At 43.5% G+C, this 260,260-nt stretch overlaps 2 protein-coding genes and 1 long non-coding RNA gene across 6 annotated transcripts; 1 reads left to right on the forward strand and 2 right to left on the reverse strand.

Annotated features, from left to right (window-relative positions):
• The first annotated feature begins 790 nt into the window (after positions 1-790).
• Positions 791-181,682, forward strand: TMEM131 (transmembrane protein 131). 2 transcript variants are annotated; one of them, XM_086328103.1, is made up of 41 exons: positions 791-1,556; positions 59,081-59,142; positions 69,838-69,878; positions 82,718-82,786; positions 103,922-104,045; positions 115,050-115,166; positions 117,753-117,875; positions 122,627-122,707; positions 125,169-125,319; positions 125,411-125,467; positions 126,370-126,431; positions 135,277-135,385; positions 138,768-138,876; positions 139,702-139,855; positions 139,945-140,115; positions 141,098-141,208; positions 141,310-141,444; positions 144,479-144,583; positions 145,858-145,944; positions 147,551-147,703; positions 147,803-147,878; positions 148,035-148,152; positions 150,156-150,294; positions 150,405-150,514; positions 151,707-151,773; positions 156,435-156,586; positions 156,994-157,136; positions 157,575-157,761; positions 159,131-159,316; positions 160,117-160,275; positions 160,886-161,466; positions 166,342-166,517; positions 169,620-169,747; positions 173,995-174,119; positions 174,310-174,459; positions 176,638-176,803; positions 177,464-177,585; positions 177,688-177,784; positions 178,560-178,657; positions 179,232-179,392; positions 180,637-181,682. In XM_086328103.1, the coding sequence occupies exons 1-41, from the start codon at positions 1,373-1,375 to the stop codon at positions 180,919-180,921; spliced, it is 5,631 nt and encodes a 1,876-aa protein (XP_086184229.1). In that variant the 5' UTR covers positions 791-1,372; the 3' UTR covers positions 180,922-181,682. The 2 variants fall into 2 exon arrangements, with proteins under 2 accessions (XP_086184229.1, XP_086184231.1); XM_086328105.1 differs by having other exon boundaries at positions 176,683-176,803.
• On the reverse strand, positions 176,605-178,024 carry LOC147363740 (uncharacterized). Its single transcript, XR_015137398.1, has 2 exons — positions 177,643-178,024; positions 176,605-177,058 (listed from the first exon to the last, which is right to left on the reverse strand). It is a non-coding gene; the product is annotated as an uncharacterized LOC147363740 (long non-coding RNA).
• Positions 181,683-207,115: 25,433 nt separating the features above from the next.
• On the reverse strand, positions 207,116-246,850 carry ZAP70 (zeta chain of T cell receptor associated protein kinase 70). 3 transcript variants are annotated; one of them, XM_086328107.1, is made up of 13 exons: positions 246,694-246,850; positions 226,242-226,689; positions 225,323-225,483; positions 218,497-218,635; positions 218,315-218,396; positions 218,188-218,234; positions 217,925-217,976; positions 216,766-216,958; positions 216,057-216,263; positions 214,102-214,294; positions 213,872-214,012; positions 213,660-213,772; positions 207,116-209,154 (listed from the first exon to the last, which is right to left on the reverse strand). In XM_086328107.1, exons 2-13 carry the CDS (start codon positions 226,641-226,643, stop codon positions 209,031-209,033), a joined length of 1,854 nt encoding a protein of 617 aa, XP_086184233.1. In that variant the 5' UTR covers positions 226,644-226,689; positions 246,694-246,850; the 3' UTR covers positions 207,116-209,030. The 3 variants fall into 3 exon arrangements, with proteins under 3 accessions (XP_086184233.1, XP_086184232.1, XP_086184234.1); XM_086328106.1 differs by lacking the exon at positions 246,694-246,850 and adding an exon at positions 246,370-246,503; XM_086328108.1 differs by lacking the exons at positions 226,242-226,689; positions 246,694-246,850 and adding an exon at positions 225,797-226,088.
• Between the last annotated feature and the right edge of the window lie 13,410 nt (positions 246,851-260,260).

The following is a 260,260-nucleotide window of genomic DNA, read 5'->3' on the forward strand; positions in this document are numbered from 1 at the left end:
TTTATTTTTCCCACGTAGTTTGTTTCAGGACGTATTAGCGGTGGACTCAGCTTTAGTACAACATTCACTCGACAAATCCAGCTCAGCCTAAGTGAACGGCTCTGTAGTTAGGGGAAGTTACTAAAAGAGTTACTAAATTAGGAGTGAGGGGAAGTTACTAATTGATTAAAGAGAAAGTTTGTAGAGAACAGCCACGCCCAAGAAGAACCTTGACCTAAGATGAAAAGGGCCTCTAAGAGGCCCAAATCAGGTGGCTTCCTGATTTGTGCTGGGCCTTGAAGGAAACAGGTGAATAAAATGTATTAAGAATTATTCCAAGTTGGAAAAAGTCAGCCACTGCCACTTTACACACACACACACACACACACACACACACACACACACACACACAGAGCAAAGGGCTTTCCCACAGCAAACTCGGCACAATCCAAGTGCAGGAGGATTCCACGAAGCGTTCCAGAGTGCTGTATCTTCAAGAGTGCAAAGATGAACAGTGCAGGTCCCCGTCCCCAAGGCAGCGCCACCGGGAAACTGAAACAGGTCCCGGGTATTCTCGAAGCGGCTAAGAAGCGGGGGTGTGGCCTGGAAGAGACACTGGAATGGATTTTCCGCGCTAGACTTCGAGGTCCGCGCACTCAGTTCTCTGGAAGGCTCTCGCAATGCAGTACAGGGGATGCAGGCGTTTGTTCCCTGCTTCTCAGCTGCCGCCCTGCCTCCCCTAGCGCCCCGAAACTCCGCCCAGCTCCCGCCCCCGCCCCAGGGCGGCTGCGCGACCAAGCCCCGCCCCCCCGTCCCCACGTGATCGCCGTCCCTGCCTCCGCGAAGCGTGGGCCGCCATTACAAGTTCTGGCGGCTGGGCCCCGGCCGGCCTCCCTCCTCCCCCTCCCCGGTGGGGCACCGGTGACAGGTTGGATTTGTGTTGACCCGTCCCGTCTGGCGTTTGGAGCCGTGGGCCTCTGAGAGCGGGACGAGGAGTTCGGACCGAACTCCGGGGCGGACAGACAGACCGGCGGGCTGCTCAGGTGACGGCACGGCGGGGGCGGTGCCCAGGGCCGCGCCCCGCCCCTCGCAGGCCAGCGCCCAGAGCCCGCCGCCAGTGCCCGTTTCCAGTATGGCCGCCCGCCGTGCTTGACCCGCGGCCTCTGCGCTTCGACTCCCCGTGGGCGATGCTGAGGCGGAGGCCGTGACTGACACGCTCGCTCACACGCACGCACGGACCCAAACCCACGTCCGGAGCCCGAGCCCTGGGCCCGGAATCGCTGTCTCCCCCAGGCGCCGTGGCCAGAGCCCGGACCACGGCTCCCGCGCCGCCACCGCCTAGCCGAGAAGGACCGCGCCGGACCTCGAGCGCGGCGGCCCCGGGCCGGCAGGGATGGGGAAGCGGGCCGGAGGAGGAGCAGCGGGATCCGCCGCCGCTGCCTCCACGTCCGCCGTGGCCGGTCTGGAGCCCGCGGCCGGCCGCGGCGGGGGCCCGCGGAGCGCAGCCGCCGGCCTCCTGGGAGCGCTGCACCTGGTGATGACCCTCGTCGTGGCCGCGGCGCGGGCCGAGAAGGAAGGTGGGTGTCAGCCGGCCGGCATCTCCCGGGCCCGGCCCCGCGCTGTCACCGCGCCCTCGCGGAGGCCGCTGCCGGGCTGCCACCGGGGAGGAAGGGCCGCGGCTCGCGGCTCGCGGCTCGGAGGGCGGCCGGGCGCAGGGCTCGGTCCGGCGCGAAGTTGCTCGGTCGAGTCTCGTCCCGAGCCGGGAACTCGCAGTTCGGATGCCAACTCGCGGCTTTGACCGCACGGAGTTGCTCTTGTTCTCCGTGATTCTTTCCCCTCGTCTCACCCCCGTCTTCCCCCTTGTCTCCTGTCACTGCCATTTCAAAACTTCCTGAGTTCTCGTATATTCTTGCCACTTGGCTCACTAGGTAGGAGGGGCATATTTTTAGACTAGATTGTTGTTAATAAGCAAATTTCAGGACACTTTTTTTTTTTTTTTTTGGTTGCGGTTTTAATAACGGCGTGCGAACAGAGCTCACTTTAAATTGTAAAAATAGCGACACTGGGGGACAGCTTGCCAAATTTTACTTTAGATTTGTTTAAACGTTTTCGGAGGAGGAATCTTGTATCTTTAGCTTCCCTCTTAAGTATCGTTTTGCAGTATTGATGATTGTTCAGCTAACAGTTCTCTAATATTTTTTACATGTCTTAAGATACGTAACTGGGTGTCATTGTTTTTAATGTGAAAGACTTTAAAAACCAATGTCAAGTTTCTAGCTTGCGAACCTTTACCTGTAATTTACAATTAAGGGCTAAGTGTTATTTTTTAGGAAACTCTAGTTAGCATTGTATGATTGTAACCACGGTGCTTTTCCGGGGTTAAAAATGGTTTTGTAACCTAGAAGCCCAGATCTGTACTTTCGTTGGCACTACCTGTTTTTTGAACCTGAGGAAATGAGTGACCACAGAGCCTTCATGAAGAAATCACTAAAAGTGAATGGTTTTTAAAAAGCTAAGCGATATTTGTTAGTTTAGCTTTCGTTTCACACTGAACTGCCACTGCAAGGAAAATAAGTTCTTGCCACAGTGAGTTTAGGGTTGACGTTCTACTTCACAACTAAAGTCACTTTTTACTGTTATAGAAGGCAACAGCAAAGCAAAGCAAATTCATGTTAAAGTGCCAGGTGCTTCAGTTTACTGTTTTTTGTTGTTGTTCAAAACGGTGCAATTAACTCTTAAGCAGTTTGTGTTAACATAGGAGGAAATTATTCAAAGAATTGCTGTCTGTAGAAAGGATTCATCTACAGAGGCAAGATTATTTCTTGAATGAAATATTGCTGCTTTAGGACTAGTCAGACCTGGGGTTGTCACAGTTCATCTTTGGTTACAGATCTGCAGTTGATTGGTTCTCGTGTGGCCATTGGCACCCAGCACAGCCTGGCATGTAGTTGGTGTGTCCAGTAAAACTGAAATGGTCCGATAAGTTAAGGTCTCCTTGAATTTGAAGTAGTGCTTGGCAGGTGTCCTGGTTTTTGTCTTCCTTGGATTACCTTGCACAGTGCCAGGCACACAATAGGCATTTAACATTTGTTTGAGGAAGTAATTATATTCATGGGTCATTAACACAGGGATCTAAAATGATTGAAAAACGTTAAGTTTTTCAGTAAAACATCCAGTAAAACATTAAGTTTGTATTGTTCTTCTGCTTATTTTTCCAGCAGCCATTTTTTATGCTAATTCTTGGTGTATACTTAAGAAAAATCCTTTGTTTGAGAAATGTCAGACTAATTTATATTTGCTAATTTCCCTTTTGTATGGTTTTTAAGTTTTAGTACATCTCTCTAATACCCATAAATGTAAGGGTCAGGGGAGGAGAATTGGGGCCCCGGTGTACAAGAATGAAAAGATGGGGTTGAATCAGCCAGTGGTCCTGAGAATCAGACACCTTTTGTGGCCTGTGTTGTGTCTATATGAACAATTTGAACAGAGAAATTAGCTATTGAAGATAATTGACATATCTTCTGCCCATCATCAATGGATCTGATTCTGATCAAATATTCCAGGAAGAAAGCTCCAAAATTGACCAGTGCTTTCAGTCCCCTTGGTGATCACATTCTAATAGTTTCTGTTTGAGTAAATAGGAGAAGTGAGATTGATTTTCTTACATGAATGTGATACCGCAAGTTTGGCCCCGTTTGCCCCCCAAAGGGTGCTGTTTTGAGTTTTTTCTCAGCAAATCTGAGCAGACTTCTGAAGGCAGCTGAATTCACTCTGTCCATTTACATCCTGAGGATTTTTGGTGTGGTTTTATTTTGGTAGTATAAACTACCTTAACTTTTTGAAGCTAAGACTTACCTGCAATTTTAATGATGGTTCTCTGGGTATCTCGTATGTTAGTATATTTCTATTGCAGCCGAATTTCACTGGAAAATCTTCGAAACTAAGTAAAACTCATCATCTTCTAAAGAAAAGCAGCAGAAATTCCTAGATTACCTAATGCAGATTTCATGTTTGGACCAGGTGTTGTTAATTTTAAGTCAGACGCATGAGGCAACCTTTGTCTTAGCATCCTGTATGTCTTCAGTTCAGTTCAGTCACACAATCATGTCCGGCTCTTTGTGACCCCATGGACTGCAGCATGCCAGGCTTCCCTGTCCATCACCAACTCCCGGAGCTTACTCAAACTCACGTCCGTTGAGTCGGTGATGCCATCCAACCATCTCATGCTCTGTTGTTCCCTTCTCCTCCCGCCTTCAGTCTTTCCCAGCATCAGCATCAGGGGTCTATTCCAGAGAGTCAGTTCTTCGCATCAGGTGTCCAAAGTATTGGAGCTTCAGCATCAGTCCTTCCAATGAATATTTAGGACTGATTTTCTTTAGGATTGACTGGTTGGATCTCTTTGCAGTCCAAGAGACTCAAGAGTCTTCTCCCATACCACTGTTCAAAAGCATCAGTTCTTCGGCTCTCCGCTTTCCTATATGTCTTAACACTGCTATATCTTAACATCTGTCTTCACTGATCTATGAGGGTGTGTTTCACTAGTCTAGAGAAAAGGGGACCTTTGAGGATGTTTTGACTGTGCTCTGTAGTTTGTAAGGACTTTGAAAGAGTTGTCCAGGGTAGAAGTTACTGTAATTATTACAACTTAATTGGTTGTTTTGGATTGCTGGCAGTTTTCCTTGAAGCTAAGATCTAGATATTCAGAAGAGTGAAAATAGGGGGATGGTGTAGTGAAAATATATTAAAAATATAGTGAAAATATGTGTGTATATGGTAAACGTCTAACATTTAGTAGTATTTTTATTTGTAAGTCTGCCCATTCATTATCACCAACAAATAAAAGCTTTTTAAAAAAGCATCATGCATGCAAAGTCACCTCAGTTGTGTTTGACTCTTTGTGGCGCTATAGACTGTAGCCCTCCAGGCTCCTGTGTCCTTGGGATTTCCCAGGCAAGAATACTGGAGTGGGTTGCCATGCCCTCCTCAAAAAAGCATCATATATCATCTATAATATAGTTTCATTGTGAAATGTGTTTGGGGGGCATGGTTGTCTTTTAATTTTTTATAAATATCGAGGTACATTTTATGTATCTAGTAAAGATGAGGTTGGGTAAGTTTTCAGGAATGTGATTGTTTTAATCTGTAACAATTTCACATGTTATTATCACTAGTGATTTATGGCAGGGTGAAGTTTGATAGTCTTTCTTAGGACTTTTAAGTTTGTCTACCAGATACTTTTGTTTCATGCACAAATTTTTGTTTTAAGCTGTGTTTGTGACAGAAGTGCAGGAGGAGGGTACAAAAGTGTTCTGTCTCCAAAGCATATGAACAGAAAGTGCTTAGGAATAAAAGCAGGAAGAAAAGAGATTAAAAACCTAATTTGGTGAGTTTTTTTATCTTAGATGGTAGATTGATCAGGAGTGGTATTTACTTTCTTATTGAATTTTTACTTTATAATATAAATGTGTTTTTTAAGAGTGATTTTCTAAAGAGTGAGATGTTTTCATTCTTTGCATGAGGGTAGAGTGATTACTTTTTAATTTAGAGCCTAGTAAGTAGAATATTCATTCATGTTGTTATTTAGTCGCTGAGTCTTGTCTGACTCTTTTGCGACCCTATGGACTGTAGCCCACCAGGTTCCCCTGTCCATGGGATTTCTCAGCTAAGAATAGTGGAATGGGTTCCCATTTCCTTCACCAGGGGATCTTCTCCACCCAGGGATCAAACCCAGGTCTCCTACATTGTCAGGAGGATTCTTTATGACTGGGCCACCTGGGAAGCCCATACTCATTCATAGTGCTCCATTAAGGAACTTCTGTCGCTTGCTTTTTACTAAAAGCTGTTCATTACTGCCCAGATCTGCACCGGGCAGCAGTGAAATGCTGTTGTTGAAAGCAGTGTGCTCCCTCTTTCTCTTGCTGAGGACTGTTTTCCTCCTCTTTGTAATCCTCGCCACCATCCTCAGAGATCCATGCCCCTCCAAAATCAACTTTGGGGGAGTAGGTGTAAAATCATTAATTTGTTATCATCCAGAGTAGAGTCATAAGCCAAGCTACTCTTGGAGAAAAATGAAATCATTGCCAGGTGTTGATATTTTATAAGTTCTCCTTCATCTGCCTGTGGCTTGAGCTCTCTGATTGGCCCGTCAGTGGGAGATGCCTTTTTTCTCTGGCTGTTTTTCCTTATCTGTGGTAAGCAGCATTGGGCACTGTCGATAGCTTCTTCTTGGAACTTCTCTCCCTTCATTTCCGTGACTTTGTACTTCTTGGTCATCATCCTGCCCCGCTCTCATTCGCTGCTCTCTGGATGCCCGTTGGCTGTCTTCCCTCTCTTGCATGTCTGGCGACCAGCACACACTGCTTGTGTCCAGAGCAGAATTGTCTGATGCCACCTCCAGTTTCCCAGTTTTTATTAACGCCATGATTATTCTGTCTGCCGCGTTGGTCTCGTTTCTGACCATTTACCAAGTGGCATGTTGGAGTGTTAACTTCCTTGGGCAGCTTGCCCACAGCCTCCAGGCTGGGGCACTGCTGGGGGTCCTCACCTCCCAGCTGTCTCCACTTCCCTTCATTCTGCCATCCATTCTCCAAATTTGTATTGTCTTTGTTACTCAGCTGTCATTCATTTTGGTGCTTAATCAGATACTGCCTCACTGAGCTACCTAAATTCCCTAGGGGGGTCCTTCTTCACCCAGACCAGAATTTCTGTGGGGCAGAACCTCTATCAACATCTGCAGTGTGGACAGGGCGGGCATTTAGTTTTAAACAGAAGTTTGCCTCGAATAACCTCATCCTCCTGTTCTCATATCTGAGTTCTGGACTGAGAGTCCAGAGTACAGGAAACCTGTACTTGAACTTGGATTCAGGTACCATTAGCAGTGCTGCTCTGGTAAGACTTAGAGCGACGCCACGTTATTCTTCCCTACATGTTGCTTTCCCTTGTAACTAAAATGAGTAACATACATTTATCTAAACCATCACTTTTGTTACTTCTGGATTTTAAGATTTTAGATCCTCATAAAACCCCAATTTACATATCATGAAACAGGCACAGGGAAATAAAGGAATGTTTCCAAGGTAACAGAGCCGGTAGGCATTTAAGCTCGGGTTCCTTTGCAGGCCGTCTCTTCCTTGAGCCAAGCTAGTCAATCCTAAATGGCTATATAAACTGGTAGGTTTTGTTGTATATCAAGTGGACTTCCCAGTGATCTAGTGGGTAAGCATCCACCTGCCATTGCAGGGGACGGGGTTTAATTCCTGGTCCAGGAAGATCCCACATGCTGAGGAACAGCTAAGCCCATGAGTGACAGCTATTGAGCCTGTGCTCTGGAGGCTGGGAGCTGCGCCTGACTGAAGCCTGTGCTCCCAAGAGCTTGTGCTCCCCAACAAGAGAAGCCACTGCAATGAGGAGTCAGTGCTCTGCAATGAAGAGTAGCCCCGGCTCACTTCATCTGAAGTCCTCACACAGCAACAAAGACCAGAGCAGCCCAAAAAATAAAAATAAATAATAATTATTAAAAAAAAAGAACTGTCCTGCCAGTTTGTGCAAAACCAGCATGTTAAGTATTCAAGTGAGGTGCAGTTTTTTTTAAAAAAAAAAAAAACAACCATAAACATCCATAACACTTTCTATCAACTTCTCAACCATTAAAATGATCATAGGCCATTTGGATTGTGCATATTCTTAAAAATGCACAGGGAAGACCCATGAATGAGTAATCCATGTAACATGCATTCGATATTGGAAGCCACTGACTCGACTCTTTGCTCTTGATATTTTGGTACTTGGTATATTGCTTAGGTTAAAATTAACATTGCATATGGGACTTCCCTGGTTAAGACTTCGCCTTCCAACACAGGGGTCATGGGTTAGATCCCACTTGCCTTTCAGCCAAAAAACCAAAACATAAAATAGAAGCAGTATTGTAGCAACTTCAGTAAAGACTTTAAAATTGGTCCACGTTAAAAAAAAAATCTTCTAAAAAAATGACATTGCCTTCTGTGAATTCACATACTCCTTAGTTCTAGATTGGTATGCTGCTGCTGCTAAGTCGCTTCAGTCGTGTCCGACTCTGTGCGACCCCATCCCTGGGATCCTCCAGGCAAGAACACTGGAGTGGGTTGCCATTTCCTTCTCCAGTGCGTGAAAGTGAAAAGTGAAAGTGAAGTCGCTCAGTCATGTCTGACTCTTAGCGACCAGGCTCCCCTGTCCGTGGGATTGGTATGACAAATTAGTCAAGATGTGTGGATAGTCTCAGAAACTGGACCTGTGTTAAAAGGAAATGGAGATAATCCAGAGGCCAGTAGTGGCATCAGTTTTTGACAATGGTGAAATCTTGTTCAGACTTATTTATTTGACTGCACCAGACCTTAGTTACAGTATGTGAAACCTAATTCCCTGACCAGGGATTGAACCTGGGTCCTCTGTATCGGGACCGTGGAGTCTTAGCCACTGGACCACCAGGAAAGGCCCTCAGACTTCTGTTAGAAGTCTTGGAAGGGACTCCAGAAGTTCATTCCTGGTGCTTTGTTCATTCTGGTGAAGGGATTTTTTGGATTAGGCAATCATTATCATCTGTAGTAGATCAGTTTTTCTTTCATTCCTGTGTGATTTCTTTAGAAAGATATTTAGAAAACTATTATTCTTTGCTTGTTTCATTCTGTTGAATATAGCACTTAGAGCAAAGGTCTGAAAAATGTCTAAGGTCTAAGGTGATCCTTGACATTATCTGTCATGATAGAGCATCAGACCCAGTTTCTTTCTTTTTTTATATAATTGTGGTTAAAACATCAACAACACATAAAATTTACCATTCTAACCATTTTAAAGCTCGTAGTTCAGTAATTTTAAGTCAAGTTCACATCAGTGGGCAGTTGGTCTCCAGAACTTTTTCATCTTGCAAAACTGATACTCTACCCATTAAACAATAACTCTCAGTTTCCCACCCAGCCCCTGGAAGCCACCATTCTACCTTCTGTTTGTTATGAATTTGACTACTCCTGATACCTAGTATCAGTGGAATCATGGAGAATTTGTCTTTTTGTGACTGGCGAAGTTGACTTAGCATCTTGTCTTCGAGGTTCATCATGTCATAGCATGTGACAGGATATCTTCCCTTTTTAAGGCTGGTTAATCGTGTGTGTGTGTGTGTGTGTAATTTTTCCGTTTTGTTTATCCATTTATCCATCAGTGGACATTGGACTTCAGGGTTGCTTCCACTTCTTGGCTGTTCTGAATAATATTGCTATGAATAGGTGGGCAAATGTCTGTTTGAGATCCTGCTTTTAATTCTTTTAGGTATATACCCAGAAGTGGGCCTGCTGGATCATATGAGAGTTCTATTTTTAACTTGTTGAACAACTGTCATACTGGTTTCCATTGCAGCAGTGCACAAAGATTTCGTTTCTTCACATCCTCACCAATACTTGTTCTTTTTTGGTAATGGCCATCGTAATGTATATGTGGTAATATCTCATTGTGGTTTTGATTTGCATTTCTGTAATAATTGATATTGAGTAGCTTTTTTTCATGTGCTTGTTGGCCACTTCTATATCTTTTTTGGAGAAATAATTGTTCAAGTCCATTGCCCATCTTTTAATTGGGTTATTTTTGTTGAGTTGTAGGAGTTCTTTATATATTCTGGATATTAATCCTTTTCAGTTAGATGATTTGCAGGTATTTTCTCCTATTTTGTAAGTTGTCTTTTAGGATTGTATTCTTTGATGCACAGAATTTTTTTATGTCTGATGTAGTCTTATTTATTTTTGCCTTTGTTGCTTGTGCTTTTGATATCATTTCCAAGAAAACATTGCCAAGTCCAGTGTCATGAAGCTTTTCCCTATAGTATTTTCTTATAGGAGTTTTACAGTTTGAGGTTTTAACATTTTGATATTAATTATGAGTTAGTTTTTGTCCATGATATAAAATAAAGGTCCAGATTCATTGTTTTGCACATGGATGTCCAGTTTTCCCAGCACCATATGTTAAGAGACTGTCCTTCCCCTGTTCAGTGGTCTTAAAACCCTTGTTTGAAGATCCTGTGACCATGTACATGAGAGCTGATTCCTGGGTTCTCTGTTCCACTCCATTGATATGTTTAGCTCTCTTGTTACTAGTACCAACCACACTGTTTTGATCACTGTAACTGTGTTTTGAAATCAGAAAGTGTGGGACCTTAACCTTTGTTCTTCTCTTTCAAGATTGGCTGTTTGAAAAGAGACACTGATGTATAGAACAGTCTCATGGACTCTATGGGAGAGGGAGAGGGTGGGAAGATTTGGGAGAATGGCATTGAAACATGTAAAATATCATGTATGAAACGAGATGCCAGTCCAGGTTCGATGCACAATACTGGATGCTTGGGGCTAGTGCACTGGGACGACCCAGAGGGATGGTATGGGGAGGGAGGAGGGTTCAGGATGGGGAACACATGTATACCTGTGGCAGATTCATTTTGATATTTGGCAAAACTAATACAGTTATGTAAAGTTTATAAAATAAAAAATGATAAAAAAAGATTGGCTGTTTGGGTTCTTTTGAGATCCCATATGGATTTTAGGATGGATTTTTCTATTTATGCAAAAAACGCTGTTGTGGTTTTGGTAGGTTTGCATTGAACCTGTAGATTGCTTTGTGTAATACTGGTACCTTAACAGTATTACATCTTGGAGTTGTGATCATGGGATAATCTTCCCACCTTTTTGTGTCCTATTCATTTCCTTTCAGCAGTGCTTTGTAGTTTTTGGTGTACAAGTCTTTCACCCTCTTAGTTATTGGATTTATTCCCAGGTGTTTCATTCGTTTTGATGCTGCTCTAAATCAGAGTGCATTGTATGATTAAGAATTGTGAACTTCTAGTTTTTGATAAAAAGAACTATGCTCTGCTTTTGAGACATAACTTCTGCATGCTTAAGTTATTTCCTTAGATTACTTGCCCATAAAATGAAATATATTTTAAGCTCTCTCAAGTTTTAACAATTTGTGGCTATGTTTTTAATCAGTTATGATTATAAAATGATATGACAGTCTAACTTTGATTCTTAACAACTAATTTTATTCCTGTGTAGTTGCAGTATACATTTGAATCAAAGCATGAACTGGTAAAAACCCATCTCAGCAGTAAATTTGAGAAATAGCCTAAGCCAACTCTATTGATACAAATTAATTTGCAGTTTGCATTCATGGTATAGCACAGGCACTACTTAGATTTTCTTTTGGGGGGAATGAGTACATTGGAAGCAGCAGATCTTCCTAGGGAATTGTTTCTGGTACGAAGATGCTTTCTAAAACTTAAATGTATTATATGAAGAGCTTTGAAATATGGTTTACATTTGTCATTCTAAAATTTTGCTTGGTGTCTAAGCAGTGTGTGAGAGAGGGCAGTGTGCTTTTCAGACAGGATCACCTTTACTAAACTTTTAGATGTGGCTCTTTTTTAAAAATAAAAAAAGTAATGTTTTGCTGTGCTGGGTCTTTGTTGCTCTTCAGGCTTCTCTCTCGGTGTGGCAAGCAGGGGCTGCTCTCTCCTTGTGTTGCATGGGCTTCTGTTGCCGTGGCTTCTCCTTGCAGAGCACAGGCTCTCGGGTGCTCAGGCTCCGGTCTCAGTTGTTGCAGCACGTGGGCTCAGTAGTAGGAGCTCCCGGGCTCTAGAGCCACAGACTCAGTAGTTGTGGCATACAGGCTTAGTTTTGCTCCTGGGCATGTGGGATCCTCCCAGATCAAGGATCAAACCCATGTCTCCTGCACTGGCAGATGGATTCTTTACCACTGAGCCACCAAGGAAGCCCTGGATCACTTAAAAAATACTTCCATGAGTTGGTGACATGGGCTCGTGTTGAAACATTGCTCCTTGATGCAAATGGAGAGTGGAATAGCAGTTAGCACTGTCAAGAGGTAATGTCTCTTTTCAGGGTTAGCACAGCAGTAGTAATGTTTCACAGGTAGGGAAGTTAGTTCATGTTTATAAGTTGATCTCACCATGCTGGGGACTTCTCTTGGGTTATGGCTGGACCCAAAAATAGGTTACTGAGAAAAGTGTTGACAAGAGACGAGAGTAAGAAGGGAACAGGCTGGCAGTTAAATCTCATTTTATTGGAATCCTAGAAATTCTTGTAAATAGAAAATAATTTCTGAAGATTGTCAGTTTCTTCCCGGCTGCATCTGAGTTTATTTCTGGTTGTATAGGATCTTGAGCTTCTGGAGGTTAAGGAGTAGGGTCATAGTCCTCCTGGACCTAACATTTTAAGGAGTTCAACACAGTGAGTTCTGACTTGGTAGGAGAAGCAGTAAACCATAAAGATGGTTCGTAAAGATGAACCAGAATGAAGAAAAAGTATATATGAAATGATGCTACTTATACAAGTTTGCTTTTGTACAATTTCAGCATATTAATGTAAGCAGTTATTGCCTGTGATTGGTAATGCCTAGAATTACTTGATGATGATTGCTGATGTTTATCTAGTACTTTCTTTGTGCCAAGCACTGTGCTGATTGCTTTACAAGCCTTATCTCTTTTAATCTTCACATTATGCCATGTGGGGACCACCACAGTTGTTCTTCCTACTTTCCCTAAATCTGTTTGTTCTTGACTACAATTCCTCTGTTGCCGTCAGTACTGCTTGGAGTGGGGAGGGGGTGGTGGTGGTGTGTGTGCTTGTTTATGATAGTATAAAACAGAATTTTAATCTCCAGTAAAATGAGACAGTATAATATGTAATGGTTCTTCTTGTGCATGCAACTTAGAGGTCAATTTGGAAAAATTTTTAATTTCACAAAAAATTTCATGTTGGTTATAAAAATGAAACATTGTAAAATATAAATTGAGAAAGGGCTTCCCTCCTAGCTCAATTGGTAAAGAATCTGCCTGCGATGCAGGAGACCTGGGTTCAATCCCTAGCCGGGAAGATCCCCTGGAGAAGGAAATGGCAACCCACTCCAGTACTCTTGCCTGGAGAATCCCATGGACAGAGGAGTCTGGGGGGCTACAGTCCATGGCGACGCAAGAGTCGGACACAATTTAGTGACTACACCACCACCACCAAATTGAGAAAATTTCTGTGATCTGTCAAGTAGAAAGAACCAGTATCAGTCATGATCTCTCTTCCTTCTCCCCCTTCCCCTGCCCCCCACTCCCCGTTTAAAACACAGATACTGCCATGTTGTCTTGGAAGTATCACTTGGGGCATTTCAGCAGCGTCGTGTGGGGGTGCCAGCTTTCCCACATCAGCTCTTATGTGTGTGTTCAGTCATGTCTGACTCTGAAACCCCGGGCTGCTCTGTGCATGGAATTTTCCAGACGAGAATCCTGGAGTGGGTTAGTTTTCTTCTCCAAGGAAGCTTCCGGACCCAGGGATTGAACCTGTGTCTCCTTCATTGGCGGGTGGATTCTTTACCACTGAGCCACTGGGGAAGCCCTTCTTTAAAGTCCTTGCTCACTTGGCAGTAAATTTGTTTAGTTGATTTTTAAATATTGCTCAGTTCAGTCATTCAGTCTTGTCCGACTCTTTGCGACCCCATGCATCGCAGCACACCAGGCCTCCCTGTCCATCACCAACTCCCAGAGTTCACTCAAACTCACGTCCATCGAGTCAGTGATGCCATCCAGCCATCTCATCCTCTGTCGTCCCCTTCTCCTCCTGCCCCCAATCCCTCCCAGCATCAGTCTTTTCCAATGAGTCAGCTCTTCGCATGAGGTGGCCAAAGTACTGGAGTTTCAGCTTTAGCATCAGTCCTTCCAAAGAACACCCAGGACTGATCTCCTTTAGAATGGACTGGTTGGATCTCCTTGCAGTCCAAGGGACTCTCAAGAGTCTTCTCCAACACCACAGTTCAAAAGCATCAATTCTTCGGCACTCAGCTTTCTTCACAGTCCAACTCTCACATCCATACATGACCACAGGAAAAACCATAGACTTGACTAGACGGACCTTTGTTGGCAAAGTAATGTCTGCTTTTTAATATGCTGTCTAGGTTGGTCATAACTTTCCTTCCAAGGAGTAAGTGTCTTTTAATTTCCTGGCTGCAGTCACCATCTGCAGTGGTTTTGGAGCCAAAAAAAATGAAGTCAACCACTGTTGCCCCTGTTTCCCCATCTATTTGCCACGAAGTGATGGGACCAGATGCCATGATCTTCGTTTTCTGAATGTTGAGCTTTAAGCCAACTTTTTCACTCTGTTCTTTCACTTTCAACAAGAGGCTTTTCAGTTTCTCTTCACTTTCTGCCATAAGGATGGTGTCATCTGCATATCTGAGGTTATTGATATTTCTCCCGGCAATCTTGATTCCAGCTTGTGCTTCTTCCCTGAATGATGGAGTAGGTATAAGATGTATCTCAGGTTCAGAGAGAGGAGGGATAGAGCTCCAGGTGAGATACTAAGATCACATAGGCTTGAAATTCTGGGTGACCCATGGTAGGATTCTGCTTTTGAACCCAAGTTGAAGTGTATCATGAGAAAGGAATTCTGGGAATCACCATTCCACTGTGCATGGCAAGGAGATGGGGTAGGAAGAACATACCAGACTCACTCTGTGAGTTATCTACATTAATGAGCGGGAGTTCAGAAGAGGTAGACAGTTAAGAGGTAGAAACAGTGGTTGAGAGTGTGGCTCTGGTCGTCTCCTGCTTTCTGGCTGTGTGAGGGCAGGTGAGCAGAGTTAACCTCCACCTGTCTAGGTTCACTATCTTTAGGATTGGGGAATTAAGAGATAATAGTACTTCTTTCGTGGAGTTGGACTTCCCAGGTGTCGCTAGTGGTAAAGAATCCGCCTGCCAATGTTAGAGTCTAAGAGATGCGAGTTCCATCCCTGGGTCCGGAAGATCCCCTGGAGGATGGCACAGCAACCCACTCTAGTATTCTCGCCTGGAGAATCCAATGGACAAGAGCCTGGCAGGCTATAGTCCGTGGGCTTGCAAAGGGTCGAACATGGCTGAAGCAACGTAGCATGCATGCTCATGGAGTTACTGCAGAGATTTACCACAGTACTGGGTGTCAAGCCCTTAGCACAGTGCCCAGCACATTAAAAAAAAAAAATTGGTAAGACTGAACACTTACACATTTGCTGGCCATTTGTATTTCTTTTCTGTTGTTTGATCACAACTTTGTCAATCTTTCCATTGATGTTTGAATTTTTCTATTTGAAATGAACATTTTAGGAGTTCATATTTTTCCCAGTTCCATTAACGTTTGGATTATTTGTTTTAATTTTCTATTTATTGTTATTATTTAAAAGTTTATTGACCAAATATGTCACTCTTTTCCTTCTTGGTTTCTGCTTTTGTTGTTATGTCTAAAAAGCTCTGTGCATAAAGGTGAGAGATTCACCAGTATTATATCTTCATGCTTCTACTTTTATTATTTTTTTTTTTTCAGAGTCCATAAGCCTGTTCTATACATCAGTGTCTCTTTTGCTGTCTCATATACAGGGTTATCGTTACCATCTTTCTAAATTCCATATATATGCGTTAGTATACTGTATTGGTGTTTTTCCTTCTGGCTTACTTCACTGTGTATAATAGGCTCCAGTTTCATCCACCTCATTAGAACTGATTGAAATGTATTCTTTTTAATGGCTGAGTAATACTCCATTGTGTATATGTACCACAGCTTTCTTATCCATTCATCTGCTGATGGACATGCTTCTACTTTTAAATGCAAATCTCTATATCTTCACAGTTTGTTGCTATTAGGGAATCTATTTTTCTCAAATACTTAGTTGTCTTAACACCACTCATTGAATTGTACACAGTATTTCCTTTTCATGTAAATTGTATTGCATTTTTGGATCTGTTTCTTGATTTTCTGGGTTTTTTTTTTTCACAGATATATTTGTATGTTTCTGTTTTAAATTTAAGTACTACATCTTTCTGCGACATACCTCCACACTGCCCAGTTTAAATAAAGAGCTGTATCCTGTCCCTGACGGGATAATCACATAAAACTAATCAAATTGATCACATGGACCACAGCCTTGTCTAATTCAGTGAACCTAAGAGCCATGCCGTGTAAGGCCACCCAAGATGGACAGGTCATGGTGGAGAGTTCTGACAAAACGTGGTCCACTAGAGAAGGCAATGGCAAACCACTCCAGTATTCTTGCCTTGAGAACCCCATGAACACTATGAAAAGGCAAAAATATATGACACTGAAAGATGAACTCCCCAGGTCAGTAGCTGCCCAATATACGATTGGAGAAGAGAAGAGAAATAACTCCAGAAAGAATGAAAAGACAGAGCAAAAGTGAAAACAATGCCCAGTTGTGGATGTGACTGGTGATGCAGGGTCCATGCTCTAAAGAGCAATATTGCATAGGAACCTGGAATGTTAGGTCCATGAATCCAGGTAAGTTGGAAGTGGTCAAACAGGAGATGGCAAGAGTGAACATCGACATTTTAGAAATTGGTGAACTAAATAAAATGGACTGGAATGGGCGAATTTAATTGAGATGACCATTGTATCTACAACTGTGGGCAAGAATCCCTTAGGAGAAATGGATTAGCCATCATAGTCAACAAAAGAGTCCTAAAGGCAGTACTTGGATGCAATCTCAAAAACGACAGAATGATCTCCGTTCGTTTCCAAGGCAAACCATTCAGTATCACAGTAATTCAAGTCTATTCTCCAACCAGTAATGCTGAAGAAGCTGAAGTTGAACGGTTCTGTGAAGATATATAAGACCTTCTAGAACTAACATCCCAAAATATGTCCTTTTCATCATAGGGGACTGGAATACAAAAGTAGGAAGTCAAGAGATGCCTGGAGTAACAGGCAAATTTGGCCTTGGAGTACGGAATGAAGCAGGTCAAAAACTAATAGAGTTTTGCCAAGAGAGCGCACTGGTCATAGCAAACACTCTCTTCCAGCAACACAAGAGAAGACTCTATACATGAACATCACCAGATGGTCAATATCGAAATGAGATTGATTATATTCTTTGCAGCCAGAGATGGAGAAGCTCTATACAGTCAGCAAAAACAAGACCAGGAGCTGACTGTGGCTCAGATCATGAACTCCTTATTGCCAAATTCAGACTTAAATTGAAGGAAGTAGGGAAAACCACTCGATTCAGGTATGACCTAAATCAAATCCCTTATGACTACAGTGGTAGTGCTTCAAGGGATTAGATCTGATAGACAGAGTGCCTGAAGAACTATGGATGGAGGTTTGTGACACTGAACAGGAGGCAGTGATCAAGACCATCCCCAAGAAAAAGAAATGCAAAAAGTCAAATCGGTTGTCTGAGGAGGCCTTACAAATAGCTGAGAAAAGAAGAGAAGCAGAAGGCAAAGGAGAAAAGGAAAGATATACATACCTATTTGAATGCACAGTTCCAAAGAATAGCAAGGAGAGATAAGAAAGCCTTTCTCAGTGATCAATGCAAAGAGATAGAGGAAAACAACAGAATGGGAAAGACTAGAGATCTCTTCAAGAAAATTAGAGATACCAAGGGAACATTTCATGCAAAGATGGGCTCGATAAAGGACAGAAATGGTATGGACCTAACAGAAGCAGAAGATATCAAGAAGAGGTGGCAAGAATACACAGAAGAACTATACAAAAAAGATCTTCATCACCCAGATAACCATGATGGTGTGAGCACTCACCCAGAGCCAGATATCTTTTAATGTGAAGTCAGGTTGGCCTTAGGAAGCATCACTATGAACAAAGCTAGTGGAGGTGATGGAATTCCAGTTGAGCTATTTCAAATCCTGAAAGATGATGCTTTGAAAGTGCTGCACTCAATATGCCAGCAGATTTGGAAAACTCAGCAGTGGCCACAGGACTGGAAAAGGTCAGTTTTCATTCCAATCCCAGAGAAGAGCAGTGCCAAAGAATGCTCAAACTACCGCACAATTGCACTCATCTCACACGCTAGTGAAGTAATGTTCAAAATTTTCCAAGCCAGGCTTCAACAGTATGTGATCCGAGAACTTCCAGATGTTCAAGCTGGATTTAGAAAAGGCAGAGGAATCAGATATCAAATTGCCAACATCTGTTGGATCATCGAAAAAGCAAGAGAATTCCAGAAAAACATCTACTTCTGTTTTATTGATTACACCAAAGTGTTTGTGGAGATCACAACAAACTGGAAAATTCTTAAAGAGATGGAAATACCAGACCACCTTAGCTGCCTCCTGAGAAATCTGTATTGCAGGTCAAGAAACAACAGTTAGAACCGGACATGGAACAACAGACTGGTTCCAAATTGGGAAAGGAGTATGTCAAGACTGTATATTGTCACCCTGCTTATTTAACTTATATGCAGAGTACATCATGCGTAATGTCGGCCGGATGAAGCACAAGCTGAAATCAAGATTGCCAGGAGAAATATCAATAACCACAGATATGCAGATGACACCACCTGTATGACACAAAGTGAAGAGGAACTAAAGAGTGTCTTGATGAAAGAGGAGAGTGGTAAAGCTGGTTTAAAGCTCAACATTCAGAAAACTAAGAGCATGGCATCCAGTCCCATCACTTAATGGCAAATAGATGGTGAAACAATGGAAACAGTGAGAGACTATTGGGCTCCAACATCACTACAGATGGTGACTGCAGCCATGAAATTAAAAGATGCTTGCTCCTTGGAAGAAAAGCTATGGCCAACCTAGACAACATGTTTAAAAGCAGAGACATTAATTTATCGACAAAGGTCCGTCTAGTCAAAGCTATGGTTTTCCCAGTGGTCATGTATGAACGTGAGAGTTGGACCATAAAGAAAACTGAGCACCGAAGAATTGATGCTTTTGAACTGTGGTGTTGGAGAAGACTCTTGAGAATCCCTTGGACAGCAAGATCAAACCAGTCAGTCCTAAAGGAAATTAGCCCTGAATATTCGTTGGAAGGACTGATACTGAAGCGGAAGCTCCAGTACTTTGGCCACCTCATGCAAAGAGCTGACTCATTGGAAAAAGACTGATGCTGGGAAAGATTGAAGGCAGGAGAAGGGGACGACAGAGGATAAGATGGTTGAAAGGCATCACCGACTCAATGGACATGAGTTTAAACAGTCTCCGGGAGTTGTTGATGGACAGGGAATGTGTACTGCATTCCTTGGGGTTGCAAAGAGTCAGACATGACTGAGTGACTGAACTGAATTAAATTGGTACAGCCACTATGGGAAACAGTATAGAGGTTCCTCAAAAAACTAAAAATAGAGCTGCCATATTATCCAGCAGGTGCACTCTTGACCATATATCTGCAGAAAACACTAAATGGAAAAGATACATGTACCCCAGTATTCATAGCTTCAGTATTTACAATGCCAAGACATGGAAACCACCTAATGTCCATCAACAGATGAATGAATAAAGAAGGGGTATGTGTGTGTGTGTGTGTATGTATGTGTGAAGATGTTAGCAATATTTTGTAGTTTTCAGTGTAAAGGTCTTAAATATCTTAATTTGGTCAGATGTGTCTCCAAGCATTTCATATTTTTTATACCATTCTAAATGGTATTTTAAATTCTGTTTCTGATTGTTTATTGCTAGAATATAGACATAAACTGATTTTCATATATTAATCTTGTATTCTCCAGTCCTCGTAAAAGTTTCACTAGTTCTAATAGGTCTTTTGTAGATTTCGTTGTAACTTTCTACATAGATGATTATTTATGGAAAATAAAGGCAGTTCCTCTTTCCCAGTCTGTATACTTTTTACCTTTCTTGTCTGATTGTACTGGCTGTAACCTCCAGTGCAACCTCCAGTGCAGTGTTTAATAGAAGGAGTGGAAATCCCTGATGTCTGGTTAGAGAGGTTTTAATAGGAATGTACGTTGCATTTATCAGCTTTTTATGTAGCTGTTCGGATTTTGTTTTGTTTTTAATAATACAATGAATCACTAACCTTGAGTTTCTCAACCTAGACCATGATGTATTATCCTTATAATATATTATTGTTTTTTTTGGCTAAAATTTTGTTTAGCATTTTTTGTGTCTGTAGGCATGAGGAATAGTATTCTGTTGGTTTTTTTTTTTGTAATATCTTTGCTTTTGGTATCAGAGTAATACTGGCCTCATAGAAATAGTTGAGAGGTATCTTCTCCTTTTTAATTTTCTAAAAGAGTCAGCATGGGATTGGTGATATTTTCCCCATAGTATGTGGTTACCAATCAAATGATACCATTGAAATTGTCTGGGCCTGGAATATCTTTTCATTTTTTTTTTTTTAAACCATAATCTCAACTTTTAAGACATAGGGCTGTTTAGGTTATCTGTCTTTTTCTAGTGAGCTTTGGTAACTAAAATCTGTCAGAGATTTTGTCTACTTCATTTAAGTCATTAGACTTATTGAAAAAGTTGTATGTCGCGTTCTCCTGTTATCTTGAATATTTGTAGAGTCTGTGCTTGTGACACTTCTGTCATTCTTGATATTTTTAACTTGTGTCTTTTCAAATTTTTCTTGATCTGTCTGGCTAAAGTTTATCAATTTCAGTATTCTTGTTAAAATAGATTTCACCTTTTTTCTCTCTCCGTTAATCTTTCATAGTCTATTTCTGCTAAGATTTTACTGTTTCCTTTTTTCAGCTTCATTACTTCTGGTGTTTTAAGGTGGAAACGGAGATCTTTTTTTGATGCCTTTGGGGATTTACCAGCGATCTTTTTGTTATAGCAATACATTGTTACTGTTTTTGATTTTCATTTAAACTGTCAGTGATTTTTTAAAAAGATTTGCATATGTATGTACGTGCATATACATACACACATTTATTTGTATATGTTTATTTACATTTAGTTTATATAATTTAATTTATATAATTAACGTATAGTTACCTTTTCTAATGGTTTTCATTCTTTTGTATATTTTCACCTGGTGTCATTTTCTTCTGCTTGAAAGATTTCCTGTAACAGTTCTTGAAGTGTATCTGCTAATAATGATTTCTTTGATCTTTGTATGTCTGAAAATGTCCTTTGCTTTTATTTTTAAAAACTATTTTTGCTGTGTATAAAATTACAGGTTGAAATGTTTCTTTCTTTTAGTACTGTAGAGTGACCTTCCCTATCTTCTCCCTTGTTGTTTTCCATGAGAACCTTGATGTTTGTCTTTTTTTTTTTTTCTGCGAAATAATTTTAATACTTTGTGCCTATTGATGTTCCTCTTTATCTTTGTTCCTATGTATGTAATATTTCTTTTCTTTTGATGAATTTAAGATTTCCTTTTTGTAACTTGTTTTAAGCAGTTTGACTTGATGTGCCTTGGTATAGTTTGGTTTTGTTTTTTCCATGTTTGTTGAATTTCTTGATCTCTGGATTTATTTTTCACTAAGTTTTGGGGAAACTTCAGGTATTATTTCTTCGAACATTTTTCCTGTCATTTTTGAGGACTCCAGGTATTCATGCACTAGGCAGCTTGGAGTTGTTCCCACAGCTCACTGTGCTACAGTTTCTGTGTTTTTCATTGTGTTTCATTTTGGGTAGGTACTGTTTCTATGCCTTCAAGTTCATCAGTCTTGTCTTTTCTGCCTTTTATTCCATCCAGTGTATTTTTCATCTCATACATCATAGTTTTCATCTCTAAAAGTGTTTGTCTTTTTTATATCTTTTACTTATCTGCTTGTTAACTTTCTGAACATATGGAACACATTTATAATACTCTTTAACTGGTCTTGTCAGCTGATTCTAACATCTGTGCCAGTTCTAGGTTGGTTTCAGTTGGTCATTACCCCAGTGGTTCATGTTTTCTTACCTCTTTGTGTGCTTGGTAATCTTTAACTGGATGCCAGACATTTCAGATTTTACTTTGTTGGGTGCGGTGTTTTGGATTCCAAGGAGTATTCTTGAAAGAGCTTTGTTTTCTGATGCAGGTAACTTAATTGGGAACATTTTGTGATCTTTTTGTGGTCGCTTTTAAGATTTGCTAGGTGGGTCACGAGCAGTGTTCAGGCTCCAACTGGTCATTTTCCACAGCTGAGGCGAGACCTTCCTGTGTCCTCAAAGCAGAACCCCATGATGTGTGGTTTTCCAGTTTGACTGGTGGGAGCAGGCACTGTAAGTGGCTCTGTGAGTTGCCCAGCACTGTTTCAAATACTTTGGGGTGGCTCTTTCCCACCTTAGGTGTTGATCCGTACTTTACTCAGTATGAAGGGAGACCCTCTGTAGCTCTACGAGGCTCTCTCCTTCCTGGTATGAACTCATAGAGCCCTATGAACTCTCACTGCCTTGGTTTCCTTGGACTTTCATCTCTGTCTTATCAACTCAGAGAGTCCACCAGGCTCTCACAGATTCCTCTCGCTGTGGCCTAGTAACTCAAGGCAGTGAGCTGGGCCAGTCGTAGGGCTCACCTTGTTTGATTCCCATCTCTTAGAGGTTGTCGTTCTCTGTTGACTGATATTTAGGGTCTTTTCATGTATTTTATCTGAGTGGTTGTTTCAGGTGAGAGGATGTGGTTCCTATGACTCCTTCATGCCCAGAGATAGAAGTCTAGACATCTGTGTTAGTTATTCTCCAGTGTAGCCAGTATTATTACTTTCAGGTGTTATTCCCAAGCCTGTTACTACAGAAGAAATTTTGATAATTAATGTCAGGTGGCTCAGTGGTGACAGACATGCCTGCCAGTGCAGGAGATGGGGGTTTGATCCCTGGGTTGGGAAGATCTCCTGGAGAAGGAAATGGCAACCTACTCCAGTATTCTTGTCTTCTCCTTATGGACAGAGGAGTCTGGTGGGGTACAGTCCATTGGGATCACAAGGAGTAATACACAACCTAGCAACTGAACAACAACAATTAATATCAGATCAGATCGTATAGTCAAAGCTATGGTTTTTCCAGTTGTCATGTACAGATGTGAGAGTTGGACCATAAAGAAGGCTGAGTGCCAAAGGATGCTTTTGAACTGTGGTACTGGAAAAGACTCTAGAGAGTCTCGTGGACAGCAAGGAGATCAAACCAGTCAATCCTAAAGGAAATCAACTCTGAATATTCATTGGAAGGGCTGAAGCTGAAGCTCCAGTATGTTGGCCAGCTCATGCGAAGAGCTGAATCATTGGAAAAGACCCTGATGCTGGGATGGATTGAGGGCAGGAACAGAAGGGGATGGCAAAGAATGAGATGGTTGGATGGCTTCACCGACTCAATGGACATTGAGTTTGAACAGACTCCAGGAGTTGTTGATGGACAGGGAAGCCTGGCGTGCTGCAGTCCAAGGGGTCCCAAAGACTTGGACACGACTGAACAACAGTGGTGTATTAGTTTCCTATTGCTGCCATAACAAATCACCACAAGCTTAGTAGCTTAAAAGAACACTAATTATCCTGCAGTTGTGGAGACCAGAAGTCTAAAATGGATGCCACAGGTGAAAATCAAGGTAGGTAGGTCTGCGTCTTTTCGTGAGCTTCAAGGGGAGAAACTGTTTCCTTGGCTTTTCAAGCTTCTTGAAGCCACCACAGCCCTGGCTTCAGCCAGGTCCTTCTTAGGCTGCCATCTCTCTGCTCCTCCCTTTTCTGCTTCCCTCTTATTTTAAGAAATTTTAAGGATGGTGGGCCCACCCGGATAATCCAGAATAACCTTATTATCTTGAAATCAGCTGACTTCATCTTAATTCTGTCTGCAACCATATTCCCTTTTGCTTTGTGATTTAACATATTTGCAGTTTCCGGAGTTAAGGACATGTGCATCTGGGACCGGGCTGGGGGGTGCATTATTCTCCCTCCCACAGATAGATGGCTCTCAGCATCCTTCTCTGCCTCACACGTTTTTCTTTCTTTTTACGGTGAAGAAAAATCTACTAGGGATTTTCTTCTTAACCTACATACATTAAAAAAAAAAAAGAAATAGTGAGCGCCCAGTCATGTCCAACTCTTTGCGACCCCACAGACTGCTGCCCGCCAGGCTCCTCTGTCCATGGGATGTTCTGGGCAAGAATATTGGAGTGGGTTGTCACTTCCTCTTCCAGGGAATCTTCCTGACCCAGGAAGCAAACCTGCGTCTCCTGCACTGGCAGGTGATTCTCTTCCACTAGGTGCACCTGGGAAGAAACGGTGGCACTCCATAAACTACACTTTTAAAATCGTGTTGGATGTAGCTTGTCTACCATACATAATACTTAAAGGTAATTTATCTTAATTTCAGGTACAATTCATATATTTGTATGGATCCCTTGCTCAAGTTGTGAATTGAGAACTTTTCAGCTCATTGTATGTGGCAATCTATAGAAGCTTCTCAAGTTTATGAAGTTAATTTCTTGCCACAAATGTAATTTTAGGCAGGTGTCAACCTACCTTATACAGCAGTGTTTTTTCTCTTAAAATCGTTTAATAACATATCTGTCCAGCTCCCCACTGCCCGATACACACTTAACAGTTAACTTCTCATGATGTTGCTTTTTATCAGGCAGAGCAGTCTCAGTTGGCTGAACCATCTGTTCTTCCACCTGGCTGGGTTCTTCCTGGGGTCTGGTGCCTGGTAAATAGACAGGATGAAGGCTTTGCAGACAGATGACTTTACTTCACATATTAGTTTATTATTTACTAGCTGTTTGTGTCCTGGGGACAAATTATTTAATTGTGGACTTTTCTCAGCTATAAAATTGGCATACACATGCTTAATAGAGTTGCTAAGGCACTTTATGGAGGAACTCAAATGTTAGTTTTTTATATCTTTCTTTCTTACATTTTTTTCTTCTTTTTCTACGCTGTTTCCTTTGGCCTTTGTCTCTGTTTTCATCTTCCCACCCCTTTCCCCCATGTACGAAAAAAGAAATTGTGCCTAGAGCTTTTGTCTCTCAGGTCAAATCTTAATTCCCTCTTACTGTTTATTGAGCAGTTCCTTGGGGACAAGGGAAGCCCAAGGACACACCCCACAGAGGTGGCGATTTCTTTAAGGTACTGAGTTATATTTTAATGATGTATGCAAATTTTGCATTCCATTTTATGCTGAAAACACCTTTTCCTAAGTAAATGTTCCTGGAAGATGTTTCTTGTTTCCTACTTCTGGTTCACAGCCGTACGTACATTCCTGGGAGCACTTCTTTACTCGCTATAGCAGTGCTATTATAAAGTAATTCTCAGTCAACACAGAGAAAGGAATGGAACATTGCCAGGACCTTAGTTTGCAGTGGAGTCTCACCTGGATCCTTCCGCTTCCTGCACAGCTCACCACTGGGCAAGTTGTAAGGGACTCTGAGTAAAGTTTAGAGAAGTGGGCGATTCTGCATCCCTTATGGTCACGTCAGGCAGTCCAGTGTTGCGCACCAGACTGTTCTGGAAGTGAAGGCATGTGGTGGCCACCAGCTACTTGTGGGAAAAGGTGTTTGGCTTTCAGTTTCGTGGTTCTTTTCTTATAGATTCTTCCTACATCAGTTTCTTTTCTTTTTTAAAAATTTGAGCAAGTTGTATATAGGTCATATGGGTGATTTTCACCACATGAGTATGTTGGTAGATTTCTGAATCATTGCATGAGTGCTCCAAGCCCTTTCAATATCTATGCAGAAAGATACATCCAGAAGTATCAGAGAAGGCCTGAAAGTGTCTTTCATCAGTTCTGAAAAGGAAATGTTTTCAGAAACATAAAATAGGCATTTGGGTGTCGACAGACAGAGGGGAAGAAAGAAATAATAGGCTAGCAGATGGAGGTCTGTGGAAGGAGTTGGGTGGGTAGCAGAAAGACTGCAACAAGGTGAGCTTGGCCTGGGGCCCAGAAGAAACTGGTCACAGAGCAGCAACTGTCTAACCTCTCTCCCCCACTCCACAGGCGGGTGCTGATCTTAAGATGTTCGAGGTGATTTCTCTTCATAGCTTTTGTACGATTGAAAATAAAAGTTTTAATTTATACATACTCTCTGGTCATAACATCAACAAAGTACACTTTATCAAATTAAGTCAGGTAATTCAGCAGCATAAGTGTTGTCATTTCCTTTTTGTTCTCATGGGAAGGCTACAGGTTGGAAACTGGCCTGGTGGTGAGTTGGGAGAGGGGTCCCATCCTCCCTGGTGGCTGCTCTCTGTCTTCACTACACACAGGCCAGTGGAAGCTCTTGGGAGTCACTCTTGCTTTATGCATGCTTTCTCACAGGCACATACCAGCACTGCATGGCAGACTTTCTGATTTATGTTTTGGTCTGAACATCTCCCTTCTGGGCTGGAGCTCATTCTCCAAGGTCTGGTTGCAGGGAGATAGGAGTGCCCACTGTTATCTGCCTTGTGCATGAGCTTAGTACGTGTGACTCAGTGGGAAATTGAATCACAAGCTGACAGGCCATTTCACAGCCCTCTCTGTGTTCATCTCAGAACTTCATGTTGATCTCTTTAAAGTTGTGGTTGTTGTTCAGTCGCTAAGTCATGTCCAACTCGGTGCGATCCCATGGACTGCAGCACACTAGGCTCCCCTGTCATTCACCATCTCCCGGAGCTTGCTCAAACTCATATCTGTTGAATCAGTGAAGCCATCCAACCAACCATCTGATCCTCTGTCGTCCCCTTCTCCTTTTTCCTTCAGTCTTTCCCAGCATCAGGGTCTTCTCCAATGAGTCAGCTCTTCACACGAGGTGGCCAAAGTATTGGAGCTTCAGCATCAGTCCCGCCAATGAATATTTAGGGTTGATTTCCTTTAGGAATCTGTTAAACGTTTCATACTTAAAATATTAAAACACCACATTGGTTTATTTGTTTGTTTTTAAACACCACTTTTACCTGGTAGTCACATCTCAGTTCTTTTTCGATCACCAGATTAGGCTGAACATTGGCACATTTCTTTTATTTTTATGCAGTGGACACCATGTGCTCTGTGTCTAGAAAGATAAAGACACAGTTCTGGCCCTGCAGGAGCCTCCAGTGTCAGGAGTGAGCAGGCCTGCAGACAGACACGCGCATTCCAGGTCACAGGTGCCCAGGCCAGGCCAGTTGGTTTGGGTAGGTCTGTCCGAGTGTAGATGACAGAGGACCTCAGCTGGGAACCGTGAGAAAAGATGCTCATTGTGGTCCAGTTTACATGTCTCTCACCAAGACCATTGCTTCTCATAAGCAAAATGTTGGGTTTGAGTAGAGCTTTTGGAGTCTCTAATCAACACATTGAACTGCCCTTGCTTAGAATAAGTAATTTATTTTGGGGTCTTTGGCTTGACACTGTAGCTTTGTTATGATGTATCTCCCAGAGGAAGTTTTAGATTTCTCTTTCCTCCTCCCTTCCTTCCAACTTAAAAACAACCCTGAAAAATGATGTAAGACATCCCAACAGGATGTTTCATATGGGAACACAGCATGATTTGATGAAAAGCAGTAAGGCTCTAGTTCTTACTCTTCCTGTGACTTTGGTTAGATTTCTGACCCTGTTTCCTCTTAGGAGAGGTTGAAGAGATTAAACTTCTGGTGTGAGGTTGCTTAATAGATCTGTCTACCATCACCTTTCTTCCTCCAGTATCGACCCTCCTGAGAAATTCCCCATTGTAAGCTTTGGATTAGTAAGTGTACAGTCTTTAATTATAGGTAATTTGTTAATTACCTATTAAAATTCCTTACTTCCATGTGGTCTTTAGTACTTTAAATTTTTTATTCCCTTTCCCTTTCTGCCAGTTGGTCTGTACCCAGAAGATATACGTAAGTGGAGCCCTCTCGAGCCTCCCATCCTGTCATCACATGTGAACGTTCCCCCACCGTCCAGTTTTCAGCAGTGCTTCCTGTTCCGTCAGTATACATCTGTCATGCAACCAGCGTTCAGTGAGCCTGCAGCTGGGCTCTGGGGGTGTGTTTGGGACTAAGACATAGTCATTGGGTTCCAAGAATTTCTTATTAGAGACACAGGCATAAAGAAATAAGTACAGTATAAGGTTAAAGCTGCGTATCAGGATTGTGTGTTTGACAGGAGGGACTTGGGTGAACCGTGTATATAAGCCTATGCTGTTCACCATGTGTAGCGGAGAAAACAGTACCAGAGAGGCTGTCTGGTCTGGAGGACCCAGGCTTACAGTGAGTCAGAACACGGCTCTGTAGTTCCATTCAGCCCATCCTGTCATCTGTGTTGTTTCACGCCGTGGCAGGTGTGGCTGAGTTCAGACCTGTAAACACTCCTGGAAAAGTCCGTCACAGCAGGCTCCCATCTTTCTGGTAAGTGGTCAGTCTCGTCATCTTGCCTGAGGAGCCTGGCTGCCTGTGTAGAGACTAGACTTGGGAATACTGCCTTGACCGTGACCTTGAGAGGATTTTCTAGCCCTCGTGCCTCAACTTCCTGTTGTGCTTTAATGGGGAGGGTTGGCGCACCTCCTTTCTCGGTTTGGTACGAGGACTGCATTGGGTCATCTTGGCATGCAGTAAGTGCTAGGGGACTGCTGGCCCTTATTGGTGTCACACGTTCTTATTACGCACCAGCCTGGACGACTTGTGTAATCCCAGGAGAGCCAGACTGCAGTTTCGTTCAGTTGAATCAGACTGGCTCCTTGGCCTGAAGGTATCCGCGTATTCAGCGCAGCAAACATGTATTGAGAGCCAAGGAGTGTGTCAAACACTGGCTTGGTCGTTGAGGCTGTGGAGATGAATAAGAGGTGATTTCTAGCCTCGGGTACTTTATACTTTTCATTAGTAGTGGACTCTGCCAGAGTACTTTTGAGATCAGGACACTCAAAGAATTAGATTTGAAAAGTGGAAGAAATAAAAAAAGTAGAAAAGTGTTCTTTCAGAGGACAATACCAAGTAATGTCAGTAAAATTGTTCCTTCCAGACCTTATTAACCACTCCAGAAGGACTTCATCTGAGTTGGATGCGAGAGACACAATGCGGGCTTAAGATCTGCCGAATTACTGTTGCATTGGGCAGAAAATCAGTCACCTTCCTCTGAGGTTTCTGTGTTCAGTGTGCATTCTGTCAGCTCTAGTAATCAGGTGGTTTGTCGTACTAGATATCCGTGGTAGAATTTTCTTTTGTGACAAGGGAAGAAAAATATACCCCTGTCAACTTAATGATGACAGGTTCAATTAAAAATTAAATTTAATAGTCTTGCTTGTAAAGCTTCTCTTTAGTTTCTAATTTCACTTTTTTTTTTTTTTTAGATTCTCTCTCATGCTTTACAGAATTTTCCTTACATTACTCTTCTTTCTCTACCCATTTAGATTTTTAGATCCAGTTGAAAAAGCCACACCAGGAAACTTAGTTAATTCTATTTCTAAGAATTCTATTTCTATCTTTTCAGTTAATACATTTCTCCGTGGGGAGACTCAAGAAAGGTAGAAACTAGCTTTCAGAGCTAACTAGGTTACAGTCTAAATTCATTGGAGAATTTCTTCAGATTTCCAGAAGCAGTGATTTTCATTACACTAGGGAATATTTAAACAACCTGTGCTGTTTGTGAGATCAGATGGATTGTTACCCAGTCACAGGGCTTGTCACACCATCCGCATTCATTCTTCCTGGTTTCCACTGTGTGCTTAGCTGAATGGCCCCATAAATGGCGTTGATAGTTGGTGCTTAGTAAGTAGAGGCTATTATGTGCTGGACACTGTACACAGCAGTGCCTGTTTAAACAAAAAATATAAATGCATATTTTATAGATGAGGAAGCTGGGTTTTAAAGACCATGAGTCAATGTTTTCCCAGACTTTGCTGATAGTAGTTAATCATGCCTTCCTATTTTAGAGACTAATATCTTCCTTCCCAGTATTTGTTGGGATTAAATAAGGATAGTGCATGCAGATTTGTCTAGTTCAGTTCTCAGTATGTACAAGACATTCAGTAGAAAATGTTAGAGATTTTACTCTGGTTATTTTTATCTTCCAGTGTTTTTCTGTCTGGAAGTGAAGGTGTGTAAGGCAGCACAATCTGATTGCAAAAGGATTGATTTAGTCAGGGACATTATTTCTTAAGTATGTATTTAACAAGCTCCATTCTTAGTTACCTGTGATCTTTGCTTTCTTTGGCAACATGTATATGACTGTTTTAAGGAAATTATGGAAAATGTTGACTTCTTCCTTAACTGTATTCCCCTATGTGGGACTAAATTTACTCTAAAGGGGAGGTATGTGCCTTGCATACCGATGTCAGTAATAGGAAGTGACATGAGCAAAGTTGCAAGGAAATTGAGGTCAAAGATCAGTTGTGAAAAAAATCAGTGTAAAAATAGTGTCATAACAATTCTCCCAATTTCCTAAATTTAACAGTAGTGTTTTTGAACTTGTCAGAGTGGTCTCCTTTATTTTCTTTTTTTCTGGGGACCTAGGAGTTCTGATTGAGAAAGAAAAGGAAACCTTTGACGCAGCTGTATGTGGTGAGGTTGTGTAAGGATTGTTACCATCCCATTGGCAGACCCGTCAGGAGTGTGAGCACTTCATTTACTGGTTTTCTTGGAAGTAGTTGGAGTATTGCAGAACATTATTACACGTGTGTCACTTTTGTGTAAGCCTGTGGGTCAGAAAACTGGATTGAGGAAAATGTTTATGTTGGAAAGGACAACTTATTCTTTCAAACATTAATTCCATACCGGAACAGCTTGTACTCTTAATAAAAATTTACTGAGATGCACTTGCATAAAATGAAAACCTTGTTATACTTGATGTAGTACAAGCATTTAGTTTTTAGTGAAAATTGTATTGTTCTAGCAATCTTAAAACTTTTTAGAGCTGACTGCTTACTGGGACCTTAAAAAAAAAAAAGGCCATTGAGAAGCAGCACAACTCCTTTTCTCTCCACTTGACACAAGAGATTAAGACAGAGACTAGGTGAAGCTGTGTGCCCTGCTGCTGCTGCTGCTAAGTCGCTTCAGTCGTGTCCGACTCTGTGTGACCCCGTAGATGGCAGCCCACCGGCTCCCCCGTCGGGGTATTCATTTAGAGCATTGTGGCTGTAGTGATAGGTATCTAAAGCAGCCCTGTAACTTTACTGAACTTGTGCCAGCTTTCCTTTCTTTATGTTTAAGCAGCTGTATTGAAGTATAATATGCATATAATAAAAGACACCAGTTTTAAGTGATTAGTTTCACAAACATACACAGTCATAACACTTTTTTCGGACTGCATTTTCACATGTATGTTCCATTGTTATCTCAAGTCCTGTTATGTCCACAGTTGGATTAAGCCTTTTCCTTTCATCATCCTCCCCTCAAAGCTGGTTATCACTTGGCTTCAGTTGAACAGACATTTCAGTCAGCATCCTGCAAAGCTTCTGTGTTATACTATAAAATGCAAAATCCCAGGAATGTGATTCTTCAGAAGTAGGCCCCGGATCTCCATCTTACTGAATATTGAGCCATTTTGATACAGGGATTCAAGGATGCCACTCTGAGAACGGCTGTTTCAGCAATTAATTTAAAGGTTGGTTCTTGTATTAGTTCACCATGGGATTCCTCTACCTTCAAGAAGTGAGTCTTTTTTTTTTTTTTTTAACTTTCTATTTTGCATTGGGGTATAGGGCTTCCGTGGTGGTTCAGACGGCAAAGAATCCACCTGCAGTGTCGGAGACCTAGGTTCAGTCCCTGGGTTGGGAAGATCCCCTGGAGAAGGAAATGGCAACCCACTCCAGTATCCTCGCCGGGAGAATCCCATGGGCAGAGGATCCTGGTGGGCTACAGGCCATGGGGTCTAAGAGAGTCTGACACAACTGAAGACTTAGCCCACAACTTAGCCGATAAACAAACAATGTTGTGATAGTTTTAACTCACCTGCCGTCCAGGCTGCCACATAACATTGAGCAGAGTTCCCTGTGCTATACAGTTCTTCAAGAAGCCAGTCTTACTGAGGGATACCCTGGAAGTGTGGAAGATTGTTGAGAAGCAGCCTGAACTTAAACTCTGCAGACAGGAAGACCTGAGCTGTCAGCTTGACCTTGTTGTTTACCTGCTGTGTGACCTTAGCGAATACTAGACAAATGGAAAAATAGCAGGTAACTTTCAGGGCTTAGCATGGGGGTGTGGCTCAGCCTCAGCTTCCCTATCCAGCCTCTTCTCTGGTTGCTTCCAGTGCTGCCTAAATCCAGACCTGTGAAGATGACGTTTTCTGAGAGTACCATAATTTCTTACACGTCCGATGCCTGCGCTCTGTGGTGCTCTGGTAGGGGGCCCTGCCTTAACCTTCTCTCTCACTGGTTCTTCACACGAAACTGCTACTTGGAGACGTTTCAAAGCCTTGTGGCCGAATTCGGTGCCCCTCGTTCTTGGTTTGCTTGCGTTCCCTCTGAGTCTATAAGCTTGAACGCAGGCAGTGTGTGGCCCTCCGCCTTGCGCAGTGCCTGAGTGTAGTAGCTTCCTGTTAAAAGTTTTCTTGTTTCATTTTTTAAAAAATTGTCGTAGTGCCTTCTATCGCATTAGCTAATTGCATTTTGGAGGCCCTTTTCTGAAATTTTCTTCCTCGTTTGATTGTCAACATACTTGGCAGCCTTGTGAACAGGCAGAAAACTTTCCAGTACATTTTTGAAACAGAAAATGTATGTCCTTTTGGAATACAAGTTTTAGCAACTTCAGCACATTTCTCCCCCTAGTTTTGAAGAGTTAACTTGTTTCTTGTTTGAGTCTGTAATTGACTCACCCCACATGAGATCATAAATTAACCTTGCCCCTCCCCATCCTAGGAGTTAGTTGGTATTTTTTGTTTATGGCCAGTAGTTAAAATGCCAAAAATGGTATCCCTAGCTTAGAAGCAAGCCGGGCAGAGTAGAGGTAAATTAAGATTTGTGCTTGGTTACTTGAGAGGAGAAAATAGGCATAATGACATTTCTATATTCATGTAAGGAGAAGGCAGTGGCACCCCACTCTAGTACTCTTGCCTGGAAAATCCCATGGACAGAGGAGCCTGGTGGGCTGCAGTTCATGGGGTCACTAAGAGTTGGACACGACTGAGTGACTTCACTTTACTTTTCACTTTCATGCACTGGAGAAGGAGATGGCAACCCACTCCAGTGTTCTTGCCTGGAGAATCCCAGGGACTGGGGAGCCTGGTGGGCTGCCGTCTATGGGGTCGCACAAAGTCGGACATGACTGAAGCGACTTAGCAGCAGCAGCATATTCATATAATCAAAAGTAAAACACATGAATAAATATAAAAATATATAAAAATTCATTGTAATATTAAAATTTATATTTAAGTAAAATATATAATACTTGGGTACAATAGGATTTTTTTTAAAATTTGGAACCTGCCAAATTGGTGTCTTAATTTTTACTCTTGTAAAAAGCTTCACATTTATTCAAATATCCAATTTTATTTTAAAGTTAACTTTGTTGGTCAATTTTTTAAACTTAGAATTTAAATTGGAGGTGGGCAGTAAGCTATTAAAGACTGTGCGTGCGTGCTCAGTTGCGTCTCTTTGTGACCCCAGCCAGGTTCGCCTTTCCATGGGATTTCTCAGGCAGGAATACTAGAGTGGGTTGCCAGTTCCTATTCCAGAGGATATTCTCGACCCAGGGATGGAACCCAAGTCTCTTGAATCTCCTGCATTGGCAGGCAGATTCTTTACCACTGTACCACCTGGGAAGCCCTATCAGAGACTAGTAGTGAATAAAATTATTGAACCATACATTTACAAAAGTTCCTAAGTTGTAAAAACTTCTGATCTGCAAAACCTGGATCCATTTTTTACCCTTGGTATATACCCAAGAGAAATTCGTGCACATGCAGAACAGAAGACACGTCTGAGAATGATCCTGGAAGTACTGTATGTAACAGCACACATAATCAAAGGCTGTGTGTGTCTATGGGCAGAAGCGTAGGTAAAAACAATGATACATTCATGTATTTGAGTACAATATATGTTATAATGCATAAGCTTCAGCTGCATAGATAAATTTCAAAACATACTGTTAAGAGAGTGAGTTGGAAAAATAAATTGAAAAAAATTTATTTGAAAAATTTAGTTGAAAAAAAATAGTATCTGCAAGATACTATTTATGAAAACTTTATAGAAATGGGAAAAACTAAAAAAGATATATTCGTAGAGCTTTCTATATATGTTAAAACTATAAAGAATAGCAGGGTAATGGGAAACATAAAATGCAGGGTAGCTGTTGCCTTGGTGGTGCAGGTAGGAAGGAGTATCAGTGGGAGAGACCACCTGGGTGATGGCAAAGTCGTTTTTAATACTTCATTTCTGAAACTAGATGGTGGGTATACTGATGGCGGCGTTAATAATCTTTAAACCATTCATGTTGTTTGATAATGAAAATTTCTAAGAGTTTTAAAAACCTATAGCTAAAACTCAGTAACTTCATTAAGGGGGGTGACTGGCAAAATAGCCCTGTTCTCATATCATGCGTTCCCTTTGCTGATGGTGAGACAATCACATTAATAAATGTTATTTAAACTATTCTGACTTAAATCAAGTTAATTTCTGGAGCGTAATAGAGTAAGAGTGGGTTGCAGCCCTTGAAATAGTCAGTTATTTTGAATATATCTTAAATTTCTGTTCAGATTGTCAGGTCTTAAGGGCCTGAGATATGAAAGGGGAGGCTGTTTCAGAGAAGTTACTTAACATGTCTGCGTCCCAGTTTTCTCAAAAATGTTTACTGTTTATGTCCCTTGACTTCCTGATATCCAAATTTGTTCCTCTTGCCTTGCTTAGGATGGAACACATGGCAGGCGCACATAAAGGATAACTGTGGCCCAAGAGATGTCATCATTGCATCCACAGTAGGCCGCTGCTACCTGGAGTAGGAATGTGCTCTGAGAGGCACTCAGGCCGCTGTCGCCTCTGCTGAGAGTCTTAAGCGTGCCTGGATCCCTAAGCATGCCTGGACCCCCAAGCATGCCTGGACCCCCGATGCCCTTCATGCTGGGGCTAGAGATAGAGGACCTCATGTCCTTCTTAGCTTTCCTTTTGGCTCAGCATCTGATCAGTGAACTTCTTGCCTTCAAGAACCTACCAGTTTCTAATGCTGAATTTGTTTTAAAAATTTTCTTAAATAATTTTAGGTACTTAGATTTGGTTGCTCTCGGTCTTTGTTGCTGCGCCGGCCTTTCCCGAGTTTCGGTGAGCGGTCTTCTCAATTGTGATGGCTTCTTGTTGTGGAGCCCAGGCTCCAGGGCGTGCGGGCCTCAGTAGTTGCGGCTCCTGGGCTCAGTGATTGTGGCACACCAGCTTAGTTACTCCCCGGCGTGTGGATCTTCCAGAATTGAACCCATGTATCCTGCATTGGCAGGCAGGTTCTTTACTTCTGAGCCACCAGGGAAGCCCCCTGATGCTTAATTTAATATTAGATCAGTTAGGGACAAGTGGACTAGGATACATACGTATTTTTTAAGCAAATGCATATAATCCATTCTGCAAAAAGTTTCCAGGAATGCCATAGAACGAATCAGACCTATCTGTGTCTTTCCTGCCCTCTATCAGAACATTAAGGAGCATCCCAGAATCAGATTTTGAAGTAGAGCTCTTAAATGTCTGCCATGCTTCTCTCTCATGAAATGTTATTAAAACTTTCTAGCTTGTTGAAAACAGATTATTTCCCCTCTCCCACCTTAACTATCTCTGTGGCTTTTGGTAAGTGAATTAGTCTCTTTGGGCACACTTTTTTCACATAAATTGAAGCAGTTGCATTATAATTCTCTACACATTCAGGTAAATAGAAACACTCCCTCTGATTGTAAATGGAATTAATATAAAATTTAATGTTTCTCTTGCTTTATTAGCAAACTTACTTTACCATAGTATGTTCCTTTGTGTGATAGACTATTTCAAGAAAATATATCATCTGTTTTCTAAGGCCTTTGTCTAACATTAGCTCAAACTGCTTTTTACTTTGCCCTTGAAATAGGTTCACCTAAATAGTATTTTCCTTGCTGACCTCAACAGCCTGACATAGTATTGCTTTTTGAGTCACCGTCCTCCTTTTCATTTCCAATATTTTCTTAGCCATACTTTTTAGAAAAGCCTTTTGTGTAAATCCACTTGGAATATCACTAGCTCTTTATTTTCTTTTCTTTGGAAATTGTAAGTATTGTAGTTAAATTACGGGGCTCTTACTCTTGCCCCAGAGACTTGACTCCATCCATATTCATTTCCTTTTTTCCTTCTCTCAACTCTAGATTGTTTTTAAAACTGTGGGTGTCCAGTTTAAAAATCCATTTGGTTAATTTTTCTTTATCTAATTCTGACAGATAAAGCCCTGATGTTTCCCCCTTAGCAGTTGAGCTAATGAAAGCGTGAGCAGGACTGCAGGCCGAATGATCTTGAGAGGGAGGAGTGGGAGGGAAACCTAAAAAACAAAAGTGTCTTTAAAACGAGACGATGGTCTGGCTGTTCGCTGGGTAACAAAAGCATCAGTGGTCATGATTTTTTCATCACTGAAGTTAGATTTTTCTTAATTTTAAAGAGTAGTATAAATTAACTTTTAATGAAACAACATTACTTAGATATGCCTTCTCCAAAAATGAAATTATTCATCTCCTAGAAGATTACACTCTAAGACCAACATGCAAGATAGATAACTATTGACATTTTATATATAAACAAGTTCTTTTTATGTGGATTAACTCTTCTAACTCCAGTGCTCATCGGTGAAGTATACACCTCCTCCTTGGCTTAAATGACTTGGAAGATGGGAGGAAATCCAGTCTTTTAGAAATCTGAAAGAAAAATAGCAACAGCAGCAATGATAATGATAAAATAATTGTAAGGTTAATATCATAAATCCTTACTCTGTGCTTGAAACTAGCATTTTGTGTGCACTGCTGTACTTAATACTTAGGAAAACCTAAGAATGTACACTGTGTCCCTGTGTGCATATTGTAGAGGAGGAAACCGAGGTTTGCAGGGGGTTTTGTACATTTTTAAGATCACATACACAGTGGGGAAACTGGAATTTTATGCAAATTATTGTCCCGGAAAACAAACATTTAATCAGTTCTCTGTCTTGTAAAGAAAGAAACAAAAGGCTGTATCTTGAAAGGCAATTGACAGATGTTTGGATATAAAGTAAAAATAATATATGAATCTATACAGACAATAGACAGCATTTAGGAAAGTGGATTGCGACTTCCTGGCTTTCCAGTGGTCAAGACTTCGCCTTCCAATGCAGGGGATGCAGGTTCCATCCCTGGTCGGGGAACCAAGATCCCACATGCCTCAGGGCCAAAAAACCCAAAACATAACAGAAGCAATATTATAACAAATCCAATAAAGACTTTAAAAATGGTCCACATCCAGAAATCTTAAAAAACAGAAAAGTGGGTTATTTTTCACTTTTGTTCACAACTCTGGGTAATGATACTTAAGAACAGATTTTTACTAGTCTAGTATGCTTATTGAAGATGAAAAATTTAGTGCTGTTTGAGAGTCTTGAGTAAATGAAACTCGTCAGTTCCATTGATCAACTAGGATCAGCTTTCCATTGACATGGAGAATTTTCATGAATTGTTTCTGTAGTCTACAGAAAACCTTAGCTGAGTTTAAACTTAATAGATTTCTAGTTTCTAAAGTCTCTTAATTCCCCCTCTTGCCAGAAGATACACTTTTCTCCTCAGTGCCCCAATCTAATTTAGTTTGTGCTCTGATCCTGGAGCCTAAAATAGAAGGCAGAACATTCAAGTAGTAAATAGACGAATCCATTGAAACAAAGTGAGAAAATGATGACAATGAGATCTCAGAGCAAAAATGTGAAGAAAAATTTAACTGACTTGGGGCTTCTTTATAGCAAAGAACGAAGCAAAACATTAAGCAAAATAGAAGAAAACAGTTCTGAATATGAATATTTCTTAAAAAATACCATACAACCAGGGGATGAATTAAATCTCAGTAGCATAAGACAAAGATTCTAGATTAAAATATACCTGAGAAGTGAGATAGAGGAAAAGAACAATTGACTTGATCATTTTTTAAAATAAATAAATGCGTTTGTTTGTTGACTGTGCTGGGTCTTCGTTGCTGCGAATTTTTTCCGGTTCCAGCAAGCAGGGGCTCCTCTTCATTGTGGTGTGCGGGTTTGAAATTGCAGTGGCTTCTCTTGCTGTGGAGCACAGGCTTAATAGTTGTGGTTCACGGGCTTAGTTGTTCTGGAGCGTGTGGTATCTTCCCGGGCCACGGATTGAACCCGAGTCTCCTGCATTGGCAGGCGGATTCCTTACCACCGAACCACCAGGGAAACCCCCTGATCACTCTTAATGGAGATGAGTCTGCTGAAAAGGGCAATAGATGACACCCACTCTCTGCAGCAGAAGGGTGTGATATATGTCAGCCCTGGAGGACCAGGGTCTTCAGCCCCACTCCCAGAGTCTGGAGAGAACATAAGGATAGGAGAGAGAGTAAAGATCTGAGTCCTGCAAAAACTGGAGTGTACCTGCCCCAAGTGTGGAGTCATCTTGATGTTTACAAATAGAAAAGCTGTTAACTATAAAGTTAATCACAGCATACAGGTAAAAAACCCTGTTCTTCTGTTAGCCAGCTGTTTCTCTCAGGGAACTTTGGGATACAGATATCTAACGCCACATTGTCAAGGGTTCTGACCATTGGGAAACAGTGATTATTGGATAGGATGTCAGATAGACAGGAAGTGAAATTGGCTAAAATATTTATTGGATCAGAGTCTGCAACAGAGATAGCTAATCTGTGTTCCTCTTCTGCTTACTAATTGCTTCTAAAATGACTTTACTTGTTTTTACATGCAGTTATTGGATACAACTATTAAAAACATGCAGTTTTAAATCACTGCAGTCTCGAGAATGTGCTAGGAGTATTTTTGGGATAAAGATCTCTATTATGTGTATGTTAAAATAGTCCTCTCGTACAGAGATATTTATTGGAAAACATTATTTGCAATTGTTCTGATTGAGTCTTCTTTGATCCTCCTCCCATCCTTCCTTTTTTTCCTTCTCCATTTGATACTTAAAATTGATTTTATTTATTTTTATTTTTTGTTAAAATTGATTATAAATTAATGTCTATTATCTCCTTTCTCCAACTATGACACTACTCTAAGATTTGAGGAATATTTTAGGAAATGGAAGGTGTATACTTACATAAAGTTACAATTTTGGAGAACACACAAATGTTTGTCATTAAAAGGGCTAGTTTAAATGTATTAAGGTTATCATCTTTTCCTCTATATTCAGAGTAAGGATTAATCTTAAACATTATAAAAATATAGAATTAATTAAAACTTGAAGAAATAAATGTGTTACTGTTAATGGAATTCTTGCTGTAGTTACCTTTGCAGACTAGTATTAATGAAACTTTAGATATAGTGAATGGATTTGGGGAATTGAGATATCTATTTATTTTCTTACCTGAGATGCCAGGATAATCATCTTCGTGAAATAAAGAGCCCAATTAGGGGCATTCTCATTTGTAGATGTTGATGAAGTTTACACAGACTGCTAGGATTTTTAATGTCAGAATGCACTGAACAAGGTCAGTGAGTGAGAAAGGGAAGCACCTCTGTGTTTCGAAAGCCTTTCGCCTGTGGAGCAGAGGGGCATGCTCATGTGCTGGAGCCACGTTCTGCTCCTGCCCTGACCTGGCTTGTGGTCCCTTTCCCAGGTTGGTATCTCTAGGCGTTGCCAGGCTCTAAGTTGCCCTAGAGAAGGGAAAAGCTGCTTCAAATGTTACTCATTTTTGTGTGTTCATCTTATATCCTGCTACTGTGCTGAACTCACTTATTCTAGGAGTTTGGTGATTTTTCTTTTTTCTTTTTTTCCCCTGTAGATCCCTTTGAGTTTTGTACATAAACTGTCATGTCATCTGCAGATAGGAACAATTTTATTCTTCCTTCCTGATCTGTATGCATTTTACTAATTTTCCTTATTGCAGTGGCTGTAACTTCTAGTACTGTGCTCTAACAAGATTTGTGAAAGCAATATCCTCACTTTTTTCCCATTCTTCAAGGGAAACCATTGATTCTTTTACCATTAAGTATTGATGTTAGCCATAGATTCTTGCAGATGTTCTTTATCAAGTGGAGAAAGTTCCACTCTGTTGCTAGTTTGCTGAGAATTTGTATCATGAATGGGTGTTGGATTTTGTCACATGCTTTTCCTGCATCAGTTGTTTTGATCATATGATTTTCTTATTCAACTTTTGGTATGGTGAATTCTCTTGACTGATTTTCACATGTTTTGCATTATATGAAATCTCATTTGTTCATGGTATATAGTTATTTTTACATATTGCTAGACTCAGATTGCTAGTATTTGTTGAGCGTTGTTCTAAGTTAATGAGGGATATTGGGCTGTGCTTTAAATTTTTTAAATCTGTATATTTGTCTGACTTTGGTATCAGGGTTATATTAGCCTTTATAACATGAGTTGGGAAGTATTCCCACTTCAATTTTTTTTTGGAATAGATTATGTAAAACTGATGCTAACTCTTCTTTAAATGTTTGATAAAATTATCCAGTAAAGCCATCTGTGCTTGAGAATTTCTTTTTTGAGGGAATTTTTCTATTGCCGAATTCAGTGTGTTTAGTGGCTACAAGTGTATGTGGGCCTTCTGTTTCATCTTAGCTGAGTTTGGGTAGCTTGTGGGTTTTGAGAAATTGGTGCATTTTTGCTGTTGTTGATTTTATGAGCATAGAGTTCATAGTATTCTCTTATAGTGCCTGCAGCAGTTACAGTGCCATGCCCTGCTTTATTCCGGTTGTAGATGACTTGGGTTTTCTCTTTGTTTCAGTCTTGCTACAGGCTTGTCAGTTTTGTTGATTTTTGTTTCATTCATTTTTTGTTATTTTCCTATTTTCAATTCCATTGATTTCTGTTCTTATTATTATTTCCTTCCTTTTATATCCTTTGTGCTTATTTTTCTGCTTTTTCTGGTTTCTTGAGGTGGGAATACAGATTATTAATTTGAGACCTTGTTCTCTTCTCTGATGTGAGCATTTTAATGCCATAAACATGTTCTCTTTTTTTTTTTCCTGTTCTTGATGTATTACATTTTTGTTTTTATTCATTTCTCTGTGTTTGTTTTTTTTTTTTTTTCCTTTTTTTTTTCCTCTGTGTTTTTAAAATTCTGTTCCTTTTTGGCCCATGATTTATTTGAAAGTATATTGTTGAATGTAGAAGTGTTAGGATGTTTTTATGTTGCACTTTTGTTATTGATTTGTTGTCTGATTCCATTGTGATTGGAGAACATACTCTGATTTCAGTGCTTTTTAAGTTGTTGATGTTTGTTTTATGACCCAGGAGTTGTCCAAGGAATTGTCCTGTCTTGAGGACTTGTCCAAGGTGTCTTAAAAGGAATGTGTATTGTGTTGACAAAGGCTATGTTGCCTGTGAATGTCAGTTAGATCCTGTTGGTTGATGGTGTTCTGGGTTTTTAGTATCTTTTAGTTATATGTATATATATTCTATTATATCTTATGTATCTCTTAGTTTTACCAGTGAGATGTTTGATGGCCGAGATGTTCAAGTCCTTGAATATAACAGAATTTGTCTATTTTTCCTTTTGGCTTTTCCAATTTTTGTTTCATCATTTTGCAACTCTGGTGCGTACACATTTGGGCACAGTATTTAGTCATGGTGAATTGATTCCTTTATCTAATGTTACTCTTTGTCCCTGCTCTGAAGTCTGCTATATCTGATATTTACATAGCAATACCTTTTAAAAAAAGTTAGCATGATAAATCTCTTTCTACCCTTTACGTAATACAAAATGTTTCTGTTGTGTTGAAGTATATGGTTGAATAATCATTTTAATCATTCTGTCACTTCCTGCCTTTTAATTGATGCGTTTAAACCATTTACTTTAAAGTGATTTTTGATATGTCAGTGCTCAATTCTTCTTTTGTTTCTTATTTTACTATTTCTTTTTTTTGTCTTTCTCTGAGTTCAACATTTTTTAGAATCCATCTTGTTTATATATATATTTCAGTGTATCACTTTGTGTATTTTTAAGTGGTTGCTAACATTAAATTGTGTATTTTAACTTAACACAGCCCCCTGATATCAATGTTTTACAACTTGGCAGTATTAAAACCTTGATTTCATTGAGATTCCATGGCCCTTAGCACTTTTTTTCCCCTTAAATAACACCCTTACCACTTTAAAAAATATAATTTCCTAAAGTATTTCTTCTCTATACATTCTGTTCAACTGGTGTCATTATAATTTTATCTCAACCATCAAGTATGATTTAAGAGATTATTATTATTTTAATGTTGGGTGGGGTTTTTTGTTTGTCTTTGTTTTTTTAGTTTTATAGGTTGGATTCCCCCCCACCTTTTGTGAATGTTAAAAGAACTATTGCATTCCTTGGTTAAACCCTATGTGGTGATGGTGTATTTATCCTTTTTATACATTAATGGGTTAAATTTGCTGAAATTTTAATGAGAATTTTTGCATCTGTAATAATGAAGAATGTTGATCTGTAGTTTTTCCCTTCTTTTAATGTCTTTGTTTTTGGTATCAGAGTAATGTTGGCTTCCTAAAATGAGTTTGGAAGTTTTTCTTCTGTGTTTGGAGAGAGTTTGGGTTGAACTGTTATTTTTTTCTTCTTTAAATATTTGGGAGAATTCATCAATTTATGTGAATGGGCCTAGAGTTTTCTTTGTGAGATTTTTAACTGCAGAGTAACTTCTTTACTGTATATACGGCTATTCACGTTAACTGTTAATTTTTTTAAAAAACTGATCTTTGGCATTTTGAGTCTTTAAAGAAATTATCCATATTATAATCTGAATTGTTGACTGTATTGACAGAATTTTTAATGGTATTCCTTTACTGGCTTTATATCTGTAGGACGTGTAGTTGTGTCTACTCTTTCATTTCTTACATTTCTAATATGTGACTCCTCTTTACTGTCAAGTCTGACTAGAGGTATATCGATTTTATTCATCTTCTCAAACAAAACTTTGACTTCTTTGATTTTTATTTTCTGCTATTTTGTTGATTACATTTATTTTAGGTTTAATTTGCTCTTCATTTTCTAATTTCTTATATTGGTCACTTCTTTGGGCATGTGGAAAAAGAATTATATTGATAAGACATGGATGATTCTTACCTAATACTTAGAATATAATGCGTACTGTACACATATCTGCAGTGCAGGCATCACATGTATACACCATACGTCTCATAGTGTATGATTGCATGTTGGACGTACTCACAAGGTACAATCCCTGCACGATAACTGAGTTCACATGTTGATTGACAGTTTTAAGATGGCTGCAATATCACTTTAGTCACAGACACTTAAGCAGTTTATTATTTTTGTCCCAATCTGTGGCAGCAGGTGGTATACCAAACGCCTCTACAACCAATATTTCCAATGGGCATAAGTAATGAGATTTACTTACTTTTATTTTATTGTGGTTTTATTTAAAAGTGAGTATGTTTAAACATTCAAGTTTTTATAAGCCTTGTATAAATTATTTCCTTTTTTGTAGACTTTTTATTTGGAATATTTTCAAACATTCAGGAAATTTCTAAGGATCAAAATAGAATAAAAAAACATGGACCTTTACGGCGCTTCACCTGTTGTTGACAGTGTGCCCCGTGTGCGTTATCATTTGCTGTGTATTCTCGCCTCCCACACACCATGTGTACATCAAAAAATGCATTTCTATACATGAAAGGACTACACAGCTTAAAGCTCTTCTGGAGTAGTATTGTGTCCCATGGCTCCACAATATTTAAAATGCCATTCAGGCAACCTATTAAGTAAAAAATTAGGGAATAGAACCAAAACCATGCACTGTCTTTTTGCTGTTGAATTTTAAAATATTGAGATATAATCCCATATCATAGATTCATGCTTTTAAAGTATACCATTGAGTGTTTTAGTATATTCACATTTTGTGCAACCATCCCCATGATCTAATTTCAAAATATTTTCAGCACCCCCAAAAAGAACCCTCATGTACATCAGATTCACACCCCACTTCCTCCTAGCCCCTAGTGACTGTTAAATCAACCTTTATTTCTATGGATTTTCCTATTCTGGACATGTCGTGTAATACATGTGGTCTTCTGTGTCTGGCTTAGTTCACTTAGCGTTATGTTTTCAAGGGTCATCCATGTGTAGCATGCATCAGGAGTCCACTGTGTGTGCGCGGCTGAGAAACGTTCCATCATGTGGACTCACCACATAATGAGTCGTTAGAATTGTCTGTTGTTCATCTGTCAGTGGACACTTAGGGTGTTTCTGCTTTTTGGCTATTATGAATAGTACTGTTGGAACATTTGTGGGTAAGTTTTTGTACATATGTTTTTAGTTCTCTAGTGTATATATATGAGTCGAATGGCTTTGTCTATGGCAGCTCTGTATTTACCTTTGGGAATAACTGCCAAACTGTTCTCCAAAGTGGCTATTCCACTTTTTACTCCAATCAGCGACTTAGAGCTTTGCAATTTATCCATGCCCTTACTAATACTTATTATTGTTTATCTTTTTAATTATTGCTGTCGTAGTATGTGTGAAGTGGTACCTTGTTTTGGTTTTGATTTGAATTTCCCCGAGGACCGATTTTGAACATATTATGTGCTTATTGGCAATTTGTCTTCTTTTAGAGAAATGTTTATTCAGATCTCTTGTCTTTTTGTTATTTTTAAAGTTGAAATATTCGTGTTTGCGAGGAGGGGGGCAAGTTCCATATATTCTGTGTACATAACTCTTAACAGATAAATAATTTGCAAAAATCTTCTGTCCTCTGGGTTGTCTTTTCACTTTCTTGATAGTGCCCTTTGAAGCACAGGAATTTTAATTTTAATGAGGTCCAAGTTATGTGCTTTTCTTTGCTTAGCTATCCTAGCTTCAGAAACATTGCCTAATTCAAGGTTATGAAGATGTACCCACATTATCTTCTAAGAGTTTTAGAACTTTAGCTCTTACACCAAGGTTTTTGCTCATTTTGAGTTAATTTTTACATACAGTATGAGGTAGGGTCCAGCTTCATTCTTTCACATGTAGATCCCGGTTGCCCTAATGCTACTTACTGAAAACACTATCCATTCTTCTTTGTGCCATAAATGAATTGATCCTAAATATGAGGGTTTCTTTCTGGATTCTCACTTCTGTTGATCTCCATGTTTATCTTTATTCCTAGTAGCACACTGTCTTGATTACTCTAACTTTGTAGTAAGTTTTGAAATCATGAAGTAAGAGTTCTCCACTGTGTTCTTCTTTGTCAAGGTTATTTTGGCTATTAAGGATTTCTCTCAGTTTCTTAAGAGCTTTAGGATCACTTTGGGGGAAAAAAGTGGGATTTTGATAACGGTTGCATTGAATCTAAGATCAACTTAGGGAGTATTACAGTCTTTACATTGTTAAGTATTCCAGCCTATGTCTTTCTATTTATTTAGGCCTTTAATTTCTTTCATTGAAGCTTTGCAGTGTAAAGTATATTAGTCTTACACTTCATCATGATGTATAAGCCTCTATATATATTGCTAGAAGCGTATTTTGTATTTTCTTGTGGACTTGATATCCATATGTATAAGGGATATTGAGCTATAGTTTGCTTTTTTTGATAACTTTATCTGATTCTGGTATCAGTATTAAGGGCTCAGAATATGTTGGGAAGTGTTTTCCCCGTCTGCTTTATTTTGGAAGTTTGTGAAGCCCTGGTATAACTTCTTCTTTAAACATTTGGTGGAATGAAACCATTTGTCCCTAGGTTTTCCTTTGTAGGAAGGTTTTTAATTACAAATTCAGTCTCTTGTTACAGGTCCATTCAGGCTTATTCTTGACTTAATTTCAGTAGTGTGTGTGTGTGTGTGTGTGTGTGTGTTTTTTCCAGTTTATTTATTTATTTTTATTTTATTTTATTTTTTATTTCTCATGTGTTCCCCATCCTGAACCCTCCTCCCTCCTCCCTCCCCATACCATCCCTCTGGGTCGTCCCAGTGCACCAGCCCCAAGCATCCAGCATCGTGCATTGAACCTGGACTGGCATCTCGTTTCATACATGACATTTCACATGTTTCAATGCCATTCTCCCAAATCTTCCCACCCTCTCCCTCTCCCACAGAGTCCATAAGCCTGTTCTATACATCAGTGTCTCTTTTGCTGTCTCGTATACAGGGTTATCGTTACCATCTTTCTAAATTCCATATATATGCGTTAGTATACTGTATTGGTGTTTTTCCTTCTGGCTTACTTCACTCTGTATAATAGGCTCCAGTTTCATCCACCTCATTAGAACTGATTGAAATGTATTCTTTTTAATGGCTGAGTAATACTCCATTGTGTATATGTACCACAGCTTTCTTATCCATTCATCTGCTGATGGACATCTAGGTTGCTTCCATGTCCTGGCTATTATAAACAGTGCTGCGATGAACATTGGGGTACACGTGTCTCTTTCCCTTCTGGTTTCCTCAGTGTGTATGCCCAGCAGTGGGATTGCTGCATCATAAGGCAGTTCTATTTCCAGTTTTTTAAGGAATGTCCACACTGTTCTCCATAGTGGCTGTACTAGTTTGCATTCCCACCAACAGTGTAAGAGGGTTCCCTTTTCTCCACACCCTCTCCAGCATTTATTATTTGTAGACTTTTGGATCGCAGCCATTCTGACTGGTGTGAAATGGTATCTCATAGTGGTTTTGATTTGCATTTCTCTGATAATGAGTGATGTTGAGCATCTTTTCATGTGTTTGTTAGCCATCTGTATGTCTTCTTTGGAGAAATGTCTATTTAGATCTTTGGCCCAATTTTTGATTGGGTCATTTATTTTTCTGGAGTTGAGCTGTAGGAGTTGCTTGTATATTTTTGAGATTAGTTGTTTGTCGGTTGCTTCATTTGCTATTATTTTCTCCCATTCTGAAGGCTGTCTTTTCACCTTGCTAATAGTTTCCTTTGATGTGCAGAAGCTTTTAAGTTTAATTAGGTCCCATTTGTTTATTTTTGCTTTTATTTCCAATATTCTGGGAGGTGGGTCATAGAGGATCCTGCTGTGATGTATGTCAGAGAGTGTTTTGCCTATGTTCTCCTCTAGGAGTTTTATAGTTTCTGGTCTTACATTGAGATCTTTAATCCATTTTGAGTTTATTTTTGTATATGGTGTTAGAAAGTGTTCTAGTTTCATTCTTTTACAAGTGGTTGACCAGATTTCCCAGCACCACTTGTTAAAGAGATTGTCTTTAATCCATTGTATATTCTTGCCTCCTTTGTCAAAGATAAGGTGTCCATATGTGCGTGGATTTATCTCTGGGCTTTCTATTTTGTTCCATTGATCTATATTTCTGTCTTTGTGCCAGTACCATACTGTCTTGATAACTGTGGCTTTGTAGTAGAGCCTGAAGTCAGGTAGGTTGATTCCTCCAGTTCCATTTTTCTTTCTCAAGATCGCTTTGGCTATTCGAGGTTTTTTGTATTTCCATACAAATTGTGAAATTATTTGTTCTAGCTCTGTGAAGAATACTGTTGGTAGCTTGATAGGGATTGCATTGAATCTATAAATTGCTTTGGGTAGTATACTCATTTTCACTATATTGATTCTTCCAATCCATGAACATGGTATATTTCTCCATCTATTAGTGTCCTCTTTGATTTCTTTCACCAGTGTTTTATAGTTTTCTATATATAGGTCTTTAGTTTCTTTAGGTAGATATATTCCTAAGTATTTTATTCTTTTCGTTGCAATGGTGAATGGAATTGTTTCCTTAATTTCTCTTTGTTTTCTCATTATTAGTGTATAGGAATGCAAGGGATTTCTGTGTGTTGATTTTATATCCTGCAACTTTACTATAATCATTGATTAGTTCTAGTAATTTTCTGGTGGAGTCTTTAGGGTTTTCTATGTAGAGGATCATGTCATCTGCAAATAGTGAGAGTTTTACTTCTTCTTTTCCAATTTGGATTCCTTTTATTTCTTTTTCTGCTCTGATTGCTGTGGCCAAAACTTCCAAAACTATGTTGAATAGTAATGGTGAAAGTGGGCACCCTTGTCTTGTTCCTGACTTTAGAGGAAATGCTTTCAATTTTTCACCATTGAGGATAATGTTTGCTGTGGGTTTGTCATATATAGCTTTTATTATGTTGAGGTATGTTCCTTCTATTCCTGCTTTCTGGAGAGTTTTTATCATAAATGGGTGTTGAATTTTGTCAAAGGCTTTCTCTGCATCTATTGAGATAATCATATGGTTTTTGTTTTTCAATTTGTTAATGTGGTGTATTACATTGATTGATTTGCAGATATTGAAGAATCCTTGCATCCCTGGGATAAAGCCCACTTGGTCATGGTGTATGATCTTTTTAATGTGTTGTTGGATTCTGATTGCTAGAATTTTGTTTAGGATTTTTGCATCTATATTCATCAGTGATATTGGTCTGTAGTTTTCTTTTTTTGTGGCATCTTTGTCAGGTTTTGGTATTAGGGTGATGGTGGCCTCATAGAATGAGTTTGGAAGTTTACCTTCCTCTGCAATTTTCTGGAAGAGTTTGAGCAGGATAGGTGTTAGCTCTTCTCTAAATTTTTGGTAGAATTCAGCTGTGAAACCGTCTGGACCTGGGCTTTTGTTTGCTGGAAGATTTTTGATTACAGTTTCAATTTCCGTGCTTGTGATAGGTCTGTTAAGGTTTTCTATTTCTTCCTGGTCGAGTTTTGGAAAGTTGTACTTTTCTAAGAATTTGTCCATTTCTTCCTCGTTGTCCATTTTATTGGCATATAATTGTTGATAATAGTCTCTTATGATCCTTTGTATTTCTGTGTTGTCTGTTGTGATCTCTCCATTTTCGTTTCTAATTTTATTGATTTGATTTTTCTCCCTTTGTTTCTTGATGAGTCTGGCTAATGGTTTATCAATTTTATTTATCCTTTCAAAGAACCAGCTTTTGGCTTTGTTGATTTTTACTGTGGTCTCTTTTGTTTCTTTTGCATTTATTTCTGCTCTTAATTTTTAAGATTTCTTTCCTTCTACTAACCCTGGGGTTCTTCATTTCTTCCTTTTCTAGTTGCTTTAGGTGTAGAGTTAGGTTATTTATTTGACTTTTTTCTTGTTTCTTGAGGTGTGCCTGTATTGCTATGAACTTTCCCCTTAGGACTGCTTTTACTGTGTCCCACAGGTTTTGGGTTGTTGTGTTTTCATTTTCATTCCTTTCTATGCAAATTTTGATTTCTTTTTTGATTTCTTCTGTGATTTGTTGGTTATTCAGCAGGGTGTTGTTCATCCTCCATATGTTGGAATTTTTAATAGTTTTTCTCCTGTAATTGAGATCTAATCTTACTGCATTGTGGTCAGAAAAGATGCTTGGAATGATTTCTATTTTTTTGAATTTACCAAGGCTAGCTTTATGGCCCAGGATGTGATCTATCCTGGAGAAGGTTCCATGTGCGCTTGAGAAAAAGGTGAAATTCATTGTTTTGGGATGAAATGTCCTATAGATATCAATTAGGTCTAACTGGTCTATTGTATCGTTTAAAGTTTGTGTTTCCTTGTTAATTTTCTGTTTAGTTGATCTATCCATAGGTGTGAGTGGGGTATTAAAGTCTCCCACTATTATTGTGTTATTGTTAATTTCTCCTTTCATACTTGTTAGCATTTGTCTTACGTACTGTGGTGCTCCCGTGTTGGGTGCATATATATTTATAATTGTTATATCTTCTTCTTGGATTGATCCTTTGATCATTATGTAGTGACCTTCTTTGTCTCTTTTCACAGCCTTTGTTTTAAAGTCTATTTTATCTGATATAAGTATTGTGACTCCTGCTTTCTTTTGGTCCCTATTTGCATGGAAAATCTTTTTCCAGCCCTTCACTTTCAGTCTGTATGTGTCCCCTGTTTTGAGGTGGGTCTCTTGTAGACAACATATGTAGGGGTCTTGTTTTTGTATCCATTCAGCCAGTCTTTGTCTTTTGGTTGGGGCATTCAACCCATTTACGTTTAAGGTAATTACTGATAAGTATGATCCCGTTGCCATTTACTTTATTGTTTGGGGTTCGAATTTATACACCATTTTTGTGTTTCCTGTCTAGAGAATATCCTTTAGTATTTGTTGGATAGCTGGTTTGGTGGTGCAGAATTCTCTCAGCTTTTGCTTGTCTGAGAAGCTTTTGATTTCTCCTTCATACTTGAATGAGATCCTTGCTGGGTACAATAATCTGGGCTGTAGGTTATTTTCTTTCATCATTTTAAGTATGTCTTGCCATTCCCTCCTGGCTTGAAGAGTTTCTATTGAAAGATCAGCTGTTATCCTTATGGGAATCCCCTTGTGTGTTATTTGTTGTTTTTCCCTTGCTGCTTTTAATATTTGTTCTTTGTGTTTGATCTTTGTTAATTTGATTAATATGTGTCTTGGGGTGTTTCGCCTTGGGTTTATCCTGTTTGGGATTCTCTGGGTTTCTTGGACTTGGGTGATTATTTCCTTCCCCAGTTTAGGGAAGTTTTTAACTATTATCTCCTCAAGTATTTTCTCATGGTCTTTCTTTTTGTCTTCTTCTTCTGGAACCCCTATGATTCGAATGTTGTAGCGTTTAATATTGTCCTGGAGGTCTCTGAGATTGTCCTCATTTCTTTTAATTCGTTTTTCTTTTATTCTCTCTGATTCATTTATTTCTACCATTCTATCTTCTAATTCACTAATCCTATCTTCTGCCTCTGTTATTCTACTATTTGTTGCCTCCAGAGTGTTTTTAATTTCATTTATTGCATTATTCATTATATATTGACTCTTTTTTATTTCTTCTAGGTCCGTGTTAAACCTTTCTTGCATCTTCTCAATCCTTGTCTCCAAGCTATTTATCTGTGATTCCATTTTAATTTCAAGATTTTGGATCAATTTCACTATCATTATTCGGAATTCTTTATCAGGTAGATTCCCTATCTCTTCCTCTTTTGTTTGGTTTGGTGGGCATTTATCCTGTTCCTTTATCTGCTGGCTATTCCTCTGTCTCTTCATCTTGTTTAAATTGCTGAGTTTGGGGTGTCCTTTCTGTATTCTGGCAGTTTGTGGAGTTCTCTTTATTGTGGCTTTTCCTTGCTGTGTGTGGGTTTGTACAGGTGGCTTGTCAAGGTTTCCTGGTTAGGGAAGCTTGTGTCGGTGTTCTGGTGTGTGGAGCTGTATTTCTTCTCTTTGTTCAGTCGCGCTGTGGGGAGGGAGGGAGGGATGCTGCAAACAAGTAACACTGGCGTGCGCTCCCAGTGCCTCAGCCACACTGGGTCTGCGCCCCTGCTCACGGCGCGTGTAGCCTCCCTGCCCACACTGCTCGGGCTCTAGGTTGTTCCGCCGGGAACAATCCGAGGCTGGCCCTGGGTTGCATGTACCTCCCAGGTCCAAGCCGCTCAGGTTCAGGCACTCGGGTAGTCCTCAGAGGCGCAGACTCAGTTGGGCCTGAGTTTTGTGCTCTTCCCAGGTCCGAGCAGCTCAAGTGATGAGGTGTTTGGCGAGCGCCAATGCTGCGACTTATCGCCTCCCCGCCACTCGGTTATCTGGGTGTAAAACCGGCGCACCTTCTCAGGCAGATGTTAACCGTCCAGACCCCCAAAAAGTTTTAGTTAGCAAAGAAGCCTGCTTACAGTTTTATTATCTCTGGGCCTGCGATTGCCCCCTTCCGGCTCTGGCTGCCTGTCACCGGAGGGGGAAGGTCTGCAGCCGGCTATCTCTGTTCAATTCTTTGTTCTGTGCGCGGGCCTAGCGGTCTTAGGTTAGGGCTGTTTTTTCGCGTGGTAGATATCCCACAGTCTGGTTTGCTAGCCCAAATTATTTCGCTCAGATAGTGCTCAGGGTATTCAGGCCAGATTCTTACTCTAAGCGATGCAGCCCGCGCTGCGCCTCCCTGCCCAGCCCCCGCTTGCTAATGGCGCGTGCAGGCGTCTGCGCTGCTTCTGCACTGGGGGAGTTACCGTAGGACTCGCAATCTTCGAGTTTTAATTGTTTATTTATTTTTTCTTCCTGTTATGTTGCCCTCTGTGCTTCCAAAGCTCGGCACAGATTCGGCAGTGAGAAGGTTTCCTGGTGTTTGGAAACTTCTCTCTTTTTAAGACTCCCTTCCCGGGACGGAACTCTGTCCCTCCCTCTTTTGTCTCTTTTTTTGTCTTTTATATTTTTTCCTACCTCCTTTCGAAGAGTTGGATTGCTTTTCTGGGTGCCTGATGTCCTCTGCCGGCATTCAGAAGTTGTTTTGTGGAATTTACTCGACGTTTAAATGCTCTTTTGATGAATTTGTGGGGGAGAAAGTGTTCTCCCCGTCCTACTCCTCCGCCATCTTGGCTCCTCCCTCAGTAGTGTGTGTTTTTCCGGGTGTTCGTCCGTGCATCTAATTCGTTGGTGTACAGTTGTTCCTAGTTATTCTCTTTTTATAATCTGTCTCTGTAAGGTTGGTAGGTGCCTTTTATTTCTGTAAAGTCGATAGCTGTTCATTCGCTCAGCTGTGTCTGACTCTTTGCGACGCCATGGACTGCAGTGTGCCAGGCTTCACTGTCCTTCACTGTCTTTCAGAGTTTGCTCAAACTCATGTCCGTTGAGTTGGTGATGCCATCCAACCGTCTCATGACATATTTCTACCCATTATTTACAACATTCATTGTTTTCATGACTTATAGAAGATGTCTGGAAACAAGCACTGTCTAGTCATCATTTGCCATATTCAGAAAAAAGAATCTCTACCTAAAAAAATTTATATTATAAAAAATTAGAATTATAATTTATAATTATAAAAATTATATTATAAATTATCCCTAATTATAGTAGAGAAAGATTTACCTTTAAAGTGAAGATATTTTTGTCTTATTCTTTACTAAAGTGCAATGGGGAAGTAAACTCAATTTCTGATCTTCTGTTTTGAATATAAGTGATTAAATAACTGACACACTGAGATTTTTTCCACAGAAAATGAATGTCTTTGTTACTCTCAGACATTGTAGTGATGTAGGTGAATATGAGAAGCTTAAAGTGCATCCTGCTGAGCTCAATTTCATAGAGCAAATGCTAGTAGGACCCTGAAAGCCAGAAGTTAAGCCCCTTGTGTTTATGTATCCTGCTTCCTCCCTTTGTATAGGAATATATGCCTGATCGTAAAAATTAGGTTGATTGAAGGTACTGCTGGTTGTGAGCATTAGCGTCACTTTATTTTGAAAGTAAACAGTAATGGGTATAGAAGCTTAGGTTCTGAAGTCCCATGGTTGAAATTTATGGCCCCTCTCAAGCCACTTTCTTGCTGAGTGACCTTGAGCCTAACCTCACTGAACCTTTATCTTCAAATGGAATCCATAATATCTATGTCATAAACTTAGTTTGACGTTTAGTAACACAGTGACCGATGATTATCAGCATTTTTTCCGCACTCGGTCTTTGCTGCGGCACTCAGGCTTTCTCTAGTTACAGCGCGCCCGGGTGCTCCAGTTGCAGCGTGCTGGCTTAGTTGCCGTGCAGCATGTGGGATCTTAGTTCCCCAGCCAGGGAGCAAACCCACATCCCTGCTTTGGAAGGCAGATTCTTAACCACTGGACTGCCAGGAAAGTCCCCTAGACGTCATTCTTTCTTCTACATCTGGTTGCTGCTCTAACTGGAAAACATTGGGACAGTTTAGAATTCCATTAGTGTATAAAATCAGGGACAGAAATTCTCAGGAGAGGCAGTAGCTGTCCTTGGTGGTTTCCAATCTAGAGATGTGGCCATATGGGAATTTGACTTGCTTGGGTTCCTTTTTGTAATTTATACCTTAATAACTGTTAACACATTAAATGACTAAGTGCGTATCTAGTGTCACTTCTGCTTTTCTAGACATATAACTTAAAGTTATTAAGATCGATCACTTAAAGTAAAATACTCTAATTAATTTTATTCCAGAGTTGAATCCTGTTCATTTCTACATGCTTTAAGGAAAGCTGTTGATGTATAACACAATATTCTCCTTTCAGGACTTTATAATAGCTGCTGGTCTTTTTTTTTTTCCCCCCACCTAAGGTATCTCATGTATTTTTTCTTAAAGCTCCTACTTACATTATATTAGGTATTATATACCCAAATTATATTACTACTTTTCTATATTTAGGAAAGCTCTCATCAGTTAGATAAAGGTCTGACCTTGGTTGTTGATGGAATCTTACGTGATGGTTGTTGTATCATAACTAATGTTGTTTGGTGACTAAGTTGTGTCTGACTGTGACCCCATGGACTACAGCACTCCAGGCTTCCCTGTCCTTCACTATCTCCTGCAGTTTGCACAAACTCATGTCCATTGAGTTGGTGATGCCATCCAGCCATCTCATACTCTGTCGCCTCCTTCTTCTCCTGCCCTCAATCTTTCCTGGCATCAGAGTCTTTTCCAGTGAGTTGGCTCTTGGCAGCAGGTGGCCAGAGTATTGGAGCTTCGGCATCAGTCCTTCCAATGAATATTCAGGGTTGATTTTCTTTAGGATTGACTGGTTTGATCTCTTGCTGTGCATGGGACTCTCAAGAGTTTTCTCCAGCATCACAATTTAAAAGCATCAGTTCTTCGGCTCTCAGCCTTCTTTATGGTCCAACTCTCACATCTGTACATGACTACTGAAAAAACCGTAACTCTAATAGCAGCCACCAAATACAGCTCATTTCTGTTACTTTTTTTGTTTGTTTGTTTTCTCTGCTAGCTAAATGGAAAGCTTCTAACTGGGAGTTGGTCTCCTCACATAGACATCTCAGAACTAGCAGTGACTTTTTGTCCGTTACATTGTGGGTGTCTGGCTATTTCAGTTAATTCTTGTTAGGTCATTGTGTCCTTGCATCAGTATACCTGTTTTCAACAAGAGCATAACAGAAAGGTTTTCTGGATCATCTAAAATGTCACCTTATGTTAAAAGGAGGGGGAACTGATGAGAAATGGATGAGTATGCTGGGCATAACCTTTTATTTCACAGTCCTTTTTTCTTAACAGTCTGTTGCTTTATTTGGATACATTTTTGTGTACTCCAGATGTACTCTATGTCAGTAATTCCCTTGTAGCCATTAGCTCTGATCTTAGTTTGGAAATTCAACCTCAACTAGGACTAGAGAGAATCAGAAGTAATTCATTTGTATCAGTGGATGCAAATAACCAGTACTTGTGCCTGAGCAGAAAGATGAAATTTCATTCACACACAGAATTGTTGAATTTTCTCTGTATATGAAGAACTGGTGAGGAATGCCCCTCAGGGTAGAGCAAATTGGCACTGAGGTTGAAGAGAAACACGAGAAATGGAGGGATAAGGCCTTCCACAAAATAAAATCAGGGTGCTCTTATTAGAGTAAGAAGAAATGGATGCTCAGCAGGCAACAAAGACATCATCCAAGTAGGTGAAGTGATGTAATTATTTCACTGGCATCTTGGCTGCCCCATGACTTTCAGCTTTGGTCACACTGGAAAGCCAGGTACATGGGATTAGACGGTAGCCTTCTTCCTGAATACACAAAGACCAACAAAGAGGAGTCAGGGAGGGTCATATTAAACCAAATAAAACACCACTGTTTTGTGGGTTTTAAAAAATAGGCTTTCATTTTAGAACAGTTTTAGATTTACGTAAAAATTCCAAATAGAGTGCAGAGTTGCCATACACCCCTGGCCCAGTTTGCCCTGTTATTAACATCTCATACTTATGTGGTCTTTTTTTTTTGGCAATTGAACCAGTTTTAGTACATTATTATTAAGTTCATATTTTATTCAAGTTTTCTCAGTTTTTACCTAAATGAAAAGTTTTTCCCTTTTCTTTTCCAGAATGCCACCCAAAATACAGCATTACATTTAGTAATCATGTCTCCTTAGGCTCCTTTGATCTATGACAGTTTCTCAGACGTTTCTTATATTTGATGACTTCAACAGTTTTCAGGAGTGTACTGCTCAGGTGTTTTTCTAGAATGTCCCTCAGCTGAGATTTGCTGATGTTTTTCTCGTGATGAGTCTGGAGTTACGTGATTTTAGGAGGAAGACCATAAAGTGCCATTTTTGTTTCAGCATATCAAGGGTACTGTCCCCATGGCTTTTACTGTGGATGTTGACCTTGATCATCTGACTGAGGTAACATTTGTCAGGTTTCTCCATTGTAAAGTTACTCTTTTTTTCCTCTTTTCCATACTGTTTTCTTTGGAAGGGGTCACCATGGGCATCCCATGCTTAGGGAGTGGACAGTTATGTTCCACCTTCTAAGTAAAAGAGTTTCTACATAAATTATTTAGAATTCTTCTCCCCCATTATTTATTCATTCATTTATTTATACAAGTATAGACTCATAGATACTTATTTTATACTTTGGGTTTTAATCCAGTACTACTTGACATGATTGCTCAAGTTGTTGCAGCTTTGGCCATTGGGGAACTCTTCCTGTTAACTCTTACATCTCTCTGACATAATGGAGGGTTTTTTGTTTTGTCTTTTTTAAGTACTTTCTTTCTGGCACAAGTTTCACCTTTTGTATCTCTCCCCCGACCCCAGTCCTAGATTCAGCCAAGCCCCCGTTCCTTTTATTGGAGAATGGTATTAGGACCCAAGATCTGTGTGCTGTATATGTGCTTCTTGCTGTTAGGTTGTAATGTGTGTGTGTATACCCACCAGTGTGTAGGCACATCAGTAAATGTTTCTGTAGGTAACCATCTGTAGCTTTGTCATGCTCAACATTAGTTTGTGCTGATGTTGTTAACTCTAATCCATTACCAGGTGGATCAGTCTAGCCTCCTTCCCTTGCTTTTTTGTGAACTCTTATTCAAAACTGAGAAGTCTTGACAGTCACCATCCACCATCCATATATTCAATGGTTGAATTCAAGAACACATGTAGAGCAGCATCAGGATGGTTAACCCAAACCCCTGTGGAAAATAACTTTATCACCTAAAGATAGTGCTTATGTCCAGTTTCATTTGCCTTTAGTCTTACTCATTCTACTCATTTCCAAATTACTTAGGTCAGCACCTTTCACCTCACCCCCTTCTGTGAGATGGTTTCGTACTTTTAGAATAGAAATAAGTGGTTTTGTCATATTCTGCAGTCTGCCCTGGGATTCCTGATCTCCTAAATGATTTTTTTAAATTGCTTACAGTAGGTTTACTATGTTGTAAAGTTCTGTTTTTAATAAATGCATAGGGTCATATGCATCTCACATTACAGTATCATATAGAAGACTGCTTTGAAAAGTTCCATGTGGTTTCCTTATTTCACTCTTCCTTTCTCTCCAAATGCCTCAAAACCACTGATCTTATTACCATCTCTCTAGTATCGCTTTTTCCAGAATGTCATATACTTAAAATCATAGAGCATGTAGCCCTTTCTTTTACTTTTTATCACTGAGTAATACTCCAACAACAGACTGGTTCCAAATAGGAAAAGGAGTATGTCAAGGCTGTATATTGTCACTCTGCTTATTTAACTTATATGCAGAGTACATTATGAGAAACACTGGGCTGGAAGAAGCACAAGCTGGAATCAAGATTGCCGGGAGAAATATCAATAACCTCAGAGACGCAGATGATACCACCCTTATGGCAGAAAGTGAAGAGGAACTAAAGAGCCTCTTGATGAAACTGAAAGAGGAGAGTGAAAAAGTTGGCTTAAAGCTCAACATTCAGAAAACGAAGATCATGGCATCTGGTCCCATAGCTTCATGGCAAATAGATGGAGAAACAGTGGAAACAGTGTCAGACTTTGTTTTTTTGGGCTCCAAAATCACCGCAGATGGTGACTGCAGCCATGAAATTAAAAGACGCTTACTCCTTGGAAGAAAAGTTATGACCAACCTAGATAGCATATTAAAAAGCAAAGGTATTACTTTGCCAACAAAGATCTGTCTAGTCAAGGCTGTGGTCATGTATGGATGTGAGAGTTGGACTGTGAAGAAGGCTGAGTGCCGAAGAATTGATGCTTTTGAACTGTGGTATTAGAGAAGACTCTTGAGAGTCCCTTGGACTGCAAGGAGATCCAACCAGTGCATTCTAAAGGAGACCAGTCCTGGGTGTTCATTGGAAGGACTGATGCTGAGGCTGAAACTCCAGTACTTTGGCCATCTCATGCGAAGAGTTGACTCATTGGAAAAGACCCTAATGCTGGGAGGGATTGGGGGCAGGAGGAGAAGGGGATGACAGAGGATGAGATGGCTGGATGGCATCACTGACTCAATGCACATGAGTTTGGGTGAACTCTGGGAGTTGGTGATGGACAGGGAGGCCTGGCGTGCTGCGATTCATGGGGTCACAAAGAGTCGGACACGAGTGAGTGACTGAGCTGAACTGAATACTCCATTGTATGGATAATCTGCATTTGTCTCTGTTGTTGTTGTTATTTAGTTGCTAAATTGTGTCTGACTGTTTGTGACCCCAAGGACTGCAGCATGCCAAGCTCTTCTATCCTCTACCATCTCCCAGAATTTGTTTATATTCATGTCCACTGAGGAGGTGATGCTATCTAACCATCTCATCCTCTGCTAGCCCCTTCTCCTTTTGCCTTCAGTCTTTCCCAGCATCAGAATCTTTTCCAGTGAGTTAGCTCTTTGCATCAGGTGACCAAAGTATTGGAGCTTCAGCTCCAGCATCAGTCTTTCCAGTGAATATTCAGGGTTGGTTTCCTTTAAGATTGACTGGTTTGATATCCTTGCAGTCCAGGGAACTCTCAGGAGTCTTCTCGGCACCACAATTAGAAAGCATCAATTCTTCAGCTCCTAGCCTTAGATGGTCCAGCTCTCACATCTGTACATGACTACTGGAAAGCCGTAGCTTTGACTATATGGACCTTTGTCGGCAAAGTGATGTCTCTGCTTTTTAATATGCTGTCTAGATTTGTCATAGCTTTCCTTCCAAGGAGCAAAACCTCTTTTAATTTCATCACTGCAGTTACCATCTGCAGTGATTTTTGGAGCCCCTGAAAACAAAATCTGTCATTGCTTCCACTTTTTCCCCTTCTATTTGCCCTTAAGTGATGGGACCAGATGCCATGATCTTAGTTCTTTTAATGTTGAATTTCAAGTCAGCTTTTTCTTTACTCACCTATTAAAGGACATCTTGATTGTGTCCAGTTTTTGAAGGTTACGAACAAACCTGCTTATAAGGAGTTGCTTGCAGATTTTTATGTGGACATAAGTTTTCAAATCAGTTAGGTAAATACTTGGAACACAATTACTGCAGCTAGTTGAACTTTATTTCCTACTTTCTGGCAGTATAGCAGGAATAAATATTTTGTGAGTGGCTTACATAGTTTGTAGGTTGTTAAAACTACTTTCTAACTGGATTGTTTTAGTTCAAGCATGTCATCCTGAAGTATTAGTTATATTTTCTTCTTTAACCATTACCATCAAGCAGTAGTATGTTTTAAAAGCATTAACTTGTAGCAATTAATTTTAAATTAAAAGATTTTATTTAAATGAAATTTCTTTCCTGTTAAGTGACAATCTGTTTTGTTTCCATCACAGCATTTATTCAGTCGGAGAGCATAATAGAAGTGCTGCGTTTTGATGATGGAGGGCTTCTACAGGTAATTTTATTTTAAGTTTGAAGAATTATTTAAGGCTCATTGTCAAGCCTTGAATAAAATCTGATTATTATTTTTCTTTTAAAATGTAACTGGTTCAAATGCAATATATTTTATGAGCTTTATATGCAGACAGGTCAGTAGAGTCATGGGTAATAATACAAACCTTCTTAGCTGTGTGAATTATCTTTTAAATTAAATATTTGTAGGGGATGTTGGGAGGATAGGTGGCGAGTGTCAGATCAGGAGCAGTGGAATTGCTGGTAAACTGTATTATAGAGTATGGAGCCAGTGAGGAAAACACATGAATTTGGATGTTGGACCGTAGATACTTATCTGGAAGAGAACTCCAAAGGGTGTATGTACTGTGGATTTACATTTATGTCATCCTTCCCGTTGCCATCCTAAGCCATGTCTTTAAATACATTGTGCATAAAATTAGAAGATGTAATCTGATAAAAAGCCTATCCTTCCTTTCAGATCTAGCTCACATATCACCATGAAGCCCATTTTAGTCTTCCCAGCTCAAAAATCAGTTCTAGGATTTCAGAGCTGAATGAGACAATAAATGACATTTTAACCACTCCTGATTTTCATGGCTGATTTTCACCTTTCTTCAAAACTTTTACCATATTTTGTGCTTATTCTATAGCATTACCACCTTCATCATAATAACATGTGTTTTCAGGTGTCATGTTATTTGGTAACATGACTGATAATTTTTTACTTTTTATATTCAAGGGAAACCAAGGTTTAAAAGATTTAGAAAGTTGCTCAAAATTTCTGACTTTACAGTAATGGGACTGGTATTGGAATTCTGTTCTTCTCACTTCGGGTGTGGTAGAAATACATTTGTGATTGTTCGTATCTCTGTTACATGATGCTGCCAATCATGTGTTTGTTTTACTTAATTATAAACTAAATACATGACTTAAATATAGTTCTGAAAAAAACATTTCCTGAAGCTCATAATGAGGGCAGGAAAGTAAAAATTAAAGTTTGATTAAGGCAACAGAGAAATAATTCTGCTAGGAGCTTGGAGTAAGATTTCTATTTGTGTTGTGGTGTAAATTTAGGTTTTAGGCACTAAGCCAGACAAGCAAGAAAAAAGGTGATCGGTCGTAAGGTTCTTTTTCTCTGACAGTGAAGCAGATCAGTGCTTTGGATGACGGCTGTTTCCCTGCTTCTAAGTTTTTAGATAAACTTACTCTACTTTTACCCAGGAGATGTTAAGAAACACATACCTCAGGCACTGGCTGCACTGTGCTTACAGAACATCTTTGTGTGGCTTTTTATATTTTAAAAGTGAATAAAACAAGATATATAATGATCTCTGGGTTTGTAAAGCCATCTCGTGAGAAAGTGATCTTAGTCTCTTTTTTCCAGTTCTTTAATCTCTTGCAGGGTAAGAACTTGGAGAACCTGTAGGAGTGACCATTTAAAATATCTCCCTTTGGGTGATTTGTAGGATCTAGAGAGCAGGCAACTCAGTACTGAATTTCTGAAAACAGTTCTCCAAATGTAGTTATTTATTACTGATTAAAGGTGGATTTATGTCTTTTAGGAACTAGACATATGGGTTGCAAGTGGAAAATTCTGAAAGCTTGGCGTGTTTTGCTGGTGGTGGGAGTGGGGGGCTGTCAATCCATATCTAAAAGGACTCCGGTATGGAAGAGCTTGTCACCTGGGATGTCATTTACTCATACTCTTTGGGTCTGCTGCTATGCTGGGACCAGAGCTTGGGGGTGACTTCAGAGTTCTATACCAAAGACAATTTTAGACTGCAGTGTTAAGGGCAGGTAGTACTAAAGTGGTAAACTCAGCCACACTGAAACGGCATTGAGACTCTGGCAGAGTGCCTGATGTTGGGGTGCTATACAGAATGGATTATATATCTTCAACTAACAGAATATTAGACCCTTTGAATAGAAATGTGTAAGAATCATTCATTTTAATGTTGAAGGATGTTTCCTAGGAACAGCAGTTTTGATTTGACATAATGTCATTCTTTCTGGCAATAATTTGCCATTAAGTTCAGCTGTTTCTTAAACAGCTCCTGGTTTTTTGTGATTAGAACAACAGTATATACACGTAGTATTTCTATGGCAGAATACATATCAGGTTTCTCCAAATTAGATTAAAGCTAAAGTAAGGAGAGAGTCAAAGCAGCAGCTTTGTTTGACATGATTTAAAATTAGAATTTTGCCTGAGAGCATTCCCTCCCAGATTGTGGAATTTATATTTTTGTGTTTTGGCTCATAGTGATTTTTTAAGTCCTAGAAATTAATTGATGGTAAGTCAGTAAAAATTGTTCCAACTCATAAAAAATTTGCTAGAAAAATTGGACTTGATTTTCTTGTTTTCTAGAAATAAGGAAGATGAGGCTCATAAAAGTTAAATAATTTGCTCAGTGTTCAGCTGTTAGAGCAAGAATCTGGCATGTAGTACTTACGCAGCTTCCTGGTATCAGAGCTCTTTGCACAGCAGGACACGTGTGCAGCTCTTTCCAGTGCATTCCTTGTGTTAGCACTGGTGACACCAGGGTATGATTAGAAACCGTAGCCGTCCTCTCAGCCGTGTGTTCTGTAGGTGGTGCTTTGGCTGTTGTCATTCCTGGTTGACAGGGCTACTAAGCTTTGGTATATAGAACAAGGAAGCTGAATTCATTTCTTAGATGAGAACAAGATGAGCACAAATACTTGAGGATTTTTCCTCAGGATCTTGCTGAGAACCCCAGCTGACACATAACCATAAAAAAAAATCTGTTGAGGAGCAGTATGGAAAACATTATAGTAGAGAGCAAACTTAACAGCAAAATGCTACAAGTTTTATCTCTGAGATGAAGACTGGGTTAGAGATGCCCACTAAATACCACTGATACTCAACATCTCCTAGTTGTAGCCAGTAAGGCAAGAAAAATAATCAAAAACTTAAAAGGATTAGAAAGGAGGAAAGAAAACGTTATTCACCTCAGATTATGGTAAGTTTATGGAGGTAATCCAGAGTCTGGAGATAAGTTGTTAGATTCAGTAAGCACTTGAGCAAGTTTTCTGGTTAACAGTTGATATGTAAAACACAAGCGCATCTCTACATTTTATGTTGAACCATATGAATTAAACCACTTTTATGGATCAGAAAAGGCAACAGAGTCCAGCCCAACTCATACATATATGGATACTTGATTTGTGAATCACTGAAGAATGTTGGGGAACACTCAGTAAAGGGTGCTAGAACAAGTGAACATCTATATGGGAGAGACCTCCCACCGATAACAAAAATACTGTAACTATTTTGGAACTCTGGAGTCTTTTGAAGGCTTGTAACTTCAAGGGGAAGGCTTGAGGTAAGTTAAAGTAGAATATAGTCCGTAAATTAACATAGAATATAGTCCGTTTCAGCGTTTAGCATAAAAGCAGTTACCACCCTCCCCCACTGGCCCCGTGGCAGGCAGCTGTGCAGTGTTTGTCAAACAGCTTGCCCACAGCCTGCAGGAGCCTCGGTGGCCAGAAAAGGGCTCTGTCCTCCAAGTATTGGGGATCCCTGTCCTGACTGCTGCTTTTGATCTCAGAGGTTAGACAAAGAGGCAGGTGGCCATTGTTGTTGCAGCTCCCCCACTGTTTAAAAGTTCCTCATCCTTAAGTGACCCAGAAGATTTTTAAAGGTCTAACAACCTTCAAAAGCTATTGCATAATTGGCAGAAATTAGAAAAATCATTTTGAATGTTCAGGGAAGGGCCTGGGTTCATAAAAGACCTGAGAAGACCTTAAGATCAGACCTCAGGCTTATCTTTGCATAGACACAGCCTGCAAAAATTATAAAACCAAAAGCAATAAACAGAAACAAGCAGGCGGCAAACTCTGGAAAAGGAGGAGAATCTCACATCCAGAGTCATTCCTCTGGATGTCAGAGGAATGTTATTAGATTCAGATATCCAGTTTTAAACAAAAATCACAGTGTGTAAAAAAAAAAAAAAAAAAACATGAAAAATGACTCAAACAAAAAAAATAATCAACAGAAACCGTCTCTGAAAAAGACCTGATAGCAGGTCTACTGTACAAATTAAAAGTAGATATACTTTAAAAACAGTCATTTTAAGGATGCTCAAAGAGCTAAAGGAAGATGTGGAGAAAATCAAGAAAACAACATATGAACAAAATGAAAATATCAATAGAAATATAGAAAGCCTTGTTCAGAAACACTGACATGACAGTAACTTTTGATACCAAAACACTTGAAGAGAAATTAGAATCCACCTAAGAAGCACAAGTACCCCTAGAAGGGGTACAAGCCAAGAGCAATCAGATTTTTCTCATAATAATGCTGACTTTTCTTTAATCATTCATCTTTTTGTTCCTCAGGATCCAGAATTTCCATAGTCTTATCTTCCAGTTTGATGATTCTTTATTCTGCTTGCTCAAATCTGCCTTTGAATCTCTCTAATGAAGTTTTCATTTCAGTCATTGTCCAACATTTAAGTTTTGCGAGATGAGTAAGTTCCGGAGATTTAGTGTACAATATGGCTGTAATTAATAATACTGTGTTATATGCTTGAAATTTGCTCGGCTAGTAGTTCTTAATTGTTCTCACAAAAGAAAATTTTATGAAGTGATCATTTCACAATGTATATGTATATTAAAACATCACATTGTATGCTTCAAATGTAAATAATTTTTATTTTCCAATTATACCTCAGTGAAGCTGGGGAAAATAGAAATCAAAAAGAAAATTGAGCTGAAAGTACAGTAACTGAAATGAAGAACTCTTGATTCTGAGGAACAGAAAGATGAAAGATTAAATAAAAGTCACTGGATCCTATGACCATCAAGTGGACCAACATATGCAGTGTCCTAAAAATTTAAAAGAGAGAACACTTGAAGATACAGTGGCTGAAAATGTCACAAATTAATGTGAATGTAAGCATCCAAGACGCTCAGTGGACTCCAAGTAAGGTGAACTCAGAGATGCATACCGGGACATGCTACATCAGACCTTTAAAAGACAAACCCTGAAAGCAACAAGAGAAAAGGGACTCATCGCGTGAAAAAGATCCTCAATAAGTTATTAAGAGATTTCTTATCACACACTTTGGAGACCCGAAGGCAGTGGGCCCCATATTCAAAGTGCTGTAAGGAAAAGACTATCAACCAAGAATCCTGTTTCTGGCAAACCTGTTCTTCAGAAGTGAGGGAGAAATTAAGACATTTCCAGATAAATAAAAGCTGAGGAAGCTTATTACCATTAGACCTAACCCTTGCCTGAAATGCTGGAGAGAGTCCTGCAGGTAAAAATGAAGGAACACTAAACACGGTAAAGGCATGAAGAAACGAAGATCACAGTAGAATTGAAACGTGGGCAGTTTACAAGCCGGTTTTATTGGAACAGTGGTTTCAAACTCCACATTTTGTTTTCTCCATTATTTAAGAGACTAATACATTAAAAAGAAACAAAACCTAATAGTCTAAAAGCAATGATTAGTGCCACTTTGGTTTGTAACTTCGCGTTTTGGTTTCTACATAAAGAATAATATACTTAAAATAATTATTTGGTTTTGGATACAAAGTATATAAAGAATAAATTTTGTGACACCAGCAACTGAAAGAAGTAGGGATGGAGCTGGAAAGAAGTACACGTTGAGTGTGATTGAGTTAAAGCTGATAACAATTCAAATTAAAGTATTACAACTTTAGGATATTTGGTTAATCCACATGGTAACTACAAAGAAAATAGTATAGGAAATACACAAAAAGAATTTAAACATTTCACTTCCAAAAAGTCACCTGAGACAAAAGATGACAGGATTAAAAGAAATGAAGAATGAAAATAGTATAGGGCATTGTAGAAAACAAATAGCAAAATGACAGAATTGAATCGACTATTGAAGCTAAGCTGGTGTTAATTCAGACAAGTCTGTTGTAAATTTAACATACAAATTACAATCTCCACTTAGGGTAATACTAAGAAAATAACGTAAAATATGTGTAAAAGGAGATGAGTGGCCAGCTTCAGCACAAGCTGAACAATTAAGCTTAGACAATTAAGCTAAAAGAAGTCAGTTTTAGGCATACAGAGTCTTACCAAGGATATGTTGGAAATTCCCTGGCTGTCCAGTGGTTAAGACTCTGCACTTCTACTGCAAGGATGCCTGGTCAAGGAACCAAGAAAAAATGAAGTCACAGCCAGAAAAATGAAGTCTCTGAATGTTGCCAAATGCCCCTGGAAGACAAAAATTGTCCCCAGTTGAGAACCACTAGGTTAAGGGATAAACATATTTTTTTTATGATAAGCGAATTTAATAGTATTTGAAAACATAGCACATATATATGTTTGCAGAGTCTTTTCCATTTGTTTGGAAGAATTTCCTCTCTATATCCCTGTGGGATGCTCTCAGAGAGAGAGACAGTGCTCAGACTCCTCTGGAATGTGGGGCCTAACAGTGAGGTAGGCTGAGATCGGAGCCCTTAAATGCTGTGGAAGAGTGGAATCTGAATTGTGGGCAGGAAGGAGTCTGTGCTTATCTTTGTAGACAGACACAGTGAAAGATGATTTGCAGTATGTCAGGCGGCACCAACTTCATGTGTTTGTGATTCAGTGACGTTTACTTTGCAGTATTGTAAGTATGTCTTCTGTTTGATAGACGATACAGAAATACATGGCACAGGCATTTTCTTGGGCCCTAAGTACTCCTGACAGACCCTTATCTCTGAGCATGAAGCTCAGAGGTTTCTGCTAATCACATGGTAAAATAGGAAATCTGAGTTTCTTGTGGGGATTGCTTCACAGTTTAGAGAGCTAGCCATCTTTTTCATATGATCACTGGCCATTCATTTTTCTTTAAGTGAATTGCCTCTTGCTCTTTGCTTACGTTTCAGTTACAGTTTTCTTTCCCCCAGTTTCTTTATTTTTATTTCTTTTTGCTGTTGTAAAAATACTTGGACACGGTACCAGGATCTTTTCATTGTTGCTAATATAACATTTATTTGCTTGATTTTTCTCTCCTTTTTTGGGGAGAGAAGGTGGAGGTATTTACCCTGTTTATTTTTGCTCATTCTTCAGCTTTCAAGATTTTCTGCATCGTTTTGTATTAGGTATTTACAGTTCACAGTTGGACTTTGCTTTTTTGACATGATCCTTTTGTTTTTCTTAATAGAGAAGTTTATCTCATTTAATCATACTATATATGTGTTTAGTCCATCTAATTTTTATACTTGCCTTTTTATCTCTTGATTTAGAGGCTTAATTTTGGTATGTATTTAAGATATTTATAAACCTTTATTTCTTAAGTTACTTCACACACACAGTAGTGTCTATTATGATTTTCCCTTTTCTCTCAATATTTAGAGTTTTATTATTGGCATGTGCTGAGATCTTTATTCTTGTTTATTATAGTTAAATGACTTTTCTGTTTTGTGGCTTATACTTTTAAAAACAATGTTTACTTTTGGCTTTGCGAACCTTATTTCCACAGTTCCTTTACTGTATCTGCTTATCTTTCACAAGACAGCTTCCTTATTTGCAATTCTTGATGAGTAATCTTCTTGGCCAGATTTTCTTCATGAAGATATTTTTTTCCCCTTTAGAAAGTATGCATGGATGATACTTAAGTCTCCTTTCTGTCGACTCCAAATGGGGGCCACAGACCTGGAATTCTTCGGTTGTACTTTTTAATTGAAGTAAAAGTGACATATAGTAAACTGTTTAAAGTGTACAGTTTGGAAAGTTTAACTATACCCCTGTGAAAGCATTACTACAGTCACGATAATAAATACATGTATCGATGGCCCCCAGAGTTTACTTGTGACCCTTGGTAATCACTTCACCCTCACTCTCCATCTCTAGGCAACTACTCATTTGCTCTCTGATACTATCAGTTTATATTTTAAATCATTTTATATAAACAGAATCATACAGAATGTACTTTTGGGGAATTTGACTCAGCATAATTAAGAGTCATGAGTGTTGCATATATAATAGTTTATGCTTTTTTTCCCATTCAAATGTTATTTTCTATTCTTTGAAAATAAAAATATTTTTCCAAGATCATAAAGAAATATTTAATAGAAAAAAAGAAAGGTTTCCAGTCTTTGCGTTTACTCTTTATTGCTGAGTGGTATTCCATCGTTCATACCACAATCCATGTGTCAGTTCATCTGTTGATGGAAATTTGGATTGTTCCAGTATTGCACCTACCATGAATAAAGATGCTATAAAAATTCTTGTATTTGTACATATGCTTTTGTTTCTATTGGGCAGTTATCTAGGAGTGGAGTGGATTGGTCACATTTGTAGGTGTTTTAAGTTTAACTTTAGAAATTACCAAGCCTCTTCTATAATGATGATTCTGTTTTACATTCCCACCAGCAGTGTATTAAAAGTCTATTATTGCACGTTCTTGCCAACCCTTAGTATGGACAGTCTTTTCCGTGTTGGACATTATTGTAGGTCACCATGCCTTGATAACTGATGCTGAGCATCATCTCATGTGCTTCACTGAGGTTTGTAGAATTGCCCATTTAAAAATGTTGAGTGGTTTTCTTATTATTCAGCTTCATAAGTTTGCCATATGTTCAGGATACAAGTCCTTCATCAAATAGGTGGTTTGCAAATATTTTCTCTTCAGTATGTGGATTGCCTTTTCATTTTTGTAACAATGTCTTTTAGTGAGCATATTTTCAAAAATTCACTGAAGTCAATGTGTATTTTTTTTTTTCTTCGATGACTAGTGTTGTTTTTTTTGTACTGTTCGGAAAATCTTTGTCTATTAGAATGTGGCAAAGATAATCTCCTGTGTTTTTCTGTTGAAGCTTTATAATTTTATGCTTAGAACTGTGATTTATCTAAAATTAATCTGATTGCATGGTCTGATACAAGGATAGTGAAAAGTGAAAGTCATGTCCAACTCTTTGTGACCCCATGGATTGTAATCTTAACAGGCTCCTCTGTCCAGGGAATTCTCCAGGCAAGAAGACTGGATTGGGTTGCCATTTCCTTCTCTAGGGGATCTTCCCAACCCAGGGATCAAACCCAGGTCTCCTTCAGTTGCAGGCAAATTCTTTACCATCTGAGCCAAAAAGGCTAAAAAGCTCATTTTCTTCCACACAGCTTTGTCCAGTTGTTCCAGCACCATTTGTTGAAAAGATGTATGTTTCTCTGTTGAATTACCTTGATGCCTTTGTTGAAAATCAAGTTGACCATAAATGTGTGAGTTCACTTTTGACCCTTCTCCAGTTCCATTTATCTGTTTGTCTTCCTGCCATTGCCACACTGGTTTGATTACTGTAGCTTTTTTTATTTTGGTAGTAAAATATACATAACATAAAATTACAGTTTTAACCATATTTAGATGTGTATTTCAGTGTTGTTAAGTACGTATATGTTTGTTTCTGCATCACCACCATCTAGCTCCAGAACTTTCTTATTCATTCTACACTGAAACTGTGCCCATTAAATGATTCCCCCTTCCCTTCACTGCAGCCCCTGGCAACCAACATTCCACTGTCTGTCTCTGACTTTGATTGCTCTGAGGATCTCATGTAAATGGAATCATGTAGTTTTTGTCCTGGCTTATTTCATGTAGCCTAAGTGTCAACTTAGTCTTCGGGGCTCATACAGGTAGTAGTGTGTATCAGAATTTCCTTCCTTTTCAAGGCTGAACAGTATTCTTTTGTATGTGTAAGCCACATTTTTTTTTTTCATTTATCCGTCAATAGACACATGAGTTGCTTCCATGCGTTGCAGTTGTGAATAATGCTGCTGACCATGGGTGTCTAAACACCTGCTCAGTCCCTGCTCTGTGTTTTTCAGTTCTTTTGGGTATACACCTAGAATTGTGATTGCTGGCTCTTCTAATCCATTTCCGACACTATAGCCAGAGTAATGTCTTTAGCACTCAGGTCGTCTGGACCATGTCTGTAACTGTCTCCTACAGCTTCAGACCCCTTGTACTGCATTTAGAGAACAGCACAACCAGACTTCTTAGCAGGGCACAACGTAACAGGGTGCTGCCTTGCCTGCAGCCTCATTGCTGCTGCTCTCCCTCCTCTCTCTAGGCTCCAGCCAGATGAATCTGCCATCTTTCTTGAGCACCCATGCTCTTCCCTGTACCAGGACCCTTGCAGGAGCTGTTTTCTCCACTGCCACACACTGCCACTGCTCTTCAGTATAAATGTTATCTCTTCAGACAGGGCTTCCCTTGTGACATACTTAAGCATGTTACCTATTATTTTCGTTCATAGTGTCTTTCCAATTTCATAGCAACTTTCTGAAGTCCTTGATTCAGTGTACAAATATGTATTTGTTTAGTTTTAAAATGACTGACTCCCCCATACCTCAAGCTCCATGGTGGCAGGAACCATACTACACCAGTCTCTAAACACAGCCGGGAAGAAGTGAACAGTGAGAGACACACGCAGCCTCACAGGGGACTCTTCTCATAGGACGCACTGGTTTGGCAAACTTCTAAAAATTAAATACCGGTACTTTGTATTATTTCCATGTCTGTTTAAAATTTAATCCAAATTGTTCTCTCATTTGAATAATAATGGTGTGACAGTTCATTTCACATGATTTAGGGATCAGATGTAACCTGAAAGTGAGTATAAAATCAAAGTTGAAGCTGTAATAAAATATGTGGATATTCTGTATGTCTATAGTATAAACATTTGGTTTCTGTGTTTTCACCATCATTTTCTTCCTTCACAGACTGAGACAACACTTGGACTCAGTTCATACCAACAGAAAAGGTAAGGAAGTAATATACATGTATTTCTTTTCCTCTTTTTTAAGATTTATTTTTAATTGGATGATAACTGCTTTTTAAAAATATAAAGTTTCATATATTCACTAAGATACTGACATACTTTTAGTTCTTTCTGGGAGGATTCCTGCTGTCCTTTTCTCTCATACTTGTTTGGTGAAGAGGGAAAAGCAGATTATAAATCACATCATATCATGTATTTCAAGTATTGCATATGTAAAACCAGGTTTAAATCTGAGCTTGCATGTCATCACATGCAGAGTGGTTTACTTGTAGCTGAAACACCCCTCGTTTGGAAGAGGCTCAGCTTTACAGCTCCCTAATGACGTTTCCTGTGGTCCAGCCACTTTTTATGGTCTTCGCTTCTGTCTTCAGTTATCATCAAGGGTCTGCCTGCAGGCGCCTAGAGGAGGAGGTTATCCTGTAGTGAGAGAGAGTTCTCATCTCAGGAGACCCTAACTGGTTGTCTTGTTGAGCCCCCTTGTTTGATACATGAGGACTCTTAAGAGTCTTAGAACCAAGAGATGTGCTAACCAAGGTTAGACTGGCAGAGTTTCAGATAGAATTCCTTATCTTCTGATTACTAGCCCTGTATTGCATTCTCTTTGATGTTCTTAAAACGGAATCCTTCAGCATTCACTATTTTCTCTTTTAGCTGGAAGAGAAATATAGTGTTAGTTAAGAATTAGAGGAGGAAGTGCTTTGAAAGAGGAGCAAAGGAGCCAGGGAAGGCAAGTTGTCACAAGGGAGTTTATACTGTAGGGAAGTGGGGTGAGCATCTACACAGTCGGCTTTTAGTCTGCTCTGTGCTGGGGCTGATACACTCCCTTCCTCGACACATCTTGAAGGACAGTGGAGACACCACTTCTGATGAGCTTATGAAGCACAGGTATGGATGAAATGACAAAATGCATACACTTTGTGAAAGAAGGCAGCTTACTTGAAGAGTATATTATAATCAGATGATAGAAGCCTAAGACACATTTGTGTGCCTCACGTGGCATCTTACTCTCATCATCAAATCAGTCCACAAGGCCCAGGTCACAGCTGAGGTGAAGTTAGCTTAAGACTGCAGCTTCTGGTCGCCACTCCTGGGGTGCTGCCTCCCCCAGGTTCTCCTTGGGGGAACCCCCCAGTTTCCACTTGGCAGAGAGATTGCTGAGATGAACACTGTGTCTTTTGACCTCCTGTAGTCATTTCTGTGGCTTTCCTGATGGTTCAGTAGTAAAGAATCCGCCTGCCAATGCAAGAGACGTGGGTTTGATCCCTGGGCAATAAGATACCTGGGTGGTAAGATCCCCTGGAGGAGGGTCCCACCCCATTATTCTTGTCTGGAAAGTCGCATGGACAGAGGAGCCTGGGATCACAAAGAGTCGGACACGATTTAGCGATTACATAGCAGCAGTCGTTTCTGCGCTGATCTCTCTCTTTTTGTGTCCCAGCTGTATAGCCCATGTGCTGCTTGGTGACTTTCTAGTAAGCCGAGAGCTTCAGCCCCATCCTTCCTTGTATCGCCTCTGCGTGATGTCCTGAGTGAAAACCCTCAGTGTGGAAGTGAAACGGAACCCCTGCTCCAGGGAAATTTATCACATGAAAAGCTTAGTCCCCTTTCCCGCTTTCATCTGCTTCATCCCCAAGGACTTGCAGGATCTTCTGCAAAGACATGAGCTCTGCTTGCTTGATCTCAGGATCATGGGAAGTAGAATTATGAAAGACAGAATTTTCCAACATACTTTTATTTATATTTTTCTCCTTCCTGACTCACCCTTTTGTTTTAATACAGTCATCAATTACTTGATAATGTTTTGTTTAAAGACGTGCCGACTGCATCATATAATGGCGGATAATGTGCCTGCAGTGTTCTGTCAGTGTTTGTTTCCGCCGAACACCAGAATGTTGTGATGAGTATCAGTAATGGTTTAATATTATTGACACGAGGCCACCTTTTATAATGCCTTCTCCTAGGGTTGTGGAGCCATGTGTTGGGAGATTAGAAATCAAGATCCTTGAGTTCTGTGTTCACCAGCTGTGTAGCCTTGAGAGAAACTACTAAAGTTCTGAGCACAACTTTCATTTCCAAATTGGGGAAGATCACTTCTTGGCCTGATATGTCTTATATGTGATGTAAGGTTATGCTTTATATAAGGTTGCTGTAAGGATCAAATGAGAAGACTTATTCGGCATCAGCAGTTGCAAACATGAAAACATTATATGAATGTAGGTTGTGGGTATTTGCTAACGTATTTGTACAGTCATTCAGCAAATATTTACTGGGATCTTTACATACACCAGGCATTATAGTAAGAATTGATATGGGTGAATTTAACTCAGATGACCATTATATCTACTACTGTGGGCAAGAATCCCTTAGAAGAAATGGAGTAGTCAACAAATAGTCAACAAGAGAGTCTGAAATGCAGTCCTTGAATGCAGTCTCAAAAATGACAAAATGATCTCCGTTCGTTTCCAAGGCAAACCATTTAATATCACAGTAATCCAAGTCTGTGCCCCGACCAGTAATGCTGAAGAAGCTGAACGGTTCTGTGAAGACCTACAAGACCTTATAGAACTAACACCCAAAAAAGATGTCCTTTTCATTAGAGGGGACTGGAATGCAAAAGGTATACCTGTGGCAGATTCATTTCGATATTTGGCAAAACTAATACAATATTGTAAAGTTTAAAAAAAAAAACAAACCTGGGGTAACAGGCAAGTTTGGCCTTGGAGTACAGAATGAAGCGGGGCAAAGGCTAATAGAGTTTTGCTGAGAGAACGCACTGGTCATAGCAAACACCCTGTTCCAACAACACAAGAGAAGACTGTACACATGGACATCACCAGATGGTCAACATGAAAATCAGATTGATTGTATTCTTTGCAGCCAAAGATAGAGACGCTCTATTCAGTCAGCAAAAACAAGACCGGGAGCTGACTGTGGCTCAGATCATGAACTCCTTACTGCCAAATTCAGAATTAAATAGAAGAAACTGGGGGAAACCACTAGACCATTCAGGTATGACTTACATCAAATCCCTTACGATTATACAGCAGTAGTGATTCAAGGGATTAGATCTGATAGAGTGCCTGAAGAACTATGGACGGAGGTTTGTAACACTGTACAGGAGGCAGTGATCAAGATCATCCCCAAGAAAAAGAAATGCAAAAAGTCAAATTGGTTGTCTGAGGAGGCTTTACAAATAGCTGAGAAAAGAAGAGAAGTGAAAAGGAAAGATATAAGCATCTGAATGCAGAGTTCCAAAGAATAGTAAGGAGAGATAAGAAAGCCTTCCTCACTGATCAATGCAAAGAGATAGAGGAAAACAATAGAATGGGAAAGACTAGAGATCGCTTCAAGAAAATTAGAGATACCAAGAGAACATTTCATGCAAAGACGGGGTCAGTAAAGGACAGAAATGGTATGGACCTAACAGAGCAGAAGATATCAAGAAGAGGTAGTGAGAATACACAGAACTATACAAAAAAAGATCTTCATGACCCAGATAATCACGATGGTGTGATCACTCACCTAGAGCCAGACATCCTGGAATGCAAAGTAAAGTGGGCCTTAGGAAACATCACTACGAACAAAGCTAGTGGAGGTGATGGAATTCCAGTTCAGCTATTTCAAATCGTAAAAGATGATGCTGTGAAAGTGTTGCACTCAATATGCCAGCAAATTTGGAAAACTCAGCAGTGGCTACAGGTCTGGAAAAGGGTCAGTTTTCATCCCAATCCCAAAGAAAGGCAATGCCAAAGAATGCTCAAACTACTGCATAATTGCACTCATCTCACACGCTAGTAAAGTAATGCTCAAAATTCTCTAAGCCAGGCTTCAGCAATACGTGAACTGTGAACTTCCAGATGTTCAAGCTGGTTTTAGAAAAGGCAGAGGAACCAGAAATCATATTGCCAACATCCGTTGGATCATCGAAAAAGCAAGAGAGTTTCAGAAAAACATCTATGTGGATCACAACAAACTGTGGAAAGTTCTTAAAGACGTGAGAATACCAGACCACCTGACCTGCCTCCTGAGAAATCTATATGCAGGTCAAGAAGCAACAGTTAGAACTGGACATGCAACAACAGACTGGTTCCAAATCAAGAAAGGAGTACGTTAAGGCTGTATATTGTCACCCTGCTTATTTAACTTATTTGTGAGTACATCATGAGAAACGCTGGGCTGGATGAAGCATAAGCTGAAATCAAGATTGCCAGGAGAAATGTCAGTAACCTCAGATATGCAGATGATGCCACACTTATGGCAGAAAGCAAAGAAGAACTAAAGAGCCTCTTGAAAGCGAAAGAGGAGAGTGAAAAAGGTGGCTTACAGCTCAGCATTCAGAAAAGGAAGATCATGGCATCCAGTCCCATCACTTCATGGCAAACAGGTGGTGAATCAATGGAAACAGTGACAGACTTTATGTTTTTGGGCTCCAGAATCACTGCAGATGGTGATTGAAGCCATGAAATTAAAAGATGCTTGCTCCTTAGAAGAAAAGTTATGACCAACTTAGCATATTAAAAAGCAGAGACATTACTTTGCCACCAAAGGTCCATCTAGTCAAAGCTATGATTTTTCCAGTAGTCATGTATGGATTTGAGAGTTGGACCATAAAGAAAGCTGAGTACAGAAGAATTGATGCTTTTGAACTGTGGTGTTGGAGAAGACTCCTGAGAGTCCCTTGGACTGCAAGGAGATCCAACCAGTCCATCCTAAAGAAAATCAGTCCTGAATATGCACTGGAAGGACTGATGTGAAAGCTAAAACTCCAATACTTTGGCCACCTGATGTGAAGAACTGACTCATTTGAAAAGACCCTGATGCTGGAAAAGATTGAAGGCAGGAGCAGAAGGGGATGACAAAGGATGAGATGGTTGGATGGTATCACCAACTGAATGGACATGAGTTTGGGTAAACTCCGGGAGTTGGTGATGGACAGAGAGGCCTGGCGTGCTGCAGTCCATGGGGTCGCAAAGAGTCAGACATGACTGAGCGACTGAACTGAATTGTGCGTGTTTGCTAACACCCACAATTTTGTTGGTCATTCAGCAAATTTGTTCAGTCATTCAGCAAACATTTACTGGGATCTTTACATACACCAGGCTTTATAGTAAGAATTGGTGATTCAGTCATTGTGTTTGTTGTCTGTTGCTTTGTAATAAATTACCTCCAAACCTAGAAGCTTAAAGCGGCAGTTATCTTTCTGTTTCTGAGTAAGAAACTTGAGAACAATTCTAGCTGAGTAGTTGGGGCTCTCACGAGGTCTCTCATGTGATTCCAGCCAAGACATGATTTGGAGTTGCAGGCATCTGAAGATGTAGGCCCAGTGGGTCCTCTCCAAGATGGCTCACTCACGAAACATTAGCAAAAGGCCCCAGTTCCTTGCTGGCTGTTGGCAAGAGACCTTCATTCTTTACCACGGGGACCTCTGTGCCATGTGTCACAGCAGCTGATGACGCTAGAGCAGGAGATCGAATAGAGAGCACAAGGAGAAAGCCATGGTGTCTTTTCTAATTGAGTCCTGGAAGTCACACACAGCCACGTCCACCATGTTTATTCATGGGAAGTTACCCCCAAGGAAAGTAGAATTAAGCCCCCACTACTTGAAGAGAGGCCTATCAGAGAATCTGTGATCATATTTTAAAACTAGCACAGAGCTAAATAACCAGATAGTCAAGACTCCTGCCCTGGTAAAACCTGTCTGCTAATGGGGAAAACTGCAGGCCACCAAGTAAATGAACAAAATGTCAGCTCAAGAGAAGTCTGGGATAGACAAGACTCTATTACTTCTTCAGATTTGACCATAAGAAGGTCTCTCTGAAGTGGTAGTTCAGCTTACCTGGTGAAGTCTTAGGGCAGAGCGTTTCAGCAGGTGAACAGCTAGTGCAGGTGTCTGATGTTGGGCGCAGTGCTGATGTTATTATATTGTGTTGTTGTAACAGCTGGAATTGTTATTGTGTGCAGTTAGGTAGGAAGAGATACATGTGTATATCTGTGTGTGTATGTATATATGCAGTGTCCACAAGAAGAACCAGAGTCTTCTGATCTTTTAAGTTTCCTGGTACCTGTAGGATAAAAGCCAAAAACACTGGACTAGGGAGTACTTTTCAAGTTTAGAATGGTTGGGGTTCTTTAATTGTATAGTTTGCTTTTCACTGAGTACAGCCATTTTGGTTGCCTGTGGTTAACCATCAGCATCTAGAAGGTTGTAGTCAGATCCAGAACTTGCTAATATCTGTTTTAAATTCTATGAAAAAATTAATGTTCTCAAATTGTTTCTTAAGATTTCATTTGGGTATGTACTTAACATTTATTTTATAGCTCTGGAGCTTTTAGCTGTACATGAACTGACATATATGCAAAAAATAGTACTACTCTGCATACATCTTGAAGACTGTAGTAATTTGATGGTAGACTTAATCCCAACCATATCAAATATTACAGTGACTCTGAGAGGTTTCAACACTAATTGTCAGACTATATTAAGGAAAGATCTAAGCATATATTGTCTACAAGAAATGTACTGTAGTTTTCAGTTTATATTTAATTTTTTAACCATTTGTTTTGAAATAACTAGAAAATAAATGCAAAAATAGTACAAAGAATTGTGCTACTGACCTAGATTGATTCCCCTAGTAACATTTTACCACATTTGCTTGATCATCATCTCCCTCTCCACCACTTCTTTCCTTCTCTCTCTTTCCCTATCTCTATATATGTATATGTGTAATTATTTTTCTGAATTTTTTCAGACTCAGTTGTACACATGATACTCTTTTACCCCTAAACACTTCAATGTATATTTCTTATAAATATGTACATTATGTTATAAATCACAGTAAAATCAGGAAATTAGCATTTACATATAGTAGTATTTAATCTACAGACCTTATTTTAATTTTTTCAGTTGGTCTGCTAATGACTTTTACTTTAAAAAGTAAAGAAATATTTATTAGAAGGGGCTAGAGTGAACTACCCTCCCCCCAAAATTTTGTTTGTTCAGTGAAGTCTCTCCTTCATTTCTGATTGATGGCTTTGCTGGGTATTGTATTGTCGTTTGATAGTTATTTTCTTTCAATATTTTAAATATGTCATTCCACTGTCTCTCTGCCTACAAAATTTCTGTTGAGAAATCCACTTGTACAGTAGCTCCTCCTTACCTGTGGGACATACATTTCAGACACTGCTCTGTTACTGCAGGTGGTACTGAACACTGAATATACTCCACTTCTTCCTATACTGACACTAGGTCACACATACAGAAGGGTACAGGGACAAAGGGGAGTCATGTCTCAGGGCAGAGCCAGACACACGAAGTTGCCCCGTGTTCCTCAGAGAGGTGTGCAGTTTAAAACGTAAGTGTTCTTTGTTTCTGGAATTTTTCATTTAGTGTTTTCAGACCACGGTTGAACGCATGTAACTGAAACTGCAGAAAATGAAACCACAGATGGGGGTGCCTACTATAGTCTATGTGGTGGGGTGTGCTCCTTGTGTATGATGTGTCACTTCTGCTGCTTTAAAGATTCTCTCTTTGACTTCTGACAATTTAATCATAATGTGCCTTTTCAAGTTCAACCTTTGTGGGGTTCTTTGGGCCTCAGAACCCTGGATGTCCTTTGATCTCCCCACAGCACTAGGGGAGCTCAATGTCTCCCTTGGGCTGACTCCGCCCCTAGAGAAACTGCGGTACAGGGGCCCTCTCAGTGCCGCGCTGCCGCAGCCTGGCGCTAACAAAGCGATATGAGCAGACTACGCCTTTTCTCTTACCGTTCTAATACACTGGGGGCTTTGTTTGCTTTTGAGTTTTTCTTTCTTTTCTCCTCTGTGGTCCAGGGATGTTCTCTGGGCTCCATACTAGAAGTGAGCAATCAGACTCCAGAGGTGCAGAGCCCTGGAATCTGCATTTCTACAAGCATCCTAGATGATTAAGATGTAGGTAGACCACAAATCATTCGTTAAGAAATACTGGGCCAAAGAGTACCTTTGGTTTAGGTAGTAATTACCCCTAGGAAAACATTTTAAATTTCATAGTTCATGCACATTCCCAAAGCTCTCAGAAGGTACTGTATGCTTTATTTGGGAAGGTCTTGTATGCTAATAATCACTGATGGTGTGAGCACTCACCTAGAGCCAGACATCCTGGAATGTGAAGTCAAGTGGGCCTTAGAAAGCATCACTATGAACAAAGCTAGTGGAGGTGATGGAATTCCAGTTGAACTATTTCAAATCCTGGAAGATGATACTGTGAAAGTACTGCACTCAGTATGCCAGCAAATTTGGAAGACTCAGCAGTGGCCACAGGACTAGAAAAGGTCAGTTTTCATTCCAGTCCCAAAGAAAGGCAATGCCAAAGAATGCTCAAACTACTACACAATTACACTCATCTCACATGCTGGCAAAGTAATCCTCAAAATTCTCTAAGCCAGGCTTCAACAATACGTGAACCATGAACTTCCAGATGTTCAAGCTGGATTTAGAAAAGGCAGAGGAACCAGAGATCAAATTGCCAACATCCGCTGGATCATGGAAAAAGCAAGAGAGTTCCAGAAAAACATCTATTTCTGCTTTATTGACTATGCCAAAGCCTTTGACTGTGGATCACAATAAACTGTGGAAAATTCTGAAAGAGATGGGAATACCAGACCACCTGACCTGCCTCTTGAGAAATCTGTATGCAGGTCAGAAAGCAACAGTTAAAACTGGACATGAAACAACAGACTGGATCCAAATAGGAAAAGGAGTACGTCAAGGCTGTATATTGCCACCCTGTTTATTTAACTTATATGCAGAGTACATCATGAGAAATGCTGGGCTGGAGGAAGCACAAGCTGGAATCAAGATTGCCGGGAGAAATATCAATAACCTCAGATATGCAGATGACACCACCCTTATGTCAAAAAGTGAAGAACTAAAGAGCCTCTTGATGAAAGTGAAAGAGAAGAGTGAAAAAGTTGGCTTAAAGCTCAACATTCAGAAAACTAAGATCATGGCATCTGGTCCCATCTCTTCATGGCAAATAGATGGGGAAACAGTAGAAACAATGTCAGACTTTATTCTTCTGGGCTCCAAAATCACTGCAGATGGTGATTGTAGCCATAAAATTAAAAGATGCTTACTCCTTGAAAGGAAAGTTATGACCAACCTAGACAGCATATTACTTTTCCAACAAAGGTCTGTCTAGTCAAGGCTATGGTTTTTCCAGTGGTCATGTATGGATGTGAGAGTTGGACTATAAAGAAAGCTGAGTACAGAAGAATTGATGCTTTTGAACTGTGGTGTTGGAGAAGACTCTTGAGAGTCCCTTGGACTGCAAGGAGATCCAACCAGTCCATCCTAAAGGATATCAGTCCTGGGTGTTCATTGGAAGGACTGATGTGGAAGCTGAAACTCCAATACTTTGGCCACCTGATACGAAGAGTTGACTCATTTGAAAAGACTCTGATGCTGGGAAAGATTGAAGGCAGGAGCAGAAGGGGACGACAGAGCATGAAATGATTGGATGGCATCACCACCTCAATGGACACGGGTTTGGGTGGACTCTGGGAGTTGGCGATGGACAGGGAGGCCTGGTGTGCTGCAGTCCATGGGGTCGCAAAGAGTCAGACATGACTGAGCGATGCTTAACTTTGACCTTGACAGTTCACCAAGAAACATAGATTTCTTGTATCTCTCCAGTTGTTCTCTCACTTGAAATCAGAAAATAGTCCTTATTCATCTCCTTATCTCGAAATAAGCAGTTAATATTTTCATGAAAATAAAAATTATATTCAGGCTTCTAAGACAAATGCAATCACTGCGGAAAATATAAGATCATGTATTACTTTTTTAATGTCTCAGATTCTGTTTCTTTGGAAGTGACAAAGGGCACCATTTTTCATACTGCTTCTCCAGTTTATTTTTCACCCTTATGGATTCGTAGACATTTGCTTTTTAAAGCACTCAGCAGTGTCATGGCCATTCTAAATAAACAGTAGCGACCATTTCGATCAGCTGTGGGTACACAACAGCTATGTTGTTGGATTTTTGGTTTTGTTAAAATAAGTTTATATGCCTATGACAATTTGTGTTGTACCTACTCAACTGTTAAATTCTTCCTTAGATATAGATCTGCTGTTGTCTTGAAAATACACATTTATTTATGAGGTAATCGTCTTTTATATATTGTTCCCTCTATCTCATATTCTGGGAGCATCCTGTAAATGTCACAGTAACAATCGCTGGACACCACCTCTTTGGAACATTTTATGGCAGGTCTTAGCCCCCTTGAGGCATAACAAAGGAAAACAAGGTCTGAGGATTTAAAAGGAAGAAATAGAATTGTTGTTACTTGCAGGTGATATGTCTGTAGAGATATCCAAGATAGCAGTCATCTTAGCAACACCACATACAATAGCAGGGGAAGGTCTAAGAGAATTTGTAGATTGTTAGAATTGACTCAACAGAATGACTAGATTTACGATCATTTCCTTCAATCAGTAACTTTTTAGTATAAAGCAGTAACCATGTGATCTATTAATATCTGTGTATTTGACATATCCATCTAGATAAGTGTAAATGTCTGAAACAATACTCCTGAATCCCTACCCACTACCCTTCCCTGCTTCCAGCCCACTCTATCCTGTCATGGCTGAGGATCCAGTTTCTCAGGCCAGAATCTTAAGTCATCCTGATGCCTGTCTCCTTTCCCTTACTCTCCACAGTCAGTCCCTCAGCATGATGTCTGTAGCTTCCACCACCTTCTCTTGCCGTCACCCTGGGCCGCGGTGACCATCCCCTCCTCTCTGAACAACTATAGGGCTTCCCTCTTGGGCTCCTGCAGTCTTCTTCACACAGCAGCAGGAATTGACCTTTTAAATGTGTTAGTTTAAAGGTCATGTTACTTCCTTGCTTCAAACACATAGAGGCTTATTGTTACACTGAGAAGAGAATCCAAACTCCTACAATGAGACCTGGCCTCTGTACCTCTCTCATCTCAGTTCTGGTCTCTTCCCCCTGCTTCCAGCACTCCAGCCAATTCAGCCTCCCTGTTCCTCAGCATGCCAAGGACATGCCTGCTTTCTTCTTCCGATCTTCACCTCTCCGGTCTCGACTCCAGTGTCCCTCCTCAGAGAGACCGTCTCTGTTTCCTGCTGTGTTTGATCTGTCTTTATATGTTGGACATCATCACGTGATAGGTTCCACGTTTGTTTTTCCTACTGGGATGTTCGTGCCATGAGAACAGGCTCTGTGCCGTGTTCCCATAGCCCCAGCCACTGGACAGCCCCTGACATTCAGGCTATTTGTGTCAAGCGAATGGGGTGTGCACTTTTCTGCCCCCCTTCCCTGACCACTTCAGACATTTCCACTTGCAGTTCTCAGTTCTGTGAGAGAAAAAAAAAAATGTCTTAATCTCCTTTGTATCTCTAGCTTCTAACACAGTGTTAATATATATAAATTAATGACTTATACATAGTTATTTTTTACATTGCACTTTTTTCTTGATTGGATGGAGGTTTAGGTAAGTTTGAGGTTCTTACTGTTAAAACTGGTGAACTGATCAGCATCATTATTTTAAAGGAGCAGAAGAGTATTCTTACAGTATGTTTTTTAAGAAGAGCAGAAGTCAGCAGGGAGTAGATTCTGTACCTCTGGCTATAACGTGGCAGCTGTCTTGTGAGGAATTGTCTTTCGTCGTCCCAGGGTCTTTAGTTTTGCGCTCTAGTGAAGTATAATCTTACACTTGGCCTTTCCCTTCTTGTGTTTGTCATCTTTAATGCTCAACACATGTAGAAGATTATCAAGCAGCACAGAGGAATGGTCTTAATTGGTGAGACCGAAAACACCTTTAACCTTATTTCTTTAAGCTCAATTATTCCACTACTTAAAATATTTACTCTATATTGAATTAAAGCTAGATTTTCTACATTTTCTGTATGTTCTTGTTAATTTCTAATGTATTTCCTAAATGAAATTTCTCTATCATTTGAAGCTTGTGCTCTTCTGAATTATGGAGGTAATGAAATAAAATAGTCTCACAAAAATAAGTTTTGCCCTTCCATCATTTCTTAAAATGCAACAGAAAGATAATCTACTATTTAGAAACTTTAGTGGCCAACTTTCTCACTTTCTTAGTTTCTAAACAGATGACTTTAGGTACGTGGATCACCCCCACCAAAGTCATTTATACTTTGCATCAGTATTTGGTTGTGATAATGTCTAGTAGGTTTGCTAGTCAGGGATCTGTTTTAGTGAGAAGTTCTAATATCAAGTGAAATAGTTAGAAATGATACTCAGATATTTAGGCCAAGACGTCATAGATCAGTATGTCCTGAACTCTCAGATTAAAGATATTTCAGTTCCTGGAAACTTCTATCCCCAAATTGATTTTTGTTTAGTTCTTTGCCACTTTAGTTAAAATGGGATCGCAGGGTTTTTTCTATATATATTGCCTCTGGGTACAGTTACTTGTGCACTTTAGTTAAAATGGGATCCAGGTACAGTTAGTTGTGTTAACTATTGTTCATTGTACCTCTGTCAGAAAATCCAAATGAACATGTAGGGTATATAGTTATCAGTTACATCAGCCAAATAAATTTCAGCAGTCTACTGGAGTATTTTCTGTTTCCATGTACCTTTGAATAGGAAAAATACTTGTTTTTTTTCTTTTTTAAAAACATGCATTTATTGATTTATTCTAATATAAAAAGTAACACATATTTCTAATACATTAGACTCCATTTTTCTAGATACTCTCTCATGAAAAAAACTCAAGTGTCTGGCTTTGGTTTAGGGAAATACATAGTTTGAAAAATTGCTTCTTAACACTGTTTTCTTTTTACTTACAGTATATCTTTGTACCGGGGTAATTGCAGACCTATACGGTTTGAGCCACCAATGCTGGATTTCCATGAACAGTAAGTTCAGAGTTGTTTTTTTTAACCACACTTTTCCATTATATGTATTTTATGCATGCATGTGTCTTGGCTTTTGCCTGTGATATCTTGAATGAGAAAGTTACATGTTCAAGTCATCAGGAAAGTAAATAACCTTGAATACAGTTTGAACATGGGAAGTAAGTATCTATTATGAGTCTAGCATATACTCTTTTAACTTTTGAAGTTCAAAAAATATTTACAGTTTGGAGTGTCTGGTTCAGAGGATCCTATCTTTAGAAGCAACATTAAACTTAGGGTTACCTTTCTGATTAGCACTTAATTTCCATCTTTATTATTTAACATTTTTTCCTTGTGGATATAGAAGAATATATTAGTTTGTTTGATACATGTACTTGTAAGGTACAAACTTTTATATGTCATCAAATAAATAATATTATCAACCCAGTAAGCCAAACAAAAGCAGATCCTATAGGAAGCTGTGGTTCAACCGCAGAATTACTTCCTCAAACCTTGTTTCTGCTTACCTTCTATGTCTGGGTCTTGGGTTTTGCACATCTCACGTACCCTGAGGGGAAGACAAGTCTTCAACCTATATTTGGTTCCAACTCAATTTAGCAGTTAGGAAAAGAGAACATCTTAAATGATATAACTACTAGAGTAATGCTACTCTGATAAGTAAACAGAAGATGATGATTTTTTTAACTTAAATTTTTTTGTTTGCCTTTCTTTTTTTATAATTTTTATTAGATTAAGATTGATTTACAATGTTGTGTTAGTTTCAAGTGTACAGCAAAGTGAATCAGTTACACATGTACATATATCCATTCTTTTTTAGATTCTTTGCTCTTTTAGGCCACTACAGGGTATCGAGTAGAGTTCCCTGTGCTATACAGTTCAGTTCAGTCATTCAGTCATGTCCGACTCTTTGTGACCCATGAATTGCAGCACGCCAGGCCTCCCTGTCCATCACCAACTTCCGGAGTCCACCCAAACCCATGTCCATTGAGGTGGTGATGCCATCCAACTATCTCATGCTCTGTCATCCCCTTCTGCTCCTGCCTTCAGTCTTTCCCAGCATCAGAGTCTTTTCACATGAGTCAACTCTTCGTATCAGGTGGCCCAAGTATTGGAGTTTCAGCTTCCACATCAGTCCTTCCAATGAACACCCAGGACTGATATCCTTTAGGATGGACTGGTTGGATCTCCTTGCAGTCCAAGGGACTCTCAAGAGTCTTCTCCAACACCACAGTTCAAAAGCATCTTCTTCGGTGCTCAGCTTTCTTTATAGTCCAACTCTCACATCCATACATGACCACTGGAAAAACCATAGCCTTGACTAGACAGACCTTTGTTGGAAAAGTAATATGCTGTCTAGGTTGGTCATAACTTTCCTTTCAAGGAGTAAGCATCTTTTAATTTTATGGCTACAATCACCATCTGCAGTGATTTTGGAGCCCAGAAGAATAAAGTCTGACATTGTTTCTACTGTTTCCCCATCTGTTTGCCATGAAGAGATGGGACCAGATGCCATGATCTTAGTTTTCTGAATGTTGAGCTTTAAGCCAACTTTTTCACTCTTCTCTTTCACTTTCATCAAGAGGCTCTTTAGTTCTTCACTTTTTGACATAAGGGTGGTGTCATCTGCATATCTGAGGTTATTGATATTTCTCCCGGCAATCTTGATTCCAGCTTGTGCTTCCTCCAGCCCAGCATTTCTCATGATGTACTCTGCATATAAGTTAAATAAACAGGGTGGCAATATACAGCCTTGACGTACTCCTTTTCCTATTTGGATCCAGTCTGTTGTTTCATGTCCAGTTTTAACTGTTGCTTTCTGACCTGCATACAGATTTCTCAAGAGGCAGGTCAGGTGGTCTGGTATTCCCATCTCTTTCAGAATTTTCCACAGTTTATTGTGATCCACAGTCAAAGGCTTTGGCATAGTCAATAAAGCAGAAATAGATGTTTTTCTGGAACTCTCTTGCTTTTTCCATGATCCAGCGGATGTTGGCAATTTGATCTCTGGTTCCTCTGCCTTTTCTAAATCCAGCTTGAACATCTGGAAGTTCACGGTTCACATATTGCTGAAGCCTGACTTGGAGAATTTTAAGCATTAGTTTACTAGCATGTGAGATGAGTGTAATTGTGTAGTAGTTTGAGCATTCTTTGGCATTGCCTTTCTTTGGGACTGGAATGAAAACTGACCTTTTCTAGTCCTGTGGCCACGGCTGAGTTTTCCAGATTTGCTGGCATATTGAGTGCAGCACTTTCACAGCAGCATCTTTCGGTAGGTCCTTATTAATTCCTTATCATCTGTTTTATATATAGTAGTGTGTATACGTCAGTCCCCAATCTCCCAGTTTATCCTAACCCCTCTTTTCCCCCTGGTGACTGTAAGTTTTTCTTCTCCATCTGTTACTCTGTTTCTGTTTTGTGAATAAGTTCATTTATACCATTTTTTCAGATTCCACATATAAGCGATACCATATGATATTTGTCTTTCTCTGACTTCACTCAGTATGGCAATCTATAATAATCTCTAGGTCCATCCATGTTACTGCAAATAGCATTGTTTCGCTTTTTAATGACTGAGTAATATGCCATGTATATATGTACCACGTGTTCTTTATCCATTCCTCTGCTGATGGGCATCTAGGTTGCTTCCATGTCTTGGACATTGTAAATAGTGCTTCAGTGGACATTGGGGTGCACATATCTTTATGAATTATGGTTTTCTCTGGATATATGCCCAGGAATGGACTTGCTGGATCATATGGTAGATCTATTTTTAGAGTTTTTTAAGGAACCTACTAGTAGCTATACTAATTTACATTTCCACCAGCATTGTAGGCGGCTTCCCTTTCCTCTGTACCCTCTCCAGCATTTATGAGAAGAAAATAATTTAAAGGGATAGGTAATAGGAACTGTACGCAGATCTATTGAGTCAATAAATGAAAATACTGTCATTTCTTTTTAATGTTGTCAGAGTTGTCATTAACCATTTTCTACTAGTAAAGACACTAAATTTAAATAATTTCTTTACAATCTCAAACCTAGAATACTCGACTATATCAGTCATACTTGTATAGAACCATGGTAGAGCAGTTAGCAGAAGAGCTGCTGCTAAGTCACTTCAGTCGTGTCCGACTCTGTGAGACCCCATAGATGGCAGCCCACCAGGCTCCTTTGTCCCTGGGATTCTCCAGGCAAGAATACTGGAGTGGGTTGCCATTTCCTGCTCCAGTGCATGAAAGTGAAAAGTGAAAGTGAAGTCGCTCAGTCTTGTCCAACTCTTCACAACCCCATGGACTGTAGCCTACCAGGCCCCTCCGTTCATGGGATTTTCCAGGCAAGAGTACTGGAGTGGGGTGCCATGTCCTTCTCCAAGCAGAAGACCTATGTGCTAGCAACTCCATCTTCTCAGGTGTTTATATTCTTACAAAGATCATGGATTTTGGAGGGGATAAAGAGAAGTTTGTATGCTTCCTTCTGTACCGGTAGATGGAATCAGTGTTTGCAGATAGTTGTTATATGAAGAGTAAAACGACTTGTGGGTGTTGGATTTAAAGACCAGAATGTTCAGATAGGAAATACATCACTATTGTGTAAAAAAGTTGAGGTACAATGTTGAGGCAAGAAAACATAAAGTTTTTAATGTGACCCAGTCTCCTTCTGTCAAATGCAAGATATTTAATGAAACACGCCATGCACTTTGATCTTCAGCAAGAACGTTCATTATTTTTTAAAAACAATGTTGAGTAAAACTGTCTTAAGTTTGTTCTCATCCTGAGTGAATCAGGAGAGAGGCTGATGAGCTCCAGTCTAGGACTGTGGCAAGGGCCATGTTTATGATGATACCATGAGCCTGGGGACAGATGAGATCAATGGACAGTAGCAAAACTTAAAATCTAATGTAGTGAGTTTTCTTATTTTGAAAAGCTTAGCAATAACAATCTCTAGAGAGATTGTTTCGGAAGTTATACCCAGTGTTTTTCACTTCATTTTTTAAAGGGAGTTTTAAAAATTTCACGAATCCTTTAAGATGAAGTGTTCAGGTATACTAAATATCTGAATCGGAATTGGTAATGCCTATTTCAAATTATCTGTCACTCAACACTTTAAAAAATACACCATCCTCCAAATAGAAGAAATTGAGATAAAATCAAGCAAAATTCTAGACTAGTTTTAACCCTTTCTGGATCATGGTGTTGTGTTTTTTTAAGAACAGATGAAAGCTATGGCAACCTCTTCCTTCCTTTCCCCAATGCTTACATACACACAAAATAACATTTTGCATACATGTTCAAGGGTTTTATAGCCATCCCCCTCCAAGTCCATATCTGAATCCTTAAGAGCTAGTGAATTCCTGGTCTAGACCACAGATTATTAAATCACTACTACAGAATTTGCTGGGGTTTTGCCTGATGCACTAGCCATACATATTCACTGTAGTAAACTTAGAAAATGCTTATTAAGAGAAAGAAGAAAAAAATTACCAGTTATCCAGCCACTCAGAAACATGAACACTGAACTTTTATCCTTTAAGTCCTTTTTCTGTGTATCTGTATTTATTTATTGAGTTACAGAAATATAACAATATTTTCTGAACATAAACTTTTCTAAACATAATATACCATGCCTTTTTTTATTCCATCAAATTTTATTTTATACTATGTATACATTTTAAAAATTGCATAAACAGCAAATTGTATGTATACATTTTTAAAATTCATTTATTGTTTTAAACTTTTTGTTTTGTAATCAGTACTGAAACTAATGCTTTAGACACAGCCATGACTTTCAGAAGAGAGTCCAAAATAATGAGATGAAAAGATATGCAAAATGTGAAACCTTTTTAGTTAAGATTTAGTCTAGAGAATAATTGAGTGTCATGCACAAAGAGAACGGATAGGAATCAGTGAATTGATGTACAACCAGAGAGGACATAAATGAGATTACTTTAAGAGACTGGTGCTGACCCCAGAGAACTGGAAATGTCCTGAGCTGAGAGCAGCTGTGGATGCTGTGGTGAACATGTGCGGACAGACAGAGGAACCCCAGGACAGACAAGGGTCAGGTCATGTAGGAAGAGTGCGTGAAGCCGCACGTGCGCTCTTAGGGACAGCACAGTCACACTGGACTGCTTCGCGAAGCAGCACGTTTATGTGCTGCTGCCAGAAGTCGAAATGAAAAACAAATTCTGTCCTTAATTTAGACTTGTCTGTGTCCAACCTGAGAGCCCTGAACAGAGTTTGTTTTTATCTCATAAAGTAGATCTCACAGAAGTGAATCAGTACAAGTAGGAGTTGGGAGCAAATGTGAACAGGTGTATTAGGATTCAGTCAGAGGAATAGATCCAGTCAGAGATTTTTATATGTGTGTGTATGTGTGAGAGAGAGTATATGACTGTATGTGTTTATGAATGTAGAGTTTTTGAGGAATTGACTTAAATGAAAATAATTGCTGGAGCTGGTTAAGCAGGCCCACAGTGTACAAGGGCAGGTACCCAGGAAGGGACAGTTGCCTCAGACTGGATTCCAAGGAAGCAGGGCAATCACAGATCCAGCTGTTGTTGGGAGCCTCTTAGCTAAGACGAGGGCCAAACTCTCTTTCAAAGCTCCAGATGTATTATACGTACTTTAAGAGGCTCCTCTCCCAGAAAGGAATTTTTCATGGATGGTTTCATGCAACCATACAGAAAAGTAGAACAGATAGTAAATATATTTTTAAACTAAATTCTGTAATTAAAAATGTTCCTATGTTCATATTTTTATTGATTTTTAAAAATCACTTGTAGCAGACATAATATTTCATTCCTGTAGGTTTTGGCAAACATCTCCACATATAAAGGGCATTCTCCATAACCATAGCACCAAGCTCGCCAGGCTCCTCTGTCCATGAGGGTTCTCCAGGCAAGATACTGGAGTGGGTTGCCATGCCCTACTCCAGGGGATCTTCCCAACCCAGGTCTTCCACACACTGCAGGCATATTCTTTACCACCTGAGCCACCAGGAAAGCTCATTATTGGTATTCTAAGAAAATGAACAATAATTACAGAGTGCCGTAATTCCTCTATTTTGGTCAGCTGCAGTGCTGTAGTTGTTTGGTTTGAAGTGACAGAAATCTAACTGCAAAGAGTTGAGGCAAAGATGAGGATATACTAGAAGGAATTCCAAGGACCATTTGTAGAAAGTTTAGAGTCGCGGTGGGATCTGGAAACAACAGGATGCACGTTATCCAGTACCCAGACCCTTCTCCCTGTCTCTTATCTCCCCTCGCTTGCTGTCGGCTGCTTCTGTCTCACCGCCCGTATCTTTTTCCTACAATGATGGGAACAAATCGACTGACTGCACTTCAGACCCACATTCTTGTAGCCTCCGCCCATCAGGGAATAATAAAGCTGCTTTTACTTTAGTTTGAAAAATCTCAGAGTAGAACAGTCAACACCCTGGCACAGGTGAAGTAGCCACCCCACCCTACCCCTCAGACAAGGACAGTGTTTGGTAGTGAATGTATCTTCCACATTGTGGAAGTGGATGACACCTTCCACAGTGGGGGTGTCTCTGTAATTATCAGGGTTTCACTCAGAGAAAGAGTAGTCCACTGTGGGCAGCAGCTCCAGCTGAAGTCCATACAACTTCCCTGGCCTGGAGGACCGCTGATGGCCTTCTAAAGCATGCCTTCCCCAGCCTGCCTAGCAGAGGCAGGAACTGCCCCCCTCCCTGCTTCTGTGCTCTTGTGTTCACTCCACTGAGCTGGGTTGGATCCCCACCCCAAAGCTGGTTTAGTGTCAAGGCTAATCCACCAGGTGGCTCAGTGGTAAAGAATCCGCCTGCTAATGCAAAAGACATGGGTTCCATCCCTAGTTTGGAAAGATCCCCTGGAGGAGGAAATGGCAACCCACTCTAGTAATCCTGATAGAGAATTCCATGGACAGAGGAGCCTCACAGACTACCATCCTTGGGGTTGTGAAAAGTTGGATACAACTTAGCGACTGAGCATGCAGTAAAACTTTATGGGGAGAGCAGGGTAGGCTCCCAAGATCTGAAAAATGGCTTGAGAGAGCAGAGAAAGGAGACTGGCTTGAATCCTGTGGTTAGGGGGTGAGGCTGGGTGGACTTACATGGTCTGAATTTCTCAATAGATCCAAGAGAGAAACTATACAGGCTTTCCTTTAGGCTTACCCAGATGTGGGGCATAAGGTGAAGGGACACTGTGGGGCTTGAAAGCTATTTGTAATCAGGCATCAAAACTAGAGTTGAATTCTTCATTATACTTGACATCCTCTACTGCTGCTGCTGCTGCTGCTGCTGCTGCTAAGTTGCTTCAGTCGTGTCCAACTCTGTGCGACCCCATAGACGGCAGCCCATCAGCTCCCCCGTCCCCTGGGATTCTCCAGGCAAGAACACTGGAGTGGGTTGCCATTTCCTTCTCCAATGCATGAAAGTGAAAAGTGAAAGTGAAGTCGCTCAGTCGTGTCCGACTCTTCTCGACCCCGTGGACTGCAGCCTCCCAGGCTCCTCCATCCATGGGATTTTCCAGGCAAGAGTACTGGAGTGGGGTGCCATCGACATCCTCTACTAACTTCTGTCAAAGCGTTAGTTGTTGTTCTAATAGTTTCTTTTGATGTCTGTTCTCCTCCCAGACCAGACTATCAAGATGAATTTGTTGTTGACCAGTTGCTAAGTTGTATCTGACTCTTTGTGACCCCATGGGACTATAACCTGCCAGGCTTCTCTGTCCTCCACTATCTCCCAGAGTTTGCTCGAATCCGTGATACACACTATTTAGCTGTTTAGCCTGTATTTCATACTTAATATATGCCATACATTATCTTCAAGTCCAACAAGATTGTCTGCTGATTTCTTCTGCTACAGTTAAATTTGTTTTGTTTTTAAGTGATTTGCTGGACTTCAGTAAACATTTGCTATACCTTTTCTTCTTGATCCAACTATGTGCAGATTTAATTAATGCCCATGCTGTAAATGTTTCATTAGCTTCATATGTCTGAGTAATTTTAAGACTTGAGAAGTACCCTTAACCGAACATTTTATTTTTTTTCCAGAAATTGTTAAGTAATCAGAAATCATTGCTCACTATACTGTACTTTTACTTATGCACTGAAGTTTTTGCCTTATGTTTTCTGTGAACTGTTTCTACTGCTTGCAGTCATTTTTGCTAAACCAGAAGTCACTCTTCATTTTAAAACACCCTTTATGGTATCTGGAAGAACTTTTCAATTGGATGAAATTTACCACTCCAGGTTGTCAACAAGGGTTTCCAAGATGGTTTCCCGTCCTTCAGCAAAGACACAACTCTAGTTCTGCGGCTGCTGCCTAAACCTCCATGGCCTGAGTCCTCTCATTACCCTGTTCATCCCTACTGTCTGCTAGGTCTTCGATGTTTGATCAAATTAACTTTCTTCAAAAGTAGGCTCTCTTTGTTTTCATACATTTTGTTTAAATGTATTCTTTAATTCTGCCTTTTTTCCCTTTCCCTTACCTTTCTCTCCCCTTCTTTTCTTTCCCCTTTTACTTCTCTGTAACAGTTAGCCTAGAGAAATCTTGGACATGACCACCCTCGCCTTTACTCACTCCCCTAGTTACGTATGCCAGTGCTGGTAAATATTTTTCTGTTTCCGTAACAACTCCTTTTTTTCAAACATTTACTGTAGTTTTAAAAGATTCTTTGGGTGAGGACTTGTTTCATTGAATTCTTTGGTTTATGTAATTAAGTGCAGAAAATCTTGGTTTCAAGTCTTAAGTTTAAAGGAGAGACTTAATGGCTTTCTAAAAAAGTGTTAATTGAATAAACTTGCTATGGAGGTCTTTACTGTCAAGTTAAAGTCAGTTTATGAGAGCCATTTCTCCCTAATCACTTTCTAGTATTCCCAGAAAATCAGGTAGGCCATCTCTTCTAAAGGGCTGTTTGGTGCTTTTTAGCTTTCCAGTTTCCCACTGTTCTGCCAACACCCCAGTTCAGCTTGAGGGTGCTGTGCTCAGACGCTCAGTCGTGTCCAACTGTTTGTGATCTCATAGACTGTAGCCTACCAGGCTCCTCTCTCCCTGGGATTCTCTCAGCAAGAATACTGGAATGCATTGCCATTTACTCCTCCAAGGGATCTTCCTGACCCAGGGATCAAATCTGCATCTCTTACATCTCCACTGGCAGGCAGATTCTTTACCAGATGTGCTTGAGACAATGGTTGGGTTTTGTGGTAGTTGAGTGGTACCGAGTACTGCGTATTGATTTGGCGCAACTTCCTGCCAGAAGGGATGTTAATAGACCTCTCTGTCACTGCCATTCATAAAGTTTGTCTGAGGGCAGCTGCTCAGCCATCTCTTCAGCTGTTCTGTGGCATTGCATTGTCATCTTTCTGTGGCTAGAAAAATTGCCATTGACCACAAAATTGCAGCTAACTTTCCAAGCTCGTCTCTAATTCATGAGTGCTTCTTCCTAATTCTTTCGGGTCTCAGACTCTTGTAAAATATGGGCAGTTAGTCAGAAGCTCTGCCCTGTCAGCCCAGAGAACAGCTGTATAATCAGCTTGATTTATCTCTAAATAATTCACAGTAACCCTCTTGGCCCTACTTTGAAGCAGCTGATAATGGAAACAAGCAGGACCAGCACTAGCAGAGCTTTGAAAATCTTCGTCTTATTTTCACGTCTTACCTGTCTGGCCAAGCAGTTGCACGTGACGTTGTGACAGGAGGAGTCTAAGGTGGCTTCCAGGTTCCTAGTCCCTAAGGAGCACATACACCTCCTCCCAATCATATTCAAGCAAACACTAACCTAGACGTTGCTGTAAAGAATTTTGAAAGTGTAATTGAAGTCCGAAATCAGTTGACCTTTAGGATTGGGGAGGTAATCTGGGTACTTGACCTTATCACACAAGCCCTCTAAATCTGGCTGTAGCAATCAGAGACAGAAAGAAATGTCAGAGGTTTGAAGCTTGAGAGGTATTTGATGCAAGGGAGTTTCCTTGTGTTGGTTTTGAAAATGAAGCGGCCATATGGCCAGACACTGAGAGCAACCCAAACTTTGCCAACAACCTGCATGAACTTCGAGCTTTGATGCCCGAGACCCCAAGCAGATCAGCCTGTCGTGCTCTGCCTCGACCTGTGCCTGACAGAGTTGTCAGATGATAAATGGGTGTCACTTTCACCCTCTCAGTTTGTGGTACTTCGTTAGGCAACATAAAAAACGGAGGTCTTACTTGACAGTAAAGACCTCCATAGCAAGTTTATTTATTTATTTACAAGTAAATTTGTATTAGTACTTGACCATAGTTTTCCACGGTTTTAGTGTGGCCTCTCTCCTTAGTCTCCTACTTTATCGAGGAAGCTGAGGTGAGGGAGAGACAGGGAGGGCTGTTTGTATGAGCTCTGTAGGCAGGTCCATCCAAGGAGTACGGCCTCTGCTTCCATGATGTGGACCTGTAGCTGCAGAAAGCCTGCTCCCATGAGATGTGTGACTGGAATAGCCTGCTGACATACTCCGGATGTCTCTGAGCAGCATAGGAGATGACCCTTCTCCCCTGAGCAAGGGTTCATTTCTGGAGGGTGTGGCCCAGGGCCTCCCCTCTTTGATCGCTAGAAAAAGAGCACAGCCAACTTCAGCAGCACTGTAAAGCAAGCTTTCTGACCCACCCCCACTTACAGTCTCCTGGCATCTCTAGGCTTGTTTCCTTACCCACATCCTCTCCTGTAGCTGGCCATCTTCAGTCCAGTCTTCTTCAAGGATCCTCCAGATTACCTGTCTGTCTGACACCATGTCTTTTTCATCTAAACTGAGACTGATTGCACTGACATCACGGGAGGAAAAACATTAAGAACAAATTCATAGAAGAAACACTGGTTACCAAGTAGTGTATAAAATATTTGAATTTTAAGAGCATATCTGTTGAAAGGGCTTCCCTGATGGCTCAGACGGTAAAGAATCTGCCTTCAGTGCAGGAGACCGAGGTTCAGTCCCTGGTTTGGAAAAGTCCCCTGGAGAAGGAAATAGCTACTCACTCCAGTATTGCCTGGAAAATCCCATGAATAGAGGAGCTTGGAGGGCTACAGTCCATGGAATCACAGAGTTGGACATGATTGAGCGACTAACACACACACAAACACATTTGCTGAAAAAAGCATAATTGGTGAACTTACAGGGTGTAAGGAGGACATGTTTATTTCTCTGTATTTTCATTTCACTTACATGTGTGCATAAGGCTTGAGGAAGAAGAGTTTTCCCTTCCATGTTGTCTTTGTAAAGCTTCTCCTTGTCGCAACAAGGCCAAAGTTTGAAATCCCAGCTGGATCTGTACCTGCTTTTATTTTGTGGTTCTGTGACCCCTGCCTGAGATCAGTGAGCCTGTTGGTTAAGAGGTCTGGTTCCTGAGGCAGGCGGAAGCCCACGCACTGGGGATCCTCAGGACACTTGGCCTCCTGCTTCCTTACCATAATGCATTGTTCCAGACCTGCCTCTGGGTGCCCTCCATCCCTGCCTCAGGAACAAACCTTGGTTCATCTTTGGATCTTTCCCTCATGGCTGAGATTTAAACTACAGAAAGATTTAGGGCCTCATGATGGCTGAGAGTCCCTTGGACTGCAAGGAGATCCAGCCAGTCCATTCTAAAGGAGATCAGCCCTGGGATTTCTTTGGAAGGAATGATGCTAAAGCTGAAACTCCAGTACTTTGGCCACCTCATGCAAAGAGTTGACTCATTGGAAAAGACTCTGAGGCTGGGAGGGACTGGGGGCATGAGGAGAAGGGGACGACAAAGGATGAGATGGCTGGATGGCATCACTGACTCTATGGACGTGAGTCTGAGTGAACTCCAGGAGTTGGTGATGGACAGGGAGGCCTGGCGTGCTGTGATTCATGGGGTCGCAAAGAGTTGGACACAACTGAGCGACTGATCTGATCTGATGGCTGGGCTATAAGCCATGGAGCAGTTCTGGACCAGGTTTCTGCTTCCCTGCAAAGCAGGAAACTCTTCTGTGGGAACCCACCTCTCAAGGGCCATCTGTGGGCACAGCCTCCTAGGGACTGCTAATGGAGTGCGTCTTCTCTACAGCCTTCCCACTTTGGGCAAGAGCTGGCAGCATGTGCAGTGCTGAGCTCTGAGAGTGGGGAGTATATCTAGGTTTAAGCTTTAGAGACACCAGAAGGCATTTAACATCAACAGCAACAAAACTTCATGTCAGCATTATAAAGAAATTCTCAATGGTGTGTTAAATGAAAAGCAGCACAAATCATCATCAGACCCTTAGAAACTGTGTTAAATGTTGACAAAAGACAGTGAAGAGTTCTTATTTATATAATTTGTGGACCATATGCATATGAACCTGACTTTTTAGGGTAGTATGGGAAGATTATTTACCATTGAGCCACCAGCAAAGCCCTAATATGGAAAGAAGGTGGTGTTCTCCCATCCTGGAAAAGGCAAAATGTGTACAACAGTCCGAGTCAGCTGTAGATGATGCTGCAGAAGAAATGAATAAAGTGGTGGTATGTTACATTTGATGTTAGTTTCAGTGATACAGAATATGAGAATAAGTGAAATGTGACTTAACGTACAACTTTAGATGTTGTGGTGTCTTCTTCATCACTGCTGATATTGATATTATGTCTTCTCTTTTTTCTTTCTTAGTTTTGCCAAGTAAGTTGATAATTTATTAGTCTACCCCCAAAATTGTAATTTTTGACTTCATATATCATCTCTATTTTATGTGTTTTACTTCATTGATTTCCACTCTTATTTCTATTATTTCTTTTCTTCAACTTTCTGTTGTTTAATTTGCTATTTTTCTAATGACATGGATGCTTAGCTCATTTATTTTCAGGCTTTCTTCTTTTTAAATATGTATATTTACACATAAGAATTTTCCTTTAAGCACAACTTGAACTGTATACCACAGAATTTTAATAGTTAATTTCTTCATTTTGATTCATTTGCAAGTGGTTTTTAATTTTCATTCAGACTTCATCTTTGATCCATGAGTTGCTTACACATGTTGCTCTGTTTATTTGTAGAGAACCTGTTTATCTGATTTCTAGTTTAATTGGGCCAGGACTAGAAAATTCTGCATGTAAAGAATTATGGGGGCTTCCTTGGCTCAGTGGTAAAAAGAATTTGCCTGCCAATGCAGGAAACTTGGGTTTGATGCCTGGTCTGGGAAGATCCCACATGCTGCAGAGCAGCTATTGACCCTGTGCTCTAGAGCCTGGGAGCCGCAACTAGTGAGCCCATGCGCCCTAGAGTCCATGCTCTGCAACAAACCACCGCAGTGAGAAGCCTGCACAGCAGTGAAGACCAGGCACAACCAAAGATAAATGAAAATTATTTTTTTTTTAAATTACGGGGCAGTCCTAAGATGGCGGAGGAATAGGACAGGGAGACCACTTTCTCCCCCCCCAATTCATCAAAAGAACATTTAAACGCTGAGTAAATTCCACAAAACAACTTCTGAATGTCGGCAGAGGACATCAGGCACCCAGAAAAGCAGCCCATTGTCTTCGAAAGGAGGTAGGAAAAAATATAAAAGACAAAAAAAGAGACAAAAGAGGTAGGGATGGAGCTCCGTCCCGGGAAGGGAGTCTTAAAATGAGAGAAGTTTCCAAACACCAGGAAACACTCTCACTGCCGAGTCTGTGGCGAGCCTTGGAAGCACAGAGGGCAACATAACAGGGAGGAAAAATAAATAAATAATTAAAACCCACAGATTACCAGCCCAAGGAGAAGCAGCGCAGACGCCTGTACCCGCCACTAGCAAGCGGGGGCTGGGCAGGGAGGCACGGGCTACATTGCTTACAGTAAGGACAGAGCCTGAATGTCCCAAGGGCAATCTGAGCGAACTGACTTCGGCTAGCAAACCAGACTGTGGGATAGCTACCACGCACAAAGCCCTAAGACACCGCCAGGCCCTCTCACAGAACAAAGGACTGAACAGAGGTAGCCAGCTGCAGACCATCCCCTTCTGGTGACAGGCAGCCAGAGCCGGAAGGGGGCAATCGCAGCCCCAGAGAGACATTATCTACCAAACTGCAAGCAGGCTTCTTTGCTAAGACTTGTTGGAGTTCTGGACATCCGCCTGCAAAGGTGCGCCGGTTGTACACCCAGAAAACCGAGCGCAGGGACGGGGGAGACGATAAGTCACAGCGACCACGCTCACCAAACACCTCATCACCTGAGCTGCTCAGACCTGGGAAGGGCACAAAACACAGGCCCGACTGAGTCTGCGCCTCTGAGGACTACCCGAGTGCCTGAACCTGAGCAGCTTAGACCTGGGAGGTACATGCAGCCCAGGGCCGGCCTTGGACGGTTCCGGAGCAACCTAGAGCCTTGGAGCAACCTAGAGCCTAGAGCCTGAGCAGTGTGGGCAGGGAGGGCGCACGCACCATGAGCGGGCAGACCCAGTGTGGCTGAGGCACTGCGAGCACACGCCAGTGTTACTTGTTTGCAGCGTCCCTCCCTCCCCACAGCACAACTGAACAAGTGAGCCTAAAAAAGTGTGCACCACCGCCCCCTTTTGTCAGGGCAGAAATCAGACACTGAAGAGACCAGCAAACAGAAGAAGCTAAAACAGAGGGAACCGCCTTGGAAGTGACAGGTGCAATAGATTAAAACCCTGTCGTTTGTACTGACTACATGGGAAGGGGCCTATAGATTTTGAGAAATATAAGCTGGACCAAGGAACTATCCAAAAATGAACTGACCCCCACACTGCCCACAACACCACCAGAGGAAGTCCTAGATATATTTTTACTATTTTTATGATCATTCTTTTTTTTTTCTTTTAATTTTTTTAAATTTTTAAGTCCTCTATTACTCTTTAATTTTCATTTTTATAACCTACTATTACTTTGCAAAAAAAAAAAGACCCAATTTTTTTAAAGCAAACTTCATATATATATATATTTTTATATAATTTTTGTTGACTTTTTTTTTCTTCTTTTCTTTAATATTGTATTTTTGAAAATCCACCCTCTACTCTAGATTTTAAATCTTTGCTTTTTGGTATTTGTTATCAATTTTGTACCTTTAAGTACCCAATCTTCAATACCCATTTTTACTTGCAAGATTACTGGCTTGACTGCTCTCTCCCCCTTTGGACTCTGCTTTTTCTCCACCAGGTCGCCTCTGTCTCCTCCCTCCCCCTTCTCTTCTCTGCCCAACTCTGTGAATCTGTGTGTGTTCCTGACGGTGGAGAGCACTTAGGGAACTGATTACTGGCTGGATCTGTCTCTCTCCTTTTGATTCCCCCCTTTATATTCCTGGCCGCTTCTGTCTCCTTCCTCCCTCTTCTCTTCTCTGTATAACTCCGTGAACATCTCTGAGCAGTCCAGACTGTGGAGTGCACATAAGGAAGTGATTACTGGCTAGCTTGCTCTCTCCTCTTTTGATTCCACCTCATCTCATTTGGGTCACCTCTAACTCCCTCCTCCCTCTTCTCTTCACTTAACTCTGTGAACCTCTCTGGGTGTCCCTCACTGTGGAGAAACTTTTCATCTTTAACCTAGATGTTTTATCAACGGTGCTGTATAGAAGAAGTCTTGAGACTACCATAAAATTAAGACTGAAAACCAGAAGCAGGAGGCTTAAGTCCAAATCCTGAGAACACCAGAGAACTCCTGACTCCAGGGAACATTAATCGACAGGAGCTCATCAAACACCTCCATACCTACACTGAAACCAAGCACCACCCAAGGGCCAACAAGTTCCAGAGCAAGATATACCACGCAAATTCTCCAGCAACACAGGAACACAGCCCTGAGCTTCAATATACAGGCTGCCCAAAGTTACTCCAAACCCATTGACATCTCATAATTTACTGGACACTTTATTGCACTCCAGAGAGAAGAAATCCAGCTCCACCCACCAGAACACCAACACAAGCTTCCCTAACCCAGAAACCTTGACAAGCCACCCATACAACCCCACGCACAGCGAGGAAACTCCACAATAAAGAGAACTCCACAAACTGCCAGAATACAGAAAGCCACCCCAAACTCAGCAATGTAAACAAGGTGAAGAGACAGAGGAATACCCAGCAGGTAAATGAACAGGATAAATGCCCACCAAACCAAACAAAAGAGGAAGAGATAGGGAATATACCCGATAAAGAATTCCGAATAATGATAGTGAAAATGATCCAAAATCTTGAAATCAAAATGGAATCACAGATAAATAGCCTGGAGACAAGAATTGAGAAAATGTAAGAAAGGTTTAACGAGGACCTAGAAGAAATAAAACAGAGTCAGTATATAATGAATAATGCAATAAATGAGATCAAAAACACTCTGGAGGCAACAAATAGTAGAATAACGGAGGCAGAAGATAGGATTAGTGAACTAGAAGATAGAATGGTAGAAATAAATGAATCAGAGAAGAAAAAAGAAAAACGAATTAAAAGAAATGAGGACAATCTCAGAGACCTCCAGGACAATATTAAATGCCCCAACATTCGAATCATAGGAGTCCCAGAAGAAGAAGACAAAAAGAAAGACCATGAGAAAATACTTGAGGAGATAATAGTTGAAAACTTCCCTAAAATGGGGAAGGAAATAATCACCCAAGTCCAAGAAACCCAGAGAGTCCCAAACAGGATAAACCCAAGGTGAAACACCCCAAGACACATATTAATCAAATTAACAAAGATCAAAAAATCATAATCATAAAAAACTGCATTTTATATAAATAGTCTAAACACACCAGTTAAAAGACCAAGATTGTCATATGAAAAAAGCAAGACAAAACTAAACACGTGACAGAAATCCAAAATACAGGAAGCAAAATTGACAGAACTAAAGGGGAAAACAGACAATTGAGTAGTAATAGTTGGGGACTTAGATACCCCACTTTTGCTATGGCATTTGGAAAGAAGTAAACTATATATTTTTAGATATTATCTTCTTATACATACAAATTCTAAGTAGTCCACTTTTTTAAAATACAGAATAAATGAATTTAGGGAGGTTGTAGGATATCAGATCAATAGGTTGTTACTGTTCTGTTGCTAAGTCATGTCCGACTCTTTGCAACCCCATGGACTGGAGAACACCAGGCTTCTCTGTCCTCAGCTGTCTCTCAGAGATTGCTCAAATTCATGTCCTTTGAGTCAGTGATGCTACTGAACCATCTCATTCTCTGCCACTCCCTTCTCCTTTTGCCTTCCATCTTTCCCAGCATCAGAGTCTTCTCTAGTGAGTCAGGTCTTCACATCAGGTGGCCAAAGTGTTGGAGCTTCAGCAACAGTCCTTCCAAATGAATATTCAGTGTTGATTTCCTTTAGAATTGTCTGGTTTGATTTCCTTGCAGTCCAAGGGACTCTCAGGAGTCTTCTCCAGCACCACAGTTCTAAAGTATCCATGTTTTGACTCTGCCTTCTTTATGGTCCAACTCTCACATGCCTACATGACTACTGGAAAAACCATAGCTTTGACTATACAAACATTTGCTGGCAAAGTGATGTCTCTACTTTTTAACACACAGTCTAGATTTGTCATAGCATTCCTTCCAACGAGCAGGCATCCTTCAGTTTCATGGCTGCGGTCACCATCTGCAGTGATTCTGGAGCCCAAGCAAAGAGAATCTGTTACTGCTTGCATTTTTCCCCCTTCAGTGATAAGACTGGATGTCATAATCTTCGTTTTTTTCAATGTTGAGTTTCACACCAGCTTTTCCACTCTCCTCTTCCACATTCATCAAGAATCTCTTTAGTTCCTCTTCACTTTCTGCCATTAGAGTGGTATCATCTGCATGTCTGAGGTTGTTGGTATTTCTCCCAGAAATCTTGATTCCAGCTTCTGATTCATCCAGCCCAGCATTTCGTCTGATGTACTCTGCACAGAAGTTAAATAAGCAGGGTGACAACATACAGCTTGGTCGTACTCCTTTGCCAGTTTTGAACCAGACTATGAACCAGACCGTTGTTCCGTGTCTGGTTCTAACTATTGCTTCTTGAACTGCATACAGGTTTCATCAGGAGACAGGTAAGATGTTTCGGTACTCCCATCTCTAAGAATTTTCTGCCGTTTGTTGTGACCCACACAGTCAAAGGCTTTAGTGTAATCAATGAAGCAGAAGTATATGTTTTTTTCTGGAATGCTCTTGCTTTCTCCATGATTCAGTGAATATTGGTAATTTGATCTCTGGTTTTTCTGCCTCTTCGAAAGCCAGCTGAAACATCTGAAAGCTGAAACATCTGAAAGTTCTCAGTTCACATACTGTTGAAGCCTAGCTTAAAGGATGTTGAGCTAGCATGTACAATGAGTGCAATTGTATGATAGTTTGAACATTGTGGCTCAGTGGTAAAGAATACTCCTGCCAATGCAGGAGACATGGGTTTACTCTCTGGGTTAGGAAGATCCCCTGGAAATCCAGTGTTCTTGTCTGTGAAATCCTATGAACAGAGGAGCCTGGCAAGCTACAGTCTGTGGGGTCTCAAGAGTCAGACACAACTTAGCAACTAAACATCAGATACAGAAATATTTTATTTCTATATACTAACAGTGAAGAGTCTTAAAATTAAGACAGTTTCATTTATAATAGCATCAAAAATAATAAAATATTTAATACTTATATACAAACTTAACAAAAGTAATACTATAAACTAAAAATGACAAATCATTATCAAAAGAAATTGAAGAACTAAGTATATAGAATCTGTCCCATACTCATAAATCAGAAAACACAAATGAGAATGGCAGTACTCCCTAAATTGATCTGTGGATTCAACACAGTCCCCATCAAAATCACAATTTACTTTTTTGCAGAAATTGGCAAGCTGGTCTTAAAATTCACATGGAAATAAAAAGGATCCAGAATAGCCAGTCTCAGTGTTTTAAAAGGAGACCAGCATTGGAAGACTGACAGTTCCCAATATCAAAAACTTTCTACAAAGCTTTAGTAATCAAGTAACTCTGCAGTGTGGATAAGTGGGGAAGAATTTATATTCCAGAAATAGAACTTTACATGTATTGTAAATTGATTTTGACAAGGGTGCCAAGACTGTTAAATGGAGAAAGAATAATCTTTGCAACAGATGGTGATGCTAAGACAGCTAGATATCCACATGTAAAAGAATTAAGTTGGATCTCTACCTCATACCCTACACAAAAATTAATACAAAGTGTGTCATAGAACTAAATGTAAATGTAACAAAGCTAAGTTATAAAACCTTACAGGAAAACAGTGGAATATATCTCCATTTTTGCAGTGGTTTTTGTGCAGTGGTTTCTTAGATATAGCTCTAAAAGTAAAAGTGACCAAAAAACATATACAAATTGGATTACATAAAAATTAAAAACTTTTGTGCTGCAAATGACACCATCAAGAAAATGAAAAGATAGCCCACAGAATGGAAGCAAATATTTGCAAATATCTCCTAAGAAACTTACATCCATCATGTATGAAGAATTCTTACAGCTTTTTAAATTTTACTGTGTGCATAAGTGCAGGGTTTCCTCATCTCTCCTTGTTGACATTTCATAATCAATCAATTTCTTTTTTAAAATTTTGGGTTTTACCCATTTTTTGTCCATATTCTTCAGATATTCCTACACTCTATTTTCCAAATATTGCCACTTCTAGTTATGCCCTACATATCTGTTTTTCTTTTTATTTTTATAGCTCTGTCTTTTAAAATGTTCTAAATATGTATTCTTTCTTGCTGAATTCTGAGCTAAATTGTCAATCTTATCTTGTCAGTCATGAAGAGATTTTGTCTCCCTAGCCAATCTGTTACCTATGTTTATTGCTAATATTTTCTCTCATTTTTCTATATGATTATCTCATTTTGCTAGTATCTTGCCATATCGCTCTACATATACTCCATTATGCTTATTTTTAATTCTTGGTTTAACTTTTCCAGCTTCAGGAGTGCACTATTCCATATATAAAGCAATTCTAGCTCTGCCAGCTACTTAAAATTTGCAGTTTATACAGATGAAATAAAATTTCAGCAAACATAGGACAAAATGATTGTATAAGAGGATCTTGTAAAAGTGTAATTGAATTAGAACATGAGGGTTTTGTTTCGCACAGAAGGTAGGCAGGAAAGCAGAGCAGAGACGTTGGTAAAGGTGTGGGGGTCGAACACGGAGCCAGCCTGGCCCAAGCGGCAGAGACGTGGGGAGCCACGGTTCAGGCTGACGCCAGGTGACAGGGACTTTCATAACCCTGAGGTAAAGATGGGGGAAGAGTGGGCAGGCTCTCCCACGCACACTTTCACCACATGCCTGGTTCTGTGCTAGGCTATATGAGGATACACAGTGCGTGTATGACATAACCTTTGTTGTTAGAGTACTGATTATCTTGTTGAGGAAATAAGATAGGTGTCAGATAAGTAGGGAGCACTCTGAAAAATAATTTGTATTACATTATATTATAGAATTCTCTTAAGCTGTCGAGTGAGACAGCCTGTACAAACGTGATTAGCAATGGAAGAGGACCGCATACTGAGGAGGGTTCACTTTCAAGACAAACTATACCTTGGATCCTGAGGAGAACATTAAAGAAATCTGTGGATATCAGATCTTGAGTGCGTGCTTTTTATTGTTAGAGCAGGGACCAGAGCCAAATGCCTTGGATTCAAATGAGGCTCCAAGTGTGCCTTTAGGCATGTTATTATGCTTTCTGGGCCGTAGTGTCCTCGCCTGTAAAATGAAGATAATAGCTCCTAACTCATGAGGCAGATCTACTCACATACCTTTGCCACTAAAGTTTGCCTTCTAAATTGAAGAGCATTTATCAGTGGGAATTTGGGGAGAGAAGGAGAAGATTCAGAATTAGAGAGGCAGGTAGTGTTGCAGGAAGAAAGGGATCTGACCATTTGGTTCCTTGCCTGCTTCCTCCTAGACTGTAAGCTTTATCTGAGTGGAGACTTGCCCCCTTACCTCCCAGTACCTGACTCAGTGTGGGACATACACTTGGCACTCAGAAATTTTATTTGCTGAATAGCTAATGAATGCATTTTATGTGTAACTTTAGATATAAATCAGTGTAATAAGTCTGTATATTTGGGTATTTTGTATATATATTGGGTATATTGGTATATTTGTCTAAATAATTTTGATGATTAATTTTTTAACAAGCAGAAATTAACTGTAGCACTTTAAATTGCCTTTGAATATTTGTGACCATTTTCTTTTTGTTTTTACAGACCAGTTGGAATGCCAAAAATGGAAAAAGTTTACTTACATAATCCTAGTTCTGAAGAAACTATTACTTTAGTATCAATATCTGCTACCACATCACATTTTCATGCATCATTTTTTCAAAATAGGGTAAGTTTCTCCACTACATTTGACGTTTCTTGAGTTTGAAAGTCTAGATGTTTTTATTTATCTTATTGTAACTAAAATCTAATTTGAATGTTCCATATTTATTCTGGACTTCAGTTTGCCCCATTTCCTGAAAATTACCACTTCTGCTCTTCAGCACACATTGGTTTTCTTAACATGAAACAGCCTGACAAATCAGCTTTGAAACTTAAGCACGCTGGAAAATGCAGTATTGACGTCTTCAGTTGGTTTTCCTTTCCTTCCTAATAATAGGTAAATCCTCAGCGCTGTGTTGGTTCTCTTTTTGTGAGTAATAAAGCACCAGAAACACCCACCCATTAGCTTGTGGTTCTGTAAGTCACCTTTCAGTGGGTTCTTTGCTCCAGCTTTAGTAAGGTTTTAATTAAGATGTCAGCTGGGCTGAGTCCTTGACTTGAGACTCGGGAAATCCACTTCCAGATTCATTCACACTGTCAGCAGACGTCAGTTCCCTGTGCTTGTAGGACTGAGGTTTCATTGCTGGCTGTTGGCCAGAGACCTTTCCCGGTTCCCTGAGGCACCCACTCTCCTCGTCACCATCTTCAAACCAGCGCTTGTGTGTCACATCTTGCTCATGCTCCAGAAATCTTTGGCTTCCTCTTCCACCACCAGTGGAGAAAACTCTGCTTTCATCATGTCATTAGGTCAAGACCACCTGGCAGTCTCCTTATTTTATTAACTTAGAGTGAGCTGACTGATAATCTCATTGTATCTGCAGAATCCTTTTTATCAAATAATGCAAATCACAGGTGTGACATCTCCCCACATCCACAGTCACAAAGTGAGGGCAGGAAATTTGGGGGCCTGTTTAGAATCCTACACACGCATCCTCTAAAATTTTACTTATAATCATTTTTATAGATACTGTGCAAACTTGTTTCTATAAAAAAAACCTTGACAAAAAATTGATCTGAATAAATTTTGAATTTGAGAGAATGCATTAAGCTTTAATACGTAGACTTCCAAAATAATTACCTAAATAGCAAATATCAGAGGAAAGTAAATTAATGAAGTCTAATTTCATCTTCCCAGGATTTTCCCTGACTCCTTTGAAGAGATAAAACTAAATAATTAATTTTTAGTGTATAAATTTTAATCAGTTATTTCAATTTTTGCATTTCTTTCTAAAATCCTATTTCATCACGTTGTCCTTAAGTAGCACCTTCTAGTGTAAAAACAAGGCATATAATCTTGACATTTTTTAAATTGAAAACTATCTTGTAAACAAGGAATGGATAAGTTGGCATATTTTGATGATAAAGTTTTAATTTGCTTATTGTGCTGAGTTGTTCTTTGTTTATTTTTGTAAATATACTGATGGTCTGAGCAGTTGAATCCCAGTGCTAGGAGAAACGTGTGTGTATATTCATTTGGCCTGGTACCCACGTTCCACCAATGAAGAGCTGGACCCTGATGGCTTTGCCTGTCGTCCTGCAGTTAGTGACAGGAATCAGTGTGAAGGTCTAGGTATGCCGCTGGCTTCCCTAGGGATTTGTGTCATAAGAAGCTGTGGTGTGGCTCATGTATGTTAGTCTGTGTATGGAGACACACTTAGGTACAAATGGAATCATCCAGCTTTCAGGCATTGCCAAAGTGTAGAGACATGCTGGGTTAAAAGGCAAAATAGTAAAGTGACATGAAAGCAGTTTAAAAGTAGTTTACAACTACACTACAGATTTTATTTTTATCTTGTTAACTTAATTTGCTAGTTCAAGCAGTGTTTTGTTGTTTCTAAGCATCAAGCTTCATCCTTGTTAAAGGCCAGGGTTTTTACATTTTTAATGTTCCTGTCACAATACACAGCAGCCAAATAGATAGCAGAGTTACAGATAGGTTCTTAAGGGGCCGTGTAGACAGTGCAGACCAAGTGGCCAGCGAGGTGACCTGCAGAGCACACGGCCCATCCAGAGGGACCAGCCCTTACTCCACTCTAGCCACCGGTGGCCACATGGGAATGTAAGCTCATGCACAGTTATGATTTTCCAAGAAGAGTCAGAAGTAGGGACTTGTATATGATAATCTCCTGATATTTACAAATGATAAATGAAGTCAATTTTGAAAGACAATGTAGACCAAAGAAAACTAGTTAAAGGTCACCAATTTGACATTTCTGGACTGGCTCTCCTAGGGACTTATTTCAACACATGAATCTTAGGCAAACAGAATAGTCTCTCTGAAAGTTCTTCAAAAGATAAACTCAATGTGTATGTAGTCAAAGAACAAGTTAAAAGCCAATCTGTGTTTTCCACTGTCAGGAGGTGGAATTAAACAATAAAATTATTTACACCTATCAGAATTTACGTTTAGGTACTCTAGATTTAGCTTGAAAGGAGATAGCCAAAATCTGTGCTGTCTTAAGTTGTTATTTTCTTATTCTTCTTGATTTTCATCTTTATTCCCTACAGTAAGATACTGACTTCAGAAGCTCAAGAAGTGGAAAGGTGGAATTAACTCTTGAGAAGAGGGAACCTTATTTCTCTTCCACTTAATTTTATGCCTATCATTGGAGCCTTTGGGGAAAAATAAAGAGAGTTTCTCATGTCCAAGAGAGCAGGCCCTTTCTATATATTTATCCTAAGTCTAGTTGTCTTGTCATCTTTAGAATTCCTGGTCAGATCATATTTCTTTGAGAATAAAACATTTTCTGTAACTCACTTAGGTTTTTGATTATTAACCAGTATCATACATACATTAACTAACCAGTAGGAAACACAAAAAAGAGTAGTCATTATTTAAAAGGCCAAGTATTACACAACCATTTTTTTTAACCCCATATAAATAATACATATTACCTGGAAGTCAAGAACAAGAGTAATAAAAGGAATGTGGTTGTGTGACAATTTATTTTTCTATATATAACTCCTAATAATTATTTGTGGTTATAATTATGTTGATTAACTGTAATTGTCTAATTATAATTAAAATTACATAATATTAAAACTGCAGTTGAGACCTATTCATCTCCATGTCTAGACCTATTCATCTCCATGGCTAGACTGCATATTGACCATAAAATACATAATGTATGGCTTGTTATAAAGAATACAGATATTTTTAATACTCTGTAATAGTCAAATTTTGATTAAGATAAGATTTGGGTCCCTTATTAGTAAGCAAACAAGAACTATTTTTCCTTGGTCGTATAGAACTTTTTGTTTGATTACCTTTTTGGGTTAATTACAGATTAACTAGGATAACTTTGCTTCAACCCATGGCTAAAATGAAGTTTTTACTCATTTAGTTATGTCCAACCTAGATAGCATATTCAAAAGCAGAGACATTACTTTGCCAACAAAGGTTCGTCTAGTCAAGGCTATGGTTTTTCCTGTGGTCATGTATGAATGTGAGAGTTGGACTGTGAAGAAGGCTGAGCACCGAAGAATTGATGCTTTTGAAGTGTGGTGTTGGAGAAGACTCTTGAGAGTCCCTTGGACTGCAAGGAGATCCAGCCAGTCCATTCTGAAGGAGATCAGCCCTGGGATTTCTTTGGAAGGAATGATGCTAAAGCTGAAACTCCAGTACTTTGGCCACCTCATGCGAAGAGTTGACTCATTGGAAAAGACTCTGATGCTGGGAGGGATTGGGGGCAAGAGGAGAAGGGGACGACAGAGGATGAGATGGCTGGATGGCATCACTGACTCGATGGACGTGGGTCTGAGTGAACTCCGGGAGTTGGTGATGGACAGGGAGGCCTGGCGTGCTGCGATTCATGGGGTCGCAAAGAGTGAGACATGACTGAGCATCTGATCTGATCTGATTTTAGTATGTGTAATAATCTCTTCTCATGGGTTGAAGGTCATTACTGGCAATTAATCATACTTTTTAATTATATATAAAGACCTGGACATTTTTAATTCTATTTCAGCTTAAATTCTGGTATCCATGCATGTTATTGGAAATTGAACAAAATGTGGTAGAGCCAGTAATATGCAAATATTATTATACAGATAATAAAAAGAATCAGATTTGTATCTGTTTGTATGGAATAATATGTTAATATGTAAAAAAAAAGCACATTGTAGAATAGAATACGATGCCATTTTTTATAAAATGTAAAAAATGTTCCCTCAAACAGCATTCATCCCCTTAAACAGCCTGTCTCCAATTTCCCCACCACCCAGAGTCTGATAGCCAACATTCTGCTCTCTGCTTTTATAAGTTCTATGTGTTTAGGTTGCACGGAGAAGTGATTGTTTTTCACTGTCTATCTCACTTAGCATAATGTCCTCACGGCCCTCCATATCACAAATGGCAGGATTTTTTTTTTTGTTATGGCCAAATAATATTCCATGGATATGAATATACAACACAACTTCTTTATCCTTTCGTGTGTTGCCAAACACTTAAGTTGTTCCCGTATCTTAACTATTGTGAATAATGCTGCAGTAAACGTGAAAGTGCATGTATCTCTTGAATATCCTGTTTTCATTTCCTTTGGCTTTATATGCAAGTGGGATTATTGGATTATATGGTGATTCTATTTTTAATTTTTTGAGGATCTCTATACACTCTTGCCTGGAGAATCCCAGGGACGGGGAAGCCTGGTGGACTGCCGTCTATGGGGTCGCACAGAGTTGAACACGACTGAAGCGACTTGGCAGCAGCAGCAGCATACTGTTTTCCATGGTGGCTGAAACAATTTACAGTCTTACCAACAGTATGAAAGGACATCCACATCCTTACCAGGACTTTTCTGTTAATGACAGTTGTGAGCTGATATCTCATTGTTGTTTTGATTTGCATTTCCCTGGTAATCAGTGATATTGAACATCATTACATGTATCTGTTGGCCATTTAGATGTCTTCTTTGGAAAAATGGTGGGTTAGTTCCTCTGTGCATTTTAAAATCAGATTGGTTTTTTGTTATTGAGTTGTGTAAGTTCTTTATATATTGTGGGTATTACCCTTTTATCCATTATCTGGTTTGCACATATTTTTGTTTATTTATTTTCGGCTGTGCTGGTCTTTGTTTCTGCATATGGGCTTTCTCTAGTTGCACCAGGTAGGGGCTGCTCTCTAGTTGTGGTGCACAGGCCTCTCACTGAGATGGCTTTTCTTGTTGCAGAGCACAGGCTCTTGAGTGTTCAGTTCAGTCGCTCAGTCGTGTCCAACTCTTTGCAACCCCATGGACCGCAGCATGCCAGGCCTCCCTGTCCGTCACCAACTCCCAGAGTTTACCCAAACTCGTGTCCATTGAGTCGGTGATGCCATCCAACCATCTCATCTTCTGTCATCCCCTTCTGCTCCTGCCTTCAATCTTTCCCAGCATCAGAGTCTTTTCAAATGAGTCAGTTCTTTGCATGGGTGGCCAAAGTATTGGAGTTTCAGCTTCATCGTCAGTCCTTCCAATGAACACCCAGGACTGATCTCCTTTTGGATGGACTGGTTGGATCTCCTTGCAGTCCAAGGGACTCTCAAGAGTCTTCTCCAACACCACAGTTCAAAAGCATCAATTTTTCTGCACTCAGCTTTCTTTATAGTCCAACTCTCACATCCATACATGACCACTGGAAAAACCATAGCCTTGACTAGATGGACCTTTGTTGGCAAAGTAATGTCTCTGCTTTTGAATATGCTGTCTAGGTTGGTCATAACTTTCCTTCCAAGGATTCAGTGTCTTTTAATTTCCTGGCTGCAGTCAGCATCTGCAGTGATTTTGGAGCCCCAAAAAATAAAACCAGCCACTGTTTCCACTGTTTCGCATCTATTTGCCATGAAGTGATGGGACCGGATGCCATGATCTTAATTTTCGGAATGTTGAGCTTTAAGCCGACTTTTTCACTCTTGTCTTTCACTTTCATCAAGAGGCTCTTCTTCACTTTCTGCCATAAGGGTGGTGTCATCTGCATATCTGAGGTTATTGATATTTCTCCCAGCAATCTTGACTCCAGCTTGTACTTCTTCCAGCCCAGCATTTCTCATGATGTACTCTGCATATAAGTTAAATAAGCAGGGTGACAATATACAGCCTTGACGTACTCCTTTTCCTATTTGGAACCAGTCTGTTGTTCCATGTCCAGTTCTAACTGCTGCTTCCTGACCTGCATACAGGCTTCTCAAGAGGCAGGTCAGGTGGTCTGGTATTCCCACCTCTTTCAGAATTTTCCAGTTGATTGTGATTCACACAGTCAAAGGCTTTGGCATAGTCAATAAAGCTAGAGTGTTCAGGTTTTGGTAATTTGGTGCATTGACTCAGTAGTTGCGACTCATGGACTTTAGAGCATGGGCTCAGTAGTTGTGATATAAGAGTTAATTTGCCCCTTGGCATGTGGAATCTTTCTGGACCAGGGATTGAACCTATGTCCCCTGCATTGGCAAGTGGATTCTTCACCACTGGACCACTAGGGAAGTCCAGTTTGCAAATATTTTTTCCCATTCCATAGGTTGCCTTTTCATTTCATTGATAATTTCTTTTGCTATGTAGAAGCTTTTTAATGCATTCTCTTACTGATTTTTTGCTTTTGTTCCTTCTGCTTTTGATATCATATTGTCATCATTGTACAGACCAGTGTCAAGGAGTTTTTTCCCTATGTTCTTCTAGGAGTTTTATCCCTGTTTTCTTCTAGGAGTTTAGTGGTATGAGGTTATATATTTTAAATCTTTAATCCATTTTGAGTTATTTTGGAGAGTGCTGTAAAATATGGGTCCAGTTTCATTTTTCTATGTGTGGTTATCCAGTTTTCCTAACACCATTTATTAAAGATACAACCTTTCCCTATCGAGTATTCTTGGCTCCCGTGTGAAATATTAAATGAACAGTATATGCAGGGGTTTATTTCTGGACTCTGTTTGTCCGTTGGTCTACATGTCTGCCTTTATGCCAGAACCATACTGTTTTAGTTTCTTTACCTTTAAGGTGTGCTTGGAAAGCAGGAAGTATGATGCCTTCAACTTTGATATTCTTACTATTGTTTTCCATTTCTGTGCAAATTTTAGGATTGTTTATTTCTGTTTAAACTGTCATTGGTTTTGATAAAGATTGCATTGAATCTGTAGATGGGTTTGCTTAGTATGGAACGTTTTAAAATACTAACTTTTCTGAGCCACAAACAAAGGTTATCTTCCCATTTGTTTGTGTCTTACAGTTTCTTTTATCAAGGTCTTACAGTTTTCATCATACAGATCTTTCGCCTCCTTGGATAAATTTATTACTAAGTATTATTTTTGATACTACTATGAATAGAAAAGCTTTTTTTCTTCTTCAAATGTTTCATTATTGGTGTATAGCCTGTACACCAGTATACCAGTACATTGGTTTCTATGTGTTGATTTTATCTCCTGCATCTTTACAGAATTTGTTGGTTAGTTGTAGTAGTTTTTTGTTGAGTCTTCAGGATGTTCTCTATGTAATATTGTATCATCTGCAAATAACAACTTTTTCTCTTATTTTCCACTTCTGATGCCTTTTATTCGTTGTCTTGCCTCAATTGCTTTAACTTAGGCCTTCCAGTACTGTGTTGAATAAGAGTGGGCACCCTTGTCTTGTTTCTGATCTTAAAGAAAAACTCAAATTTTCATCACTGAGTGTGATGTTAGCTTTGGGTGTTTGTATGTGGTCTTGATTATATCAGAGTATGCTTCTTCTGTACTCAGTTGAAGGTTTTTATCATGAGATATATTTTTGTCAAGTACTTTTTTGTTGTGTAGTGGGATTTACTTTGCTGATAATTTTTGAGAATTTCTATGTCTATATTCATCAGGGATATTGTTTATAGTTTTCTTGTAGTGTCCTTGTCTGGCTTTGGTATCAAGGTAATGCTGGCCTCATAAAATGAGTTTGGAAATGTTCCCTTCTCTTAATTTTTGAAGAATTTGAGAAAGACTGGCATCAATTCTTCTTTAAGTATTTGATAGAATTCACCAGAGAAGCCATCTGGTCCTGGAGTTTTCTGTTTGGGGAGGTTTTTGATTACTTATTTGATTTCCTTACTTATTATTGGTCTACTGAGATTTTCTATTTCTTCCTGATTCAGTCTTGGTAGGTTGTGTGTTTCTAGGAATTAATCCACCAGGCTGCTCTCCTCTCTTCCCCCCAACCCAGGAGAGGTCACTGTCTCATGCAGTATTGCCTCAGCATGGGTTGGGGAGTTGGCCCTGGGAAAATTCCTCTTACTGTCTCCACTGCAACCAGGTTCTTTTTTTTTTTTTTTTGCTTCCAGTGGCATGCTGGAATACCTCCTTGGGAAAGGTAGACTCTGCGAGCTGTCTCTTGTCCAGTGGTATCTTCCCAGGTCAGCACTCTGCAGGTTCTTTCCCAGCTGCAACTAGACAGGATGGGGTCGGTTCATTGGTTCCGCAGCCTGTGCAGAAGTCTGTTTGCCTGTTTCCAGGTACACAGGTGGGCAGGATGGCTCCCAGGTCTTCAGGTGTATGGCAACAGATCCCACAAGTCCCACAGAGGCACTTCTGCTGTGGATGGATATCTGATATGTTAAAGGGAACAAAAGGGAGGACTGTCTTACACCACCAGATTTAAATAGGAGGGTCAGGGAAGACTTCATTCAGAAGGTGACAACTGAAGACTGAAGGAGATGTATACAGGGAAGTGGAATATATGGAGGACATTTCATACAGAGGGCTCAGTCAGTGAGGTCTCTGATATGAAAGCATGACTAGTGTGCAGGGGACCATGTGGCTAGACCAGAGTGAGCAGGGGTGAGGAGGGGAGTAAAGGGGTTGTGGGAGGGGACAGACTGTGAAGGGCCTTATACGGTGTAATAAGGATTTGGGCTCTGATCCTGAGTGACATGGGAAGCTATCACAGATTTTGAGCAGCGAAATGAATGATAGCGTTATGTTTTATAAAGGATCACTGTTTATCAGAAATAGAGTCAAGAAGGGCAAGGGGAGAATAAAGGACACTAGTTATCTTGGCTGTTGCAGAATATCAGGGTTATTATTAGTTTTAGATTATTATTATTATAAACTAATATCAGAATATCAAGATTGCTCTAAGCAGAGAAGAAATGAAGAAAGCTGTCAGATTTGGGATGTATTTTGAAGACAGCAGCAGAATTTTCTGAGGTGGGATTGAGAGGAAGTGAAGCATCAAGAGTGACTCCAGAGATTTTGTCTTGAGCAGCTGGGAGGACGGAGTTGCCATCAACTGAGATGGGAAAGGCTGAGAGTAGAGTAGGTTTCAAGAGTGTAGCCAGTGGTTCAGTTTTGGACGGATTAGATTTGGCGTATCTCCTGGACGTCCAGGTGGAGGTGCAAAGTAAGCAATTGATATTTAAGTTTGGTGTGTGAGGGAAAGGACTAGGCTTAAAACAGAAGTGTAGGCAACACTGTAAATCAACTATACTTCAATTAAAAAATTAATTAAAAAAAAAAGTAGCTTTACAGTGATCCCCTCTCCCCCTGCAGCCACTGCTCTCAAAGGAAAAGGAGAAGCATTCACTGGAGGGAGGACTATTCAGAGGCTTTCATTTGTTGGTTTGTTTTCACATTCTGGTTTGAGTTTTTCCAATTAAAATCAAGAAATCTAGGGGAAAAAAAAGACAAAGTGTAGGAGTCACTGGTAAAGATGGGAAGCCCAGACCTAGGTGAGATCACCAAGGGAGCAGGTGGTCAGGGACTGATGTGGTACAAAGATGAATAACTTCACTGCAAATAATTTAAAACTGAAGTTAGCATGCGATGTGCTGCCTTCATTGCCTTTTCCTACTGTTTTCTTTTTTCTTTAGTCATACTAAATTTATTTTAAAGTTTGCCACAAAGGGAACTATAATTTTCCTTCCGAGTATTTCCTTTAGCTCAGCTCACAAATTTTGATATGCTGTGTTTTCATTTCCAGTTGACTGAATGTTTTAAAATTTCCTTTGTGACTACTACTTTAACTGGTGGGTTACTTAGAAATGTATTGTTTCATTTTGAACTGCTTAGGGGTTTACCATATATCTTCCTGTTACTGATTTTTGGCAAGTGTGACCTCCATCAGACTCCAAAGCTTCTATGTACCGTGTTGTGTAGCCCACACTCAACGTTTAGCAATGCATAAAAATTTTAGCTGAATTCATTTTACTGTCTTGAATGCTAACCTCATCTTCTTCCCATTATCTGCCATACTTAATGTTACCATCTCTTCTTGAAGGTGTTTGTCTTTCATTAAATTGGGGGCTGATTGATACACAAGAAAGGTTACCATTTTTCAAATGATTTTTGTTTTTTATAATACAGGAAAGATGCTCTTCCAGCTTTCTGTATCCAAAGCTGTAGACAGAAGTCTCAGTGCCATAGATTTTAGGCTATAATTTGGGGAGCATTTAGAGTACTAGCCACAGAGGCAGAATGAGAGAAGTTAAGGACTTTGCATATTAAAATGCATTCTAAGGCTTCATTGCAGGCAGAACTGCATTCATAGTCTCAGAGACTTCGTGAAGCAGCCCTGTTGTTCTGCTGTAATAAAATTTTTATTTGCAAACCACAGTGACATTCTCAGTTTGCTCAAGGTCAGAGGAGGGGTCTCCTCTCCTCTCCTTTCTTTTATAATGTAAGTTGCTGGCACTTTTTGTGCCTTGTGTGAATGGGTGACAGAGGTTGAGGCTGGGCTTGTTTACTTATTAGAATAGTACAAGTGGCTGCTTAGGAGTAGAGTAGAACATCTATATAAAAAGCTCGGCTTTCGCTCATCTCCTCCTTGATCGTCTGATGTTGAAGGAGCCTGTAATTAGGCACTTCATTCCAGCCTGGTGATTACTGAATGAACAGAATCCAAGGGAACCATCTGCTGTACAGGGTTTTAGAATTGTGATTGACAAAGATATGTGAAAGCCGATGTGAAGACATCTTTTTTTTTTCCATTGCAAAATAGTTTGGCTAATTTAAAATGTAAACCTTTGGGAGGAAAAAGCTAGTTTGTGGAAATGATTCTAAGACGTTTTAGAGAACTTTAGCTGTCTACTTATAGTCACTATGATCTGATACTTTTTTTTTTCACTAATTTAACTTACTACTTTTCTTTTTCAGAAAATTCTTCCAGGAGGAAATACATCATTTGATGTAGTTTTTCTTGCAAGAGTAGTGGGAAATGTAGAAAATACTTTATTTATTAATACATCTAATCATGGGGTATTCACTTACCAGGTAAGAATCAGAATAAAATCTTATTATTTATAAAATACAGGTTTCATCTTCATCCTATCACATGTTGGGAACTCTTCAAAAACTCATGATCAGGGAAAATGTAAGAGTTTAGAGTTAGAGCATTTTTATACTTTACAACTGCATTTGTGAATATCCCTATTCAAATCAGACTGAACAAATGATCTTTAAAAGCTACAGCTAAAGTGTTAATATAAGATTGGTTGGCAGAAGAACAGTTAAAAATATTTTCACAGTGCCTCTAGATTTTTTTTAATTTTTACTTTTTGCACACTTATGAAGTGATAACAGTTTCAGGATTAAAAGATGTGTGCCTGTTTTTCTTTGGTAATTATATTGTTTAAATTTTTCATCTTCCCTGGTGGCTCAAGTGGTAAAGAAACTGCCTGCAGTACAGGAGACCCAGGTTCAATCCCTGGGTCAGGAAGATCCCCTGGAGAAAGGAGTGGCAACCCACTCCAGTATTCTTGGCTGGGAAATCCCATGGGCAGAGGAGCCTGTCAGGCTACAGTCCATGGAGTCTCAAAGAGTCGGAGACGACTGAGCAGCTAACACTTTGTATGTACAATCATGGTTTGGATTATTAAAGAAAGCTAGTGTTTTTGAATCGGAATTTTTTATATAGCAAGATTGCAAAGAAATAATTTATTTGGCACAGTTCTACGCACTTTACGTGCACTTCTGCCTGCGTTACAGATACTGTCCTTCTCATTTTTTTAGATGAGGAAGGTGAAGTTTAAAAAGGGTAAACAATTTTGCTTATGCTAATGGTAAGTTGTTGAGCAGGGATTCAAATCCATGTCTTTATAGCTACAAAGACCATCCTATTAATCACTGAGCTGTACTGCCCATGGAACTCAAATCCTTACTTAGCTAGTATCTTACTTTACAGTTTTTATGCTTGTTTTTGAATATTTCTTCTCAGTTACCCAGAATGCTTCATGTATTTTGTAAATTATTTGTGTATTTTGGAAATCACTGTCAGAGTAAGCATTCGTATTAGTCAGACATCATATCTTATGCTTATTTATGGTGAGTAAGTCTTTAATAGTCATTTGATAGGCATTGAGTAAACTTTGGAAGCCAGTATGGATGAGTGACTCTGACGTGCTATACAGAGCACTTGGCATATACTTGTTGAGTAAATCAAAAGACCTCCATGAAACTGGAAAGAACTGTGCCCTCCAGAGGCACCCCCAGCTGACCATGGGTGACCTGAGGTTGTGGTCGGGTTGTTCTCAAGGTGCGCCTCGCTGCCATCCATCTTCACCTCCCCACACCTAGTCTTTCACCACATCTTGCTGTTAAATGTCTCTCTCCTCTCCAGCACCACTACTGTCTCCCAGGCCAGCCGGCCCTACCTTTCCCTGGGTGACACAGAGCCTCCTGACTGTCCTTCCTCTCCTCCACAGCCCCTGCCCCGGTCCATTGTTCATGCTGTAGCCGTGATGATCTTCTCTGAACATAAACCACATCCAGTCAGCCCCTCATGTAAATCTTTATGCTTTGACACTGCTCTTAGAGCAAAATGCACGCTTCTGAGCAAAGCCAGCAAGGCTCTAAGGATCTGACTCCCATATTAGCTGTCCCATCTCATCCCATTTGACCATGATTCTCAGCTTTTTCTTTGTCTTCCAACAAGCCAGGCCTTTTCCTGCCTCCAGCCCTTTGCCTATATACTTCCCCTTGCTGAAGAGTCATTGTTGCTTCTTCTCGTCGTTCAGGTGACATCAGTTCACATCACCTCCCCTGGCCACCCTCTCTGAAAGAATTTTCCCATCCTTACTCCAACTGTTTGCTCTATATAACATTATCCATTTTTTAAAAACCTTTTTATTGTTATCTGTCCCTCATACTAGAATTTAAGTTCCATAAGGACAGGCACATTATGCATCTTGTTCACTGTTGAATTATTCACAACTGTACATACCTGTGCCCAGCACCTCATAGGCACTTAATAAATGTTTGTCATTTGAGTGATTGGCTCACCCTGTTGGTCAGCCCACATTCCCATGTAGGAATGACCTGGGACTGGGCTTGGTCGTTAAGAGATTGTCTGGGCCCTAGAGCCATCTTCAGGTGATTGAAACAGGGAAATCAGGATTCTCTGTTTTTCTTTTGTCTTTCCCATGACTTCATGAAGGACTGCTAGCATTTTAATTTCTAATATATTATAGAAATCATTCCAAATGTATATGTATGTTATTTAATGTATATAAATATGAATATATATATTCTTAAGTGAAAGTGAAGTTGCTCAGTCATGTCCAACTCTTCACGACCCCATGGACTGCAGCCTACCAGGCTCCTCCATCCATGGGATTTTCCAGGCAAGAGTACTGGAGTGGGGTGCCATTGCCTTCTCCATATTCTTAAGATATATGTGCATCTCAGATCAACTGATAGTCAAGTACAGAAACTACATGTATGTTCCTTTTTAAAAGAATTAAGATTTTTCCATAAGTAAACTCACCAGTTTTCCCTAAATCAATCAGTTGTAACTATAAAAATGTTATCTAAAACTATAAAAGCTACTCAGATTGCTTTTTTTTTTCTACTTGGAAACAGGTATTTGGTGTTGGAGTTCCAAATCCATACCGATTAAGGCCATTCCTTGGGGCCAGAGTCCCTGTGAATAGCAGTTTCTCACCCATAATAAACATACACAATCCTCACAGCGAGCCTTTACAGGTGAGTTTATAGCAGTGATTTTTTTAACGTGTTTCACTTCAGTGGAAATTAATGCTTAGTGTGAAATCTCAGTCTTTTACAGTTTTTAGATTACCTAAAACAGGTTTTTAAAATATATGCCAGTATGTAGTACTGAAGCAAGGTATTCTTTTAATGCTGCTTGTAGTCTGAACCTGAGGTTATATCAGTGTGGTTATTGAATTTTTGGAACCATTTTTAAAATGACTGGTTTCTCTGGTGTTAGTTTTAAGTGGCTCTGCATTTAATTTAAGAAGAGTTTTCATCTATATGAGGCCCCTACTTTTCTTTCTTGAGCTCCTTCTGGCCCAGTTTAAAATTTTAAACCCACTATTTGTATTTATTTCTAGTAATACTAAATATTGGGTGATGGCAGCCTGGAAATTAAAATCCAAGGAAAGGATAATATAGAACCATTGATTAAAAGCCATCTTATTTTTTTACTTTGAAAAATCCAACTCCTGATCTTACGCAGTCTTTTAGTAATCATATTTCCACCTTTGAAATGCCTCCTCACCCAGCCCTTGTCTCTAACACGGTGGGAGTGGCTGGTGTCGCTCCTGCAGGTATTTCCTCAGATCCCCACCCCGGCTCCCCAGTGACTTCCAGCCATGGACACTTGTTGCCATTGTAGCTTCTAGCTGTGTTGTCTGTGTGGAAGGATATACGAATACTTTCCAGAATAATGTTTACTCCCAGGGCCCATGGAGTTCTTCAGGACCAACACTGAAGAACTGAGCAGTAGCTTGAAAATAGCAGGTGAAGGATAAACACTGTGTGTTGTATGAGCCGCTGAGCTTTGACGACGAAAGTGGGTTTTGTCATCCTAGCACTCCCTGGTAGAAAGGCTCATAAACGGTGAAGAGGAAAACAAGGAAGAATACAATGAGATATTCAGATCTGGGTTTGTGAAATGCCTGGGAGTTGTATGCTGAGGTAGCAAGCAAGGGTTCCCTGCAAACTCAGCTGCCATTGGGTGAAGATAGCCATTGATAAAAACACTGCCTCCAAATTCTGGTTATATGTAGCTGAGGATCTTCGTCGTGAAAGAGGAAAGTGCCTTGTCTCCTGCTTGAGACAGTTCCTGTCCATCATCAGTCTTCGTTTATATCCTTTTGCTGCTTTGGGGAATGGTGTACTTTCCCTGTTTCAGCTAACTTTTACCACAAAACTATACAGAAACCTCGTAAATTCTTGCTGCTTTCTTTTCTTGACTATTTTTGAGTCCAAGAAATAAGAACTGTCCTCTCGTTCTCTCAGGCCCTGCTGTGTGAGCTGCCATGTGCAGCTGCAGCAGCAGTGTCACAGAGCCCCAGGGATGCACCGCCTCCGTGGTCGCCCCACCGCGGACTGAGGGTCTTGTTTTCTGCTGGGAGAGATGGAGGTTACAGACTCAGCAGATGTTGGCCAGCCTAGTTAAAATACTTAAGTAGCCTTACAGTCTGTGTCTTTGCTCCTCAGCCTTTTGAGTCCTCAGACTACCGTCGAGAACAACTATCTCTGAATTCAATATTGAGTTTTTTTCTTTGGCTTGTCTAGTCCTTTTCCAGTCACGTAACACTTCAGTTCAGTATTATCACAGTACGCTTTTCATCAACGCACAGGAGAGCAAATGGAAAGCCAGGGTTGCTCTCTCAGAACCAGTAGATTGGGATCTCCCTGGCAGTTCAGTGGTTGAGACTCAGATTCCAATGCAGGGGCACTGGTTCGATCCCTGGTCTGGGAACTAAGATCCCACATGCCACAGGGCCCTGTCAAAAAAAAAAAAAAAAGAACCAATAGATTATCTCTGGAAGGCAATTTTTTTGGTTGCTTTTGAGAGAGAAAATCCAAGTCTCTTCCTGATGGACACTGTTTACTTGAGGTATAACTGCCATATAACACTGTGTTAATTTCAGGTGTACAGCATAGTGATTCTGTGTATATCACAGAACGATCACCACAGTAAGTCTCGTTAGCAACATCACCACACATAATTACAAAACTTTTTTTTTTATGATAAGAAGTTTTAAGATCTGCTCTTTTAGTAACTTTGAAATGTGCAGTTACAGTGTTGGTATTAACTATGGTCACTGTCCTGTCTGTCACATGCCCGGAACTTAATTGCTTTTTAAACTGGAAGGTTGTATGGAAGACACTCTTAACCTGATAGTCCTGTGTGTCATGAACTTGTCCTCAAATTTAAGAAAGTATTGTAAAGCAAGAAATTACACCTCATTTGTTCTTTATACAACACTAACACACAAGTATGTTCTCACTGAAAACTATTAACAGTTCAAATGTGTAAGGCGGAAGTCCCCTTGAACTTGCTGCCTTCCAGTCCAGTACGGTCCCGCAGAACTTTCTGGTGCGATGGGAGCGTTCTGTATCTGCTCTGTCCGTACAGGAACCGCCAGCCACTGGGGCTGCTGAGCATGTGAACTTGTGGCTAGGGTGGCCGAGGCCCTGAACCTTGAGTTTTATTTTATATCAAGTGATTTAAATGACTGTTGTTATCACAGCTCCTGGCCAGAACCCTTCCTCACTGATAACCTTCGTGTAACCTCGGTGTGTCTCCTCAGGCCTTTCTCTGTATGCTTGTGTACACGTACGGGGGCACTCTGAAATTAACGTTCCTCCTGGTATTCTGTTTTTAACATAAATTATCATTTGTATATATCATTGAAATCCTTTTCCCCCTAAACTTTATTAAATTAGAAACAACTAGCAGGGGACTGAAAATCAGGAGTCTGTTGTTCTAGTTTCAATGTTATCTTCCCTTTGATTTTATAATTTAGCCTTTATCTGTCCGCATTTCCATATTCCCTTCCCTCTTGTCAGGATTCAACCTTTTAATCTTGTTTTCAAACTTTGTTAGGCTTGTTTCCTTAATACCTTGGAAGATTTCTAAATGAAATAACACACGGTGTTTTCTGGTTTTACAGAAAAAGTCCTATAAGTCACCCCATCAGTTAAGGCGCTGTTAGCACAGTCAGTACTGAAGGGGAACAGTAATACATTGGAAGGCAAGTATTAAGACAGAGACAAGACCGTAGCTCCTTAGTCTTGGGTAAATCGTTACAGTAACAACCACACCCACCAGAAACAAAAGCCTTTAAGCATATACTAAAGTGTTACTGTCTGTCCTGCTTTGTCCTTTTTTGTGTACTCCTGGTTTGTGAGAGACAAGGAAAGGTTTTCCACCCATTCTCATTCTTCACCCCAGATTTGCATTTAATTAAATATATTCTTTATTTTTAAGAGGTAGGATAACCTTCCTTTAAACAAAAGGCTCCTTTTCTTTATATGAGCAAAGAGGCATACGACCCTTCTGTTCCTTGCTGTTTACCCAAGAGAAAGAAAAGCAGATGTCCACACAGAAATGTGGTGTGCATAACAGCTTTATCTGTAATGACCAAAAAACTGGAAACAACCCAGATGTTCATCAGCAAGTGAATGGATCTAGAATTGTGGCATATCCATAAAATCAAAAAAGAAATGAACTGTTAGTAAAAAAAACAACGTAATAGATCTCAAGATAATTACACTGAATAAAAGCAACCAGACATGAGTATACACTGTATGCTCCCATTTATATAAAATGCTAGAAAACACAGACTAATTTTGAGTGGCCAACAGCAGCTCAGCGGTGCCTGGGGATGGGAAAGGGCCGAGAGTGGCAGGTGGATTGCAGAAGGTGTGAGGAAACTTTGGGAGGTAAACGGTTTACTTAATATCATAATTGTGATGGTAGCTTCATTCCATCTTCATGTACATGTCAGAATCTATCTCGTTGTACACTTTCAAAATGTAGAGTTTTATTGTACATGAATCATACCTCAGTACAGCTGTTTTTTAAAAATGTGTAGTTATGGCTGATTTGCATTGTTGTATAGCAGAAACCAGCGCAACACTGTAAAAAGAAAAAAAAATTTAAAGAAATTATTAGCTAAAAAAAAAAATGGGTATAGGTACAAGCCACAGAGATATTAATAGTACCTGTGATTTTGCTTGCAGAACACATCAGATATTTTAATTCTGCATTGATACTGTTGCCTATCAATATGATATGCACTTCACTGTGTCACAATTAGGATTTCCCAGGTGGCTCGGTGGTAAACAATCTGCCTGCCAATGCAGGAGACACAGGTTCAATCCCTGGGTCGGGAGTATACCCTGGAGTAGGAAATGACAACCCACTCCAGTATTCTTGCCTGGAAAATCCCATGGACAGAGGAGCCTGGCAGGTAGGCTGCAGTCCATGTGGTCACAAAGAGACACGACTGAACGACTGAGCATGTGTCACAGTTACAATAGTTAATAGATCTGCTACTGGGTCTTGTTGTTGATATGTGAATAAAGAAGAACTTGTATTACTATAAGAAATACAAAATGTGTGTTTCTAAAATTTGATTCTTTCCAGAAGCTGTTTCCTTGGGAAAATACAAAAATATATGTCCTCCAGATGGATTTTCTAAAATCCAGTCTCTGAAACAGCTACACTATTTTTGAGTTTGATATTTTGAAGTTACCTGTTTAATTAAATATTGCACCAGTGCTTATACATACGGGCACTGCATCTGGTGCTGTGACGCCATACTTATCCTGCCAATACTTATCCTTTGTATCTATAAGCATTTTTTAAATTTTTTCTGATAGACGCAATTAAGCCATCAAACATTTCTACATAACAGCAAATCACTTGCATCGAGAATATGATTTTTACTTAACCATCATGTACTCTTCTGTCTCAGGTTGTAGAAATGTACTCTAGTGGAGGAGACCTTCACCTTGAACTTCCCACAGGGCAGCAGGGAGGCACCAGGAAGCTGTGGGTGAGTGCAGACGTGTTCTCGCGTGAGAGCGCTTGAAACCAGTTATTTCCTTACATGCACCAGAAAACACATAACTGCTTATCACCCAAAGAAATACGGGTGATGTCTCCATAATTACTGTCTTAGCATTAAATGTGTATCAAATATATTTGAAAACTGGAGAGACTGAGAGTAGTAGAGTGGTATTAATCATTTTTGGAAAGAGCAGTGAACAAAATTGGTGGAACCTTTAACCCCCTGTGTGGAAAGGAAGAGATTTTAACTATTCTTCTACAGAATAATATTGGTAAAGTTGTTTCTGAATCTAATCGTTTATAATATGCTTTACACTAAAACTGAAGAAAAAAAAAAAGAAAAAACCATGGAAGGGATTCATGGTATTTTTAAAGGTACATAATTGAACATTCAAACTTATTGTTGATGGCGGAGATGGCGTTTGCAGAGGGAACATAGGCTCTTGTGATGACTTAGAGACTAAGTTCTTAGGTGATCTCTCAGTACATCCACATTTAATGCTGTTGAAGATGTATCAGTAGTTTGTGTAAGTGGTGAGAGAACCACTTTCTCTTGGAGAATATTAGCAAATATTAACCAGATTAATGAATAGGTAGCCATTACCTAATTTGCAAAGGTTCCTGCCATAGGAGGATTGTTTTTATTCTTTAATGTTGTCTACTCAGCTTTAATCAGAAAAGGGAAAGGCATAGAATATGTAGTGCTTGTCGCTAAAATCACTGCTTATCCATAATTGAAGACACGTAGACTTCACCACATGAATAAGTTCTGAAGATCAAAGTTTCTTTGTTAATTGCCCTGTTAATTTAAAAACACACCACCTCTTGATTCTGTCATCTGACCAGTCTCAACCAGGGAAGGAAGGGATGTGCAGGGGACATTTTTTAGGATGTTAACTTGAACATTTAGAAACCAAATTGTCAGTGACTAAGTTAACTCCTAAGATATAGAAACACTCTAGCTAGTAGAAAGGTATGTAATGGACAGCCTTTTTATATCCTTTCACAAAAGTGTTTTGCCTTGAAATTATGATTTTGTTTGAAAAGACTTTGGGAGAAATTGTGTATAAAGCAATGCTTTATATAATTGATTATAAGGTATTAAATTCGTGTTATAATTCTAAATAGAAGAACTAAGAATTTACTGTGATGGGCTTCCCAGGTGGCGCTAGTGGTAAAGAACCTGCCTGCTAATGCAGGGGACATCAGAAACGCAGGTTGAATCCCTGGGGGAAAATCCCCTGGAGGAGGGCATGGCAACTCACTCCAGTATTTTTGCCTGGAGAATCCCATGGACAGAGGAGCCTGGCGGGTACGGTTCATAGAGTCACAAAGAGTTGGACACGACTGAAGCAACTTGGCACACACGCTGAAGTGGATTCTAATAAACATTAGAGAATTCAGATTTCTAATTAAGAACTGTAATGTAGCAGACATGGAAAATTGCTTTAATATTCTTAGCAGCTACAAGAAAAAATAGTGATTCTTATTCCTACAAATCTAGGGTGGGATTGGCCTAGAGAAGGCAGCTGGCCTTGACCTCACTCCCAGCCTGTTTCAGTGAGCAAACCCCAGTCAGCTCCTGGAGATGGGGGTGTGGGCGATCCGTCTCTCATGGCCCCGAGAGGGTTCCAGTCACCTCTTTTCTACTTTGAGTCTAGAAAGTTAAGAGAATGGAGGTAAATGAAGACCAGTACATTCTGAACCACAGGGATTTCCTAAAATAGGCCAAAAGGTATGTGCAGAGAAACTCTGAAACTCTGCCCAGTGAAGCCAGTTTATTATAAAAGCAGGAAAAAATTTGTACCTCAAAAAAAAGTTTTTTTTCCAGTGCCTCTTCCTTCTAGTGTATATGTTTTTTTCTCTTCCCTCTAGTGTATATGTATGTTTTTACGAACCTAAAAAGTTATCCTACTTTACACGCTAAGAGCCTTACTGAACACATTTGTTGAACTGTGGATTTGCTTGGGAAGCTTGTTCTGTTAGGTTTTAAATGAAAGGAGAGCCAAGTCTGTGTTCCATTTAGTTATCATTTAAAGAGAGTCCTGTGAATGTCTGGGAAAGCAGTTTCTCTTTGATGGTGATGTGTTTATTGTTTAGAGGATTTGGACTGAACTCCTCTAAACAAGCACACCAATACAGCAAAAAAATTGGACTCTACCTTTTAATGATGGCTTTGCAGCTGACAGTTTGTTTTCATATAATTTTATCTCTCTTTTGTTTTGCTCAAATTTATATACCAAACTTCATCAATTTTAAGATACACACATTTGTATCATTTAACATCCTCCAAAATTGGACTGTGCAGTATAATCAGTGAAGTGAATGTGTTTGTTTAATTGGCAGTATTTTTTTCTATATAAAATAATAATGCATCTTTTAGGTGATGTCATCTTATTCAATAAACTGTAGTGGTTTTGCTACATTCTGGTCTGTTAACTTGTCAGGAAATTCCTCCTTATGAAACCAAGGGAGTGATGAGAGCCAGTTTTTCATCTAGAGAAGCAGATAATCACACAGCTTTCATAAGAATAAAGACAAATGCTTCAGACAGCACGGAGTTTATCATCCTTCCGGTTGAAGTGGAAGTCACAACAGGTGAGTGGATGACTAAAGGAGCATGGTTTGTCTTCAGCACATCTTACTCTGGCAAGATGAAATATAATTGTGTACTCTTCTTTTTTCCAAGCTCCTGGAATTTATTCCTCAACTGAAATGTTAGATTTTGGCACACTGCGAACACAAGGTAAAAAAAAGAGATAGTGTCATGAAGTCTTTTTTAAAAATCCCTGTATTCATCGCTAAATGGCTCTCCTTTAACTCCTCTGTAATTAGTTCAGCTTTGAAAGTTATTTCTCAGTGTATTACATGATCTTTAGAAGTCTGCTTCTGGGAAGTCAGAGCCCTTAGGGGTTTACACCCCATTCTTCTGAGGGATGCCATTGCTTACCAGATGGGAAAGCAGTGTCATGGATAACTTAAGTCAAGTCTTCTTAATGGAAGATTGAGGCAGAAAGTAGTTTCTTAATCCAGTTTCTCACCTATTTAATTATACTAAATCTTTCAATTGTAAAATAAAGGAAATAGATTTACTTCTGAATTTTTGTTTAGATATGGATTAATTCAGTTGCATTATAATAATGTAATGTTAGAAATCAGTCCCTGAGGTCAGAGAACGAATTCAAATTCTAAAATTGAAAATAACCAAAGAGGATTTATTAAAATAAAAAAAGAAGGCATGTAATACAGGCTTCCTCCTATGGGGCCATATGTAATTGAAATTTGGTTGTTTAGGATTGAAGACCCATTCTTGAAGGTTAGATTTGGTTTTACTATAATACTTTCATATTGTACTTTATTGAATTGCTTCATTGTGCTTTGCTGGAAAACTGAAAGATTGGTGATGATGTCAATTTCACTGAAAAAGTTTGTTTTTTGGTCTGATTGTTTAGTTCTTACAGTACTCACTGTCCTTAAAAGTAAGGCAGTTCCTGTCTAGGAATGTTATTGTCACATTCTTTTTATAAATGTGATTGTCATTCTACTTCACATTCTAAAATATATTTAAACTGATAGAAGAGAAAGATTCTAACTTGTTATAGAAAACATACCACTTTAAGAAATGTTTCTTTTCCTTAATTTTAACAGATCTACCAAAAGTTTTAAATCTTCATTTATTAAATTCAGGAACAAAAGATGTACCAATAACAGTAAGTTTTTGCTTACATTTTTTCCTAATTTATATATTCTTTGTTTTTAAACTTATATCAAAGTTATAAAATAAACTCCTGCTCTAAAGGATATCTGTTTTGTGGTGACCTGGTGACACTTTGGTTCAAAATAGAGTATAGGAAACCTGTTCTGCCTGTCTGATCAGATTTTAAGGATGAGAAGGGCATGTGAACAGTCTTCTCCAAGGTCTCTGAACTAGCGTTCATGAGGTTCCTATTTAGGCCTGTGGATTCTGATGAATCCTAGGATCTGTGTGCTGTGTATAAAGAAAAATAGGTTGTTAGACTTAAGGTATGGTTAAGTAAAAAAGAGATATAAGATTCAGATGAGTTGGAAGGAGAAATCAGGAAGCAGAGAGATGTGATAGGTAGTGGTCGAGTGCTGTTAACCTGTGACACAGGGGCCCCTTCTGACTAGCATCGGCCATAGTTACCTCCGTAGCACGCTGGAACCAGGGTCCTCTCGCTGTCTCACGCATACGCATGGAACAAGTGACTTTGATGCCTTGTGTGGAATTGGCATGCCATGCGATGGTTTGAGGGAGCTAGAGTATCCAGATTTTGCTTTAGCCCATGACCTCGCCTCCTGGTCATGGAGGTGAGGTCCCCAAGTTACACAGAGAATAGTGGAGGAGGAAAGCAGTGTATTTTTATTATAACCTGTGCCGGTGTCAGAAAACCTGTATTCAGAGAACTCTGATAAAAGTGAGATAGATCAGATGGGCTTTGAGACTTAGAAACCATTGTCCATTTCTACCCAAACCCAGAATTTACCACCAACTGATGGAGTAGAGACTGAGAAGAAGAGGGTACACAATCCCCAAGTAATGGGAGAGATGGTCACCCCAGGCAGCCACATTTTAATGCACAGTGACCTTGCTTACTGGGAGAGTTGTAGGTTAAGCAGTGTCCTGTCAGACATATGACCTAGTATTTCTTGCTTGGTAGGAGAATTGGGAGTGAGTTAGGGGAATGGAGTCTGTAAAGAGCTTCCCCTAGGATACAGTGGAGCTGAAACTACCCCAGCCTGCGGTTCCTACCACTCCAGTGTTAGACCTGCTAAGTATACTGGGGTTCAGGCCCCTGCTCCTCAGGGAGGTCTTCAAGGGCCGGGACCCTTCCATAGATGACAAGAAACAGCTCCTTTGACCCTGCCACCCTGATAATGTATTTTTCTTTAAAAAACAAACAAACAGAATGCTGACTATTGTTGCTATATTAAGGGGTTAGGGATTATTTAATCTGTATTGAAGTTTTCACGAGTCTATAGAAAAATGAGCAGTGTAAATGTTTATAAAAATATGAGTGTGTGTATATGTCAACATAATTAACATAAAGTTATAAACACCCTTTCTGGATAAGGACCATTCTGATATAATATACTTACTTCTTTGACGTTAAAATATTTGTTGTTTTATAAATAAAGGTAATACATAGTTGGGGAGGATTGTTTGGAGTTTTGTTTTGTTTTGTTTAATAGAATGAGTGGGAAAGTATTCTTTCCTCTTCTGTTTTTGGGGAGAATTTGTGAAGGATTGGTGTTAATTCTTCTTTAAATGTTTGGTGGAATTCACCAGTGAAGTCATCTGGACCTAAACTTTTGTTCATGGAATGTTTTAAAATTATTAATTCAATCTCTTTACTTGCTATAGGCCTATTCAGATTTTCTATTTCTTCTGGAGCCAGTTTCAGTAGCTTCTGTCTTTCTAGGAAGTTTTTCATTTCATCTAAGTTACCTAATTTGTTGGCATACCATTGTTCAGTGTTTACTTATAAAGCTCTTATTTTCTGTGAGGTAGACAGTAATGGCCCACCTTCCATTCTTGATTTTAGAAATTGTGTCTCCTCTCTATTTAAAACAATTTTCAGTCTCTCCAAAGGTTTGTCACTTTTGTCGACCCTTTCAGAGGACCAACCTTTGGTTTTGTTAAATTCCTCTATTATTTTTTGGTTCAACATTAAACTACCCTTTGTTTTATGAACAAAGGTAGAAGAGAGTAGGAATTTCTCCTTTTTCCCCTCATCCCCAACATCCTCACATTTGCAAAAATAAAAAGTTAGACTTCCTTACAGACACAGACACACATTTCAGGTTTTACCAGGGAAATGAAAAGGCCTAAGAATCACCACTCTATTATAACATTTCAGAATCTCACTTTATACTCGGAGTTGTGATTCTTTTTCTTCAGACTTTTCCAGTGTAGTGTATCAGAGTCTCCTCTGTCATGGGATGTGACTCTTTCTGCTCAGTCTATCCAGGTTGCTTTGGCTACAGCCTGCTTTTGTTCTCTGAACTTCTGGGTCCAGAATTTCTTCTGGAGCCCAGCTGGCAGCAAGGAGCACAGTTACCACATACGTGATGCTGTGTGCACACCTCCCTTTCCTGCCCACATGCTAGAGGCCTGGCCTCTGCAGGACCTCCTGAAACTCACCATCTGGCTTCATTCTGGGAGTCCCCTTTAAAGCCAGTCGCGCACGTGCGTACAGGTCAGACTCTTGGCTGTGGGTGCAGGGCCTGCTGTTGCCCCAGTTTGAGACATCAGATAATTGTTATTATTTTGTGTGTGTTCTGCCTGCTGTCTGTCTCTTACTGGTTTCTTTGATCCTGTGGATTGTCTCGCACAGTGTAGGAGCTCTCATGCTTGTTGGGCAGATTTCAGGCCTGAAGTCCTGTCTCCATATGTACAGGCTTGGGGGCTTCCCTGGTGGCTCAAATGGTAAAAGAATCTGCCTGCAATGCAGGAGATCCAGAGTCAGTATTCTTGGCCTGGAGAGTTCCATGGACAGAGGAGCCTGGCTGGCTACAGTCCATGGGGTCACAAAGAGTGGGACACAACTCAGTGAATTTCATTTCACTTCAGACGTTTATTGGGGAGGTGCCTTTTCTTAGCCCACACATTCTGGTCTAACTTTTTACATACAATGAATGGACCCAAATGTCTTGAAAAATAAACATTTTCTAGAAAAATGAAATCAGCAATTCTAAGAATGTGAATGAAAAAAATTTACTATTTAATTCATTTATAGTAAACATAAGTATAAATAGGCCCACGTTCCTACTTTTCTCTTTTATTAAGGAGTTTTAGAATACATTGTAAGTGAACATTTTTGCTCTTACCATGAGTTAGGCTTTATGGTAAGTTCTTTACATGGATTATCTTATTTGATGCAACTCTCCTGTAAGATACACAGGTCCTTCTTTTCCAAATAGGGAAAATGAGTCAGACCTTTTAAAGTAACTAAATTCAGCTATATAAAATGCAAAAATTCAGTTCCCTCAGTCGTGTCCAGCTCTTTGCGACCCCATGGACTGCAGCATGCCAGGCTTCCCTGTCCATCACAAACTCCCGAAGCTTGCTCAAACTCACCATCCTTTGAGTCGGTGATGCCATCCAACCATCTCATTCTCTGTCGTCCCCTTCTCCTCCTGCCTTCAATCTTTCCCAGCATCTGGGTCTTTTCCAGTGAATCAGTTTTTGCATCAGGCAGCCAAAGTATTGGGAGTTTTAGCTTCAGCATCAGTCCTTCCAGTGAATATTCAGGACTGATTTCCTTTAGGATTGACTAGTTGGATCTCCTTGCAGTCCAAGAGACTCTCAAGAATCTTCTCCAGCAGCACAGTTCAAAAGCATCAATTCTTTGGCTTTCAGCTTTCTTTATAGTCCAACTCTCACATCTGTCCCATGACCACTGGAAAAACCATAGCTTTGACTAGATGGACCTTTGCTGGCAAAGTAATGTCTCTGCTTTTTATTATGCTGTCTAGGTTGGTCATAACTTTTCTTCCAAGGAGCAAGTGTCTTTTAATGTCTTGGCCACAGTCACCATCTGCAGTGATTTTGGAGCCCCCAAAAATAAAGTCTGTCACTGTTTCCATTGTTACCCTGTCTATTTGCCATAAAGTGATAAGACTAGATACCATGATCTTAGTTTTCTGAATGTTGAGTTTTAAGCCTACTTTTTAACTCCTCTCACTTTCATCAAGAGGCTCTTTAGTTCTTCTTTGCTTTCTGCCGTAAGGGTGGTATTATCTGTGTATCTGAGGTTATTGATATTTCTCCCAGCAATCTTGATTCCAGCTTGTGCTTCATCCAGCCCGGCATTTCGCATGATATGCTCTGCATATAAGTTAAATAAGCAGGATGACAATATACAGCCTTGATGTACTCCTTTTCGTATTTGGAACCAGTCTGTTGTTCCATGTCCAGTTCTAATTGTTGCTTCTTGACCTGCATACAGATTTCTCAGGAGGCAGGTCAGGTGGTCTGGTATTCCCATCTCTTTAAGAATTTTCCAGAGTTTATTGTGATCCACACAGTCAAAGGCTTTGGCATAGTCAATAAAGCAGGTGAGTTTTTTTGGAACTCTCTTTTTGATGATCCAGCAGATGTTAGCAATTTGATCTCTGGTTCCTCTGCCTTTTCTAAAACCAGCTTGAACATCTGGAAGTTCACGGTTCATGTACTGTTGAAGCCTGGCTTGGAGAATTTTGAGGATTACTTTGCCAGTGTGTGAGATGAGTGCAATTGTGCGGTAGTTTGAGCATTCTTTGGCATTGCCTTTCCTTGGGATTGGAATGAAAACTGACCTTTTCCAGTCCTGTGGCCACTGCTGAGTTTTCCAAATTTGCTGGCATATTAAATGCAAAAGTTACTTGAAAGTATATTAGGTATACTTATCAATCAAGTTTTTATGACTATATCATTTTGATTTTATATTCAGTATTCCTATTAAAAGCCTATTGGTTTATGTACCTGTCCTAGATCTACATCTGTGCCTACCTGTGTATGTTTTCTTCTAACATCTGAAGCCTATACTCTTGCTTGTGTTATGGTAGACTTATTTCCTCATTCATTCATTCACTGCCTCATCCACTCATTCAGTAAATATTCAGTATCAGCTGTATGCCAGCTTCTGTGCTGACTACTCAGGATACAGCAGGGAACCAAGGTCTTGCCCTTACTGAGCTCATTTTTTTTTAGCTGGGAGACAAACAGGTATGCAACATTATTGTAAACTGAGAAATAAACCGAATGGCGTGTAAGTCGAGGAAGGAGTTGGTTTAGGTAGTGCTGTCTCTGAGGAGCTGACATTTGAGGTAGTAACTGAAGAGTGAGAAGCAGGCCCCCATAAGGAAAGCAGAGCTGGTGGACAAGTGTTCCATCACAGGGATGAGCAAGTGCAAAGACCTGAGGGGCAGCTGCAAATGTTGAAACTCACTGGGCTCAGAGGCAAAAGACGGGCTGGAGGGTCGAGCAGGGTTTCCCGGGCTCCTGGGAGGGGTTTTGGTTTTACTATAAGGGCAATGGAAAATTACGGAATTTTAAGCAAGGATGTGATATCATTTGATCTATGTGTTATTAAAGTCACTGTAGCTGCTTTTTAGAGAATGAACTGAAGAAGGTTAAAAATCTGTTGCAGTGGTCCAGTTGAGAGATGATGATAGCTTGGACTTCTTGCCTGATCAGCCAGGGGATGGACCCGTCTGCCATGGAAACTGAGTATTAAGATACCTTCCCAGGGTTCTTCCGTAGTATGCCAGACCTACAGACTGGTGCATATGAGAAAGGTCCCTGCCTCCCTCCCTTCAGGGAATTCAGTGTCTCTTCACTTTTCAAGATATAAGACTACTTCCCAGGTGGAGCAGTGGTAAAGATTCCACCTGCCAATGCAGGAGATGCGGTTTGGGAAGATCCCCTGGAGAAGGAAATGGCAACCCACTCCAGTATTCTTGCCTGGAAAATCCCATGGATAGAGGACTCTGATGGGCTACAGTCCATGGTGTCACAAAGAGTCTGACATGACTGACCACACACACACACTAAAGTAAGCAATTCCTAATATAAGCTCCTCACCATCAGTAAGCAAGATACCCAGGTTCGAGCCTTCCTGACACAGCACATCTATAGTGCAACTTTGAAAATATAGTTTTCCTCAACATTTATAAAACATTAATGCTGTATAAATAATGGAGTAAGTTTGCTTGAGATGTCTTAAAACACCTTTGTATGATGTTTCCTTGCTAATTAATAAGAAATCACAGATGTTCTTAAATTTTACCTTTGTCAACTTGATGTGAGCCTTAGAAAATCTGTGCACCTACTATTAACAATACAATTGCTGTATACCAGAAGGGTGTTTTTTTTTTTTTTTTTTTTGCTTGCTTGCTTAAAGCAGTTGAGTCGTTTCAGAATGTCCTGGGCCTGGTGTCTCACTTGAGAGTTACTGAGCTTAGTTGGGTATGAATGTCGTGAGAAAAACTGGAACTATATTTAGAGCCTATGCAAGCTGCCTTTCCTGGGAATCTTGCCACATTTTTTCCACTTCTCAATTATCTTTAAGTAAACAACAGTTAGTGACTGATGCTGAAATATATTGTTAGTATAAATATGCTTATTACAAGTTTCTGATTATTACTTTTCATTTAAAGCCACCAGAATGAGCCAACTGTTTAAGTCTTTCGTTTGTTTTGCTTTGTTTTTGTTTCCTTGAAAAACGGGTTTTTAACTGATTGGGGTATTTTTTCTTTGAATGGTAGTAAGTGAACACTTCAGACCATTTGTACAAAACATGAGTCAATTGAATACTATTAGTGTAAATAATATTACTATTAGTAATACTACTATTGGTAAAATCATATGACTATTATTTTAAGGTAATATTAATAATACGGATATAAACTTTTCCTCTGGTAAGGAAAGTCTTAAAGTGTGTTTCATACAAGAAAAGCATTTTTTATCATCAACTAAGTTGTCACTACTTAACAGTGACTGTGTGGTAAGAAGTACCATTGCTTAGCTGTTTCTGTCATAGGCTCGTGCTTACTACTGATGAACTGCAGCTTACAGTCTTTAAGCGTGTTTGAAAATGGTCAAGGTTCCATTGCTGCTGTATCACAGTCAACAGAGCAAGTGAAAGAATTAGGGACCAAATGTGTCCTCTGTAAACTACAAAGCTTTACGTGATCATTTCTCAAAATAAACCCTGACCTCGGGATGAAAAGAAAGTGAAAGTGAAGTCGCTCAGTTGTGTCCGACTCTTTGCGACCCCATGGACTTGTAGCCTATCAGGCTCCTCCGTCCGTGGGATTTTCCAGGCAAGAGTGCTGGAATGGATTGCCATTTCCTTCTCCAGGGGATCTTCCTGACCCAGGAATCGAACCCAGGTCTCCCGCATTGCAGGCAGACGCTTTTACCGTCTGAGCCACCAGGGAAGCCCTCAGGATAAATACAACTAATTCTAAGAAAAACAGCAAAATTAATAGAATCACATTTTTTAGATAGATGAAAACTTTGTTGTTGTTGTTTAGTTGCTGACTCATGTCCAGCTCTTTTGCTACCCCTTGGACTGTAGCCAGGCATGGATTTCTCAGGCAAGACACTGGAGTGGGTTGTCATTTTCTTCTCCAGGGTATATTCCTGACCCAGGAATTGAACCTACATCTGCATTGGCAAGTGGATTCTTTACCACTGAACCACCAGGGAAGCCCCTGATGGAAACTTAGAAAATAACCTAATCCCGTCCCCTACAATTTTACAGGAAGAAACATGGCCCAGAGTAAATTGCAGCTTACAGAAATTTACACTGCAGGTTAAATAGTTAAAATTCTTTTGTTGTAAACTCATCACTCTGGGTTTCTGTACTGCTTTCCTTTCCTTCTGAAAAAATATAGTAGCATAGTATGACGAAACCAAATGAACTTTCTCCAGTTATCTTATAGTCAGGCTGCTTTGTTTTACTGTTAAAAATACATATCAATACATATATACATGCATACCCTTCAAGGAAGGAGAAGATTCATACTTTAAATGACTGCTAATAACAGCAGGATTATTGATAGCAAATATATTGATATGAACCCATCAGCACCCCCATCCCCTATTAGTGATTCAGAAGCCAAGTAAGAGTTCTCAAAGAAGAAGAAAGAGATAAAATGCTGGGAGAGCCTGCAGCCAAGAGCTAAGGCAATTAAGATTTCCAGCACAGAAAACCACAGGGTCCTCCTGAGGACCATCATCCGAGGCCCAGTAAAGACACCCTGACAGCTGAGTCACTGACCAGCAATGGGAGGGGCTGACTGGAACTCAGAAGCAGTATCTGTCATCTCTGTAGGTAAGCAACTTTGTTTTCCTGTGATTGAACATGGTGCAAGCGACAGCGTTTCCTCTCACTCTCCTAAGATGCTTCTTGTGCCTTCAAAGGACTGTCCTTCTTTCTCTTTAGGCACGTTTGTTGCTTAGTCACTAAGTCATCTCCAACTCTTTTGCAAACCACAGGGAATCTTTCTGACCCAGGGATTGAACCTGTGTCTCTTGCATCTTGTGCATTGGCAAGCAGATTCTTTGCCACTGAGCCACCTGGGAAGCTTAGCTTTTTGAATAGAAAATTCAAACTCTCTTAAATTCAACTCTTTTAAGTTGAAAGCATTCTGACCTGTTTTAGGTTGCACATTCCTGCCATCCACTTCACCATTCAGCCCCTCAGCCCCTGTTGTAAACCCTGAAGATCCTCTTTTCTTATATGTGAATTAGACATTCATTTTAAAAAGAAATACCTTTTTTCTTTATTATATATTTATACTCATTTCCCTAGTTTGACTTTAGATTTTTTAATACTTATCTATCACACATTTTTCCTTCTGGTCATCATTTTATTTCATAAAGACTGTCTATTGAAATTGAGATTTTATCATTTAGCCTACTCCATTTAAAGCGACCACTTAAACTTTTCAGATTTTGATTCTGCTTCACTTTTCCAGTACACTTTTCAGTATAAACTGGACCACTAGACTAAAATAATGCAGTGTAAATTTTTCTCTTTGCAGAGTGTTCGACCTACACCACAAAATGATGCTATCACTGTACACTTTAAACCAATTACATTAAAAGCTTCAGAAAGTAAATATACCAAGGTAGCAAGTATTAGTTTTGATGGTAAGTATTCAACTTTTTCTAATAGAGTGGTCTTATTTTGATAACTTAGACGACATCTGTGTTGACATCTTAATATAAAAACCCAGACCATTTTACAGTTAGATTTTATAATACTAGTCAGATTGGTTTTTCTTGTAAACCATCATGAACTCTTATTTGATTGTTTCTTGAAAGTAAATATTATAATTTCATAAACCTGAATTAGTATTAGCAAATACATTAGGATTGCAATTAAATTTTTTTTAATCTAGGCTCTTTCATATACGTATCTATTAAGCTTTGTCTTAATTATGAAGTCATTAATTTTTGTAATTGATACATACTTGAATTTCAGAAGCACATTTGAATTTTAGAGCAGAAGTAAAGTATTTTCTGTAACATTTCCATATTTTGGCTTTTATAAACAAGGCAGGCAGTCCTATCTAAACTAAAATGACAGCCTTTATCGTAGAATTGTCAAGTTAAATAACAGTTATTTCAAGCATGTATATTGTGTATTTTGACTTTTGAACTGTTAACACAGACTTTAGCTTGTTTTAATAGGTTTTTATTCAGTTTTGCCTACTTAATTAGAAGATGTACTGCATTTGCTATCATAAAATGTTTTGAGTAGTAACTTAATGGCTGTCTAAATGTATGATTAAATTTAATGAAAGCTGAAACTCCAAATGGGGCTTTTCTCATAATGGCCTATCCAAGTGAGGAGCCCTGAAGCTTGAGCTTTGGCCTCATGATAAAGCCATCTTTGCTCATAATCCACATTTTATAGCTAAGCTCCTCATCAGGAGAGAATGTTTGGCCACTGCGGACCCCCCTGAGTGGGGCCAGTGTCTGTGAGGTATCTGTGCTCACTCCTCTCACATGGAAGGCCTGGAGCAGCTGCACACTTGGCTGCCAACACAGCATTCATCCCACAAGCTCAGAGAAAACGCCTGAAGAAATTGAGATTATACACATGGCGCACTTTCATAAACCAGCTGTCAAAAAATAATCCGTATTGAAGGCTTGATGGCACAGATATTTCCAAATGTGTGATGAGTGGTCTTCTGACACCAGCCATGACCGCCAGTTATCAGTGTCAGTATCAGCAAGTACATTGCCTTCCCTTACTGAGAAAGAGTTTCTGACCCTAAGAACAGACAGATCTGCTAAGTCCAAGAAGGCCAGGGCACACACTAGGACAGTGCAGCTGTGCTGTGTGGTGCCCCTCGCCCTTCTCCAGCGCCTGTGCTGACAGCCTGGTGACTGCTCCCACTCATAAATGAATGTCAGGAGTGGTGGTTCTTCTGAGATCACAGAGTCTAAAATAAGTGTTTCTTAAAGAAATTATGTAAAATTTAGCACAAAGACAAGAGAAGGCATCTTTTAAAGAAAGTGCTACATTTCTTAAAAGTGCTTTTTATTTGTTATAAAAACTGGCAGATTTATTCTGCAAGGGCCCATTTTCAAGAAGCTCAAGGTGAAGGTGGGAGAGGAGAGGTTTCCTCTGCTTCTCCTCCCCCTCATCTTTGAAAGTGGTTTTCATCATCATGGAAAAATCCCTCCACTTCACACTTGCTCCCTCCTTCCCCACCACCACCCCTAGATTACAATACAAATCTCAATACTGAGATTCCTGTGAAAATCATCAATCAAGAAATGCACTTTTCACTTAACTTTGAAAATGTTCAGGGGGAATTCCCTGGCGGTCCAGTGGTTAGGATTCAGCACTTTCACTGCCATAGCCCTGGTTCAGTCTTGGTTGGGATGCTAAGATTCCACAAGCCCCACAGCACAGCCAAATTAATTAATTATAAAAATAAACATAAAAATTTCAGAACGTGCCACGAATATTCACTCTGCAATGTTGACTTACCATGTAATCATTTGTCTCTTAAAGTCATGATTCCTTATGATTTTTAACTGAATTTTCTTGACACTTTAACCACTTCATTTGCTAAAATATAACTTGATAAGGTGCTACTGCAGCTAAGTCGCTTCAGTCGTGTCCGACTTTGTGCAGCCCCATAGATGGCAGCCCACCAGGCTCCCCCGTCCCTGGGATTCTCCAGGCAAGAACACTGGAGTGGGTTGCCATTTCCTTCTCCAATGCATGAAAGTGAAAAGTGAAAGTGAAGTCGCTCAGTCGTGTCCGACTCTTAGCGACCCCATGGACTGCAGGCCACCAGGCTCCTCCGTCCATGGGATTTGCCAGGCCGGAGTACTGGAGTGGGGTGCCATTGCCTTCTCCATGATAAGGTACTATGAAATGCCTAAATTATGGCCCTTGTTACCAACCTTGCTGCTGCTGCTAAGTCGCTCCAGTCGTGTTCAACTCTGTGCTACCCCATAGACGGCAGCCACCAGGCCTTATGTCAGAATAAATAGCAAAAAAAAAAAATAAGCATCCAGAAACGGCTGTACAGTAAACAGAAGGAAATGGGGCTTTATGGGAGGTGTAAAAGTCTGAATTCACACTGCCTGTACACAGCCACGTACTAGATGTCATACCATTATTTTGTTCCTTTTTTATGCTAAAGTTGGATAACACACATTTGCAGACCCTACATATAAAATTCCTCTCATAAGTGGAAGTGTTCCTGAAGTACTTTAAAGGAGATAAACAGGTTCTTTATTTGCTTTGAAAGGAACATCTAATGGGTACCCAGATTGGATCCAACTGACTATTTCTGTAATTCCAGAAGGAAAATCACAAGTGATCCAAAATTTAAAGGTTTTAACTTCATCTGTGAGAACAGTATGATGGCAGGGAGAGTGTATGTCTCATAACTCTTGGCATTTCTTGCACCAGGCTACTTTATCGGTATTTATAGCAAGATTCTGACCACACAAGGAATGTTATTTCTTAATTAGCTGTGAAGCAACAGTTCTCAATTTGGGGACATTTGGCAACATCTGCAGACACTTTTGGGTAAAGCAGCTGATGTCTCACAGATAGAAGCTGTTTTGACAGCACTGCCCAACATCCCACAGTGCACAGGACAGCCACCCCACCGCCACCGCACCCCCCACCCGCCAGCAGAGTTTACCTGGCCTGAAATGTTCACAGCACCAAGGTTGAGCAATCCCTGTTGTACTTAAAGCCAGAGCTTATGGTGAGAGAGAAATAGCTCAGATTATAGCATTTTCCCTCCTGAATGGTATTCACTTGCTAGTTCCTTACCTATTTATCCCATTCCAGGAAAATTGAAATATCTTTCCATTTTTGAATGGAAAATGTGATATTTGACTTAAAGTGTTGTCACTGTATTCTGTGTGCCAGTTTGAAAGCTCATTGTCTTTTTAAGACTTCTGTCCATCCACACAGAGTCACCCTCATCCTCCTCTGTGTAAACTCATTGGTAGCAGAAGGTGGCAGATTATCTTCTGTGCTTCGTTTCAGCATCAAAGGCGAAAAAACCATCTCAGTTTTCTGGGAAAATAACTGTGAAAGCAAAGGAAAAGAGTTATTCTAAACTTGAAATACCATATCAAGCAGAGGTTTTAGATGGGTGAGTTTCTGTTTTAAATAAACTTTGTAACTTTTTACTAATCAGTAAGTTCTGTTTTCCTACTCTGACTTTAGCAGAAGTAGTAGGCAAATTCACATAAACTCCATGGAATTAGTATTAAAAAAACTTCAGCCATAAAGGAGAAAAATCTTCTGTATTTTGTTCATTTTTTATTTTTATTTTTTTACTTTTAGAAGAAAGAAGTAAATGGGATGATATGATTTGGGCTTAAATGAAATCCTAATGATTCCATAATGCAATAGAAAAGTGAATCTGTGATTTTTAAATCACTTGAAGCATTTCATTTCTGTAATTATTTTTGTAACATGCAGATGACTATACCTTGTTTATTAAAGTATATTGTCACTTGAAACAAAGTCATTTTTATTCCTTTATAAACCCATTAAACACTGTTCTAAAATTACAGCTTTTTACAAATAGGTAATAATATATGTAGTTCATTTTGTACTTTAACCAGTAATAGGTTCATGTCCAGCTTAGTAGGGACTTGTTTTAACAAAGCTGGTTGCAACTGAATGATGAACATGTTGTTTTTTATTTTAATAGCTTAAAACTTTTTTTTGTTAGTACATTCTTGATGTTCATTGTTTGGTTGCATATAATGTGGTAGCAAATAGTTCTTTTTATTACACTATAATAAATTTTCTTTTAAATCATATGGTCAATCACTAAAATATTTATAGTCTTAATTCTCTAACAACAGTCCTTACTGCTAAACGTAAATTATTACACACCACTAAAGAACTTGCATTATAAATTAACATGTGAAAATAAAAATGATTTGTTTTTGTTTTTTTCAAATAGTTATTTGGGATTTGATCACGCTGCAACATTATTTCACATTCGAGACAGTCCTGCTGATCCTGTGGAAAGGCCAATTTACCTTACTAACACTTTCAGCTTTGCGATCCTCATTCATGATGTGTTGCTACCAGAAGAAGCCAAAACAATGTTTAAAGTATGTTTCTGACCCCTCATACTTTTGATTTTACCAGTCTCCCAAGCAAACGGTACTGACATGGTTTTTTCTCTCCCATCATCCCCTAGGTTCACAACTTCAGCAAACCAGTCTTAATTCTACCAAATGGATCAGGCTACATTTTTACTCTATTTTTTATGCCATCCACATCGTCCATGCACATAGATAACAATATTTTACTTATTACCAATGCCTCTAAGTTTCACTTACCTGTGCGGGTATATACAGGCTTTTTAGATGTAAGTATGTTACCTGCCTTTTAAAATTTAAACTCCCTCCACATCTTTGTTGTTTTCAGCTACTATTAAGTAGTTGTGTTGCAGACACTTAAATTTTGCTGTTTTTGTACTTAGCAAGTTGTTGTAATTCCTCCCTAGTCTGTGCTTCCAAGATGTTCACCCTCCCAGCAGCTGTATCTCCTCATGACTCAGTTGACCTCTCTAGCTACACCTCTGTTTAGATCAGGTCCACTCCTCTTGATTTTGCTTTTAAATGGTTAAAAGCTAAAAACAAACTAAGCAGAAGAAACATAATAAGCAAAAAAAAATTAAAAAATACTACAGGGCAAGTGAAAAGGGAATTATGTAGGGAAGAGGTGACCAAAACTGAAAACAGAAGACTGAAGAGAAGAAATCAGATAAGAAACAGGGAATCGGGTAGAAAGACACAGATGGAATAGTCATCTAAATAACTGCAGGAAAGGAAACAGAAGTCTTTCTAATACAGAAAATAAGCCAAGGCAGGTGGGGGAACCCCAAGCAAAGTTGTCCTTAGGGTAATCCATGAAAGAAGTTTGGGAAAGAAAGAAAACTGATAGATGCAAAAGATGAAAAGAAAGCAAAAAGATAAGAAGTGTGGTCCTCCAAAAACCTAGCATCAGTAAGAACTTTAGAACCAAAGGGACCTGCGGTATCATACCACTGACACTTCTTCTGCATTTCTTCTGCTTAAATGATTGCTGGCTTGTAGCTGCTTTCATGAATGCGTGAAGTCTGCTGAGACTGGGGACTTTTTGCCTAAATCTCCAGGGCTCCACTTAATCTCACCTAGTACTCAAAATACTTCCATTATACAAAGTTCTTAATTATGTATTATGTATGTGTATATTTACATAAAATGTAGGAACCTTAGTGTACCTTAATATAGTTAACTTTTTCTTGAAGTGTTACTGTTACATAAGTGTAACTTTACATCTAATCTAGTTCTTTTCTGTCTATCCAGTACTTTGTATTACCCCCCAAAATAGAAGAACGTTTCATAGATTTTGGTATACTGAGTGCAACAGAAGCAAGTAATATTTTATTTGCCATTATAAACAGCAATCCAATTGAGGTAAGAAAAGAAAAATCTGTTGTTATTCTAAATCACATTTAGAGATTTTATGCTGCAGTTATAGTGCTGCAATAATTGCTTCCATATCTTTCTCTTTTAAGTTGGCTATAAAAAGCTGGCATATTATAGGAGATGGTTTATCAATAGAACTCGTAGCTACTGAAAGAGGCAATAGAACTACAATCATCTCAAGCCTTCCAGAGTTTGAAAAATCCTCTCTATCAGACCAGTCATCGGTAAGTAAACTTTTCTATTGTTTCCTTAAGCTTAGATGTGTGTCTAAATCGCAAATAGAAGACTATTCCTCATGGTATTATTTTTAATATTAATTTATTTATTTGACTGTGCTGGGTCTTAGTTGCAGCATGTGAACTCTTAGTTGTGGCAAGTGGGATCTAGTTCCCTGACCAGGGATCAAACCCAGGCCCCCCTGCATTGGGAGCACAGAGTCTTAGCCCCTGGATGACCAGGGAGGTCCCTCCTCGAAATATTATGAGATTCATAACAGCATTGGCTATTTGATGTGGAAAGGACCTTATAGGTAATCTACTTAAACTCACTGCTTTCATGATGAGAGCACTTGAGACTCAAAGGAGTTAAGATAGAGCACAGGTACCATTACAGGAGAAGTTTCCATGGGTGCTAAACTGAGTCTGTTCATTGAGTTCACTAGGCAAGAGAAAGAACCCTGCAGGTTAGTAGAAGTTGTTTTCAGTTCTGCAGTACTGCTTCTGTTCAGTTCTCTGTATTGATGGAAGACAGTATCAGTGAGACAAACAGCATTTGTTTGATCTCTGTGTGGCTCTCCCCATACACTTTTACTCTGTCTTACGTACAGTTGGTCATAAAAGTACATGAGACAAGAGCAAGTGAATGTATCAGTCTAGGCCCTCACCACTGCTGAAAAGCAATCTCAGAGTTTAAACTTACTCAGAGCAGAGTTAGTAGAATCACCTGTGCGACTTGGAAGGAGCAGAATATAACCTCCTCTGAAGGTTAGGATAGAACTCCTCATGGCAGTTTTACAGAAGGAAAAGCAGATGTCCTTATGCACAGAGATTGTTGACAAAGACCTTTCCATGGAATGCCGTAGGCCATAAAAACGTATTTAAACATTTTGTATGAGAAAGATTCCCCAAAACAGGTTTTTTAGAGAATAATTTGGCAATGTATACCACTTCTGGGACTTCTTCCTGTGGAAGTCATTTAAAGAGCCAGAAGTGGTGAGAATGCAGATGTTTGTGATAGTAGTAGTAATAATTGCAGATAACCACAACCAAATGTATAAAGTCGCAATTTTATGGTTGCATATTAAAGCAGATAAGCTGTAAGTAGGATTGTATGTAAAAAATTTGAAAAAGGACTTATGAAAAAGTGGGAAACAGTACTGGATAATGTGTATACTGGATAATGTGTATTCTAATTGCAGCTGTGTGGCATTCAAGCTCCATACAGATATTGTGATGGATACATGGGTGTTGGGTATTTGTATTTTAATAATTTATGATGTTTTAAATTTGACTCATAAATAAAGTCTCCTTTTAAAACAAAAAAGAATATGCCCATGACAAGTAATATTTGTCACTCCAGCTGAGATTTTATTTTTAATACAAATGGAATGCTGGAAAAGGATAATAATGAGCTATTAATTGAACAGCTATTAATATGTTCAACAACGAAGTTAAAGTAAAATTGTATGTAGATCTAGTCCGAGATGGTTGAATTATACTGTTTTTCATAATACATTATAAATTAATAATCTTAGGACTCTGGATCATTTCCTCCTACAATAGCACATGTTAACACTTATTTAAAGTGTTTGAGGGGTCCACTCAGTAACATGAAACCTGCTGGAAACTTTAGGGTTTTAGAATTCACTTTTATATAAAACTATATGAATATAAGAGATGGGCATGTACACACTGCCATATTTAAAGTGGATAACCATCAAGGGCCTTCTGTACAGCACAGGGAACTCTGCTCACTGTTTTGTGGCAGCCTGGATGGGAGAGGAGTTTGGGGAGAATGGATACATGTATGTGCATGGCTGAGTCCTTCTGTGTGCACCTGAAACTCTCCCAGCATTGTTAATGGGCTGTACCCCAGTACAAGATAAAAACTTAAAAAGAAACTACATAAATATAAGAACCAAGGGATAGAAAGATGAGATCATTTGTATGAACCCTTCCTTACTTAAAATAGGAAGTTGTAGTGAGTTGCCAGCTTCAAAATAACAACTCTGCAAAATGTGGATTTTTTTTTAAGTTTGTAATTTGTAAAGTTTAAGTTGTAAACTTTCAACTGTTGTCCAGCTATTTTCCAAAAAGCCAAACATATGAACTAAATGAGCGTCCTGTTCCTTATGAAACACACACTGTCAACAACTCTCCATGCTCTTCAGACACATGCTCTGATTGGGGTGGTCACAGTCATGATGAAAACATTAGAAATGCATAAAACCAACATAGAAATGCTTCTAAAGGGGGGAAGTGGATATGTTTGGTATACCCACATTTGTTATTTTGAGGTAAATGTAAATTCTAGGTAAAGTATAACTACTACTGACTAAAGTACAACTTCACAAAATGAATTTCATGTTTTTTTGGAAGTTTCTCGATTGAAAAGATTAAGCACCAGAAATATCAGCAGAAAATAATTGAGAAATAATTGAGAAAATAAGTAAGATCCATGTTCTGCGTTCTGCTTTCTTTCAAAATTGCTTTGCTTAACTTTTCCTTCTTTCCTTGATTTTTTGATGTTTTCGTGTGACCCAGTCTCAGTTGATCTGAAGACATGGGTATTAACACGCCAAAGTTAAATTCAGAACTGGAAGCAGAACCAACTTTGTGTGTACTTGTGCCCTGACGTGGCTTCTGTGCCCTGACGTGGCTTCTGAAGGGTAGGGGAAGGCTGTATCCGTCTGCTGTAGCCTGCGCTCCCTTTGACCATGCAGGTATATGACTGGGGGATGAGGCCCACACCTCTCCCCAACTTAGCAGCTGAGAATTCAGCTGTCCCTTGGGGAACCAGTATTCTCAGTAGCCCATGGAATAAATATAATAGATAAACATCCAGAGATGGGCGTTATTTACTTTGAGATATTTGTACATGATGATGTGTTAATTGTATGTTAGTTAGGATTTTGAATTCCTAACCTATATGAGTTAACACTGATTTAAAACTGAAGGGTTTTTGTAGCTTTCTTTTCCATTTTAATAGAAAACTTCAATTAGCAAGGCTAACGAAGGATGTAATTTCTACTCCATACAGGTAATACTAGCTTCAGGATACTTTGCAGTGTTCAGAGTCAAACTTACTGCAAAAAAACTGGAAGGAATTCATGATGGGGCTATACAGATCACGACAGACTATGAGGTAAGGACTTTATTTACGGGGATTCAGGTCAGTGGGGTCTTTCTGAAAAATTCAGTCCTTTTTTTGTTTTTATAACTAAGTTTATTCAAAAAGTTACAGTTTACCTATTTGATACTTTTAAAAACTTAAGCTTCTGAGAATAGTTTACAAAATAATGGTTTTTTATTAGCTCATAGTTTTCTGATAAAACCTGAATCTCTTGACTAAAAGCAACTTTAGGAAAATGCATTTGGCCCTTTTAGATTTGCTGTTAGCATGGCTTACAAATGGCTGTAGCGTTACATGGGCCCTGGCTGAAATTCTTGAGGTTAGATCTCTCTCTTTCTCCGGTCATAAATATCCTGCTGTGTCACTTTGCCAAAAAGGAAGATACAATCAGGAAATCACATCTTAATTTGAGTTCTCACAATTATGTTTACATGAGTCATTCTAAGTCAGGAACCAAACGAAAATCAGTGAACTTTTTTAAAGACTTTATGTGGGGTTGACATGTTGCATTCAATGAGATTTTGAAGGGATATGTTTCTGCCAAGTCTAAATATTTGTATGTGTTCTTGTAAAGCTCTTGGGAAGTTGAGCACTGCTGAAGTCAGCAAGCTACTTTTGTTCTCCTACCTGTTTTTAGCACATACAACCCCTGCCACCCATGAAAGCAAACTCATTCAGAATAAACAAAATTGATCTTTTAGTAATAAATCATATGTTGGGAGTATGTTAAATTAATTATCTCCGAAAGTGAGGAATCCACATTTATCACTTTTGATAGAAATAAGTACATTTCCTTAGCAAAGTATCCTTGTGAGTTGCAAATAGAGTGTGAGTTGAGATTTAAAACTTGGAATATTCAGCTCGTTTTTTAAAAAATCAGGTTGACATTAATTTATTGCTACGTACAAAAAAGTAGAGAGCTATGTAGCTTTTAAAAATGCTGGATTTTTCATGCATTGTTTTAAGAGTATAGTTGGACTTTCCTTTTTAAATTAATAATCTGCAGAAAAATCCATTCTTCATTCCTTCCCGTTTTTGGTCTTATTTCCCTTGTTTTCAGTGAACCTCTGAGAAGTACATGGAAGTATATTTCAGTGCATTTTGTACAGTACATGGATAGATTAAACAGTATGCATGGGTGATTTTAATTTTGCTTACCAGTTGGTTATTGCTCATGTAAGTTCCAAGATTGATTGTTTTAAATCTCCTAAAATAGCGCAACAACTGTCAGGTCAGTCTAGGATTTACACACTTATTTCTCTGCGGTTTGCTTCTTCCCTCCACAGATCCTAACAATTCCTGTGAAGGCTGTGATCGCAGTGGGTTCTTTGACTTGCTTCCCAAAGCACATGGTTCTTCCACCTTCCTTTCCAGTAAGACAGTTAATTTGTAGACTTCTTATCATTTTTCTAATAATTATTTTTCTTTCTACTGCGTTTTACTCTGTTTAGACTGTATATAATAAGAATTAGATTTAATCTCACCATCATTCCCTGATAGCTCAATTGGTAAAGAATCCGACTGCAAATGCAGGAGACCCCGGTTCGATCCTGGGTCAGGAAGATCCACTGGAGAAGGGATAGGCTATGCACTCCAGTGTTCTTGGGTTCCCTGGTGGCTCAGCTGGTAAAGAATCCACCTGCAGTGCAGGAGACCTGGGTTCAGTCCCTGGGTTGGGAAGGTCCCCTGGAGAAGGGAAAGGCTACCCACTCCAGTATTCTGACCTGGAATACTATATAGCTATATACCATTGGCTGTGTAGTCTGTGGGGTCACAAAGAGTCAGATACGACCCAGCGACTTTCACTTTCACTTTTCACCATCATTGAACTCTTTTTACTATGCATTCTCTTAATTTCTTAGTCTTTTAATACCAAATTTTAGACCAGTGGGTATGATCATTTTAGGTGCTCAGGCTCCTCTGTCCAAGAGATTCTCTAGGCAAGAATACTGGAGTGGGTTGCCATTTCCTACTCCAGTGAATCTTCCCAACCCAGGGATCAGTCTCTTGCATCTCCTGTATTGGCAAGCAGATTATTTACCACTAGTGCCACCTGGGAAGCCCTCATCATTTTAGACTTCTTTAAAAGTCTAGGAATCAGGTTATAAGATTGTGGTTCTATATTCAACAAAAAAAAAAAAGGAAAAGGTTATGATTTTTATTGATGATTATTTCAATCATATATATATTTTTTTAATCTGGCACCCTGGGACTTCCCTGACAGTCCAGTGGTTAAGACTCAACACTCCCAATGCAGGGGTGTGCATTTGATCCCTGGTCAGGGAACATGATGTGCTCCATAACAAAAATATAAATAAATCACTTTATAAAAAAAAAAATAAAATTGGTACCCTATCACAGGAAGAGACATATAGCTGATCAGCACGGTCATTGGTAATGTAATGATTTAATCCGTATGCTTCATTTTAATACGATGCCAGATAACCTGTGTTTTTAAAAAATAGTCTAATTTCTCTTTGGCACAGATAGTATTTTTTTTTTTAATAAAATACTTTTTCTGAGAAAAATAAATCTTTTTTTGTTTGTTTGTTTCTTGTTTAGCTTTGGATTTTTAGAATTCAGTGATTTCATAATTTTTTCATCCTGAATTTGGAAACTTTTAAGGTAGCCTGGCCTTGGTATAAACAAACCTTTCTTAACAAACTGATAGTGACTCTTTCCTTTATTCAAAGCTAGTTCTGCACCTTTGTTATGTGAGCACTTTTACTTTAATTCATTTTTACAGGATTGCAAAGATTTGTCTTGCTAATTTCTCTGTAACAGGCCTTAAAAACAATGACAAAATACATATATTTGGAGGAGGGGCTCTGATTACAGATTTAAAGCTTACCAACTTCTGAACGTTCTAAGGGTACTTGGAGCTTTGGTCTTCTGTAAATATGTCTGTCAGTTCTAAAGTGTGTGTTCTGAAGAAAATCCAGCCATTTACAAATGAATTTGTTTGTTTTCTTCCTTCAGGGGAAAATAGTTCATCAGAGTTTAAATATTATGAATTCCTTCTCACAGAAGGTAAAGATCCAACAGATACGATCTTTGTCAGAAGACGTGCGTTTTTACTACAAACGATTGCGGGGTAATAAGGAAGACTTGGAGCCAGGGAAAAAATCAAAGGTTTGAACGCGTTGTATTTGCAGATTCCCATCTTTTGTCCTTTGTTATTGTGACCTTCCGTGGATTGGACATTCATGGTTCTCCTGTGCCCCTTTATAGATTGCAAACATTTACTTTGATCCTGGATTGCAGTGCGGGGATCATTGCTATGTCGGCTTGCCTTTTCTGTCCAAATGTAAGTCATCTTACTCTTCTCTCACGCCTTCACTCCCTCCCCAAGGTACTCCCATTAATGATAGGCTGCTGCTTCTAAGGCCCACCCCTACATCTCGGTGCTGTAGAAATCATTTGAGGGGCAGAGTATGTCATACCATTTGTGCCTGTGTTTTAGCTGAACCCAGAGTCCAGCCTGGCATAGCCATGCAGGAAGATGCCTGGGACACCGACTGGGATTTGCATCAAAGCCTATTCAAGGGATGGATGGGAATAAAGGAAAACTCAGGTCACAAGTAAGTGGTTTTGCTGTATGTAAGTATTTGAGCTACCTTTACCAGTTTGAAACGTGATTTTCTAAAGATATTCCTATATTTGGTTATTTTACTTCTCTATACTGCTGAAAATGTGCCTAATCTTCAGAAAACCGTAATGAGGCATCTTGAATGGCCATTGTGATTGTGTATTTCTCAGAAGGACACACGCTACCATTTTTGTCTTATTTCCCGTGCTCTAGATGGAAAGTCACAGAAACTCGATGAAGTTGTCCTTGTGTAGGATGAGTTCTGTGTTGTGCTTAGTGGATTAGTCATGTTCAGCTCTGCAACCCCATGGACTGTAGCCTGCCAGGCTCTTCTGTTCATGGGATTCTCTAAACAAGAATACTGGAGTGGGTATCGATTCCCTTCTCCAGGGGATCTTCCAGACCCAGGGACTGTTCCTGGGTCTCTGGCATGCAGGTGGATTCTTTACCATCTGAGCCACCGGGGAAGCTCAGCTTCGGTATCAGACAGTCATTTGCGTAAGAAAGAGTCTAACTGCCTCTGACTTGCATTCAAGGCAAGGAAACACTTTAGAATTTGAATCTCACCATAGGAGGAGTGTCTCTGCTCCTTGTGGAAGGAACTGCCTCCCTTTCCGGTGCTGAACCTGCTAGGGCTGCACAGGGCTCAGGTGGGAGTGTGCACATTGACAGATCAGCACCGTGGCTGGGTTCGGAAGCACAGACACACTTGGACGTGGCAGTTTAGAAATTGGCCCTCTCTGTGTGCTTCCAGAGAGGACTTGGTCGGAAGACTGATGAACACTGTTCTTCCCCCCATTGGCTAATTTGAGATGCATTTGTCAGCATCACCAAAATCTTCCGGTTTATTCTAACCTAGTATTTTCAAGCCCTGAACAGTCAAATCTGCAGGTTTCTGTGTATCTGAACTACCTGCTGTGAAAGGTTTTCTTAAGGCAAAAAGAGAGGTAAATTTTACCTTTTAAATGGTTAAAATTAGTACAAAGAGACTTCTTCTAATGAACTCACTAAGAGAACACTAAATCAGACACTCCTTTGTTCTCCAGTTCCCACAATAGACGTTGTAATGTACAGGTCGCCTCTGTATTTTAACCCCCAGTTATGAATAAATGACTGGTAGTGCTGCCCTTGGCTCACTCTTCGCCTCCCACCCACCAAAACCCCTGCCTTCCTCTCTGTAAGTCTAGTGTTCCCCACTGAAGACCCAGCCTCCCTGCCTGCCCTGAGCTGCCAGGTCGCAGCTGCATAGTGAATGTGGCATTCTCCCCGCTCCTGCCTCTGTGTTACCTTGTCAACATGCATGTCACAGAAACTCATTACCAGTCTTATAAAACTGGTATTCTCACCAATATTAGGTATCATAATTCAGTGCTCTTATGGTATAAAATAGGCTTCAGTGTTTAGCCCCATCTGTAATACTGTTTCCGTAGGGAATGTGTTCTGAGTTCTAAACAGCTGGTTTATAAACACTTCTAAGTAGAGAAATAGTCAGATGAGGTCCTGAATATTGCTTCATATATATGTCTACACAAAACCCTCATATGTATTATTGTTTCAACTGACATCTTCATTGCATAGTAAGATTTTGTGGCTTTTTCCTCAAGTGGGAAAGGAGCCATACGCCAAGCAGTGTGCTGCCTTCTCATTAGTTCAGCTGAAATATTTACCTGCTGTTGGTGTCTAGACCTTTCCCCTAAACATGCAGGATCTTTAGGATCCCCATTCCATCCTGTCATCTGTGTATGCCTGGCTGGTCACTTACACCTTCAGTATGGAAACAGGGCAGGTGATTGGTGATAGTTAGCTCTCTGTGCCAAAATAGAGACCTCTTCATGTGTCTGTGAAAACAGAGTAAGATGTCAGGAGCAGGTAAACCTGTGTTTATTCAAGGCCAGAATAAAATTTCACAAGAACACACGCCTAACAGAATTTCCTGTATTGAGAAGGCTCAAGCATTTCAATTCGATACAGTGATTTAAAAATTGTGTTTTCTAGATTGAGCGCTATGTTTGAAGTAAATACAGACCTTCAGAAAAACATCCTGTCAAAAGTTTCTGCCGAGCTCTCCTGGCCATCCCTCCTCAGCTCCCCCCGGCTCGTGAGGTTTCCCCTCACTAATACAAACTGCTCTTCAGTAAGTATCCAGGTGCCATGGGCTTTTGGAAATGCATCATAGTGTGAAGTATCTGCTCTTTCTTCTAATGGGGCAGATCTTTCACTTACCACCTCTTTATTTCATTTAAGGAAGAAGAGATTATGTTAGAAAACCCTGCAGATGTTCCCATCTATATTCAATTTATCCCCCTGGCTTTATATTCCAGCCCTTCCATCTTTGTAGATAAGTTAATATCAAGGTAAGCATTGTTTCAGATCATCAAAATGTTTCCATATGAACAGTGAATGATCACTTTACACATTTAAAATTTCGTTGTTATTCAGTCGCTAAGTCTTTCTGACTCTTTGTGACCCCATGGACTACAGGTGTATTATTGTCTATAAAGTAAAAATATCAGGATGTTTTTAAATTAATGATTATACAGGATTGACTCCTTTGTGGCCACAGCACTCTGGATTATATGTATCCCGTAGAAGGTGTTCTGGGGTCTTACGAGCATTTACCTCCAAATCTTTTGTCTGATAGAAAGTTGTCGGTGTTGTTCAGTTACTAAGTCATGTCTGACTCTTTGCAACCCCGTGAACAGCAGCACACCAGGCTTCCCTGTCCTTCACTATCTACCAGAGTTTGCTCAAACTCAAGTCCATTGAGTCGGTGATGCCATCCAGCCATCTCATCCTCTGTCTCCCCCTTCTCCTGCCCTCAATATTTCCAAACATCAAGGTCTTTTCTAGTGAGTTGGCTCTTTGCATTGGGTGGCCAAAGTATTGAAGCTTTATTGCAGCTCATAAATAGTAGATTTGCTTAGAGAAATCTTGCATCTATAATTGAGGTTGAGAGAAAGTTCTAGGGAGAGAAACAGATATTACATTGCTGCTGCTGCTAAGTCGCTGCAGTCGTGTCCGACTGTAGGACCCAATAGATGGCAGCCCACTAGGCTCCTCTGTTCTTGGGATTCTCTAGGCAAGAATACTGGAGTGGGTTGCCATTTCCTTCTCCAATGCATGAAAGTGAAAAGTGAAAGTGAAGTCTCTCAGTCTTGCCTGACTCTTAGCAGCCCCATGGACTGCAGCCTACCAGGCTTCTCCACCCATGGGATTTTCCAGGCAAGAGTACTGGAGTGGGTTGCCATTGCCTTCTCTGAGATGTTACATTAAGCATCTGGAAAAGCTTCCAGTTGAAGACAAAAAGAAATCATAAAGAACTCCTTCCTAAAACAGTGTAAAGAGGAAGCAGGTGAAGCCTTTCAAATATTTTAGTTTCAAAAGTGAAGAATAAACTGTAAGTTGTAGCTGCTTTTTGAAGGCTATTAATCTGGTAATATTGATCTCAAAATCTGCTGAAAGGTAAACACAACCTTGGTAATTACCCTGCAACCGCTTTGACTATGATGCTGTTCTCAAAGAATTATGTGTGTTTTTTAATTTCAGGTTTAACTTAAGTAAGGTGGCAAAGATCGATTTAAGAACACAAGAATTCCAAGTCTTTAGAAACACTGTAAGTATTCAAACTTCATACGATTGCAAAGAAGTAATTTTATGATATGACCGATGCGATGTGGAAGAAAAACATTAACCATCCTTAAACTGCCTGAAAGGCAGATTACTGAAGAAGTTCAGAAGAGTCCAGTAATTCTTTTAGAGGCATAAAGCCCAGGAGGAGTGGGTGGGATTTAGATCAACAGGCGGCATGCTGTGTAGAAGGTCCTGTTTGTGGGCATTAAACGTTAAGCCCATAATAATGGCTGCCAGAACCTCTGAGAGGATGCCAATGAGGTGTATAGACTAATACATGATTTCTTTTTATTAATTTCTTTTTATTTTCTTTTCAAAATATTGAGCTTGGTCATTTAAATTTTTATTTTGGAAACTTTCTAATAAAATTGTAAACTCCATGAAGCCCAGACCTGTGGCTGGCTGTATTCATACTTAGCACAGTAGCACTTACAGTTTTCCCTCAACAGATATTTTTGAACTGCTGAGTGTATACACAAGCTGGTTTGTTCTAGGACCAGATAGTGTCTGTCATGCAGGCCAGGCTGAGCAGCCACTAACCCACTCACAATTATGTAGGAACTTAAAACTTTCTTGTGTCAGTCAGGAATTGGCACTCGGAACTGACGCCACCTGCAGATCGGCCCAAGTCCCTTGGCCTCCGGGCCCTTCCTTCTGCCCAGCTCGTCTCGTCTCCTTAGACAGCCTGTGCACACCAGCCCCGCGGGCTGTGGACCCTCCACCAGTTCAGCCCTCTGATTTTCCCTGACTCTTCATTTACACCTGTGTTAACTTCGGTGTTTGTTTTTCTTGTGTGGTGCCGTGTTTCCCAAATCTGGGTATAGGCTCCTTGAGGACTTGTCTTCTATTTATCTTAGTTTTTCTCACATTTATAAAACGAAAGGTGTTGAATGAATAAGAGTGAGAGTCTAGTTAATCTTCCATCATCTGACTGACTTTGATGGGAACAGTCGTCTGCCCCTCCTTTCTCTCCTCGCTGTGGGCCCTTGCAGTGCACAGGTCCCAGTCTGTCAAGGAGCTGTGACTTGGCTGCTTCCCATTTGGAACAAGGGAGGTCGGCTCCTGGGGTCCTCATGCCTGTGTACCTACCAGCTTGGTCACCTCGACCAAGCGTGTCAACCTTTCCAAACTTGAGCCTCTGTAGCAATGTGAACTTAATAATCTGGATGTCACAGGGGTTTTTAACAGATGAAACAAACCAACATGGAAGCCCTTAGATGAATCGCTTGGCGAATGGGAAGCCCTCGGGGAATGTGGACTGCATGAGTCAGTCTGTGGCTCACAGGCGAGAATGAAAGGTTTTCAGCATTCCCTGAGTAGCTAGTATGTGTCAGCACCATGTTGGGTGCATTCACGTTTGTAATTTCGCATAATCACTACAACAGCCTGGCTGGGCTATCACTAGCCACCCTGAGAGATAAGTATTTCACATGTTCTGCTGGTGGTGGAAGAACAGAGCTCAGGGAGAGGAAGTACCTTGGCCAAGTTCATACCTGTGATGGCTGGCAGGGCCAAGTTCACATGTAGTTCCCCCAGAGTCGGGAGCCCTTGCCCAGGCTTATGTGACACATGGGCATTACTGGTTAGGAATCACTAACTACTCTCCAGCCACATGTTTTATAGTTTTTCAAGTATTTGTGTTCTTTCCCATAATTTTATGTTTTAATCTATAAAACATATATTAGCCAGACCTTTATGGAATACTTTTTATAGATCTATTTTTAAGTCAGTCTTATATAAGAAAGTTATTTTTCTAAGTAATTTTCAATTTTTTTTTTTTCTGCTGAGTAATAGGTAGCACACTAGACTAAAATTTAGAGAGTCTCGTATTCTAATCCATGCCATTCTCTTGGAATCATTTTTAAAATTTTCTTTGTTTCTGTCCATAAAGATACCATTAAAAAATGCCATAAAAATAATAAGTTCAGGGTTATCCAAATATCTAGATATTATCCAGATATCTAAATGATAATATCTAGAAAGTTCAGTAACCACAAATTCCGTTCACTCTGCACTTATAAAGAGAGAAAATAAACATAAGAAGTAAATGACCTAGTATTTGCCTTTCTTATCTTACCAAATCTTTGGTGGTACCTATAAGATGTAGGTATTATAAGAGGTAGGAAGATGAATAAGAATGCCCTAGATCCCAGAAATTTATTCTAAATAAGAAATTCTGGAGGAGGTCTTCAGGTCAGCTTCAAATAAATTCTCTCACAGTTCTCTACGGTGCTGTAAAACTGTGGATCTAAAATTATTTGATCTCAGGATTCCTTTACAGTCTGAAAAATAATTTAGGATTTCTGCTTTATCTCAGTTTTTAAAAATTATTAAGGACTCCAGAGAGGTTTTTTGTTTTTGCAGGTTATATCTGTCATTATTGACCATATTAGAAATGAAAACTGAGATCCTTAAAATAGTGATTTAATTCATTTAAAATAATGATAAGCCCATTCTGTTTGACAGATAATATAAAAATGAAAAAATAGATATGTATTTTTAAAAACAGTTTTGCAATAAACAGATTGTTTTACATTTTTACAGAGTTCGTCAGTGGCTGTCAGACTTAATATACAGATAGATTCTCATGTCTGCTTCTGCATTCAGCCCCTTAAGATGTATTGTTTTGGTTGAAGTATATGATAAAGATCTGATCCGACCTCACACATGCATGTAGTTGCAGAAAGGATGTCTTAATTGCCTTTTTAGCTGTCATAACACTATATACACCAATCATTTGGAAAATATTGGTCACTAACATATGCAGAGCTTCCAAATGTTGATACAGTTTCACTCTGCAGTATCCAAAAAATCATGTTCATCCCTGTAACCATGAATCTCATCAGGGAATTCTTTAACTATTGGGAAGCTCTCAAGTTCACAAGGCCAAAATTCTAAATTACACTCAAACAGTTGAATTTTACCATTGGCGACAAATGCTTCAGTTGCTTTCCTTAAAGGAACAGATGGACTTCATTTTTGTGGAAATGTCTACTAAATACCCCAGTCTGAATAGTCATATATTGACTCTCAGTCATTTTTCAAATAGAAATGGAGCCCCTTGAGGAAGGAGCTAGTTCTGTTGGCATCTCAAATAGCTCTTCCAGACGGCATGGGCCAGCCTGCTGCAGGGGCGCTTCAGGCATCCTCGCTCTATCACACGGTAGTGAAAAGCCTCGTGCTCAAGGGTTGAGATTTAAGATTAATATTTATTACTAGTTAATCAGTCACAGGTTTTGGTTTGGGTTTTTGTTAGCTGTAAGTGCCTGGCAGTGAAGAAAAGCCATGGCTACCAAGGAGGTTTGATAAGGCTACCTTGCTTCTAGCTAAAGGGTCAGCAGTTTAATTACCCACCATTGCTTTTGCTTGTGCTAATGTTAACACAGTGAAAAAGGCAAAGAACTTTGGTCTGTGTTTTGAAAGTAGTTTTGACACACCTAAAAAGACCTCTCAGATCCCCAAGGGTCCGTGAATCCCTCTTCAAGAACCACCACTATGAAAATTACTGAGTGTTAGCCCAGAGGTATCACAGAATCCTAAAGTATTTTCCATGTCATCAGAATTTGTTTGTTGGGACTATAGGTATAGTGTATAATGTGCTTGTCAGTTACTCAGAACAGTTGATTTAAAGGGAACCTACTCACCAGCCATTTGGGAGCAGTCAGAACATTGTTGTACTAGGAGACATTGACAGAGAAGAATTTTCAATGCAGGAAAAAAATAGCCGCCTCAGAAGAGAGAGTTGAAAAGTAGTGTGCTTCACAGAGTTTATTAGCTATGAAATTATGTCCATAGAATCATGCTGTTGAAATAGATCTGTGTATAGTAGAAAATCATAGAAAATTCACTCTCCTCCCACAGGTTAGCAGGTATATAAAGTGCCATGGACATTTATACCCAAGTACTACCAGCCCTTCCGCCCCCAAAAAAGTTTAATGTTACTTGAAATCAGAGCAGTGTTAACTATGATTTTTTTTTTAATAAAAAGCAAATCTTTTTAATCTTATCTGTAACTGTCAAGAAGTCATATTTTAATTATTAAACAGAACTTATTTGAACTTTAAATCATTAAGTGTTTATGAAACAATAATAAGGGGCTTAGCTTTCAAAATAAAATTCAAAGATAGATTGATATGAATTGGAAATACCTTCATAAATAAAATGATGTGGCCTTAAAACTCTGCAGCCAGTAGCCTTCTGAGGGGAGAGGCAGGAAAACCATGACTGACAGGTGAGGGGCAGCACCAGCAGGACTTCAGGACGCTGGGCGCTGGCCACTCAGCTGTTTGCTTTGTGTTAAAGCATTGAGCTGTTCATCTCTTGGGTGTGTGTCCTTTTCTGGTTTTTTATGTCATGTTTCAGAACCTTTAACGTTAAAAGATCTGTACACAAAAACAAGTGCTTAGTACAAACATGAAGACTCTGGTGACCTGGGGAATAAAACCCCTTTGGGGACTTAATGCAGAATATGAAGTTGTCATCATCGGTTGCTCTGCTTGACAGCTATCCAGGATCTAAATCATAAGGGATAAATTTGTTTAGTCATTTTGAGAAACTAATACTCGGCTGTGGATGGGGTAAAGGGGAAAAATTTTTTTCAGAAAATATACTAATGACTCTTGTTTGTTTGCCCAATGATTCAAGGCTCACCCACTGCAGAGTTCAACAGGATTCACAGAGGGCCTCTCCCGACATTTAGTTTTAAACTTAATTTTAAAACCTGGAGAAAAGAAATCTGTCAAAGTAAAGTTTACTCCAGTTCACAATAGAACTGTTTCTTCCCTAATCATAATCAGGTATGTTCTGTGATTTAAGTGTGGGTTGACTTCTGGTACTTATATAAGAGTCCTTTCTTGATTTGTTTCAATATTAATATTTGCATTAATTTATTTATGAAACAGGGTATTCATTTTGTCCAAAATATGTGCACACACACACACCAAACCTCATGAAACATAACATTGTGATTATATTTTTAACTAAAAGACATGACTAGTGTCTACTGTACATGTGTGACTCTTGAAAATGTAAAACTCTTGCTCTTCGTCATGTAAACGTTTTTAAATTTTTCAAGTGCCAACGTTTGACCGTTCAATTTACTGTATTAATCTTCACATTGTTTATAAAGCAGCAGTAAAACTCAAGATCAAAAGATTGTGCAAATTTAAGGGGAGGACAATCTGGGCTTCTTCTTCTTACGTAGAAATAACCTGACTGTGATGGATGCCGTGATGGTCCAAGGACAGGGGACAACCGAGAACCTGAGGGTGGCAGGCAAGCTTCCGGGCCCAGGGAGCTCCTTACGCTTCAAAATCACAGAAGCACTGCTGAAAGACTGTACAGAGGGTGAGTGTTCTTGTCGTAGGCACGCGCACGAATATCAGCGCTCCTTTTCAACAGTAAGTGGTTCCAGAAACAGGAACACTGTTTCTACATGGGCATGTGCATGTATGACTGATGAGCACTTGAGACTTTAAGGGAGCACCCGGACTTGCTGTCAGAGTTGCTGCATTTGGATCTTACGAGCTTTGAAGTATCAGTGTTCATTGCATACCTTAGCTGATTTACTCTGAATGTGAAATACAAAGCCTAATTAAACTTCCGCCATCTAAAATGACTTAACAAATAAGAGAACTTCCTGATGAAACCTGGGTGGTGGCTCATCCCTTTGGCCTGACGAGCTCCGTCATAATCTCTGGGATACGTTCGTGAAGGATGTGTTATCGTCACTTGGACCTGGTGCACGGGACAGCAAGATTTACACTCCTCATTTTTTTCCTTTAGGTATGAGACTAAGGGAACCCAATTTCACATTGAAAAGAACATTTAAAGTAGAGAACACAGGACAACTTCCAATTCACATAGAAACCATTGAAGTCAGTGGGTACTCCTGTGAGGGATATGGCTTTAAAGTCGTCAATTGTCAAGAGTTTGCACTGAGCGCCAATGCCTCTAAAGACATAGTCATTCTGTAAGTATTTTCTCATAAGATAATGAATCACTAAATCTTTTTTTTTCCCACTTAGTCTTTGGTTACTTCTTCATTTCTTTGTTTTCAAAATTGTGGAAACTCCAAAGTAGATCAGATAAACTAAGAAACCAGTTTCAAAATTATTTTCGATTTTTGCACCTTGTTTTATGTCCCTGGATATGTTCCAGTGTCTCCTGGTTCATTGTCTATGGAAAATTGAATATGTATCCTGCTGTTGTGTAAAAACTATAAATTTTAAATATGTTGAATTGGTTCATAGTGCTTTTCAGGTCAGGTCTACTATATCCTTCTGCTTTTTTGCCTATTCTTTCTATTAGTTTTTGAGCGCTTGATATTGAAACTCCAACTAAAAATCTTAACTTATCTACTTAAAAAGTAATTATATAGTGGAACTATGGGGTCGCAAAGAGTCGGACACGACTGAGCGACTGATCTGATCTGATAAGTATATGTGTGTGTGTGTGTATATATATATAGTGGGACTATATGTAACTTTATTTGAAGTCTCCTGTAAATGTGTTATCATGCTTTCATAATTTAAAACATACTTAATTTTTTAAAAACTCTCAAGTTTTTGTAGAGAACCAACTGTAAGATCATTCTCAGTAGAGCAGACACTGGGTCTCACACATGCAGTTTTCCCAGGTCGTGTGAGAGTTTGGTCAGAAAACAGTGGTAATGCCTACGGGTAATAGTTGCAGCACGTTTTAACAATTGACAGCTTGTTATAAGGGTTCACTAATACACGTAACCACCGCCCTTTAGTCGAACGCTCACTCCATGGTTCACTCCATGGTCCTCAGCGGGCGTCTTCTTCGTTAGTGCCTCTCTCGCTTGTGTGAGGCGCAGCACTCTGCACCTGCAGGTTCAGTGGGGAGTAAGACACCTGGCCTCAAGGTGCAGGTCGTGTGCTTGGAGAGCTTACAGTTAACACAAAAACTAAATAAATGGGACAGAAAGCAGTGCTTGAGGAGATGTACATCAGTAGGGCTGGGATGGGTTTCTTGGGGGGGAAAAAGGCATTATTGTGAGTGTATCATGGGAGAGGAGAAGGAATTAAATACAGAAAAAAAAAAAGGAAAGGAAAGAAGCTCAGAGACTTCTCTCTGAATTACTGATTTTGGAAAGTCAACCATTGTTCTCTTTCTATGTAGTTTCTAGTTATCCACAAAATAAAGTTGTTTTGGTTATTTAACCTCATAGGACAATACTTTGTCCATCTGAAAATGAGAAAGTTGAATAAAAGTGCCAATCTCTAAAATTCTGTGCTCTGTTTCAAATTATTATATTTAAACTGCTTGCAGTATATTTTTAAAAACCTAGTCTCACTGCCACCTTTGCATTTTAGGTTTACTCCTGATTTCACGGCTTCTAGAGTCATCCGTGAACTGAAGTTTATAACAGCCAGTGGCTCTGAGTTTGTGTTTGTATTGAATGCATCCCTTCCTTACCATATGTTAGCAACCTGTGCAGAAGCCCTGCCCAGGCCCAACTGGGAGCTGGCTCTGTACATCATCATCTCAGGAATAATGAGGTACTTGTGTCTTCTTTCGAGGTTGGTGTGTATGTATCACTTGACGCTGTTGATCACGGCTCCCCCTGGGTGCCAGGCACTGTTCTGATTGCCAGGGATCCACCCAACAGACAAAAGAGGCAGCCCTGCCTAGTCAGGCTTACATACACCAGTGGGAGCAGTCAGACCTAAACCCCTCTTGGATGACATATGCAATAAACCAGAGTCTTTTCTACCTATAAAATTTGTTACACACATACAGTACAGCTTAATTTCTTAAAGGAAAAAAAAAGCCTCATAATTTACCAGGAAATTACTTGATTTGGGCATATGAAATGTACTCAAACATAATAGGGTATGCTAATTGAGTCATATCATACCTAAAGAATGTAAAACTGATGAGAAATATTTTTTAAACCCTTAGCATCCTCATCCTTTTTTCAGTCTGTTTCTTTATTTTTTAAGAATGAGATCTACTCGCCTCTCAATTAACTTGCATGTTTACCCAACCCATCCTTCAAGGGAAGAGAGTTGGTCTGGAGAGTTAGAACTAAAGAGCTGCTGCTTGGCAGAAGGAAAGGTGCCCTCCAGTGTCTGTTCTGATTCTAGTGGTTATCTCCTCCGTACAAGCCTGCCTGTACACTGGCACGCTGGAGAAGTCTGTGGGCAGACTTTTATCCCAGATGCTTTTGCTCGTCACAGGCATTTTGTTTTTTTATATTGTTGTGTACTTTACCAAGAAACTCTGCCCTTAGTATCAAATCCTGCTGCTCTCACACTAACACGTGAACCCGGATTCTCCATCTTTTCTCCCCCTGCAGTGCGCTGTTTCTCTTGGTAATTGGAACAGCCTATTTAGAAGCTCAAGGAATTTGGGAGCCCTTCCGAAGGCGGCTGTCCTTTGAGGCCTCGAACCCGCCCTTTGATGTGGGGAGACCATTTGATCTCAGGAGAATCGTTGGTATTTCATCTGAAGGAAAGTATGTGCACCTGCTGGAGATAAATTCTCTAATATGCATAGATTTGGCTGATGTAATTAAAAGAAAAAATAAGTTTCTTCTTTTCGTCTTTGCTCGGGGGAAAAAATTGTAATGCCCTGTGTATCACTCTCAGTTACTGAGAACTCTTAGAAGATCCCATGTGTTTATTACATTGATGAGGGTTAAAATACTCTACCTGAGGCCAGTGACTTACTGCCCAAATTTTCAGATAGAACAGACCCAGTAGAGTTGTGAAAAGTATCCTATTTCTTGTCACGAGTAGAACTACCCAAGGGTCATTCATATATGCAGTGGCTCTACTGATGAAGTACGTATAATTTTTTTCAATTTACTTCTGTACTTCGACGTCCCGGGTCTTAGTTGTGGCACATGGGATCTTCGTTCGTCCCTGAAGGCATGCAGGATCTTGGTTATGGCATGCAGACTCTGAGCTGCAGCATGTGGGATCTAGTCCCCGACCAGGGTACAAACCTGGGCCCCCTCCGTGCGTTGGGAGCATGGAGACGTAGCCACTGGACCACATGAATGTCCTGTAATTTTCTTTTAATGTTAGATCTCACAGTTTGCTATTACTGATCATTTTTTTCAGCTTGAACACACTCAGCTGTGACCCCGGTCACAGTCGGGGCTTCTGTGGAGCAGGTGGCTCGGCCTCCCGGCCCAGCGCAGGGAGTCACAAGCAGTGTAGCCCGTCGGTCCACCCGCACAGCAGTCACAGCAATAGAAACTCGGCTGACGTGGAAAACGTCAGAGCCAAAAACAGTGCGAGTGCCTCTGGCAGGACTAATGCCCAGTCGGCGAGCAAAGCCAGCCCACTGGTCTTCGAGTCCCACAGCATGGCCCAGGGTCACACCGCAGGCCGGAAGTCCAAGGGGGCCAGACAGGGCCAGCACAGCAGCCAGCACCATGGCCACAGCCCCCTGGAACAGCACTCGCCCCCGCCGCCGCCGCCAGTGCCTCAGCAGCAGGAGCCACAGCCCGAGAGGCTGTCCCCTGCGCCCCTCGCACCCCCGCCCCACCCAGAGCACCCCGGCAGCACCCGGCACAGCTCCGAGGACTCAGACATCACCAGTCTCATCGAAGCCATGGACAAAGACTTCGAGCACCACGACGCCCCGCCCCTAGATGTGTTTACAGAGCAGCCACCTTCACCCTTGTCGAAAAGCAAAGGTAACCATACCTTCTCACTTCTGGGACAGTGTGACACTCAAGGGGACAGCCAGTGCGTGTGTAGGGGGCTATCTCAGTCGTAATTGTGATGAGCAGCTAATTTAGCAGGTGTTCTTCTGGCTCACATTCATCTCTGCCCTTGGACTTCAGCTCTTTCGCATCAAGATGCAAATAGAAGTATCTGAGTGTCATAAAAGATACCCATATTTCTCTTACCAAATACTTACCAATTCAGGAATTTGTTGGACACCTACTGTTTTTATTTTCACTGCCTGTGATGACTATGTTACTGTGGTAGGTTGAGCTTTTTCTTTTCCATCATTAAAATAGTTTTTAACACAGTGGTAAATGGCAGTCATCTGCCTTTTGACCCAAAAATAGGATTTCTGTACAACCTGCGCTTTAGAGCAGGGATTGGCAAACCACAGCCCGTGGACAAAGCCGTCACCTGTCCTCGGGCCAGCGTGCCTGTTCATTCACACGTCATCTGTGCGGCTTTCGTGCCGCAGCAGCAGAGGCTGTCAGGGTGGAAACCTGAAGGCGCTTACTGCCTGGCCCTTCCCAGAAGCGGCCAACCCTGCTTTAGAGCTCCTTATGCTGTTTTCACCCCAGGTGACTCAGTGGTAAAGGATCTGCCTGCCAGTGCAGGAGACGTGAGTTCCATCCTTGGGTCAGGAAGATCCCTTGGAGGAGGAGATGGCAGCCCACTCCAGTATTCTTTCCTGGAGAATCCCACGGACAGAGGAGCCTGGTGAGCTATAGTCCATGGGTCACAGAGCGTTGGACATGACTGAGCATGCATACATACGTGCTGTATTAATCATCTGTCTGTAAGCAACAGATTGCCCCAAAACCCAGTGACTTAGACCCCATCATTTACTAGCACAGTTTCTAGGGGTCAGGCATCTGGGCACAGCTTGCCAGGTTCTCACAGAACGGCAGTCAAGGTGTCGCCTGGGGCTAAAGTCTTTGCAAGGTTCAGCTGCTGGTGGACCTGCTTCCAGGCTCACTCAGGTGGCTGAGAGCAGGATTCAGTTCTTCATGGCCTGTTGGACTGCTGGTCTCAGTTTTTTGCTGACTATGGCCAGCAGCCTGTTGGGTCCTCTCTGTAGGGCAGCTCAGTGCAATTGGCTTTACCAGAGCAAGCAGGCAAACATTCAAAAGAGAGAACAGGCTGGCGGACAGAAGTCTCGGTCTTCTGTGACCTACTCTTGGAAGTGGCCTCCCATCACCTCTGCAGTGTCCTCAAGAGGAGTGAGGTCACCCACACTGAGATAGTTCCATGAGGGCATGACGTGGGGCTGCCTTCACAGAAGCCTACACACCACACATGCACTGCTGCTACTGCTGCTAAGTCACTTCAGTCGTGTCCGACTCTGTGTGACCCCATAGACGGCAGCCCACAAGGCTCCCCCGTCCCTGGGATTCTCCAGGCAAGAACACTGGAGTGGTTTGCCATTTCCTTCTCCAATGCATGAAAGTGAAAAGTGAAAGTGAGGTCACTGAGTCTTGTCCGACTCTTTGCGACCCCATGGACTGCGGCCTTCCAGGCTCCTCCGTCCATGGGATTTTCCAGGCAAGAGTGCTGGAGTGGGGTGCCATTGCCTTCTCCGCCACACATGCACAGGCGGGCTTATTTGTAACTTCCGGAGTCCATATGTGAAAAACGGTAAATGGCCTCTGGCTGTTTCTCAGTTTATTCCCTGTACAGCCTGAACTTTTTTGTGACTTACTCTCTCTTCTGTGGCAGCCATGCTGTGTTATTCTGAGCCTATTTCAGTACCCCCTCACTGATGTACCAGGAATTGCCTTTGGTTTGAACAGGGTACTTGGCAGCCCTGAGAAGCCAAAAGAAACCTGACCCTCCAGAGTCCAGGAGTTTTAGAAAATTTCTTAATTCCAGTGATATGAAGACTGGTTCTATACAGTCTTCATAGAATTACTTGCATTTGGGTTTATAAGATAGTCAAAAGTCTTGAATAATATTTAACTTCTTCCACAGAAATTTTCTTTGTTGTTATCTCATTTTTCTAACACATTATTGACCAGAGACGTATTAATACGTCTTTTATTACCTGAACATTATTGACCAGAGGTATTTCAGTATTCACTTACATAAGAAATTGCCAGCCACTGGCATTCATTTCTGCAAAAATTCCCTGGTCAATAATGAGTAAATAGAGCTTACATATTTTAGGGTAATTTTTACAGTAATATTAAATGGATGATTAAGGTTCCTCTTTTTAAAATTAGATCTGGTTACATAATGTGTTTTTCCCTTATCTAGAGCATAAGAAAATAAATATATATTATCTTATCTTAGCACAAAGAGAGGCTCTAGCAAAATGAACCCCTTGTTCCTTGGTCTAAGACAGCCCTCTGACACCGATACAATGGGCCCATCTTTTCTTTTCAGCGTCATTCATCTAGAACATAAGTTCTTTACTTTTCACGGTGGTCCTAGAGTCAACCTACTAAAAGCTATTTAATGATGGAGGTGATTCTTGAGGCCACGAAGAGACAGTGACTGCCGGCTTCACACGAGCAGCCACCGCTTTTGATATCCTTCCCAGCACTGCTGTTGGGAAAGAAGGAATGAGCCAGGTCTTCGTGTTGTTTTTTTCTTCAATAAGTGTTTTTATTGAAGCACAACATACATGTAGAAAGTCAGTCTTTTAAATGAACTTTAAACGATGGGCATTGATCTTGGGGTTGCAGAATGGTGCCACGGCGCTCATTTGCTCAGGAGTGTCCAACTCGTTGCAGCCCCATGGGCTGTAGCCCACCAGGCTCCTCTGTCCATGGAGTTCTCCAGGCAGGAATACTGGAGTGCGTTGTCATTTCCTCCTCCAAGGGATCTTCCCAACCCAGGGATTGAACCTGTGTCTCTTGCGTCTCCTAATTGGCAGGCAAATTCTTTACCAGTACTGCCACCTGGGAAGCTCTTGCGGAACAATGGTATTAATATATCATAAAACCATCAGCTGGTGGAACCTTTATCATCTCTCTAAAACTTACCCCAGCACCCCTGCCAAATAGCCTGTGTGTTTACGTTAAATATGTAATGTTTCTTTCCATTCTTTGGCACTTCTCTTTCCAGAAGTGCCCTGTTCTCTCCCCCGCCCTCCCCAAAATCTCAAAGAAATCTTCTTGTAATGAGCTTCAGCGATGTCTGGCTTTTGTAGACTGTTGAGAATGACCCCTTGTCATAGGAACAGGGTCTCCCCAGCCCTCGCCTTCTCTGAGTTAGACAGCTTGGAGTTAGACATCCCATCTCTTCTCTACCACCCCTGCAGTCACTGTCCCTCATGGAAGAGGGGCCCCAGAAATACCTTCCTTTCGTGGCTGGCCTGAGCAGGACCTCTGCAACTGGACAGCCTAGATTCTGTATTTCTCTGGTTTTTCCTCCCGTGACACGTGAGCCCTGGGGACTGGCTGGGCGCATTGCTGGATTGAGGGTTAAAACCCGAGAATGCGCTAAGCCGGGTGCGGCCACTTGCAGTGTCTATATGCACTGCAGAAACCACGGGATCTGTCGCCACCCTGGTGTCTGTCTGCCGTTGGCAGTCTGAGGGGCGGCTTTATCTCAGTTGGGGGCGTGCCAAGTGCCATGGGGTGGTGAGGCCAGGCTCTGCCTTCAGGCAGACCCAGATCACATCCTGGCTCTGCCACTTACTAACTAACTCTGTGATTTGGAGAAATTTAATTTAAAGTTTGAGTCACTGGCATCCATCAACAGTCACCATAAGGCATCGGGGTTTTAAATAAGGTATATTAAGGAGATATATTTTTAAATGACATAGAATGGGTTCAACGGTGGCAGATGTGGCTTCTGCAGCTGTGCCCAGCCTGCCTGCCCAGGTGGCTTCTTGGACGTAGTCCGAGGGGTCGGCGTCCTCCCATGGGCTTCTCTGCTGCTCTGTTCCCGTTAGGGTGGAAGCTCCTTGAGGGCAGGGATTGTGTTGATGGTTCTCACTGCCGTATTCCCAGGACACACAGCACTGCAGCGCAACGGGCACTCAGATGTTGTGGCTGTTTTCTTGTCTGTCTTGGGAGCGTCCACATTAGTTAAAATAATAGGCCTTTTGTCACTCTGTTTTACCTTCTGCCCATACATAGCAGCGGCTGGACACTGTCCAGGGGCTGCCTGTAATTCCTCCTCACAGCACTGTAAGGTCATCTCGCCGAGTCTGCAGATGAGAGGGCGAGATCAAGGAGCTACCAACGGGAGGGCCGGAATTTGTACTCAGCCGCCAGGGTTCTCGGCACCCCGCAAGTGACACATGTGGCAGCTCATCCCGTGTCACCGTCAGGCTCCCATCACCAGAGAGGTTGACGGAATCTCTGGTTTTCACTCCTCTGACTTCTCAACGCTGTGTCATCTCTGGGATATAAAAGTACAGATGACCCTTGAGCAGCAAGCGTTTGAACTGCATAGATCCACTTTTATGTGGATTTTTTCCAGCAGTAGAAACTACAGTACCACAGGGTCCCCAGTTGGGTGAATCTGGTTGCAGAGGAGCCACAGACGTGGAGGGCCGGCTGTAACCTGTATACGGATTAACCCCCTGTTGTTCAAGGGCCAGCTGTCTTCTAGAGACACATAGATTTGTGAAAACTAGCGAGTTGCCAAAACTCATTGAACTGTACACTTAAAATGGGCGTATCTTATTGTATATCACTTATGCCTCAAAAATTGTTGATCTTGTAAAATATTCTAATCAGAAAGTCAAATGTTAATTTGAGAAGCTTTAGAGAAGAAACAGAGAAACTGTTACTAATCAGAGTTCAGCCTCTTCAAAAAGAGTTTGAACGGCTGTGTTTTCCAAGCTGTTGAAATATCAAGGGCTCTTTTACTTTGACTCTCACCCGCAGGGAAAGGAAAGCCTCCTCAGCGCAAGGTGAAGCCCCCCAAGAAGCAGGAGGAGAAGGAGAAGAAGGGAAAGGGGAGGGCCCTGGAAGACGAGCTGAAGGACTCCTTGGCTGACGACGACAGCTCCTCCACCACCACAGAGACCTCCAACCCAGACACAGAGCCTCTCCTCAAGGAGGTAGGGCGGCCTCGTGTGGCGGGGTGGGCGCAGAATGGCTGTGCTCGGGGCATGTGCCCGCCCGGGTTACCTGTCTCTCCTGCACAGGCACCACAGCTCCGGGCGAGAATAAGTTCCTTTCCCCAGGGGACAGGTCAGGAAGCCTGCTAATAAGGTGGAATAGTTAGAAATTGGAAAGTTAGGGTCTGTCTGAAATAGTAACCACTCTGGCTCATGAAAATTGTCTCAGATTTTAAGTATCAAAAAAGGATGGGAAGGAGTTACCCCACTTTGTTTTGATTATATTGGCTGTGTCCTGTTGTGCCGCCGCTGGCACAGTGAGCCCTGGGAGCAGGCAGAGCGGTGGCTGTGACCCAGCCCCAGGGGCCCCCTAGCTCCGAGCACTCCCCCAGCACACCAGAAAGGCGTCCTCACTCCCCACGCTCAGCTCCAAGGGGGTCGTGGGCATCAGGAGTCGTACTGCCAAATGCCTGGGCACCGTGGCCGCGAGGTGGATGGAGGGTGATGTTACTGCTGTGGCTGTGTCGGAGAGCGTGTGTTATAAGGTGTGAGGAAAAGTGAGGGTGTAATTCCCTTTGGACCTTTTTATTTCTAAATGACCATATTTCAAATGTAAAATGAGCCAAATAGAGCCTTTAATATTGTGGGGCTGAATTTCTGTTTCGGTCTTAATCTAGTGGCTTAAGGAATCATTTCTTACAGACGTCCAGCAGTGTCATCCTCACCTGTTAAGTTTTAAAGTCAAGTCTGCACATGACACTTCCTGTCACTGCCCTCGCCTGTGCGTCCCTGAGGCCTGGCAGCTGCTCTGGGCCCATTCAGCGCCGTCCATGGCTGGGGCTGGCACTCTGTGCCAGCTGCTACAGAGGAGCAGACAGCCAGCTCGTGGTCCTCAAGTGGGGTCTCAGCCCCTTGAGACAGGAACCTGGCCTTTCTGTCCTCGGCGGTTTCTCAGGCACCCAGCACGCAGATTCTCAACACATGTTTGCTGAGTGCATGGGGAGAAGAGAGCTGGAAAAGACACGCGTGCACGAGCAAATGACCTGCCGGGTTTGTAATCTAGTTGGGAAGAAACTAGAGCGTGTGTTTCACACACAAAACAGGCGAATGCATCAGTAACAAAGGAAAAACAGCAGAGGAACTTCAAGCATCTGGACAGCGTTCTCAGCACAGACTTGCTCCCCAGCTTTGCTTGCCTTCTTTCCGCCTTTGCAGCATTCGCCTGAGCACTCGTTCGGCACTCCCCTCCAGCCGAGCACCGCCAGCACTCTGTCCCCCACACCCTCCGGCATCATCCTCCCTCCTCTGCGATTCATTTCCTCCTGGTCGTCGGCTCTTGCCCCGTCGTGTACTTTCTCACAGATGCTGCTCCAGTCCGGCCACCTCCATGCCTGTTGCCATTCTCGCTGCTGAGCAGTTTTTATTCCTCCCCCTCAGCGCTCGCTGCTGCTGCTGTTGCTTTCAGTCACATGCGGGATTTACTTCCCTGTCCAGGGATTGAACCTATGCCCCCTGCGGTGGAAGCTCAGTCCTAACCTCCAGACCACTGGGAACGAGCCCCTCCGCGCTCTGGCCTCAGCTCCGCGCTCTTGTTTCTTTGTAACTGACGCATCCGCCTGTCGTGTGTGTTTTCTTCCCAACTAGATTACGAGCTTGGCAGGTCATTTGCTCGTTCACGTGTGTCTTTTCCAGCCCTCTTCTCCCCATGCACTCAGCAAACACGTGTTGGGAACCTGCATAGTGGGCGCTTAAGAAACAACCATGAAAATAAAAGAAGAAACAACTGTGGACAGAAGGGCCAGGTTCCTGTCCTCGGGCTCACGGTCTGCAAAGTTCTCCATGAGTCGGGTGGCCCCGGAACACTTCCTGCATGACTCAGCACAGTCTCAGAAGGTGCTGGGGCAGGAGGGCGTTGTACCCCTCTCTGCCATCAGGTGGATGGGTCTATGTGACCTGAACTGCAGCCTGACCCTGTCTTGTGGACACTCACCTGCCCTTTGGTGGGAGCTCTCCACCGCTCGCAGCAGCTCTGGCCTTCAGCCAGGGTGTCTCCCCGCAGTTGGCCCTGTGCGCCCTGACACAGAACCAGGCTTCTGTTTTTCCGCTTCACGCCCATGCTGTGTGTGGTCTTCTGCACGTGAGCAGCGCACGCCCGCTTTCCAGGTGGCTCCAGGGTGGTCACCAGTGCCTGAATGGTGTCTGCCCTGTTTAGAGACTAGCCCCCGGGCTCACGGGTGGGTGTAGCGGCGGCTCCCCTTAGTCTGGAGCGCCTGGTGTAGTTCCCATGCGCGCCTAAACTGGGACCCAGGGGCAGCATCGCTGGGCTCGTCGAGCAGCACAGCTCTGAGCAGCACCTGGGCTGTGGCCTTTTCAGCCGACGGGACGGCTCCTAGGCTCCAGTCCCAGCCAGTGAACACTGCTGCGTGGACGCAAGTTGATCTGTGTCCGGTGTCTCCCTCCTGCTAGACTTCACCATCCTTGAGGGAAGGGACTGGGCCCTCTTGGTAACCCCGTTGCCTGACACCAGCGGGGTGACCAGGGAAGGATGGCTGAATAAGTGACTGAATGGCTGGGCCCCTCCCCTGGATGGTGCATCTGTTGGCATCCCAGCCGCCGCGACACTGTGACAGGCGTGCGTTACCATGAACACTTGGGGGGACACGCTTTCGCCTGTGCTGTCTTCTCCCCTGGGGGCTTCCTCGTGCGCAGCATGAGGACCATCACCAGGAGTGTGTCGCTCTATCCTGCTGTCCTGCCTTACCTTTTCTTGTAAAAAGGGCAAGGCTTTGCTCCCCAGTGCTTAACAACAAGCTATCAATCTGTTGCTATGACTGTCACCTCCTACTCTAGTCAGGATGTGAGTATAATTTTGACATGCCTTATAACTCAGACCCAGTAAAACATAATTATGATAAATCAAAGGCTGGAAAATTGACAGAACCACGTTGAGAGCGATTTGAAGAAAGGAGCTTATCATTTGTATACTTGTGATATATGTATCTTTTCCATCTTTGGTGTTGTGTCTCTGCCTTCAAATTAGGACTATATCAGGCATTTTTAATCTTACTCAGCAATTAAGTATACTTTTTTTTTTTTTTACAGGATACAGAAAAGCAAAAGGGAAAACAAGCCATGCCTGAAAAACATGAAAACGAAATGTCTCAAGTGAAACAAAAAAGCAAAAAAGTCTTAAATGTTAAGAAAGAAATCCCAGCAGATGTGAAACCCAGGTAAGAAAAGTATATGACTTCAGAGAAATGAGGTGTAAGTAAGAGGAGTTATGTGAGAACTCGTAATGGTTGTGTCTGCTTGACTGGTTTTTCTGGGGTTTTTTGCAACAAAAGCTATGTTCCTCTGGGTTTTTTCTGCTGCCCAGCGTTCACTGTCCCTGGGGAGGGACAGGCACATGCTTCTGAGGTCAGACATACAAAAGGCAGAGTTAAAACTTGTAAAAACAGAAGAGGACCAGTGGTTAAAACACCTTGCTTCTACTGCGAGGGGCATGGGTTCAACCCCTGGTCAGGGAACTTAAGATCCCACATGCCACGTGGCTCAGCCAAAATATGGGTGGGGCGGGGAGGAATGGAGGAGAAAAATACAGTTGGTGATTTGCTCCCAGACAGAGAGCCATTTCACTTCTGCCCAAAACTGGACTTGATGTTCCAGCTGCAGGTATAACCATAATTTCTCTCAAAGGGGCTCTGGGTCTGCTCACTCACCCGGGGCTGTCATGGGGATCTGGACTCCAAGCTGTAAAACTTGGAAAAATGTATTCTTGACCTGCGATTCCCAGGTGGCGCTAGTGGCAAAGAACCCGCCTGCCAAGCAGGAGGCTTAAGAGACCTCAGGAAGCTTCCCTGGAGAAGGGCATGGCACCCCACTCCAGCATTCTTGCCTGAAGACTCCCACAGACACAGGAGCCTGGCAGGCAGCCATCTAAAGGGTCGCAAAGAGTCAGACACACTGAAGCAACTTCACACACGGCACATACATTCTTACCTTGTGAAAAAAAAGTGCTCAGGGCAGATATTACCACCAGACAGTTGCCAGGGTCCTTGGGCCCCTCAGGGAGGGCGCCCTACAAAATGTTTCCCCAAGGAAATGAATGATTTGAACTATTGGGTTATTATTTCCTAAGGTTACTTCATACTTCCATTAACTTTGGGTCTAATAAACTAGTCCTGGTTTTAGAGTTGCTGACAGTGCCGTACTAGCTCATCGTACAAGATGGCCATCTGCATGGAAGCCAGTGTTGACCTTCTTCTCTGATAAGTGGACATCAACCCAGGAAGTTGAGGGAATTATGTATAAGTTAATAAAGGAACACATGGTTTGTTGTCATCAGAACTGACCATAGCTTTGCAGAAAGTCTGTTCTTACTCAGATTCTAGGAATAAAGCTTGAACTCTGCAAAAACACCAGTAAACTGGACTCTGTCCCTAGATGATACAGCTTAACTCAACAGGGCCAGCTTGTCCTGTAGAAACAGAAGCTAATCAGAAATTAGTGATTACTGCATAAAAATGTAACCTTGTCCCTGAACTTAAGAAGCAACACAGTACATGGCAATATTAGTAATGGAGTGTTTATACTTAAAGTTACCCTTTTGTGCAAATGTCGGTTGAAGTAGCCTCACTACACAGCTTGTCGAGAAGGATCTGGCGTGGTTAGAATAGAGTCAAGTGGAATAATGGCCCTTGACTCTGCCCGAGGGAATCAGCCTGAGGCACTTTGGTGCTAATACTCTGGCTCCCAAGACAGGAATAACAGCCCTAGTCGAGTGGCTAGAGATTCTTCTTCTAGGCCTTTTTCAGGCTTAGTTGACTGACCAGATGTTTTAAAGCGTTGTTGTTCAGTTGCTGAATCATGTCCGACTCTGCGACCCCATGAACTGCGTGCAACACGCCAGGCTTCCCAGTGCTCACTATGTTTTTAAAGTAGAAAAATCCAAATTATGAAAAACCTTCATTTTTACATATCCTGAGATCTTGTGAGAATGGACTGTTGTGCTGTCATTGTTAGGATCGTAAGTTTAAAAGCCCAGCTTCTGAGGATTATCTTAGTGAAACCAGTCCATAGGTGATTGTCACCATGGGGAGATCGTTTATTCTCCTTGACGCCTGAGCTCAGTACATTTAAAACAGATTGTACGTATGCATTAATCCTCTCATCCTTCTTCCAGTGACTTCTGTTGTATTCTGACCTTTCTAGGAAGTCAGTTGACTGTTAGCAGGTTTGACTTTGAGGATCTGTGAAAGACTGTGTTTGATGCCGTGACTCTGCAGGGGGTATTGAGGGAGTTTGCTGGTATTCCCAGAGCCAGAGCTGCCCACTCTCCAGCCCCCAGTCAGGAGGCAGAGTGAGAACTCACATTTTTTTAAAGATTCATTTATTTATTTGGCTGCACCAGGTCTTAGTTGCAGCATGTGGATCTAGTTCCCTGACCAGGGATCCAACCCGGGCCCCTGCATTGAGCACAGGGTCTTGGCCACAGGGCAGTCTCAGCTCACGTCCTCTTGATGTGTGTAGTTAACAGAGATCATTACCAGAAGGCAGTTTAAGCAATATGCTCTAAAGTGTCTTTTTAAATTGTCTTTGTCAATCGTAAGGAGAAAGCCAGATGTATAAAGCTGCAGCCCTAATAGGCTCACCCATGAACAGTGCATTGTTTTCATGTCGGTTCGTTAGCCCACCTAAAATTCTGGGTGAACCGAGCCCTTTGGATTTTTGGTTAGCCTTTATACTAATTCCAAATGTAACAACAATTTATGATAGAAAATTTGTGAAATATAAAGAAACAAAAGAATGAAAAGAAAATGACCTTTGACCAACTACCTTATATAATGTTTATAAAACACCTCTGTTAAAATTTGTTTATGAAATCATGCTTTATATACCATTTTTTATATATATATATATATATTAAAAATCTGCTTACCTTTTTGAAAGAAGGGGACATGTGCTAGTGATGGACACTGGGGTGCCACTGGATATAGAAAGTCTGAGCCGTCCTCACATTTGCGATCTGGTGTGAGCTAGCTTGGACGGTGCCAGGCCCAGAGCCCAGCAGAGATCTGCTACCCCCTAGGAGGGTGAACTTGGAGGGGTAGTGGAAGGAGGATGTGGCGCTTTAAGAACCTGAAGGGTGGGGCTGGGAGGGGGTGGGGGGCAGAGTGCTGGGTCGGAATGACACCCCTGGAGGCTGGGGCAGCAAGTGCACTTAGGTGGAAAATGCCAGACACTGCCCACTTTAAGAACGTTTATATTGATCAGTGAACTGTGAAATTTTAGTGGAAAGCCAGCTATCAGCTCAGCCTCGAACTGACAGCTTTGCGGCCGTCACCAGAGCCCACTGATGATTTTTAGAGTAATTCTTGTAAGGGGCCACTGGGTTGCCTCAGCTGAAAGGCGTCCTTCTGCTGGGCCGCGTCAGTCTGGCTCCTGTCAGCGGAGAGGCCTCGTGATCTTGGTGGGCAGCACAGAGGCGACTTGTGAAGGTTTTATGGTTCGCGTGTTTCCAAGGCTCACCATACTGCCTATGTGGGCCATCTCCCCAGGTCATTTCTCCTAAAGATCACTTCTCTCTCAGCAGACTTCAATGTTTTCTTCATCGGGCTGTGGAAACTTAAAAATAGCCCTTAAAACTTAAACTTCTCTCCCGTTTTGCCTTGCTGACAGGAAGTTCAGAGCCAATTAATTGTCCTATTTATACATGTTTATTATGTTAAGCTTGCCTCTTAATATTTTAGAAGTAATATACTCTAAATAGATCAGTGAAAATAATATTTAAGTTTTGGCCTAAGATGAACCCTGAGTTCGAGAATAGAGAAGAATATTTATCCTACCCACTCAGCCTAGACCTTAGACAAACAAGAGAGTCCTGCCGCCCTGCCGTGGGCTTTGGGGGATTTGTAGGTCACTCAGGAACTAGCCCTGGTGAACTTGTAGCCCTGGTTCACTGCATGGTGTCCATGGGAAAACAGGTTCAGAGTTTTGAGTCACGGAACCTTTGACAGTTCTAAGTCTGAGACCTTTCAGCGTCTCCATATTCAAGAGTCCTGCAGGCAGTGCACACATTGGGTGAGGATCTAGGTGCTGGGTGAGGAGGCTTCAGGTGGGGTGAGACCTGCTCACGAGCAGAATGACTGCACTTAGCAGCTCCTACAAGGCTAGTTTGTACAAACAGCTTCCTACACCTTGTCTGAGGTAGGTGCTCTGACCCGTTACACATTATTAAATAATGGACCTCAGTTCCCTGTCTGCTGTCAGAATAGCAGAGGATAAGTCTGTCCATGTCTTCTGAGCAGTATTAGAAGTGCTTGCAAGGCAGCCAGCCCTCAGGACGGTGGGTGGGTAATGCATCAGGAGGCCAAATGAGTCAAAGAAGCTGTTGAGATTGTAGCCGGATCAGTGACTTCTCCTCTCAGCCCTGAAACAAAGCGTTGTGTTTGAATGTCCCACCGTGGTTGTCTTTCAGTTGCTTAGAGCTACCGTATACTGCTCCCTTGGAAAGCAAACAGCGCCGAAATCTCCCAACCAAGATTCCTCTTCCAACTACACTGACCAGTGGATCCAAACCACGAAACTCCCAGAAAACAAAAGGTATTTGCCTTTCTCGTCGTACAGGCGGCCTAACAGTTCGTTGTACTAGTAGTTGTTGGTTGTGAGTTCACAGTATTCAGGAGTCGTCGGGCATAGGTGGATTCTCATTCTCATCGGAAGGTTTTTTGAAATTGGCCCCAAAGAAAGGGATGATCCTCCATCATGGCTTTCTTTTCTGAATTCTGGACAGGTACAAGTAAGTTAGTGGATAGCAGGCCACCTGCCCTCGCAAAGTTTCTCCCAAACAGTCAAGAACTAGGCAACACCAGCAGCTCAGAAGGTGAAAAAGACTCTCCACCGCCAGAGTGGGATTCCGTGCCTGTTCACAAGCCCGGCAGCTGTAAGTACGGTGCTCCCCATAGCTGCAGCGCATCCGGGTCTGGGCGGGAAAACTTGAGGGCGTCTTGCCAGCAAAGGAGACCCAGGGTCTGTGTGCCGGAGCCGGTTTGTAGCAGCCAGCAGCCACGTCGGTAAAGAGCCTAAAGTGTGATCAGCCGTAGAGTAAGCGTTCATAGCAGAGCAGTCAGACAGTTCAGGGAGCTGCTTCACCACCTGCTTCCCTCTGTACAACATGGAAAGTTCCAGTAGAGCAGTGAACCATCCAGAGAAGGCCTGGCATCCCGGCCCCTGGTTAGTTCCTCGTATGTCTACAGCGCAGCCCCTTTTGTGAGAATTCACTTTGTTTCCCAGTTTGCTGCATCTTCTCCGAAGACAGCCGTGTGAAGGCGTTAGTTTTCTCACCAGCTTGCTGACCTTGTTCCCCGGGTCTGGCCTGCAGGAAATCATGGCAGGAGCACTGTCTCCCAGAACAGGGTGGGGGCCCTCAGGCTCTAGATAGATAGGACCTGGAAGAGGAGAGACCGGCGCAGCCAGGGCCAGGGGGCAGGGCATTGGCAGTCAGCTCTGTAGGGCTGATCTGTCTGCACTCAGCCACCATATCAGAGTGACTCCATTGGGCCCATTTGCACCAAAGGGAAAATCTGGGGTGAGTACCAGGTTCAAGGTCACGGAAGTTTAGAGAAGAGGGGTGATGGGAGGCCAGTGAGTTGAATGAGGGCGAAGAACTTGGGTGAGGTGGGCGTTGAGCACAAGCCTGTGTAAATACTCCCTGAAGAGAGACACTCCCTGGGTTAAAACCTGCAGCCCCATATTTGCTATGAAACTCTCTGGAGCCTTTTTAGTACTTTCTTCTTGCTTGAGATGAGGGAGAGAGTCCGAAACCCCTGGTCATTCAAGAAATGAGTTGAACGAGTCTCTGGGTCATCCTGGGGTCCAGGCTGCTGCTCTCAGGCCCTTAGATCCCCTCCGAGGTTTCAACAGGACGCTGGTGCTCGGATTGTACCCTGTGACAGGGGCTGTTTCCCCACAGGGAGTAAACTCCATGTTCTCGGGGAGCCGGTTTCACTGGGCTGTGTGAAGCCCAGCGAAGCCTGGGGGATTCTCCAGGGACGCAGTGTGCGTGTCGGGTCAGCAGACATCCGGGCAGGTGGGGAGGGGAGATTCTTCCAGCGAGCGAGGGTGAGGGGACAGGTGGAAACGGCAGGTGACTAGGGGCCAGCCCCGTGGGGGAAGCGTGGGGAGAGTTTTTAGGGCAGGTGCACAGCTGAAGGTGGGAAAACTAACTCGGACTTTGAAGAGACGGGGACCTGGACACTACCAAGATCACGTGAGCTCACCTGGGCCCAGCCCCTTGCCTGTTGGGAGAGGCACGCAGTGCTGGAGGGAAGGGGAACCACCCACAGAGCCAGCTGGATTCTGAGGGTGAGGGGTACAGGCCCTACCGGGTGGGTAGAGAGCAGAGCAGCCCGTCCTTGCTCTGGAGGCTCGAAAGGCCAGCCAGAGGGACCAGGGTGGCAACACACTGAGCTGGGCAAAGAGACAAGCGGGATGCTCAGCCAGAGGGGTCGTGCCAGGGTAACTGGGCAAGTAGGGTCCCCCAGAGACTGAGCTTGTGGAGGCCAAGCCCTCTCCTCGCACCTCGCATCACAGCACCAGGGCACACGTGACAGACATGCAGGGTGGTACCTGTTTCTGATAAGTTACGTGTTTCCATTGAGTGAATGCAGAATCTGTCTTATTTTCTGTTTAAAATTTTTGAAACAGCTGTGCTTTAAAGGGCAGCAGGAATAGAGTATCCTTGTAAAACAGGGACCTGGCAGGCCCACGGAGCGCAAGGGTCCCCCTGGGGGAGCTGGGGTGCTCTCCCGGCCCCACACCTGTGAGGCTGGGACCTGTGTGGTAGTCCAGGGTCTTCCAGGTCCAGGCAGAGACTCCACCTGCCCGTCCCTGCGGACAGGGGGAAGCTTCCTGCCAGCCTGAGGAGGGAGGGGCCTCACCCCCCAGGAAGGGCCTGCAGAGCTGGGTCACGTGGGAGATTCCGCAAAAGGCAGAGAAACAGCACACGTGAAAGCTGTAGGCTTTGCATCACTGCCTTTGATGTTAGAATATCAAAAGCAACTATTTTTTAAGACTAAAAATCGAAATGTCACAATTGAGACTTTTTAATTTTAATTTGCAGCTACAGATAGTCTTTATAAACTCTCTCTGCAAACCCTCAACGCAGACATCTTCCTGAAACAACGCCAGACCTCGCCGCCGCCCACCTCCCCCTCACCGCCCGCCGCACCCTGCCCGTTCACGTCCCGGGGCAGCTACAGCAGCATCGTCCATGGCAGCCCGGGCAGGTGGGCTCGCGGCCGAGCTGGGGCCGGGTCGGGGGGACCCTCAGAGGCTGCAGGGCCATCCCGCCCTGTGCAGGCTCAGCCCTGCTCCCCAGCCCTTACCTCAGGGCAGCCCCGTAGAGTCAGGGTCTGGTTCAGGAGCCAGAAAGCACATCCTGAATGAAGCCCCACAAGCTGTGCTGAGAGTCGAGGAAACAGGCTTATGGGTCATTTGCTCTGAGCCTGTGGCGGGTGAAGGTCACAGTGGCAGGGCAGGGCCTGCAAGAGCCGAGCACACGGGAGGCACAGAGCCCGACCGTTAGTGTGACCGTGGCCTTGACGGGGGGTGCCACTCGCAGACTGAGGGCCTGCGCTCCTCCCCACCCTGCGTCCTCCCGGCCGGGACTCCTCACCCACGGCCGGCACGGGGACGCGGCAGCCGTGGTCGGCCCTTCCTGCCTGGCGGCCCGCTCCTTGTTCCCTCTAGAAAGGGCTGCCCCGGCTCTTTTCCTTCCCTTCTCTCCACACCCCTGACTTTCCACCTGACCGCAGAGTCTCGGGCTGGCCACCCCCAGCCCTGCTGGAGCCACAGCCCCTGGGCCACGAGTCCCCGGGGCGGCCGGGGCCGGGGTGGGGGTAGTGCCAGCAGGACTGAGGGGCTCTCGCCTTGCTTCTTCCCTCCAGCGACTCTAAAGCAAAGCAGCCAAGCGGGAGCAAACACAAACTGACAAAAGCCGCTTCTCTCCCGGGCAAGAATGGCAACCCCACTTTCGCTGCAGTCACGGCTGGGTATGACAAGAGCCCAGGTGAGTGGCTTGGCATCAGAGACCAGGCACCACTGGGCCTTGGGCCTGGGCACATACCTGTGGCCCAGCTGCCTCCCGCTGACTCGGAGCCCGTTATTACAGGTGGGAACGGCTTTGCCAAAGTTTCTTCAAGCAAAACAGATTTCTCTAGCAGCCTTGGCATTTCACACACTCCTGTTGACAGCGATGGCTCAGACAGGTATGGCCGGCCCGCCTCAATCGGGGTGGAGGCAAGCGGGCTTCTCAGGCTGGGTTGACATCTTCCAGCTGTTCGTGTGCTCTGAGGCCCCTAGATGACAAGCAGATGTTTGGTGGGGGTCTCTGCTCCCTCCTGGGCCCCCTGATAGGGGAGGAGGCACCCGCAACACAGCCCACCCCCGCGGAGGGGGCAGGTGTGTGACCGCCTTCTAAGTCTCTTGTCGTCCCTCTCCGTTGTCATGGTCATTGTGGAAAGGCTGTGACCTCACCATGAGAAGCAGAGGAAGCAGACTGTGAGAGGAAGGGCCCAGGAGCAGACTCCAGGCAGTCACTGCACTGTCGGGCTTTGACCCAGAGCAGCCACAGGGCCTGGTGGTGTGCAGGCACTGCCTCGGTTCACTTGCCTGGATAACATTCCCACAGTAAAATAATAAAACTTCAAGTAGACTCTCAGTTTCACCTGCCTGATACTAACAAGAAAACGAATCCTAGATTTGAAACAGTTTAATAAATCTTCCATCACTGAAAGGTAAATAAGGAAGAAATACCTCTTTTCTGCACAGAACACTTGCTCTGAGCCAGGCTCCCAACCTGTGGCAGAGTGGCCTGAGCTCTGGGCCCTCCGGGCACGGAGCAGTCTCCAGGTCTCCCTGTTGTCTGTGACACGCGCGCGCCCATTGGAGCAGGGCCTGCCATGCGCGCAGCTGTGAGCGCTGGGTCTGTCTCCATTGACCGTCACGTTCTTGTGTGTTGCGTTTTTCTCTCCCAACATTCAGCTCGGGTCTGTGGAGCCCCGTGAGCAACCCCAGCAGCCCTGACTTCACACCCCTCAACTCGTTCTCAGCCTTTGGGAATTCTTTTAACCTAACTGGTGGTGAGTGTTTAAACCCTGGACCATGACTAGTGAGCCATGGACAGATGGAGGGAGGAGACTGGTGGCCGTCTGGGGGACGTGTTTGAAAGATGCATTTCCCTTGCCAGCGCTGTCAGGCAGCCGTAGGCGTGGGCACGGGGCTGACTCCCGGGAGGTGGGTCTGTCTCTGCTGCCCTGTCCTGGACGGGCCCCTCCCCACACCCCAGCCTGAAGGTGCAGTGGGTCTGCTCCATGCAGTGGGGATCCCCACTGGCTTATGTTCTGCAGACCTGACTTAAGAGCTTCAAGAAAGTTCTGTGTCTGAGAGGTGGCTCCTGGCTACGCTGGAGCTCCTTATTTTTCTTGCTGTTGAGAATTAGAATTCCCATTAGCTGTGATGGTGTTTGCACGTGACGGTCCAGTGAAAGGCGTGGGTGAGGTTCTGAGGTCATGGGCAGGGGTGCCCCCGACACCCCACCGTGAATGGTGGGGGCTGCTGGAGTGGGTGCGATGCAGACCCCTGAGAGGACACCCAACCTGCCCCGGGAGCACGGCCGGATCCAGCGCACACTTGCCTTTGCTTCCTCTCTTCCAGAAGTGTTCAGCAAGCTCGGGTTATCGCGATCATGCAATCAGCCCTCACAGAGGAGCTGGAATGAGCTGAGCAGCGGCCCCTCCTACCTCTGGGACTCGCCGGCCACAGAGCCCAGCCCTTCCTGGCCAGCCAGTTCCAGCTCCCCGACCCACACGGCCACAGTGAGTCCTGGGCTTGCTCAGCCTGCCTGCTCAGGCAGCGTCACAGCTGCCGCTGTCCCTGGGGGTGACGCTGACAGAGATGAAGGATAACAGCAGTGTGAAGGCATGGGCACGCTCATCCTGTCCACTGCTGCGTCTTCATTTCTGCCAAAGTGACCATCAGTTCTCTTCAGAGCCGAGATGGTCCAGAAGTTACAGGAGGAAGGCTGAGACGCTGAGGCTTGATCTCTGAAGTCTCTCATCTCAGCCTCTCCCAACCTGTAAGTTAGACTGCAGGGTGACTGGGGGCCCCTCTCGGATCCCGCCACCTCCAGGTCAGACGGTGCCTGAGTGTGGCACACACTGGGTCCCGGGAGGCCCGTGTCTCGACGGCACCTGAGCGCGGCACACACTGGGTCCTGGGAGGCCCCGTGACTCCGGCTTTTTCTAGGTGCATCTGTTTATTTCTCGGCTAAATGGTTCTGCAAAGGTCATGTGCCACAAAGAGTAAATGACTCCTGGTTTCAGCTTTGACAAAATCATCACAGAAAAATAGGATCCCATTGTGATCACTTCTTCACCCTCAGGAAGACTCAGTTAGATGTGCAAGGTTTGACCAGGAGATGTTTTAACTTCACCAGTTCCGAAGTTTGTCTTCACTCGTAATCATTCTGGCTTCAGTTCTCCAAGTGTCTTAACTGTTCTTTTAAAATGGGGTAGAACCCTTTGAGACCTTTCAGGCCATTATTGATGGGTCTCCCCTGGTGGCTCAGAGGGCAAAAGAATCCACCTGCAATGCAGGAGACTTGGGTTCTATCCCTGGGTTGGGAAGATCCTCTGGAGGAGGAAATGGCAACCCATTCCAGTGTTCTTGCCTGGAGAATCCCAGGGACAGAGGAGCCCGGCGGGCTTCAGTCCGTGGGATCATGAAAGAGTCTAAGCAGCTGACACCGCCGCCTTCTCCTCATTGCTGGTGCACCTGCCCAGCTCCTCCACGTGCTGCAAAGGTGGCGGGGCGGCTCGCGGCCCCGTGAGCTTCACCTTCTGAAACGGGTGGGCTGCGCTCAGCCCTGGCTGTGGTGGGCACCCTTTAAAGTTTCAGAACCATCTGCTCAGGTGCTGAGGCGGCTGTGTGTATGAAACATCCACTTTAAAGTAGACAGTGAGAGGAGCCTGTGTCCTAGCCCGTCGTTAGCTTACCTTCCCCGCTCTGCCATCTGCCCCTTCACGTCTGATGCTCAGCGTCCTCTGTTTTGTCTCGTCAGCCCATCCTTGGCAGCACCAGCAGCCTGTGGTCGTCCACTCCGTTCAGCAGCTCCATCTGGTCCAGCAGCCTGCACAGCACCCTGCCCTTCACCAGCCCCACCAGCACGTTGCCGAGCATCAGCCTCATGGGCCCCGAGAGCGCCCCGGCAGCTCACGCGCCCTCTGCCGCCAGCCCCACCGACGACCTGGGCCAGACCTACAACCCCTGGCGGATATGGAGCCCCACCATCGGACGGAGGAGCTCAGACCCCTGGTCGAATTCGCACTTCCCTCACGAGAATTGAAATTAGGCAAAAAAAGAAAAATAAAACGGTGGTGGCCCCTGGTCTAGACCATGACGTGCCCGTTTCCGAGACATCTTGAAGGCTCTCCCCGCTGTTGCTGCCCACTCCTCACCCTCCTCATCTCTGCAGGGCAGGCTTACACCACTCGCTTCTTTCAGATCTTTCTTGCAATTATGATAATACGAGATTTGCTGTTGTGCTTTTAGAGAAAAGTCTGGACTCAGCCACAAACTCCAGTAAGACCTGTACATCTGAAAACCTTACCTGTTATCAGCTGCCCACCACCTGTCTTCTCCCACCTTATCTGTCTGTGTGAACACCAATTTGATATTACAGCAAGGTGACAACTCAAGTTGATTTCAGAAGTCCTGGCATGTGACAATTTTATTAAATTACCAAGGTTGGTTTTTTAATAATTTCACAATATTATATGCCAAGATCTAATTTTAAAAATGTATGAGGACTTTGTGCTGAAAATACAGAGTATTTTTTTAAAATAAGGCTGTCTCGGTTTAAAAGCAGATTACAGAAATGTTAAGTCAACTTTAAGAACAGTGAATGAATGTTAAAACATTCGGTTGAGACCATATGCATTTTCTGTGCTGTTTGTACTTGAGGTATGTAACATTTGTATACCTGAATTTATTTTCAAGATAAACTGAAATGCACATCGCCAAGTCTTGAGATACAAGATTGAAGGTGTATTTCTTAAAAATACAACTTTATGTTGTACTTTGAAATAAATGATGCTTTTTTCAAAAGCCTTGAATTTGTTGTGTCTTTTTTTTTTTTTTTAAACACAGGATATGCATATGTTGGAGCTGTCTCACACTAAAGTAAGTCATTCTATCAAGTGCCTCATTCTGTGGAGTTGGACTTACTGTGGCTGGAAGCTCTGTGGCCTAATTAAATTCTGAGTATTTCCAGAGTATTCCCTAAAGGCCCTTGAGAGGAAAAAAAGCTCACACATCTAAAAAGAAGTGCTCGACCCTTTCCAGTTTTCATATTCCCACAGCTCCTCCAAGTGGTGCCTGTAAAGATCACAGTTACCGGGCAGGTTCCACAGGCCGTAACACATGAGTTTGGTTTAATCTCTCAGAAAGTGCTGCCTGCTTCAGCAGGCTTCTCTTGTCATCCTTTTCCTGGCCTGTAAAGCCAGCCTCTGCTGGGGTAACCAGAGATGCTAAATATGAACATTCTGTGTGGGGTCAGTCACAGCACAGAGAAATCCAGCCTTCCCCGTGAAGGTCAGCATGTGGAGCTGAAGCGTCGTCTGGAGAGACGCTGAGCTTGGCCTTTTCCGTATTCTGTCTGAGACTCTGACACCAGCTTCCTGTTCATTCAGAGCTCAGGCGTGCCAGGCTCATGGAAGACCTGGGCCCTGGACCCGCATCTGCCTAGCAGGCGCTTCTGTGCAAGGGCAAAATCAAGACGCAGTTACGGCGTGGGGTTCTACACCACAGCAACTCATAAGATGTTACAAAGCCGCTGACCCACTGAGCGTCACACAAACCCTAGTTTACAGAAAGAAAAAAAAGGTTTTGTTGGCAAACCTTACCTCAGTCAGTATCTCAGGGATCCTAAACTTGCATCTTTGGAAGAATCACCTGAAACTCCCAAATGTCTTCTTTGACCCCGTAGGACCCTCATCCTCAGGCTTGAGAAACATGTGGAAGGGGGAAAAGCACAAAGCGTCTGCTGTTACCTGGGTTTTTCAGATAATCCGGGGCAGGTATTTGAGAGGCAACCTACTCATCAACCAGACCCAAGCCTTTGACCAGATGCAGCCTGACAGTTACCTGCAAAACCAGGCCGCATAGTAGCTTGCTCTGTGCTAGGCCAAGGCTGAATTCAAAAGTTTGTAACATGGGTTTCCCTGGCGGCTCAGATGGTAAAGAATCCACCTGTAAATGCAGGAGGCATGAGTGCAAGCCTTGGGTTGGGAAGATACCCCCAGAGGAGGAAATGTCAGCCCACTCCAGGACTCTTGCCTGGAGAATTCCTTGGACAGAGGAGCCTGGCGGGCTACAGTCCATGCAGTCACAAAAAGCTGGACACGACTGAATGACTAACACTTTCACTTCAAATATAACAATAAATAAAAACAATATATTGGTTATAAATTTTTATAGATTACTGCAATTCCTGAAAACGGTATGTTAACAAAATATCCAGATTAACCTTAAAAACTTAGACTAAAATTAGTCTTTAAATGTTGTTTCTGAAAAACTGATAGAATTTTAATTTGCCCTTATTTTATGTCAGTGGGGAGCAAAATATGCAAATGGTTTTGGATGATAGTATGTTTTTGCCATCTCAAAATTTTAGAGTAATTGAAATAAGTACTCATAAAATATTAACTTGACAGTTTTTATACTTCTGTCTAGAAGGAAGTCTTGTGTCTGAAGGAAAAAGTACAGGTTGATTACTATTATGAGTCATAATTAATGTAGATAGTGATACTGCATGCAGTAATGCAGAGACTTCACGTTATATGCCCAGGATAATAGACGATGTGATTGTCTTGATTTTTTTTAAATTCATCTTAATAATTTAATGTGATACAGTGCTAATACTGAAAGGTTAATATTTTAAAGCTACAGAAAAACTAAATCATCTATTTATGTTTGTGTGTGCTCAGATGCTCAGTCCAGCTCTTTGTGACCCCGTGGAGTGTAGCCCACCAGGCTCCTCTGTCCATGGGCTTTCCCAGGCAAGAATACAGGAGTGGGTTGCCCTTTCCTCTCCAGAGGATATTCCCCACCCAGGGATTGAGCCTGAATCCCTTACATCTCCTGCATTAGCAGGCAGAGTCTTTTTTTTTCTTTATTTATTTGGAGGATAATTACAACATTGTGATGGCCCCTGCCATACATTAACATGAATCAGTCATATGTACACGTGTTCCCCACATCCTGAACCTCCCTTCCACTTCCCTCCCCACCCTATCCTAAGTCATCCCTGAGCACTGGCTTTGGGCACCCTGCTTCATGCATCGAACACACCCTGGTCATCTACTTTACATGTGGTAATGTATATGAAAGGGAAAGTCACACAGTCGTGTCCGACTCTTTTCGACCATATGGACTGTAGCCCGCCAGGCTCCTCTGTCCATGGAATTCTCCAGGCCAGAATACTGGAGTGGGTAGCTGTTCCCTCCTCCAGGGCATCTTCCTGACCCAAGGATCAAACCCAGGTCTCCTGCATTGCAGGCGATTCTTTACCAGCTGAGCCCCTAGGGAAGAGGTAAGGTATCTGTTTCAATACTATTCTCTCAAATCATCCCACCCTCGGGCACTAGTATTATATATCTTAACACTAGTATTTATATATCTATATACATTTAAATGCATACAAATAAATGCATATTAATCCTTTTTACATTTGTCTTATGTAAATAATGTACCAAAGGAGTAAAATTAGTATCTGGGTTTTTTTTAATGTAAGATGACTTGGTAAGTATGCCAAATGAAGAGACCAAACTGTTAACTCAGCACTTTTTTTTCCAAATACTTAATAATATTGTTGGGCTTCCCAGGTGGCTCAGTGGTAAAGAATCCACCTACCAATGCAGGAGATGCAGGTTCAATCCCTGGGTCAGGAGAATCTCCTGGAGGAAATGGCAACCCACTCCAGGATTCTTGCCTGGAGAACCTCACGGACAGAGGAAACTGGCAAGCTACTGTCCATGAAGTCTCAAGAGAGTTGGCCACGTCTTGGCAACTAAACAATATATAATTTTGTTAGAGTCCTTAGAACAGCCCTGACTTAATTTTATTTGTTCCTAAAAGAAAAGCCTATCACAGACTTAAATTCACTCTTAAAATATAGACCTATCTGAGAAATTAAATCATACTCTGATGGCTGAAATATTTGCCTATACCTGGACAAGTTGGCAAAAACCCCTAAAAGCAAATATTTGTACTAGTCATTTAAATAAATGGGGGTGGGGATGAGAGGGTGTCAATCCACCAAATTTGAATGGTTTAGAAACAAAGAGGCTTTTTTCCGTTTGCCTGTACCACAGGCTTGCAGGATCTTAATTCCCTGAACAAGGAAGCAAACCAGGACCCCTGCAGTGAGAGCGCTCAGTCCTGACCACTGCTCCATCAGGTAATCCCACAGAGAAGCTTCTAAGTTTGGCAAAGCCTATAAAGCTTGTGTCAGCTACAGATCGGTACTTGCCTGCCATCTACCTTCTACCTCTGCAAAGATTAAATGACATGCTGCTGCAGCTGCTGCCCTTCAGTGTCCCCTGCAGTTCAGGCTGGGGAGCAGAAATGAGGCCTCCATGCTAAGGGGGAAACTGGCAGGACAGGTTTTCAGATAGTTAGATATTTTCGGGAGCTGATTTTATGAGCCCAATTCTTGTATCTCCCCATATCTAGAAAAGCACTAAAATCCTTCATGGTGACAATTATTCCTTGTGACTAGCAGCGCTTCATGAGACTAGTAGAAACCTTTTGCAAAATACGTGCTTGATTGCATGTACTCCCCTTCACCAGACTCACATAAATACTGACCTGCCCTGCCTCTTCGGAGCAGCGTCTCAGAGCTGAGGTGCTGTCTCCCAGGCTGAAGTCCTCATTTTGCTGCAGATAAAACTGTGCTCACAACTCTCATGTCGTGCATTTTCTTTTAAGTCAACAGTTGAATGACAAAAACATTTTAGATGCTTTTCTGCTGTTTAAGAAAATACCTATAGTGACAGTAAAAGAGGGCTTCCTAAGTGGCTCAGTGGTATAAAGAATCCACCTGCAATGTGGAGACTCAGGTTCAATCCCTGGGTTGGGAAGATGCCCTGGAGGAGGAAATGGCACCCCACTCCAGTGTTCTTGCCTGGAGAATCCCACGGACAGAGGAACCCGGTGGCCTAGTCCATGGGGCCACGAAAGAGTCAGACACGACTTAGTGACAAAACAGCAGCAAAGTCACAAAGACCCTGATGAGGCTCAGGCTGGCCACCACACCAGAGGGGAATTCGCCCATCTCACTGGCGAGAAAAGCTGGGGAAGTGCAGAGACGCTGTATACTAACTGTCAGAGCAGAAAAGGTTAGGAAAAAAGATGGGAGAAGTCACGATGCACATTATATCTTAGGATAGCTGACTTATGCACCAAAAATATTTACAATGGAGTTGAACAAAATTTTTCATGATATAACCCATAAGAGCAGAGATAGATTGACAATATTCATCCATCACTCATAGGATAATGTTAGAAGTATTACCAGGGATGTCTCCACACTATCCTCCCCCAAAGCAAAACAATCCTGACAAAGTGTAAAGGAGCCCAGGGGCAAAACCAGAGGCTTGAAGGTACTTTACACACCTCCAAGGGGATGTCAAACACGTGCCTCCTGCCAGGGACTACAAATGCATTCTGACTGGTGTTTATTTTCAACCGTAGATTGAAATTTTCCTTGTGAGGGCACCACAGACCTAACTAAGGCAAAAGAAACCCAAGACAGTGCTTGTTTCCCAACCTGGAAAATTTCTGCTTACCTCTCTGATAACAGCATCTTTTTTCTAGTATTGTTACTAGAAACCCTGTTTTGCCTTTAATCCAGAAACTTCACTCTCTTTATGTCTACAATCCTCTAAAAAAAAGAAGAACTAATGATATTTTTAAAATAATAACAAACCTCTCAGAAACCTTAAAAAAAATTTAATGTAAAAAGATTACCCTAAGACTTTGCTGGTGATGCAGTGGATAAGAATCTGCCTACCAATGCACGGGACACAGGTTCAATCCCTGGGCTGGGAAGATCCCGCATGCCACAGAGCAACTAAGCCTGTGCTCCGCAACAAGAGAAGGCACCACAGTGAGAAGCCCAAGCACTGCAAAGAAAGAGTAGCCCCCGCTCTCCACAACTAGAGAAAGCCCACAGAAAGTAACACGGACCCAGCACAGCCAAAAATAAATTATTTTTTAAATTAAAAAAAATTTAAAGATCACCATTAGCATAGTTTATAAAATCGATCACCTCCAGGGCCCAAGCTAGCTCCCTGTGAATTAATAACATGGCACCTCAGGGACTTCACTGGCCGTCCGATAGTTAAGACTCCATGCTTCCATTGCAGGGGACGTGGGTTCAACCTCTGGTCGGGAACTCAGATCCCGCATGCTGCAAGACTGAGGACAGGAGGAGAAGGAGACAACAGAGGAAGAGATGGTTGGATAGCATCACTGACTCAATGGACATGAGTTTGAGCAAACTCCAGGATACAGTGAAAGACAGGGAGACCTGGCGTGCTAGAGTCTTTGGGGTTGCAAAGAGTCAGGCCACAACATGCACTGCTGCTCTTATTACAAAAGTCAAGACAGAAACAGCAAATCTTCACAAACAGATCAAAGCTTAAACAAGATGCCCTACATCTATATGCTGGATTGTTACCCAGTCATTAGAGACCGGCATCGAAATTAGGAAATGATGCCCCTGCTGCCACAGGGATGGACCTTGAAGGATCAGCACTAAAGGACCTCTGCCAGACACAGGAAGATAACAGCATATGACGTCCTTTCTGGGCGAGAGAGAGAGAGAGAAACAAAGGAACAGATTTACAGCCCAAAGAGAAAACCTGAGAATTCAAACTCAAACAAGGGTCCCCCCAAAAAGAAAAAACTTAAGGGCCAGGGGTCAATTACAAGGTGAGGACTACCATAGACACAGAGATCTGTATCTGTAACAGATAATGCTCACAAATTATCAACATCTTTGCATCTTTCCACATACACAGAGCTTTCTGTCCTTCACCCATACACAGAAAGGTGGATCTCTAAGGGATAATGCACAAGGATATCTATTCTGTCCTTCCGCATATACACTGAAAACTGCCTGTGAGACAGAAAATTCGCAAGGGCCTAATATTCAGCACCATGTTCGACATTTTCCAATAAACTCTCCTGCCAAAGAATCCAGGAAAGAGTAGATATACTCCATGGTTGCTTCACTGCTGAATCAGGGGGCTGTACATGGACAAGGAGCACAGCATGGCCCATGGACGATACTTCAGCATGTCATTGGCTTGTTGTTAAAGAAAAAGAAGGAAATGTGGGAACTACTGTATTCCCTCAGACGTCCCCGAGTTGATTTCAATTGCTTGCCAGAAACCTGAGCAGGCTTGGGTTCCAGGGATGGACTGGGGTGAGCTGGAGACAGCCTTAATGAAGCCTCTTTTAAAATCTATAATGTCTGTTTGTCTCTGGCTGGGACTGGAGTGCTGAGACAGAGGCCTTGCCGACTTTGGAGGTGATATTCAGCTAGCCTGCAAGTGAGCTCGTGCTGGAATTCCCAACGCAAGCCTCCCTCCTGACAGTGTAACTTCCTAGGCACCATGGCACCCTTAGCTGGGTGTTGTGGCCGGGGCTTACATTAGTCTGAGGGTTCGGGGTGTGAAGTATTAATGGAAGGACGGGTGAGACACAAGTCCATAAATGTTTGCTCAGGCATATTTCACTCGAATTCAAAACCCAGGAAGCTGGCCCTGCCTAAGGCTCCGTTTGACCCAGGAACCAGAGGTGGGTGGGACTGGTGCTGCCACCTTGTGGACACTGCCTGTAACTATACCGGCACCACACTAGCTTACGCGCGCCTCTCACAAGGCCGGGGGTCTGTGAACGGTAACAGCTGCCCTCAGGACCGGTTCTGCAGCGCATATTGCAAAGATAAATTCCAAACACAATGGACATTCAGGTGGCTAGTGTCACAGGTACATTCACACAAACTTTAAGGAACGACAAAAAGCACAATACCACACTCAGGACAAAATGCTCAGTCTCCCTAATGACAGGAGGAATACCAATCACACGGACAATGAGGCATCGCATCCTCCCGGTCAGATTAGGCATCCTCATGGGGCTACAAGCGATAAATGCAGGAGAGAGGCTGGAAAAATGGGAACCTCCCACACTGTCAGTGTGAACGTACACCGGCAACTCCCAGTAAAATGGACAGTCTCCAAATGCCTGCCGAAAAGCTACCGAGAGAGGCAAAGCCTAGGACCTGACATTCCACACCTGGGCCTGGATCCCCAGAAATCCATCATTTGAAAAGAGACGTGCACGTCAGCATGCACCGCGCAGTGTTCACAGGAGCCAAGATAGACAACACAACCCTCACCCACACATTAAAGCATCAACAAGATGTGCTACATGTACAGGATGGACTGTTCCTCAGCCACAGAAAAACGCCACTGAAAACATTATGTTCCCTGGTGGCCACAGGGATGGAATGGAAGGATCATACCCTAAAGGGACCCAGCCAGACAGCGGAGACCATCCACACGATGTCCCTTCTGGGCAAAAGAAAAACCAGAAACATAGGATCGAATTTACACCCAAAGAGAGACTTCTAACTCATAGCGAGGGTTCCAGAAAAAACAAAAGTGAAGGGATGGGGACAAATTAAGGGGTTGAGGCTAGCATAAACAGAGAACTCTGTATCTGTCACAGATAATCCACCAGGACTATCGGCTTTCTTACTTTAATCTTTCATTCATTTCTCAGCACACACACAGAGACCTCTGTCTCTGACTCATCCACAGAAATGTCGAGCTCTAAAGATAATCCACAGAGATAATCTCCTTCCTTCCTCATAGACACTGAAAGGTGGGTCTGAGATAGGTAATCCCCAAGGACCTTGAGCTCAGCAGGGTGCTCAACATTCTGAAATAAGCTCTAACACATAAATATACAAATAAAAAATATCAGATACACCCTATGGTTACCTCATTGGAGAAGGAAATGGCAACCCACTCCATTGTTCTTGCCTGGAGAATCCCAGGGACGGGGGAGCCTGGTGGGCTGCCGCCTATGGGGCCGCACAGAGCTGGACACGACTGAAGTGACTTAGCAGCATGGTTACCTCATACCTGAGTCAGGCATCTGTACACTGACAACAGGCACAGAATGACCAGTCGACTATACTGCAGCACAATAGGGGCATGATGTTAAAGGAAAAGAAGGAACAGTGATGCCTATTTTATTCCCTGGCCCCTATCTTATTTGGCATTTATCCTATAACAGGAGGCTTGTGTCCTGGGACCCTGACACACTGGCTTGTGTCCTATGTCTGGACAGGGTGGAGTCGAGACACCCTGGCAGGGTGCCCTTCACTGAGACCCTTTTTAAACCTCTTGTGTCTGTCTGGCTCTGTCTGGGACCAGAATCTGGAGTGGGATCAAGGCCTGAAGGATCTTGGAGGCAATAGTCAACTAACCTCCACCTCTCCTGGTGCTAAGTTTCCCAGCCTCCTTCCCAGCATGCAGCCTCCTAATCACCTTAGTATCTAGAACTGGGGGCACTGGCCCCATTTGGATTAGTTAAAATTCGGGGGCACAAAGCTTTAGGGATAGGATGTAGTGGAACACAAGCCCCTATGTCTTGCTCAGACAGTTTCATTCGAATGCACAGCCCAGGAGCCTGTGAATCCCTAAGGCTCTGGTTGCAGAAGGAAATGTAAGTGGACATGGGAAAGTGCTGCCGCCTTGTGGACACGCCCTGTAACTACACCTGGACCACCCGTGCTTATGGGCACCTGGAGCACACAAGGCCTGGGGGGCTGTTTATGATAACGGCTGCCCTTAGGATATGTCCTGGGGGCGGCTATTGCAGAAATACACGCTGACCAAAATGTAATTTCAGGAAGCCAAGTGCCACAGAAATTATCCTCACACCACTTAAGAAAAAAGGAAAACAAAACCTAAACCTCAACAACAAACCAAGATGGTCTGCATTCCTAATGACTGCAGGCATGTCCATCAGAAGTACAGTGGGAAATCAGATCCCACAGTCCAGTGGGCATCCTCACAGGACTACAAACAATAACTGTGGGGGAGAGCCTGGAGGAAAGGAAATCCCTACACTGTCCGTGGGAATATACACTGTTGGCGCTATAAGGACGGCCTCTGAACACCTGCCAAAAAGCCATCAAGAGAGGCTGTGCCAAGGATCTGACATTCCCACACCTGGTTCTAGATGCCGAGAAACCCATCAATCAAAAAAATACCAAATCCCAACATGCACTGCAGCTCTAATTAGAAAGCAAGGGAGGATAAAGCAGAATCCTCACCAACAGATGAAAGCTCAAGCTAGATGTGCTACATCTAGATGATGGGTTGCCATGCAGTCATAAGAAACTGGCCCTGAAATTAGGAAGTGATGCCACTGGGGCCACAGGGATGGACCGAGAAGGATCACACACTGAGGGAACTCAGCCAGACACAGGAAGACTATAGCATATGATGTCCTCTCTAGACAAAAGAAATACAGAGAAACAAAGGAACAGACTTACAGCCCAAAGAGAGACCCTGAGAATTCAAACTGAAAGTTAGGGTCCCCCCAAAAAGAAAAAAGTTAAGGAAGGACCAAAGATTAATTACAAGGTCGGGACTGACACAGAGAAATCTGTGTTTGTAATACATAAACCTCAAGCATTATCAGCTTCCTTCCTTCCATATACCCACAGAGCCTTCTACCTTCACTTATACACAGAAATGTGGATCTCTAAGGGATAATGCACAAGGATTCTCTTTCGTTCTTTCACATATACACCAAAAATTGCATGTGAGCTACAAAATTCACAAGGACATGACGCTCAGCACATTGTTTTACCTTCTGCCATAAATTCTCTGGCAAAAGAATCCAAAAGAGAGTAGATGTACTCCACGGTTAGGTCAGTCCTGAATCAGGGGTCTGCTGCGTGGTTCGTGGACTATACTCTAACATGGCTTCGGCTTGTTCTTAAAGGAAAGGAAAGGAAAGCAATGCCTTGTGTATTCCCTTGGATGTCCCTGGATTGATTGCAACCATATGCCAGGAACCTGAGCAGGCTTGGGTTCCAGGGCTGGACTTGGGTGGAGTGGAGACAGCCCATTATTCCCATTTTAAATCTATGCTGTCCGCTTGTCCGCTGGGACAAGACTCCCTAGAGGGACAGAGGCCTTGGGACCTTGGAGGCAACAGTCAGCGAGTAGGCAAGTGTGCGGATGCTGGAGTTCCCAGAGCAAGTCTCCCCGCTGACAGTGCACCCTCCTGGGCAAAGTATACCCTCGTTGGCTGGGCTGAGCTTACTCCTGCAGTCCAGCATATGAAGCACTGGGGGATTAATACTGAGACACACGCCCGTAAGTGTTTGACTCAGGCATACTCCGCTCAAATTCACAGCACAGGAAGTTGGATTTGCAAGCAGCTGTTTGACTCGGGAACCAGAGGCGGACGGGAGTAGTGCTGCCACCTTGTGGCCACTGCCTGTAACTAACTGACCCCACGCGTGTGAGCGTGAGTGTGCGCTTACCGTTCAGTCCTTCCGACTCTCTGTGGCACCATGGACTATATAGCCCACCAGACAAGAATACTGGAGTGGGCTGCCATGCTTTCCTCCAGGGGATCTTCCCAATCCAGGGATCGAACCTAGGTCTCCCGCATTGCCTGTGGATTCTTTACTGTCTCAACCACCAGGGTACTTGTATGCGGGCACCTCTAATTTACAAGGCATAGGGGGCTATAAATGATAATAGCTGCCCTCCGGACCTGCCCTGCTGTGGGTATTACAAAGATCAGTTCCAAGCACAATGGACTTTCAGGTGACCAACTGGACAGGTAAATTTTCCAAGACAAATTTTAAGGAAAAACAGAAAAAACACACAATAGGAAGCTCAGGACAAAGTGTTTAGTCTCCCTAATGACTGAAGGAATGCCAATCAAATGGACACGGAGAAATTGGCCTGGGCCTACATCCCCAGAAATCCAACATTCAAAAAGAGGCATGCACTTCAACACGCACTCCAGTAATGGACACGGAGAAAATCAAATCCCTCCAGTCAGGTTAGCCATCCTCATGAGGCTACAAGCAATAAATGCCGGAGGACTGGGGGAAAAGGGAACCCCCTACAGTATGGCTGTGAATGTACACTGGCAACTCCTAGTTATTAAATGGACAGTCTCCAAACGCCTGCCAAAAAAAGCTATCAAGAAAGGCTAAGCTGCTAGGACCTGACATTCCCACACCTGGGCCTACATCCCCAGAAATCCATCATTCAAAAAGAGGCATGCACTTCAACACGCACTCCAGTAACATTCACAGGAGCCAGGACACAGAAACAGCAAAACCCTCACCAACACATTAACGCTTCAACAAGATGTGCTACATACACAGGACGGACTGTTACTCAGCCACAGAAAACCGCCACTGAAAGATGGGTATTACGCCCCTGGTGGCCACAGGGATGGAAACAGAAGGATGCTATACCAAAAGGACTCAGCTAGACAGCGGAGACCATAGGACCACACGATGTCCCTTCTGGGCAAAAGAAAAATCAGAAACACAGGATCGAATTTACCCCCAAAGAGAGACCCTGAGAATTCTAACTCATAGCGAGGGTTCGGAAAAAAAATAAATAAGTGAAAGATGGGGAAGAATTAGGGGGTCGAGGCTAGCGTAAACAGAGAAATCTGTATCTGGCATAGATGACCCACCAGGATGATCAGCTTTCTTATTTTCCTGTTTCATTTGCTTTTCTTTGTACACACAGAAACCTCTGTCTCTAACCCATCCACAGAAATGTTGATCTCTAAAGATAATCCACAGAGATTCTCTTTCCTTGCTCATATACACTGAAAACTGGGTCTGAAATAGATAATCACCAAGGACCAGCAGGTTGTGCTCAGCAGGTTGCCCGACCCTCTGCAGTAAGCCCTATAACAACAACAACAACAACAACAAAACGAATAAACAAAAATATAGATACACCCCATGGCTACATCATACCTAAATCAGACATCTGTACACTGACAAGAAGCACAGAATGGCCAATTGACTCTACTGCGACATAACAAGAGCATGATGTTAAAGGAAAAGAAAGAGCAATGCCTATTTTATTCCCTCGAATCTGCCTTATTTAGCATTCATCCTATACCTGGAATCTGCACAGGCTTGTGTCCTACCTTTGGATGGAATACGATTGAGACAGCCTGGCAGGTTGCCCTTCACTGAGACCCTTTTGAAACCTCTAGTGTCTGCTTGGCTCTGGTGGGACCAGAGTCTGGAACGGGATCAGGCCTGGAGGATCTTGGAGGCAATAGTCAACTAATCTCTGCCTCTCCTGGTGCTAAGGTTCCCAGCACAAGCCTCCTTCCTGAGAGTGCAGCCTCCTAGGCACCTTAGCATCTAGAGCTGGGTGCTTGGCCCTATTGGGATTTATTAAAATTCGGGGATGTAAAAGTTTGCTGCTGCTGCTGCTGCTAAGTCGCTTCAGTCGTGTCCGACTCTGTGCGACCCCATAGACGGCAGCCTACCAGGCTCCGCCATCCCTGGGATTCTCCAGGCAAGAACACTGGAATGGGTTGCCATTTCCTTCTCCAATGCATGAAAGTGAAAAGTGAGCCTACCAGGCTCCTCCGTCCATGGGATTTTCTAGGCGAAAGTACTGGAGTGGGGTGTGTAAAAGTTTAGGGAGAGTAAATAGTGGGACACAAGACCTTTGGTGTTTGCTCACACACATTCCACTCCAGTGCACAACGGAGGAACCTGCAACCAGGTTGCAGGAGAAACCAAAGGAGGGTATGGGAAAGTGCTGCCGCCTTGTGGACATATTCTGTAACTACGACTGGATAGCCAGGGCTTATGGCCCCTTGGAGTTCACAAGGCATAGGGGGCTGTCAATGATAAGAGCTGCGCTTAGGATATGTACTGGGGTGGTTATTGCAGGAATAAATTTTAACCAGAATGGAATTTCAGGAAGCCAAGTGCCACGGTAAATTATCCTCTTACCTTTGAAGAAAAAAGAACTAACTAAATCTAACCCTCAACTACAAACCAAGATGCTCCTCATTCCTAATGAATGCAGGCATATCCATCAGAAGGACAAAGAGAAACAAATCCCACTAGTCAAGCTGTCATCCTCACGGAGCTACAAACAATAACCACACTACACTGTTCGAGGCAACAGACACTCTTGACACTCAGTATAAAGGGTAGGTTCAGAAAAAACCTGCAAAATAAACTACCGAGAGAGACTAAGCCAAGGATCTGACATTCCTACACCTGGCTCTAGATTCCAAGAAACCCATCGTTCATTGTGTCCTATATCCTTCTACTTCCCTGTATATTTATTCTATTAATTTTTGACAGTTTGACAGCCAACTAAAAATCCATTTATCTTCTTTAAAATAATTGTAATATGTAGTGGAACTTTGTTCTGTATTTTCCAAGTCTCCTGTAAATGTATTAACATATTTTCATAATTTAAAAGAGAAAAAAACTGTCTACTCAGACAACACCACAGTGCTACAATAACAAAGCAGTCATGCGGATCAACGGGCAGAATAGTGTGCCAAGGAACAAACCCACACACCCACAGCCAAGCACTCTCTTTCTCTAGTTTTTCTTTTCACTTTTAGTCAATTAATCTTTGACAAAGGAGGCAAGAATATACAACAGAGAAGACAGACCGCAAATAACAAATGCTGGAGAGGGTGTTAAAAAAGAAGACACGCGGTACGCTGTTGGTGGGAGTGTAGATCGACACGGCCACTGTGGGGAACGTGCAAAAGTTCCCTGAAAACTAAAAGCAGAGCTACTGTTCGATCTAGCAATCCCATTATTGTGCACAGATCCAGAAGAGACAAAAACTCGAATTAGAAAATATACATGCACCCCAGTGTTCATAGCAGCACCATTTACAACAGCCAGGGCATGGGATACACTATCATATATAAAATAGACAAGCAGTATCTTATAATAACCTATAGTGGAAAACAATTTTTATAAAGAGACTATATACATACCAAGGGAACATTTCATGCAAAGGTGGCATAATAAAGGGCGGAAACGGTAAGGACTAACAGAAAAGATTAAGAAGAGGTGGCAAGAATACACAGAACAACTGTACAAGAAAGGTCTTAATGACCCAGATAATAATGAAGGTGTGGTTGCAAACCTAGACCAGACATCCTGGAGTGAAGTCAAGTGGGCCTTAGGAAGCATCACTATGAACAAAGCGAGTGAAGGTGACAGAATTCCAGCTGAGCTATTTCAAATTCTAAAAGAGGATGTTGTTAAATTGCTGCACTTAATATGCCACCAAATCTGGAAAACTCAGCAGTGGTCACAGGACTGGAAAAGGTCAGTTTTCATTCCAATCCCAGAGAAGCACAATGCCAAAGAACATTCAAACTGCCACACAATTGCACTCATCTCACATGCTAGCAAAGTAATGCTCAAAATCCTTCAAGCTAGGCTTCAATGGTATATGAACCAAGAACTTTCAGACGTCCAGGCTGGATTTAGAAAAGGCAGAGGAACCAGAGATCAAATCACCAACATCCGTTGGATCAAGGGAATTCCAGAAAAACGTCTACTTCTGCTTCATTGACTTCGCTAAAGCCTTTGACTGTGTGGATCACAACAAATTGTGAAAAATTCTTAAAGAGATGGGAATACCTTACCTGCCTCCTGAGAAATCTGTGCACAGGTCAAGAAGCAGCAGTTAGAACTGGACATGGAACAATAGACTGGTTCCAAATTGGGAAAGGAGTACGTCAAGGCTGTATATTGTCACCCTGCTTATTTAACTTCTATGAAGAGTACATCATGCGAAATGCTGATCTGGATGAAGCACAAGCTGGAATCAAGATTGCTGGGAGAAATAGCAATAACCTCAGATATGCAGATAACACCAACCTTATGGCAGAAAGTGAAGAGGAACTGAAGAGCCTCTTGCTGAAAGTGAAAGAGGAGAGTGAAAAAGTTGGCTTAAAACTCAACATTCAAAAAACTAAGATGAGGGCACCCGGTTCCATAACTTCATGGCAAATAGATGGGGAAACAATGGAAACCCTGACAGACTTTATTTTCTTATGTTCCAAAACCACTATGGATGGTGACTGCAGCCATGAAATTAAAAGATGCTTGCTCCTGAAAAGCAAGCTATAACAAACCTAGACAGTAAAGACATCACTTTGCCAACAAAGGTCTGTACAGTCAAAGCTATGGTTTTTCCAGTAGTCATATACAGATGTGAGAGGTAGACCATGAAGAAGGCTGAGCGCTGAAGAATTGATGCTTTCAAATTATGGTGTTGGAGAAGACTCTTGAGAGTCCCTTAGACAGCCAGAAGATAAAACCAGACAACCCTAAAGGAAATCAACCCTGAATATTGACTGGAAAGACTGATGCCTAAAGCTCCAATACTGTGGCCACCTGATGTGAAGAGCTGACTCACTGTAAAAGACCCTCCTGGGAAAGATTGAAGGCAGGAGGAGAAGGTGACGATGGAGAATGATATGGTTGGATGGCATCAACCATATGGGTTGGGGCATGAGTATGAGCAAACTCTGGGAGATAGTGAAGGACAGGAAGCCTGGCAGGCTGCAGTCCATGGGGCTGCAAAGAGATGGACACGATTGAACAACAACAAATGCACATACACACACCTATAAGTGAATCACTTTACTATACATCCGAAACTAACACAGTATTATGAATCAACCATCAGTTCAGTCACTCAGTCGTGTCCAACTCTTTGCGACCCCATGAATCGCAGCACGCCAGGCCTCCCTGTCCAACACCAACTCCCAGAGTTCACTCAGACTCACGTCCATAGAGTCGGTGATGCCATCCAGCCATCTCATCCTCTGTCGTCCCCTTCTCTTCCTGCCCCCAATCCCTCCCAGCATCAGAGTCTTTTCCAATGAGTCAACTCTTCGCATGAGGTGGCCAAAGTACTGGAGTTTCAGCTTTAGCATCATTCCTTCCAAAGAACACCCAGGACTGATCTTCAGGATGGACTGGTTGGATCTCCTTGCAGTCCAAGGGACTCTCCAGAGTCTTCTCCAACACCACAGTTCAAAAGCATCAATTCTTCAGCCCTCAGCCTTCTTCACAGTCCAACTCTCACATCCATACATGACCACTGGAAAAACCATAGCCTTGACTAGACGGACCTTTGTTGGCAAAGTAACATCTCTGCTTCTGAATACGCTATCTAGGATGGTCATAACTTTCCTTCCAAGGAGTAAGTGTCTTTTAATTTCACGGCTGCAGTCACCATCTGCAGTGATTTTGGAGCCCAAAAAAATAAAGTCTGGCACTGTTTCCACTGTTTCCCCATCTATTTCCCATGAAGTGATGGGACTGGATGCCATGATCTTCGTTTTCTGAATGTTGAGCTTTAAGCCAACTTTTTCACTCTCCTCTTCCACTTTCATCAAGAGGCTTTTTAGTTCCTCTTCACTTTCTGCCATAAGGGTGGTGTCATCTGCATATCTGAGGTTATTGAATCAACCATACTTCACATTAAAAAAAAAATTAATTGGCCATAGATAATGGGCTTATTTCTAAACTCTCTTTGAGTGATGGAGAGCTCATTTCCTCTAAAATCAGCTCCTTTCAGATCAGGTAAACTCTCATCATTTTCCCGAAAAGGAGCTGAAGTCTGGCTTCCCTGGACCCTCCCGGATTGTTTCTATTCTGTCTTTGGAGAACCTCTCCTCCCTTGTAGTCTCAAAACCCTGAGGGATTTAATAGATCAGCTGCCCCGGTTCAGAGCTTTCCTCCATGGGAGGAAGCCGTACTTATTAGGCAGCTACTATGTTCGAAACTCATGCATTTTCACCACTTCACACTCATCACCACCCAGAGAGATAAACGTGATTATTATCCCCATGTTACAGATGAGAAAGCTGAGGCCCCAAGCAGTTAAGTGACCTACTTGAGGTCAGACTCCAGGCCTTACACCTTTGCCGATATACCAGGTTAAACCTTGTCAGTATTTATTTCACTTCTGCCAAGGACACGGTTTCGAGTTTGTTCTGCATGCTGAAGGGGAGAGGTCAGGCTCTTCAGCTCACAGGGAAAACAAAAAAAAGTGTCTACAGAACACACTGCCAGCAATGAATCAGAGCTGAGGTGGGCACTGAGGCCACCAGATGCAGAGGAGTGGAGAGGATTTAACCAGATTATAATCCTCCTTTCCAGCCCTGTGTGCTTGAGCAAGTCACGCTAGCTCCCTGGGCTTCCATTTCCTCACCTGTGAATTGTCTACAGATGATGCAACTGAACGTTCACTCAAAGTAGCCAACCAAGTACACACTGAAGACTACATCCCACTCCAAACACTCAGAAACGCCAGGAAACACTGACATGAACGAAGACCATAGCAGAGTGCCCAATGGCAAGGGTTGAGGCCCCCACCCACCCGTGGGAGGCTGGGACCAGCGTAGGAGCACCTCATACATGGAGCCGAGGACACACGCTCCCAAACCACCATGCCCCGGTGCGCATGCGAGGCTGCCCAGAAGCGATGCATTCACAGCCAGTTCATGGAGTTTCCCCAAACTCCTCAGCTGGAAGAATTTGACATCTGAGGAAACAGAGAAAAAGAAGAGTCTACAAGGGGCTCAACACTGCTGGGCACACACCAGAGAACCACAGCCCCAAAGACACGCGCGCACCGATGCTCACTGCAGCACCGCTGCCAATATCCAGGACAAAGGAGCAACCCAGATGCCCATCTACAGAAGAATGGACAAAAGATGTGGCGCAGGCATACAGCGGAATAGTACTCAGCCAGAAAAGGAACAAAACTGGGCCATTTTTAGAGAGATGGATGGACCCAGAGATTGTCATACAGAGTGAAGTAAGTCAGAAAGAGAAACAAAAATATCATATATTAACACATACATGTAGGATCTAGAAAAATGGTAGAGATGACCTTATTTGCAAAGCAGAAATAGAGACACAGATGTAGAGAACAAACATATGGACACCAAGGAGGGGGTTGATGCTGGGATGAAATTGGGAGATTGGGATTGACATATATACACATTTGATACTATACATAGAGTAGATTAAAAAGTGTTAGTCACTCAGTTGTGTCTGATTCTTTGCGACCCCATGCACTGTTGTTGCCTGCCAGGCTCCCCCGTCCCTGGGATTCTCCAGGCAAGAACACTGGAGTGGGCTGCCATTTCCTTCTCTGGTATCACTTACATGTGGAATCTAAAATACAACGCAAACGAACCCATCTGTGAAGCAGAAACACTCACAGACGTAGAGAGCAGACTCGCGGCTGCGGAGGGGCGGAGGGGGACGGACTGGGACCAGCAGATGCAAACTCTGACGTGTAGGGTGAAAGGGCAACAAGGCCCCACTGTGTAGCGCAGGGAACTATTTTCAATGTCCTGGGATAAACCATAATGGAAAATATTTTTTAAAAGAATGTATATAAATATAAAACTGAGTCACTTCGCTATACAGCAGAAATTAACACATCGTAAATCAACTATACTTCAATAAAAAAATAAAAATTAAAAAATAATTGTCTCTTCTGTATTGGCCATCAGATACTGGGTTTGTATCTTAACCTCCCCGAGCCTCAGTGTCCTCATCTGTAAAATGGGTATGAGGGTCACCACCGTCATGAAAATTAAATGGGGATGTATCAGACATTCACCACATTGAGCTTTCTCACACAGAACATCTCCTGGGGCTTCACAGCTCTGTCCTTTGAGCTCAAAGACACCCCCAGACACTAAGAACAAAGCTACAGGCACCAAGAGAGACCCCAGCCTCCAACATAGAAGAGAGGTATTTAAAACTGCAAAGGGACATAGAAGGAGAAGGAAAATTAGGAATCAAAAGAGGGCACGGAGACTGCCGCACCACTTTCCCACCCACGGGGCCAGAGCATGGAGCTCTGCTTTTGCTCCTGAGATGACGCACATTTTCTGCTTGGTTTGAGGCCTCATAATACAGGCGTTTCTGAAACCATTGTCTGACCATGCCACAGACACAAGAAATGTTGATTTGTCTTCATTTACACAACATAATCTTTCCCATCTGAAGTTCGAGAAGATTTCTAAAATTGTAAAACCCATGCTAGGAAGGACACAGTCACATGGGAATGGCAAGGGGCAGGGAATTGGGTGAGAGGGTGGGGTGGGGGTGCAGTAAGGAGCCTCTGGGCACAGCAGCTAAAAATACAGAAGGCCCTTGTGTCCCATGAGGGCACCTGCTCCAAGGAACGGAAGAAAATATTTGCAAATTGTATGACCAGTAAGGGATCGATATTCAACATATATAAACAGCCCGTACAACTCACCTGATTTTTAAATGGGCAGAAGAACTGAATAATTTTCCAAAGAGGAAATGCAGATGAAAAGGTGCTCAACATCACTAATCAGGGAAATGCAAGTCAAAACCACAATTAGGTATCACCTCACACCTGTCAGAATGGCTTTCATCAAAAAGAACGCAAATAACAAGCGTTGGTGAGGATGTGGAGAAAGGAGACCCCGTGTACTGTGGGTGGGATGTAAACTGGTACAATGCTATGGAGAACAACATGTAGGTTTCTCAGAAAACTAAAAGCAGAACTACCATATGACCCAGGCTTGCCATTCCTAGGTGGAACTGAAAAACAGATTTTAAAAGGTGCATGTATCCCGTGTTCACAGCAACACTGTTCACAACTGCCGCCTAAGTGTCTGTCATTATTTATAATTGCCACCTAAGCGTCCACCAAAAGCAACGTAAGTATCCACCAACGGATGAATGGATAAAGATGGGCTTCCCAGGTGGCTGTGGTAAAGAATCCGCCTGCAATGCAGGAGATGTGGGTCAGGAAGATCTTCTGGAGGGGGAAATGGCAACCCACTCCAGTATTCTTGCATGGAAAATTCCATGGACAGAGGAGCCTGGCGGGCTACAGTCTGTCAACTACAAATTGGCACTTGCCAAGAGTGTTTGCCAGCAACTGAATAACAAGGGCGTTTGCCACCTGCTTCTGCGGAGATTGAACTCTGTGCTGCAGCAGCTACTGACCTTCAACACTCCTGAGGGGGTTCAGGGTGGAGAGTGAGGCACTCTGGGCTCCAGGGCATCTGGTGGGACAGGTCCTTAGATAGCTAGATATTTTCAGGAACGGATTCCATGATCCCAGTCCTTGCAGCTCTTCATATCTAGAAAAGCACTGCACCCCTTCCTTTGCGGGGACATCAGCTCCTCCTGAGCAGCAGAAAACTGCTGTAAAGTAAGCGCCTGACTGCACTGAGCTCCCCTCCACCAAAGCCTTGTATCCGGACCTTCCCCCAGCGCCCCTGTGGAGCAGTCTCCCAGGCTGCAGTCCTCGTCTTGCCCCACATAAAACTTAATTCGCAGCTCTCGAGTTGTGTTTTTTAGTTGACAAGCCCATGGGGTCACAAAGAGGTGGACACAACTAGCACACGCGTGCACACACACACACACACACAGTGGAACAGCACTGAGCCACAGCGGGGAAAGAAACCTTGCCATTTGCAACCACATGGATGGACTTGGTGGGCATTATAAGCGAAATATGAACACAGAGAAAGATAAATACTGCACGATGTAACGTACGTGAAATCATACAACAAACTGGTGAATGCAACAAAAAAGCAGCAGCCCAAGGATACAAAGAGCAAACTAGTAGTGACCAGCGGGGAAGTGAAGCAGGGAGGGGTGGGACAGGGGAGGGGAGAAGAGGCTCTAAGCACAAAATGAGCCAAAAGGATATACTGTACGATAAAGGGAGTATAGCCAACACTTTAAAAATGGAAGGTATCCTTTAAACATTGTGAATCACTATTGTACAACTGTAACATATATTATTACATATTGACTATACTTCAATTTCAAAAAAAAAGAAAAAATTATGTAATTCATGCACCATGGGAGGGTGGGGGAAGATGGGGAATAAGTTGCTTTCTGGCAGAGCTACCAGGAAATACAAAAGAAAAGGTCACTTGTCTCCCATGGGGTCACAGTTCCAGCATGACCCCTTTGCTGGCCTCAGCATCCCTCCTCAAACGCGATGTTCCAGCCATTCTAAACCTCTTTTGGTTCCCAAATGGATGTTCTCTGCCTTCCACATGCTGTTCCTTGTGCCTGGAACACTCTTCCCTCACCTCTTCCATGGCCAAATTTCATTCATCCTACAGGGGACTGAGGTTAGACCTTACTTCCTACATGAAGTCCACCAGGTTGACCTCCTCTCAGCTAGGTCAGGAGCCACTTCTGGACTCCCGGGGTCACGTGGGCTCCCACCATCACTGCAGCGATGACTCTGGGCCTGTGTACCAGTGACACGTCTCCACAGCGGGCATGTGACAAGCATGGAGGAGTGAAATAGCTGGAGAAGGAGGTGAGCTTGGTGTGGTCAGGGGACTGCAGGGAGAGGGGTGGAGGTCCAGTTGGGGTCAGCATTTGAAAGGACATTCTAAGAACTCTAGCTCGCGGGCCAGCCTGGCTGCCTGGTAGGTAATGAGCTGCTCATCACAGGAAGTTACACGTGGAGGTGTTGGACACTGCCTCCCGCAGCCCCTCTCCTTCACCCCCAGGGAAACTCGGCCAAGGGCCAGCCTCCCTCCAGTCTTTGTCCAGCGCCCTCTGCCCCCAGCTGCTCCATGGGCCTTGGACTCCCTCCTCTTGTGAAGAAGGTCACAAGGGGTCACAGGGGCTGTTCCCACAGCTTTGGGCAGCCCAGCCATTCCTCAAAAGGCCTCGAGAGCCCTGACTCATGATGAGAAGGTTCCCATGCATGAAAGCCTCAGGATGAGTCCCACCTGGGCCCAGCCAAGCCCATATCCGCCACGACAGTGGGCATCACACAAGAGCTGCGTTTGCAGACTGAGCTAGTCTGTGCCCAATCCTAGAGCTTCGCACCTCACTTGGAGTGAAGGCAAAATTCCACACACTCTGCCCCCCCTTCCACCTGACCCACTCTGTTTAGCCACACTGGCCTCCTTGTTGTGCCCCAAGGCCTTTGCATGAGCTCTTCCCTCTCCCTGAAACATTCTTCTCCCACCCTACCCATCAGCATGGCTAGGTTCTCCCCTGATGCTCACAGTCCTCTCGGTCCCCAGGGAAGAGTCCCTGCACCTGCCCAAAGTCTATGGCTGAGACCCCTGACCCCATACACCCAAGGCCAGTCCAAGCACCCCCTGCACTCAGCCTTAAGGTTCAAAGGAAGGAGCTTGATCAAGGGTTCTCTGGCACACAGCATCGAGCTCTTTCACCCCATATAAACCTATGACTCCAGTCCAAGGACCAGGCTTCCTGGCAGGGGTCCCACCTCTTCCCCTATGAGCAGGGGCCAGAGCCCTGCTACAGCTGATCCACATATACAGTAAGTGCTCCACACGTGTGAGTGGAAAGGAGAAGTGCAGGTGGGGAGATGGAAACGGAAATGTGGGCACAACAGAGAGAGAAAAACAGGGAGAAGGAAAGACGGAGGGATCTGATCTCCACTAACTACACCCCCAAGACAACACACACACAACACCCAGACTGCAGCAGATAACAGCCAGAGGCCTATAAGTGTGACTGCCCGCAACACATACTCAGCATGAGGGAGCTGTGAGCAGCAGGGGAGAACCTAGCCATGTGATATCCGGGTGGGTAGGGTAGGAGAAGAGTGTTCCACGGGGAAGGAAGAGCTCGTGCAAAGGCCCTGGGGCATGACAAGGAGGCCAGTGTGGCTAAGCAGAGTGGGTCGGGTGGAAGAGGCGGGCAGAGTGTGCGGAATTTTGCCTTCACTCCAAGTGAGGCGCGAAGCTCTGGGGTTTGGCACACACAAGGCTCTGAGCACAGACTAGCTCAGTCTGCAAACGTGGCTCCTGTGTGATGTCCGCTGTCGTGGCGGGCACTCAGCAGGTGGAACTCCCCAGGACCCCCTTAGATCCACCACTAGCTATTGGGGGGAAAGGCCCAACAGCAGCCAGACTCCACAAACCAAAGACAAGGAATGAACACCCAAAAGCCAAGGACAAACACTGACCTCCCAAAGCTGGAGACAACCGCTGGCCTCCCAAAGCCAAGGACAGCTGACCTCCCAAAGCCAAGCACAGCCTCTGACCTCCCAAAGCTGGAGACAACCGCTGGCCTCAAAAAGCCAAGGACAACTGACCTCCCAAAGCCAAGGACATCTCTGACCTCCCAAAGCAGAGCAAACGCTGACCTCCCCAAACCAAGGACAGCAACTGACCTCCCAGAGCCAAGAACAAACACGGACTTCCCCAAACTGATGATAACACTGACCTACCAAAGCTGATGATAACCACTGACTCAACAGCCGTGGAACCACCCCACACAGCAACCAGAGCTTTGTACCAGCACAATAACCCTGAATCTTTACAACTGCTTCCCCAGGACAGTCAGACCTCCACAGCAATGCCAGGCTCCCCATTAAGAAGCCCCACATCCTCTACAGCCAAGCCCAAGAACAACTACCCCTAGAGCCATTCAACAGCCAGACCCTCCCTGGCCTCCAAAGCACTGTCTTCTGAGTCCCCAAGCACAGCCCCAGCCAAGCCACACTGCACAGCCCACCCCCAGCCAGTGGTCGTGTAAGGACCTAAGATAACAGAGCGTTAGCAGAGGTGCACGTAGCCTAGGATTGGCCTTTGGTCAGTGTCAGGGCCATGGTCCTGAATGACAGGAAAGCCCAGCAGCTGCAGCATGCAGACAGCTGAGCCGTGGGTGGGGGTCAGAGGGGTGGGGATGACACCCACAGAAGAAGCAAAGAAACAGGACAGAGGTCAGATCCTGGTGATGAGAAAGGGCAAGAAGAGGGAAGAGGCGGCCCGCGCTGATCAGAGGGTCACAGCTGAGGCCTTCTGAAGAGGAGCTCAGCATCGGGGCATGTAACTCCACACAGCAGCTGTGCTCGCCACCTGGCCCTAGCCCCCTGCCCCTTCCCTGGGCAGCCCCTCCTTCTCCTCCCAGGGCACTGAGGTCAGAGGAAGGAGAACCCAAGAGGAGAGAGGAGGGACCCTCAGGGTTGAGAAGCCCAAAGATGGGAATCAACAGAGACGACAGTGGACAGAGAGATGGGGCAGAAAGAGAAAGGGGAAGGCTGCAAGGGACTTAAGACAGAGAAGCTGAGATGGAGCAGAGGGGACGGAGTGCAGAGGACAGAGAGACAGACATAGGCAGACAATGCTGGATGCCACCCCAAGAGCATCCCACAGCCCCAGAATGCCGGCGGGCTCAGCCAGGCCCGTGCCTACACACGGGACTTGGCTTCCGGCTGTGTCCCACTGAATCCTGTGAGCCTCTTGTGGCCTCTGAGCACCTCTGTATTGGAGGGCGTCACCAGCACTTCCAGAAAGGTGACACCCAGGTCCCACCTGCAGCTGGCAGCTTCCCTGCCGGGACTGACCCCCCACACACATCTGGTGTCTTCCCAGGGACCAGAAGCCGGCTCAGGCCCAGAGGAGGTCACCAGAGAGCAAACAGCCCCACCAGGGAAAGCAAAGAGTGAGGAAGGTCCTCTGGGCCAGACACTTGGGTGGACCCATAGAAGAGGCCTGGGTTGGCCAAAGCCAGAGCCCCCTACATCTGAAGGGCTGGAGGAAGAGGAGACCTCTCTCTCTTTTTACTTCCCAGGACTCTCCCCTGCTCAAACACCCTCCGTGTCTCCCCACTCCCTTTCAGGGTTTCTAATTCTTCAACCTGGATTTACCTTCTCTTTCTGGCCAAACCAGAGAGATTAAGTAACCTCCCCCAGTAACTTACTCATATTTTAAATACAGTACGAGTTTTGTGGACATTAGTAAAATACTGAAAACCATTCAGGCAGAAGGAACAGGAATTGCAAAGGCCCAGAGGTACGCATTAACATGAATATGTTTGGGGAACCCTGGAAGAAGTCAGAGCTGCTCACAGGAAAGATTCTTCAAGTGGTTGTGGAAGGAATGGATTGCAGGGCACAGGACTAGGGGCTGTGAGACCAGGGGGGAGTCGTGGGTTCTGCTCCAGGCAAAAGATAAATCAAATAGGGCAGCAGGTGAGAGCCAGGGTTCAGAAGCTGAGCCACTGTGGCTTGGGGAACACCGCCATCTCGTGGTATCTTTGTGAAACTGCACCCTCTGTCATTGGCTCCAACGGTCATTTAGTGGGAGCACAACAGCGTTCTCCAGCATCACCCACTCAATGCACATGAGTTTGAGCAATCTCTGGAAAATAGTGAAGGACAGGGGAGCCTGGCCTGCTGCAGTCCATGCGGCCACAAAGAGTCAGACACGACTCAGCAACTGAACGACAACAGCATTCTCCATTGCATTTGACACCCAAAGCCATCACTTTAAACACCTCCTCCCCATAAAGTATTTTCAGTAATAATTACAACATGAAACAATAATAATGACCATAAAAGAAATGCAGACAGCGAAAGTGTTTTCCCTTGTGATATAATACTTTATGTAACAATGTAAATAATTATCCAGGAATAAAAAGTAAACAAATAATAAAACTAAAATACCAGCAAACAGTGCACCTTGGGAAGCCACAGAACAGCACTATTGACGTAACTTTTCTTCATTTGCTCATTCATTTGAAAAGTTAAAAAACAATTTTTGCTTTTTAATGGTGTTAAAGTCAGTAATACAGTTTATGAACTAAAATATACATTTACCAAATAAAAGACTATATCGCATGGTTTGCAAGCCTTCACAGGTTTAAATTCTAAAGACAAAAATCTCTAAGTGGCTGCACAAAATGACAAAATGGAGGTAATTCAAGTTTGTGTCTTTATCTTTACAATTGCTGCACTCTCCTCGTCTGCTGTCAATCTTTGCAGGAAGATACAGTCTGGCAGGGCTTGGGAGCCCTCAAACAATTCCAAACGATGACAGATTTACTCTCCAAACAAACACAGAGCTGAGAGTTTGTGTGTCTGGGGATGACTGTAAAACTGGGGATTCTCTCAACTACCTTGCAGGTAGAATGCAAAGTTCATGAAATAATATGCGAACATGAAGCTCACACATAAATCATTACAACTCCATAAGCGGTAAAAATCAGAGTGAGGTCTATACCTAAGTTAATAATCCCAACATCAATTTCCTGGTTTCAACGATGCACCCACATCACCCGGTTCCGGGGCCTCCTCCTGGGTGCCTCCTGCCCGCCCCACCACCCAGGTCTCGTGCTCAGCCTCCACACAATCCCAAAGCCCCCCACCTGCAGCCTATAGTTCTACAAAAAAAAACCTCTGACTTTCTAGAGCTCCACAAACAAAAAGAAAATCTATCTTCCCCGAAGCTGCAGAAAATCTCCTGGCCTCTCCCTGGTTTTGAGGGGGACTCATGGCCCCCTGGAGCCCTCAGCTCTTTGAGGCCAGGGAACTGAGCCCGGGGCCAACTTCAGCTAAAGAGGAGGGGGAGTGAGTCCAGAAAAGCCAAGACAGGGACCTGGCTCTGTTTCACCCACCCGGGTGGATTCTGAGCTCCAGCACTCCAAATCTCCGTGCGGGGAAGCTGAGGCGGCGAGGGCTTGGAGACGGGTCTTCTCTGGAGCGGGATTGAGCTGGGACTGAGTCCGTACACGGGGCATCAGGTTGATAAAAAGTCCCAGCTGCGACTGCCTGGGCCCAGGGAAGAGGGGAGGCAGCTGAGCAGGCGGGACAAAATGCTGGAATCACCTGCTGCTGCTGCTGCTGCTCCTGCTAAGTCGCTTCAGTCGTGGGGCGTGGCCGAGGGAGGTGTCAGCAGGGTGTTTAAGTCTCTGCAGGTGATGGCTCACACGCAGTGAACGCGGGCAGCGCCTATTTCACGCCCAAGGTCGGGAAGCTGGGGTCAGCAATGCCCCTGGCCCCTCAGCTCCCAGACTCACAGGAACTGCCCTGTTCCCAGGGCAGAGGGGTGGGAAAACCGGCCCCCCAAACCCACACAAAAACAGCTGCTTCAGGCACTTCTCAAGGACCCCTTTCCTGGTCCTCCCAGCCCCACCCCAGAAAGATGAGGGATCCCAAACAAGGGAGAAGCTGGAGTTTATTCCAATGATTCCAGGTCTCGCAGCCTGAGGACTCCCAGAGTCTGCCTTTCTGGACCCAGAGGAAGGAGGGTCCCGGCTGTAAGCAACCCCCCTCAGCTCAGGGCTCCCCCGTTGATTCCAGTCCAGGACCATCTTCCCCAGGTCTTGCTTCCTCCCCCAGCCAGAGGGGCCGGGTGACCGGGCTGGGAATACTAGACCAGCGTGGGCGAGAGAGAAACTGAGCCGGGCCCAGCCTGGAGGTCCCGGGAGAGAGCTGAGGGCACAGGAAGAAAAGCTGGGGGCGTGAGGGCCTCAGGCCCTGGGCCGGGTGGAGCTCAGGGACACGCAGCCTCAACCCCGTTTCCACAAGCGGCGGGCTCTTCTGCCTTGGTCGCCAAGCTGTAGTAGTAGGTGCGCATGCGCTGTTCAACTGCGGCGAAGTCCGGGCGGTCCTCCCACCTGTGAGGGTAGTGGAGATCCAGGCGGCTGGCTACACCCCCAGGACCGAACTTCAGCTTGTGCACGGGCATGCATGAGGCTCAGAAAGCAGTGGGGCAGGGGTTATTGGGTGATGGGGCGTGGGGGGGGGGGGGGGGGGATCTCCTGCGTGTAGACAACTGCGATTCAGGGGTTGCCCTCTGGCATAAGAGAAGGACTGACATCCGACATACAGGATGGACACGAGTCCTGACTGCTGAAGATTTAGCAATGACGGCTCACTGAGTGTTGGGGTGACGACTTGACTCCAGGAAGCTGGGACACTGAGTGCTGAAGTACTGAGCATGTGTATTTGGGCAGGTACTTGGGTGCTAGCTGTGGGTTCACAGGGATGCAAGTATGCTGCCCGGGATGGAAAGGAACACTGGAGTGTGGAGGGGGGTGGGTTCATCTAGTGGAGATTCCAGGTATTAATGTTATCATGTGTGAAATATCCATGAATTGTGTTGGAATGTTAGACACTAGTCTCTTTGGATATTGAGGTGTTGGTGTATTGAGCATTTCCTGATAGAGGCTGGCTTAATATATATTGGAATAGGAATGATCTGATCATTTCTTATTAATCTATCATAAATTTGTTGTTCAGTCACACAGTCCTGTCCAAGTCTTTGCAACCCCGTGGACTGCAGCACACAGGTTTCCCTGTCCTTTACCATCACCCAACATAAATAGGGTATCTATTTATTGGATTGGCTGAGAAGGGCTACCCCATGTCCGAGGTCAGGGGCGGCGGCCGAGAGGAGCTACCCCTCATCCAAGGTAATAAGCAGCAGCTGCGCTTTGCTGGAGCAGCCGTGAAGAGATACCCCACGTCCAAGGTAAGAGAAACCCAAGTAAGACAGTAGGTGTTGTGAGAGCGCACAACTAGTCAATCTGATCACATGGACCACAGCCTTGTCTAACTCAATGAAACTAAGCCATGCCCGTGGGGCCACCCAAGACGGGCAGGTCATGGTGGAGAGGTCTGAGAATGCGGTCCACTGGAGAAGGGAATGGCAAACCACGTCAGTATTGTTGCTCTGAGAACCCCATGAACAGTATGAAAAGGCAAAATGATAGGATACTGAAAGAGGAACTCCCCAGGTCCGTAGGTGCCCAATATGCTACTGGAGATCAGTGGAGAAATAACTCCAGAAAGAATGAAGGGATGGAGCCAAAGCAAAAACAGTACCCAGCTGTGGACGTGACTGGTGATAGAAGCAAGGTCCGATGCTGTAAAGAGCAATATTGCATAGGGACCTGGAATGTCAGGTCCACGAATCAAGGCAAATCGCAAGTGGTCAAACAGGGGATGGCAAGTGTGAACGTCGACATTCTAGGAATCAGCAAACTAGATGGACTGGAATGGGTGAATTTAACTCAGATGACCATTATATCTACTACTGTGGGCAGGAATCCCTTAGGAGAAATGGAGTAGCCATCACGGTCAACAAAAGAGTTCAAAATGCAGTACTTGGATGCAATCTCAAAAAGGACAGAATGATCTCTGTTCACTTCCAAGGCAAACCATTCAATATCACGGTAATCCATGTCTATGCCCCAATCAGTAATGCTGAAGAAGCTGAAGTTGAAAATTTCTATGAAGACCTACAAGACCTTTTAGAACTAACACCCAAAAAAGATGTACTTTTCATTATAGGGGACTGGAATGCAAAAGTTGGAAGTCAAGAAACACCTGGAGTAACAGGCAAAGTTGGCCTTGGAATACAGAATGAAGCAGGACAAAGGCTAAGTTTTGCCAAGAAAACGCACTGGTCATAGCAAACACCCTCTTCCAACAACACAAGAGAAGACTCTACACATGAACATCACCAGATGGTCAACACCAGAATCAGATTGATTATATTCTTTGCAGCCAAAGATGGAGAAGCTCTATACAGTCAGCAAAAACAAGCTGACACTGGCTCAGATCATGAACTCCTTATTGCCAAATTCAGACTTAAATTGAAGAAAGTAGGGAAAACCACTAGACCATTCAGGTATGACCTAAATCAAATCCCTTATGATTATACAGTGGAAGTGAGAAATAGATTTAAGGGACTAGATCTGATAGAGTAAAGAAATAGAGGAAAACAGCAGAATGGGAAAGACTAGAGATCTCTTCAAGAAAATCAGAGATACCAAGGGAACATTTCATGCAAAGATGGGCTCGATAAAGGACAGAAATGGTATGGACCTAACAGAAGCAGAAGATATTAAGAAGAGGTGGCAAGAATACACAGAAGAACTGTACAAAAAAGATCTTCATGACCCAGATAATCACGATGGTGTGATCACTCATCTAGAGCCAGACATCCTGGAATGTGAAGTCAAGTGGGCCTTAGAAAGCATCACTATGAACAAAGCTAGTGGAAGTGATGGAATTCCCTTTGAGCTATTTCAAATCCTGGAAGATGATGCTGTGAAAGTGCTGCACTCAATATGCCAGAAAATTTGGAAAACTCAGCAGTGGCCACAGGACTGGAAAAGGTCAGTTTTCATTCCAATCCCAAAGAAAGGCAATGCCAAAGAATGCTCAAACTACCGCACAATTGCACTCATCTCACACGCTAATAGACTAATGCTCAAAATTCTCCAAGCCAGGCTTCAGCAATACGTGAACTGTGAACTTCCAGATGTTCAAGCTGGTTTTAGAAAAGGCAGAGGAACCAGAGATCAAATTGCCAACATCTGCTGGATCACTGAAAAAGCAAGACAGTTCCAGAAAAACATCTATTTCTGCTTTATTGACTATGCCAAAGCCTTTGACTGTGTGGGTCACTATAAACTGTGGAAAATTCTGATAGAGATGGGAATACCAGACCACCTGACCTGCCTCTTGAGAAACCTGTATGCAGGTCAGGAAGCGACAGTTAGAACTGGACATGGAACAACAGACTGGTTCCAAGTAGGAAAAGGAGTACGTCAAGGCTGTATATGGTCACCCTGCTTATTTAACTTATATGCAGAATACATCATGAGAAGCGCTGGGCTGGAGGAAGCACAAGCTGGAATCAAGATTGCCAGGAGAAATATCAATAACCTCAGATATGCAGACGACGCCACCCTTATGGCAGAAAGTAAAGAGGAACTAAAAAGCCTCTTGATGAACATGAAAAAGTAGAGTGAAAAAGTTGGCTTAAAGCTCAACATTCAGAAAACTAAGATCATGGCATCTGGTCCCATCACTTCACGGGAAGTAGATGGAGAAACAGTGGAAACAGTGTCAGACCTTATTTTTTGTGCTCCAAAATCACTGCAGATGGTGATTGCAGCCAGGAAATTAAAAGACGCTTGAAAGGAAAGTTATGATCAACCTAGATAGCATATTCAAAAGCAGAGACGTTACTTTGCCAACAAAGGTCTGTCTAGTCAAGGCTATGGTTTTTCCAGTAGTCATGTATGGATGTGAGAGTTGGACTGTGAAGAAAGCTGAGTGCCAAAGAATTGATGCTTTTGAACCGTGGTGTTGGAGAAGACTCTTGCGAGTCCCTTGGACTGCAAGAAGATCCAACCAGTCCATCCTAAAGGAGATCAGTCCTGGCTGTTCATTGGAAGGATTGATGTTGAAGCTGAAACTCCAATACTTTGGCCACTTCGTGTGAAGAGTTGACTCATTGGAAACAACCCTGATGTTGGGAAGGATTGGGGGCAGGAGGAGAAGGGGACGACAGAGGATGAGATGGCTGGATGGCATCATTGACTCAATGGACATGAGTTCGGGTAGGCTCCGGGAGTTGGTGTTGGACAGGGAGGCCTGGCGTGCTGTGATTCATGGGGTTGCAAAGAGTTGGACATGACTGAGCCACTGAACTGAACTGATTTACTGGATTGCTTGGATGTCTGGGTGTCAGTGTGACAGGTGCTGTCCTGTGGGATAACTGACATTGGGACAGTAAGGGGGTCAAATATTGGAATGCCTAAGCACTGCGTGATTAGTGAAGGGTGACAGCTTGTGTGGGTGCATGTTCCTTGTGCTTGGAAGTGGAGATACTGCTGATGTTGGGGGTTAGGGTGTTCAAGCACTGGACTTCAAGCAGATGGAGGTGGGGGATATTGAATATTCGGGGGCTTCATTGTTGACCTGAAGGGGTAACTATGTGTTGGCTGAAGGGGAAAAGGAATTATATTACACAATGGAATATTACCCCATGCCCTGAGTACTGGTGTCATATTTTGGGTAACAGTACTGACTTGTTTGAATCTTGTAGGATTGCTTGAGTGCTGGCTGAGGGGGACTGAGGTTTTAGATGCTGGAGCCCTGGTGTCCACAGGTAGGGTGTTGGGGTGCTAGAGCATCGTAGGGTCAATGTGTTGAAGAGCTGAGCACAGAGACAGGGGAGTAAAGGTACTGTGGGTTGGAAAGGCCATGAACTGCGTGGGTCTTTGGGTGTGAAGAGTGATGCTTGGCTGTCGGACACCACAACCTCCTGCCCCAGGCCCAGGTGACAATTCAGCCAGGTACCCTCCCACCCGCTGGCACTCACTTGTAGGTCCAGCAATCGCTCATGAGCTTGTACATCTCAGGGGGACACTCTGGTGGGCACTCCATCCGCTTGCCCTGCTCGATGAAGGCCATGACCTCCGGGCCCTTCATCTTCTGCTCAAGCCAAAGTCAAGTGCACGTGTGAGTAATCAAGGCTCCCTCCCCCAGTCCCCCTTCCCACCCAGCCAGCCAGCCGCCTCTGCCCACGCCTGCCTTGTAGGGCTTCTGCCCGTACGAGAAGGCCTCCCACATGGTGACTCCGTAGCTCCAGACGTCGCTGCGGCTGGAGAACTTGCGGAAGTTGATGCACTCGGGCGCATACCACTTGAGCGGCCACTTCCCGGCTGAGCGGGCCTGGGAGCCGGGAGATAATGCTGAGAGAGGGCTCGGGGCCTCCACCCGCAAGCCCCCTCCACCTGGGCATCCCAGGGCCGGGGGCTCACGGTGTAGTAGCTGTCGTCGGCACCCAGGGCCTTGGAGAGCCCGAAGTCGCTGATCTTGGCGTAGTGCCGGTTGACCAGCAGGACATTGCGGGCCGCCAGGTCACGATGCACAAAGTTTTTCTCTTCCAGGTACTTCATCCCCATAGACACCTGGTGCAGCAGCTCCGCCACATTGCTGACAGGGATCTCCTCCCTAGGGTGAGGGGGAAGAAGGGAGCAGCTGGGAGAGGATGCCCAAGGCCCCAAGGGGGCAAAGCACAAGTCTGATCCAGCTGAGCTTCTGTTGAACAGGAGCTAATTATGCACCCGCTGTGTGCTAGGCATGGGGCGGGGACACACCCAGTGTGTGAACAAAACAGGCACAAACGTTTGCCCTCATTCAGGCTTTAAATTCTACCCACCGTGATCCCCAAACTTAATACATTTGCCTGTATCCCCTGTGTGCCCTCAGGGAGTCTCATGGGCATCTCTAAAATAATAAAGTCAAACTCCTGACTGTTCACAGGTATGTGCACACACACGCGTGCGCGCACACACACACACACTTCCCTTTCATCTTTTCACATACTCAAGCCTTGCCCTCAGCTCCTCTTCTTCACACACAATAGTCAATCTATCAGCAAACCCTGGCAGCTCTGCCTTCAGAATTCCTCCAGTATCCCCCAACTTCTCTCCACGCCTGCTTCTGCCACCTGGACCAGCCCCCATCATCACCAGCCTAGACCTGAACAGCCCCCTGTCCTCACCTGCCACGGCCTGTCCTTCACACACTGGACACAGGCTCTGCCTCTCCTCCTCTGCTCACAGCCCCCACAGCTCCCACCTCACTCAGGGAAAATGTCCGAGTCCTCCCCATAGCCAGCAAGGTCATGCATCATCCACCTTGTCACACCCCTGCCCATATCACCTCCCCCGCCTCCTGCACTCTGCGTCACCCTCAGGGCCGGAACTCACGGCCCCTCCACCAGTCCAGGCACCTCAGGGCCTTTGCACCAGCCGCCCACTCTTCCCCCACAGCTGCACCTGGCTGCCTCCCTCGGTTTGCAGAAACCTCACATTCTCACTTCTCACCTCCCAGCCTGACACTATACACTTTATTATAATTATTATTAAAACCTCTCTTCCTCAACCAGAATAAGGGCAAAGAACTTTTGTCTCTCTCTTCAGTGATAATCTCAAGTGTTGGTAATAGTCCCCAACACAGAGAAATTGCCCAGAAACACCTGTGGAATAACTGAGTACCTGAGCTGGGACCCGTGAAGGCACGCACTCCAGCAAGAGCTCGGGTTAAAGGTCACATGCCTCCATGAATGTAAAAGATTCTGTCATAAGGGTAAGAGTTTGAGGCATGAGGAAACCAAATGGAACTGCAATTTCTTTGTATTAGAGGTCAGCCAAATTTTTTCTCTAAAGGGCCAGCGAGTAAGTATTTCAGCCTTTGCAGGACACATATGGTCTCTGTCACATGGTCCTTTTTTTTTTTTTTTGGAGACCTTTGAAAATGGAAAACCAGGCTATACAAAACAAACCTGGCTGCAGTTTTCTGACCCTGCTTTAGGTCAAACACAATCAACTATCACAGTGGATCTTGAATTGATGGAGAGACCTGGGGTGGCAGAAGCAACAGAGCTAATACTTACAAAGCTCCTACAAGGAGTGCTAGGCCCTGTTCTGAGCACTTTATAAATATCAACTCATTTGACTTCAAGGGCCCCTGGAGGGGGCATCGCAGTTTTTCAAATGAAGAAACTGAGACACAGAATTAAGAGACCTGCCTGGAGTCACAAGAGTGAGTGACAGCGCTGAAACTCAAACCTGAGATCAGATCTGTCAGGGATGTAAGTGTGGGCAGCAGGTGTAAATGTGTCTAATGTGGGGAAATGAGTGTGGAGCACACCTCTGGGTGGACAGGCTCAGCCCCCAGTCCCAAACGCCCCGCCAGCCCAGGGGCTCACTTCTTCCCGACCAGGAACTTGTGCAGGGGCCCGCCGCCGGCCATCTCCATGACCAGCATGAGGGCCTCGGCCTGGCAGACTCCAATGAGCCGCACGATATAGGGGTTGTCCAGCTGGTGCATGATCTGTGCCTCCCGCATCATCTCGTCCTTGTCCGCCTTCTCCGTGCTCTGTTTCAGCACCTTGATGGCCACGTCGATCTGCTTCCTGCCGTGACACAGGGAGGGGCACCGCCTGAGCCCGCACTGGCCTGGACCACTCATTCCCTCATCCCCACCAGACCTGCTTCTCTTCCCCTGACTTGTGTAGTGGCTGCGTGGTCTGCCGCCTAGACCGCCCCATCACTCAGAGCTCACAGCCAAGCCCCTCACCAAAAAGAACCGGTTCAGTTTCACCCTCCCTGGGGGCAGCCTATATCCAATGACCTGCGTGTATCCAATGGCTAATCAATGGAGGAGACGAGGGTTGGCCCCTCTGCAGCTCCCCTGCAATCAGCCAAGGACTCCATTGCAACTGCAGCTAGCCCAAACTCTCCCTGCCCCTGGCCAGCTCCTCTCACTCCCTCTCGGGACTGTCCTGAACTCTCCCAGGTAAGCCCCCCTCACAGTCAATCTGAAGTCTCATCCTGGCTCCACTCCACAAGGCCTGGAGAGGCCATGCCCCCTGTGCCCCACCCAACAGTGGTTCCCCAGCCAAGGCGGGAGCTTACTTGCGCATACGGTAGACGCCCTGGCGAACTGAACCGAAGTTGCCGCAGCCAAGTTCGATGTCAGCCATGAGGAGGTTCTCACGCTTCAGGAAGAGCTTCTTGTTTTTGAGCTCCTCAGGGTCGCTGTAGGGGCTCTCATAGACGCTGGTGTCCATGGGCATCGTTCGCGGCTTCTCTGAGGACACTAACCGCGCTGGGCACACACACAGGTGTGCACTCCCAGGTCAGGAGCAGGGAAACGGACAGGGGTGGGAGGAGCACAGGAAAGCCTTGGCACCCACCAGGCACACGCGCCAAAGGCACGAGTCGCACTGTGCAGAGCATGTGTGTGCGTGCGCATGTGCACTTGTGGGTGCTCCTGGTCACACCAGCTGTGAAGCCACATCTAATGTGCAGGTGTAACACGTGTGCAGCGTGTTCACACATGTGCGCCCACAAACTCTCTCACCCATGTCTTGGTGTGTGATAGGGGTCCTAAAGTGTGTCTACACAAGCAACCATTAGTGTGCCAGCTGCAGTGTGCACATCTGTGTGTGTGTGCACTGACATGTGTGCACACGTGTCGTGCCCACCTTTGTCTACGTATGAACCACAGAGCCACGTGTACAAGGACTCCAGGTGAATCTGTGTGCACAGGCTTGCATCCATACATGAAACACTCGAGAGTCTGTGGCAGGCATGTTAGGTATGTGGGCTGTGGAGTCTGTCTTCCTCGGTTCAAATCCCAGCTCCACCCCTGGCCCGCTGTGCGACCTGACAGTTCCTGCCCTCCTCTCCCTTCTGTAAAATGAGAATAATGACCATGACCGCCTCTTGTGGTTTGTTAAAGGATTCTGCAAAGCTCATACACTCAGTGTGCTAGAGCATGAATGGCACGCAGTAGGTGCTTAATGGATGTGTTTCTACACCCGAGGCTGCCTGGGCACGGCCAGGTGTAGCCCCCTGTGTGTCAGCATGCCCCCAGGCACATGCGTGCAGGCGGGCGTGATGCGTATGCCCACGTGGACACCTGCAGGCTCACTCTGTGCCCAGGGCAACCCAGCCCACTGCCCGAGGTCAGGCCTGGCCTAGGCCTCCCCTGACACAGCCCAGGGCCTAGCCAGGATCCCAATCTCAGCCTGACACGAACCCCCACACACCCTCACCTCTGCCGGCTCACCTGGTTCAGGGGTGTATCCATCTGAGTTGAGAGTGTCGATCCGTCTCTGAGGCTAAAGGTCATGGGGTCAGCAGGGCCTGAGTCGGGGGCACCCAGCTCCTCTCATGGGCCCTCATCCTCTGAGGACTCCCAGAGTGCTGGGGGCCCCTCTTCTGTTCCATGGCAGCCCCACTCTTCCCTGCCAAGCCCTACCCTGGGAACAGGACTCATCGCCCACTGTGCTCCATCCCCAAGGCCCCACCTCTGGGAGGCCCCTGACTCACCTGGGTGAATGTGGACGGGTGGGCAGGGAGTGTAGGAGCAGCGGCCCCTGGGGGAGCCGAAGGGACAGTGAGGAGGTGGAGCCATGGTCTCCCGGTCCCCCACTCCCGCCACTGCCGCCCCACTCACCTGAGCTGGCGCTGCTGTTGGGACAGGCCTCCTTCAGGCAGTAGATGAGTCCATCAGCCTTCAGCTTCAGGTACTCCACCAGCTATGGGGGGTGGGGTCAGGGCTGGGACTCCCCTCTTCCCCAGGAGCCTGAGCACCCCCAAACAGCCTCTCCCCTACAACAGGGCGGGTGGGCGGCTTACCTGCCAGAGTGTGTCAAATTTGGTCCCCTCGGGAATGCAGTATTTGCCCGCCTTGTCCTGGCTGATGAGGTAGTGGTACACAGTCTTCCCATAGATCAGAGACAGCGCGTATGTGCCCGGCTCTTTCCGGGGTCTCAGCCTGGCAGGAGGAGGAGGAGGGGGTGTCACCCCAACAACCACCTGGGCCCCTGGTGGTTCCCTCCTAATGGAACTCAGTTCCCACACATACACCCTATGGGCTCTGCACCCCAGAGCCTCATGGAGAAGCGGCAGGGGTTGTGGGAACCAAGGTCAGGCCCCACTTGACCTCCAGACCTACTGGTAACAGACTCTGGGTGGGGCTGGGGGAAGGGGCACCGGGGCGACCAGAGAAGAGGAGAACCATGTTCATAGTCGTCCAAGCACAGGCAGGGGGCCATCCACAGGGGAATACTGGACTGCCTGTGGTGGATTTTCAGCCCTACATAGCCTAACACTCAGCCACCCCCAGCTGGATACTTGGCCACTCAGGGGGCAACACTCGGCTATACACTGGGGACGCCTGGTTCTCCATGGCAACGTCTTGCCACCCATGGCCACAAGTGGGTGGGGGGAGACAGCTGGCCACTCATGGCGGGATATTTTTCCATCTGTGGTGGACACAGAGCCACTCGTGGGGGACACACAGCCTTAAGACCATTCTCCTGGGGAGGCAAAGCTATTTCTATACATTGAGCGATAAAGGTAAGCACAGGTCCATGGCTAGGTCATAGGGCACCTTCATACAAATCAGAACAAGTCACCTCATCATCACAATAGACCCATAATTATAACAGATGGCCTTTAACAGCATGAGACCCTTGATTGTACTCTTCCGGAAATTTGCCAAAATGTTAAACTCTTCCATGTCTCTGAATGGGAATGGAGCCCCTCAAAGGTGGTGTCTTCATGCAGTAAGAACCTGTCCAACCATGCACATGTGCACGGATGCACACAGACACACAGGCCAGTTTAGGGCACCCCGCACCCTCCCATCCCGTGGTAAAACTAGTCAACATCCTGGCACAAGGTTCTATTCCAAGGTTAAGTGTAGGTTTCCAGCAGAGGGGGGAGGGCAGCTGTTCCTGGGGCCTCCGGCACCATGGAAGTGGCAGACAACTGACCAATAATCTAGAGGATTGAGCTGAGCTACGCGAGAGTCGGCCAGCAGCACGCAGGAGGAAACAGTCACGGGATAACCCATGTGGGTGCCCTTAGACCGCACACTCCCAGGGCTTGGGTCCTGCCCGTGGACAGCCATTCAGTGGACAAGTATCTACTAAGTGTTGAGCACATGCCAGGCACCGTTCTAAGGGCAGGAGTCCAGTGGTGAACAAGACAGATGCGAGTTCACCTTGCAACCCTTTCTTAAGCCAAAGGACAGAGAAATATCCCTTAAATCTCCATAGCAAAACCTGAGTGAAGAACGGAGGGGTGACTGTGAATATCCCATCCATTCCTAGACAGCAAGTTCCCAAAAGAACAATTCAGTGAAAGCTGACATGGTTCCCAGGCCAACTCACAACATGCGGGGACACCTGGAGAGACAGGAAACAGGGTATGTTGGGGGCAACAGGGGGGCACCAAAGTCAAGGAAGAGAATCCTACAACAAACTGAGAAACGCAAATGTCCCCCAGAAAGAAAGGCACTTCCATAACTAGACTGGTAGGCTGGGCCGGGCGTTGCTGCTGCTGCTAAGTTGCTTCAGTCGTGTCGGCCTCTAATTTCTAGTTCTCTCCTTTTGAGAAGTGAAAATACCTCGTAAGTTCAAACTCTTAAGATTTTTGAACCGACAACAGACTCAATGCCCAGCCACTCACCCACAAACATGTGTGGAATATTGGGGAAAAAAAAAAAATACAGCCACAATATTAGGCATTTCTTCCCATCAACAGATGGACTCTAGTTCTGTATGTTTTGAATCAAGGCTTGACCACATGACTTGCTGCGGCCAATAAAATATTAGCGAACAGGACAGAGTAAGAGGCTTGAAAAGTGGCTGAGCACTGGGGCTTGCCTGCCCTTGCTTGCTTTTCCTGGCAACCCTGCAACCACTACAGGAATGAGTCAGTGCTAGCCTGTTGGGGGGGCCACACAAAGGAGAACCAAGGCACCCCAGCCTGCCAACTGCCAGACTGGTGAGTGAGGCCACCCCACACCTTCCAGCCCCAGTCAACCCTCCAGCTGTGACCACACAAACAGGTTCAAAAGAAACCCAGCTGAACTAAGCCCAAAGAGCCAACCCACTGAACCAAGCGTGAATAAACAACTGGTGTTTTAAGCTACAGCATGTTAGGTTGGTTTGTTGCACAGCAAAGGCCGACTGATACACTGTCTCTGGGACGAGACATGAGCGTTCACAAAAGAGCAGCCACCAGTCCCATATAGGCAAAGACACTGGTGTGTTCACCAAATACATTTCAATACCACAAATTCTACTTTGTTTACTAAAAATCCAGCAGTTGGTGGCAGTTCTCTGTCCTTGAAGTTCAAACCTGAACATAAAAACTAGAGGTACAGGCTAACACATCAACGTCTATCTCCACTTAAATAAAATATAGAGGGCTGCCCAGGTGACTCAGTGGTAAAGAATCCGCCTGCCCAATACAGGAGACACAGGTTTGATCCCTGAGTTGGGAAGATCCCACACGCCTCGGAGCAACTAAGTCCATGTGCCACAACTACTGAGCCTGTGCTTGGAGTCTGGGAGCTGCAAATACCGAGCCCACACGCCGCAACTACTGAAGCCCAGGCTCCCTAGAGCCTGTGCCCCGCAACAAGAGAAGCCACCACAATGAGAAGGCCACGCGCCACAACGGAGAGTAGCCCCCACTCTTTGCAACTACAGAAGAGCCCGTGCAGCAACAAAGACCCAGCACAGCCAAAAATAGATAAATATTTACAAAATAATACGTGGAACCTGATCCTGGTGATAAAAATGAGCTGCCATTTATGAATATACTTGCTCAATCTGTCAATATTTGACCTTTCATCTTCACCACGTTCTCCACAAGATACCCACCCTGTGCTATAATTACCCGTATTTTGCACATGAGGAAGCTGAGGTTCAAGGAGATTACATCTCTTGCCTCAGCTCCACAGTGGGTTTGGGATGGAGCCAGGATGTAAACCCATTTCTGACCCTACAATTGATTGCTACGCGGGACTGACACCCAGCCCTGTAACAGATTCTCCGTGCACCTCCAGCAAGGTGCTTCTTCTCTGTGAACCTCAGTTTCCTCACATGTAAAATGAAAGAACAGACCTAACTCAGACGTTCTTATCCTGAAAAGGGATCCAAAAATGAGGTTCAGGATTAACCATGATCTCGTGTAAGTGTGATCCACTCGGTGACCCCATGGACTGTAGCCCGCCAGGCTCCTCTGTCCACAGGATTCTTCAGGCAAGAATACTGGAGTGGGCTGCTATGCCCTTCTCCAGGGGATCTTCCCAACCCAGGGATCGAACCTGCGTCTCCTGCATTGCAGGCAGATTCTTCACTGTTTGATCCACCAGGGAAGCCCATGATCTCATATAACTGTCTGCAAAATCTTTGGGGGTAAACATGTATTGGGGATTATGAGTAGTATTCAGCTTCAGTACAATTCCCAAAGGGGCCTGTGGTCCATTAAGAAACACTTAATGATATATAGTCTTGAAGGCCCTTTCCAGGGTTCAGGTGTCTTTTTCAGTTGAATCAATCAGGACCACAAATGCTAAATAGGCAGAATGGAAGTGAGCTTTGGCAGCAAAGCATTCGGTATAATTCCATCCATTTGCCAGCAGCTCTGAACAGTGGTCGGTGATAAGTATGGCCCTGGTCTTGATTCCTGGCCACAGGGGCCTGTGACTTTCCATCACACCTGCACCCTCATTGCAGAACTAGACCAGTCCTGGGCTTATCCCCAGCATCATGATGAACCGTCGGTGTTCCTTCATGAGATTTTTGTGCCTACAGCTTTGACCTTCAGTCCCTAACTATCCACATATTGAGAAAGCAGTTATTGATGACAGGAACCACAAGAAGAGCCTACAACAGCTTCTGTCCAGAGCATGCCTTGCCTAATTGTCCAGGAGTCTGGCTCACTGTAGCGGCTCTTGGTCTCAACATTTCCCTCCCTGAGTCATGTCCCTCATAATGTCACTGCCCCAGCTGTTTCTGAACCCCAGCATCAGCCTCAGTCTATACTGTATCAGATCATAGCTCCCTCAGCCTCAGTCTTAGAAAATAGCCTTAAGTTGTTCAGAAGCCATCTTTGCAGCTGAGTATTATCTATAACATGCATTCAAGAATTCCCTCAGAAGTTTGGCAAACTCTACTTCAATTTACAGCCTAGCTTTGTTAGATCAGATCAGATCAGTCGCTCAGTTGTGTCCGGCTCTTTGCGACCCCATGAATCGCAGCATGCCAGGCCTCCCTGTCCATCACCAACTCCTGGAGTTCACTCAGACTCGTGTCCATCGAGTCAGTGATGCCATCCAGCCATCTCATCCTCTGTCATCCCCTTAAGCAGGGTGGAAAAAAAATTGTATTATTTGACAATAATATTTTATTATTATTACAATCTTGTAGAGGGATTCCTGCAGATAATCTGGTGCACATGCTCAGGCCTCACAGGGGAGGGGAAATCAAGGGGAAAAGGTCAGTTCCTCCAAGAGGGATGGCCCTGGGAGAGGAACAGCCCTAGGGGAGGTAGGTGAGAGCAAGGATTCAGCCAGGCAGGATCTCAGGCCAAGAAGAGACCATGAGAAGGGAGGCCCTCAAGAATTCACATCTTAGGGGAGGATGCTGCGTTTCCTGAGGCCACAGGAAAGAGACAGGCACCAACTTTGTCTATGTCTCGGGACCAGAGTGACCTCAGCTGACATCTGGATAACACCTGCTTGAGAGAGGAGCCCAGGTCCTGACCGGAAAGCAGGAGCCCCAGCACAGGGCTGTAAACAGCTTTAGACCGACTCTTTCATAGTAACTAACTCACAGACAGCCACATGGTTCAGCCATGGCTCAGGCTCAGGCAGAGACATTGCATTTACCCACATATACTAACATTCAGTGCGCTTTTAGTATATAACAGATCCTTGACTTTCACTTGTTGTTCAGTCACCAAGTCACGTCTGACTCTTCACAGCCCCATGGACTACAGCACACCAGGCTTCCCTGTTTCACCATCTCCCAGAGTCTGCCCAAGTTCATGTCCATTGCATCGGTTATGCCATCCTGCCATCTCGTCTTTTGTCGCCCTCTTCTGTTTTAGACTGCTTAACACATATTAATTGGTGCATTCCCCTAACAGATCCTTGGGTTAGTACTATCGTCATCCACAGAGCAGTTTCAATGCTCCCTCAGGGCTCTGACCTCACTCAGGATCAAAGCCAAAGTCACCTCCCTGGCCTCACCCTCTCCCACTCCATGCATGCATGGGTGCTAAGTCGCTTCAGTTGTGTCCAACTCTGTGTGACCCCATGGACTGTAGCCTGCCAGTCTCCTCTGTCCATGGGATTCTCCAGGCAAGAATACCAGAGTGGATTGCTATTTCCTTCTCCAGGAGATCTTCCCAACCGAGGGATCGAACCCAGGTGTCTTATGTCTCCTGCACTGGCAGGCAGATTCTTCACAACTAGTGCCACCAGGGAAGCCCTCCCACTCCAGGTATCACTTACTCAGCTCCAAGCACACTGATCTCACTGCTTCTGGAACATGCCAAGAACCTCCTCCTGGTCTGAGTACTAGCCAGAAACACCTCCCAAAGAGCTGAGAGCCCACTTATCACCTCCTTCGGTTCTTTACGCAAAAGTCACCCTCTCTGGCCACCTAAGCTCAGCTTGCAACCCCCTGTCCAGCTCCCCCTGCCCAGCTCCACACACGACACTTGCCACCATCTGACATACTCTATGTTTTAGTGATTCCTCGTTTTTTGTCTGCCTGCTCCGTAAGGACACTGGATTTGGGTCTGTCTTGTGGTGACTGCAGCCATGAAATTAAAAGACGCTTGCTCCTTGGAAGGAAAGTTATGACCAACCCAGATAGCATATTGAAAAGCAGAGACATTACTTTGCCAATAAAGGTCTATCTAGTCAAGGCTATGGTTTTTCCAGTGGTCATGTATGGATGTGAGATTTGGACTGTGAAGAAAGCTGAGACCAGAAGAATTGATGCTTTTGAACTGTGGTGTTGGAGAAGACTCTTGAGAGTCCCTTGGACTGCAAGGAGATCCAACCAGTCCATTCTGAAGGAGATCGGTCCTGGGTGTTCTTTGGAAGGAATGATGCTAAAGCTGAAACTCCAGTACTTTGGCCACCTCATGCAAAGAGTTGACTCATTGGAAAAGACTCTGATGCTGGGAGGGATTGGGGGCAGGAGGAGAAGGGGACGACAGAGGATGAGACGGCTGGATGGCATCACTGACTGGATGGACGTGAGTCTGAGTGAACTCCGGGAGTTGGTGATAGACAGGGAGGCCTGGCGTGCTGCGATTCATGGGGTCGCAAAGAGTCCGACACGACTGAGCGACTGATCTGATCTGAACTGTGCACTGCCACGCCCTCAATGCCTGGAACAGTGTCTGGCACATAGTAGGCGTTCAGCAAATATTTGGTGAATGCAGAAGAGTTAATGCAAGCAAGCAGTTCTGATACTTGCCCAGCGAGCCCAGCTGCAAGTAGCAGACGCTGGCTTTCAACCCAGGCCGCCCAACTCTGGAGTCACTCGCACTTGTGACCACAGGCACACCCCCTCATTACCCACCTGCACACTGAGGTCCACCCCAGCCTCACCCCCCCAAAACCCCAGCCCCAAGCCCCACATACAGGAACTTGCCGTCGGTCTGGGATCCCGAGTAGAGTTTGCGCTCAGCCTCCTCGCGCGTCAGGCTGCTGTGGTACCAGGGCATCCGTTCGTGAGCTGTCGTGGCAATAAGCTTCTCCACCTGGGGTGCCTGGCTGATGATGGCTTGCTCCAAGGCCTCGCCCTGGGGAAGGGAGGGTGAAGAAGACTTGTAAGTGTCGTTAAGTGCGCGCCACAGGACCCCTCTTCCATCTCCTGGACACTCCCAACTCAGGCACTTCTAGGACGTAAGTCTTTTAGGCTGATGAGGACAGCCACCCCTCCTCTCATCTCTATGGTCCCGCTCCCATCCATCCAGGCCCCGCGCACGGGCCACGGCCCAGGCCCCGCCTTCTAATAGGCCCCACTCTCATCTCCCACTTGAAGACCTGACACGGGTAATCAGGCAGTGCAGGCTGTCGAAGACCACAAGCCACTGCCCCTGCCGGCCAACTTACCCCAGGGCACTGCTCCCACCATCCGTTCTTGGACCCCGCTCCCAGCCCAAGCCCAGCTCCCGACCTCGTCCGTTCCGGACTCAGAGCGACCTCAACTTTCCCCGACTACGCTTTGCCTCGGATAAGCACCAAAGCGTCGCTCAGGCCCCTGCCTCCGAGGTCTCCTCCCAGGTCCTGCCCCCAACCAGGCCCCACCCCTCTAGCATCTAAAATGGGCGCAGCAAAGCCCAGCGCAGGCTGGCGAAGACTGCAGCTCTCACCAACTCCCATGGCTCCCTCGGCCCCAGGGCCCGCCCTCCTCGGTCCCACCTTCTCAAGGCCCGCCCATCTCGCTCCGCCCCAAGCCCCTCCGCAGCCCCGTCCACCAAAGACCTGCCCCCTCCTGAAACAGCTGCACTCTGGCCAAGCTGCCCCAGGGCTCGCTTCTCGCACCCCGCGCTCTCACCTCCAGCTTCCAAGTCTGGCGCACGTAGTCGCGCACCATGGCGTCGCGAAGATTGTCAAATACCCCGGGCTGCGGCTCGAGCCCCGACGGCCGGTTGCAAGGCTTGCGCAGGTTGCAGGGCAGCCCGTCGGGGTCGCGTGAATAGAACTCGCAGAGCTCAGCCGGGCCGCAGTGCGCCTTTCCTCCCGCGATAGCGTAGGTGCCGTTGAGCTGGCGCTCGATGGGGAAGTGGTGGAAGCGCACTTCGTGCACGAGCGACAGCACGTAGCCGCCCAGCGAGCGCAGGCACTGCCGCAGCAGGAAGAGCCCGTCGGCCATGCCCGCCAGCTTCAGGTGCTCCTCGGCCTCGGCGCGCGAGATGCTGCCGTAGAAGAAGGGCAGGTGCGCCGCGGGGTCCGGCATCGCCGCCTCCCTGTGCAGGGTGCGTGGCCTTGCGCCTCTCCAGACCCTGTGGGTTCAAAACGGGATTGAGGGCACGTCAGGGCCTTGGTTTCCCTTCCTGAACCCATCCATTGGACCCAGAGATAGGAGGAGAGACCCCTTGTTAAAGGGCATCCGTGCAGCACAGCTGTGTGTGCCAGTCGTGCAGAAACTGATCTGTGCCGGAGTCAATTTGGAAAGGCGCCTTTCCCTGCTGGACTCAGACTGGGGAGTCCTAAACCAGCCTTCGACTTTTCAGACCTAGTCCGGAGCACCCAGGCACCCCTCACTGGCCTGCACACACACACGCACCGGGCACATCTATGTCCCAAACACGTGTTGGATTCTTACAGTGTTTCAGGCTGGAGATACGGGTGAATAAGACAGACATGGTCTCTGCCCTCCCCGAGATGACAGTGAGGGAGGGAGGATGCAATAAACAAAGAAGAGACAAAAATAATAATTACAGATTGAGGTCAGTGTTTTAAAGGAAATAGAGTGAGACCAAGAAAGAAGCCACTGTAGTCGGGATGGTCACAATCTCTGAGGAGGTAGCATGTGAGCTGAGATCTGAAGGATAAAGAGGACCCCACTTCTCAAAAAGCATCAGGCAGAGGGAACAGCAAGTACAAAGGCCCTGCAGCTGGAACAACCTTTGCTCACCAAAGGAGCTTGACCATTTGCTGCTGGGAGCCAGGGTGAGGAGGCTCGGCATACGCAAAGGCGGGATCAAGCCTCAGGAGTCCCCTTGGAAATTCTAGAGCGTCTACCCCCAAAACCAGAGTCTGCCTACTTTCTGCTTTGGACTCTCACCTACACCTCTGACTTTACGGGGGGCTGTCCCCCACTACCTCTCTCTGAAAAAAGCGTTAACTTACAGCTCCAGTTAATAATTCCTGGGTGTGACAGTGTTTCAACCTACAAACTCCTTTGGAAGTCCTCTAGCCGGCCTGAATAGGTTTTTCCGGCCACATGTGATTGTTCAGAGCCTCCCAACTGTGAGAGGCATAAGATGTTCTAAACTGTCTAAATACAGATTCCTTTGAGCAGTTAAAAGATTGACTAGAAATTGTATTGGTGAAGGGTTTTTCACTTGTTGGGCCAATGTTTGCTGCTAAGTCTCCATATCCCTTACCTGCTGTGTCCCTGGCAGTGTATTGATTAATGTAATTCGTGTAAGTAGTAGCTTTATTGTTTGTAACCTGGGACCCTTGAGTTAATTCTTTTTCTTGTTATAGCCCACCACACCTTTGCCCTGTAGGAATGCAACTTTAATGCTTTTGGAGGGTGGTGCCTGACCAATCACCTTTAGAGAAAAATAAGTTTTTGAAGAAAGGGTCTTAAAATGTTAACAGGCCTCCGGGCCAGGAGATGATGCAAATCACCTAAGCTTTTGCATATGATAAGTTTGCAGGGAGAAAGCCTGGCTTACTGCATGACTCTACCCCTTCCCCCATTATCCTCTATGCACAACTTAAGGTATAAAAACGACTTTGGAAAATAAAGTGCGGGCCTTGTTCACCGAAACTTGGTCTCCCCATGTCGTTCTTTCTCTCACCTTCTGGCTGAATTATTCAGCCTCTTTTCTCCACTGAATTTCCTCACTGAGCTATCCTTATTTAACCACTCTTTACGTCCTTAATTAACGTTTAATTAAGCAGTTGTTTCCTGATCCTCGCCGATGCCGTCCCAGCTTCGAATTCCCTGGATCCACCGGGGCTGGACCCCGGCAAGTGGCGCCCACAACAGGCTAATTCGAAGGTAGCTACCTCAGAAAAAGTGTTGAGAAAGTGTTGAATTTACGGGACTGATAGGCCCGCACCCAGGGTGTCCCACTGTAGGACAGACAGGGCGAGTAATGGTGGGAAGTGTTAAAGGGGTTTGAGAGGAAACCCGGTTTTTATTGAAAGTGTCAAAGTGGTTTGAGAGAAAACCCGGTTTCTAGAGTTAAAAGGTTGAAATAAACCCGATCTTTGAAAACTAAACCTAAATATTCTGCTATACTTAATTTTCTGACATGGATAACACTGAATCAAATGAAAGACAGCTCTTTATAGGAGTAATTTTGCAGTTATTAAGTAAGAGAGGAATCAAAGTTAAAAAATCTACCATTCAATCATTTTTTTCATTTGTACAAGAATAGTGTCCTTGGTTTCCAGAAGAGGGTACTGTTAATTTAGATACTTGGGTGAAGGTAAAAAAACAACTAAACACTTATCCTATAAATATGATTAAAAATGTTCTGGACCCCCGTCATGAGGCTGTTGGATAGCCTATGGGAGAGGCTATAGCGGTGGATGGTAGTGGGTCTCCACCTTCTGCGCAGATCATATTTTCTGCCATTGACGAAGAAAAGGGAGACTGTGCTCTACCTCTGGAGGAAGGAGAGGGCTTACAGGACGCTGCGGCCTGGCGCCCTGGTGAGCCCCCTCCCCCTCTACACAAACCTTTAAAAATTTAGCCAACAATTTCTGATTTAAGGCGACTACCCCACCTCCGCTTGCACCTCCCAGGGCCTAGGAATTCCCCAGTTTACATCCAAAGCCTCCCAGAGCATTGCCTAAGGCTGAAAAAGATTTAAAAAAAAATTTTTTTTTTCTTTTAAACAAAGGAGCTTTTAAAGAATACACAATATACAGAGCCTGCTCCTTGCAGAAAAACCCCTCAGGGGGCCCCACCCAAGCAAAAAAAAAGGAAAGAAAAATAATCGTAATAGAAAAAGATTCTACAAATAAAAAGTGTTTCTCTTATGACCAAGCAGAACGGTAAGGGGATTTAGCAACAGTATTAACCCCTGCTGGTTGCTCCAATTCCAATGGGAGTGGCTGGCCTCCTACCTGAGGGCATTGTAGGACTCGTGCTAGGGCGTAGCTTGCTTTCTTTTCAAGGAATTTCGGTGGTGCATAGTGTAGTAGATTCTGATTATATTGAGAAATTAAAGTTTTTGACCTTGCTGCCTACTAAAACTGTGCAAATTAATAAAGGTCTAAGAGTAACACCGCTTTTGCTTTTACCTTATCAGACAGGATAAAACTTGACTTCTCAAGCTAAGAGCTATAGAGCATTTAGATCTAGTGATCTAGCTTTTTGGGTACAGGAAATTACAGCTTCTAGGCCTTTAAAAAATTTTTTTTAATTCAAGAAAATAAAGTGTCAGGACTATTAGACACAGGAACAGACGTCTCTTAACATTGCTGGGAAAGACCGGCCCAGTTCCTGGCCAACACATATTACTGAAAATGAGTTGGTGGGATAAGAGAAAGTGGTATGCGGGGTGGGAATGCTGTAGAGAAAAAGGTGAGGGAGAGTTTAAAACCTTGAAGAGTAGTGAGTTCCCCGTTGCTGGAAATATTCAAGCAAAGATTAGATGGTTGCTTGTCATCTAAAAAGCTATAGACCAGATTTAGGTTATAAAACAATAACTGGAGAAGCTTATAAAGATGTTGTGCAACACCTCTTTACTTGCTTCTCATATTTAGGTCTGCCAAAAGTTTTGAAAACTGATAATGCCCCTTTGAAGCTGCGGAGAGTACTAACTTTAAATGATTTCTGAAAAGTATTAGGGGACATTAATTGGATACGCCCACATTTAAAACTGACTACTGCAGATTTAAAGCCTTTGTTTGATTGCTTAAAAAGCGATCCTAATTCCAGTTCTAAGAGAAAGTTGACTAATGAGACAGAGTAGGCTCTTGTTAAAGTAGATGAGACTTTAAATGATCAGTTAATTAGGATTAATATTACCAAAAGATGAGATTAAATTATTCTTGCCACAAAACATACACCTACAGGGTGATTGTGTCAAAAAGGCCCATTGGTCCCATCTACCAGTGACCCCAAGAAAAATACTTTTATCTTATCCCAGCTTGGTGGCACAGTTAATTATAAAAGGAGGAAAAAAGAAGTGTGGAACTTTTTAGAAAAGAAGTAGCAAATATAATAATTCCATTCAATAAGGATCAACTACAAGTCTTTTACAAAATAGTGATGATTGGCAAGTTGCCCTGATACATTTCAGGGGTCAAATTTTGTTTCATTTGCCCTCAAGCCCCCACAGTAGTTAAAAGTTCAAAAATGTTAGATTGGCAGTTTGAGGATACCTGTGGAACTTTCCAACCCTATGTAGTTCCTACGCTCCCCTTTACCCTATGGGGGAGGGACGTGCTGTCTCAAATAAGAGATACTCAGAGAAGGGTTTTCTCAATTTCTTAGTTGTCAACAGGCGGTACAATTAACAATACTTTATATATTGTTATAAATACATAGTATAAATATATTTGCCTAATTACAGTTTGCCTAATTAGGTATGGGTATAAATAAAATATAATAAAGGTATACCTAATTCTATTTATAGATCTATACTTAATTTGTATATAAATTAATATGTATACTATATATGCATATTATATATATACTGTATAATTAAATATGTATTGCAGTAATATAATGTGTGTGTGGCTGATATTAATTGGTATGGATTGATGTGCTGTGATGATATATGTTCTATATACTGTATAATTATATTATATATGTGTGACAAGTATTATTGCAGTACATTGGTTTGTTTTGGTTGGTATTAGCTGTGTACGTGTTGTATTGCTGTAATATATATTAATTAATATATTAATTATAAAGATTAGTTCAAGTATATTGATTTATATATATTATATGTCAATAAGTTTATACTTGTTGCCATATATAAATACATATATAAATACATTTTGCATTTAGGTATATCTGTATACCAAAATGAGATAAGGAGGCTATACATTTATTATTTAAATTTATACAGAGACCTAAACTAAACATTAGACCTAAATTAACATATCCCTAAATTTATGTTGTTAAAATGTAAATTTTAAAACTTTAAAAAATTAAATTGACAACTGCTTGACAATTCCTTTGCCATAAAACCCCCATAGGTGTAATTGGGGTAGCCAGACAAAAAATTGGTTTTATTGCAAAACGGCCCCCTAGAGTGGGTCCATCTTCCCGCTCAAACCAAAAAAAAAGTAGCGGCTTCTTATCCAGGATTGATAGCTACTTTGATATTAAAGGAAAAAAGCGGAGCATTGAATTATTTGGTAAAGAGCCATCAGAAATTTTAATTCCATATAATAAAGAACAACTTGATGCTCTTCTAATGTTCGAGGATTGGCAGATTGCCATAGGAAATTATTGTGGTCAAATTTTGCATCATTTACCCTCGCATGTTTTGCTCAATTTTATGTCCAAACATCCAGTTATTTTTCCTGTCAGATGCAGTCTCCTATTCCAAATGCTCAGATAGCCTTTACTGATGGGTCAGCAAACGGTAAAGCCTCCATAGTTACTAAAAATCACCAAAAGGTTTTAGAAACACAGGAAACTTCAGCTCAAAGAGCTGAAATAACAGCAGTCATAGAGGATTTTGATATGTTTGCAGATGAGGAATTTAACCTTTATTCTGATTCTCAATATGTAGTCAAGCTGTTTCCACATATTGAATCTGCAGTTTTGCCTGAAAATAAAACTACCATATTTCATTTGTTAACTAAATTACAGCAACAAATTTGGAAAAGAAATAAAATATTTTTCATTGGACACATTTGGGCTCATTCTGGATTGCCCAGCCCTTTAAATGCCTTTAATGATTTGGCTGACTTATTAACCAGAAATACAGTGGCTACTGTGATTGAGGAGGCCAGAGCCTCTCGCTTACTTCATCATCAAAATGCTACTGCCTTAAGATATCAATTCCAAATTCCCAGACTGCTCAAGAGATTGTGCGTTCTTGCCTACACTGCCCCACTGTTTATAGTAGTCTACCTATGGGAGTTAATCCTCGGGGTCTCAAACCTAACGTACTCTGGCAAACGGATGTAACTCACGTCTCTTCATTTGGAAAACTGCCCTTTGTTCATGTAATTGTAGATACCTTTTCTCACGTTATTATTGCAACTGCTCGTACCGGAGAGGCAGTTAAAGATGTGATACAACATCTCTTTACTTGTTTTTCATATTTGGGCCTGCCAAAAGCTCTGAAAACTGACAATGCTCCTGCTTACACTTCTAAGTCTTTTCAGGAATTTTGTATAAAGTTTCAGATTAAACATAATACTGTCATCCCTTATAATCCCCAGAGACAGGCCATTGTTGAAAGAGCGCATCAAACATTAAAAATCCAAATTCAAAAACTAAAAGAAGGGGAGTTTAAGTATAGCTCTCCCCATCAAATCTTGCAACATGCTCTTTTCCTAATAAATATTCTAAATACTGATCTGGCCAGAACTACTGCAATGCTATGTCATTGGTGCCTGGAGCAATTAAATGCAAAGCCATTAGTCAAATGGAAGGACCTCCTCTCAGGACAATGGAAGGGTCCTGACCCATTATTAACTAGCGGTGGAGGATGTGCTTGTATTTTTCCACAGGACGCAGATTCTCCAATTTAGATCCGGGACAGGCTGATTCGCCATGTTGCAGTCCCCCAGACATCCAGTTCCCCCATTGCTTGGATCATAAAAGAGGAGGGGCACTCCTCTGCACAGAACAGCCGCGCGTCGGGAGCCGGGCTGGACCAGCCTGGCTGCCGGGGCCCAGTGCACAGCGCTCGCAGCCGATAGCCCCGCCAGCGTCTGTCTGCTTGGCCTTACTGTCTGTCTGTCCGGCTTGGCCGCTGCTGAGCCCGAGGCCGGTTCAGCGAGGGAGCAGGGGCGGCGCCCGCCGACAGGGGAGGCAAGATAAACATGGAGATCCCGGCGAGACTGACGGGGCTGCTGCAGTGCGAACTCCAGCCAAAAAATAATTCTACTTATTCTGTTTTGGCTTGTCTACCCTCTCCTTATGTTTTTCTCTTTACCAACGATTCTGGAAAACTTAATGTACATATGACTTTCACTGGTGGACCCAATGTAGTAACTTGTGAACAATGTATGCTCTCATCTTGTTTAAACCCTCGATATGTTTGCTTCTTTGTAGTGTTACAACGTCCACCTTATCTTATGATGTAACCACTTATTGATATGATAATTTTGGTCTTGCTGTATTACAACAACTACAGGATTTAATGCGATCGCGATGGTTTGTGGGCTTACTTATTTTAGGAATATCAGCTTTAATAGCAGCAATTAGTTCTGTTACTGTGGCAGCAATATCATTGACTCAACAAGTGCATACTGCCCAATATGTTGATACCATGTCTAAAAGTGTTTCTTTAACTCTAGCAACCCAGGAAGCTATAGATAGGAAATTAGAGCTGAGGGTAGATGCTTTAGAGGAGGCAATAATGCATATTGTGACTGAGTTACAGGCTTTAAAAGTGAAAATGGCTCTGTCTTGCCACGCTGATTACCGGTGGATATGTGTGACATCTTTAAAGGTAAACGAGACAGATTACGAATGGGAAAAAAATCAAAAATCATATCTCAGGTGTTTGGAACAGCTCTGACATTGGCCTGGACTTAGGGAAACTTCATAATCAAATACAGACCCTGGAACACTCTCGACTGGATTTTACCGCCGCTGGAGCAGCTAATGACTTTTTTCACACTTTCTCTAACTTCATTTCAGGAAAAAACATTCTGTCTAATATCCTTGGATACGTCGCTACTGGTGCTTTAATTTTGCTTCTCAGAATCATTCTTCCTTGTATTGTCAGGATTCTTCGGCAGAACATTCAGAAGCTCTCGAGTGAGCTGCATCTGGCTGTTTTAAGAAATAAAAAAGGCGGAGATGCCGGGAGCCAGCGTGAGGAGCTCCACCCATGGCAAAGGTCATGAGGAAGGAGGCTCGGCATACGCAAAGGCGGGATCAAGCCTCGGGAGTCCCCCTGGAAATTCTCGAGCATCTACCCCCAAAACCAGAGTCTGCCTACTTTCTGCTTTGGACTCTCACCTACACCTCTGACTTTACAGGGGGCTGTCCCCCACTACCTCTCTCTGAAAAAAGAGTTAACTTACAGCTCCAGTTAATAATTCCTGGGTGTGACAGTGTTTAACCTACAAACTCCTTTGGAAGTCCTCTAGCCTGCTTGAATAGGTTTTTCCAGCCACATGTGATTGTTCAGAGCCTCCCAACTGTGAGAGGCATGAGATGTTCTAAACTGTCTAAATACAGACTCCTTTGAGCAGTTAAAAGATTGATTAGAAATTGTATTGGTGAAGGGTTTTTCACTTGTTGGGCCAATGTTTGCTGCTAAGTCTCCATATCCCTTACCTGCTGTGTCCCTGGCAGTGTATTGATTACTGTAATTCGTGTAAGTAGTAGCTTTAATGTTTGTAACCTGGGACCCTTGAGTTAATTCTTTTTCTTGTTATAGCCCACCACACCTTTGCTCTGTAGGAATGCAACTTTATCTAATGCTTTTGGAGGGTGGCGCCTGACTAATCACCTTTAGAGAAAAATAAGTTTTTGAAGAAAGGGTCTTAAAATGTTAACAGGCCTCCGGGCCAGAAGATGATGCAAATCACCTAAACTTTTGCATATGATAAGTTTGCAGGAAGAAAGCCTGGCTTGCTGCCTGACTCTACCCCTTCCCCCATTATCCTCTATGCACAACTTAAGGTATAAAAACGACTTTGGAAAATAAAGTGCGGGCCTTGTTCACCAAAACTTGGTCTCCCCATGTCGTTCTTTCTCTCACCTTCTGGCTGAATTATTCAGCCTCTTTTCTCCACTGAATTTCCTCACTGAGCTATCCTTATTTAACCACTCTTTATATCCTTGCTGCTACTGCTAAGTCACTGCAGTGTGTCCGACTCTGTGTGACCCCATAGACGGCAGCCCACCAGGCTCCCCGTCCCTGGGATTCTCCAGGCAAGAACACCAGAGTGGGTTGCCATTGTATTGGTGAAGGGTTTTTCACTTGTTGGGCCAATGTTTGCTACTAAGTTTCCATATCCCTTACCTACTGTGTCCCTGGGAGTGTACTGATTAATATAAATGGTGTATAGGAATGTAAGTAGTAGCTTTAATTTTTGTAACTTTGGACCCTTGAGTTAATACTTTTCTTGTTATAGCCTACCACACCTTTGCCCTGTAGGAATGCAACTTTAATGCTTTCGGAGGGTGGCGCCTGACTTTAGAATAATCAGCTTTAGAGAAAAATAAGTTTTCTGAAGAAAGGGTCGTAAAATGTTAACAGGCCTCCTGGCCAGAAGATGATGTAAATCACCTAAACTTTTGCATATGATAAGTTTGCAGGAAGAAAGCCTTGCTTTGATAAGGATCAAGGACTGCTGACCTTGCATGACTCTACCCCTTCCCCCATTATCCTCTATGCATAACTTAAGGTATAAAAACTACTTTGGAAAATAAAGTGCGGGCCTTGCTCACTGAAGCTTGGTCTCCCCATATCATTCTTTCTCTCACCTTCTGGCTGAATTCCCATCTGGAGCGTGGAGGCTCGTCATGCCTACTAATTTTGCCTGGGCTTTTAAGATTTGACCGGGGAGACCTTAGTGTCTCCTCTCCTTCAGGAGAACGGGAGGATGCCTGTGGCCTACGTAGGTGACGCAAACTCCTTGTCTTGGAGTTTTATTGGCTTTCCACGTAAACCAAGTTATTCAGCCTCTTTTCTTCACTGAATTTCTTCGCTGAGCTATCCCTATCTAACCACTCTTTATATCTTTAATTCTATTGTATCCTGATCGCCGAAGCCGTGTCCCCTTCAAATTCCCTGGATCCACCAGGGCTGGACCCTGGTAGGTAACTAAACTTTCACACGCCGTGGAGCAGCCTAGCCCCTGCGCCACAGCTCCTGGGCCCACACACTCTGGAGTCCAAGTGCCACAACTGGAGAGCATGCACCGCGGTGCAAGAGCCCTCATTATACGATGAAGATGCTGAGTGCCTGTCACAACTAGGACCGATGCAGCCAAATTTAAAATAAATTTTAAAATATATTTTTTAAAGGCACCATAAAATATTGAACCCCAGTCAATGATCTGTGTGCAGAAATATTTAGGTGTGATGGGTAGTGTAGTGATGACTGTCATTTATTTTGAAAGGAAGGCATCCAAAAGCAAAAGTTGATGTATGGATAAATAGATTGATATAGTTGAGTCTTGCTGTCTGCAATATTTCTATAAGGTATTGAGTGAGGAAGTACTAAGCCATTGCTTCTAGAAGAAATTCGGGGTTAAGTTCCTTTAAGTCTCTGGTCACACAATTTTCATCAACAGATCAGTATATAACCTTGTTTTATTTACTTCTGTTTAAAAACACCTTACATAATTATATTGATGCACTAGCACTGAACTCTTGGCCAACAGCCCTATAAGCTTATTCAACACGTACTGTTTCTGGGAGGCGTAGCTCAGCCTTCCTGCACTTAGGAACACTAAACAGCACCTCAGTGCTGCCCTTGGGGACCATTTACACAGTGAAATTATGGACAAATAGCACAAAAATGTGGTACCAAATAGACTGTGAGAAAGAGACTTGTTTACAATATGAGCTGAAACGAGAAGGCAAAGCATTGCGTTGTTCAGCCTCTGCAGGAACCAGCATGTGGGTTGACTCAAATTTCACACCGCTCTGCACATGCCCTCCAACGACCGTGAAAGTGCAACGAGCATAAGCTTGGAGTTTACAAATAAATTTTAGTAAGCAGGCGAGTTGGGAGATACAGAATCCAATAATAATGAGGATCAAGTACATGTTATGAAGCAAATATAGCAAAATTCCACTGTAAAATCTAAGAGGTAGATAATTTGTACAACGAATTGTTCTCATTTTCTGTATGTTTTTAAGTTTTTATATAATGTCGAAAAAATTATGCCCATAACAGTTTCTGGTTGTTTCTCTACTAAGATGAGTCCAGTTAAGGCCACCCGGACATAGTTTTGCATTCAAGGAAGGGTCCTCGGGCACCCTTTTTAGTTCAGCAATTATAAGCAGGGGGTGGAAAGAAAGCTTTTGTGGACTGAGAAAGGCTGCCTTTCCCTGGTGTTCAGGGACTTGCAAAGACAGGCACTGGGACTGAGTGAGAATCATTTGAGGCTTGAATCAAGGCAGCTGGATTCAGGAAGAGGGGCCAGAAGCAGCATTCTAACCAGACGGCTTCTGACACTGGGGTTGGGAGGGCCAGAGTTGGGGGTGGGGGGCAGGCCCTGGATGTCCCAATAGTTACAGGCAGGTGATTAACTGGGGACCAGGAAATGCAGTCACCATCCCATTTATTGTTTTTGTTGAATTGCTAAGTCATGTCCAACTCTTTTTGACCCCATGCCCTGTAGCCTGCCAGGCTCCTCTGACCTTGGGATTCTCCAGGAAAGAGTACTGGAGTGGATAACCATTTCCTTCTCCAGGGGATCTTCCCGACCCAGGGATCAAACCTGTGTCTCCTGCAATGGCAGGAAGATTCTTTACCACTGAGCCACCAGAAAAGCTCCCATCATCCCTTAAGAGTGTTTAAAGAATCGGAGGACTTCCCTGGTGGTCCAGTGGCTAAGACTCCGAGCTCCCAATGCAGGGTTGGGGGGAGAAGGCAGCGAGACTGATCCCTGGTCGAGGTATTATATCCCACATGCCTCAACTAAAGATCCTGCAGCAACTAAGACCTGGCACAGCCAAATAAATAAATAATAAAAGTTTTAAAATAAAAAGCTTTGGTTCAAAATTAATAACCAACAAGGACATGGAACTTTACAGCACAGGGAACTCTACCCAATATCATGTGGCAGCCTGGATGGGAGGGGCGTTTGGGGGAGAATGGATACATGTATATGTGTGGCTGAAACTGTTCACTGTTCACCTGAAACTACCACAACATTGTTAATCACCTACACCACAATACAGAATAAAAAGTTTAACGTTTGAAAAAAAAAATAGAGTCAGGATGGCTTCTAGGTATTCATCCTAGAAAAATGGAAACTTAGGTTCACACAAAGACCTGCACAGGAGTGTTTACAGCAGCTCTGCTCACGATTGCCAACATGTAGGAAGAACTCAAAGGCTTCCCTGGTGGCTCAGATGGTAAAGATTCTGCCTACAGTAAGGGAGACCCAGGTTCGATCCCTGGGTTGGGAAAATCAACGTTTTCCAGCAGTTGAAGAAAGTGGGGGTACATCCCACGTGGGATCCTACTCTATCATGAAATGGAAGGACATGGTGCTGCATACACATGAATGAACCTGAAAGGCATCATGCTGAGAGCAAAGGGCCAGACTCAAAAAGCTACAAACCATCTGATTCCATTCGGAGCTGCAGAACAGGTGGAGGCTGCTGAGGCTGCAGACCAGCTGGGAAGTGGGGGCGTCAGGATATGGACTGATTACAGAGGGGGATGAGGGAATTCAGAAGAACAGCCTGTATCTTAAGATAGTTTCTCAGCTGTATGCCTTTGTCAAATCTTACAGTTTTTCACTAAAAGGGGTAAATTTTACTGTATGTAAATGATACTTTATGTAAAGAGAAGAGGCAGCAGGAAACTATAGACACGATGTGCACATGCGCTCAGTCGCGTCTGACTCTTTGCCACCCCGTGGACGGTAGTCTGCCAGGCTCCTCTGTCCATGGGGTTCTCCAGGCAAGAATACTGGAGTGGACTGCCCATTCCTCCTCCAGGAGATCCTCTAGACCCAGGGATTGAACCTGCATCTACACGCCTCCTGCATCGGCAGGTGGATTCCTTACCCCTGCGCCACCTGGAAAGCCCACATATAGACATACCAGGCATTAAAAACATTAATTAAAAAGGGAAAAGAGCAGGCTGTCTACACGCCTGTCATTATCTGCTCCCCCCACCTCCACCTGGCTGCCCTCCAGCTGCCAAGGTATCACCACCTGATGGGCACCAGGCACCCTCTTCGAGGCTGGGTCCCCTGAGTGATGGACACTGTGACCACTCCCGCTCCTGCTTGAGCATCGCGGCTCTCTTGAGTCCTTCACCAACCCCCCGGCTTGCCTCCTTCCTCTCTGATGGTTCCTGTTCTCTCTCCTTCTCCATCCTCTGTTCCCAACTCAGGCCATTCTGTCTCTGCCTGCCCACGCAGCTGCTCCCACCTGTCTAGTCCAGAGCTCGTCCCCTGTGGTCTGTTTCTGCTGCTATCACCGCCTTTGATCTGCACCAGCTGTTTACTATTAATAAAACCTGAGATCCAGATCTAACTCACGTAGTGCCTGTGGTTGGCTAAACCCCACAGTCTGTTTCCCACACGAGCTGAAGCTCTGGGGTCTGCAAGTTGCTTTTAGGTAGTTCTCCCCCAGGGCCTCCCTGGCTCAAGAAGCTACTGTGTGGGACTTCCCTGGTGGCCCAGTGGTTAGGACTCCACCTTCTGATGCAGGGGGTGTGGGTTCAGTCCCTAGTTGGGGGAGTTAAGATCCCACATCTCTCAGGGACCAAAAACCCAAAACATAAAACAGAGGCAATGTTGTAACAAATTCAGTAAAGACTTAAAAATGACCCACATCAAAAACAAAACAAAACAACTTTTAAAAAATAAAAAAGGACCTTCAGTGGCTCCCTCCTGCCTACATCATTGAATCTATTAATAACTGAATTCCTCGGCCCTTCCTTTGCTCCAGCGAGGCTGTGCTATTTGAAGTGAATTTCTTCAAATTCACTTCCATGCTTGAATCCATGCAGTGCCCGCCACTGGGTACCTCCTCCCCACTCCTCTCTGCTCCCCCGGTCCAGCCAGCCCAGCCTGGCAGACTCACAGCCCTGCTCCTCAAGGGGATCAGAACCTGAGACAATGCAGCAAAGTGGAGGTTCGTCCAGGGACAGCGGGGAGGGGTGGGGGTGGTGAAGCTGGCCTCTGGGGCCGGAAGCTGCGGCAGGAAACTGTCAACAACACGGTTTGAGAAGCTCCGCCCCGCGGGGCCGCAGGTGCAGCCTGGGTAGCCAGAGGCAGGTCGGTGCAGAGGCGGGAGCGGGGAGAGTCCGGCCCTGGGGACCCTGTCCAGGGCCAGAAGTTGTGATGGCCCACCTCGGACCTGAGTCCAAGGTGTCCCAGAGGCTGGAGCCTTCCCGTGCATCCTCAGTTTTATCCCCACTTCCCTGTCTCTTTGTAAATAACAAAGACAGCAGTAACCGCAGCAGCTTCCAGAAGGGCCTGGCCAGTCTGCAGCTTCCTGGAGGACCAGATGTTTCTGTCCTGAGCCAAGTCCCCACAGACTGCATGACTCTCCCAGGAGATGCGCCCACCATACTCTCCCACCACACTCCTGCCCAGGCTGACTCCCCCCAGGCTCCCCTTGAGCTTGCGAGCTCCTCGTGAACTCAAAGATGCTCATCTGGCCTTCCCAGAGTTTGCAGCTCCATCAGGAGACCACCAGGCTTTCTCACAGCCCAGGCCCTGTGGGGAGGGGAGGAAACCATGATCCTTGGCTAAACAGCTCTATCTGAAATTCCACCCTTCAAGCCTCCTTTCTGGGGCAAGGTAGGGTTAAACTCTATCTGTTCCAGGCACTGCTGGTGCTGCTGCTGCTAAGTTGCTTCATTCATGTCCGACTCTGTGTGACCCCATAGACGGCAGCCCACCAGGCTCCGCCATCCCTGAGATTCTCCAGGCAAGAACACTGGAGTGGGTTGCCATTTCCTTCTCCAATGCATGAAAGTGAAATGTGAAAGTGAAGTCGCTCAGTCGTGTCCGACTCTTTGAGACCCCACGGACTGCAGCCTACCAGGCTCCTCCGTCCATGGGATTTTCCAGGCAAGAGTGCTGGAGTGGGGTGCTATTGCCTTCTCTGCACAGGATGCCCAAATATATTTCAAAGGAAAAAAGGTCAAGGGACCAACTGCATTTTGAAAAGTTGTAGGGAATATATTAGCATATTAAAGGCCCTGAAAAGACCTGCCAGGAAGGACCCTTTTGTTTAATCCCCACACCTGATGAGAAGAGCCCACTCATTGGAAAAGACCTTGATGCTGGGAAGGAAATATTGAAGGCAAAAGGAGAAGAGGGTGGCAGAGGATGAGATGGTTGCACAGCATCAATGACTCAATGGACATGAATTTGAGCAAACTCCAGGAGATGGTAGAGGACAGGGAAGCCTGGTGTGTTGTAGTCCATGGGGTTGCAGAGAGTCAGACATGACTTAGAGGCTCAACAACAACAACAACAAGCCCCACACCTAAGTAGCAGAGCCTGGAAGCACTACTGCTGCACAGAACAGGCTCTGGGCATCCAAAGCCCCAGTTAAATGCCTACCTTGAGACAGCAGAGGGGAGACTGAGGGCATCAGGCTGCCGACAGAATGAGATGATCCAACTGGACTTGGCAGGGAGGCAGGGGGCAGTGGCAGCAGTCAGGTCTGGAGGCCCTGTGTGCCACCCACAGCCCGGCATCAACAGCATTCCCACCCACGGCGCTGCTGGAATGGAGGCACAGCCCCAACTGCCCAGGCCTCCTCTCACAGACCCCAGTCCTCTGCCCGAGATGCCAAGTCCCCCCTGAAGCCACATTTCCTGCTCCCCAGTCCGCTCCAGTGTTCTTGCCTGGAGAATCCCAGGGACAGGGGAGCCTGGTGGGCCCCTGTCTATGGGATCGCACAGAGTCGGACATGACTGAAGCAACCTAGCAGCAGCAGCAGCAGTCCACAGGCCAACAACAGAGGCAGCACAGGCATTTGTCAACTAACAAAACGCCAACTTTGTTCCATTCCGAGTCCCCACGACAGTGGTGAGCACTGTGCCGTGGATGGCGACGGGCTCCCCTCTTTTTCTGACACCATGGCGTGCGATCCGATCATGGGATCACAGATTTATGGGTAGCAGCAATGTGGATCTCGGGGGGAGGTACACTCGCCAAGACCCACCTGGAGGACAGGGCCAGCGATGGTGCCCAGTGCTGGGGGGCTGTGAGGACCCCATGAGGCAAGGCTTGCCCAGCGCTGAGCACGGGCCTAGCCCACTCGCTCCACCGCCTCCTTTTCTGCTTGCAGCCCTCCAGGACTCCCGCCTCACTCCGGCTGAAAGCCCAGGTCCTTACAGCAGCCCCTGAGGCCGTGCACAATCTGCCCTGCCACCTTCTTGTCCTCACTCACTCCCCACCAGCCACACCGGCTTCCTTATGTTACTTGTTGAGAAAACTGGAACAACCTGGGCCTGGTCCAACCTCAGAGCCTTTGCACTGGCTGTTCCCTCTGCCCGAACACCATTCCCTCAACATCTGTCACTTCATTCGGGTCTCAGCCTCCAAGAGGCCCTCGCTGACCTCTGTCTAAAGTCACCTCCCCTTCTCTATCACTGACCCAGTGTTACTGTTCCTCACCATGGAAATTGTGATGTTCTATCAACTTGTTGACACAAGGCCTTTGTCCCCTGCTAGCATGTAAGCCTGAGGAAAGTGGAGACTGTCTTGTTCTCCTGCTTGTGCCAACCAGGCACAGAGTAGGTGCCCAGTAAACTTTGGTGATGGGCAGAGGCTACCCTCTGATACCAGGTACCTGAGAGGGTATGTAGCCTGCTGTGGTGGGTGGGGACGCCTTTGCAGGTTCTTGGAACTCAGCAGTCTGATGAGGGTGGAGAGGTATGGGGGCTTCCCTAGGAGAGGAGAGGGAGTGGAGGACCTAGAGGCTTCCTTCACTAACAGATGGTGGAAGAGGGGACAACCCACTGGAGGAGACTTTGCACAGGCTGTTCCCTCTGCCTGGAACAGCTTGCATGCTCAGCCACTAAGTCGTGTCTGACTCTTTGTGACTCCATAGACTATAGCCTGCCAGGCTCCTCTGTCCACGGGACTCTCCAGGCAAGAATACTGGAGCGGGCTGCCATTTCCTCCTTCAGGGCACCTTCCCAACCCAGGGATCAAACCCACATGTCTTGGGTCTCCTGCACTGGCAAGTGAATTCTTTACCTGGGAAGCCACCCACATGTTTCTCCTAGCCACGTGCCTCAGGTCCCCTCAGCTGTCCCTTCCACGCAGAGATGTTCCATGATTCCCCCTTCCTTCCCCCGCTGAGTCACCTACTCTGTTCTCCCAGGGCCCCCATTCCTCCCGCATCATAGCCCTGATGGCCATGTATGATCAGTGTCTCCGTTTGCCCCACAATCTCTGACCAGCCTGAGCTCCCCAAGGCAGAGCCTACACCTGTCTGGTTTTCATCGTAGCTCCCACTGCCTCCCAATGAATATTTGTCAAATCAGCAACAATAACAATAGCCTGTGTGCTAAAGACTTTATGACACCTCTTGTAAGCATGATCTGTTTAATCCTCACTTATCCCCATTCCTCAGCTAAAAAATCTGAGGCTTGGGGAGGGTAATGTCATATTCAGGGTCATGTGGCCTAAGAGAGGCAGTCAGGATTTGAACCCAGGTTCCTCTGACCCAGCAGCCAGTACTAGCCACTCCAGTGCATGGCCATAAGGAAACGGCATCCGCCACTCTGAGCTGGGTCTCCAGGGCTCCCATGCGTGCCTGGCCCAGGTGCTGCTGCACTCTGAGCTGCCTATGACTGTCAGGGTGCAGACTGCTGGGCTGCTGTGGGGTTGGAGGCAGGTCCTCAGACCTCAAACGCCTCCAAGACCAGCTCTCCACCACCACCACTCCCCACCAACTCCAACCTCTGCTGCCAGGGTTCTAAGGGCTGTGTAACTAGAGCAAGGAGCTAGCCCTCTCTGGGTGTCAGGCTCTGTGACTGTAAAAGGGAGATGGGAAAAAGCTTAGGGGATGGAAAGAGTGGGATGAGTCGGGACAACAGAGCCTGACTGTGAGATCTCATGCTATCCATGCATTGCAGCGTGTCTAGCAGTATCCCTGGCCTCTGTCTTACTAGATGCCAGTAACACCCACTGAGTCGTGACCAAAAATGTCTCCAGACGGTATTGAACGCTCCCAGTGGGGATGGGGGAGGCAAAATTGGCTCCGGTTAAGAAGCACTTCCTTGGGACTTCCCTGGGGTCCAGTGGTTCAGAATCCACCTGCCAGTTCAGGAGACACATGTGCAATCCCTGGTCCAGGAAAATCCCACATGCCGTGGAGCAACGAAGCCCATGGGCCACAACCACTAAGCCCGTGGGCCGCATCTACGGAAGCCCTCGTGCCCTAAGACATGCTCCACGACAAGAGATGCCTCCACGGCAAGAAACCCCCATAAGCCCCACACCACAGCTAGAGTGTAGCCCCCAACTGGCACAACTAGAGAAAGCCTGAGAACAGCAATGAAGATCTGGTGCAGCCAAATAGAGAAATGAATAAATTTTTAAAATAATAATGTTTTTTTTTAAAAAGAAGCACTTCCTTGACCCTATGTTCTGGGTGGGGTGGGGAGCAGCCAGCATGGAAAAGGCTGGTTGCTCAGCCCCTTAGGAGACCCTCCAGGAGCCATGAGACCACCCTGAACTAGTGATAAGAATAAAGACTGTAACATTATGCATATACAGCACCTCCAGCATGCCAGGCACTCGAGAGCAATTCGGTCGCCTAATCCTGACGAGAACACTGCGTGTGGAGAATTCGTGGGTTTGGGACATGAAGGAGGGACAGGAAGAAGGAACCAGCCGAAGGTCACATGGCACACGCACAGTCCGGGCGGCAGAGTCGGGCCCTGAATCGGCCTCCTGGCTCCAGAGTGCACACAAAACACCATCTGCCTGCCCGGCACGCGTCCCCGTCCCCGACAAGGCTGGAGGCCGGGCGGCGACAGGAAACAGCACTGGCAGGGGAAGAGCCCCCGCGGGTGACACCCAGGGACTTACTGTCATAGGACGCAGGCCCTAATCTCTCGGCAAAGCTTTATTAAGCACCTACGGCGTACTGGCCGCCCTGGCTGAGACAACAGCAACAACATTCAGGGACTTTCCTGGTGGGCCAGTGGTTAAGAACTCGCCTTGCAATGCAGCAGACACAGGTTCAATCCCTGGTCTGGGAACAAAGCCCCCCACATGCTGAGAGGCAACTAAGCCCTCACGCGGCCACTACTGAGCCTGCTTGCTCTAGAGCCCAAGAGCCACAACTAGAGTCTGTGCGCGGCAACGAGCGATCCCACATGAAGCAGCACAATCTCGAGTGCCTGCTGCAACTAACACCTGAGGCAGCCAATAAACAAATATTTTAAAAAAGAAACAAAGCTCATCTTGAGCTGTTCACCACACGAACCCGTTCCTTCCTGCCAAGACCCTTCCCTGCCTGGGACAGCTTTCCCAACCTCTCACCCAACAGTCAGGAGCCAAAGAGCCAAGCACATACTAGGCGCCAAAATTTGCTTCTGCATTTAAAAGATGGGCAAACTGAAGTTCAGAGAGGCCAGTCCTTTGCCAAGGACACACGTCAGTTGAGCAGGATTCAAGCTGTTTACTCCTTCACCTCTATCTCCCCTTTAACCTGAGCTGCCTACCAATGGTTGGAGCCTGCCCTGGGCCCCCTCACGCAAACCATCCGGCATTTGGATGTTTGTTTACGGCCCCGTTGATGCTCCCTCATATTCCTGAGCCTGGGGGACAGAGCGCATGTTTTTCTCTGGACATTTCTCTGCTTCCTGGAACTAAGGTTGTCTCACTGACGGGGCCCTGCAGGAGGCTAGGGACTGAGCCGGCATCTGTGGGGCCCCTGAATACACACGTCCATGGCCACTCAGCTGGCGCTCTGGAGAGAGACCTCTTTCCCTCAGGATGGTCACAGGCCACGTCTGCTTCCTTCTCCTGTAGGACACCACCCATGAAAGCCCCACAGCCCTTCTGGTACTCCAGTTCTTCCTGACTCTCTCCTCCTCCTTCCTCCACCAGATCCAGGCCACCCCTAGAGATGGCGGCTAGCTGCTGCTTCATCCAGAATGACTTACCTGGGGATGTGCTGATGGACGCCAAGGCCCGGGCCACCTGCAAGGTGGCGGGTTCCAAAGGCACCAGATAACTGGTTCTAGATGAAGAACTGGGATCCGAGAAACCACTTCGGGCTTCTCTGCAGCCCGAGCGCCCAGCCCAGGCCCCCACCAGCTAACCACCCCCTCATACAGCCCGGCCCGGTGTAAAGAGGTCATACCCCACTAGGGTTTCTCACTCAGATCGGGGGGTGCGGAACCTGAGTCCCCCTCTCCCAGCTGCCCCAGGAGGCCCTGCAGTCGGTGGCCGTGCTGGACGCAGAAGGCCAGAGGACAGCCACTCACCTAGATGCCCCAGAAGACCAGCACGCCCGAGCGGGGCAGGGACGGCCCGGAAGGCCTGGTGTGCTCTTGGAAGCCCTCTTCTGTGAAACTCGGCCTATTTCCTTGATGAGCGAGTAGGAAACGGGGCCGTGTTTGAAGTTTACGTCAAAGTCACAAAGTGCTGCGTTCAAGGAAAATCGCGAGGCCACGTGCTCCGGGGAGGGCAGAGGGCACTTCCCGGGCTGAGCAGAGCCCCCCCAGCAGTGGGAGGAATGGGGCGAGCCACAGGTGGGCTTACACTAGTAGGGTGCTTCCAACAGCATCTCCCAAACCTGGGGAGGGGAGAAGAGGGAGGCTGTGTGCTGGAGAAGCGCTGGGGTAGTGGCAAAGGGAAAGGGATCCCCCAGACTCGCTAGAAACTAGAAAGCCCTACTTTCCCCTCCCAAGGAGGTGTGGACCTGGGGCCTGACCATGGCTGAACTGCTCATGTGAGTTATTTATTCCATACGCAGGTGAAAGCTGGAGAGAGGAGAAACCTAAGAAGTAGGTCCAGACTGCAAAGGTTCAGAGCACTTCCTGTGTGCCAGCCATCAGGCCAACAATGACGGCCCTGTCCCTGCCCTTGGCTCACAGGCTCAAGGAGGGGGCAGCCGAGTCACCAGGGAGGCCAGAGCTGGGAGGGCAGAAACCTAGGCACTGTGTACGCAGCGGAGCCCGATGCAGCCCAGTGCTAGGGACAGACTCTCAGAGGGATGGGTTGTGCTGTCAAGTCTGGGAGATAACGTGTCCCCCCAGCACCCCCCGGAGGGGACAGACTCTCAGAGGGATGGGTTGTGCTGTCAAGTCTGGGAGATAGTGTGTCCCCCGCGCCCCCCGGAGGGGACAGACTCTCAGAGGGATGGGTTGTGCTGTCAAGTCTGGGAGATAGCGTGTCCCCCGCGCCCCCCGGATCCCAGCCCGGCCCCACGGCCCGCACCTGGCCGCTGACCACCTCCTGCGCTGCTCACAGCCTCTTCTCACCCTTTCTTCCCATGTTAGCCCGCCCTCTGACCACGTGACCACCCTCACATCTGCTCCCTCGGCCCGCAGAGCTGTGGGGCAGCAAGGCTGAGTCCGTCCTGGTATCCACTCTGCCCCATCTGCCCTTGGTGCCCCGAGACCTCAGGGCTTGCTCACCCACAGCTCCCTGCCTTCTTGCACGGTGGGGACCTCTTCAGTGGGCCATCACCCTGGGGCCTCAGGGACCTGTGTGGGGCCGTCCTAGGCCCGCTGTTGAGACCCCAGGAACCCTTCTTCTCTTGTGCCTCAGCCCTGCCAGAGCAGGGCTGGGTGCAGCTCCCCAACAGGCCTGGCGCTTCCTCCACGCTTCACCCCAGGTCTCCTTTCCTGGGGCCCTCTCCACAATCTCTACTACCTCCCAGTTCCCTAAGCCCCACTCTCCCCACTCAGGAAATCTTTTCTCTAAGCTCCAGCTTCCCCTACATATGTGTGTGCGCTCAGTACTCAGTCGTGTCAGACTCTTTGTAACCCCATGGACTGTACCTGCCAGGATCCTCTGTCCATGGGATTCTCCAGGCAAGAATACAGCTCTGGGTTGCCATTTCCCCCTCCAGGGGCTCTCCCCAACCCATCTTGCATCTTCCGCATTTACAGGCAGATTCTTTACCACTGAGCCACCTGGGAAGCACCCCCACCCATAGAGTTCCCCTAAAACTGTTTTTGTTAGAAGGCTCCCCTTTCCCCAGGGACATGGTGAAATTCAGGATGCAGAAAGACTCTCTGTTTCCATCCTGCATGTTCTTTTCCCGGGGTAGTGAGGAAAGAACACCCCAGAGAACTGGAAAGGAGCGAAATTACAGCATCAGAACCACATGATCTACAACAATAATAGTAACTCCTACTGAGCACTTACTATGTGCCATATCACTGAATGAATCCATTTTCCAGATAAGGTAAGTGAAATCCAGAGAGGTTAAACCACCAACTCCAAGTGGCCAGAGGTGATGGAGCAGGGCGATCTGGCCCCATAGCCTAGGCGATGATGGACACAGGAGGAGGGAAGCTTGGCTGTAAAGCAGCTCTTGTGGGGCCGGCCCCCCTGAGAGCTGGAAGGTGTGCAGCCTGCCCGTGGGGCACCCGAGGGGAGGCAGCAGTTGGGACTTCCAGATTCCAGGGTCTTAAGGCCTGAGAAAGGGGCTCCCGGCCTCAGAAAGGCACTGGCTTAGCCACCCGCTCACCCCCTTCCGTCCCAGAGACCACGTCCTGAGGGGCCCAGGCCAGCTGGGTGCTCAGACAGTTCTGAGATGGGCCTGCAGATAAGACCACATGTTTTGCCAAAGTGCAGGGCGGTGGATGCATCTTTTGAACACGCAGAGGAAAGAGTGAACGGATGGAAATGTGGGCTGGGAAAGTTGCGGTGCGTTTGCCGCGTGGGTTTGGGTAAACATGTACCTGAGGTGTGTGAAGAGCTCGGAAGAAGCTGATCACTCACTCTCACACTCCCTGGGGCCTTTGGCCAGCCGTGTCCCCGGCTGAACTCTCTTTCCTGACCTCTTCTCCCGTACCTGACTCCTCCTCCAGGTCTCTGATTAAGTGCAGCTTCCTCCAGGAAGCCTTCCCTCCTCCTCAGACTGAGTGGTATGAGACTGTGCTGGTTTCACCTGCCCCTGAGCCCACCAAATTTAGTTCCACACCTAAAAGGACACCAGGCCACTGCGGGGGTGGAGGGGACATCCGGCAGGGAGGCTGTGGGTCGGAGGCTTCAGGCTGCCAGAGAAGCCTCACATCTCAGCACAGTGGTCCTCCCGGGGCCCCTCCTGAACGCCCTCCCTCCTGGGTGTCTTCGGCCGTGCAGCACGCTCCTTTCCTCTGGGTGGCCAGACAACATGACTTTTATCTACTTGCTCATGTCTGGTTCTTCCACTTACAGCTGAGGGACCTTGAGCAAGTTCTTTGGCCTCTTGGTGCCTTGGTTTCCTCATTCGGGAATAGGGATGATAATGGCACCCACCCCGTGAGCACTAAAGCAAATGCTACTTTATCACCGTCGTCCTCATCCGCATCACCACCTGCGTCTCTAGAGTGCGCTAGTGACTGCATGTCCAAGGGCAAGGACGGGATTTCCTTGCGCCCTCCAGGGACTCTTGAGTATAGCATCCTTCCGAGAAATTTAGGATTCTAAGGGTGAAAGTAACACACCCGCCCAATAAAATCAATCCAGTCCGGCTTAAGTCAGAACGCGTTAGTCGCTCAGTTGTGTCCAGCTCTTCGCGATCCCACGGACTGCAGCCCACCAGGTTCCTCTGTCCTGGCTCCTCTGTCCTTGCCATGACCTTCTCCAGGGGATCTTCCTGATCCAGGGACCGAACCCAGGTCTCCAGCATTGCGGGCAGATTCTTTACCATTTGAACCACTCAGGAACAGAAGAGAATCAATTTGCTACAGCAGCCACGTGCTCTGCCCTCCTCTGAGGGTCAGCAAATAGATGCCTCCTTCTTATTAAACAACCAAACCACAATGACAGCATCATCTCTTTAGATCAGTCTTTGGGGGCTCCCTACTTACTCAACACTGAGCACCTACCCTCTGGCACGCTCTGTTCGAGGCACCATGGAGCTGCTGTGAGCAACACAGGTAGAAGTGCCCTTCCTTGGAGGGACAGTGAGGGAGTCTGGGATGGACATGTACACACTGCTATATTTAAAACGAGTAACCAACAAGGACCTGCTATACAGCACAGGGAACTCTACTCAGTGCTACGTGGCAGTCTGGATGGGAGGGGATTTGGAGGAGAAGACATGTATTTGTATGGTTGAGTCCCTACTCTGTTCACCTGAAGTTATCACATTAACTGGTTATAACCAATACAAAATAAAGCTTTTAAAAATAAATTTAAAAATTAAAAAAAAAGAAAACCCCTTCCCTCATGAGGCTGACATTCTAGTGGAGGAGACAGAGAAGTTACAAAATAATCAAGTATTCTATAGAATAAAATAAATCAGAAAAAGAATAAAATCAATCAGAAAAAGAATAAAATCAGAAAAGGGTAGAAAAGGTGCACAAGTGTGTGATTTTGAACAGAGAAGCTAGGGCAGGCCTCGCCAAGGGGATAATCTCTGAGTCAAGACTTGAAGAAGGAGGTGCAGGCGGGAGTCATGGAGATACTGGGGGAAGAGCATTCCAGGCAGAGGGAACAGCAGGCACAAGGGCCCTGGGGCACTGGCGACTGGACCTCTGTGAGGTGAAGTGTCTTGTTCCTGGTTACATCCCCAGCAACTGGAATGGCAGCTGGCACATAACAGAGTTGAACAAATACAGCACGGTGGATGAAAAGCCCAGGTATGGACCTCAGGAACAACCTGCTCAAGGCTCATATGATGTTCTCAGGGTTATCACCTCCTCTACCTGTTGGCTCAGACAGCTTTCTCTCTGTGGTCCAAGATAGCAACTCAGCCTCAAATCCCACTCAGGAGCAAACATCTGTTTCTCAGTATTGCCAGCAAAACCCCTTTTGAGCAAATGCTCAATGGCTGAGTGAATCTCGTGTTCCTCCCCTAGTCAACCCCTGAAACCAATGGACTGACTGAGAACTGGTCACAAAGCCCATCCACACCTCACTGAGGTTGGGGCAAGAACCCAGAGGAAAGTTGGAGGCTATGACTGGAAGGATGCTAGACAGGTGAAGAGTCAAAGTTTCGCAGAAGCATCATAACAGCTCGTGCTCTAAGGCCCGTGAGCCACAACTAATGAAGCCTACGGCCCACAGCCCGCGCTCCACAAGAGAAGCTACTGCGGAGAGCAGCCCCCACCACCACAGAGAGCAGCCCCCACTGCCGCACCTAGAGACAAGCACTCTTGCACAATGAAGACCCAAGGCAGTCAAAAACAAACACAAATTTTACAAATCTTAACAGCTAAGATTTCTTTATTTCTTTGGATTGGGCACAGCCGTGTGTTGACCCAACGAAAGTGCATTTAATGCTCACAACAGCCCCACAAAGCAGGTTAGCCCCATTCTACAGATAGAAAAACTGAGGCCAAGAGGAAACTGAAGCTTGAGATCTCACAGCTAGTAAAGTGGCAGAGCCTGAGGTTTTCCCAGAGCTTCTCCAAGGCTCTGCTCTGAAATTCCCGGTGCTGTCTGCTGACACCCCATCACGCCAGGGCCAGGCTGGCTGGGCCAACCTCTGAGCTGGAGGTGGAAGCCCTGAGCAGACTGAGAACACAAAGGGAGCAGGCTCTCTGGCACAGAAAGAGGGAGAGAGATGGTGCAAGGCAGGCTCCAGTGGGCCCGCAGGCATGGGGAGGCTGCTGGTGACAGCTAGAGGCATGCGACCCCAACTCATTTCTCAAACCGAAGTGCAGATGGGGAGGAGGCCAGAGGGAGGGTGGGCTGCCTCTCCGGGCTGGGGTCCCGAGAGGTCAGGATGAGGGTGGGATGAGCGCAGGGGCACAACCTGTTGGGAGCTCAGGAAGAATCTGATATTTACCGAGTGCCTGCTGTATACCCAAGCCTGATAGCCACACCTCCTTCCAAGCTCAGGAGGGCACTGGGAGCCTGCTGTTAGGAAACCAATCCACCTGCTCTCCCCACATCCCCAGCACCCAGCCTCACACAGCAACCGGCACATGGAGGGAGGTAATAAATATGTGCTGGAGGGAGGTAATAAATATGTGCTGCTGAACGAACTACCCAACAGCCCCGTAAAGGAGATAAATTCGTACCCCATTGCCAAGATGAGGAAACTGAGGCTCAGAGAAGGTAAAAGCGGGGCCAGTACGGGGGTCCAGCTGGGCCCCGCTTCCCAGGGGAGCATGTTCGGGAAATGCTGGAGCGGTGAGGTCTGGGGGCAGATGGACATCAGGTAGAAGTGGCTGGCCAGGCACCCAGAGACCTGTGGGGTAACCTGGGCCCCGCTCTCACTAAACTTTAGCTCTTCCCCTCCCTGGCCTCAGTTTCCTTGTCTGTGAAATGGGAACAATCACACCCACCCGTGATGAAAGGGCTAGCTCACTGAGACAAAGACCAGGGCCACGCCATATCCAGCATGAGCTCTGGGAGCACGGGGGAGTCAGGGGTATTTGCCGCCAGGGAACTGTGTCCGGCACCGGGAGGTGCCTGCTGTACGCTTGCTCGATGGGGACAAGTGCTCAATAAATAATATTGCTGTTGATGGTGCTGCTGATGCCAACTAGGGACAGCCCCTTCCCCACCCCTCTGCTGTGTTCACCCCCGATTCTTCCTGTCTCCCTTTCCTTATTCCTTCCCCTCCTTGCTCCCACACTCCTCCATTCAAACTACCCCTGACAATATACAAGTTAAATAAAACTCCTCCATCACCCCATTTCTTTACTCTTCCCCTGCACCCCAATCTTCCTTTCTCCTCCCCTATCCCCCTCTGTTTTTCTCCCCTCCCCCCATCACTCTTCCCTAACCCTCCTTTTCCCCAGCAGTGCCCCCGCGCCCCACTCTGTTCTGCCTTGTGCCCTTCCCCACCTTATTCTCCCATCCTGTTCGCACCCAGTTCTTCTGCCCATGCCCACCCCTCCCAACCCTCCGGGGCACCAGGCCTGGCGGCAGGGAGTCTTCATGGAAGGCCCTCAGGAAGCGCCTTCCCCTCTCCTCCTTCCCTGCTTCCTCCCTCCCTGTGGTGACACTTTTGGGGGGCTGGGGTGACGCTGCCCAGGCCAGCAGAGGATGGGCCCAGGGCTCCCCTCCAGCCAAACCCAGGAAACATCAAACCTGCCGGCCACCACTGCAGAGTCTGTGCCACCACCGTGCACTTTCCTGGCTGCCCTGAACACAGCGCTGCATGCTCCTCACCGCCTCAATCCCCCGGGGCCCCCAAGGCCAGTCTTACGGGCCCTCAAGACTTAAGTATCAGAGACAGTGTGCATGGCCATGTATGTGTCACAGTAAGTTACCACCAACTGCGTGGTTTAAAACCTCACAAATTTATCATCACATTCTGGAGGCCACAAGTCTAAAACCAAGGTGTCATCAGGGGCTTCCCTGGTGGCCCAGTGGTAAAGGATCTGCCTGCCAATGCAGGAGACATGGGTTGGATCCCTGGTCTGGGAAGAACCCACATGTCTCGGGGCAAGTAAGTTCCTGTGGCACAACTGCTCAAGTCCACTCTTAGAGCACGGGAGCTGTAACAAGAGACGCCACGCAACAAGGAGCCCGCTCACCCAACGAGAGAGCAGCCCCCACACACCACAACCAGAGAAAAGCCTGAGCCATGCAACAAGGAGCCTGCTCACCCAACGAGAGAGCAGCCCCCACCCACCACAACCAGAGAAAAGCCTGAGCAGCAACGAAGACCCAGCACAACCAGCCAGTCAGTTTTTTTTTAAGAAAAAAGGGCCACAGTGAGCCTGGAGGCTTTAGGACATTGGTCCCCCAACCATTTTGGTACCAGGGACCGATGTCGTGGAAGACAATTTTTTAATGGACCGGTTTATGGGGATGGATTGGGGATGATTCAAACGCGTTATATTAATGGTGCACTTTATTTCCAATCTGAAGCTGCCGCTGATCTGACAGGAGGGACTGGTCCATGTCTGGAGGCTGGGGACCCCCGTTCTAGAGCAGACCTACTGCCTTACCTCTTCCAGCTTCTGGTGGCTGTCAGCAGTCCTTGGCTTCCCCAGCTGTGACCACATCACTCCAGCCTCTGCCTCTGTCTTCTCTGCCTGTCTGTCTTTCCTCTTCTGTCTCTTATGACACTTGTCTTTGGATTTAGGACCCTCCCAGGCAAACCAGATTATCTCATTTTAAGATCCTTAATTACAAATATAAAAAAGAATGTATATACATGTATAACTGAGTCACTTTGGTGTACAGCAAAAATTAATACAACATTGTAAATCAATTATAGTTCAATAAAAAATTAGTAAGGCCCTTAACTTAATTATATCTATAAATATCCATTTCTCAAAGAAAGGAATACTCATAGGGGTCTAGGCATTTGGATGTGGACATATCTTTTTAGGGATCACCATTCAAACATATTCAGGCTATATCCAAGCTAGAATTATGTTAACTTGAAAGGGAGATAGAGCAGCTGTTGAAATCTCACTTCATTTCCTTTATTCACAAATGTTGAGCAGCTGCCAGTGGGGTTAGGGCTGGGTGAGAGACAAACTCTGGAACAATTTATACCTAATTGTCATTCCATGCTTACTGCTGACCCTAACTTGGCTGGTAACCACTGAGCCTTCTAATGAATTTCTAAAGAATTCTGAAGCTACCCCCAAGCATTTTCTGTGCCTTGGTTACCCTAACACTGATGATAATACTAAGATACCCAGAAAAAAGAGAGGGGCTTTCAAGGGGGCAAGAAGCCCAAGCACAGACAGCTTGGCACACGCAGTGGGTATTGCACCATACTGAATTCAGTCTTTCTTTTATCTTCTGAAGAAACATCTTCTGTCCCTAAGAGCAAAGGGGGAAATGATTTGCTATCTATAAACTGGCTGGGTAAGGCAATGGCACCCCACTCCAGTACTCTTACCTGGAAAATCCCATGGATGGAGGAGCCTGGTAGGTTGCAATCCATGGGGTCGCAAACAGTCAGACACGACTGAGCGACTTCACTTTCACTTTTCACTTTCATGCATTGGAGAAGGAAATGGCAGCCCACTCCAGTGTTCTTGCCTGGAGAATCCCAGGGACGGGGGAGCCTGGTGGGCTGCCGTCTCTGGGGTCGCACAGAGTCGGACACGACTGAAGTGACTTAGCAAGGCAAACTGGCTAACAGATGTAAAGTGCCAGGCCTAGGTCCGATCCACAGAGATGTGGTCATTATTACTCATATTAGGCAATGTGGACTTTTATGTTGACTCTGACACTTGCCTGTCTCAGCTTTGCAGTGTAAACAAGGCAAACCTCAGGCTGTCCATTGTGTAGAAGAGGAAAGGCCCACAGAGGGGAGGTGAGGTGAGGTCTCCTAGAGTGGCCAAGGTTTATCTAGTTACACCACAGTGCCTCTCTGTGGGAAAGGGAAAGGGAAGTTGCTCAGTCGTGTCCAACTCTTAGCGACCCCATGGACTGTAGCCCACCAGGCTCCTCCGTCCATGGGATTTTCCAGGCAAGAGTATTGGAGTAGGGTGCCATTGCCTTCTCCGGCCTCTCTGTGGAGAGGGGGCCTAAGGCAGAGCTGGGATAAGTCAGGTCTTTGAATGAGTTGCCAAAAGTGGGATCTGAGGCAGGGTTAACATTTTTAGAACTGCTCGGGGGGACACCAGCCAAGTGAAGTCAGAAAACCAGGCTGAGATTTTAGCCAAGAAATGCCTTGCATGAGGGGGCAGAAATCAGGGACTCTTTGGAACAGGGGGGATGGAGCAGATCTGAAGAAAACCCAGCAAACCTACCATGAGCCGGTTTCACTCAGGGACTGTCTTTGGAAGGGTCCCCTCTTACAGTCACTGGTCAAACTCCAAGTTCTCAAAGCTTGGGTGGATCAGATTCAAAGGGAGGGTTACATGGGTGGTGCTTCCTTGTAACCTTTTTTTTAAAGAGGACAGACGATCCCAGTTACCAAAGGGAAGTCCTGTGGGACTGGACTGAGATGTAGGTTAGAGAGTCTAAAGAGTTCTCCCATAGCTGAAGTCAGTGGAGTTTATCCAGAGATATTAACCTGGACCTAAAGGGTCACAATGACTCCTTGAGCTGGTCCATCCTCGAGGCCAAGGCCTGGGCAGCCCCAGTAGGCTTCAGAGAGAAGAAAGTGGGCTGATATTTCACTGGAGAGACACAGGTGCCAAGAATGTCCCACTCATACCCAACCTGGCCTTGACCCTCCCCCATTCCCCGTGGCTCATAGCTTCGGGGGCTTCCCCAGTTTTGGAGGGCAAATGAGGAAAACCACAGAGCTGGGAAAACCATCTACCAGGCCTGCTTTTTCAGAACCACCTCTGTTCCCCTGGGGCTGCTTCACCCACTCTGCCTCCCCAAAAAAAGGAGATCAGAATCCTTCCTATCCATTCCTCCTCAGCAGGTCCCAAGGGTCCTTCTGGAGACTCAGGAGATGACAGGGGCTGGGCTACTCAATGGTTACAGCACAAACTCTGGATCCAGATTAGAGGCCAGGATACCCCCTTAGCTATATGACCTCTGCTGCTGCTAAGTCACTTCAGTCGTGTCCGACTCTGTGTGACCCCATAGACGGCAGCCCACCAGGCTCCCCCGTCCCTGGGATTCTCCAGGCAAGAACACTGGAGTGGGTTGCCATTTCCTTTTCCAATGCATGAAAGTAAAAAGTGAAAGTGAAGTCGCTCAGTCGTGTCTGACTCCTAGCGACCCCATGGACTGCAGCCTTCCAGGCTCCTCCATCCATGGGATTTTCCAGGCAAGAGTACTGGAGTGGGGTGCCATTGCCTTCTCCATATGACCTCTAGCTAGTGAATTTATCTGTCTGGGTTTTCCTTTTCTCTAAATAAGATGAGGACTATCATGCTTAAAAGATAAACAAGATTGACAAACCTCTGGCCAGCTTACCAAGAAGAAAAGAGAAAACTCAAATAAACAAAATAAGAAACAAAAAAGGAGACATAACAGCTGATATTTCAGAAATACAAAAAACCATAAGGGAATACTGTGAACAATTATATGCCAAAAATTCAACAACCTAGAAGAAATGGACAAGGATAAGTTTCTAGAAACAAATAGCCCACCAAAATTGAATCAAGAAGAAACTGGTAATTTGAACAGGCTGATCACTAGACGTGAAGCAGAATCTGTAAGTAGGGAATTCCCTGGTGGTCCAGTGGCTAGGACTTGGCACTTTCACTGCTTTGAACTGGGTTCAATCTCTGACCAGGAAACTTATATCCTGCAAGCCATGCACTGTGGATAAAAAAAAAAAAAAAAAAAAGAATCTGTAATTTTAAAACTTCCTACAGACAAAAGTCCAGGACCAGATGGTTTCACAGGCAAATTCTACCAAACATACAAAGATGAACTTATACTGATCCTGCTCAAACTCTTCCCAGAAAAATGAAGAGGGGGAAACATTCTCCAAAGACATCGTATGAAGCCACCATAACACGGATACCAAAATCAGATAAAGACACCACCAAAAAAAAATTATATACCACTAAATTTGATGACTATAGATGCAAAAATTTTCAACAAAATATTAGCAAATACTGAATCCAACAGCACATAAAAAAGATCATACACCATGACCAAGTGTGATCTATCCCAAGTTCACAAGGATGGTTCAACATATGTGAATAAATTCGATACACTACATAAACAAAAGACAAAAACCACAGGATCATTTCAATAGATGCAGAAAAAGCATTTGACCAAATTCAACATCCATTCATAAAAACTCTTACCAAAGTGAGTACAGAGGGAACATATACCAATAAAAGCTATTTACGACAAACTCATTACCAATAAAATACTGAATGGCTCACAGCTGAAAGCCCTCCCACTAAAATCTAGAATAAGACAAGGATGCCCTCACCTCTTCCATTCACACAGTATTGGAAGTCCTTCCTAGCCACAGCAATCAGACAAGAAAAAGAAATAAAAAGTATTCAAATTGGAAAGGAAAAGGTAAAATTGTCATTATATGCAGATGACATGATACTATATACAGAAAATCCTAAAGAAGCCACACAAAAACTAGTAAAACTGAACAATGAATTGAGCAAGGTAGCAAGATTTAAGATTAACATATGGAAATCAGTCACATTTCTTTACACCAACAATGAAATATCAGAAAGGGAGTATTTTAAAAAAATACATTTTAAAATCATACCCCAACAAATAAAATATTTAGGAATAAACCTGACCAAGGAGGTGAAAGACTTATACATTGAGAACCATAAAATATTAATAAAGGAAACTAAAGATGACTCAGCAAATTTGGAAAACTCAGCAGTGGCCACAGGACTGGAAAAGGTCAGTTTTCATTCCAATCTGAAAAAAAGGCAATCCCAAAGAGTGTTCAAACTACTGCACAATTGCACCCAACCCACACGCTAGTAAAGTAATGCTCAAAATTCTTCAAGCCAGGTTTCAAAAGTATGTGAACCGTGAACTTCCAGATGTTCAAGGTGGATTTAGAAAAGGCAGAAGAACCAGAGATCAAATTGTCAACATCCGCTGGATCATCAAAAAAGCAAGAGAGTTCCAGAAAAACATCTACTTCTGCTTTATTGACTATGCCAAAGCCTTTGACTGTGTGGATCACAACAAACTGTGGAAAATTCTGAAAGAGATGGGAATACCAGACCACCTGACCCGCCTTCTGAGAAATCTATATGCAGGTCAAGAAGCAACAGTTAGAACGGGACATGAACAACAGATTGGTTCCAAATAGGGAAAGGAGTATGTCAGGGCTATATATTGTCACCCTGCTTATTTAACTTATATGCAGAGTACATCATGAGAAACACTGGGCTGGATGAAGCACAAGCTGAAAAAAATTGCTGAGAGAAATAACAATAACCTCAGATATGCATATGACACCACACTTACGACAGAAAGTGAAGAATAACTAAAGAGCCTCTTGATGAAAGTGAAAGAGGAGAGTGAAAAAGTTGGCTTAAAACTCAACAATCAGAAAACTAACATCATGGCATCTGGTCCCATCATCACTTCATGGCACATAGATGGGGAAACAGTGACAGACTTTATTATTTTGGGCTCCAGAATCACTGCAGATGCTGACTGCAGCCATGATATTAAAATACGCTTGCTCCTTGGAAGAAAAGTTGTGACCAATCTAGACAACATTTTGAAAAACAGAGACATTACTTTGCCAACAAAGGTCCATCTAGTCAAAGCTATGGTTTTTCCAGAATTCGTGTATAGATATGAAAGTTGGACTATAAAGAAAGCTGAGCACTGAAGAATTGATGCTTTTGAACTGTGGTGTTGGAGAAGCCTCTTGAGAGTCCCTTGGACTGCAAGGAGATTCAACCAGTCCATCCTACAGGAAATCAGTCCTGAATATTCATTGGAAGAACTGATGCTGAAGCTGAAACTCCAATACTTTGGCCACTTGATGCAAAGAACTGACTCATTTGAAAAGACCCTGATGCTGGGAAAGATTGAGGGCAGGAGGAGAAGGGGATGACAGAGGATGAGATGGTTGGATGGTATCACCGACTCAATGGACATGGGTTTGCGTAAACTCCAGGAGTTGGTGGTAGACAGGGAGGCCTGGCATGCTGCAGTCCATGGGGTTGCAAAGAGTCAGACATGACTGAGCAACTGAACTGCACTGAACTGAACAGAGAAATGGAAAGAAATCTCATGCTCTTGGATTGGAAGAATTAATAATGATTGCTAAAATGGTCATACTACCCAAAGTAGCCTACAGATTTAATGCAATACCTATCAAATTATACATGACATTTTTCAGAGAGCTAGAACAAGTTATCTTAAAATTCATATGGAGTCATATAAGAGCCAGAATTGCCAAAGCACTCCTGAAGAAAAACAATAAAACAGGAGGCATAACTCTCTCAGACTTCAGACAACACTACAAAGTTACAATAATCAAAACAGCATGGTATTGGCACAACAGACGTGAATCAATGCAACAGTCTAGAGAACCCAGAAATA

Source organism: Bos grunniens, chromosome 11 (genome assembly GCF_055505025.1).
Source record: "Bos grunniens cultivar Pamir isolate PY7600 chromosome 11, Bosgru_T2T1.0, whole genome shotgun sequence".
In the NCBI taxonomy this organism is placed as follows: Eukaryota; Metazoa; Chordata; class Mammalia; order Artiodactyla; family Bovidae; genus Bos; species Bos grunniens.

What these genes read in the sequence shown, in the direction of transcription:
- TMEM131 (XM_086328103.1), top strand. Translation starts at nt 1,373, where the DNA reads ATGGGGAAGCGGGCCGGAGGAGGAGCAGCGGGATCCGCCGCCGCTGCC. An exon ending in ATGATGGAGGGCTTCTACAG is followed by an intron (nt 59,143 to 69,837) that starts GTAATTTTATTT and finishes CTTCCTTCACAG; the next exon opens with ACTGAGACAACACTTGGACT. An exon ending in ACCCTTGTCGAAAAGCAAAG is followed by an intron (nt 161,467 to 166,341) that starts GTAACCATACCT and finishes TCTCACCCGCAG; the next exon opens with GGAAAGGAAAGCCTCCTCAG.
- ZAP70 (XM_086328107.1), bottom strand. Translation starts at nt 226,643, where the DNA reads ATGCCGGACCCCGCGGCGCACCTGCCCTTCTTCTACGGCAGCATCTCG. An exon ending in CAGACCGACGGCAAGTTCCT is followed by an intron (nt 218,636 to 225,322) that starts GTATGTGGGGCT and finishes TCCTCCTGCCAG; the next exon opens with GCTGAGACCCCGGAAAGAGC. An exon ending in AGCGATTGCTGGACCTACAA is followed by an intron (nt 209,155 to 213,659) that starts GTGAGTGCCAGC and finishes CTACCCTCACAG; the next exon opens with GTGGGAGGACCGCCCGGACT.